The following is a 288358-nucleotide window of genomic DNA, read 5'->3' on the forward strand; positions in this document are numbered from 1 at the left end:
ACTGCTTCTATTTCATTAGGGGTTATAGGTCTATTTAAGTTGCTTATCTGTTCTTGATTTAATTTTGGTAAGTTAAATCTGTCCAGAAAATTGTCCATTTCCTTTAGAGTTTTGAATTTTGAGGGATATAGGTTTCCGAAGTATGACCTGATGATTCTCTGGATTTCCTCGGTGTCTGTTGTTATGTCCCCCTTTTCATTTCTGATTTTATTAATTTGCATGTTCACTCTCTGCTGTTTGGTAAGTTTGGATAAAGGTTTGTCTGTCTTGTTGATTTTCTCGAAGAACCAACTCTTTGTTATATTGATTCTTTGTATTGTTCTCCTATTTTCCATTTTATTGATTTCAGCCCTCAATTTGATTATTTCCGGGTGTCTGCTCCTCCAGGGTGTATTGGCTTCTTTGTGTTCTAAAGCTTTCAGTTGTGCTGTTAATTCTCTAGGGTGATTATTCTCCTGTTTCTTCATGTGGGCACTTAGTGCTATGAACTTTCATCTTAACCCTGCTTTAAAAGTGTCCCATATGTTTGGGTATGTTGTGTCTGCAATCTCATTGAATTCTAGGAAATCTTTAATTTCTTCTTTTATTTCTCCCTCAACCCAGGAATTGTGTAATTGGGTGTTACTTAATTTCCATGAGTTTGTAGGTTTTCTGTTATTATTGAATTGTTGAATTATAACTTTAAAGCATGGTGATCTGGTAAGACACAGGGGGTTATTTCAATCTTTTGTACCTTTTGAGGTTTGCTATGTTGCCAAGTATGTTGTCGATTTTAGAGAAGGTTCCATGTGGCGCTGAGAAGTTAAATTGTTTTGCATTTGGATGGAGTGTTCTATAGGTATCTGTTAAGTTCAATTGGGCCATAACTTCTACTAGTTCCTTTGTTTCTTTGTTAAGTTTCTGTCTGGTTTTCCTGTCCAGTGGTGAGAGTGGGGTGTTGAAATCTCCTACTATAAGTATGTGCGGTTTTATGTGTGATTTGAGTTTTAGTAATGTTTCTTTTACAAACGTGGATGCCTTTGTATTTGGGGCATAAATGTTCAGAATTGAAACTTCATCCTGATGGATTTCTACTGTGATGAGTAGGAAGTGACCTTCATCTCTTTTGATTGATTTTAGTTTAAAGTTCATTTTGTTGGATATTAGGATTGCTACCCCCGCTTGTTTCTTGGGTCCATTTGATTGGAAAATCTTTCCCCAATGTTTAATTATTAGGTACCATCTGTCTTTGAAGTTGAGGTGTGTTTCTTGTATGCAGCAGAAGGAAGGATTCTGTCTTCTTATCCATTCTGCTAATCTGTGTCTTTTTATTGGTGAGTTAAGACCATTAATGTTGATGAATATTAATGACCATTAATTGTTCATTCTTGTTGGTTTTTGATTTGGTGATGGTGGCAAAATTATCTGTGGGATTCTATCCCTTTTTCCTTTTGGCTGTTGGTAAATTGGGATTATCTATTGCCTATATTTTTCAGGTTGTAGTTCACTTCCTTGGGTTGTAGTTTTCTTTCCAGAACTTTCTGTAGGGCTGGATTGGTGGATATGTATTGTTTGAATCTGGTTTTGTCATAGAATATCTTATTTTCTCCATCTATATTTATTGAAAGCTTTGCTGGGTATAGTAGTCTGGCATCCATGGTCTCTTAGTGTAGGTAGAATATCTATCCAGGACCTTCTGGCTTTCAGAGTTTCCATGGAAAAGTCAGGTGTAATTCTGATAGGTTTGCCTTTTTAATTTACTTGACCTTTTTCCTTTGTTGCTCTTAATATTTTCTCTTTATTCTGTATGTTTAGTGTTTTGATTATTATGTGGCGAGGAGACCTTTTTTTGTTCAGTCTATTTGGTGTTCTGTAGGCTACTTGTATTTTTGTTGGCATGTCTTTCTGTAGGTTGGGAAAGTTTTCTTCTATAATTTTGTTGAATATGTTTTCTGGGCCTTTGAGTTGGGTTTCTTCACCTTCTTCTATACCTATTATTCTTAAGTTTGGTCTTTTCACAGTATCCCATATTTCCTGGATATTTTGTGTTAGGGATTTGTTGGACTTAAGATTTTCTTTGATTGATGAGTGTTACGATAAATCTTTCTGCCAAAAGCTGCCCGATCCCTACCGCCACATTGGCGGTCTCAGCCACCCGCCTAAGTTCTGCCAGAGTTAGGGCCCAAATTAATGCACAGAGACTTGTATTGTGTACAAATGCTGCTTGGCCAATGACTAGGATTCTCATCTGTTAGCTCATGTTAGCTCAGTCTTAATTATCATAAATCTATATGTTTTATAAGACTTATCAGACGTCCTCCATTGGTGTCCTCCCTTGTTGGTGGCTCACAAGGCACCACTGGAGAAAGAGCGAAGGGGAAAAAGGGACCATTTCCTGCTTGTCCTTCCTTAAATCTGAGTCTCCTTGCTATGTCACTTCCTGCCTGGATCACCACTTTTCTACTACATTTCCCAGAATCCTCTTTGACTCCTAGTCCCATCTTACTTGCTGCCTCATTGGCCAAACAGTACTTTATTCAACAATCAATAAGATGAACATACGCAGAAGTACATTTCCCATCAGATGAGTCTATTTCCACTAGTGTGTCTTCAACTCCTGAGACTCTCTCTTCCATCTTTTGTATTCTGTTGGTTAGGCTTATGTCTGTAGTTCCTGATCATTTCTATTTCCAGTATTCCCTTAGATTGTGCCTTCTTTATTGTCTCTATTTCAGTTTTTAGGTCTTGAACTGTTTCCTTGAGAGATTTGTTGATATCTTGTATTTTTTTGTTTTTTTTTTCCATTTCTTTAAGGGATTGTCTCATGTCCTCTTTGAGGTCCTCTATCATTTTCATGAAGATATTTTTAAGGTCATTCTCTTCTGCTTCATCTGCATTGTGATGTTCAGGTCTTACTGGTGTATGGTTCCTAGTCTCGGGTGGTTTCATATTGGGTTTTCTGTTGTTGAATGTGCTTTTACATTGTCCTCTTCTCATCCTTTCTTCTGGTGGGTATAGCAGGAGTCTCTTCCTCTCCTGGTGGGTATGGGACCAAGGTTCTCTTCTGGTAGATGCAAACAGATCCAATACTCTGATGTCTGTCCTCTTCTCATAGATGGAGGTGGCACTGCTACCTGGGCCAGTGTCCAGGTGTGTTGGTTTCCACTGCCAAGTTCGGATCCGGTGAGCAGACCCCTGGCATCAGATGTCTCTGAGCAGGACCACCAAACTGGAACCGGAAATAGCCCCTGGCCTACCTGGGGCGGTGGATGGAGGTGGAACTGTTCTAATTTTATTTTTTAAAAGCTTTTGAAAAAAAATTTTTTAAAGAAAAACTGGAACCTCATGATCCTCAGTTCCCAAATGCTGGAATTATAGATGTAGACCACTACATCCATCTAGTAAACTCAGTTTATTTCATATATATATATATATATATATATATATATATATATTAAGAAAAAAAAGAATCTTTTTTCATATACCCAGCAGAACATTGTAAGGACTTGCAATCTATTTGATTACAAAGAAGTCTTAAGAAATTTAGAAATGGCATGCCTTTATAGCAACAGTCAATAAAATGAGAAATGATTCTAGAGTGAGCAAAATAACCTAACTGTGAATTGAAGAATGCATCCCAGATAACCTTTAGTGTAATGAAAATAAAGCAAACCCTGAAGATTATCTACAAAGCAGTGAAGGAAAAAAAAAAAAACAGTTTCCATAAAAACCCTTGCAGAAGAACATGGGCAGGCTTAGATAAAACCTCTGTCATCATAGAAGAATGACTAGGGCCTGAGGAGATGGCTCTGTAAGAGTCCTTGCATCACCAGTATAAAGACCAGTTTAAATCTCCCCCAGTACCCATGTAAAAAACCAGGCAGTACCTGTGTGCCTGTAACCCCAACATTGTTGGGTAGACAGAGGTGGACCCCAGAATCTCATTGGTGAGCCAACCTAGCAGAAAAGTTTCAGGTTCACTGACAGAGCCTGTCTCAGACAATGGAGCAATGGAGAAAACCATCAACCATCTGGCTCTGGCTTCCTCCATGAGCATACACGGCATACCCATTCACATACTCGTTCTGGCACCATATACCCACACACACCACCACCACACATTTACAGTGCTGGGGTTGAACCAGTCTTTGTGTATGCTAGGCAAGTGCTTTGAGCCACTCCAGTCAATATATATATATATATATATATATATATATATATATATATATATATATATTTAAGAGTATCTCTAGGAATTCAGAGGAATGACACTATCCATCATAGTTTTTTTTTTCTTGACCACTAACTGAGCTATTTAACTTTAAATCCTACACAATTTGTGGATTGACTGTAAACTTAATGTTAAACAGAGCATGGCTTTTCCTGTCCACAGTCAGTACTTATGGCCATTTCAACTATCTCAGACTTGTTGGAACTACAGAGTTCTTGGTTCCTTCTGCTTTTATGGTAAGCCCTTCTTTTATTCATTATTATGGTCACATGTCTCTGGATCTCTCTTGCCTGAAGGGGCTTCAGAACATTTTAAAAATGAGTATGATATGTAATATAAAAGCTGAGGCTCTGAGAATGTTACATGCAAAAGCACAAAATACATGGTTTTATAGCTTACTTTTTTTTTTTTAAATTAAAAGTGATTAAGGGTCAGCAAGATTGCTCAGTGCTTAAAGGAACTACTAAGTCTGCTGACCTGAGGACACACTAGTGTGACCCAGGACACACTAGGTGGAGGAGAGAATCAATTCTAAAATCTCTCTGACCTCTGCATGTGCCCACCTGTTGTGGAATATTATTTTAAGATGTATTACATTTGTTTATGCTGTGGAACATCTGTTTAATGACGTAAAGATGTGTTGCATTCTTTTATGTTGCATTTGCTTAATTCTGTGACGCTGTGTTACTTTGCCTGTCTAAAACACCTGATGGTCTAATAAAGAACTGAATAGCCAAGGCAGGAAAAGGATTCGAAGGGCTGGCAGGCAGAGACAGTAAGTAGTAGAAATCTGGGAGAAAGGGATGGAGCAAGATAGGAGGACCTCGGGGCCAGCCGCCCAGCAACACAGCCAGCCATGGAGTAAGACTGAAAATAAGATATACAGAAGTAAGAAAAGGAAAAGTCCCAGAGGCAAAAGGTAGTCAGAGATAATTAAGTTAAGAAAAACTGGCTAGAAAGAAGCCAAGCTAAGGCTGGACATTTATAAGTAATAATAAGACTCTGTATTTATTTGCAAGCTGGGTGGTGGTCCCCCCAAAAGAGTAAACAGTAAAAAGAACAACTAAGGTCCCCCCAAAAGAGTAAACAGTAAAAAGAACGACACCCACCTCCTCCCACAAACAAATAAATACAATTTCTTAAAGTTATGTTGGGTGTGGTGGATCACGACTGAAATTCCAAAACTCAAGAGGCTGAGTCAGGGCAATTACCTTGAATTCCCGGCTACCCAGTGAGACCCCGTATCAGAAAAACAAAAACAAAACAAAACTCATTATGAAAGAAGGTCATTAAATTGAAAGGGGAGCTAATAGGACAAGAGAAAGAGGAAGAGAAGGAAGAAGAGGGATAGAAAAAATGAATAGGATGAGAATATGTTATATACAAGTAATGAAAATGTTGCAGGGAAATCCCTTGGTGCAATTAATATATGCTAATCACAAATGTAAATATCAACATATACCTAGACAAAAGTCTCAGGTCATTGCTGTAGAATCAAAATATAAAAATACCTCCCTAAAAATGTGGGCCAATATCATTTATGAAAATAAGGGGTTTGGCAAGATGGCTCAGTGGGCAAAGGTACTTGCTACCAAGCCCGATGACCTGAATCCCATCCCTGGAACCTATATGGTAGTAGGAGAGAAGCCACTCCTGAAAGTTGTCCTCTGATCTGACACATGAGCTGTGGCATGGACACACACACCCATGTACACAATGTAAATAATTCACAATATAAGCAATTCATAAAAAGAAAATAAGTACAGATGTTAAGATCTTAGCAAATACTGTCCAGTAATGTAAGTAGATAGTGCACTGCAGCTGTGCTAGAATTTATTCCAGGAATGTAAGTGTGGGCTAACACTAGGAAATACAGGAATGCAACTTATATCATTTTAAAAATATTTATTTGTATTATTATTTGTGTGGGTGTTTTGCCTGCAAGAGTCTCTGCATACTACATGCATGCCCTGTGTCCACAGGGGCCAGAAGAAGGCATCATATTCCCTGGGACTGGAGTTACAGATGATTGTGAACTACCATGTAGATACCAGAAAGCAAACCTGGGTCCTCTGGGTCCACTAGGCCATCTCTATCCAGCCTTATTTTGGGTTTAATCATTTTGAAGTGTGTGTGTGTGTGTGTGTGTGTGTGTGTGTGTGTGTGTGTGTGTGTGTGTGTGTGTGTTCAAGGTGAGTGCCAGTGCCCATGGGGTCTGGAAAAGGGTATAGTATCCTCTGAAGCAAGAGTTACAGGTTGTTCTGAGCCATCCAACATGGTTTCTGGGAACCGAACTCAGATCTTCTGCAGAAACAGTGTGTGCTCCTAACTCCTGAGCCACCCTCTAGCCCTTAAAAAATTAGCAAAGGAGGAAAACACACTATCAAGGCATTTCCCAAGTCTTAGCAGCAACAGCTAATAAGAATAGAAACTCCCTGAAATACAATAAGGTTCATTTGCCAAACCCCAACAAAGCCCTAAACAAAAAGTATATTAAGAGGCATATCATTAAAATTGTGGTGACTCAAGACAGAAGCAGTAGTGCCCACCATGAGTGTTGCTAGTTAGTGTCATCTGTGAGATTCTGACAAACCCGGGAAGGTGAAGAAATGGAATCAGCAAAACAGGTGGTTTTGGTAAGCAGATGGTTATCCACCATGACATCCTATGGGAAAAAGCAAATGCAATAGGCACATATGTCACATGATTGGATAAGGTGGATAGACACAGAACAAACAAACTCAAAAGGCATTCCATGCACGAACAATAAGCCCTATGAAAAAGAAAAAGTAACTTTGCTCATAATAATGATCAATACTTTAAAAACATTGAAAGATATAGAAAAGAACATACGACGTCTTGTTGAATATCAAGCGATGTCTGGACAGATATGTAACACAATGTTCCTGAACAAGAACTCAGGTAAGAAAACGATAGTTCTGTGTTACCTCTATGCTTATCTGATGCCCAGTTAGAAAATTGACAGGGGTTATAGACAAATTAGGTAGCTAACATCCCACATGAAGGGCTGTGAGTATACCAGTGTCTGTGTGCCAGTGAGAGCTTTGAATCCAACTTGCCCTGTGTCTAGTGCCTGTAATCTCAGCCCTGGGGAAGCTAAAGTCAGGAGGATTGCTGTGAATTTGAGATCTACCGACCTGCACAGTGAGCTCCAGATCAGCCTGGGCTACTTTGTAAGACTCTGTGTCACAAAAACAAACCCAACCAAAACAAAAAGATTCAAAAATCACTTGTGTGGGACTAGAACAGCAACACCAATGCTGCAAAGTAAATAATCCCAATGTATATTTTTGGTTTATGATAAAAGTGAGATCATAGCTCTGTATTGAAAAGCAGATTCACTTTAACACACGTTGGCTTCGTTTTTTTACCCAGATAGAAGAAAATAAAAGTTTGGCACTCTATCCTCGTACCAAATGCAAAAATAAATTTCAGATGGATTAACTTCTGTAGGAGATGAAATAAAAAATTTCAGAAGAAAAATCCTTATTTGGTATAATTTGTAATTCAGTGGAAATAGAAGTTTTAAACAAACCAGTCATCTATATAATACACATTTTCTGGAGTTCAAAAAACAAAAAAGTCAACTACTGTTTAGCAAATAATATAATTAAAACCAACAGTGCAGGGCCTGGAGAGATGGCTCGGCTGCTAAAGAGCACTTGCATTCTTGCAGAGGGTTAGAGTTTGGTTCCCAGAACCCACACTGTGCAGCTTACAAATGCCTATAATTCCAACTCCAGGGCTCTCATTGTGGAGGGGAGCAGAGACAGACAGAGAAAGAGAGAGAGACATAAAGTAAAATAGGAGTACATTTGGGAAAATATTTACAAGGAAGCTAAACTATAAACATTTCATAAAATGTGTAGTTCTTGCAAACTAACAAGAAGGCAGGTTTTGTGGAAGATTAGAATTGGACAAGTAACTCATACTAATAAATGCAGGACATTTCTCAAACTCAGAAGTAGGTAAGGACATACACCAGCAAGGTCCTTGTTCATGTTTACCAGATTGTAAAAATTCACGTGAACCATATTCTTAGTTTTGCTTGGGAAGGAGGTAGTAAGCAGAAATGAGTTCTTAGACACATGGCTGGTGTGACTGTCAAGTGTTGAGGTATTTGGGAATGTGGTATGGAAACAGCTACCAGTGTGTGTGTGTGTGTGTGTGTGTGTGTGTGTGTGTGTGTGTGTGTGTCTGTGTCTGTGTCTGTGTCTGTGTCTGTGTCTGTGTATGTGTTTCTCTGTGTGTGTAGAGGTCATTGGATCTCCAAGCTAGAGTTATAAACAGCTCTGAGTTTCTGGTCGTGGATGCTGGGAACCTAACTCTGGAAGAGCAGCCAATGCTCTTAAAGACTTCCCCTCCCTTCCCCCTCCCTCTCCCTTCCTCTCCCCTCTTTTTCCAGCGCCCTCTTTCCTAAATCCTCCATATCCCAGACTGGCCTTAAATTCACAGTAATCCTCCTGCCTCAGCCTCTCAAATGCTGGGATTACAGGTGTGTGCCCCCATACCCAGCAATGACCATGCTCCATATGTAGGTGTATAAGACTTCAGAAACATCTCAGAGCTTACACTTCTCCTGTTGATGTAAAGAGCAGGGCAGCAGTCAAGGAAAGAAAGAATACAAAGGAAACTGCACTTGCATCTCCAACATGTGAAATGTGTTTGTATTGAAAATATTCTATTTACATGCAAATAGAAATTAGAAAATGATCCATAAGTCTTGACTTGTAGAAATACTAATGACATATCATCAGTTTAAAGAGAAAAAGCAAGTGACAGACATTTGTGTACCCAGCATCAAGCTCCGGGAGGGGCCAAAGCCTTGGCTCATGTAAATGTCTGCTGGCCTTTGAAGTGTCAATAGCAGCAGGCTGTTACTTCTGCTTGGGTGAGGGATAGGTGGCAGCGGGGGAGGTGAGGTGGTTAATTTCTTTATACATGCCCTTGCCTTATTTCACAAATTTTTCCTGTACTGTTGTAAAACACTTGAAAAGGAGAAATTTCAAAGACCCACACAAACAAACATGAGCTAGATTAGTGTTGTCCCAAATCTGATGTGATGACTTCCCTGAACACCTGTTAGGACTCCAGGGTCTGGCATGGTAGAGCGTTTGCCTACCTGTATGACACCCTGGGTTCCATTCTTAGCACCGAATAAGCTGGGCATGGTGGCACATACCTGTGATCTCAGCACACGGGAAGAGGCAGAAGGATCAGGGGTTCAAGGTTATCCTTGGCTACATAACAAGTTTCAGGATCTCCTGGGCTCTATGAACAAAACAGACAGCAGAGGGAAGGAATGAGGTATCCTGGGGGCTGTAAATCTTAAGCAGACCATTGGGATTCGAGGAGAAGTATGTGCGGTGGGAAAAGGTTGTCTAGCAGATGGCGACTTTAGGCGTTGACTTCCCTTAGTCTTCCCCTGGCCTGCCTGTTTATGCCTGCTCCTGCTTTGTGGAAGAATGAGCTTGGTGCCGGACACCCTGCTTTGCTACCCTGCAGATGAGCAAGACCAACGAAGCTTTTATGCTATTTGCAACCAACCCGCCTCTAGTGCACACCAACTGTGGGAAGCGGTGTTGCCCTGCCTCTCCTTACAGGCCTCAGAGCCCAGCTACCGTACCCCCAGGACACTCTCCATCTCTTTTTCTCACAAGGAGAAGCACAGGCAAGCTTTTGTCGGAATGGTAATAGGCCAGTGTGTCTCCTGAGTGGGCTCGTAAATCAGTGCAGTCTCTGGAGAGCGGCACGTGTAATCACTGCTTGAGCCAGTGCGCCGCATGTGCAATGAACAGATGTGGCTGCATTATGCAGTCTCCTTCTTTGACTTCCCTGCTCGAATGTTCTTTTAAAACTGTGATGTTGATGAACGCACCTCCCCCAGGGAACATCATCCACCACCAACAGAATTGGCACCCAAATTTGGACACACCAAGGAGTTTCAAATGCTTAGGTTAACCACTTGCCATGTTGGATTCCTGTGGAGTTCTCGACCCAAAATGTTATGACGTATGTGTCATTTCAAAATTTTCTTGCTAAGGATGAAATAATTGCTAATTATATCACCCGTGAAATTTACATAAATGTCAGAAGACATGGTGCTTGTAGCAGAAATATGTTTGTTTAATTCTGCTCTTTATTTCCTTTTTTTTTTTACCCATCGTGTGAAATGTGGTATTTATACACAAAGTGCCCAGAGTGCCTATGCATGGTTTGTTGAAGGGCTGTCACTATGAACATCTGCATCACCACAACCCAGAGATGAAGCAGAATACTGCTGGCTCCTGAGGCATTGTGTTGTCCTTCTTCCTTCCTGGAGGGGCTATAGCCTCACAGTCATGGCAGTGGTTTGCTGCTTTTCCTTAGAGTGTATCTAGTCCTGACAGTGTGTGGTGGTTTGAATAAGAATGGTCCTCATAGACTCATATTTGAATGATGCTTAGGGAGTGGCATTAGGAGGAGTGGCCTTGTTAGAGGAAGTATGACACTGGAGGGTGGGCTTTGAGGTTTCAAGTGCTCAAGCCAGGCCCAGTGTCTTTCTCTTTCTTCCCGTTCCTTGTGGAGATATAAAACTCTCAGCTACCTCTCCGGCACCATGTCTGTCTGCATGTATCCATGCTTCCTCTCATGACTACCAAATCTAGGCCTTCATGCATGCTTGGTAAGCACGCTACACATTGAGTGACATCCCCAGCCTTGATATGAATTCTCCTGTACATGCTTCTTGGGCTTCATGTGCACAGACCCTCAGACTATATAGCACAGTGTTTTCTAAAAAGGGATGTTTTAACTTTGTTCCAGAAAACTAGTGACCAAATATGTGATTCAGTGTGAAGTAATTTTATTGTGAGCCTTAGCATTTCAGACACACTGCAAAAAATTGCTTATTTTAATATGTCGAGCCAAATTCACAAATTTTATCTAAAGGTAGGATGAAGGCTAGGAAGATGGATCACTGGGTAAACGCTTGCCTTGCAAGTATGAAAACCTGAGTTCAAGTCCCAAGCACCCATGTAAAACTGAGTGATCAGGAGAATGTACCCACATACACACATGTGAATGAATGAAGGGTTGAAATACTTTGCAGGGTCTGATGGCTTCATCTGGATACACTGAAACATTTGCTCTTCCTCTCTCCTCCCTGCCCTATCCCCTGTAGTTTTATGTGTCTTTCAAAGGGAAACAAAAGTAAATCATTAAGGTAACTGATGAGTCAGAAACAGGCATCATTTGGGGATTTTTTTTTTCTTGAGCTCTGGTCTGGAGAGCAGGTGAGCTATGAGCCATGTGGAATTAAGAATCTATACATCCCAGGCTCCTTGTCTAGGGCACATAGCACACTCCTCTCTGAATTATTTCAGACACTAGTCCAACAGATAATCATGCCTAGCGCCTACTTCCATCATGTGCTTTGTGATAGAATTTGCTGTTTAAAGCACAATACATTTATCAGACAGTTTGAAATTTGATGTCTGACAGACTCTGTTCTGGCTCCTATGGAAAATGGTCACAGCTTAAACATTCATCTCTCAATTCTTGAAACCAGCTCTGAGACCAAGCAGCCTGCATATCTGTGGTCTGGCAAGTGACAGTTTTGCACTCTCAAATAGTGGGGAGCTGAGAGCTCACATCTCTTTAAACCCCTTCTAGGGCACTAACCCTACCGAGGAGAGCTGAGTTCTCATCACTGATAACTTCCCAAATATCACAGCAAAAAAGAAAATGCAGGTTTGGTTGCTTTGTGGAGAAGGATGCTGAGACCACCTTTCAGAATCAGTTTTATTAGGGTAAAGAGTCTGGTGTCCAGGGAAGCCATAATTAGGCCCTGAGAGGAGAACATTAAGAGGGATGGTACATTGTACCAGAGGCAGCATAATGGTTCCTTGGGCAGAGGTGGGGGGCACTCTAGGCATTATGGGAAAGATCAGGAGAGACAGCTTAAAGTAAAAGTGATAGGTACCAAACCCCTTTTATTTCAAATTTTTAAAAAGATTTATTTTTAATTTATTTGTATGGATGTCTGTGCTTGTGTATATGTGCACAGAGTACAGGGCCCATAGAGGCTAGGAGAAGACATCAGAGTTACAAGTTGCAATTACAAGTGGGTGTGATCTGTCCATCATGTGTGCTGGGAACCAAACTCAGGTCCTCTGCAGTATGGGCCATTAACCAGAATCTGCTAGATTCCTTTAATAACATTTCCCCAGGGGCTGGAGAGCTGCGCATAACTCAAGAGGCATCAGAATTGTTCGCTCAGAGCAGCAGAGGCAAGAAAGAACCCTTGTTTACAAGTCCTTGCTACATACACAGGAGGTAGAGAGTAGAGGGAAAGAAAAAGGCAGCCAGGGTGGGCCAGGTGTGTGTGTGTGTGTGTGTGGGTGCCTGTGAACAACTACAAATTTCAGCTTCCATCACATCACTACCTTAAGTTTTAACACATGAGCTTTGGGGAACACACACATATTCAGTCCATGAGAAACTCCTGGAGATAGTTCCAGTTTTCCATTCACATTTGATGTATTAGTGAAAGAAAATAATTGCTTTCATCAGTGCATTATTTAAAACAGTTTTCACTGTTCTTGATAGTAGGGTAGTAGATTTGTTCTGTATTTGACCCAGTGAGATAGCTGTGTGATGTGTATGGTGTAACTTCTATGATGTAAACTTTTTTCTCTTAGGGAGCTGTACTGTCTTGGCAAGTGCACTGCTAACATAAGTAAGGGTTAGTTAGGATTTCGTTTCATCAAATGTCAATAATGTACTAAAGAAGTCTTTTTCCTGCATGGTTAAAAAATTGATCAGAAAAAAACTGTAAGGAAATATGGGGAAATTGACTTAACTGTAAAAGACATTGTCTATTAGAATAACAAGTCTAAAATGGCTCGAACATTTGAACTGATTTGCATAAATTAACAGCTAATCAGAGACAAATCTTGGAAATTGGGAAATTTTTAGTGTACTAATACTTGAAGATAGCTGTACAGTGTTTAAGATCAGTTTTTATGTTTCCTTTAGTACATTTTTCATTTCTCTCTCTCTTTCTCTTCTCTCTCTCTCTCTCTCTCTCTCTCTCTCTCTCTGTGTGTGTGTGTGTGTGTGTGTGTGTGAGAGAGAGAGAGAGAGAGAGAGAGAGAGAGAACATGAGGTCAGAGGACAACTTACTAGAGTCTAGAGTCTATTCCCTCTTTCTGCAGTGTGGTTCCCAGGGATAGAACCCAGGTCATCAGGTTTGGTGGCAAGCACTTTTACCGGCTGAGCCATCCCACTGGTCCCCTTATAATATACCTTTAAAGCTCAGTTTATAGCAGCCAAACACACCCTACTTTATATATAAGCTTTATTTAAATTTATGCATGATTCTTTGTGTAATTTTAGCTTCCAAATAAAGCAACCATTGTAGAGAAAGAATAAGGTTTATTTATTTTTTGCACGTGTCTCTTTGACTCATCTGCTCTTTCGCTTCAGTCTTATTGAGTTCACTTCGCATCTCACAAAGACTTTCTCCTGGGTGGGGTGAAGCTGGAGATCATCCACATTTTCAGGGCAAAATGTCATTCTGAATAGAAAAACAAAAACAAAAACCCACAGTGTGGTATTTCAGATGGGGTGTATTGAAGTGTTTAACTTTTTATCAAATATTAATCCAATTGTATAATGCATGTGGCATGGTTTTTTTTACATTATATTCTTAGGTTTGAATATATTTTTATAACTTAGAGAAAAATAAAACTTAAGTTGGTGAAAGCAATCCTCAGTGGGCTCTACACTCAGTGGCTGCTTCCTTTGTTTTTCCTAGAAACAGCTCCTAGAAAACTTGAGGGTAAGGGCTGTTAGTCTTCTTACATTTCTCCTACTCCAGAACAGACAAGATAACCACAGCTCCTCAGCTTCTTGATCAGGCTCAGTACCCCAGCATTTAACTAATTCAGCTCTGCAGCCCTTCTACCTATTAGTGCTGACACTAACCTCTTAGAGTGTGTCTTTAGGAAATCAAACATCTGGGGTGCTGTTTTATACTAACTTCAAATCTATCTACCCTATCATTCCCTCCTTTCTTCCTTCCTATCTATCTATCTATCTGTCTGTCTGTCTGTCTATCTCATCACAGAGAATTTTAGTTTATGGTTTATTTTTTCTTTTGATTGTACCTAAGGTAGAATCTTTACTAAATCAATAAGAAAATGATGCAATTTAAAAATCCTTTTCCCTTTTTATTTAAATTCTTTAATTACTACTCATATTTACATTTCCATCTCCCCCAACCCATCGTCCTCTCATCCTCCCATGTTCCCCCCCAACCCCCCAACCCATCCCCCAACTCCTCCCCAGGGATAGTGAGGCTCTCCACCAGGGACCTTCAAAATCTGTCATATCGTTTGGGGGGAGGGTCTAGGCCCTCCTTGCTATATCTGGGCTGCAATAGTATCCCTCCATAGGGAATGGGCTCCCAAGAATCTTTTTTAAAGACCAGGACCTCATATAGCTCAGTTTCAAACTCACTATGTGCCAAGGATGACCTTGAACTCTTGATCCTCCTATAGCCTCCTCCAGATCCCTGGGATCACAAGCATGTGCCACCACACTGGTTTTTTTTTTTTTTTTTTTTTTTTTGTGGCACTGGGGGTCAAACTCAGGGCTTCATGCATACAAGGCAAGCGCTTTGCCCACGGAGCCACATCCCCAGCCCCATTTATTCTTTTTGAGAATGCCACTTCTCTATATTTTATCAACTATCTCTATTACTCCTATTTTTCTTTTCTTTCTCTTCATCTCTCTATACAACCTCACTGTGATAGTTTTGTTTTGTCAACTTGACACAAACCTAGACATATCTGGGAGGAGCGATTCTTAAAGGAGAAAATGCCTCCATCAGTTTGATCTGTAGGCAAGTCTGTGGGACATTTTCATGATGGGTGATTGGTGTGTGAGGACACTGTTCATTTGGGGTGGAACTGCCCCTGAGCAGTTGGTTGTGAATTGTACAGGGAAGCAGGGTGAGTAAACCAGTAAGCAGTACTCCGCTATGGCTTCAGCTTCTGTTACAGTTCCTGCCTATAGATTTCTGCCTTGAGTTCCTCCTGCCTTGACTTCCCTAGTAGTGGACTGTTCCCTGAAGTGTAAGATGAAGTACAACCTTTCCTCCACCGGTTGCTTTTGGTCATGGTCTTTGTCTCAGTAGTAGAGATCTATCTGAGAGACCTCCCCTGCAGGCACGGGGTGAGCAACTTAACCTACTTTTTCTTTTATTCCTTGTATTTACAAGAGTGGTTGAGAGTATAGGATTTTGTGTTTGTATCTTGACTCTGGCCTTTGGTTTGCCAGAGATAGTGAACATTGGTCCCTTGTCTTTAGTCTTTTTGGACTGTACAACACTGGGATCTTAGTATTTAAAGTCCACAGCCCACAGCAGTAGCACCAGGGAGCTTTGCAGAAAAGAGGAATCTCCGGTCCCACCCAGGCCTGCTGAGGTAGGACTTGCATTCTGAAAAATCTGTAGGTTCTTTAAAATTGGAGAAGCCTTTGGCTGGAGTACACCATTAGCAAAATCAATTTATCTTGCTTTCCTAATGGTGCTCTGGAGTCTATGCTGAAAGCCACAGCTCAAGAGTTTGGGGGTACCCCTCCAGTGGCATGTGGTACTGCGCAGACATATAGGAATATTTGTAACTTGAAATATTGCAGAGCCTGTATCTCCTGGGTTCCTACCTCCGTTTTTCCTTTTACGTGTGTATTGTGTGCTAGTGGGGGTGTGTTCACGTGGGGGTGTGTACATGTGTGGAGGCCACTGGATAATCTCAGGCATCATTCTTCAGACACTATCTATCTCGTATTTTTCAGACAGTCTCTTGGTCTCGAACTTACCAAGTAGAGTGACTGTCTGACCGAGGAGCCCCAGGAAGACTGTCTCACCTTGCTAACACTGAGATTACAAGTTTATGCCACAGCACCCAACTTTTCTTATGTGGGTCCTTGTGCTTGTAAGACAAGCACGTCATTGCCTAGCCTCTCTCCTGAGCCTCCTCCATCCCTTTCAAGCGTGTATATCCCACAAACCAGAGGAAGGGACTGATACACCTGCATATTAATACCCAGTGCTGCAATTCTGCTAAATTGGGCCAGAGAAAGTCAGATTAGTGGCGCCAAGACTAATGGAGGAAGGCACCACTTAAAACAGCATACCAGCAAGTAAAGGGCAATGCATCTATCTGTCCCAAGCAAGACTCTCATTAGTTATGGAACTTGTGTGAACCCCAGGCTCCTGATTCACACTCCAAGCTACTTCTATCAGGTCATGTGACATTAATGTTAAGATCACTCTGTCCCATGGCCTCTGTACGCTGGGAGCCCGCTAAGCCTTTTCCCTCTTCTCTTTCCTTTTTTAGTACTATGAGGTGTGCATCAGTGTAGACAGCGGTGTGGTGTTTTATATCACCTTGTAGGGCAAGGCACACCGACTGCCACAGTGAACAGGAGCAATTATCTCTAGCTAAGAGAATGTTGAGAGGGACAGTGCTCAGAAGGACTGCTGACCTAAAGGGCCTTCAGAGTCTTCTTGCAAGAATAGCTGAGGGTATGAGGAGAGAAGCAGTTTAATTTCCCCAGACTGATCCTGGGGAGGTCATTTGATAGCTGTGGAGTAAGCTTTCAGCAATTGCCATGATTTTGTATTCCAGGGAGATAAAATCCAGAGAGCAGTTGCATAAGGGACTGAGGCATAAATCTGCCATGGGCAGGCTCCAGGCAGTGAAAACTGAGGCTGAGAAAGCATGGGGTTCTGAGGTGAGCAGCCTACTGTTTGCCCTCTCTGCTAAGCCCAAAAGGGAAATGGGCTTCTGATAAGGAAGGTGGGTGACAAGAGATGGATTTCTTTAACAAAGAGGGCAGAGCCAGGAAAGGGCCTTCAGAAGCATGGAAGTGTCCTGCCATGGAGAATACAAAGCTGCAGGAAAGCATGGTTGCCATGGCAAAGTGAGTAGAGCATCCCTCTGCCTTGCTAAGTCTGTAATCACCACTGGACCATACTTCCTTCTCCTATCCCCATCCCCACCCTTTCTTGTCCCCAGAAACTTTGGGGCCAGGGAGATGACACACCACAAAAAGTGGCATTTCTTAGGGGCGGGGTCACATTGTTCCTATCAAGCTTCCTTGGGGTTCTCCTAGGTCTTTTCTAAGACTGTGTTAGAAGCTCTGCACGTGAAGCTCTCCAGTGACTCTTTGGCAGACTTGGGGGAGGGGACAGAGAGATAGAGAGACAGAGAAACAGAAAAAGAGAACCAAACAATACACACAGAGAAAAACACACACACACTAAGACAGAGACAGTGAGAGAGAGGTAGGGGGATTTGGGGATTGCTGTCTCCCAGGCCTTTCTCTGAATCAATAACAAAGTAGAATGTAACAGCTCTCAGTAGTCCTTCCCCAGTGACCATCTGCACCCTGGGCTTCATGAAGCCTCAGACTCCAGAGGAGTGGCTGACAGACACAGATGGGAAGAAGCTGGCCAAGGCATCAGAAGACCTTTGTGTTCATCTTTGTCTTCCACTCTGGGCCGGGTAAACAAGGGAGGGCCCATGTCTTTCCTGGGCCCTATCACTAGGGCATCATGGTACCCACTTCCTGTGACTGATGGGAAGCTGCTTGGAACCTGTAAGTGCAGCATAAGGAGATGTTAGTGTTACCTTTGCTGTGTCTCTCCAGCTTTGACACAGATGGTCTTCAGAACGAGACCTGAGTAGTGAGGTGTCACGCCCCATGGCATGATGGTCTGCACTGTGTTCCAGACATTGGCCCACACCGCTCTGTTCTCCCACTTGAACTTGATCATGACCAACTCGCCAACATCTTTGTCCAGTGTGATAAGGAGGGAATAGGTTTTATTGCTGGTAATTCCTTCGCCCCTTGAAAATATGCAAAGGAAACCAGTTAACTGAGTTTAGCTGTAGCAGCCAAGTGACACTGAGGCACACTCAGGATACCGAAGTGACTGGGGTGTTTTTGTTGCATTTCCAAAACCAGTGTTCAACAGACAATATTGGCAATAGGTATGACAGATTAAAAAGGGTTTCCCTGACAATAAAATCAGGAAACTATGCTGTTTTCCATATTAATCACATCAAAAAGGGTCTGAGATATTTTGCTGTCATGAATAGAGTTAACATCTTTTGGCTTGGTGGACTTGGGTGATGGATCTGGACAGTCTCTGAGGCTGACAAACAGACACCCCATACGACAGTTTTTCCTCCTCTCTCAGTATAAAAAGAGCTCTCTCAGAATAATCAGAACCATCCATTACAGCAACACAGCTTAACTGGACAGAAAAGAACACATAAGAAAGGATTCATTGACTCACAGTAAGATTGAAGCACTACTGCAAGGCATGGTTACTGCTTTCACTTACTGGTCTCCAAGACCATACAGCCCCTAACGCTGACACAGAGAAACGTGTCAGGAAAAAGCTCTATGCCCTTTCTGTGATCTGGAACAACCCTTCAGGAGAAGATACTGACAATATAAGGGTAACACTGGGCCTAGGTGAAACAATCCGAATGGAGAGTGCCCTGGTATGGGCTCAGCTCAGCTCCTTCTGCCATGCATTGAAAAGATGGTGGGTATCCACCCAACCACTGGGCGTGTGAGCATCCACCCTAAGGGCAAACTCCTCAGCATCCTTTCCCAGCAGAGCACTGCAATGGTATTTGGTGAATGTCTGAATCAGTGTCATGATCAGGGACCCAATGCTGCGGACACTTTAGGAAGCTAAAAGCTGTCCTTGAAAGGAATGCTCAGCTCATGTCACTCCCTGAGGGACTCTATGGGGAGGGCTGAGATGCCAGAAAAGGTTGAGGTCATTTTCTGCCTGGGAAAGCTGGGGAGTCTCTGAGTGAGGCTTTGTGAGGCTGCTGGTATGAGCAGGTGTGTCATGGGGGATGGGGGTTGGGCTGGCTCTCCCTGATGACTGAGCTTGCACACATATGACAAAGGGAATGATTCCAGTTTTGTTTCCAGACGTTTTCCTGAACTCACTGGAAAGGTGTTTGGGAGTCTTTGTGAGCATACCCCACCATCTTCTCCCCTGTCTGGATCTTGTCTGCATTGCACACCTGAGTGGAGCCACCTCTGGTTCCCTCTGCTCACAGGGCACAGCCCCATCACTTTCACAGATGTGCTCAGAGATCCTTCCCTGATCTGGGTGGGTCTGAGATTCAATGTGAGAGACAGGATTGGCTAGGTGTCCCACCGACCCACATGTTTGGGGCAGCCACAGTGGGAAGTTCCCATTGAAAAGTGGAGTCTGTCTGGAGCCTGTGAGAGAAACAAGTATCATTACTGCAGATGGGGCCACACTGGTACTTACAGTGTGATAGGGATTTTCTTCGTGTCTCCTTTTGTTCCCAGCAGTGACATGGTAAAAGTGGGCTCTACTGGCTTCTCAGTTTGATTGATGAACTGGATCTTGAACTGGTAATGAAAAACTAGAGGTGGTGGAGTGATGAGAGGGGCAGAGATGGGGGCGAGAAAAAAATAAGTAGGACTTTTTTTTTTTTGCCAAGGATGACCTTGAATTTCTTTTTTATAAAATTGTTTTTATTTATTTATATTTTATGTATGAGTGCTCTACATGTGCACCTTTATGCCAGAAGAAAGGCTCCAGATCCAGATGGTTGTGAGCCACCATATGGTTGCTGGGAATTGAAGTCATGATCTCTGGAAGAACATCCAGTGCTCTTAACCACCAAGCCATCTTTCCTGCCTTGACCTTGGACTTACTCTTCTGCTTCACTTCCTTGAGTGCCAGGATCACAGACATGTTCCACCACGCCTGGTTTATTCACTGCTGTATATGCTAGGCAAACTCTCTACAAACCAAGTACATGTTTTAAATGAAGCAGGACCTTGTGTAGCCCAGGCTGGACAATCTTCCTGCCTCTGCCTCCACAGTACTGGGATTATAGGCATACCTTCCCTTGCCCAACTATCTATATAGCACAAATTTAAACTCTACCTGTTTAAAATTTAAAATGCAGAGGAAAAGTTTAAATGGATAGGTACGAAAATGTTACCAATGTTTGTTCGTTTTCCACCCTGAGCAGTGGGACTATGAATGCTATTAGTTTTCTTCCTACTCCTCTCTATGTATCCTCAGTATGACATGGGCTCATTCTATTTTTATAATAGTAATGATGGCGGCTGGAGATGTAGCTCTGTAGGAGACCTAGCATGTGAGAGGCCTTGGGTGCCATCCCTAGCACCAAAAAGCAAAGGAGATAGTGTTGTCTGTTGAAAGACAGTGGGACTGGGGACTGGGAAGATGGATCAGTCAGTGAAGAGCTTGCCTCACAAGTGTTAGCACCTGAGTTGAATCTCCACCTAAAAAGCCAAGTGTGGCATACTTGCTTGTAATCCCAGCTGTTGGGAGACTGGAGGCAGGTACAGAGGATCCCTGGAACTTGCTAGCCAGCTGGCCTGACAACTTGGTAAAATTCTAGGACAATAAGAGACCTTGTCTCAAAAAGGTAGACAGTCCCTGAGGACTGACACCCAAGGTTGTCTTCTGACCTTGGGACTCAGGGTCATTTCCCACTATTGTTCTCCTAACCCTAATGACCACATATCCATGTTCTAGGCAGTTCCTAGCATCAAGCTTCTGCAACTCACACAAACTCACTTTCCTGTGGGAAGAGGGTGACTGATTCTGGTTCTAGATCTCTCAACACTGTTGTAGCAGCCATATAGTGTGCTCTTCTGCAGGCTTCTGGGAAGAAGTCTTTTCTCTTGTCTACCTTAACACAGTATCTATGCTCAGATGCTCTGGCTGGACACCCTGACAACAATACAAAAAGCTGTGGATGAAAAATAAGACAAGAGCTACGGGGCCAAGACCAAGTCCTGAACCCTTGGGTGGAATGCAGCTGTGGAAGGAAGGACCCTGGCTTCTCATCCCAGAAGCTTCTGGGGAGGTCTTACACTATTTGGTGGTTGCCAGGGAAACCCTGTCATGAGTGGGAGGTGCTATAAGTTGAACCAAGGCAGAAAGGAAAGGCACTAGGGTAGGAGCCCTGGGTATTCGGACAAAAGCAAGGGGTGGTGGGGGGTGGGGCAGGCCTCTTGTGCTGCTCCAAGCAGGAGGTATGTGGGTGTATTCCTAAGCACTTATAGAATAGCCATAGCTATGGATTTTCAATCTAGCCTTCCATTATAGGACATACTTGGTGTTGGCCGCATGTTTAGTCCCATGGTATTGGAGATGAGTGACTAGAACGGTGGAGATTTCACCAGGTGCCTTGCAGATATTATCTCATTTAACGCCCACAACAATTGATACTATCATCATTTCCTTTTACAAAGGAATGTGCAGCACACAGAGGTGACTTTCTGAGGATCACACAGCTAGTGGCAAGTAGCATTGTAGAGATGTAAGCCCAGAAAGCCTAACTCCAGAAGCTGAACTTTAAAATATTTATTCCCTGGGACAAATAGCTCCCATATCAATAGCTCCTGCATAGCACAAGAAAAATGTTGAGATGTAAAAAGAGATTTAAATTGAAAGAGAAGAATTAAAATAATTATTTAACTAATAATAAATCAGGCACATGCATGGTGGTACATGCCTTTGGTCCCAGTACTTGGGAGGCAGATGCAGGAGGATCTCTGTGAGTATGAGGTCAGCCTGGTTTACATAGCAGGGTCCTGGACAGAGACCATTTCTTAAAAATTCAAATAATTAAGTAAATAAATAAATAAACAGAAACCAGGAATACCTTAAGTAGTTAATACTGGTAGAATGATGGCTTGTTTCTAAGACGGGATTTTGTTATGTTAGCCAGGCTAGTTTTGGATTCTTGGACTCAAGTAACCATTCTGCCTCAGCCTAGTAAGTAGCTAGGAAGATAGGTACCAGCTTCTGGGCCCAGCTAGTAGTTAGAGTCTTGGTAACTGCCCTGTCCTGAATCACAGAGGCTGAGCTTCTCATGCAACGGCCTTAAATTTCTTCACATGGTTTCTAGTGCCAGCTTTATCTTCCTTGTGATGGCATCTTCTGAAGGAAAAAACTGAGGCTTCTAAGAAGTGAAATGCATTACTCACCTTCTTGTGACTAATGACTAAAGTTGAACAGTTGACTCTGAGATCATGTGCCCAGGCGTGTGATTTACTCTTAGATGCCATTAAAGCTATGTTTTTTTTTTTTTTTAAGAGCCAGAGAGATGGCTGGAGAGATGGCTCGGTAGTTAAGAGCATATACCGCTCTTGCAGAGGCCCTGTTTGATTCTCAGTACTCACAGATCCTGCACCTGCTTCTGACTTCCATGGGCACCTGAACTCACATGCAATTACTTCCCCCCAGCCCCCCCACATAATTTAAAAATAAAATAAACAATTTAAAGATATTTTTCTAAGTAATTTCACTTGATGAAAGAAACACAAAAGGAAAGAATGAAAAGAAAAACAAAAATTAGAATGAAGATGCATGAAATTATCTATGGCATATAAGAACAAACTCTATAAACAGGATGAATGGAACTCCATGTATCCCCATGAGGTCACAGGAGTTTGGATATTGCCAGAACTTGTAACCACTTCCCTTCAGGATCTCCCAAGGTCTATTCTTTCCTCTTCTCACCCCCTTCTGATGTCATGTTCAGGTGTTGCTACAGTCCTCCCCAACTTCCTTTCTATCACCCACCTCTACAGGGAGTTCCACTTGCCTTCTTCCACAGTCCCAGGCCAGACTGTGGGATCCTGTTTCTTAGCTGAACTCCACACTGACAGATCCTGATGATCCTGATGAATTTCAGACGCTGGCACCAGAGGTTAGAGTTCTACATAGTGAGAAGTGAGATAGCCCTCCAAACCACATGTCTAGTTGCAAAAGACCCTTCTCATGTCACCTAATGTTGGTGTCCTACAAATGGTGTGTGTCCTTTGAAATCGGTGGCAAATGCTTGACCCCGAAGTAGCCCAGGGCAAAGCATTTGGCCCACCTGGTAACATCCATCATGGGCTGATCCTACAGCAGAGGCCTCCTTCCTATCTCCTGAAGGTCCAGCCGTGACTGGGGCAGAGGGAGCTTCTTTCCCTAAACTGTATATGTGCTTTTTCTCTCCTCTTTTCCTAAGTACTCTATGGAAGGAGACAGATTTCCATATCTGGGAGGCTGCAGTTTTGGGATTTTGGGATGTTAGACCTGATCATCAAGGCCCCTTGAGCTCACACAACCTATGAGGGAGAGCTGCCTTGATGCCGGGAGGCAGCTGCGTGTTCAGGAGGCAGGTGTGCAAAGGAAGAAAGCCAGGTGTGGTGGAATTACACAGCTGTAATTCCAGAGCTGGAAAGGCTGAGGCAGAAGGACCACCACAAGTTTGAGATCAACTTGGGCTACATAGTGAGGTCCTTTCTCAAAAATCTAAAACAGTTAAAATAAAACAATACAATGAAATGATAACAAAAGGCATGTATGAAATGTGACTGAGTGAGCTTTTCCCCTGGGGAGTTCACGGCAGACCATGCTGGGGGGGATCTCCTCCATGATGTTAGGGCCACCAATATTCAGAGAGCATTCCTATAGACCCTGTGTCTACACTGGGACTCTGCATTGTCACTGCATGTATGAGGCCACCCTTTTGGGGAAATCTTGAAGTAAAATGAATTCAATATGAAAAAAGCCTTTTAGGTGTGGATATGGCTCAGCAGGGAGAGGGCTCATCTAGCATGTGCAGGACTCTGGGTTCAGTTCCTAGTCAAAACCTGATTATTGGTTCTTATTTGAATGTAGTCAAACTTTTTTTCCTTAGATGTGCATAGAATTGCAAAGATAAAGGGGCAAAGCATGACTGCTTTGCTTGCTTATCCTATAATGTGTTTAATTGGGTTGCTAATAAATGATTTGGCCAAAAGAAAAATTACCCTGTGACTTCAAAGAGTCCAGATAAGCCTGTGTTCTGACACAGAAATGATTTATGTTTTGTAGATAAAAGGCCTGAAGGAGTCTGCTGACCTGGAATGAGATGAGGTGGCTCCCCCAGAGCAGAAACCTGGGTGAGTCCAAACTATGGAAAATCCTGGGTTCTCATTCACTGTGGACTCTACTAGTGCTATTTATTAAAACAAACAAAACCCCCAATTTTTCTCCTCATGGTGGCCATGGTGAACAGAAAGTATAGAATTTGCGAAAAGAAAATGTTTTGTTTCCTGTCCTTTTCTCTGCGAACTATTACTGGGTCCGGAGGTCTTATGACCCTCTCTGCAAACATCACAGAAGACTTTTGCTCCCCTGTGAATGGATTTTATCTCACTGTAATATAGCAATGAACTCTCAAGTGCTTTCCTGAAGTGCTAAGGGAAGGTGACAGTCACGAGACCGAGGGCCCAAGGATGGTATGGTCCTGGTGCTGAGGCAGGGGGACAGCCCAGAGGGCTGGGATTCATTGACCCAGAGCAGGGCAAGAGAAGGAAGAAGGGGCAAGGGACTTTGTAAGTGTGTGTATGTGGGGTATGTGTTTATTCTAACAGTCATATCTGGGTTCAACACTTAGGGCTCCACTGCCTGATGCGCAGATGCCATGAGATTGGATGCCTACCTCTTCTGTGGGGAGCTTTTTAGTGTGTTGTTGACTGCCTAAGAATGGAGCTAGGGAAATACATGAGAATGCTTGTGTGTCTGTGTGTATGTGAATGCATTTGTGTTTGGTGCATCGGAGTATATATGTATATGTATGCATGTCTTTGTGTGTCTGTGTGTATGTGTTCATGTATGTATACATGTATCTGAATGTATGTAAGCAAATGTATATATGCATGTGTATATGTGTGCATATGGATATGTATGCATGCATGTATGCACTTGTATATATATGTATATGGTGTATTTGTGTATGTGCTTATGCATGCATGTGTTTGAATGTCTCTCTTCATCTTGTGTACATATGTATATTTGTGTGTGCATGTATATTTGTGCACATGTATAATGTGTCAATTGTGTATATATAAGCATACGGATGGCCACATTTGTGTGTGTATATGTATATGTGCATATTTATTCATGTATATATGCACATATGCGTATGTGTGTATGTAAATCTGTGTATGTAGGTAATGTATGCAATTACATACATTGTATATGTAAAATATGTATGTAAATAAGTTTGTGCATGTGTATGTATGTTTACATATACATGGGTATGTATATATGTATAAGTATGTATAAACGTGTATGTGTTTGTGTGTATGCTTATGAATAAGTATGTACATACATGTGTGTGCATGCATGCATTCATGTGTGTGTGTGTGTGTGTACATGCAGAATATAATACTGGATGGCTTGTTTTCAACTCCTTGTGCTATATGGTGGTAATAATAGTCCTCACCGGGGAGTCAAAGCCCAGAGTTTGGGTTCTCTTTGCAACCACACCCTGTGTCCTCTTTGTAACTCAACTGCCCTCCCTGCCTTTGACATGGAGCACTCCTCAAGGCTCCTGGAAGTGATGGAGGTCCTTGCCTTCTAGAAGATGCCACTGCATGATGCCTTCTCCGCTCCCTCTCTGCAGGACTGGCCAGGCAGGTGAGGCCCAACAGAAAGACCCATTTTCAGTGGCTCATAGCCACACTTGTTGACACTCCTTACTTTGTGGCTAAAAGTCAATATTCCTTACGCTGATCTCAAGTTTCTCACTGTTTCTTCTGGAACTCTCCCTGGAATACAATAGAACCTCCCAAAGAATTAGCTGAGAAGAGCCAAAGATCTGTCTAGATCCCTCAAGTGGCAGTTTGTCTGCTCACATAGAGGAGGTCTGGGGAGAAAGAGGTTAGTGGAACAATTAAGGACTGTGAGGTCACTCTGGCTATGAGATTTGAATCCAGGCTAGTGGTGACTAGATACAGTACTTACCACTCACAAACAGTGTGACCTCTCTGATCTTAAAGTGTTTATAGGAAATTGAATTAAACACATCCTATAACCTACAGCATTCTCCAGCCTACCTCAGTCTCCTCTCCCCACTTTCTGTTACTATGACAATAAACTCAGCATGATGCCAGGCTGAGTACATGCTTAGTTACCCCATCTGACTGCTCAGAGGATGACACTAACCCAGTACTAGCTAAGCAGGACTTAATACAGATTCCTTTCTATCCTTTAAAAACAGTCTCCTGACTGGGAACACTTCCTTCTGGCTGAGTGAGGCCAGGGATGGCTGAGAAATTGCCTGGATATACTGGGTAGCCATTTCCAGATTATCTTCTGCCAAAGCTGCATCTACCCAAGTTCTGTCAGGGAGGGTTGTAGAGACACAGATCCTTTGATGGAGCCAGGGAAATGTGGGCCATGATAGTGAAGCTACAATCAGGAGGTGATATTTATCTTGACACACCAGGCCCTGACTAAAAATATACAGCACATGTCCAAGGAAAATATGAACAGTGGCTTCACTGTACACCAGGGTTGGGCAAATGTGTTCTTTTTAAGGTTCCACATGTAGCTGGGAGCCCACATCAGAGATGACCATAGCCATGGCCGTTTGAGAAGGGGTAGTTATGTGGCTTGCATTACAGGGGTTGTACCAGCACCATCAATAGAATGTTGCAAGACTGAAATGTTTCATTTATGTGCTGTCTGATTTAGCAGCCATGTATTTGAGCTCTTGAGTGGAGGCTGGTATGAGGGGAATGGAATTCTGTTGTGTTTTTTTTTTCCCTGAAGTATTTTAAATCAGGGTTTAGAAGGTGACTCAGGAGGTAAAGGCTTTTGCCAACAAGCCCAGCAACCTGAATTCAATCCCCAGACCCACATGGTGGAAAGAGAGAGCTGCCTTTTGTGAATTATTCTCTGATGTCCATAAGTGCACCATGGTACATTCCTCCTCCCTCCTCATATATTATATAATAAATACAAGTAATAAAAAATGTAAAAAGTGTTTAAAGAGCCACATAGGGTTAGTGGATGGCTACCTTTACTGGACAGTGATATATTGACGACAGAGTTGACCAGGTAAGTCTCACAGGGTGTCATCTACAGCTTTCCCAGGGCAGTCTGATGTGGCTGCTGACACTCTGACCCCATGGTGAGGGACATTAGCTTGGACCCATGAAACCTTGCTCATTGGAAGGAGTAAAGAGGAACTGGGAGACTAAGGACTCAGTCCCAAGCTTTATGCCTGGTTGGTTTCAGGTGGTCCTGGTGAGTTACCTCCACATGATAGGCAAGGATGCCCCAAGAACAAGATAATTTATTGAAATAAAGAGAAACAATTATTTCCAAGGGACTTGCTGCCTGCTGGGCTGCAAGGAGCCCCTGAGATGGCTTCTGTCAGTGGACAAGAGTGCTGGTGAGACAATGCAGAAAGATTGAATTCTCAGAGCATCAAGTGTTGATTGGGCCCTACAACTCTGCGTATGCATATAGCGCTTTTCTTGACACTGTAGCCCAGAAGGAGCTCCTGAACCTCTCAGGTAGGACACTCACCTCTGAAGGGGGCCTGGGCTCGAGTGATGAGGAAAAGCTTCTTGCTCTTGCCTGACCAATCCATGCGGGTGTCATAGCCCAGAGTGTTGCAACGGCCTTTCTTGCAGCTCAGACATAGGCCCTGGCTGAAACTGTCCATGTCGCTGCACTGGAAGCCTATGCTCTGCTGGTTACTGTGTTGCAAGGAATCAATAAAGAGGTGCACCGAGCGCTCATGGGCACATTTGATGGTCTGGGTTATGGCTGAGATTCGAAACAAAAAGATAATTAGCACTCTGAGCCCCAAGTGACCCCAACAAAAGACTCATGGTTTCAGTCCTAGGGGTGTGTGTGTGTGTGTGTGTGTGTGTGTGTGTGTGTGTGTGTGTGTGTAGCAGGATTGCTGAGTTCTCCCAGACAACAGGGTTCTTTACAGAAAGTTAAAGAAAATAGCGCTCCCTGGGTGCCACACTGAGATCACCCTGCTGTGGTAACATGGATTAGGAGGATTTTTTTTTTTTTTTTTTTATAGGCACCTGATGTTCCTAGAAAAAGCAAGATAGCACGGCTCACTTCTGAGATATCATCACATGGTTAGCAAAGGCCTAGTGCTAGGTCTGGACAGGAAGTTACTTGGATAGGGCTGTGAACTTCTTTTCTTACCACAGCCAGATCATCCAGGTCTAGGGCCTAATCCCCAAAGCAAAATTTTTATGTGTTTAATTTTCTGGGGTAGTGGTGGGTTGGGGGTACAGCAAGATGACTTATTGAGGAGAGGGGCTCACTGCCAAACTTGAAGACCCAAATGTGATCTCTGTGACTAACATAAAAATCCTGTAAGTTGCCTCGACACATACACATACCCCCAACACACACAAAATAAATGTAATAAAAATAAAAATTAAATTGTGTGTGTGGGTGTGGGTGTGTGTGCGCGCGCGCACGTGCCGCGTGCACACGCACGTGTTTGAGTGAGTGTGTTCATGTATTCGAGCATGCACGTGTCACCATGCAAGTCAGAAAACACCTTTTAGGAGTCAATGTTCTCCTTCCTCCTTTACACGGTTCTGGGAATCCAACTGCGATCATCAAGTTTGCATGGCAAAGGCCCAAACCCACTGAGCCATCTTCCATCAACCCTTTTCTTTTAAGATAAAGTCTCATGTTGCCCAGACTGGCCTTGAACTCCTGCATCTCGAGTGCTAAGATCACTCCATGCCTGGTTTTATGCAGAGCAGGTGTTGGAATCCAGGTTTTCCTGCACGCTGTGCAGGCACTCTGCCTTTGAAGCTACACACCCATCCTCCCATCAAGAAATTTGACCTTTTAAAAGGAAACCTTTCAGTTTCTAATCTAATCTGTAACAAATTATTCTACAGTGATGTTAGGGAACAACCAGAAGACAGAAATACCTAAGCCAGGTCAGGCACAGGTCATCATGCCTGGAGCCACTCCCTTAGTGTTTTAAAACTAAATGCAACATTGGTCATCTCGGTCACCATCAGCTCCTCTGTTGGTGTCAGTTAGGAGGGCGGCACTCCTGCTTACTGTCCACCCAACCACTCCCCAAATCTCCCCAGTTGTGCCTGGAGGCAGCTGTTATAACAAATCAGAAAATAGCCCCAAAGACATTCATGGGACCCTGGGGTGGGGAGGGTGGGAAGCTGTCATCAAGTTGCCTTCTGCACAGGTGTGGTTGGGGGAATGCTCCAGAATGGAAGCTCTTTAAACAGGGGGTAGAGGACTGGGAGTTAGTCAAGCAGGGTACATACAATCAGTTAAGTCAAGTCATTTTAAGTTTAGCATGGAAGAGAAAATGGCAGCGACTGGTCAAAATGTGTTTACCAGGCAAGTGGCAACCAAACGCTATCCTAGCTAGGGTCTGTGTTGAGTTTTGCAAGGTGGGTGCGATAGCTCTGAGAAATGAGTGGGTGAATCAGCTGGGACCTGCTGCTGACTGGAGGAGTGGTGACACTGGGGAGATGTAAAGACAGACAAGGGGAAATTCCCAGAAGGCTCTGGGGTGTAGCGGAAAGCTGGGAGTGCAGCCAACTGGAGTTGGTGAGGCAGTGAGGTATGTGAAGGTCTTTCTGATACTGAGAGGTAAGGGTGGTGATGGAATTCCCCAGGGAGTGCTCAGCCTGGATTTGGATGATAAGGGTGGGAAGCTAGTATGCAGAATTGGGGTCTCCAGCTGTCACAGAGTGACCTGGTGCGCTCTCATCTGGGTGCTGTAACAATGAGAAGTCTGGAATGCCAGCAGTTTCCACGTGCCTGGAAGGTGTGGTTGGTGATGGCTTGCATGTTCTTTAATCCTTTTTATCCCATGTATGTTGACATTGTGCATGTCAATGGATCTGTTGCTGAAAGCTGTGTGGGGGAACCAGGGCGTGGGGAAGAGTGAGAACAGCAGTCAGGAAGCCAGGGCCTAGGCTGGGGAGACAGGGCAGTCAGTAGAGCGATCGCAATGCAAGCACAAGAACCTGAGTTCAATCCCCAGAATTCAGGTACAAGAGCCAAGTATGGTGGTGTGCTTGCAATCTCCATGCTGGGGAGGCAGAGATTGGAAAAGTTCCAGAAAGGAGAGGAGAACAGGTAGGGCCAGGACTCAGTCCCCACAAGGGTGAATGCCCCTGAAACAGCTTCCTGTGTTGCTCTGGAAAGCCGTGGAAAGTGATGGCTCTGGACTGTGCCCCTCTACTTTGCCTCCAAGGCCTTCTGAACTGTCACAGGGAGCAGTTGCCTGTGGGCCACCAGACCCCCCAAGAGGCCTTTGAGATCCTACATGGGGATCTCTAGTCTTGCTGAGGTGGTCCTGGAGGCCTCAGGAGAGTATGAGAAACAGGCTAAGGCTCTATTTGACTTTCCGTTCTTACCATTTAGGCCATGCTCTGCAATGTGTTTGTAGAGGTCTAAGAAGTAGCAGCCAGGCTGGAAGGTGCCCCCATTGGGGTAGAAGTCATAGTGGGCAATGGGCTGTTTGATACCCACACTCAGGCCCATGTGCTCCCGGGTAAAGGTATGAATGGCATCCACAAAATTGGCATCATCTGGAGAAAGACGGTCACTGGGGGAAGTTCCCTCAAACATAGGGCCTGCAGGGTCCAGCCCTGGTAAGAAAATGAAAGTCAGGATAGATGAGTGTGAGGAGGGCAGCAGAAGGCTCTCCTCTCAACTCTGCTATCATTGCACTTTTCTGAGCTAGCAGGAAGAGGAAAACAAGGGCTTGGTGCTTCTCTAGAACCTTTCACTCTAACATTTTTGCTGTAAAGTCATAATAATTCACGGTGCTGAAAATCACCCAGGCCAGGCATTATTCTAAGGGGAAAGAGGTTTGCAGATCAGGAGGTAACAATCAGGTTATGAGTGAATGCTTGATTTATTTAAGCAAATCAATTTTAAGTGCCTCCCCTGGTAGCTTCTACAGCATCTGTTTGCATAAAAATGCAGCAGCCCACGGTGCTCATTATATGCAGTTCTGACTTCTTGGGCAAAGGAAGAATTTGTTTGCCTGTGTGTTGTCAGCAGTCTCCTCCAAAAGGCTGGCTTCCTACACTCAGGTCATCTTATTGGAGGTTCCAGAACAACCTTAGGAAGGGGTGAAAATGTCAACATGTAGGGGCTCAGTAAGCCCCAGGCTCCAAGTGATAGAAGTGCTTGCAGGAGCAATAATGGCTCCTGGCTGACTGCTTGGGGGGAGAGTATGTGTGCACCATGGACTTTCCTCCTCTTATTCATCTGAAGGACAAGGCAGGCCTTGGCCCTGAGTGCCATTCTTGCTGCAGCCAAGGGAGGAATTGACAGTGAGCTGTTAGGTCACCAGCTCTCCAGCCCCACCTGCGGCTTTGGTGTGATCCATATTTCTTCCTTTAGGCTGACAGCAAGATGACTACAGGGTAAAGAGCCCTCCTGCTGTCTCCTATGTGGGTGGCCTGGTTATAATGCCAGGATGTGACAATGCCAGCTGGAATGGGGAGGCTGAGGGCACAGGTCTGATAACATCTCACTTTGTGAAATTCTTTTTATTCTCCGTTGTGTGTGTGTGTGTGTGTGTGTGTGTGTGTGTGTGTGTGTGTGTGTGTGTGTGTGTGGTATGTGCATGTTTGTATGTGTGTGGGCACCTCTGCAGGTGGATGGGTGTACACGTGACACCTGAGATTGATGTCAGGAGTCATCCTTGATTGTTCTTTCACCATATTCAATGAGGCAGGGTCTCTCAATCAAACCCTGACCTCACAGAGCTACACAGCCTGCCATGGAGCTCCCTCCTTTGTCTTTGCCTTTGGAGGCAGGAATTACAGGGGTATGTCACACCCATTTGGCATTTATGCATATTCTGGGGATCCGAACAAATTCCGAGTTTGCTTGCAACATTCCTGCCCACACTTTGTGGAATTCTGACTCCTCTGGCAATGCTTCTAGCAAGGCAAGGTATTTATGTACATTGGAGTAGGAGTGTCAGGATAGAGATAGAGTTAGAGGCTGGCCTGGGCTACATGAGACAGGTCTCAAAAACAAAAACACAAACAACAAAACCAGTAGAAGCTTCCTGTTACAAAATGTAACTGGAATCCTCTTTTGTACCTATTTGGAACACCTATGAGAGCTGTTCACAGCAAGAAAGGTCATAGGAAACAGCTGTGCTTTATTCTGTGTTCTCACAGGACAGCAGCAATTCCTGATAGAAGACATGTTGGGGAGTGTTTGGTGTCATCTCCTGATGAGTACAGGGAAGCAGGTGTGTGCTCCATGCACCCAGCAGTCTCCATCTTATGTGGGGTTATCCATCAGGGTTACCTGTGATTCTTCCAATCTTGTGCTTTCCACTCATGGAGCTGCCTGCAAATCCTGAGACATGCGCTCCCAGGCTGTAGCCGATTAGGTGGACGTCACTCAGAGAAAATTTCACAGATTCCTGCAAGACAGGGCAAGAGGGTTGTAAGAAGGAGTGGTATGAGGCCAAGAGCCTTCCATAGGACCTGCTTCTGCGGGCATCCATCCATGCTTGGTGCTGCTTTATATTGGGAAACTGACTTGTCACCTCACTGTCCTCTTGGGTGATAGAGGATGGGTGGCCTTTCTTTGGGATATCTTGGGGACTGCTGCCTCCTGCCTGGCTTCAGCTGGACATTGGTGCCCTGGGATCCCCTTGTCTTTATCTTTTAAGGCTGTAATTACAGCGGGGATGCCACACTTGTGTGGGATTGATGACTTCTAAGTGTGTTTAGATTCCTTAGGATTAATATATCCAAACTCTTGGCTTCTCTGAGCCATACTGGGTGAAGTATAGTTGTAGGCCACATTGAGGCATCCAAACTGTGATCCACAGGTTTCAAGAGCATATATACATTTAATTTGTGTGATGTTGTGACAGGACATTATCATTTACAAAGTTCATAATGGATAACTGTACACTTGAACTTTAAATATTGCAAGAAAAATCTCATAGCTTTGTTTTCCCAATGTTTTAAAATTTTTATGACATTTTAGGTATGTGTGTGTGTGGTCTTAGGGATTGAACTCAGTTCCTCAGGCTTTGCAGCAAGGGCCTTAACCCTTGGAGCCAGCTCATTGGTCTCTAATAATGTCTTATGATTTTGTAATGGACTGAATTCATAGCTATCCATCTGTCCTACTCTGCTTTCTGTTGCTGTGATAAAACACTGACTAAAAGCAACTTGGGGAGGAAAGGGTTTAATTTAGCTTACAGATTACAGGCCATCATGAGGGGAACTCAGGGAAGGGACCTGGATGCAGGAACCAAATCAGAAACCATGGAGGAACTCTACTTTCTGACTTGCTCTCCATGCTCTGCTCAGTGTGCTTTCTTGTACAACTCTGGACCACTTGGCCAGGATTGGCACTGCCCACAGTGGGTTAGGCCTTCCCACTCCAATCATTAATAATGATAATGATGAATAAAATGCCCCATGGACTCATCTACTGGCCACTCTGGCACAGGCATTTTCTCAGTTGAGTTCACTCTTCCTAGTGTGCGTTAAGTTGACAATACACTAACCAACATACCATGGATGCATGGGATAGCCTAGGAAGGGAGGGATACTGCTACTCCAGGGTTACTGAGGGGTGTCCAAACAGGAGTGGTGGTTGGGGAGAAGATGGCTCAAGGGAGGTCTCAGACCTGCAGGCTGCACACTGAAGTCTCCTGGGGAAGCAGGGAGATCTCTTGGAGAGCCACTTACCTCCCTTACTGTCAGAGGAGCAGGTGAATCAACTTACCTCCAGCCATAGGAGAAGAGCAGCCACGTCCTGGCCTACAACACGGGTGTTGCGGACAGCAACAGAGTAGTGTTGGTATGCAAGGGAGATCCAATCCACCAACCCCACGTTCACGGGTCGGGACTTCAGTGCACCCACTAGCTTCCAGATCCAATTTTCTAGCAAGCCATCCACCTGAGAGTGGGTCACAGGCTGTCAGCCTAGTTGGGAGGGGAGAGGGAGCCCTGTGCTTGTTCCTGGGGTCACTGAGTACACAGCCCTGTTTCTCAGTCTCAAGGACATCGCTAGATCTTTCTCCCCAACAAAAAGGCCGTGGCCTGGGATTCCTCAGCCCAAAGCTTTGGGCTTGAAGAGCTCTTGCCTAGCTGTCAGCCCATCTCTGGCTCCACCCATGTGGTGTCAACCCCATCTCCAGCCCCAGATTTTGAAAGCACAGTGTGCCCAGACCTTGCCACATTCTCCCCACCTGAGAATCATTGTCTGAATTTTTCCCCACGGTAGCACTTTCTGAACCCTAAAACAATGGAAACCTGTGTGAAAATGAGGTCCAAGAGTAGACTTCAGAAGGTCAGCTCCACTGTCCCACAGGGTCTGTTCTGTCACGCCCTCTTTGCCCTTCAATGGGATGACCCTGAAACTGGAGCCCTGATCTGTGTGTCCCCTGCTTGGGGTAATGTGTGGGCACGCCCACTGTGTTCCCAGAGCTGTTTGTTTTGTGTCTTGGAGACTAAGCAGAGGGCAAGAAAGTGGTCACAGCTGGGCCTAGGGCATTCCAGGCAGTCTTGTGGAGGCAAGAAGGGGGCAGTGTGGTGTGTCTGAGGAGAAATTTGGAGCGTTTAAGGTCAAACCCCAGAAGGGGAAATGGTAGCGCTCCATCCCCATGCCCCATCCCCACCCCACCCCCATTAGCCCACCCTCTTTCCAGGGGAGCTGAGCTGTGTTTATTGAGGAAATGTTTATTGAGAGCCAAATAGCCCAGCTGAGCTACTTTACATGTATGTTATTTAACCCCTGTGCCTCCATTTCAGCAGCATGGGAATGTTGCCTTCCTTCCAGGAGGGCTGTTAAGACCAAAGGGGTGTGTGTGTGTGTGTGTGTGTGTGTGTGTGTGTGTGTGTGTGTGTGTGTGTGTGTTTAGTACAGAGTTTTTAGAACAATACAGGGAGCCCAGCCAGGGTGCAGAAACCCAAAGTCCTCAAAGCTCTTGTTGCTATCAGCATTAGTATTTCTAGTGTAAACATTAGGTGGTAATGGTGGTGGTGGTGATGTTAGAGTCTGCAGAGGTTGCATACTCTGGCCCAACAAGATTTTGAGACCAAAGAGCACATTTTGTTACAGCAACCTGCAACTTTGTGTTGCATTTTTAAAACCAAACTGTTTCACGTTTGATCATTATCAGTTAACAAACATTTTGGAGCACCTAGAGTGTGGTGGATAATGACCTGCAATGCTGGACGAGAACAGGGCAGAACCTTTCCAGGGAGGAACCTACAGCCTAGTGGGTCAGAGAAACTGAATGAGAAAGCCCAGGAGAAAGAGAAGCCAGAGGGTGCTGGGGCCTGGGAACTCAGGGACCAATTGTGGTAGGGATTACCTGCAGGAGGCCCTGATCCAGACTGTGCCTTCAGGGAAGGGGGAGCTCACTCAGAAAGGAATGAGAAAGGGGGCAGCTAGTAAGTGGACAGAGGATAGGAGGTGACAAAAGAAGGTGACAGGGTAGGTGGGTGAGCCAGTTTATTCTCCAGAGCAGGTGAGGTGGGGGTTTCAAGAATATTTTTCATATCTGGGGATACACTTAGCAGAATGATTACCTAATGTTTATGAAGCTTAGGCCCTATCCCTAGCATTGCATAAACCAGACAGAGTGACATACAGCTATTGTCCCAGCCCTTGGAGGTGGAGCCAGGAGGAACAGGAGCTCAAGATCATCCTTGACTACATAATGAGTTTGAGGCCAGCCCTTCAAAGAATAATTTTCAAATAGATGACAAAAAATGAATTCCAATTCATTTATTGTAGGAGGGTGGCTTCATTGGCAAAGCACCTGCCTTACCCAGAACCCAAGTTTAATCCTTAGAACCCACATAAAACTTTTTGATGTGGTGCTGGAGATGGGTCAAGGTTAAGGTTCTGCCTTTGCAGAACCTCAGAGGAGGACCTGAGTTCTGCTCCCAGCACCCGTGCCTGGCAGCACCCAATTACCTTCCAGGGGATCCAGCGCCTCTTCTGACCTTGGCGGGCACCTGCACACTCATGCACACACACAGAGACACACACATATGAATAACATTTTCACTACCCTGCTTACTCCTGGAACTGAGTAACTGGGAGGTGCTTTGCCAATGCCGTGTGTGAAGTTATCATCGGCATTATTGAAATCCAATGCACTAGGAAGAAAGACAGCGAACAGGAACACACAGAGAATACAGCGTGTCAGCACTTCCTACCGACCACCCGTGGATGATCATGACCAGTGGCTGAGAGGTGTTGAAGCCACACTCTTGTAGTGTTTCTGGGCGCTGGAGTCGGAGCTCACAGCCTAGGCGATCACTTTCGTTTTTGAAGAGCAGGAATCTGGTCTCTGCCTCCTGGACTGATTTTCTTGCTTCAGTAGCTCCATAGCTTCTCCCAAATGGCTCTGGAATACAAAGTCTGGATTACGTGTTAAGCCTAGCATGTGTTCCATCAACACTGGCCCTGGGACTACCCACACGTGATTCTGAGTTCCAGCTGTTGGTTACTGGGAACCAGTATGAACTCCATCTTTGAGGAGCTTAAGGATATTCATGGTGGGATGGCCAGATGGAAGTAGGGAACTTGAGAAGACCCCACACAAGCTGAGTGACTTGACCTTCCACCCGGTAAGTAGCCAACAAAGCACTATCTGCCTGATGCCCAGGCTTGAAGAATTTAGGTAAGGCCACAGGGACTGAGGCTGGCAGACAGTGAGCCTCACACCAGGTCGCACTGCTGGGAAGAGGTAGAGTTAGCATTTGAACCTAGGTCTGTCTCCAGGGCTAGAGAGCCAGAAGAGAGAGAGAGAGAGAGAGAGAGAGAGAGAGAGAGAGAGAGAGGATGTCACTAAATGCCAACATTCCAAGCTCATCCTCTCCTCACTGTAGGCATAATCCACAGCATAAACTTTGAAGAGACCTATCGTGGAGGAATAGGGGAGAATCTCAAAAAGGGTAATGGATTGTCCTTGAATGCTAAGCCTGGCCTGAAAAGGTTTCCGGGGCTGTGTGTGTTTGGAATGGGGAATGGGCCTTCCAGCTGAGGGAACAGCATGAGAAGCATGAGACCTCATGACCAAAGGACACAAGAGAGGCTGGGCAGGATAGAACATTGATGCTGAAGACCTTGGACTTTATGTAATGGGGGCTGAGAGACAGACAGCTCAGTTGGTAATGTGCTTGCTTTGGAAGCCTAAGGACCTGAGTTCAATCCTCAGCACCCACACATTGAACCAGGCCCTGTAATGTGAGCTCGGAATCCCAGTTTGTTCTGGCTTCATTTTTGCCGCTGTGATGAAATGTCTCGACTAAAGGAACTTAGGGCAGAAAGGGTTATTTGGTTTACAATTCCAGGTTACAGTTAGTGGTTTGGGGAAGTCAAGGCAGAAACTTGAAGCAACTGGTCACACAACCAAAAGAAGGGGGTGCATGCATCCATGCTTAGCACTCACTAGCATCCTCTAATCCAGTCCAGGGCTCCAAACTGTCCACTCTGAGGCTCGATCTTCTCACACCAATTAAGGTAATCAAGACAGTCCCTCACAGAAATGCCACAGGCCTCTCTGACCCATCTAGAGAATCCCTCACTGAAACCCTCTTCCCTGGTTATTGTAGGTTGTGTCAAGTTGACAATTAAAATTAACCATTACACAGATTGTCCTCTGACCTCCACACATATGCTGTGGGCTGTGCTCATGCTCACTAACACACAAATGTCCCTCCTACACACACACACACACACACACACACACACACACACACACACACACCATTACGTATACATGAAAAAGAAAAGAAAATGAGGATGAAAATAGTAGGCGTCTCCTGGGGCCATTAGAAGATTCAGGCGCTTTGTTAGGTACCAGGAACAATGCTTACCACAGACTCAGCACCTAGGAAAGGGTGGATTGTGGAACTGAGCTCAGACCCAGTCGGGGCATCTGGCACTTCTCATCTATGAATCTTGTCTTTCTGTGAAAATGTACCCTTACTGGCCTCCCAGGGCCAGTTCCTTCTTGTGTATATTGACTCTGGATTTACAACTGAGAACAGAACATGTTTTACTCCAGGTGCCCAGGGCCTGCCAGCTGGGCAGGATGGAAACAAGTTTTCAGATAGGAAGCCAATGGAGAACCAAGCAAATGGCCCTCCCCTTCTGCCTTTGGATTCCTCTCCCCTGTATGCAAGGAGGGAGATATGTTGATCATCCCTTCATCTTCTCCTCTCTACATGCTGCTCACCTCTGATGCTCCAGGCCTGGCTGGGTCTAAGCTGGAGGTAGGTGGGAAAGCAGGCTTTGCATGTGGCTGCCCTAGAGCTACAGTGAGGATGCCATGGGGAGGGCTGGGGAGGTGCCCAGAGAAGATGAAGCTGCAGTGGAGTCTAGGTTAGAGATTTTTCAGACTCATGTCCAAGGGAAATGATGGAAGAAAAGGGACTCCGATGCCTAAAATAGTGCTATTCTGTGGAGGATGTACAAGTTGGAGGGATGCTGTAGAGAGGAGCCTAGTGCTACTTTGAACATCTCTAGGAGTTAGACACAGGACCCATTGGAGGGCATGATACAGAGAGTTTAGTTGAAGAGACTGTCACAGAGACATAATAAGGGAAATAAACCAACTGAGATAGGTTAAGTAATTTTGTATTATATTTTATTTATTTGTGTGTGTGCATATGAATGTATGTGTGTACCTTGGTACATGTGTGGAGTTCAGAGGACAACTTTTGGGAGTTGGTTCTCTTCTTCCACCATGTGGGTCCCGAGAATTGACCGGGTTACCAGGCTTGTTTGTAAGGGCCTTCATACACTGAACCATCTCACAGGCCACAAGACAGACTGTTAATACTAACTCCCTAAAACATACACTGCTGGGAGAGGCCTCAAATCATGTTCCAAGGAACATTTGGAGCATTTCCTTTCAGTCTTTTTTCCCCCAAGAGACATTTGTCCAACAGATTAAAAAAAGATTTGTTTTATTTTTATTTATGTGTATGTGTGTGAGTCTGTCTATGGCTATGTGCACATGTGGGAGGCATCCATATAACCCAGGGGCATCAGATTCCCTGGAGCTAGAGTTATAAACAGTTGTGAACCACCCAGCATGGATTTGGGGGAACTGAATTCAAGTCCTTTTTGAGAGCCATTTCTCCAGTCTCTCTAGGTATCTATGTGGCCTTTCTCTGGGATCAGATACGAATGGTTTTATATGTGTCTTCACTTGCCATGGTTCTTCACAAACATGTTTTTGAAAGATGATATGGTTTATCTGTTTCATTTATATTTAGTTTGTTGCCAGGTTTTTTTTTCCTGTATTGATGGCAACTTTATGTTTAAATCTTTGCCAAAATCTATGTGATCTCTAGTAGATATTCCTAAGAGCAGACTTGTTGGTTCCCAGAGATTAGCCCATTTATATCTCTGTATAACTTTATACACACTCACATTGTTTTCCCAGGACTAGGGATCAAACCTGGGGCCTCACACATGTCCGCAAGCACTCTGCTGCTGAGCTACATTCACAGCCCATGTTTTCAGCACTTTTTTCTTGTGTGGGGCATTCGTGTGTGTGTGTGTGTGTGTGTGTGTGTGTGTGTGTGTGTGTGTGTGTGGTGTCAGAAAAGGGCAAAGGGCATTGGATTCCATGGAGCTTGATTTACAGGTAGTTGTGAATAACCTGTTGCAGGTGCTAGGAACCAAATGCAGGCCTTCTGCAAGAGCAACAAATGCTCTTAATTGCTGAACCTTTTCTTCAGCTTCTCACGTCTTCTTAAGAGACAAAGACTCTGGTGATACGAAGCCAGATGGTACTGTGATTTTGAGAGGCAATGTCTACTGAAATAAATGGTCAACTACTTCAGAAGAATCTGCTCCTCTATCCTGAAAAAGGATTTGTTGGGGGCTTAGGAGACCCAGGGTTGTCTTCTGTGTAGCAGCAAGTTCCCGAGGATGCCTTTAGTCTCCATCTCCTTTAGTCAAAAGGATTTTAGATATTATTCCTTGCAGTGATTTCTGTATTCTCAAGCCAGCTCCTGGTTTGAAGATCCTTAGAAATTCATACAAGAACAAATTACTTCCTCTTATCTTGGGCAAAGACATCATCAGGTGGGTGACTTTGGGCAACTGAGCTAGGCCATCTGGCCCAGGAGAAAGCCAGTTGAAGTCTCTGCTTGGCCTTACTTCCTTTGCCTGCAATGCCTATGCAGGATGCTTCTGCTCGGTTGAGCACATGCTAGGTGCTTTCCAGGTACTCGATGAAGTTAATGAAGCAAGTGCATGAGATGGAGGCCTCCGGTGCTAATGTGCCCCTGCAGAGCTGTTTGCAAAACATCTCTGCAAATTCATTACTTAATTGTGCTCAAGTGTTTGTGTGTGTGTGTGTGTGTGTGTGTGTGTGTGTGTGTGTGTGTGTGTGTGTGTCCTCGCGCATGCTCACCACACTCTTGCTCTGTAAACATGTATTGTTGAAAATATTCCCAGATCTGGTAGGAGTCCTCTGGAAGACCATAATTTCCCTGAAAAATCTCCAACCACATCCTCTGCCAGGGATGGAACATTCCCATGAAATAATGGTAGCTGCCACTCTGTGGCTGCTGGCATCAAGTCAATGATTTAGAGTTGAGCTATATTGACTTTGGAATTTCTTGTATGGGTCTAGGCATTATAGCTCAGTTGGTAGAGTGTCTGCCTTGCATGCATGAAGTCCTTGGTTCATTCCTAGCACTGCATAAACCCAATGTGGCAGCACAAACTGTAATTCCAGCCATTGGAGGCCAGAGGCAGGAGGATGAGAAGTTCAAGGTCATCCTCAGCTACACAGGGAGTTTGAGGGCTACATGGGACCCTGTCTCAAAAAAAGGGGGAGATGGCTGAAGAGATAGTTCAGGGGTTAAGATTGCAAATTGCTCTTACAGAAGATCTGAATTGGGTTCCTAGCATCCATTTCAGGTGACTCACAACTACCTATAACTCCAGCTTCAGGAGATCTGATGCCTCTGGCCTCCTTGGGCAACTATACTCAGGTGCAATATGCCCACACAGAGATACACCTGTACACATAATTAAAATAATAAAAATAAATATTTTTTAAAAGCACATAAGTTGGGAATCCTATTCTCAGACTTCCGGCTTCTTTTCCTATCTGGCCCTGTAGGGGTCCATTAGAGCTCCTCCTCTGCATGTGGCTTGTTGATGTACTGTGGGGCGCGGTGCTGGAGAATGTCAGGGACCTGTGCTCTGTAGCCAGATTGCCTGGCTTGAGTCCCAGCTCTGCTGCCAAGGCTTTGTGGCCTTAACCTCTCAGTCTCCTCTGTAACAACAGACTAACAGAAATACCCCCACTAGGATTGTTGTAAGTCAGAAGTGAGAACACACTGTTTTTTCCACGGATGTCCAACCTCTTGGCTTCTCTGGGACACACCGGATGAAAAAGAATCTTGGGCCACACCACAGTATTCAACCCTTGGGTTTAGAGAGAGAGTATATATCTTTATCTATTTATCTATTTTCATCCTGAAGTTCATGTGGGAGACCTTACAGTTGAGTTACAAAACCACAAGACACAGACCCCCTCCTCCAACACACACAATCTCATAATGGTTTAAGTAAGTTTACAGTCTTGTGTTGGGTGGCATCCGTAGATCTGCTGAGATGTACCTGCTTGAAACTACGCAGAGGGAAAGGGTTAAGTCTCCTCTTCAAACACCTGAAATCCTGGTCCTCCAGCTTTCACCTCTGCAATATCTAGGATTACAGGCTTGTGTGTGTGTGTGCCCGTGTGTGTGTGTGTATATGTGTACTGGTGTGTGAGTGCACATGTGTCTGCCTCTATGTGTGCCTGTGTGTGTGTTGTATGCCTCTGTGTGTGTGTATATATACATGTGTGTGCCTGTGTGTGTGTTGTATGCCTCTGTGTGTGTGTATATATACACGTGTGTGCCTGTGTGTGTGTGTATGTGTACTTGAGTGAGAGTGCCTGTGCATGTGTGTGAGCCTGGGTGTGTGTCTCCACCACCCTATTTTAGGCAGTGGGGGGCGGGGTGAATCACAAGTCACCGAAAGAGAGACTGGATTTAATCAGGGACATTTATATAGACTGACAAGGGACCCGCTTACTTTTGAGGAGGGGATAGCCTCTCTAACCACCCCACTTGCCAAGCAGCTAACAGGAGACATAAAAATGGCTTTGACTATTAAGAGTTAGCCACAAGTCAGCTTCCTGGAGTCCTAGTCCCAGGCAAGATCTCTGGGAACTTCTAGACAGAATCCGGTGGGAGTCTGTGTGTTGGGTGGGTGCTGGGTCACCCTACTCAGCCACTCTTTTCCACTCTCCGTATTCTACATTGCAACCTCAGTACTTTGGTTTCTATTTTTTTTTATATTTTTAAGCTTTATTTGTTGCATATGTGTGTATTAGTTGCATGTATAGTATGTGCGCCACATGAGTGCAGTGTCTGAGGATGTCAGACAAAGGTGTTGGTTAGCCTGAAACTGGGGTTATAGGCGATTGTAAAACACCATGCGGGTGCTGGGAATTGGACCCAGGTCCTCTGCAAGAGAAGCAAGTTCTCTTAACCACTGAGCCATATCTCCAGCCCTGCCATGGTACTTTGAAACTGGCCACAGGTGAGTATTCACACTTTAGAAATTGGCTGAGTCTAAAACTCAGATTTGAATGCAATTTCTTTTTACAATTTACTTAATGTGTAGGTGTAGATGGTCAGAGGACAACCTATGGGAATCGGTTCTCTCCTTCTGCTCTGTGGGTTTGATGGTTGGAGTTCGGGTCCAACAAGCATCTTTACCACTTAAACCATCTGGCAGGCCCTAGACCATTGTTTTTATGAGTTTAGGCTTGCTCAAAAGTTAGAGAAATATGGATTCAGATGGATTCTGCTTCCAACCCTGAAAACCCCTCAGAGGGAAGGAATAGTGGGCATGAGGAGATGAATTCTAAGTGTAGTATCTCAACAAATGGTTGTTTTATGTGAGGGTACAGGGTCAGATCCACCTGCTGTAGCTCGCACAGCTGGTTACCCACGAGGACACCAAGCTTCTGCCCCAAGTGCAGCCTCCTTCTCCGTGGTTATGGGGGTAGTTGACCTTTGGTCAAGGGTTTGTCACACATGGACATCTACTGAGTGGTGGATGGGCTGGATTTTCCTCTGTGCCTGAAGTGGCCCCGTGTGGTGGGCGGTTCCTGTTTATTTTTTCATTGGCTCACTTCCTCATTCATTCTTCCCTCCATGTACACTTTCGTGTGCTCCCCACTTTCCAACAGCAGAAATCTGCCTTCTGGCTAAAGAGTTTTGGAAGCAAGCTTAGTGCTTAGGTGTTTTGTTTTGGTTTGGTTTTGCTGTTCTTTTTCTCATTTAAAATTGTATCTGTTGCATAAAACAGAGTTAACCATAGAAAATAGAATTTTAAAAATACCTTACAAGCATATCCCCCTAATGGATAGACTTGTTTTTCTGTGTTCCTATTCTGCACACAGAAGTAAATCCACATTTTTACACAACTGTGCAGATGACCTTTTTCTTTTCCCATTTCACAGAACACAATAAACATTCCTCCATGTTTTTATGGTATTCATGTTCACTTTTAAAGGCTGAGTAATATTCCACTCAAGGAGTGTTTGCTAATGCATGCATCCTCTTCCCTGTCCCAGGATAAGCAATATGTTCCTGACTGTTCACTTTTATAAACTCAACTTCACAGAGAACATTTCTTAGAGAATTACTCCCACCAGAATGGTTGGCTGGTGTGAGAGTACTTGATTAACTGACATTGCCCTTTTTTTGAGATGATGGTAAAGCATCTTATAGCTAAAACCCTCCCTGGGTGTCAGCTGTACTCCAGATTAAGGAACCCATGCAGGCTAGTATTATGTCAATTTGACATGCAAACTAGAGTTATCAGAAAGGAGGGAAACTCAATTGAGAAAATGCTTCCCTAAGATCCAGCTGTAGGGAATTTCAATTAGTGGTTGATGGGAGAAGGCCCAGACCACTGTGGGTAGAGCCATCCCTGGCCTGGTGGTCCTGGGTTCTATAAGAAAGCAGGCTGAGCAAGCCAGGGGGAGCAAGCCGGTAAGCATTCTCCCTCCATGGCCTTTGCATCAGCTCCTGCCTCCAGGTTCCTACTCTGTTTGAGTTCCTGTCCTGATCTCCTTCAATGATGAAGAGTGCTGTGGAAGTGTAAGCCAAATCAACTCTTTCCTCCCCAGCTTGCTTTTTGGTCATGGTGTTTCATCACAGCAACAGAAAGCCTAATTAAGACAGAACCCATGCAGAAACCAAGAGATCTTATTAAAGGTGATGATGTGGGCTGAAGACATCCTCAGCTATTGAAGTACTTGCCATGCAGACATGAGGACCTGATGTTGCATCTCTAGCACATGAATAAAAAGCTAGGCATGGCAGCACAGGCCTATGATCCCACTGCTCGAGAGGCAGACATGGGAGGATACCTGTGGCTTGCTGGCCAGCTAGTCTAGCTGACTCTGTGGGTTCCAGGTTTAGTGAGAGACCTTGTGTTCTAGTTTGTTTTCTGTTGTAATAAACACCATGGTCAAGAGCGGCTTGGGGAGAAATGGGTTCATCTCATCTTACATTTCTAGGCCATAGTCCATCGTCAAGGGTAGCCAGGGCAGGAACTCAGGGAGGAATGCTTCTTGATGCTTCCCTCATTGGCTCTCTGACTTGCTCAGCTAGCTTTCTTGTACATCCCCGTCCTACCTGCCTAGGGATGCTGCAGCCCCATTGTAGGCTGGGTCCTCTCATGTCAATCATCAGTCAAGATGATTTTTTCACGGACAAGCCTCAGGTCAATTGAATGGAGGCAATTTTTTTTCTGTTGAGGTTCCCTCTTCCTAGGTGAGTTCAGTTGTGTCAATCGTGACTGACCATAAAAACTTACAAGCACACCCTGTCTCAGAAAATAAGGTGTAGAATAATATAGGAAGATATATGACCTCTGACCCCCACAGCATCGCACACCAGTGTACATGCACCCCCATATATGTATACATACAAGCATACACACACACACACACACACACACACACACACACACACACACACACGTACAGTAAATAAAAGTGGTATGGGATGAGTAAGATGGAGGATACAGGGCTCAATATAAAATAATAAAAATATTTTAAGTCAGTATTCATAAAAGTATGTTTGTGGGACTGTCATGTCCTCTTCACTTGATATCCAAGCCTCATGACATCCCTATGAAAAAGGAGCTATCCAAACTCAGAGAGGTTAAGAGTATGGGCAAAGATCACACAGGAAGTAGATGTGCTGGACCTCAAGCTTGGCCAGTCTGACTTAGATCTAGTTCTTTATGAAATTTTATTTTTATTATTCATTATCTGTGTGTGGGGAGCCTGTGTGTGCGTGCCATGGTGTGTATGTGGGGGTCAGAGGACAACTTTCAGGGGAAGTGGGTGGGGTCTGGTCTCTCCACTGTGAGTTCCTGGCATTGAAGTCGGGTTGTCAGGCTTACACAGTAAGTACTTTTGCCCACTGAGCTATGTTGTCAGCCCAGATCTCCTCCAACCTGTTGCTCTGCGGCACAACCAGCCATTTCAACCACACACTACGGACGTACAGGCTGTCATGGTCTCTGTCTTACACTGATCCTTAGGGAGGTTTAATAGCCGGATGTGGAGCTCAGAAGCAGGTTAAAAAACAAGAGATCAAGTTTCTGTGTGTGCTCCATTGGGACCTGAAGGTAGCTCCTTCAGAGTTCTGGAAGTAAAGTCACCCCTGGGGCAGACCCATATACCTGCTTGGCCAGGCCTGCAGGAAGCACTCTGAACATGAAGTCCATATCAGTGTTGGTAACTGTGCTCCAGTGGTAGGAAATATGACCCCTGCATGGCAGGTGTAGTGACCTCATAGAGGACCAGTCCCAGGAGAAGGCATTTTTTCCAACAATGCAAATGATGAGCCCTTTAATTACCTACCTTTAAAGTGTGTCTGTGTGTGTGTGGTGTGTGTGTGTGTCTGTGTGTGTGTATGTGTGTGTCTGTGTGTGTGTCTGTGTGTGTCTGTGTGTGTCTGTGTCTGTGATGAACAACTTTGTGGGATCACTTTTCCCCTTCCACCTCTAAGTGGATTCCAGGGATTGAACTGGGGCCATCAGGGTTGTTTGGCAGCCACTTTACTCACTGAGCCATCTCATGAACACCTCCCCCGCACCCAACCCCACTAAGGTAGTGCATAGCCTGGGCTGAGCTCAAACTCACTATATACCCAAGAAAGGTCTTGAACTTCTCATCCTTCTGCTTCCGGTTCCCCTGTTCAGGGACTGCAGTTGTGTCCCCACACTGAGTTTATGCAATGCTGGGGGTAAAACCCAAGGCCTTATGCAGACTTGGCAAGCACTCAACCAAGACATATCCTCAACCTGAGCGGGTTCCTTTTTGAGTCCTGTACATCTCCTTTTATAGACAGCCTGACTTGGGCATTCTAGAACTTTCTCTTCCTATAGACCCACAGGAGATCAATGTTCCTATGCCTTCCTTGCGTAGGAAGATTCCTCCTGCATGTGTCTCCAAGAGGCCTTTGACCTTGAGCAAGTTCTTTCACTTCTCACTTGGACAATACAGGCTTTGAATCACCCACTTTGTGAACTGCTGGATCACCCTGAGTCTCCTAGGTGACATAGTGAGGCATGCTAAGCTTCTTGACTCAGCCAGAGCAGGGTTCTAACCCCGAAAACCAGCTGGGTCCCGATTTCAATCCCTGATAACTAAAAAGCTTGGAGAAGCTCCCAGGGCCATTTTGGTTCTAGATATGTGAATGCTAAGGCCACTGCAGGTTTTCAGGATGTGAAAAATCCAGGGGGAAGGTTTCTTCGAGGTCAGAGTTAACAAAGCAAAAAGGGAAGTGGGAGCCGGGGCATTGGTACCCAGGGACTGCTTCTCTGGTCTGCAGGTGTGCCCTCTTAGAGCTGCAGCTGGCTGTGGTGTGCAGGTGCACCCTCACCCCCAGAGTTGCAGCTGCCTTCCGTTCCAAAGATGACTGCTTGTACCATCAGAACAGCATTAGGTATTAACTTGGCTAAATTCCCCCAAGATTACACTTTAAAGCAGAAGTCACCCAATTAAGGAAAGTGTGTGCTAAAGCATGAGGGATGTGCTCTTTGGAGTGGGGGCCTGGCTGGAACTGGGCCAGATCCATCCCTGACCTCCCTAGGGCTTTCCTGTAGAAAAGCCTGGACTGAGATTACCAACTATGGTATGCTTTTAGACACAGAGGGTCCAATTCCATTGCATTCTTGTTTTTTTTTTTTTTTCTTTTTAAAAACAGTCACATGTAACCCAGGCTGGGCTCAAACTCCCTATGTAGTTAAGGATGATCTGAAACTCCCCATCCTCCTGCCTCCACCTCCCTCGTGCTGGGATTACAGGAATGTAATGTAGCACTGGGGATTGAACCTATTGCTAAGAAAGCACTCCACCAACAGACCTACGCTTATATGTCCACCCCCCTCCCAACCCCATCCTCCATTCAGTCTCCTGAGTGCTGGGATCACAGGCATGAGCCACTGCACTCAGCTGGAGTTTGGCATTAAATATATCTGCTTGTCCATTTCTTTCAGAGCTCATGTCAGATCTCTTCTCCGTTGTAGCCCACTGTTCCTCCCAGATAGTTGTCTGCTTTTATTCACCTGGGTCTTCGGCATCCTTTTTAGCACCTTTCTGTCAGTTTTGTGAATTCTGTGTTCCTTAGGTAGCCTTGTGCCTCAGATGACTGGCTTGGCGGGGTTCTTCTGTGCCAGGAAAAGCAGGCCCCTGTTTGGAGGGGGGATTCCTGCTTTTTAGTTCCCATTTGGATGGTTCTTTGGGTGATGGGTGATGGAGTCTGCAGTCAGTTTGAAGTCTACTGAGCTGAGCCCCTTTACGATTGGCCTCAGGGTGCCCTGTCCAAAGGAGGAAATCCAGCAGCCAGACCAGACTTTCAGTCTCCTTCCTAACAGGGAAGTGATACACACCCAGCCAGCTTGCTGCCCTGCTACCCCCACTGAGAGAACACTGCCCTTCTAGTCTTTGTAGTCTTTATCCAATTTGCCTCCATGGGCTTAGCATTCGGACTCCTTGGCATCCTGCCCAGGGCAGCTGACTTGGGAGTTCTTGGGAAGCCTGGAATCCTGCATTATCATAGAATGGCAGGTCTTTTGCGCTTAAGAACAGGAACCTGGACTAATGAGATGGCTCAGTGGGTAAGGGCACTTATTGCCACACCTGCCAACCCGAGTTTAGTCTGAGAACTCACAGGGTAGAAGTTGAGAACTCTTGACTTTTGAAAGTTGTCCTCTGGCAGAAGTGGTGGTGGTGCATACCTTTAATCCTAACACTGAGGTGGCAGAGGCAGGGGGATTTCTGTGAGTTCAAGGGCAGCCTGGCCTCAGATTGAGATCCAGGACAGCCAGAGATACACATAGAAATCCTGTCTCACCCTCTCCAGAAGTGCGGGAGTGGGAAGTTGTTCTCTGATTTCCACATGCATGCTGTGGCAAGTTTACAGGTAGTACTCTATAGCATGATACAGCACTGCATTGTAGCACTGCAGGACACTGCATAGCACTGCATAGCACTGCAGGGCACTGTGTAGCACTCTAAGTGAAGGAGAGAGATGTGTAAAGCACCACCTGCAGTTGCTGGTGTAGCAGGTGCTTGGTCCATAGGACAGAGATATTTCACAGAAAAAGGAATGCAGATAGTCTTTAACACATGGGAAAATCCAAACCTCAATCCACAGAAGAAAAACACAAATTGAAGGTATGCTGATACAATCTCACAGTCAGAGGGGTAAGCATTTATACATGGCCACATACCTTCCAGACAGGCTGGCAGAGTGAAAAACTGTGCAACTCCCAAGGAGAGGGGTGTCAAGTCACAAAGCTACCAAAGCATTTGTTCTCCACTTCCTTTTCCAGAGCTTTGGGTCGAACCCAAGGTCTTATGCATGCCACACAAGTGCTCTACTATTGAGCTGTATCTCCAGCTCTTAAACACACTGATTTTGAAAAAAAAATCATTTGTTTATTTGGATGTTGAAGAATGTTCTAGCACTCCTGTACAGGGCAGAAGACAATTTCTTTCTTTTCATCGTGTGTGTCCTGGGGATTGAACTCAGGTCCTCAGGCTTGGCAGCAAGCACTTTTACCAGCTGAGTCATCTTAGAGATCCCTAAATGTATTTATTCAGTATTCACTTGCTGGGAACTTACCCTGTGGGTCTGTCTGTACATTTATGAAATAAAACGAATATGAAATCATTCTCTATTGTATCATCTATATTTATAAAATACTGAAAATGTTTATAGTGTCCATGTAGAGTCCAGGTCACTAATCAGAGACAAATCCCTTGGTAGCAGTCTGGAAAGATGTCTAGAATGTATGCTATGTGATAAACGTGAGTTCCCAATGCTGGCCAGCCTGTAATGTCTTTTATGGGAGGGGGAACAGTAAATACATTCAGATTTGCTTTTATCTGTGTGAAGAGACACTGAAAAGATACAGAAATCCGGAACTGAGTGAGGGACTTGTGGGGCTGGGAGAGGGAAGATAAGACTGCAAATCTGTTCTGTTTTGTATTCGTTAAACTCATAAACTGTGGGGATAGTTACCTCTTCTTTTATTTGTTTGTAACAGTCTGGTTGTATCTGTGGCTGGCATCAACCTGGTCATTCTCCTGCTTCATCTTCCCAAGTGCTGAGATTACAGGCATGAACTACCATACCTTCTGGAATAGTCATTTTAAAATTTAATGTTCAGTAACTTAAGTAAAAGCTGCTGATTTGTTGCTTCTTGCTTCAGTTTTCCATAATGGCTGAATACTGCTCAGTTGCTCATGAAGCGCCTTCCTTTGCCCCAAAAGACTCTGGGAACTGACCTCTCTCTGCCTGCCTGTGAGATCCAAGAGTCTTCTTAAATTCCCATCCATATAGATGCCTGGATATTGTGTCTGATATCCAGGCACCCAGAAACCATGATATAACATACATCATGGTTGATGAATGGTTGTCTAAGAGACCACCCTCTCTGAGACAGGCATGAGACAGCAGGGTGAGCCAAGAGGGTAAAAATGGCCCCCAAAGGAACTTCCCACGTGGGTAACATACTCCCTGGGCAGAACTGGTCCTGGAAAATGGACAAGTGCTTAGAGCTAAGGAGCAGAGTACACCATGTCAAGGGCTGGCCTGGGGCTCTGAGTTGCCTGCACTGTTGGTTTAACTTTGGAAGGGATGCAGGAAGACAGGCCTGCTGAAAACACCTTCTCTCTGCCCAGGACCTTGCCTACTTTGTTCTGAGACCGTTGAGATACAGACACTTGGCTAGCAGTCAGTCCATCTGGGCTGGTACTCATAGAGTCCTGGCAGCAAGCATTTCTTAGAGGTGTCAAATGTGATGAATGTTTCAAAGTAGCAACAGCATCTCTAGGAACTTGTGTAGTTCACACTGGCATCAGAGATAAGCCAGGATGTTTGGAAGAAATAGATCTCAGGTAGGACACAAGAGTCTTTAATACAGGCAGCTGCTAACCATATACCCCAGATATGATCAGCAATGATGGGGACTCTGGGAGGGAAAAGGAACCATGGGATCAGTGAAGGTGGAGACACCCCCCACCCCCTGCAGGAATGCCTGAGGTCTTCACAGAAAGAGGTGGGCTACAGAGAGATCAGGCAAGCAGTAAGGTGCAGGTGTATCAGAATAGAAGCAGGTGAGCAGGAGCCTGAGGCTGAAGTCAGAAGGCTTGGGCCCGTAGAGTGCTGTCCTCTAGGGCACATCGTGGGGCAGCCAGAGAAGCCAGTGCAAGGCTGGGGAGAGCCTGGGGCCTTGGCCCACACTAAGATACAAAGCTCCTATATATCTGGACTTGAAGACACACTAGGGAACATATTACCACAGCTTGGTCTCTTCCCTGAAGGTAATGTGTCTTCAGGGGAACCCAACCTGGAACTCAGCTCCAGCTCAGCCTCATTCTGCCTGGAGCATTCCTGATTCTTTGCCTCTGCAGGGAGATGGCTCAGCCCAGGCTATTTAGAGAAGACAAATAGGGTAGGCCATGTGGGCTCAGGTAGGTCACTGGGAGTGAGGAGTGTCAAGGACCCTGCATATGGACCATAGAAGTTCTAGGGGTGTGGCACTACAGGACCCAGTGAGGCCAGTGCAGCCAGTCTTAAAGGAATTACCAGTGTGGGTGTCAGAGATGAATGGAGTGAGAAGCATGCTAGGAGCCTACTGCAGAAAGTCTGGTAACTTCTAGTCATTGTCTCACACCCTTCTCACCCACCACAGGGAGAGAAAGAGAGTACGGGAGAAAGTTCCAGTCCTCTTCATCACTATAATGATCCCAGTGATTGTCTCCTATGCCTGGGTTTCCTAGATAACATGCTGCAGGGGGAAGGGCTGATTTTGCCATGCCAACCCCACCCCCACCCCCCAAGCAGAATTCGCTGACTTCTGCTTTCTGCTCTCAGAACCTTCTTCAGGCACCCAGGTTCCCCCACTCAGCCATCTCCCCACTCGTCCTTCCTCTTCCTTCCCCTCCCAGACCAGTCAACCACAACTCACTGTGGCAGGGACAGTGTGCTCTGTTCCCACACCCTCCGTCCCCCAACACCAGCTTGTCCCACTGTCTGAGCTTCCTGTCCAGAGGCCTTTTGCCTAGCGCAGAAGCTCTCTCTCACCTTCTTGTACCTCAGCCCTCAACCTTGAGGAGCCACAGGCAGCTCGTTTTGGCAACTGATGGTGGAGGAGTCCCTCTTCCCCTCGGATGCCTTATGCAGACCTCCAAAGAAGACTTGGCCCTTTGTAAGGTGTGGGCCTCACAACCAGGCTCTGAGCTGTATATGTGTTATGAATTCACCGGTCCTGGCACCCAGCATAAGGCCTGAAGATTGGTGGGCTAACTAGCTGCACTAAGTTAACATGATAATTCCATTTTTCTGCCCTTTTAGGGAAAGACTTGTCGCAATGAGACAATACCAGGAGGATGCAAAGTCCAGAGGCAGCGACCTACCTGCCTTCAAATACCCAACCCCTTTCCTGGAGTTAGGTGCATTACCACAGCCATCTTGTTCCCTGTGTACCTTCTAATAGGCTGGGGAGAAGGCACCGCAAGTAAGAAGAAAGTTCTGGACATTCTCTGAAATCATGGGTAGCCCTTGTTTTGTTTTGTTTACTTCTTAAAGCCCTCCAGACACCACCCCATTTTTCTTCCCCCTTCCTTCCTTCTTTGATTCTTCCTTTGTTTTAAGGTATTAAATTAATTAATCACAGAATTAATTAATTTTTGAGACAGAATCTCTCTCTGTGGAGTCTTGGCTGTCCTGGAGCTTGCTATGTAGACCAGGATGGTCTCAAACTCACAGAGACCAGCCCACCTCTGCTTCCCAAGTGCTGGGGCTAACAGTGTCCATTATCACACCTGGTTTTGTTTTAAGCTTTTCATTTATATTTTTAAAAATTGTCTTTATGAAGTCGTTTCTGATTCTGAACTATTTCTGGAGATAGCAATATGGGTTATATGGAGTGAGGAGCTTTGTGGCCATGTGACTTTGGATTGTGTTAAGTGACTTTAATGGGGGCTTCCTGATGGCCAGAGAGAAACTTTAGGAAGCTGCTTTAAGAGTAATCTTTCCTGGGGACCAATGACAGGCAGCGGCTCTCAGACACAATGTCTTTGGTGTCAACTGCCCCAGTCTCTGCATTCCTTTTGTTTGACTGGGTATTTCTGGACTCTTGGGGGAAGTTCTGTCTGTGAGCAGCTTCCTCTGTGCCCTTGTCTCACGGAGCCTCGTGAAATCTTTGGTGTTAATGTGTCCTTCCAGGATGACAAGAGCTACATAGTCTGCTGCCCTGAACCCCAGCACCCCACTTCCCACTGCTGCTTTGTCCTCTTCGCCTTGATGTGATAGCTCTTGACTTTTTGTGTTATTTCCTTTCCGCATGTCTTGCAAATATATGTTAGCTATAGCTGGTCTTTTGATTAAAATCTGTGGAATAGATGGGAACAGCATACTTGGAAGCAGTGCTTTGGGTGGCTGGGAAATAATTGGTTAAGTGGTCAAATGCAGTGGTTTACAATCATTGGACTTAGTGCCCACACCTGGGAGCCTATGGAGGTGGTTTAGGGCCCGCTGTGGGAATGAGGAAGGGGTGAGGGGGTGTGAGGGCAGGTTCCCAAACTGCCTACTTCCATTGCTTCAACCCAAGTATCATTGTCTTTGGATTCTAGCATTTTCTGATGGAGAGTCTGCTTGTAGAAAGCCCTCCGTGGCTGATACAGGTTCAAAATCACAAATAAATAAATAAATAAATAAATAAATAGGGTGGAGTAAGATAGCTCAGAGGGTAAAGGTACTTGCTATCAAGCCTGAATCTGAGTTTGATTCCCCAGGTCCTACATGGTGGAAGGAGAAAACCAACTCTTGCAAACTGTACTCTAACTCCACATATGTACTGTGTGGTACACACAGGCTCCATCTTGAGAAAAAAATAAATGAAACAAACAAAGCCCAAAGCCTGCCCCAAACTGAGATGTGGAAAGGTGAAACACAAGTGAAACATCAACCCTGTTCCTGGATACTGGATCTAGAATACACACTCTTGCATCTGCTTGTTTGTTTCAGAACCAGCCAGTTTCCAAAGAGAAGAATAGAAGAGAGCAAGGGACAAGTGGTGGCGAAGACAACATAACCAGTCCATCCAAAGGCAGTGTTGGGGAAAGGTACAGAGAAAACCTGCTCTTATTTGCTCTGTGTCATTGAAGTTCTCGAATGAGGCTTTTAGATGTAAAAGAAATGCATGCTGGGAGCAAGGGCTGCTGTGCCAAGAATAACTCTGGAGGAGACAGTACAATCCCCCATTCTCCAGTAAAATGAAGTATGTAATCAACTCCACTGTACTTTGTAAATATTCCATCTGCCGATAAAGAGCTCGGCAAACAGAGGCAGCGCCTAAGCGCAGCTCCCAAAGCAGGAGAAACTAGAGGAGAGAGAGATTAATGATTGACATGCCTGTCTCAGTGGCTGGGGTGATGGAGGAGCCTCTGTTGAGACCCTATGTACCTTACAAAGACTCAGAACTCAGTGTAGTGGCAGGTGAGCTCAAGGAGGCAACAGAGAAGGCTGCCAAGCTCTTCTCCATCGTTCCTGTGTCTCTCAGGACGGCTCCTTTAACAAGCAAGCTATTTGTACTACCTGTGCACTTCCTGTCTGGCCTGCCCTGGTCATTAGCCTCTCATAAAAATGCTCTGACTTTGCCAGAATCACCTGCAGGACTAGAACTCACACCCACTTGGTTCCAGAGTCAACTCTCATTTCCAAGGAGATAGAGCTTATTTGTAAGAAGTTTACAGGAAATCATGAGCACCTTAAATGTATAGCACTGTATGTTTTTACCTGTTTACAAGCAGGATAGTCACCCTCAGATCACAACAGAGGTGTCCATGACCAGAAGACCCCCTCAGTGGGCTCTAGCAATACCATCACCAGATATACCCACCACTGCCTTCTATCACTGGAATGCATTTCTCCCGTTCTTCAACTTTATGTCAATAGGTTCCCACAGTAGGTCCTCTTTTGTGCCTGGCTGCTTTACCCAACACGTGGGAGGTGTTGTGTGTATAGAACCTGAATCTTGCCATACTGGCACGCCCCATGCTGCCTTCCAGCAGCGACCCCTTCAAAGTGGCTCAGAATAGCTGTGGGCTGAGCTTTTGTAGGCAGAGTGGGAACAGCAGGCTGATTTCAGAGGTGGGCTGTGAAGAGAGGACTTTTTAGATCAGGTCCTGAGCAGGACAATTCTTTCTCCCTCACCCTGAGTTTCCCAGACCTGGACTCTTAGCAAGAATACGAGTTCCTCTTCTGATTTTGTTTCTCTGTGCACAGAACCAACTTCTTCACTGCTGCTTGCTCAGATGTGTGGATACATTCTCCGGAATCAACTTTTCCTGTGCCTGGCAGGGAGGTTCCTTGAATTACACACTTCCTGTCTGCCGTGTCCAGGTCATTCACCTCTCACCAAATGCTCTGACAAAGCTAGAATCACCTCTAGGGCTAGAGTTCAGACATGAAGACAGTTTCAACCAGACTGGATGCTGGGAAGGTGGTTGTTTTTTCCTTACTACCCTGGAGACTTTTGGTTTCATGGTATTATGTAAAGATTTAAATTTTTATTATCATTATTATTTTGGATTCAGGATTTTAAGTATCCCAGGCTGGTTTTGAACTTGTTATGCCGCTGAGGGTGACCATGAACTTCTGATCCTCCTGCCTTTTGAGAGCGCTGGATTACAGGTTACAACAGCATACCCTGTTTACGCAGTGCTTGGGCTAGACCCCAGGGCTTTGTGCATGCTAGACAAGAACTCTACCTATTGAGCTACATCTCCAGCCACATCTGGAAGTATTTTTAGTTGTTAAACGTTGGGAGCAAATGGAGGGCTGTTTGGGGGCATCTAGTGGGTACAGGTCTGGGGTCCCGCTAAGGACAGGCCTTGCCTTCCAGTAAGGAATTATGCATCCTTTCAGCTCAGTCACATTGCCGTTGAGAAACCCTGCACAATCAACATCAAGCAGTTGGAGTCTTGTTTCCTTATCTGATACCAAAAGAGAAGAAGTGGTCACCGTGAAGGAGCTCTCATCCTGGAGTTAGAAGACCCGGGTTCTGGATGCCCTGGCCTTATTCAAGTCACCCAACCTCTGCAGGCCCGTTTCCTCCTCTGTTGTTGGGAGCTGTGATGCTTGCCTCTTTGCCTGCGGGCTTCCTGTCTAGATCTCTTGGGGTACATCTTCGTTGTTATTTCATGTGATAGCAACAGTAAACAGTTCCCCCAGGGGTTTTTGTGTGCAATGGCAGTGGAAGGATACCTTCAGTAGCCTTACTCTTCCATCTGTGTGAGAAAGGAGCTTACGCACAAAGGGTGTTTCCTGAACTGTAGGCGGGACTTCAAATACCCACAATTCCCATGGGCGGCGGTTCTGGACACAAGAACTTTGGACCTTAAAATTAAAATCTTTCTTAATCCCAGCACTCGGGAGGCAGAGGCAGGCCTGTGCATCATGGAATGCATCTGTGTCCCCAGTACTGGGAGAGCAGAAACAGATTCCCGAAGCTTGCTGGCTAGCCAGTCTAGCAGCACCAATGAACTCCAGGTCCAATGAGAGACCTTGCTTCAAAAAACAAAGTGGAGCGGGAATGAGGAAGATGCCTGATATTGACCTCCAGCCTCCACACAATGTGAGGGCACACCTGTACACACATGTGTACACACACACATACAATACAGTTGTTGAAGGGACAATTAGCGATAGGTAATGTTGGACTCTGATAGTTGGCTGTCATATTGCATTCATTAGCAAATAACTTAAATACTGTTGTTTGGAATCTGGGGGCAAACTAGACTTAGATGGAAGGCTGTTCCAGACCCCTGTAACAACATTTTCATGGAAGTCTCAAAAGGACCAACTTGTTCTCAAGCGATTTAGTAGGTTTGGGGGATGGTATTAATCTTTTTCAGTTGGATGTCCCCGGATTCTATAATTTAAAACTGTCTCATAGATGGAGGGATGACATCCAAATTTATTTTCTAGCATAGTGTAATAGTACAATGTCTCAATCAAAATGCATCTGTGGGATTCTTTTCTGGGTTCCCTGTAATGTGACTTTTTACACTGGTTTACTTTAAGATTTATTGTGTGTGTGTGTGCCTGTATGTGTATGTGTGCATGAGTTTATGTCATGTGTGTGTGACTCGTGTGTGTATGTGTGTATAGGTAAGTGTGTGTGTGTGTGTGTGTGTGTGTGTGTGTGTGTGTGTGAGAGAGAGAGAGAGAGAGAGAGAGAGAGAGAGATTTTTGTCAGGCAATTTTTTCTTGATAATTTCATGCTTGGGAATCAATCAGGTTCATGGATTTCTGTAGCTTTTTATTATACTTAGACATTTTTTGGCCACCTTTTCTTCAAACATATTTTGGTGCCTGCCTTTTCTTTTCTAGTTAATACACATGATGTTTCTTAAAACTGCCCTTAGCACACCATGTTGCTATTGATTTATTTCTGGGCTTTTCTTCTCTGTGCTTCACTGGGTATTTTCTGCTCTGATGGCACTAGGTCCACTAATCTTTTCTTCTACAGCATCTGATCCGACACTAATCCGTCCAATATATTGTTCTCCTCAGTCTCTGACTTTGCAATCTCTAGAGCACTACTTAGGTTTTGAAATCGCTCCCACATTTCTGCTTAGTGTGTGTACCCCTTTTCTTATGTTCTTGTTGCTGAACATACGGAATATACTTATTGGAACTCTTAGCCCGGGACTGCAGCTCATTTGGTAGATAACTTGCCTAATATAAGTGAGGCCCTAAATTCTATCTGCAGCACTACATAAAGCTAGGCATAGTGGCACACGCCTGTAATCCCAGAACCTGGGAGGCAGAGGCAGGGGAATCAGAAGTTCAAGGCCATCCTTAGCTACATAGCAAGTTTGAGGCTAGCCAGTGCTTCCTGAGATCCTGTCTCATAACAACAACACACATAAAACCTCTTTGTGTTTTTCTTCACTAATTCTGTCATTACTTTCATTTCTAGCTTTGTTCAAGTTGATCAGTTTTTCTTTTAATTGTGGGGTTTTGCCTTCTTTTCATGTAATTTCTAATTAGATACCACACTCTGAATTTTATCTTCTTGGCGTTGGATGTTGTTGAATGTTCTAAACATTATTTAGCTGTGTGCTAGGTAAATTTATTTTACTTGGAAATGGTTTGAACCTTTTGAGGCTTTCAAACTTTCTTAGGTTGGACCAGAATGGCTTTAGCTTGGGGCTAATTGTCCCTAGTCCTGAGGTGACAACCCTGTGAATAGTCAAGTCTATCTGTTCTCTTTGCAATGCTTCCTCAATGATCTCTACTGGACTGAAGACTCCATGGCCACTAAGCATCTCTCTGGATCTCCTTCCTCCATCAGCTCTGGTTGCCTCCTGTCTGAACTCTAAACTCTGCCTCTCTTTCCAAAGGGAGAGGCTGGTGGTCTGGGAAGGCTCTCCAGGAAGCAAATTAAAAAATCCTAGGGCTTTTTATCTTTATTTCTTGTCTCTCAAGATGGCTGTCCTGTGCTGCTTGTTGCTCAGGGCTTGAAAACATTTCCCCAGAAACAATAACAGCGGGAAGAAACCCCGGGGATGTTTTTAAAGTTCAGACAAAAAGATGCACGGCAAACTCCGTTGCCATGGGGTCAGGTGCAGGTTGGTGGGTGCTGAGATTCATTTATTCTTAAAGCCTCAATTGGTGTCAGTAAGAATCACCTCCTCCTGCTATCTGCAGGTCACTGACTGACACCTGAAGTCATGAACTTCAGGTATCCTTGACCCTATCCTTCCTTACCCAACTTTGATTCAGTTTTCAAAGTCCACTAATTTTTGACTCCAAAATGTCTCCCAGTTTAGCTGTGCCTCCCAAATCTAATTCATACCTCAGACACTCCCATAAACTCACTATTTGACACTAGCTCTAAATTTCCCTTTTATAGACTATCTATATAGTATGTATAGATCACTTTTACTTCACACTAATGAAGTTTGATTCTGATGACCTCTACCCAGAGAGGTGTACATTAAAAGTGTGAGTGTGTCCTGAAATGATAGTATGTGTACAATGTAGTGCTTATTGGGTAAATGAGAGAGTTTAAAGACAAGGGGCCAGAGAGATGGCTCTGTGGTTAAGAGCACTTGGTTCTCTTTCAGGGGACCTGGGCTTGATTTCCAGCACCCACATGGTGGCTCACAGCTAGCCATAACTCCAGTTCCGGAGAATCAACTACCCTCTTCTGCTTTCCGCAGACACATAAAATGAATACATCTAATAAAAAATTTAGATAGAAAAACAGGAAGTAATAAGAACCCCATTTCTCAATAGTTATGCCCTACAAAACAAAGTGCATCTCAGCTCAAAGTGTTACTTTCAGTTTTAATTTGCATTTTGTTACAGAGACATGAATACACAGCCTCTGTTCCCCCACTAATTTCTTTAAAACTTTTTAAAAATTAATTTATGTTTTATATTCCAATACCAGTTCCCCCACCTTCTTTTCCTCCTACTTCCTCGTCTCCCCCCTCCTCGCATCTGCTCCATAGAGAGGGTAAGGTCTCCCCTAGGAAGTCAGCTAAGTCTGTCCCATCATCTAGTTGTGGTAGGACCAAGGCACCTCTCCACCCCCACACCTCTGTGTCTAGGCTGGGTGCCCCACTAATTTCTTATGTTTACTGAGTCAGTTAGTTGCTCTTCCAGATCTGTTTTACTCTCTTGTACAGGCAGAAACACTTTTTGAAACAGAGAAAATTCTACTTACAGAGCTGGGGACAAAGTTCGGGTGGTAGAGAGCTTGCCTCCCATGCATGACACCCTGGCTTCCTTTCCCAGCACCACATAAAACTGGGCATGGTGGTGAAAGCACTCAGGAGGTGGAGGCAGGGGAATCAGAAGTTCAAGGTCATTCTTGATTACATAATGAGTTTAAGGCCAGTCTGGGCTACAGAAGACCTGGTCTCAGAAAAACCTAAACTAAAAACAACCAACCAACAAATGGACAAGTGACCCAAATAACCAACCAATTAAACAAAACATGAAAACACTACTTAGAGCACCAATGCTATTTCTACTTCTACAAGTAATGTTCTTAGTGTTGGGGAAGGTCCTCATATTTGTTTTATTTTATTTATTTTTTTGTTTGTTTGTTTTTTTCTTTTGAGACAGGGTCTCACTATGTAGCTCAGACTGACCTTGAACTCACAGCAATCCCACCTGCCTCGGCCTCTGAGGTACTGAGACTAAAAGGTGTGCTTCATCACACTCCACCTCTTATTTGTTTTATTGAAAGCTGTAAATAATACAAGGAAATGGAGACCATCAAGGTTCAACGGCTACATAGCAGAGGCTCAGGAGGTCAAGCGCTTGCTCCAACAGCAAACAGGTGCCAAGCTCCTCCTGTTCCCCTGGCAGTCAGGGCTGCAGGGAAACCAGTATTGCTAAGCCCCTCTGTTATTATTCTCTCCTCCTGCCTCTTTCCCATAACAACATCTGATTGCTTCAGTCATCCTCTCCCAGCCTGTCACCAGCTTGTCACAGGCTTGATTAAAACACTACTAATTTAGCTTGATGACTTTCTGGCTGGTTGAGGTTGGCAAAGCCAGAGGAGATGTTTGTTTACCCAAGAGAAAATGACTCGGAGGTTTGGAAACGGAAAGCCCCACCTGCCACACCCGACAGCCATGCAGTTTTGCATATGGTAGGGAGGATTCTGGTACATGCAGCCACTTGTGAGTGGAGCCAAGATTCAGGCTCCTGTTGCCTTAGGGGTCTTTCTGATTTCTGGACTGCACAAGAATGAATTAAGGGGGTTTCCCTCAAGGGGCTGTGCCACTGGAGAGCCTCATCCTTTTTTTGTTTTCAGACTAGGCCCATGCTAATTGCAGTTACTTTGTCAGTCCTTGTTTCTCTTTTCCATTTTCCTGCTTCCTTTTCCTTTTTCTTTCTTCACCTTTGATTTTTTAGCACTTCCCTCCATTGTTCTGAGGGTTGTTTGTTTTTTCAGGGGATTGGCTTGTCTAATAGAAGTCAGGGCCAGAAGGATCAGTGACTCCTGGGGAGCACGGAGGAGGAGTCTGCTTTGAAGGTGGTTGAGACTATTTGGATTAATAGCATTTGTTCTAGTATTGTTCCTCGTTTCTGATCATCAAAGAGATCAGAAAGGTCGAGCCAGTGCAGTCTCTCCCAGCTCGTCCTTGGGAGCAAGCATCTGGAACAGGGTTGATCTAAAATTGTTTCCTCAGTGAAGTGGGCGGGCTGTAGATTCAGATCAAGGCAGTGTCAGCTTTCAAAGCAGCTCCTTGGCAGAAGGGCTGTGTGATTTCAGAGGAACTGGGATCTATTCAGTGCCCATTAAACCAGCCCCTTGATTCCAGAGTGTGATGTGTGGAGTCTGGGCCTATGCCCAGTAAACAATTGTGCTCCTTGGTAGCAGGGTGCCTCAGAAAGCAAACCAGACTTTGGGATGAGACAGGCATCCATTCAGAGGAGAGTTTTTCTCTTCCCATGCTCTGCTGTGTCTCCTTTCTCGGTACTTTTATTATCTATCTATCTATCTATCTATCTATCTATCTATCTATCTATCTATCTGTGTTCTGCTTAGCTGGGGGGGGGGGGGCGTAGCTGAAAGGTGGAGCTCTGTGCCCTGGGCAGTCTGGAGAATATTTGTGGAGTGACCCTCATTGTGGCAGGTTGTCTTGTCAAGACTGTCTAGCTGCTTTACACTGACTGTGAGGACAGGGACTAGGATCTTGTCTCCCTTCCCCTTGCCAGTGGCCTCCAGTGTATAACCGGAGGCACAGGGCAGAGTGCTAACCCTGCAACTGGGTCTCTAGCACCATGAAGAGGCCACTTTAACACAGGGGCCACAAGTCTGAGATTCCATCTGTCACCTTAAATTATGGGGATCTAGAGATGTCATTTCCTGGGCTTTGACCCTGGTGAGTTTTCTAAACAGATCGGCAGACGCACTCTGCCCCAGTCAGTCCTCCCTAGAAGCTTGCTTTTCACATACACCCCTGCTTCTTCCTTGAGCGGACTTTTCTCTTAAAAAGCAAATGAAACAAATAAAAACCTGAGAACACCCCCCCCCATTAAGACTTGAATTTAAAAAGGATGAAAGATTTATTGTCAAAAAAAAAACTTTTTAAAGGGGGGGCTTCCTCACAATATAAGGAAAAACAACTAAAATCATGTACAGTCTCACAGACAGAGAAAATCATTATTAATGATTTCTTTGTAGTTTAAAAAGGTTCTGGGTGTGATGGACACATCTTTAATCCCAACACTTGGAGAGACTCTGGGTTCCCAGCAGCTACCTCAGGTGGCTCACACCTGCCTATGATTCCAATTCCAGAAGATTTGACACCCTTTGGCCTACTCAGTCACCTATACACAACACAGACAGATGCATGCATACATACATACATATATGCAAGTATCTGCAGGTGTTTCTATGACCTTAAGTATACATACATAAAGACACGTGTATTTAGATTAGAATTCTGATTTTGACACATACTGGCTTGGACACTTCCTCTTGACATTCATCATTTTTTGATGGCCACAGGGAATTTCCATGTAACTATTGCAGTAACCTAAACTACAGGAACTGTGACCAAATGTAAACATCGCTCTGATGCAATCTTATCTCTCGAACCTCTCTTCTTGTTTTGTTTTACTATGCACCCATACTGGGCTTAAACTCATGATCCTCCTGCCTCAGCCACCTGAATACAGTGTACACTGGATCATAAACCTTTCTCTACACTCTAGAAAAATATGTTTCTGAAGGCCTTCCTAGAAGTGGGATTTCTAGATAACATGGGTTTTTAAATCACTCTCAGTACATGATGTCATTTGATTCCACTAAAACAATGATGCCCTTGTCCTTCTGGATATATGGATTCTGCCAGCTAGAACTCTATCTCCCTTACCTACCCTGCCTGGGACCCAATCCCTGGGGCCATAGTGCTTATCATTCATAACTGGGGGCATCTGCCCTGATGTCTGAAGTGCTCCCATGATAGACCCACTGGGATGAATCATTGTTCCCATCTCTTTGAATCAGAGTGTAGGCTTAGCAAAGAAGCAAGCTATTCTCCTTTCCCAGTAGAGGTGAAGGGACCAGCTCCCCTTTCCGCAGCCATACCAGCCGAACACGTGCTTGCCATAACCTTGCCTTGGTCACTTAAAGGTCAGATGCCTGCCTCATGACAAGGAACCACAGAGGAAGGGAATGGAGGAGGAGAACTGAGAATAGAGAAGAAATAGAGAAGACTGAGGATACCTCATGATTGTGCAAGACTACTTAACTTGCATCATTTCCTATAAAGCAGGGGGGAATTTGTGGGCTCTGGGTTCTAGTGTTAACTTTCTTAGTCACTGACTCAGTGACCTTGGGGAGCCTCCAAGGCTATCTGTGCCTTAGTTGAATTCAGTGATAATGCCTCCCAGGTGTAGCTGTTGAGAAGAAGAAATGAGGTGTGGCCTGCCAGTGCCAGTACACTGAAGTACAGCTCATGTGTTGCTTAGCGACAAGGATGTGAACAGAGATACTGCATCATTAGGTGATTCTTCAGTGTAGACAGAACTCCCAAATACATAGATACAGCCTACTGGTATACAGCCTAGGCTACATGGTGTGTGTGTGTGTGTGTGTGTGTGTGTGTGTGTGTGTGTGTGTGTGTGGTGTTTGTTCCCAAAGCCAAGATGCACAAAACAAGGTAAGATTAAATCCTACACAAGAGACGATGATGCAATCAAGAGGCGTGGTAAACAGGAAATGTGAGAGGCTGCTGTCTGCACAATGTGGCATTGTTTCACAGTACTTTTTTTTCATAAAGAGAAGTATACTAGGAACAATAAAAATACAGCTCAGCAAAACAAACAAAACAGTCATACGGCCATTTATCATCGTTTTTGAGTGTGTGTGAGTCTATGTTCTATGACTGCCAGTGCAGCAGGTCTGTTTACTCCAGCAGCACCGCAGACGGTGAGTAATGCGTAAGATGACGTCATTAGGCTCCAGTGCAATCTCCATTTCCGCTGTAATGTGAGGTCTGCTGTTGGCTGAAATGTCCTTATGCCATGCATGTCAGAAGGAAGTGAGGTCATCCTCTCCCACACCTCCTACAGTGACGTGGGTCCTTTATTTGGCAATATGTCTTTCTTGCTGAGTTTCAGAACAACACCTCTGGGCCTTTTGGCCTCTGTGTTTGCATTCACTGATTGCAGGTCATCAGAAACAGGATACAGGGTAAAATGGCTGGATGCAATGTTGTATGCGCTAGCACTCAGGAAGTTGAGGCAGGAGAATCTCCTAAGTCAAAGAGATTGAGGCTTATCTGGGCAACATAGTGAGACCCTTGCTTAAAAATGAAAAGCAAATCAACAATGATAGAAATCAAACCTGGAGAGGTTAAGGTCCTCACCCAGTAAGCATGAGGAGCAAGATTTGGATCCCCAGAACTAAAATAAATGCCCAGTGAGCATGGTGGCCCACCTATAATTCCTGCCTGGGAAGTAGAGGCAGGCGATTCCCCAGAGCAAAATGGCTGGTGACACAAGGCATACAGGCATGCTCTGGGTTTGGTTAAGAGACCCTGTTTCAATGAACAAGGCAGAAGAGCAATTGAGGATTATCCTCAACATCAAACTTGGGCAGCCACATATAGGTGCAAACACATGCATGCATACCCACTTGCACACATGTACCCACCATATGACATACATTCACACCACAGGAAATGAGAAAAGAAAAAACAACAATAGGCACTGGAGTAAAGGGCAGATAATCAATACACAATCATCTCTGTAGACTTTGAAGTGTCTGGGAAGGCAGATGTGGTTTTAAACAGTCACCTGGTAGACTTGTGGCATCAGCCAGGTAGCCTTGGTACCTCAGCCAAATCATTTACCTAGATGATTGACTCAGCCCCAACTTCCTCCCTTGTGAAGGAAGAGTGTGAGCAGAGTCTCTACATTCTAGAGGGTGTGGCCAGGTGTCCTGCAAAAGCAGACTTTAGAAATCCAAGAAACAGTATCAGTTACTTTTCAGTTGCTGTGATAAAACACCATGATCCAGGCAATTTACAGAAGGAGGCAATTAGTTGGCTTAAGTTTACAGAGGGGTGAGAACCAGTCACTGCAGGGAGGCATGGCAACGGGAGCAGGATGCTGGGAGATCACTTCTTTAGCTGCAAGCATCAAGCACAGAGCACAAGCTAGGGCACAGGGCAAGGCCTTAAATTCTCAAATCCCACCTCCAGTGACAAACTTCCTCCAGCAAGGCCACACCCCCTAAACCTTCTGAACACTTTCTCCAGCTGGGGACTAGGTGTATAAATAATAGAGTCTATGGGGGACACTTCTCATTCAGACCTCCACACAAATCAACAGGAAAAACTACTTATCATGTGCCAACTGTGTGCTTAGAATCCTAAAAAGCATGCTCAGTTCATTCACTGAATAAATTCTAATATATCTGCATGTGTACCCATGTATTTGTTTTTCTTTTTAAAAACTTACTGTGTTCTAAGCTAATTGTTAGGAATAGGATGGGAGCTTAGGCAAGGCTAGTGTTTATGGCAATATAGCAATGTTCTCTGTTAAGTAAAATCACAGGAAATCTGTTTTTGAAGTGTGTGGTGTAAGGAGGGTTCTTGTTTCTACCATGTTGTACACTGTGGGCTAAGAAGCTGATGTTAGATTTCCTCTGGGTGGGACAGTGAGGGTTATGGTCTAGGGAAAGCTGTGGGTGGTGTTTATTTGTCTCCCTGAGATGAGAATGTGGCCAGAGGAGATGTGAGCTTTCTAAGGAAAGGGGTTTGCTGGGCTATTGAAAAGTCTATAGGACTGTAGAGAAGACTAGAGATGGATCATAGCTGGACAGTGAAGACTCTGGGATTACTCAAAGGGAGAGTCTTGTTCTGTTCTTCAAATGTCCATCTCAGGCTGGGTTTGTGTGCGCAGCCAGAGGAACATCTTTGTGGCTCTTGGCTGTTGCTGATTTGGCTGGGGGAAATTTGGAGAGCCAGCAAAAGCTCTGGCTGGGAAGCTACAGAAGGTTGTGAGCCAAGGGGAGTGGCCCCTGTCCTCCATACAGCAGGATGGTGTTGTTGATGGAGGCAAGGCAAGACTGGAAGGCAGAGAGATAATCAAGTACCCATTCGATGATAGCTGCTGAGTGCCAGGCATGCTTCAGGGTAATTTCACTCAATTCCCCAGCAACCTCACAGGAAACACACTGATGCTTCATGAAAATAGCTGAATGGAGAACTGGTTGAGTTCGGCATTCCATAGCTAGCCAGGTGGATAATGGGAATTCAGACTAAGGCCTGTCAGGTTCTAATAGATCCTGCAGGTGGAATCCTCCATAGTGTGATGCTCTTAGGTCTGGGCAGGCAGGTGCTCTTCCCCTGAGTGTGGCTGAGACAGTCTGGGGTTGATAGCGCAGTTGGTGAACCAGCCAGGAATCTTCTAGCTCCTTATTTTCCTCCTCTTTTTCCAAACTGGCCATTGCACTCCTTATTACCAACAGCTGAGATGGGGTTCTCTCAGGTCTTTGGGCAAATACGCTACTAAGAATGTGTAGCTGGTAGATAACATGTTGTAGCGAGGACTGGTGTATTTAGGGTCTCCTTCGGCTACAGGGGGCCACCTCAATAATCTAGTTGGGGTCAAAGGTCTGGCCACCTCAGCTCAGTGAGCAACAATTCTTCAGGCCCTATCAGGTCTGCATCTTGTAGTGCAGTCTTTGGAGGCTGCTGGTTGGCTCATCCCTCTGTCCTTGACTTCTAATGGTTCATCTCTACTGAATAAACGTTCTCCCCTACTTTCTGTCTTCTTATCTTGGAGAACATGAACTGCAACACACATTAAAGAAAACATATGGGTTGGAGTGATAGCTCAGTTGGTAAAGTGTTTGCCTTGAAAGCATGAGGATTCAGAATCAGATCTCCATCACTCACTGTGGTTTAAAAGAAAATGGCCCCCAAAGGGAGTGACACTATTAGGAGGTGTGACCTTGTTGGGAAAAGTGTATCATAGTGGGGGTGGGTTTTGAGGTCTCTTTTGCTCACGCTTTCTTCAGCATGACATTCAGTTGACTTCTTGTTGCCTGTAAGATGTAGGACTCCCAGTTATTCCTCCAGCACCACATCTGCCTGCATGCCCCCATGCTCCCCCCATGATGATAATGGACTGAAACTCCGAAACTGTAAGCAAGCTGCCCCAATTAAATGTTTTCTTTATAAGAGTTGCCATGGTCAAGGTGTCTCTTCACAGCAACAAAAACCCTAAGACATTCACAAAACTGGGTTTGGTGGTTTGTGCCTGCTATCCTAGCTCTGTGGAGATAGAGACAAGTGGATCCCCAAAGATCATTGGCCAGCCAGCCTATCTGAATTGAAGAGCTTCAGGATCCAGGAGAGATTTTGTCACAAAAAAATAAGTTGAGAGGTATTGAGTGAATACCTGACTCCAACCTCTGGCCTCGACATACATGTGCACACATCCACACACACACACACACACACACACACACACACCAAAAAACAAAAAAGCAGAGTAGCTACTAATAACTACATTAATTTTGAAGTAGTGTGAATACAAATGATATTTTGAAGCATCTATAACAACTTTATTGGCACTTACTGCCCTGTGTTGTCCATGTTCATGATGTAAAGAAATGCTAATTGAAAGTTAAAGGTTAAAGGAAAAATTTAAAGGTTAGGGGAGAGCTGTTTTTTTCCCATTTACTTCCATGAACTTCTCTGAGTTCTACACATAGACATTCAAATAGGTTTATGACTGAATCTAATGTCAAGAATTCCTAATTTAAAGGAAGTTTGGAAGATAAAAGAAAGGTAACTATAGAGATTGGTCCAAAGACCAGGAGAGATTTTGGTGCCTAGGCAGCATCTGCAGATGTGATGGGGTGGCCAGCTCTAGTAAATTAAAGGAGGGGCCCAAGTTAGACCTGAATTTCTGATAAGTAGAGGCTTTTAAGAAAGAGAAACAAAAGAAGAGTAGAAGCATGTCCCATGAAATATTAGGGAATACTTGTGCAAAAACTCATTTGCTATTTTACTCTAACTGGGCAGCAAGGGATTGAGGATAGGACAGACAAACAGACACATGGATCCAGAAAAGCTAGGGTCAGGTGGGTTGTGTGCACTCTGATGGAGTTGTGACAACCAGGAACACTGGCATACAGGCCAGTGGTGAGGAGTTGGCTGGTGCTGATGAGGGGTCTAGGCAGCAACTTCAGGCTGTAAGCATTTGGCAAGAGGAAACTGCAGCTGCTAATGTTTGTACATATTGGTCAATCATTGGTAAACACTCACATTTGAACCAGTATCAAGGAGGCTTTGCCATCGTCCCATGGGTCTGAGGCCTTGATCCCTGACATCACCAGCTCAGGTCAAACAACATACATTCAGGATCTTACTCACACCCTACAATTATTCAGCAAAATTATTCATAGGTTTGAAGGACTTAACCACACTTTGACTCAGTGTGTGTTGTAAAGGACATGAGAATGGGGACACATGACAACTTCACAGAACAACAACAACAACATCCACCAAACAAACCCCTTGAGCTAAAGAGAGGGAAGCATGGGATTTGCTGCTTTCCTCTCCATAGATTTTTAAGTGGGTGGTACCCTAGTTTCATTTCTGTTGCTCTGATAAAAAACAAAAAATCAAAAAACAAAACAAAACAAAACAAAAAAACAACAGCAACAGCAACAAAAAGCCCTGAAAAGGGCAACTAAGGGAAGAAAGGGTTTATTTTAGCCCACAGACCCAGATTCCAGTCCATTTCAGGAGAGTCAGGGCAGGAACTTAAATCCGTCAGTCACATGGCAGTCAAGAGCAGACAGAATGAACACATGCATACTCATACTTAGACTACCTTCTCTACTCTTACACAGTCCAATGCCCCAAACTAGGGAATGGTGTCACCCATGCTGGGCAGGGATTACCCACATAAATTAAGTAATCATAACAATTGTCCCAATGACCAACTTCATCTACACAATCCCTCACTGATAGTCTCTTCACAGGTTGAAACTAGGTTACTTCGAGTTGACAACCATCACAGCTGGTCATCCCAATTGAGCTTGCATTCACCAGAGTAATTAGAATGTTTTTGAGTTCACGTATTTGTCCAGAATGAGGCATATGAAATATATTATTACATGTAAATTTTTCTTGTAACATTTCCCATGTGCTGAATTGAATTAGCTCTGGCCAGAATTAGCATGCACCTCATGGTATGTCATCTGCACTTCTCAGCCAGCTAGGGCTTTATTACCAGTGAGAAAATCCTTCCAGAAGAATCTTAACTATCTCAGGTCCCTTGCAGTAGTGGTTTTTGTTGCCAGCTTGGAATGTTCCACTCACTCATTGCAAATCTGGCTTCTCCTTGACTTTACCTTCTTAGGGAGACTTATCCTGACACCTCTGTATTCATTAGTTCCCTCCCCCTTCCTCTCCTTCTTTATCCCCCCCACCCAATGTGCGTGTGCATGTGTGTACATAAGAGAGAGAGAGAGAGAAAGAGAGAGAGAGAGAGAGAGAGAGAGAGAGAGAGAGAGTTAACATTGGATGGCTTCCTGTCTGCTATTATTCTCAAATCTATCTATCTATCTATCTATCTATCTATCTATCTATCTATCTATCTATGGTAGGGTCTCTTCCTGAACCTTACACATTAGGTAGTCTGTGAGTTCTGGAAATCTACTTGTTCTGCACAGCCCTAGCATCGGGGTCTCAGAGAGGTGTCACCACACCCAGGTTGTTTTTTTAAACTTTAGCATGGGTGCTAGGGGTTCAAAGGGAAGTCCTCATGCTTGCACTGCAGGCATTTTATTGACTTAGCCTCCCCTCCTATCCAGATCAGGTTCTTTGTTTTTATTCATTTTCATGGTATCTTGTTTGATGCATTTTTCCCCTTTCTGTTTTTGTTTTGCTTTATGATACTTCCAGGACCTACAATGATTTCATGCTCTGCCTCCTTGCTTATTACAGTATTTCTCAGAATCTAATATACCCTGGGTAGTACACTGCACCACTGCTATCTAGTCTACTGAAAAAGAAAAAGAAAGCCACAAATTAAAGAGTGACATGATGCCTTAATGATAGCTTGGCACCATGCGTGGGTGGATTGCAGTGACCCATTGCTGACTGGAGAATTTGTTCATTTCCTGTAAGTGTTTCTCCACCATTGGGAGCTTTGCTCAGAGCATGATGGACAATTCTTTTTACACACGCACCAATAAGCTCAGCCTATATGGTGATTATCTTTCCATAACACACTTGTTTATTACTTATAGGAAAATACTAGATGATGGGTCATTCCTCCAAGATTAGATTTATGGCTTCCCTTCATCTCTGGCTTTTTGTGTGCAAATCATAGGTGGTCTTTGTAGAAACATTTAATCTGGCAATTAATCTTAACTTGTTGGGTCAGCAAGATGGCTCAGCCAGTAAAGGGCACTTACTGTCAATCAAGCCAGACAACCTGAGTTCAGTCCCTACAACCTACATGCTGGAAGGACAGAACTGACTTGTGCCATACTATTGAAAAATGAATAACTCGATTGAAATGACAGCCAATGAGCACGTTTGATTGATTTTGCTGCCAAGACCTAGCCAAGAGCATTGGTAAGATGCATTCAATTTTAAAGATATTAAATATGAATGAAGATATGCTGAGGAACTGATAAGGCAGGGTTTCTGTGTTTTGCATCAGGGAGTTGAGTCCTTGTCACTTGTGACTGCCAGTGTGTATTCAGTACCTCACACATGCAAAGGGAACTCAACACACACATGTTAACTAAATGAAGGAGTTGGTATGATCTTGCCTGTGAGCATTCCATTAGCAACGGAGTTGAGCGGAGTCTGTGGAAATAAAATAATACATGGAGCAGTCAGCACTCTTACCCACAAAGCCATTTCTCCAGCTTCACGTCTGATATTTCTAAAAAATTCCTTTATATTCTATTAGTTTAAGTGGCAATACCAATTACAAGAATGAGAAATTTGGCTGATACATTTGGTGACAGAGTCCCACTGACAGAGGTCTCACTGTATCATGAAATCTTTTTGGATAACACATTCATGTTTCCAGACAGAGATTCAGTATCAGCTACTGACAGTGGCAGAGGTGATTCTTGGTTACTCAACAGTATAGATTTGGAAAGACAAGAAACAGAATCATATCCATGTTAGTTATGTGGTAATGTAGTAGTCATGCAAGGAAGGTCCTGCCTTGTTGGAAAAATGTGGTCTTGTGTGTGTGTGTGTGTGCGCGCGCGCGCGCGTGCACGCATGTGTGTAGGTCAAAGGACAACTTGTTGGAGTCAGTCTTTCCACATGTGGGTTCTGGTGACTAAACCCAGGGCATCAGGCTTGGTAGCAACTGTCTTAGCCCACTGGGTCATCTTGCTGGCCTTTATGTGGCCACTAGACTTTGGAAAAGCATGAAAGAAGGATTGTGCAGGCATTGTAGAAATCTGAATATCCCATGAGAATAGGCAAAAACAACTCACTAAACTGCTTGGGCTACCATTGTACAAATTTGTCTCCTCTTCATAGCAAGCCTGGATTAGAGAGCATTGCTATGTTTGAAAATGAGAAACTGAGACTTGTAACTCAGATTCCAACCAGAGTCATGGCTTTTTTAAACAACTCTATGTGGAATCAGAGGCCCTGGGAGCTGGGGAATGAGTCATAGAACTGAGAATGGAGGATGGAACTCATTGGCCAGCAGGTGGGTTAGAAGGATTCACTCTCTGAACATTTGCAGCAGACTGATGTGTTTTCTAGGCAGCACTGAGAACTTGAAGGCTTGAGTGAAATAAAAGACTGTCTGCTACCATTCCTGTGTGTCCTCTTTATTCATTGCCATGGACTTGTTTTAATTCCTATATCCTTTAGCAGCTTCTGAAAGAGCTATTGTGTCCGATCTGCTTTGATACTGGACAAACACATCAGGACAGTGAGGTGGAAGGAGGCTCCATCACAAGTGACACTTGACACAAGTGTGAGATGAAAAGGAAGTGGAAGCATAGGAGAAAGCAAGAAAAAGTAGCAAGAGTGAAGGGTATAAACACCCATTGTGACTGGGTATGGTGATCAACATCATGAAGATTAGTTATCATAATACCCATCATTTTATGAGCTAAGTAACAATAGTAGTAATAATAACTACTAATAAAACCCACTTCCCTTTTCCAAGGTCAAGTTGAGTGGCTGGTTACACTTTTAAAATAGTAATAATAATTGTTATTATTTTTGTCAACTTGATATAAGGTGAGGTCATCTAGGAAAAGGGAAACTTAACTGTAAAAATGCTTCTATCAGGTTGTCCTGTAGGCAAGTCTGTGGGAGTATTTTCTTGTTTAATGTGGAAGGGCTCAGCCCATTGTGGGTGATGCCATCCCAGAGCAGGTGGTCCTGGACTGTATAGAAAAGCTGAGCAAGCCGTGGAGAGCAGACCAGTATGGAGAGCAGACCAGTAAGAAATGCTCCCCTTCTCAAGTTGCTTTTGGTCATGGTGTTTGTCACAGCAACAAAAAGCAAACTCAGACAAGACCCAAGGATGAGCGGGGAGTCAAGGAGCTGAGACTAAGGAGAACCTGGTTGGAACAACTTCAGTCTTCAGGCCTTTCCTTTAGCCCTAAGCACCGGGTCTGTGGATGGATATATCTTTACTTTAGAGCAGGTTTGATGTGTTGAACATTCCCATGCTAACTATTCATTTAGCTCAGTGCTGATCAGCAGGGTGATGATCTGCCTATAGGGAAGGCATGGAGGCTAGGAAGGTTTCCTTTGTCTTCGCCAAGCAGAGGTATAAGGATCTCATACTTTCTGAGCAACCTCTGAGCCCCAGCAAATGTCACTGGAACCTGGGATCAGGCATGACTAACTACTGCTCTGGGGGCCATCACTTTCCTTCTACTACAGTGTGGCAGTGCCCGCTGGAGTTTGGGTTACAAATCCACTGGTCAATGATCTTTTCTGAATCCCAGAATGATGCAAGCTGAAATGTGTCCCCAGGACCACTTTCCCTTTGAGGAAGGACCACTTTAGGGAGTCCTTGGTTATTCAAAGTAAGGGGACCATGAACAGAGGTGAGGAAGCCTTGAGTCATTGAAGTAATTCAAACACAGACAGGCTTCATGGTCCTTACAGAGCCTTACAGAGGCTGACCGAATTCCTAGGACCCCAAAGATACTTTTCCTAGTTAACATTGAGCTAAATTGAAGGGGGTCTGGCTTATACTGCTTTTTTTTTGTGAGAACAAAAGAAATCCTCTCTTTTTACCCACCCAACCCTGTTTTGCTCTCAAGAGGATACAAGCAGCAGGAACTGCAAATAATTTAGCCATTGTGAAAGTGGATTTCACTTCCTGACAACAGCAGAACTAGGTGTGCTTGCAGAAGGTCCAGGAACCTGGAGCGCCTTCCCTTGGCAGTAGAAGGAGGGGGGAGGAGACAGGGAAGGGAGTGGAGGGTAGAGTTGGGGGGGGCGGTCAGTGTTGGAGGAAACTAGGGATGCTTCCAGGAACAGAGCTGGCTTTGAGCAGAGCACAGTTTGAGCCTGTGTCCCCAGGGTGAACACTAGGGCTTTATTGTGTGGTATTGTCAGCAGAAGGAAAATACAGCTGCCTGGTCGAATTCCTCAGAGTGGGGAGTCTGGTTTGGGAATAGGGAGCTGACTTAACAGGGAATGAAGAGGGAAGGGAGTGGGTCATTTTTGCTGGGCCTTCTTGGCAATCCCTGATCTGCTTAGGGGCCCCTCCCTGAGCTGTGGTGTTCCTGGAGTACTAGCCCAGGGTCTTCTGGGGGAGGGTGCCCATTCCAGTGCAGCTGTGCCCAAGCAGGCTGGGTGTGGCTGTGATTTCTCTTCTCCAGAAGGGCTGTGGCTTTTTAGTAATGGGCAAAGGTCAAAGCAGAGACTCATAACGTGTCAGAGTGCTGAGAACAAGGCACTGCCAATGCTGTCCTAAATGGGACATCTATGCCGCCATTCCCAGGCCCAGGGAACATCAAAGGAGAAGGACAATACATAGCCACTTCCTGTTTGTATGTGGCAGGACCATGCCTGTCTGTCAGCCAGCGCTCTTATAACTTCAGGGACATGTCTCTACCTTGTAGATCTGTGGCTGTGATATCAAGTTTCAGGAGTCCAGAAAAACTGGGACCCTCAATGACCATTTTTTTTTTTTTTTTTTTTTTTTTTTGGCTGCAGTGGTTCCTCCGCCCCAGTCCTACTTTCTGCACAACTCAGAAATATAACCACACATGTTAGTTCTCTTCTTTCTCTATGGCTGTCTTGCTCTCCCCAGTGCTATATAAGAAAGGAGAGAGATCATTTCTTTGTCACCAGAAGCGCGACAGCCTTGTAAAACAGGGCATGGCCTGCCTAGCTCTCCTCGGCTTCAGATAATGGGGCCGTTTGGATTCATAGCTCTGGGTAGTACTTAGCAGTCTGTGACTTCCCTGTGTGTGGCCTTCTGGTGAAAAGAACATTAGTGTTTGATGGTGGCATGTTATTTCAGTCTCGTTTCTGACAATAATGGTACAAATTTTCCTTCTTCTGACACATTTGAGATTGCTGGGAGGAGAAACAGAAGAAAAGAAATCTAAATTTATTCCTAACAATTGAAAGAGAAAATGAGTTGTTAAAAGCGGCAAGAGGACCAATCAAGCCAGGCTGCAAGCTGCAGGCTGAGCGCTGTTTTGATTCAACCTGGCTTCTGGACCATGTCCTACCTCCTGGAAGACCCCTCTAGGGGTGATGACCTCCAGTAACAGGGTTGAGAAACATGAGGATTTTTCTACAGCTCTCTTTTCTTCTTTTAAACTTTGTGATATTAGTGTTACCAATTTGATAGGATCTAGAATCACCTAAAAGCTGGGTCTGGTTGGGGGGAGTGATCTTGATGATATTAGTTGATGGGAGAAGACACATCTTAATTGTGGACGTGATCATCCAAAGGCAGCGACCCTGGACTTTATGTGGAGAGAGCAAGCTGAGCATTGGATGCATGCCTTCTTCCCCTGATTCCTGACTGCATGTGATGTGACAAGTTTCTTCAAGCTCCTGCCACCATGATTTCCCTGCCATGATGGACAGTAACCTGAAACTGTGAGCCAAATCAACCCCTTCTCCATTAAGTTGCTTTTGTCAGGGGATTTCCCCCCCCATAGTAACAGAAAAAGATACGAACACAGAAAGGGTCTCATGTATCCAGGCTGATGGGTTACATAGGCAAAGATAACCTTGAACTTCTAATCCCCCTGATTCTACTTTATGAGTGCTAGGAATATATAGGTGTGCATCACCATGCCTGTTGTATGACTTATTAGTGAATCAATCCTGGGACTCCAGACATGCCAAGCAAGCATTCCAGCAGTGGAGCTGCAGCCCCAGCCCTCAGAGCAGCTTTTTATTTAACAACTGCCTGTTTGGGACTCATAAGCCATCTCTTTTCTTTGAGGCCCAAAGGTTATCATGCAGTATAAAAAAGAAGAAAAAAACAGTTTAGAATGGGCAGTCTCTCATTATTCCTGCCTTGGGGGTGTCTTATGATGGCATATTTATTTCCCTTTGCCCTGAGAGGTTACCACCTCAAATAGGCTAGAATGAACCCACCATCAAACAGGCTTTTATGGCTGTAGGAATGGAGCTTTGATGGAGCCCCTAAGGGAGCTGTTTCACCCCAACCAGGACGCCTGCACTCTGCCCTCTGACCCTTTGCAATAAGATTTTAAAGTGGCGTATAGAGTTCTGCAGCAAACAGAGCTTTCTGGGAATTTCTTTTGTTCTCTACTTGAAAATTATGTTCTGTCATATCTGAAAATAGATCACAGGGTTGGCGGTGTAGCTCGTTGGTTTTCTCTCTCTCTCTCTCTCCGTGTGTGTGTGTGTGTGTGTGTGTGTGTGTGTGTGTGTGTAGACACACATGTGTATATGTGTATGTAGAGGCTAGGGGACAACCTGGGTGTTTTTCTCGGATGCTGCCATTACCATTTGTTTTTAAAGGCAGGGTCACTTATTGATCTGAAACTTACAAAGTAGGGTTTGCCTGGGCTGGATGGCCAGTGAGCCCCAAGGATCCATTTGTCTCTACCTCCTCAGTGCAGGACTTAAAAGAGTGCATGCATGCCATGTTTGACTTTTTCACGTGGATTCTGGGAATCAAGTTCAGGTCCTTGTGTTTGCAAGGCAGGCACTTTCATGATGGTGCCATCTCCTCAGCCCATCATGTTTTTTTTTTTTTTATGAATTCCCAAAATAGGACTGCTCCCTCATATTCTCTGTCTGTCTGTCTCCTCTCTCTCTCTCTCTCTCTCTCTCTCTCTCTCTCTCTCTCTCTCTCTCTCTCTCTGTGTGTGTGTGTGTGTGTGTGTGTGTGAAAGTTTATTCACAATTTTGGTGAGTCCTTGTGCCTGGAGGACCTGCATACTTGCTTGCTGATTTTGGTTTCTGCTACCATCCTCTGCTTAGCTGTCCCACACTCAGATGGTTGGTGTGTGCTTTGTTTCTGGCAGGCAAAATGTCTCAGCACCTTCTGGGCTCATTAAATGCTGTGGAGTGACTGGGAGCTTCAGGGTTTCTTGGGGATGATGGGAACCAGATATTATTCTCAAAGCTCGGTGGGCTACTTGGGTCGTGGAGGAGCCCCACACATTCATTATTGAATTTGTAAGAGATAGATGAATATGTCTGGCCATTCTGTACCTTCAATTAGAAAACATATTTCTGATTTGGGAGCACTTTACCCTAGTTCTTATACATTAGTGACAGTTAACCAATCTGAAATCCGTGACATCAAAGGAAATGTGATGACAAAAGTAAATGAGAATGTTTTAAGAAAGAAAATAGAAAAAAAGAGCAAGGGAGGAATGAAACGAGGTTCCAAGCAAAATTTGCAAACACAAGGTTGGGAGCTGTGATAAGACACAAATGTCTCTTCTTTTAAAGGAATATCTACCTAGCACCTTTGTGTGTTAGGTACTATGCAGGCTATGTATCTAAAGAGTATCAACAAAAGACAGAAAACAAGAGGATGATGTGGTGTGTCCACCTCTATTTGATGTGTTTGGGGAGCTGTATAGTCCAGTCCTCATTGATCTTGTCTTCAGTTACTTCAGTTATTCAGTCCTGTGGTCTAGCCTGGAGCATCCTCGGCTACTGCCTTGCTCTCAGCCTGTGCATCTCCAAGTTCCCCTCACATTCTAGGTTACTCAGGAATGGCGCCAGTTGGGATTTCACTCCTGTCCCCTAACACCAACAGATATCTGATTCTCTCTTTTTACTATCCTCAATTTTCCCTACCTGCATGAGGCTACAGTGTGGAAAGCTGGCAGCTCTAAGATGGCCCTGAGCTCAGAATTACAGTGTTAGCCGGATACATTGATTTAGGTTAACAAAGAAATTTTGGGCTTCTTTATTCTAAAAAAATCTTGGTAGGATAATTTTCTCATAAGGAAATTGGCTTCTGCAGAGAGTTTTAAAAACAGCATTGTAAAAACTAGCAAATATGTTCACGCCAATTTTACCCACCCTTCCTTCTTGCCACTAGACCTGACCAGATGTCACAGGCCAGTTCATACGGCCCTGGTGGGAATTCTTCATACTGACAGGAAAGAGCCAGGTTCTATGGGCCCTGAATCTTCCCTACAATTTGAAGGTCCTGTTTAAGAAAAGGCACCCAGTGTCACTGATTCTTCAATTAGACAGGGGACTTTGGAAAGGGGCTTATGGGGTGAAGAGCCCTCAAACCTAAGCTGCACTGGTTCCATGGCAGGTTAGCCTATGGTGCCAAGCCCAGGTGAGAACTAAGGTGGGCTGAGCTGAGCAAAGATGGATGGGAAGACAGAGATGAGCAACTGTTACCCAGGGGTGTGAAGGAGGCAGAGTAGGGAGGGAATGGAGCATGGAGAATCAGAGTGGGGAGGGAACTGAACATGGAGGGATGGATGTGCCAAGAACCCCTGATGGGAGCAGTTGGGGCATACTGACTTAGAGCCTGGGAAAGGTGTCTCCTGGGAGGCATGCTTAGGACTTTGGAAGAAGTATGCTGATTGATGGGGAAGGGCTCATTGTGACAAGGGCTCTGGAGATGATGACCTGACCTTCTCTAGGTAGTAGAAAATACACAGAAAATCACCTTTACTTTTTGACTGGCCATTGGGTCTTATTTGACATAAAGGGCAGGGAAGACCCTGGCTCAGAGACCTTCTGCTCCTTGCCAAGAAATACAGCCTGAGTTTTCCCCTTCCCCATGAGAACTGGTGGCTACTGATAGATTGGCTCCTCTCTGGGGGGGGGGACCAGAGAGAGTATTGTCCACCAGTTTGTCCTGATATGGGAGTCATTTGTCATTTAGTAGGGGGCTGGAGCCTGAGTCCATTGCATATTTGGTTTATAGCCTGCTTGTGGGGCGGTGGGGGTGGGGGCATGGGGGAGGGGGAGATGGCCTTTTATGGCTTCACCTTGGAATGACCTACCTCTATGGCAGCTGTAACTACAGCAATTTCCCCAGTGGACACTTCTAAGGAACAAGTTCTTTTCAGAAAAGAAAGTTCTCATGGTGGCTTACTTTAAGATGGGGAGAATACTGCAGCAGGGCTGGGATGCCCTGTTTAATTACCTGGGTTGATATTGGCTTCAGTTATGCTAAAATGTGATTGAGGTGTTCCCAGTGTCATCTCTGCGAAGGTGTATAGATATTGAGTCCAAAAGTCAATATTCCTATTTCTACAAACAAATCTTATTTATTTGTATTTTGTGTATTTATTTTTGAGGCAGGGTTCCACATAGTTCAGGCTGTTGAGCTCCTATGTAGACAAGGATGAGCTTGAACTCTCCATCCTCCTTCTCCACATCACAGATGCTGGGGTTAAGGTGTGCATCACCACACCTGGCTTACAGGCCCTGTTTTTAAGGCTGGGTTTTCATTGCCTAATGTCTTTCAATCACTCCTCCTCTCCATCTCTCTCTCTCTCTCTCTCTCTCTCTCTCTCTCTCTCTCTCTCTCTCTCTCTCTCTCTCTCTCTCTATGTTCCCGCATCTCTGATTCTTTCTCCTTTTCTCATTCATGGAACTTTGGCTTCATACCAGGTCCTTTGGTGTGCACTGGAACTACAGATGAGTCAGACAAGTTACCCAGATGTAGGTGACACCTGGACACACAGCAACAAAGAATTTTTTAGGGAACAGGCAAGTCCTGGGGAGCCAGCTTCCCCACCTGACAACTATTAATGTTTTGAGGCAGACAACTGCATGTGATTGAGGGGCTGCTCCTGTGCATTGTGGGAGGCTTAGCATGATCCCAGCCTCTAGCTGCTGGAATCCAGAAGCTCCTTCTTCTCTAGATATGATAACCTTAAATGCTGTGATTGCCGAATGTCTTGGAAACAAAAACACTCTAGTTAGGAATGACTGTGATCTCCCACCTGGATAGAGATCCCAGCAAGATTCCAAGCTCTGACTCCAGTTGTGCTTTCCTTCAGTGGGCTGTGAGTTCAGAAGCAGCTAGCTGGATTTGTATGAAAAAATGAGAGTGGAGGAAGCACTGTGCAAGTGTGCACGCATGTGTGTGTACATGCATGCATGTTTGTACACATGCTTGTGGAGGCCAGAGGTTGTTGACCTTGGGTGTCTTTTTAAAGTCACTGTTACCTTCCTATTATTTTAAGTTTAGAAAACATCTATCTATCTATCTATCTATCTATCTATCTATCTATCTATGTATATATCTATCTATCTATTGTATGCATGATCCCACACCTTATTTTTTGAGACAATGTCTTTTACTGAACCTGGAAGTCACTATTTGGCTAGACAGAGCTCCAGGGATTTCCTTGTTTCTGCCTTTCCCCACTCCCAGTGCTAAAGTTATAGACACATGTCACCAAGTGATCTGAACTCAGGAGCTTATGTTTGTGTGGAAACTACTTTACTGACTGAAATGGACTGAGTCATTTTGAATGAATTTTGGGCATGTCTGCTACAGCACGTTAGATGATGCACTCTGAGAAGGCGAGGACAGTTTATGCTTTACCATATGCTTAAAGTGTCTAGGACAGAAGCCTGTCATCAGTCAACAGGTACTAGCAGATGCTGGCTGTGTGATCAGTTGGTTTACAAGGCTCATGGGAGAAGACATCCTAGTCTCATGAAAGCCTGTCCTCATGTTTGAATCCTGGTTCTGCCTCACACAGCCTGGGAGGCTTGGCTGGGTTACCTACCCTCTCTGCCCCTCAGTTTCCCCATCTGTATCATGGAAATAATAATGAATGTGACCTCATAGATGTTGCCAAGGTTTAGTGGGGCAGAGTAATACCTGGCAGAATGACTACAAAGGATTAGCTATGGGTTATATTATGCAGGTGAGACTAACTCACCAGCCCTGGAGGTCTCACAGGATACAGCTGGGTGTGTGGCACCCACCGTGAATGGCTCTAACAGTTATCACGAGGAAAGAAAACCCACAGAAAAATAAATGGAAATGGGGGTGTCTCAGAAGGTTACACAGACTTTGTTTCTGTGGCAGGGAACTGCAGGGCAGGTAAGGGAACATTCCCCGGAGAAGGTCCTAGAGTTCTCAGAGACTAACAAGGGAACCATGGAGGTGTTGACAAGCAGAACTAAACTGTTCAGAGCAGTGGAGTGACCTGCCTGGGCCATTCTGAAGATGATGCTGAGAGCTAAGCTTCACAGCTCAGGGTCTTGACTCAAAGTCTAGTGCTCTGGTCTGAACAGCAACATGGGGACCCCAGGGAGAACACTTACCCTGGTGAGACGTACCCTAAGTGCCCGGTTTTAAGACTGTTTTCAGGGTCTTTAGGGCAGAAGAAGGTTACAATAAGGGAGGGTCTTGGTTGGGGTCAGTGACACCAGGGTAGAGAGATTTGGCAACCATGGCATCCCAGACTGGATTGGTACATACTTTTGCATTGTCTATTAAGATGGAAAAACTAGGTAAATCTGAAGGGAAGGCATTCAAATGACTAGCCCAGGTCATTTCCAAGCAGGAACTAGCAGGAAGAGTAGAGGCCTTGTTTTGCATTCAGGTGAAACACTGATTATAAAACAGTTCTATAGGGTTGGTAGAGAAAAGCAGTCCTGTCCAAGCTATCTTTTGCAGTCCTTAATTACCTGATAGTGGGTATTGGCAACTGGAAACACACACACACACACACACACACACACACACACACACACACACACACACAGGAGGATCAGCCAGAGCTCAGTAGGGGAGGAGTCTGCAAAACCATGGGCCATTGTTGCTAGTGCTACCAATCAGACCACTGATGCCATCCATCTGTGGGACACTTCACCTTGCTCAGTCACCTCCCTAGACATTGTGGAACCCTGATGGTTCTATTAGGCTCCTGTTCCATAGGTGCAAACAGCCCCACTGTGAGTTAGGTGATCTTCCATTGGGCATGTGGCTGTGGTCTGGATACTTCAACCACAGACCTCACTGAGCCCTATAGCCTCCTAAAGTAGCCACTCTCTACGATGGCTATCCTACCTCCCAGGTTCATGACCTTGTGTGGTTCATTACCACATTATACAGGGTTGGTTCGTGTGGTTATAGAAATCCCGAGTGAGCTCTTAGGTGGATTTTCTAGTGTTGAGGTGACTGCAGACCCAGCAGCCTTACAAGCTCTTAAAAATCTTGAGCCAGATTCACTTGACTAACCTCTTCCCAGGCTGCTGCCCTTGGGGAACTTAAAGGCAAGGTATACTTGTCATTTTAAGCTCCTAAATCTGGAGCCTGTTTGCTATGAAACAATGGCTGACTGTACCAGGAAGTTTGAGGTATGACAACTTCCAGTAGCCAGCCCCTCAGTCCTCCAAATATTTCTACCCTGGGCTTTCCTAGGGAGCAGAGTTCCACCTTGGGGGACTCCATTCCCTGGGGTTAACCATTACCATCTCCACAAGGCTCCTATAAGGAATCAGCAGAGATAAAGCCATGGCTCAGAACTCCTGGGAGTTACTCCGTGTGCTCACATATATGTGCATCTACACATAGAAGTGTGTGAGCCGAGAACCTCACAGTCTCATGTATGCATGCTGGTCCTGACTCAAATACACATCACGTGTATACGGAACCGTTCTAGCTTGTCTGCTTCCCCAGGTCCCCGCTCCACCTCATCCCCATGATGCCTCAATTTTCTGGCATCATTTTAGTGAGTTAAAGTTGAGGAGCAGCAACACTGAAGCCCCCACAATGAGAGGTGCTGATCCAAGCAAGCAGACAGGAAGCAAGCTGGAGGACCCGGGGGTGAGAGAACCCTGCCTTTCTGATCACATGACTCTTATCTTGCTCATATGAAGCTTATTTTGTTAGAGTCTCTGATAGGGTTATGGACACTTTTGGTGCAAAGAAGAAATGGGGCAGAATGGGGGTAGGGCTGGGAAGCATTCTTAAGACACCACAGGGGTTGGGGTGGAGAACAGACTTACTGAGTTTATGAAGTCAGTTTTCTTTTTAAATTGCATTTTATGCAAGGCATGGTGGCATACACCTTAATCCCAGCCCTTGGGAGGCAGAGGCAGGTGGACCTTTGTGAATCTAAGGCCAACCTGGTCTACACAGGGAATTCTAGGTCAGCCAAGGCTACATAGTGAAACTTTGTCTCAAAAAAAAAAAAAAAAAGATTAAAAAGTGACATTTTATTTGTTGTGTGGGGGAGTTTCACATGCCTTGGTGCATATGTGGAAGCAAGAGGACAATTTATGGGAGGAATTTCTTTCCTTCCACTGTGTATGTCCCAGGGATCAAACTTCGGGCCCCCAGTCTGTCTTGACAGCAAGTGTATGGCACACTGAGCCATTTCACTTGCCAGGATTTGTGTTTATATTTAATTATAGAGTGTGTTATGTGTGTGTATGTCATGGTGCATGTTGGAGGTCACAGGGCAATTTTTGAGAGATGGTCCTTTCCTTCTACCATGTGGGTCCTGGAGATCAAACCCAGTTCCTCAGGCTTCATGACTAGAGTCTTTTGACTTACTAGTGAGCCGTCTCATTGGCTAGTTTTCTTTTCAACAACACCAGAGTTCAGGGTCAATGAGAGAAGAGGTGAGCATTCCAAAAAGAGGGGCATGAGAAGAAAACCGTGATGTGCTTTTGTGAGTTGTGGATTTTTTGTTTGTCTGTTTGGTTTTGTTTTTTTTTTTTTTTTTTTTTTTTTTTTGCCTTGTTTTGATATTGTTGTTCCCTTTCTGCTTTTGATGGCTGCATGGAGGAGAAGAGGGTGCTCATCAGTGTTGCTCGGGCAGCAGATTGGACTTCAGTCCTCTTCATGGAGATAGGGAAATTTGCCTCTTTAAAAGAGTTGATAAACTAAAACCAAAGTACACACAGAGAGGAAATTCAGGCTCAGAGTGAGGGCAGGGTAGACTGTGTCAGGCAAGGCCGGTAACCCAACAGGGGACTTAGGTTTGGTTTTTCAATTCTGCCACCAGCATGGTGAACTTGTGGGTTTGGTGGCCACAATAACAGAACTAAGAGGATGCAGCCAAGGGCTCGCTGCCCTGAGGAACTTGGGCTCTCATGAAAGGTGTGGCTTTGGGCAAGTCATGCAACCTCTTTGGTTTGTCCTCATCTATAAATATAACTAAATGATATAATTGCCACTTCATGTTTATCTGGGGCTAAGAGCAGGCCTTTGATGAGCATTGACTAGTCATATGGTAAGAATAAAGGGCAGACATTATGTTTAAAGTATACATATACTGTGTACTGTGGAGATGACTCAGTGGTCAAGAGGGCTTAATGTTGTTGCAGAGGATCCAAGTTCAGTTCCCAGCACCCACATTCAGTGGCCCAAACCTATAGTAACTTCAGCTCCAAGGGACCTGGTGCCATCTTCTAGCCTTCTCAGACACCTGTATGCATGTGCACATATTCACACACATAAAATATTTTAATTCATGCTTATATTGTAGCTGTGTATATATAATGCAATAACTAATCATACTAAAATTTATGTAGTGACATCATAATGATGTGTGTGTCCATTGCCATTAGTGTAGAACTTGGTTTAGGCTTTAAGCACTTGTCTGCCCTCTCCTATCTGCTCTTCCCAAATGGGACTCAAGAACTTTGCATAACTGAGGGCCAAGTGGGCTCCAAGCCACATGGGTGAGGCGCCTCTGGATGGAAGTGTAGGGGCACTTCTCCCTGCTGCCTGAATCTGGCCCTTGGGTACTTGGCAGAGGCAATTCATTTCTGTGGCCAGAGAAAGTTGAACAATGGGTACCTTGTTGCTTTCTGGGACTGTGTCAAGGTATCCAACTAGGTCAGAAAGGCAGGACAAGAACAATGCCTCTGTCTCAGGTCACACGTGAAAGCTTTGGCAGGGTGGCCTCCCAGCCTTCGGGCCTGTTAGTGCCCTGGAAAGACCAACTGGAATCTTATGGCAGGTGGTATTTCAGGCACCACTAAGCTGTCACAGGATCAATAGTCCCATGGAGTGACAGCCTTCTTAGGATAGCAGCCTGAAGTCAGGCCCAGGGTGGAGGAGGGATAGTGTTATGTACTGCTGTTCAGGCAATGACAAGTGCCCCTTCCCCACACTGGTCCAGGTGTCTGAGTCTCCTCCAGGAACCTGTATCACACACAGAGCAAAACAGGCAGAGGGGACATATCTGCGGTGTCATTGCTGCCTGACAACTGGTTACAAAGCAGTGTGGCATCCCACAATTGGTGTCAGGGCTTAGCAGAAATGTCACTTATGAGCACATTAAGGATTTGCTGTAAATATGGGAGTGTGGAGGCATGGCCATGGAAGAGACAGTTTTAGCTTTGACACTTGTTCTAGGTGGTCAGCTAGACCTTTGCTATATGTCCAACCTGTGGCCTCCAGGACCAGCCTAGTTGTGAATATAGCCCAACACAAATCTGTAAACTTATCTGGAAATTAATTTATGAAAAAAATTGGTAATTCAATTATGGGGTCTTTGAGTGTAGACTTTGTAGTTAATGTCATGCAGTGATATCAAAAGGTTGGACATGTCTGCAATTTTAAGATCATTTTGTCACAACCATGAAAGTGTTATAACATTCCCACTTTACAGGCCAGGAAACTGAAGCACAGAGTTGAACAGTGAAGAACAGGACCAGGGTTAGAACCTTCCAATCTGTCTGGAAACTCCAGCTTTGGCCAAGCTGTGGCATTGTCTGGAAGCCCAAGCATTGGTCAGGCGGTGGCAGTGTCTTGGGGACTAAGACACTATTGTGTTCCTTTTGTATTTGGCAGACACAGTCACCCCATGAAATGCCAACTTCTGAGCATCTAGCTTTGGGGCAAGTCTGTGTAGCAGGATGTCTGTCTTCCTGCAGCCCTGGCTTTCAGGGACTAGGGATCAGGATAGAGTTCCCTTCCTGGATTTTCAAGGGCTCTTTTGTTCCTTCATTCCCACAGTGTACGAGGTAAATCTGAGAGCAACTTTGAGGCAACAACCTGGAAATTCAATTCCCTGTGAACTCTGCTCCTGCTAGGCTCTGTAATGGGATCACTCTTGCTTGGCAGGTGTGCCACAGTCAGGCTTCCACCTGCTGTAATTACAGGCCCTCCACACTTTCCCAGCTCCCGGCTCTGTGAGCCCTGAAATTTTTGCAAGTGTGTCTCCTGTCCTTAATAACGGGTTAGCAGCCATTCATCAGCGCCATGAGCAATCGGGTACCGCCTCTCCTCACCACCTTTCCTTTCTTGTTTGAGAGACAGATCAAGGGCTCTACCTACTTAAAGACTTGTATTCAGAGAGCAGGAGATGGCGATGGGATGAAACAAGTCTCCATATTCCATTTTTTGGGATTTAATTTATATTCTCCTGGTGCGATGAGGATTAGAGGTTGTGAAATTATCAGGGTAAAACAATTTCTAAAAATACAAGCGATGTGAGTATAAGGGGCAGGGTTTGGAGAGAGGGCACCTTGCATTTTTTTTTTTTCTGGGTTGAGATGACAACAGGGGAGTTTAGTGGCTGGGGCTGGTTCTCATAGGAGCCAGGGTCATGTTTGTGGTGCCTGTCTACCCTCTCAAGAAAGAGGCAGTGGAGAGCCCTGTACACAATACTTACAGGTGAGTTGGGTAGAGCCCACTGCATTGAAGAAGAAACAGGATTGATGCTCTTTCTTCCCTTCTTCTTTTTTTATTTTAATTAGAAAGAAAATCATTTTACATGTCAATCCCAGGTCCCTTTTCCTCCCCTCCTCCCCCACCCCCCCTACCAACACCCTACCTATCCCATACCCTTTTCTGCTCCCCAGGGAGGGTGAGGCCTTCCATAGGGGGGGTCTTCAAAGTCTGTCTTATTCTTTGGGATAGGGCCTAGGACAACCCCCTTGTGTCTAGGCTCAGGAAGTATCCCTCCATGTGGGATGGGCTCCCAAAGTCCATTCCTATGCTAGGGATAAGTATTGATCCACTTCAAGGGGCCCCATAGATTTCTAGTGGTGATGGAGTGATGAAGCATTTGGGGAACAGGGCTAGAAGCTGGGAACTAGGCTGAGGGTCTCTGGCGTATGCACAGCTCTCCTGTAGACACTTCTCCCTGGCCTGTTCCCATGAGCTGTCACTGTCCCCACCCAACTTGCATTACTTAAATCCTGACCCCATCAGTTTGTGACCATTTGGCAAGTTCCCCTAATCCCGTGAGTCTCAGTTTTCTGGTTTGAATACATTAGATTATAAACCCCATATCATAGACTACTTTGGGATGAAAACTGAATTTGATATCATAAAGAGTCTGAGACAGGTCAAGGGCCCAGTGAACACAATTTTTCTTCATCGGATTAATAGGTCATGGCTGGTGAGACTCCTTAGGAGGTATTTGTTGACCATGACAAGACTGCAAGGCCTCCGTCCCCAAGAATCATAAACAGTTGAATTTTGGGCCATGGGGATGATATTTTTGGAGAAGTGAAAATTTGCTATTCAAATTCTATTATGGAGGTGACTGTCTCTTCAGGGTATTTGAGGGGGAAGTTCTGTATGGTCATGTAATTGAAGGCCAAAAAAAGAGCCATAGCTATTATCTTCACAGCTTTCCATACCCCTCAACAATTGTGTCAACTAGCCATCAAGGCCATAGAACCGGAAGTGAAAAATTAAGATAGTGGCACATGCCTTTAACCCCAGCACTTGGGAGGCAGAGGCAGGATCTCTGTGAGTTCAAGGCCAGCATGGTCTACAGAGTGAGTTCCAGGACAGCTAGAACAACAACAACAACACAACTACAAACAACCCCCAAAGTTGAATTTCCTTCTCAAATGACTGAAGCAGGACTCCTAAATCTTTCCCCTTTCCCACTGAGATATAAGAGGTAATGCATCCCTCAGTTATTAGAAGACACTGTGGTACATGCTCCTGGACACAGTCTCTGGGTGCTGCCAAAAGGGATGTTGAGAAGGGGTAATTTACTCTTCTTTGGAATCATTTTACAAGAATCATTCCAGCATGCCTTCACTCCTAAACTTCTTCCTCTCCCAAGTCCAGGCCCTCTGTGCTTGAGGTTCCAAGCTGTTGCTTTGCCTCTCTGACCGTTCAGGTAGAGATGGGCAAGGCCCCTGCTTGGGACTAAGTGCTTTGTGACAAACTGATGCTGAAAGTGAGGGCATTCCTACAATTTCGCTGAGCCAGGGTGGACATGGAACTATCCCAAACACCCAGCATGGCACCTAGACCCTGTAGGGAGCTTACTAGATAGCTGGTGGCAGAATGGCAATGTCCTGGTTCCAATTAACTGTCAACCTGACAGCCTAGAATCATCCAGAGAAAACAAGAGTCTCAACTGAGTGTTTTTTATCTGGGTGGTTTGTAGCTATGTTTAATGAGGGATTATTTTGATTGTCTGAATTGATGTTGGAGGGCCCAGCCCTCTGTGAGTGACACCATTCCTTGGCAGGTGGTCCTAGACTGTATAATAAAGCTAGCTCTAAGCATTACCCAGTGAGCCTGTAAGCAACAAGAATGAGCCTATAAGCAGCATTCCTCCCTGGTTCCTGCCTCCCAGGTTCTACCTTGAGTTCATGCAATGACTTCCATCAATAACAGGTTATGGTCTGGAAATATAAGGCAAGTAAACCTTTTCCTCCCCAAGTTGCTTTTGGTTAAAGTGTTTTATTACAGCAACACAGAGGAGAGCAAGACATATAACAATAAGAAACTGAAGTATACACCTTTGTGTAATTTGGCACTAACCCCAGTGCCAAATTCTGACCTCTAAGAACTACTGGATTCCTGAGTAGGAAGGAGCCTTGGGGATTGATTGGCCTAACTTCCTTACTTTATATCTTCAAGGAAACAGAAGCCAGAATTGAGGAAAGACCAGCTCTAGGCCACATGGCTGCTGGTAGCAGGAATTTATGGTAGACACAGGACTGCAATTAACTCCATTTGTACCTCAGCTGAATGCCCTTAAAATAGTTGTGATCAGATTTATGTGTTAGAGGTACTAAAGGAGGGGTGAGGCAAAATATCCAGAAAAACCTGCTAATTGCCTATTTATTTCAGTCCCAGCTCTTGAGAAAGCTGCTTCTGACGGATGCCATGAGCTCTACAAATGTTATAATTAGACAGCTTGTTTGGGCCAGAACCTTCCAGAGCAAGACCATCAGATAGGAAATAATAAGAGTGATAAGCAAGAACCAAAGATACAGTCAGTTTTCAACAACAAGCCTTCTGGAAGCTACTTATTAAGGGGCCATCTTTTGCTCCAGAAAGCTGGTGGGATGCCCAGATGAGCTACACAGCTTCCTGTGCCAAAGTGGCACAATTGCCAACACTAAAAATACTAGCTTTGCCTTATTGAGCACTTACTGTGTACCAGCATGCCGTCCAGGCATGCCATCTCTTCATTTAGCCCTCACAATATGTCTTCAAGGACAGAGATTATCCTAGCTCACATTTGAGGGCCAAAGGCTTGCAAGGTTAGGTTGTTAGTTTTCAGAAGCATCGCTGGGACTTGAACCCAGGACCCCGTGTGCCACTCACGAAAATCTGCTGTCAGAGTTACACAAGCAAGCACACATCAAGCATAACTTTTTGGTGGCTGGTGTCTGTCTCAGTTAGCACCAGCTAAAGGATTCTCTTTATATTCAGGGATTGCACGGTGTGGAAAGTGTCTTCCCGCACCAGACACGCTCAGCTTATCCTCCGTCATTTGACAGGTCATCTGTCTCTCTTCTGGACTTGCTTGCCAATCACCTGTATTTGAATTCTTTTGAGTGAAATGCATCCATGGAAGGATCCTATTCCATCATCCTCCCAACTTCTGTGGGCAGATAAAACTAACAAGAGTGCAAACAGCTGCTTCCATGGACCAGGGTTCTGCTGCTCTCAGATCATGAGCTCTGCACATGGCCTTCTTGGCATGGTGCCCTCTGTCTGTCTGGCTTCTTCTTCCTGACCCAGGGGCTGTTTTCTAGAACTCACTTGGAATCTATGCTAATATTACACATCCCACTTTAACATCCATGGCTTGTCTGGGCCAGACAAAGGACCAGGCATAGGACCTCAACTGAAGAAAAAATGTCTATATTAATAGAGAGATGTTCAAGGCAGCTTGTATCCTTGCTGGGCTTGCAGCAGGGAGAAGCAATTCATGGACCTAACTAGGGTGAACAACCAACCTGCTGTGTGTGTGGCTGCCCTGATTTAGCAAAGTCCCACAAACCAGAGGATATTTCAGCTGCAGGCAAAGTAGGAGAGTTACCTACACCAAGTCTGAGGAGAGGTGGAAGGGATACTCTGGTCAAGTTGATCTTGAGAGTGGGGTCTTTCCAGAAAAATCCAAGGGAGATGGAGGAAGAGCTGGGCAGAGTCTTGGGCACAAGCATCAGGGAGGGACATGGTGAGAGAAGAGGGTTTGTGTGAGAGCACAGTAGGAGAGGAAGTGAAATGGAGTCAGTAAAGAAACTGAGTCACATAGTTTGTGATATGAATCGTTAAACTTGTGGGAAGAAACTGAAGCCCTGCCTACCAGATGTTGGGAGATGTTTCATTAGATATACCCCAGAGATGAAAAGAAGGACTATTTGGTACCTGCATACCAGCTGTCCACATCAGGACCCTGATTTATGTCTGGACACACAAGCATGCTTCTTGGAAGATCTTTTCCTCAATGGGTTGTCTGGGGTTTCTCACTCACTTCTGAATGATTGGGCTATCTCAGGGACTTCCCTGATCTGTGATCTATAAAGCGGGGGGTGGGGGGTAGCCATGTATTTTTCATAGCTATTTTGTGAGGTCCCAGTAAGAGAATTGACAATAGAAGCTCTGGGCTCACTACCAGCTCATGGCATTACCAGTCTGCAGAAAAAGACTACAGGCCAGAGTTATTGCTTGGGGGAGGCCTTCACGTGAAGAAGGAGAAAGGCTGTTGGAGATATCATGGTGGATGAGGGCCTTGGACTCTTTAGGAATGTATCAGGTGGGACAGAGATGACTGCTATGTGGACCTATGGGATAGGACCCTTTCTTCTCGTTCCATCCCACCTCCTGCGCCCTAACCCCCTGCGTACCTAGATTCTTTGGAGTCGCCCCTGATGTCTCCCTCTCCTCCATCAGCATGACCAATCGGTCACCATTACATGCTGGTGCTATGTGCTAATGAAAGACCCCCAAAGAGGTACTTTCGTAGAAGGAGACCCGCACCCAGGAATCAGTGAGACCACGAGCTTGGATGCAAAACCGCAAGAGGCTTTATTGGAGATACGGGTACCTGGGCGACTTAGCTTCTGTGTGGCTAAGCGCCCCGAGCCAAGGGAAAGGGGTCCTTATATAGGGAAAAAGGCGCAAGCTAGGAGCAGGGATTCTATTGGATAATTCTAATGAGGCATTGTACAGAGCTATTCCCATTGGTCAATGTAAATGAGGCGCTATACAGGGTTATTCAAATGAGGCGAAGTACAGAGTTATTCAAATGAGGTGAAACACAGAGTCTTTCAAATGAGGCGAAATACAGAATCATTTCTATTGGATGGTTCAAATGAGACACAGAGCCATTCCAGATCAGCATATTCTCAAGGTCTGGTGTCTGGTACAACAGACTCAATTCCCCCTCCCTCCGCGTCCAGATGGCTGACCTTGGGGGCGGAGACCTTGGGACGGAGTGTTTCTCATCGGGCGGGGGCTCAGGGGCAGGGCTCCAGGCCGGCTCACTTGGTGTTTGTTCTCGTGCCGGCCCACCTGGTGCTCGCCCTCGTGCCAGCCCACCTGGTGCTCGTTCTCGGGCTGGGCGTGCAGCGGGTGGCGGGGGAAGTGGAAGCCGCCGGGGGTGGGGATCGGGGAAGCCGCCAACAGGAGGAAGAGGAGACAAACTTGAGAAAGAAAGGGCTAAGGGGCAGGGGTCTTTCACTAACTTCTTCTTGAGTTCACAATTACCCTCCATGGCCCCATCCATGGAGCCACATGTCTCTTCAGGATTCTGTTCCCCACTGATCTCCTGTATACCACTAGCCCAAGAGACTGAAGGCAATTAAAAGCTAATGTTACCTCTTCCTGTCCAACCAGTGGAGCAGATTCCTTTTATTGTTGGGAAATCCAACCACAAAATAGCCCTTGGCATGTAGGTGCTATAAGATAAGACCCTGCTCTTAGTGGGGCTGCTTTCCTCATTCTTCACCCTTCTGCAAAGAAGACTTGCTCAGTTCCTAGAACACACCTCACTCCCCTACCCAGAACCACAGCTTACAACCTACTTCCTCCCTGGTTAACCAAGTTAACTCCTGTTTGTCATCCGCATTTTCCAGTGAACACCACTTCTTCGGCGTCTTCCACAGTCTCAGTCTACCTATCCTTTGGCAGGAGACAGACCTGAGTGAGAAGTCTTTCAATTTGGGGTAGTGTTGCACAATGGCAAAAGCATGAGCCTGGAGCTGGAGTGCTTGGGTTCAGTGCCTGGAGCACCCCACTGACTAGCTGCTGAACCTTCAGCAAGTCACTTCCCAGCTCTGTGCCTCAATTTCTCCACTAATCCCAGTGGAAAAAAGTAGTGTCCATCCAGGAGAACTGGTGTGAGGATTTAGTAGATTAATAGTGGCAAAACCCTCACCGACACCATTTGTGACCTCTAGTAGTACTATACAAGCATTTGTTACTCTTTGGGTGTGGAATCTAAGTTGTTGCATTTAGTCAGCCTTTTTGTATGTGATCCTATATGATGCCGAAGTCAGGGGTATCTATCGGGTATCTTCCTCAATCTCTCTACCTTAGTTTTTGAGACAGGGTCTCTCACTGATCCGGAACACACTGATTCAGCTAGACTAGCTGGGCAGCCAAACTTCGGGATTCACCAGTCTGCTGACCTAGCTCCGGGACTGCTTCTATGCCTGTCTTTTTACATTCATGCTGTGGATTGAGCTCCAGTCTTCATGCTCATGTGGCAAGCAGTCTACTGACTGGGCCAGCTCCCCAGTCCTAGTCAGGCACTCCAGGGGACAGGGACTGTTGCTTCGGTGTCTCTCTGTGCAGTGACCCCAAGAAAGATTGGAGAGTGTGGTGGATCTTCGACAGAGAATGATGGAATAGAGAAATAGAATGAGTGGAAAGAGGCAGCCTTGGTGGAACTGGGTGCCAGAGGCTGCCTGCATGCCAGCTCTGCCTGTGGCAGGAAGGGCAATAGTTGAAAAGGCAGCCAAGAGGCAGAGAGTTCCCGGCCCTGGCCTGTGTTCTTGGACCACTTTCTTGAGAAATGGGACACCACTGGATATTCACCTAAAATTCCCACTGGGATTTTTGGATAAAGCTCCATCCTCAACAACTCATGTTCAATATAAATTTAAAAAACACTGACCCTCAAGGATTGACCTAGAATGGCTGGGGATGTCACTTCAGAATTCCCCTTTAAGTATGGCTGGAATTAAGATGTTTGATTAGCAGATATGTCTCCCAGAAAACAAATCAAATTAGAAAATACTCAGTTTTCTTTCCTCAATAGCACTTCCTCAGAGCTCTTAAATCACCAACACTACGTAAGAAAAAAGTGGACTCATTAGAAAAAAAAATTGATTCAGGACAACTTGTTAGGAGATATTTTTACTTAATGAGCTTGGCCTTATCAGAGCCTGTGCTCTTTAACGCCCTAGATACACTTGAAACAGATGGAGAACCAGCTCTTTTCATTTCTATTTGTGGTTAAATTTGGGGAATGGAGCTTGAACCCTGAATAAGGTGGTGACAGAGACATGGGGGAAGGGAAGCATGGTACCCCTTCTTTCCTAACAACAGGATTCTCCTGACCTCATCCATGTCACTCGAGTAAATACATATGTATGCATGTGTATATTTGTTTAGGTGTATGTATGTGTACATATGTTTATATGTATGTATGTGTCTATATATGTGCATGCATGTCTTATGTGTATATATGTATATGCATGCATTTGTATATTTACATGCACATATACATGTGCATATGCATATGTATGTATACATGCATGTATGCATGTTTTTTGCAATGATAAAAATCAATCTTTATTACTGGAAAATGAAACAGAAAGTGGGGTAATTCCATCTTTTTTGCAGTTTTTTTTATTTGAATTAGAAACAGGATTGTTTTCCAGACAATCCCAGTTCCCTTCTCCCTCCCGTCCTCCCCCCCCCCAACTAAAACCCTACCTATCACATACCCTTTCTGTTCCCCCTGGATGGTGAGGCCTTCCATAGGGTTTCATCAGAGTCTATCGTATCCTTTGGGATAGGGCCTAGCTAGGCCCACCCCTGTGTGTCTTGCCTCAGGGAGTATTCCTCTATGTGGAATGGGCTCCCAAAGTCCACACCTATGCTAGGGATAAGCACTGAACTACTACAGGGGAGTCCTGTAGGTTTCTGAGGTTTCTTCAATGAAATCCATGTTCCTGGGGTCTGGATCAGTCCCATGCTGGTATCCAGCTATCAGTCTGAGGGGCAAGAGTTCCCCAATTTTCAGGTCAGCTGTTTCTGTGGGTTTCACCAGCCTGGTCTGGACCCCTTTACTCTTCACTCGTCCTTCTCTGCATCTGGGTTCCAGTTCAGTTCAGTTATTAGTTGTGGGTGTCTGCTTCTACTTTCACCAGCTGCTGGATGAGGACTATCGGGTGGCATATAAGTCAGTCATCAATCTCATTTTCAGGGGAGGGCATTTAAGGTGGCCTCTCCTCTGTTGCTTAGATTGTTAGTTGGTGTCATCTTTGTAGGCCTCCAGACATTTCCCTAGAGCCTGGTTTCTCTGTAAACATAAAATGTCTCCCTCTATTATGGTGTATGTATGCATGTTTATATATGTATATGTGTATGTATTATTCCAGAGAGACCTGTCAGGTGCAAAGTGTCTGAGTCCAGGGTCACAGGAGTCACTTTGTAAGTTGTCAGCATGTGACAGTTGCTGACTTTAGAAACACCAGATCCAAGCCTGCTGGAATTAAGAGGACCTGTAGATCTCTGCCCACTTGCCACTTTACTGCTCTGCAATGGAGACTTTTGTTATTAACAGCTATTTCTTGAACTCTATGATTTAGTAACTTGGCATTTAGCAACAGGCAGAGGGCTATGTTGCAATCCTTCCTAGCCAATGGATTTGCACTGCCTTTCAGCGATGACAGACCTGAGTTAACAATAAAGCATTTTCTTCCTTTTTAAAATTTTTCAGTTTGCTTGGTTTGAGACAATTATGGTTTTCTATATTCATGTAAATCCATGCCAGGGAGATCCTGTTTGGGATTGTAAATAACACTTACTTAGCTACCCTCTCCCTGAGTGAAGCATTCTTTAGCATGTAGCCCCAAAGGTGAGGATACAAGGCTGGCCAGGGCCTGATGATCAGAAATCACCTATTCAGCTGTGCAAAGTGTGGCTGATAGTCCCTAGGGAGGCACAGTGAACACAGAGAAGCCCGATGATGCCTTATTGCCAGCTTTCCTGTGGTTAACTCTGGACCCTTCCAAAGGCTCAGGCACAGGTGGAGAAGAACCTTGAGTCTGTGCTCAGGAAGTTGTTCACTGCCTGTGAACAAAAATGCTGCCTCACAAGTATGGCATGCACTGAGGGACTTACAGGGTCAGCTAGGAGTCTTGTGGTGTCCTGTTGCTTTCAGGACTCTGCTCAGGGTGGCTGTGTCCCAGGTAGAGGGAGCTGGTCCCCAGAGCTCCAGAACAGCAGGGGTTAAGTAAGCCATGGACCTTTTGTGATCTGTTTTTAGCTTTATTACAACCTTAGACCTGGGAATTAATTGTTCATTTTGTCAATGAAGCAGCAAAACCCACAAGGGGTAGGTGGCTTATTGCAGAATTGGGTCTGTCTGGCTCCAAGGAAGCTCTTTGCTCTGCTCTATGCATGCAGGCAGCACTCTGTAGATGCTGGCCATAGCTAGAGAACAGTACAAGTCAGAGATGCCTCTCCATGCACCTCATGACAATTGTTTTTTAAAAGGACATTTAAGTGCATGGGTGAGCCATGTCTAAAAGAAGCGGAAGGATCTTGTAATGATAACTCTTACCGCCAGTTGCCAGGATTGATTGCCTCCAAACTGGGGACCTGATGGCTGGAGACAGGACCAAGAAGGAGGCTTTTTACTGTTTTGTGTCATTTATAATTGTGTGCATGTGAATAGCTCACTTTACTAAAAGATATGAAATTAAAATTTAGTGTCAGAAAAGAAGAGATAGCTAATGCATTTCCTAGTTGGTGAATTCTTCCATACACATGGGGACACAACACAGTGACAATCTCCCACTGTATCTCACCCTAGCCTCCTGCCTGTTCCTTAACTCAGCCACTGTTCTTGTCCTAGAAACACTTCATGCACACGCAGGCACACACACACACACACACACACACACACACACACACACACACACACACACACTGTCCCTACACTGTTTAGAAGAGGTCAGGCATTCTTGTTGATACCTTGTATTTTCATTTACAAATGACTTCATATGCACATAAATGTATATATTCATTCTTTCTAAAAGGCTGCATTGTATTTCCTACATGGATTGATCATATCTTAGTTACTTTGTTCCTTGTGAATAGACATTTAAATTGTCTTTAGTCTTTTTAAGTTATATTTATTCATTTGACTTTATGTGTGAGTGTTTTGCTTGTGTGTGCAATGTTTGGTGCCCAAGGAGGTCAGAATAAGGTATCATATTCCTTGGAACTATAGTAACAGTTCCACGTAGGTGCTGGGAATTGAATCTAGTTCCTTTGCAAGAATAACACTGCTTAACCACTGAACCATCTCTCTAGCCCTAAAAAATTCTTTAAAAATTTACCACAATTTATTATTATTATTACTGCTATTATTATTATTATTATTATTATTATTGTGTGTGTGTTTCTCTGTGTGATATAGGTCAGAGGACAACTTCCAGAAGTTGATTCTCTTCTTCTACCACGTGGATCCTAGGTATCAAACTCAGGTTATCAGGTTTGGTGAGAGGTGTCTTTACCTGCTAAGCTAGCTCCTCAATCCCTTGTGTCATTTTCTTAACCAGAAACTGTGGGGGTTACCAGGAATCAAAGACCCTGAATTGTCCTCAAGAACCCTGAGATCTGACTGACCCTCTAAGAAATGCCTTAAGAAGCAATGTTAAAGTCCCAGACTTCCAAGATCTCAGTGAGCCATACAGACAGGAAATGGCAAGAGGTCCTGGAATCAGGTCCCTTCATAAGGGCTGATGATAGTTTTAACAAATGGGTAAGATTTTGCTGGGCCAAGAGGAAGAAGGTAGACATGAAGACAAAGGCAGCTCATTAATATTTAAGAAACAATTAATTGGTGGTGACCACACACCAGCTCCTGGGTAAGCCACTCATTCGTTTGCTCAAGCCCCTTGGCTTTGTCTTAGGTGCTTTTGAAACTTAGATTCCAAGCACTTTCCTGCCAGTCTACCTCATTTACAGAGAAGCTCACAGGTTAAACATCTAGAGAGTGAGTGACCAGGCTGGTGGTGGAGGGAGGGGTCAGTGTTAGTTTTCTAGCTGTAACTGTACCTGTCTGTCTTCAGTGATCAACGGAGTATGCTTAGGAGAAAGAATGCAGGTCAGCCTACGACAGATAATGTGGGCACCAGCCTTGAGGTCTACTGTAATTGCCCAAGACATGTGCCCTTGTAAGAATTCTGTAAGAAAAGATGACATTTCTGTGGCCTGAAATTTCATGCATCATGCAAGCAGTATTTATTATTTTTTTTCTCACGGAAAATTACAATCTGCATTGACATTGTTAAGGAAATCACATGGGCCCAGAAGAAAATGAAGAATTCAATTGATTATTTTTATTACTGCAGAAATCCTTTGTTGGCAGGCTGGGCAGAGACCCAATTTCATTTGCTTGTAATATTGCAAAAGCTGTTAATTGCCTGTCTTTGGTAAAGGATGGAGACAAAGGAAGAATCAGAAGCATTTATTAGAAATTCTGTTTGGACAGTTTAGCTTTACATTCTAGTGACTGTCATCTCAGTGCAGAACATCTGAACTCTGCCCATTAATAAATGACAGTCACACTGTCACCTTTCCTATATTTACACAGTCATTTCTGATGATGTCTCTAATACTACTACTCCTGATTATTTTCAGGCTGATTTTTTTTCCCTACAGAGGTTGGGTTATCAGTAGATTGCCAGTCAACTCAATTTAGTAGTTATGGAAGCTGGAATAACTGCATTGCATCTTAATGTGTGTTTCTCGTGCATAAATCACATTGTTTGCCAAGCAATAATGAGCAGAGAAGCTGCTAAGAGAGAGAGAGAGAAAAAAAAAGCCCTTGGGAGAGAGATGGTCTTTTGGGTTGTAAAATAGGAATTTATGGAACTTCTGAGTGTCCTGGGGATCTTGAATTCAAGTATGGGGGTCCCAGAGTCTCACAGAACATGGGTGAATGGTTGATGTTTCATGGATCCTTGCTCACATGGTCTCTTACCTTTATAAAGGTCACTGTAACTTTATGGGTCTGGTGGATATTTCCCAATTAATCAATCAATTAGTTACTATTAATTCCTGAGGGTTCTGTGCTGTTGGAGACATTAAGATTCATGCATGGGGAGAGCTTACCCTGGTGGTGAGGACAAGGGAGAGTGGGAGGCTGACCAGCCCTACAACTACCCAGGCCCAGAACCAGGGTTATGGGTTGGCTCACCCCAGTATCCACCCCATTTGTGATGTGCTGGAGCACATGAAGGGACTGGTCCTGCAGACCCAAAGCTGCAGGATCTCCACATCACAGGGCAACAGCAGGATAACCAAGAGGGGTGCCAGGGAGGGCCCAGCCTTGGTAGTGTAGCAGAAACCAGAGGCCTTGAACGAGACCAGTGACTTCACAATGAACACTTGTAAGTAAAGACATACGGATAAAAGGGTTTACTGTGTGACTCACTGTGTCACACTACAGCTTCCATGAGGAGATTTTTTTCCTTTTTCCTCTTAAATTTTATTGGTGGGGGAGATGCAAGGGCAGAGGGCAGATACGAAGGGACAAGAAATGAATGGGATTGAGATGTAGGATGTGAAAGACACAAAGAATAAATAAAAAGAAAGCTAAAAAGAATCATGCATTGTTTGGGGGCACAGCTGAGAAAGGGATATACAAGTGCATAGTAATGGTAGCAGTGTGTGATGGGAAACGTGAAAGCAAGCTCATTGGGAAAGGCTGTGTGCTGCGGACTTAGAATCAACTCGGAGCTCTCAACTCTTGGCTCTCCCTGTGAACTAAAACTCCAGTAGTATTCTATAATAGTGTTTCTTACAGGAGAAAGGGGGTAAATCTCTGTATGGCTAGTGTTAACTGTCAACTTGAATTGTCTACTGTCACCCAGGAGATGGGCTCCTGGCTCTCCCATGTGGGATTATCTTGATTACACTATTGAGGTGAGAAGCCCCGCCCCCTGTGTGGAGTACCATTCATTCCCTGGCTAGGATCCTAGACCATAAAATGGATAAAGGGAACTGAGGAGCATCATGCCACGTGACCAGCTGCTGCCTGCTTTTTCCTCTGGATCTTATTCCTAGCATGATGTACTGTACCCCTGAAAGCCATAAACCCAAACAAAACTGTCCTCTTTTAAGTTGCTTCTTGCTACGTATTTGATCGAAGATGTGGGAAAAATAATAAAGGAATCAATTATTTCACTCCCTCAATAAAATTCCATCAGTGCTTGGCCAGACAATTTCCCAAATGAAAGCAATCAGAACACAGATGTCCTCTAGTCCTCCCTCACTTGTCTGTAAGACTTTATGGAGATGGGTGTTCAATAGAGAACTGTCTTGGCGAATGGGATGGGGAGCATGGCCACTATAAGCGTAAAAGGGGAAGCGCCATGGTGATTCTCTCTAACTCTTTTGTTTTCCTGTGTTGAGTTTTGTTCCCATTAAGATGACATGGAGTATTTCCCATCCACACTATTACTGCAAACGTGATTGGCTCATTGCTCTGCATCCTACCACAGAGACACTGTGTATCCATGTTCATTGCTGCTCTATTCACAATAGCTAGGGAACAGGAACAGTCTAGATGTCCATCAACATAATGAAAGGAGGTCTGTATATACAATGGCATTATATTTCCGCTATAAATAAAATGAAACTGTAACATTTACCAGAAAATGGGTAGACGTGGAAGATTATATTGAGCTAAGCCAGATAGACAAATACTGAGTGTTCTCTTTCATATGCACATCCTAGCTTGGGGGCCCACTGGGACCAGCTCTAGCCAGGCTTTTGAGGAACCTGGAGTGCACCCCACCCCCAACTGTGTCCATCACTCCTCCCTCACTCCTTTTCCTTCTTTCTTTGCCTAGAATGTGGCTCATAGAGTCTTAGAAGCAATATTTCCCCATCAAAAATATACCTCATGAGAGAGAAGCAAGGTGGACTTTGTTTAAAAAGATAGGAGATGCCAGGAACACTTTCTGTTGTGGAAGAAAGTTTATAGACAACGGGCTGGCTTCATCATTCAGTGCCTGAGAAGGGAGAAGTGTCATTAAAAGGAAAACATGGTGGCTTGAAATAGCTTGGGAGAGAATCCCACTGGGCTCAGCCCAAACTGGCTGAACAGGAACTCAGTCGGATGCCATTGTGTAACAAGTTTGACTGGTTTGGAGGCCAGGTCACTCCAACTGGCATACAGACTGGGTTAAAATGAACTCAATTGTTGCCACAGGGCCTGGTCCACCCTGGACATAGTGAAACTTCCCAGAAATAGACTATCAAGTATCAGATCAAATAATCTCTCCTCTGAGTTCACTGCTAACAGTTAGTACATTCTCCAGCTCCCGAAACAGCTGTCTTCTTGATCCTGACCAGAGCTCTGCAAGGAATGAGGTCTCAGCCTTCTCATTGGTGAGAAAAGTGAGACTCAGACAAACTAAATGGCTTCTCCAGAGTCCCAAGAGTGAGACCCTGAAATAATGGGACTTCTGAGGGCCCAAGAGCAAGTCCCTTGGCCTCTTGTGGTTCCATGGCATTATCATTTGGAATACAGTCAGCAGAATGAGGCTCACATCACTGACCCCACCCACCCCGGAGCTCTGTGTGAGTCACTATCACTGTGGGGCAGCTTCAGTTTACTCAGCTGTGCAAAGAAGGGAGTTGGCTCCACCTGCCTCTTTCTCAGATGGAAGGAAAGCTTAACTAGATATCAATGACATTGGGAGGAACCAGGTCACATGGTGTCCTGTAAAGTATACCCCTTTGAGGATGGTTTGTAAAGTAGGATATTCAGCTACACTGGACAGAAAGGAGGTCCTCTAGCACCATGTTGTTTCCCTGGACATTCTGTCTGGCTCTGTCTGAAAAGCCATGGTCTGCCTTCTTTTCAGCTGTGCTTTGGGATGGCCAGAGACTCTGAGAAGCAAGGTGCCGGCTCAGTGGAGACCAGTGTCCACTACTTTTGAGCCGAAGGCCTTAACCAGGTCTCTGAGCCAACTGCAACCCAACATCTTATCTGTGGAGTGGGCTCATGGTTGTGGTGAGGAAGTGATGACATACAGGATGTAGTAGGCATATTGCTGAGCATAAGGGCTGCCCCATGAATATCTGTCACTTTTTTGGAATTGCTATGTAGCCCAGACTGGCTTTGTAGGTGTGTACTAGTACAACTGACTTACTGACTGACCTATTACAATAGTGCATGTGTGTGTGTGTGTGTGTGTGTGTGTGTGTGTGTGTGTGTGTGTGTGTGTGTGATCCTGGGGGTTTTAGTATTTGTCTTTCCATGTATGTATGTATGTATGTATGTATGTATGTATATGTGTATCTGTGGCCTGGGTCTACCTGATAGTTCAAATGTGTGAATATCAGAGAACAACTTGCAGGGGTTGGTTTTCTCTTTCCACCATGTGGGTTCTGGGGATTGAACTCAGGTCAGAACTCTTGGTGGCAGTTGCCTTTACTCACTGCCCCCTTATTTGCCTTTAGATTGGACCTTCTGGAAAGAATTCACTTGTCATGAGTCCTCCCTCTGCCCAGAGTCTCATCATGCATGGTGACTGTCTTTCACCACAGAGAAGAGGGCTCAGGTGGGCACACCCACACAGGCTCTGCTTCTAATCAACACCTACCTCTTCTTTGGTACATTCATTTTTTTTCTCCTAACCATCACTCTTACTCAGCTTCCTTATAAATCTTACTGGGCATTGGCATACTCTTTCTTTTCTGCGATGGCTCTGTGTGCGGCAGAGGGCTGTGTGCCTTTTGTTTTTATCTGTCGCCTGTCAGTTTATTTCATGGACTCAATGTCAGAACTTCAGAGGGCAGAAAGAGTTAATGTCCCCTACAGAGTCCAAGGAGCTAGCTTTGAGTTCAAGGTCAGGGCTCCTTTGTTTTATCTACAACAAGGTGATGAATTGCTTGTGCTGAGGATGGAGCAGGGCAACTGAGAATCACACAGGCCCTTCACTGTGCTTGGAAGGGAGAATGCCTTCCTCAGTGTCTGGAAACGTCTAAAAAGGAACTGCCCCTCTCCTTCTACCCAAGGTTCCTATGTTTCCTGCTTCAGTGCCTGGCAATTTCAGCAGAGGCAGGTCGTTTGCTTCACATTTACTGCAGAACTCATGGACCAGTGGCTCGGCAGTCCACTCCCAACATCAAGGGCAGACCTTTCCAGATTGTCTTATGGGTCTGCAACACATGAGGGCTGGCTTGTCACTAATTTCTTTTACCGAGTTTACTTCAAACAAGACAAGACAAAGCATAGAAAACCCGGGCTGGGGAGACTGCTCAGCAGTAGGGCACATTTGCCCTGCAGTCGTGAGGATCCCAGCACCCACATAACAAGCTAGGTGTCCTTGCTAACATCATTGACTCCCAACTCCAACTAGGGAAGAGACAAGAGGGTCACTGGGCTTACTGGATTCCAGATGGGCAGAGAAAATTCAAGTCTCTGGTTTCAGGAGAAAGTCTGCCTCAAAGGAATATGTGGAAACATATTTGGCCTCGGTATACACATACCTGCATACACAGATGGGCACACATAGACACACACACACACACACACACACACACACACACACACACACACACACAAATAAGTAAATAAATTTAATCTTTTAAAAAGGAGGAGGGGGAGGTAAAACCCCTGTAAACTGCCTGGAAAGTTGAAGTGAATGGCCTTGGCCTTCATGGTTGAGGATAGTCAGGCCTTTTGATTTGTTGGAGCAGTTAGGTCTGCCAGACTCAGTATAAGGTTAGGAGTCAAGGAATCTGGGGTTGAGTCATGTCTTTGTCCCCTAGCAGCTGTGTGGCCTTGGACAAGCCACTTGGCCATCCAGGTTCCCTTGGAAGGCTTGCAGGAGATGATGGTGTGTAGTCAGTACACAGGAAATGTTGACCAAATCTGTCGCTGGACCAGCTGATGTGAGAAAAATATTAACTGGAACAGTTTCTTCCCCTCCCACCTCCCTGCTGCGTCTTCTGACGCTGTCCTCAGACACTTCCCCTGGAGCGCTGTCTGTGGGTTGTCATTTTGTCTGCTTGCCTGGCTAATCGCACAGGAAGTGGGTGGGTAATGGGTCTCTCTGTTGTTCCACTGGCCTCCTCCTGAATCTCACTGTTTTGCCTTCCTCACCACGGGGGCTTCTCACACCCTCTAATGACTGTTTTCCTTTCAGAAGCGGCATATTTTTAGATAAAGCATTTCCTGAGGTTCCATTCTGGTTCCCCGGCAGATCTCTAGTTTCTCCTCAGTTTCCTCCTGCCTCTCTCTGGCCATAGACACCACCCCAGCAGCATGAGCACAGGAAACAGGAAGTGCAGGCCTTCCACCTTCCTGGAGCTGAGCTGAGCTGAGCTGAGCTGAGTTGAGCTGAGCTGAGCAGTGTTCCCAGCCCGGCCTGGTCTGGTCTGGGTAGTCCCTGAAGAAGATCCTTCTGTTTGCTCTCTGCTCTTTTTCAGTTGTCTAGCTCCCTCTATCAGACAGGAAGGTGGTTTCAAAGTTGCCTGAAACATGTACCCTGTAGCCAAACCCACAATGAAAGTACACCCTGATACTAAAACATGCCTGGGTCTGAGTCATGGCGTCTCTGATATGAAACTTAATTAACCATCATTTTGATGGGAAATACAAGCACCTGGGAGACTCACGTAGCAACCTGTCTATGAGGGAGTTTCCCACAGGGCTAACTGAGGTGGGAAGACCCACAATAAATGTGGGCAGCCCCTCCCCTGGGCTGGTGTTCTGGACTGAAAGAGAAGGCAGGGAGTCGAGTACCAGCATCCATCTCTCTGCTGCCTGACTTTGGAGTTAGTGTGACCATCTGCTTTATACTCCTGCCTCCACTACCTCTCAGTTATGAACCTGCACCCTTGACTGTGAGCCCAAAGCAGCCCCTCCCCCTTAAGTTGCTTTTGTTAGATATTTCGTCACAGCAAGAAGAGTTTCTGATACACCCACTGACTAGCGAGTAACTTAAAGACTTTGAGCCTCAGTTTCTCTCATTGTAAACCTCACAGAACTGTTATAACAAGGCCACAACACACATAATAAGAAAAAGGGAAAATACATAAAATAGACAGATAGATAGGTAGACAGACACATAAATAGTAGAGCCCTGTGCCTGGCACTTAGTTGCTCTAATTTTCAGAATTTAAATAACTGTGAGGGTCTATTTATATTTTAGATGGATGCCTTTTATACTTCTCATCTCTAAGCTAGATGTATTCAGTAAAGCATAAAGGCTGAAGTATATGAGGCCTTATCTTTAGGGTTCAAAGAACTCAAAGACACTGCACTCTGCAAACCTCAAGCCTGGCCACATTTTTCCTAGAGGGCAAGGCCACCTCCTCAATGGAGTCTTTCAAAGGTCTCTACACTGGGCTTTAAGTCTGGGGGCCTGGCCTCCAGGGAGAGACCTAGAAGTCCCCCATCCCCTGCCACTGCCATGCCCTCCATTATCTAGTCTATCTATCTCTTTGATGACTTGTGACTGAGACAGTCCTAATTTCTCAGCCTCTCTCCCTGGACCAGCTGGGGTGTCATGGAAATCAACATGACCTTAGTGTAAAGGGTTTGGAAGGCTGGACACATTGGTGCATGCTTGTAATCCCAGCAGGTGGAGGACAAAGGTGGGAGAAGCATAAGTTCAGCCTGAACTAGCTAACCAATGAGCCCCCGTCACAGGAAAAACCCTACACTCAAAGACAAATTCTCCCCTGCCCAGAGAGGAAAGCTGACAGCATTCATTCTTTGTCAGTCAGCACTCTGAGTAATTGTTACTTTGGTGGACCATAGGGGTAAGCATGAATGCCACTACTCTAACATATTCATAAGACACACGCCCCCCAATCCCTAAGAGAAGAAAAAACAAGAATGACTGTGAGTCAGTGTTGATGTTTACCCTACCTCCTCATTGCCAGCTGAGATGAAGCATGATAACCTTGGGAGGGGAGGCTGAGCAGCATTGGGTAAATATGTCTGCATGAACATTCACAGCTGTGGAAATAAATGGGCACGAGGTAGAGGCTGGACTGGAGAGCTCAAGGTTCAGAGGAAGAGAAGCCAGCTTATTGGAACTAACTGGCTTGAAAAGCACAGAAACCTCAGGGAGGTGAGAAGATACCAGCCCAAAGGGCTCCCTGGAGCAGGTGGTGGCCAGGTTGATCCATCTGGGCCATCTTTAGAATTGAACATTGACTGGTCTGGCCTGGCTCTTTGTGTTATTTCAACCATCTGCCCCTGAGGATCCAGGGTGGTGGGAATCACAGTCACAGTTAAATGGAATCAGGATGATTTATTGACCAGGAATCCTATGTGCCTGCCCCAAGGCTTGGGAAGTCAATTAATGCTGGAGGTCACCTTAAGCTTTCTGGACTCAGCTTCTCAGGAATGGGTGGCCCTGTTTAGAGGCCACAGTGTGGCTTCTACCTTCAGAGTGTACGTAAGTCTCACAAAGGGCTTGCTGTAAACTACTGCTGGTTCCACCCTCTGAATCTCTGATCCTTAGGTCTGAGTGGGACCCCAAACTGACAAATCTAAGAAGTTCCAGGTGTTGCTGCTGGTGGTGTTGGGACCAAAACTTTGGAGGCTTCTGTGGTGGAGAACATGTCTTGACTCTGAGAGTATAGGAGGTGGTAGGGACCTGGTTTGGCTCCAGGCTTTGTGGGGCTCCTCATGTATGGGCAATGCAGAAAGCAGCAGTCTGATTGCTTCATCCATAATTTGGGGTGATGTTGCCTGCTTCAGCTTTCCCCAAGGACTGAGCCGGGTAATCACTGATGGCACCCACTGTTCAACATTTTAAGGAAGTGGATCTTAGCTGTGTTGTTTCATATTCTTAGAAACTGTGCTCATGTGCCCATAAGATAGATGGCTTATCAGGTAAAGGGGCTTGCTCCCAAGCCTGATAATCCCAATTCCAGCCCTGGAGCCCATGTGGTGGAAGGAGAAAACTGACTCCTAAAAGTTGTTCCCTGACTACCCATGTGCCTGTTACACACACACACACACACACACACACACACACCTCCACAAATAATAAATAACTAAATAAAATGAAGAAAAAAAACTAGAAGGAAAGAAAGAAACCTGAGTTTAGAAACTTCTGATTTCATTAAGAAAAGTTTCTATGTCAAAGGCTGGTTGGTGCCTAGGGCACAGAAACTTTAATAAGATAGAAAGATGAGCAGTTTAGTATAGCTCAGAGGTTTAGCTGATGTCCCTATAGGTCTGGGGTTGTCAGTCTGGGCTGTCTTTTGGTTCAAACACCGAGTGGTGTGTGTAAGCACCCAGACAGATAAGCACCCCATGACTATAGTATGGTCTCCTCTCAAAGGGAAACCTGTGAACACTGAGACTAGCCAAACATGAAGCTGTGGTTTAGCTAAAGGGTGGGCAGGACTCAACACAAAGGCATGCTTGGAGGGCAAATCCTTATGTGACGGTGAGCAAACCCCATTTTACTCAGGTCTGTGAGGAGCAGTAGGTTCAGAAGAAAACACAACATACCTATGACTCAGTTGCTCTGTCTGAGAATGGGCCACTCTGATATGACGTGGGCAATAATTAGGAGGAGAAAGGAGCAAACAGCATGTAGGCAGACCAAGGGGACCTGCAGAGGCCTGCCTAAAGGCCGGGGAAGCTGCCTCTCAGAAAGCCTGGAGCCTATTACAAGCTCTGCCACTGACTCACCAATGAAGGAAATGGGGCCATCTTGGGGCAAGGGCCGCTTTGAAGAAACACAGTTTGTGCGAGGGCTATAGGGGAGGCTCCTGTATTAGTTACCTTTCTCCTTGCTATGACAAAATACCCAGCAAAAGCAGCTTAAGGAAGAAGAGTTGACTATGAGACATCCTTTGAGGGTATAGGGCATCACAACAGAGGAAGTTAAGGCAGGCGGGGCTTAGAGAGCTGTTCACATTGTATCTACAACCAGGAAGCAGAGAGTGATAAAGGCTGGTGCTCAATTCACCTTTTTCTTTTTGTTCAGTCAAGGACTCTAGCCCAGGGAATGGGACTTCCCACATTTAGGGTAGGTCTTGACACCCCAATTAACCCAGACTAGAAACTCCCTTTGCAGCTATGCCAGGAGATGTATTTTCATTGTGGTTCTATCCCACCAAGTTGAGAAGATGAGCATAACATTATCATTTGGGAGCCAATATGATCAAATCAGAAATTGTGAATTCAAGAGCACCTCAGGTGGGCTTGCAGTCTTAAGAGGCCTTTGAGTAAAGGCTTTACTACTCAAGCCAGGAAGATCCTGAGGAACATGTCCCTTTTGGTCACTGCAAGGTTCAGTGGAACTGATGACCATGGAAGTCTATATTAGCTCTCTCTCTTTCTCTACACACACACACACACACACACACACACACACACACACACACACACACACACCCCTCAGAGTCCTTCAGCTTATGCTTTTTGTTTTGTTTTGTTCTTTTGAGACAGGATTTTTCTGTGTAACAGCCCTGGCTATCCTGGAACTCACTTTGTAGACCCGGCCGGCCTCAAACTCACAGAGATCCACATTCCTCTGCCTCCCAAGTGCTGGGATCAAAGGTGTGTGCCACCAATGCCTGGCTTTATTTTGGCTCTTGATTCTGATTTCCTTGATAGGTCTGCTTTATTGAGATACCAGATTATTTTCCCAGTGTAGCTAAACATTTGAATAAGAATGCAATAGATGAAAAAATATGAGAAAGAATTTCATGATGTGTCATGTCAAAGTTCATTAGGAAGGAAAGGTTGTTAACTGCTGTTATACATTGACAGGAATGTTGTAGAACAAATTGCATTGTAGAAGCTGAAGTTGTGAGGGGCAGACAAGACAATGAGCATTTTTGAAAAGTGCTTTAAAATTTGGAATTTTTCTTAGAATAAATATGCACACATCAGTTGGGTAATTACCTAGTAGTTGTAGTAACCACCATGGTTGAGTTTTGTGCAATAGAAGGAAGCAATCATATGTGTTTCAGAAATTATAATGAGGGCTGGAGAGATGGCCCAGCAGTTAAGAACACTTACTGCTCTTCCAGAGCACTGGAGCTTGGTTCTAAGCACCCACGTTGGGGAGCTCACAACCACCTATAATTGCAGTTCCAGGGGATCTGACTCTGTCTTCTTGTCTTGTTGGTTACTTGCACTCCTGTGTGCATACACATAGATACACATACATACACATTAATCAAACCATGAATCTAAAAAAAAAGTAGTAGTAGTAGTAGAAGGAGAAGAAGAAGAAGAAGAAGAAGAAGAAGAAGAAGAAGAAGAAGAAGAAGAAGAAGAAATACAATGCTTGGTGGAAGGCAATGATAGTACCTTATAGGACCATTGGAATAAAAATAGAAAATGATCTTCAAAAAATGGACCTAAACAACAGATAACATGCTTACTTTGACCTAACAAGTATAGACCAGAAGAGAATGTTGGTCTTTGTTTCTTACCCATAATGCTAGGTTAGTCACAGAGAGCTAACCAAATACTTAAGACAACTCTACAGCTGTATAACACAGGGAGCCAAAGAGATCATGGAGCCTGCTGATAACTTTGGTTTTATAGATGAGGAAAACGGAAGTCCGAAGGCCTATCTGTTCTTGGAGACTGTATTGTGCACAGGTAGAATATGTTAATCTACCTCCTGCTGTGATTATAGTGTGTGCCATCATGTCCTGTTTCTTTGATGCTTGGGGCTTCACAAATACTAGGCACAACTTTCTCAACCAAGCTGCATCACAGTTATTTCCTCCCAGCTCCCCTCCTTGGTCCTTGCACACAGGTCACTCAATTGCCTCCGACTTCCTGTGTCATCTTTGAATCTTCCCATTCTGGTTCTGATATATCACCATGTTTTTGCTGTGAAACTGAAATGTGGACTTTGACACTTTCTTTTTGTCTCTTCTGTCCAGACTGGATCTATGTGTCAGCACCTGTCTATAATTGTTATGTAATTGATGGCTTTGGTTTACTATTTATCTCCTTTCTCATTGTTCATGTGGAATTTCTTTGAATTCTCCATAGGTGTGACTTTAAAAAAAAAAAAAAAAAACTTCAGTTTTCATGGTGTCTCAGAAGGCAAGTAGGTATAAAAATCCACTGACCTTCATAAAAGATACCAAGTGGTGTAAATACCCATCAGTCAATAGACACATCCTGTTCCAAAGGTCACCTAGCTGGGGTCAGTGAGACAGCAAGCAAAGGAGCAGTAGTGACATGAGTGTATGGGAGGTGTGTGTGACTCTGCTTTTTTCTTCCTCTGGTCCCTGGAGGGATGAGCTATGAGACCCTGAGCTTCCAGAGTAGTGACTGGGCTACAGCGTTGGCTTTTCCTCATTCCAGTGCTAGTCACAGCAGCAGGTGGACTTGAAAGGTGAAGTACATGTTTTGACACAAGGTGAAGTCATGGAAATTTCTAGAAAAGGAAGAAGACTGGGAAGCACTGACTCCAGAAAGTGAAAGGTGAGTTTACACTCAAGTTTGTGAGCCCCACAAAGTGGCTTAGGCTGTGATAGAGAGCAACTGGAAAACCCCAGTGGTCCTGACGCTTATGTCCCCATGTCTTCAAGTCTTGTTTTAAATAAAACATTTTATTTGTATTGGTGAAATGCTTCTTATGACATTTTGTTTTAATACAAAGACCTGCCAGGCTCAGGCTTTGTGTGGGAAGCGGCTGTCTGACTGTATTAACCACAGGGATGAGGCCTCAGGTTTTTGGGAGCTTGGTCCAGGCATACTACCTGCCCATAGGTATCTACAGCTTGCCTTTGTTACAGGTAAAGCTGGAAAGACGCAGGCAGACTGTGGGCACAGCAGCCAGGGGAGCTGATGCCAATGCCCAAACAAAGGCTGCAGTACTTAAGGAGAGAAGCAGGGAGGGGATGAAAACTGTAGAGGTGGCAAGTGCCTGTCCCTTTCATCATGACCGTCTTAACAAAGGATGGTGCTTTTGGCATTTTTTTTTTTTTAATGAAAGCATTAGATTTTCAAACAGGGTTATTTGCCTTTCATCTCTGTTTTCTCAACTGTTCTATTTTCTGATCCATTACTTTCATCTTTGGAACCTGTCATTGTGACGCTCATATCAATGCACCAGTCACTTAAAAGGCCTTTTGCTTTTTTGAGTTAGAACTGTTTGATATTGGGCAATTTAGATGACTTTATTTGTATTGACCTTATATCTGTGAGCCACGCAAGAAGTTCTGTAAAAATCAAATGTTCTAAGATAATGAGTAATTTTGTTCTGTTTTCTCCCTCAGAGAAGTACAGCAGTTGAGAAATCCCAAGGAAGTGGGAAATGTTGGGAAGCTGGTCAGTACCCAGAGTCTGGGCCCCTGAGGGAGAGGGTAGGGGACAGTTCGGGAGGTGATAGATAAGATAGGGCAGGATGGAGGGACCTGGGAACTGTCTCTCGCTGTTCCTGGTAGGGAGCGCCGCTGTGCCAGGCTTGCCCCTCACTGTTTCTGGTAGAGGCCACAACTGTGCTCTTTGGTGCAGAAGCTTAGATTTGGGAGAACAAGGTAGGTCCTATGAAGATGGGCAGAGACAGAAAGCTGTTGGAGGGGCCGTATGGAGGAAGATGCAGTGCCAACCCCCAGGTTTGGTTTGATTTGAAGCACAGAACACATTTTTGGGAACCTCCTGTGCAAGACTTCAGCTGTCCGGTTACCCAATCTATGGGTCCCTTCTAGGAGTAACCACCTAGGCTGTAAGACCCAGGAGGCCCTGGGGCTTTGGACTAGTCAGGGCACTCCAAGTTTGCATGGAGAATTGCTTACGAGAGAAGGAGCTGACAAGGAATTAGAGTGAGTGTTAAAACCACGCAGATAGACAAATACAGTGACATGTGCTTTACCGGGACATTCCTTGAACCCCGTCCACAGGCTGATGCTGCAGTTAGGTCTTGAGTCTGAAGTTCAGTGTAGCAGGATTGCCCCAGACTTTGCAAAGGAGACTGAATACAAACTCAGAGCTGAGACTCGAAGGCCGTGGCCTTTGCCTCTCATGGCACAGGGCTTGGGAGTCAGAAATCCCGAGTTTAAATCCTGCTCGTCAGTTACTAGCTATGTGGTTCTGGGTCATGATGTAACTTCTTTGGAGAAATTATTTCTAATTATGTGTATGCCTGTATGTCTGTGCATATAAGTGCCTGTGGAGGCCAGGGCCTGGAGTTACAGACGGTTGTGAACTACCAGACTTGGGTGTCAGGACCCAAACTCTGGTCCTCTGCAAAGGCAGTATATGTGATCTTCAGTGCTAAGCCACCTCTCCAGCCCAGCTTGGAAACTTCTTTCATCTTAGCTTCCCCATCTGATGAAAAGGGGTCATGGACTATTGGAAAGATAGAAGGCAGCTCATGTATGGCGTTGGGCATAATGCCTGCCACCTTCAGTGCCTGCCATTGTCAGTGCCCGGTGCAAGTTGGCTGTGAGTGGTCTGTTGGATTGTTCAGGGTTGGGGGAGGGAGAGGATCACAACCCTCCATTCGAGAACTGGCACCTGATCTCAGGAAGTGGAGAAGGTCACCTGATAGAAACCTAGAAGAGGTTCATGGGGAGAGTCAGCTGTTTGAAGCAAGTGTGTCAGGAGTCAGGGAGGAAGGCCAGGGCAGGCAGAAGAAAGTGTTGGTTTTGTTTGTTTAAACTCATCTTCAGGCAAAATAGAGTCATGAGGAAAGTTGTGGAAACCTTGAACTGCTCTCTTGGGAATATTAGGTTGGACCACTGTGGACACTTAGGTCATATGGCCTCTGAGAATCCTGAAAGAAAAGGTGAAGGCTAGGGGACCAAGATCAGACCCTGATGTGTGTGTGTGGGGGGGGGCTCTAATTTCAGTTCTTCAGAGCTTTTCTAGAGTACAGTGACAGCTCAGAGAGTTTCCCGTGACACTCCCCATCCCGTGTTACATGTTACATGGATGTTCATCTTTGTACTTTGCTTCCACTCACATGGGTGGCCATAGATCTGCCCAGTAAAGAGGCAGACATGATCAGAGAGGCTGAGTCTCTCCCATGAGACCATAGAACTTATTGAAACTGGGACCCACAAGACCCGACTTGTCTTCTGTGTGCCTAGCAAACACCCATCAGGACCCTGGAGTAAGTCACACATAATCCCTCCTCCACCTTGGTGAACATGATGGACAAAAGCAAAGCTGTCAATCGTCTCTCCCCCAGTGTGCACAGCCCTGTCCTTCCACCAGGTGCTGGTGGTTGCAGATGAGCAAACTGCTTTAGCACTTTTCCTGCTTCTGAAAACCTTGCATTCAAGGACTGGCTTGGGTGCAGCACAGCCTGTCCTGCCAGGCTCCAGTTCTTTGGTGCTCAAAAATAATTTCTCTAAAGAAATAACCAGAGCAGGGGAAATCACATTATTTATTTAGCTTTGGTCTGGGGTCCAATCAGAGAGGGTGTGTGTGTGTGTGCATGTGGTGTGTGTGTGTGTGTGTGTGTGTGTGTGTGTGTGTGTGTGTAAACCAATAGGATAGATGATGGACACAGCAGGAAGTGGAGTGTTGGTACCAGCCCTTCAAGTGGTACCAAAAGCCTTTATGATAAAGATCAAGGTGATGATGCTTATTATGGTGGGGTGAGGTTGGAGCCATAGAGACTTTTCTCCTGAACCCAGATGTTCATTCATTCAGTCCAGCCGATGAGTTGTGTTAATTAATGCATTGACATTGTTGTAGCATCTACTATGTACCATGCATTGTACGTAGACTGGGCTAAGGCCCAGCTTTTTTCTGACTTAATGGTATTCACAGTCCTATTGAGAAGGTACAAATATAAATATGAACAAATTCTATTTATAATTTTATATATGTGTGTGTGTGTGTGTGTGTGTGTGTGTGTATAAAATCAAGTACAGTGTGACATGTAAGCAATATGAAAAGAGAGGAAGCAAAGACAGAGGTGGACCCAGCTTCAGGAGGGAGGGATGCAGACATTTGGAGGAAGTGTTGCCTGTCAGATGGGCAGGAAAGGGGTGGGGTGAGCCAAGCTCATTCAGGACTTCTACAGAGTCTGCTCCATGGGAAAGAGCAGGAGGCAGGTGAGGATGGTTGGGCAGCAGAGGGTGTGAAAGGTTTATGGGGGGCAATGTTTGGAGGGGACCAAGAGCAGGGAGTGTGTAGGGAAAGAGGCCTATGTGAGGACAAACACAGTCTCTCAGCACTCTCCTGGGACACGTGGTGGCAGAGTGGGAAATGCTTGATCTGTGCAGTCTTTGTGAGTCTGAGCCCAGCCCTGCCCTTGCTGGCTGGGTGTCCTTGAACAAGCCCATCCCAGTGGGGATTTCTCAGCTATTGGGAGAGAAGTAGAAGAAGGAATTCTTGCTGTGTGGGAGCAAGGTGAGAGATGTTATTATAACTGAAAGCATGGGTAGAAAGTCCAGCCTACAAGATAGAGGCTCCTGGAATAAGAAGCCACTTGATTCTTGGACAGGTAGGTGGCCCCGTCACAAGAGTCAGCCAGGATTGTTTGCTCAGCCTGCCTCTCTCATTCAGGAACTTCTGGTTCTGACTCACACATGTACCTTCCCAAGGACTTCAGCTAGCTTCCCTAGCCCCCTCCTCCATCGTGAGCTGCTACCCACTTCTAGAAAGCATATCATTAAGTCCCATGACTTTCCTTACAGTCAGAAATCTAGGAAAAGTCAAAACATTACTTCCAAATTACCTTAGGGACAAGAGGCAGGCTCTGTGGACAGAGGCCTGCAGAACTAAGAGGTTGTGGATTCTTAGAAACTGAGGTTCATTGGGAGCCTGTCTTCCATTGGTAAGCTTGGAAGTAGGCAGGTGGGACCCACATGGCCTTGTCTGAGAGCCTCCAAGGTGAACCAGGAAATGTTCATTCCTTTTTGGAGACTGAGAAGGCCTGGCTGTCCATCTGACCTTTGGAAAGCCCAGTGGCCCAAGCAAAGAGTCTGGGGTGCTCTTTGTCAAGAGGCAGCCAACTGCTTACAGAGGACTGACTGTATGCACAGACTCCAGTCACCTCACAGGACAAAGGAGCTTGAATCTATCCAGTCCCCACATCCTTGGGGCGGGCTGGGATCCCTTCCTGCTTCAGCTGTGGAAGCAACTAGAACACAGCACAGAGTTCATGTTTTAAGTGAGGGTGTGCCAATTTGAGAAATGCTTTGTTGCCTTTTCATACTTGAAAAATCTGTGAATGTATCGAACAAAACACAAGACCATGCAACACCTGTTTTCTGTGGGCTCTCATCTTGTTTACTTGATCTGGTCTAGGAGTGGGAGGAACTTCCTCCAGAAATTGTCGGTTTCCTGAAACCTGGAACAAGCCTGGGCTTTTGGTGTATTTTTAGCTTCTAATTTGATTTTTAGTTATGGTTAACTCTCTAAAAGGGACCCTTGAATAAGGTGGCATGAAGGGGTAGGGGAGGAGTGAAGGTGAGGAGAGGATTGTGCCATCTGGATAACAAAAGACTAAAATACAACTGATGAGCAGTGTCAACAAAGTCCTTTTGATGACATATGTATGCATGCACACACACACACACACACACACACACACACACACACACACACACACACACACACACACGTGTGCCAGCACAAACTGAGTCCCTTTCTGCCCTCCAGTGAAGGTGAATAAGAGCAAGGAGCTGGGACAGCAGTGCTGCAGGGACCAGGGTAGGTAGCCCTGAATGTGTAAATCCCCTGGGCAAAGGCTCAGCTGAGTCACCGAGAAGCCAGGACTCTTGAGCTTTAAGCTTTTCTCACCAGGAATGGGGTCAGCCGTAGGCTGTTACTTTACTCTAATGGAAAGCTGGCCTAAAGCTGAATGTACCCAAGATGGGTCAGAGGGGGAAAGGTTTGGAGGCAGAAAGCCACCTGGGAAACATCTTTCGGATAGTGTTTTTCTGGATGCTCTAAAGCGTGGGAGAGCCAGGGACGAAGAGCAACACCTCTGCTGTGGATTGCAACATTGTAGATGCACACATTTGAACATCTGCCTGGCTGGCTTGTCCTTTAACTGTGAAGGTAGCCGGCATAGCGGGGAGGCTCAGCTGTTGCTCTGTGACCCACACTGACCTTGTTCAGTCTATTACCAAACTTGAAAGGTCAGTTTGTGAACTTCACACTTGGTGAGCACTTTCTGATGACAAGGCTTGAATTTTTATTCCTCCTCCAAGAGGCGTAACTCAGAATATATGCACATGATTTTTCTAAAATAAGTTCCCTGAATCTGTAGGAGTTAAAAAAAAAAGAAAACAGCAGAAACAAGTACTCATTTATTGTATTTGTAAATCTCTCTAGTTACTGTGGACAGTGAAGACTGCTACCCTCTAATTTTTTTTGTTTGTTTGTTTCGCTCATGAAAACGTATTTCTTTTCTTTTTTTTTTTCTTTTTGGTTTTTCGAGGCAGGGTTTCTCTGTGTAGCTTTGGAGCCTATCCTGGCACTCGCTCTGGAAACCAGGCTGGCCTCGAACTCACAGAGATCTGCCTGCCTCTGCCTCCCGAGTGCTGGGATTAAAAGTGTACACCACCAATGCCCGGTGAAAATGTATTTCTTAAATCTCTTGCTTCCTGTGTCCCTGGTCAGAGAAAGCATAAACCAGTCTATCCTTGATACTCCAGGAACATATAATTTAAGACTGGCAACATGGCCTTTGCACAGAAGGAGGTATAGAAATTTCTAGAAGAGCTAGCATTGGTGGCAGGGTGGCTCAGGACACAGGAAAAGCAATGGTGTGAATCACAAGGCAGAGAGGTGCTTGTGCGAGATGGAACATCTCATCTTCCATTCAGCTTACTCAAGTGTCTGTGGAGGATATGACTAAGACCCTGCTTCTGACCCTTTGCTTACTAGATGGGATCAGCTGACTGGTTTGTGGGAAGAGAAGCAAGGGTAATGAAGGTGTCTGGTGTTAAGTGACATGTTCTACGTCTGCAAAGACTTCATGGAGACGACAGTATTTGAAGACCTTCACCCACTAATAGTTAGGAAGTAGTTCAGAAGATCTTACACATGTTGATATTTTGGGTATGGGGCACAGAGAAAAATAAGTCCCACCATGGAGACAGCACAGGGCATATCGCAGCCTGGGTACCTTGGAGGTGTTGGTATTGGTGCTTTTCAGAGATGGATTTGAGGAAGAATTAGAATCAATTGTGTTTCTGTGTAGCCTATTACACTAGAGCCCAGTTCAGGGGGTCTTCTCTGTTGAGGATGAGTTTGTACCCAACTCTGCATGCATCCTTGGGCATGTTTTCTTCTAGAATATTTAAATTTCCCCCCTCTTACTGTGAAAGCACATTTTGTAACTTGCTTTTCTCTTGGATTAACATCACAGCATGCTTCTACACCACCCACCATGCCCGGTCTCACTCCATTCCTCCCCCTCCCCGTGCTAGCTGTCTTCTCTTGGGATCTCTGACCATGTCTGAGTTTCAGCCTGTACTCCCTTGCCTGAAGAGCATCTGGTCTTGCATTTGTTTTGTGAGTAAAGTTTTATTAGGACATAGCCATGCTCATACTTGTTTGTATATCTATTGCCTAGAGCTGGCTGTGTGCTACAATGGTAGAGTGGGAATATCAACACAGACCTACAAAAGGAAAAGTATTTACTCTCTGGATCTTTGATGAGCCTTGCTCTGATAGTCAACCAATAATAAATGAAACACAGGCTTGTGGTATTTCAATTTCCATGTAATAGATACCGCTGTTGTCCTGGGTGCAGTGGTACATGCACATAATCTCAGTGCTTGGAAATGCTAGGAAGGACTTTAAGTTCATGGCCAGTCTGGGAAACAGTGAGATCTCTTAAAGATCAAACAACAGCAACCAAATCCCATTGCAGTTGCTGTTAAATTAACAGAATTAACAGTGTAATGATATTGAGTACAATATTTTTTATTTGAGGGGACAGGGTCTTACTATGTAATCCAGACGGGCTGTGAACGTTCAGTCCTTCTGCCCTCAGCTTCTCTAAGCAATGGGATTACAAGCGTGGGCCACCACACCATTATAGAATGTTTCTCCTGTACACTACATTAAGTGAAAACTTAATGCAGTACAATGATAGGAAACCAAGTATTTGGAGTATTTATTACAGCTTCTTTTAACACAACTCAGTACATTTGAAGCTTTACAGTGTGCTGTGCTTAAATCAGCCCATGAAGTTCTTATAATTTCAGCCCCAGGCTGTGTGAGGGGGGTGGGCTTCCAGCATGGATGGAGAAGGGAAGATAACAACCCTAGCCCTATGTGGTGGGCCAGATTGCTGCATGCAGCCTAGGGACCTTCTGCTCAGAATGAGGGCAGGAGCCCTTGGACTCTGCTTTAGTCTCAAACTGGAAGAAGGAAGGCCCTGAGCAGCAGGGGCCCTGTCCCCAGGAAAGAGCTGGAGATCCACACACTGCAGAGAAAGATAACTGTGACCCTCCACCCACCACACATGGAACTGAGTCATTCTTGAGGAACTGCCAGAGGCACAGATGGAGCCCTGACCTCAGCTGACCTGGGCGGGGCACACCATAGAATGGCTCTGGCTTGCCAGCTGTTCACCCAGAAAGCCTGGCTTTCTGCTCTAGAAGTACCAACATACAGCCCCACTCTGAACCTCCTGGGAATGGGCCTGGCCAGTTGAAGCCACCTAGGGTTCCCTGGGGCCATCTGACTTTGGGGAAGACAGTGGTCAGGGTCCATATGGTGTCTCTGAAGATGACTGACTTGAGCCAGGTGGCACTTTCACTAAGGAAATATCATGCCCTGAGCCCTCCCCTTCTAGCTTCCCAGTGGGCTTGGAAGCAGGCATTTCTGTGTCTGGTGCCTACAGGCTCACACCCAGCTGGGAGACAAATGTGACTGAAGCATCTGCCTTCAGAAACAGGGGGAAGACAGGTGCTCAGGCCCACGAGGCTGGGTTCCCTTCCTGATGCCACCTCTGGTCTGTGTGACTTTGGCTTTGTCCTTAACCTCTCTAAACCTGTCTCCTTATGGGTTAAGTATTTCCTATGATAGATCATTGTGAGGGTGATGGAACTGATGACTATGGCAGCATGTTACATATACCAAGTGTGTGTATGTTCCAATGGTGTGACTAGTTAGTGTGAGATATGCAGATACTAAGTATGAGAGGACCAGCAACAGGCAGCACCATGGCCTTTGCCAACAACACCAGGTATTAAGGAACGCATGTTCTCTGCAAAGAGCTGCCAGCAATTACAGCCAGGCCCTCCCAACTCTAGGGCTCCTAAATAAGCACGTCATTTCCCGTGTTCATGTCAATACCTTGTCCCAGTCCATGGAGATTGAAAAGTAGGAGTTACTGGGGTAACAATTTACATCTCTCCTTCCTGTAGTGGGTTTGCTATTGAGGTCAAGTTCAGGGAGCAATCAAGGTAACTTCCTGCGGAAGGCAGAAAGTGGCCTATGGGATGGCCTTAAGCTGGATGTTTGCTAGGGTGTTTAAATTTTCCTAAAAATAGATTTTATTGTTATCTTGATTGTGTGTGTGATGAGTGTCTGTGTGTGTCTATACACATGGGTGCAGGTGCCTGTGGAAGTCCGAGGTGTTACAGGCAGTTGTGAGCCACCCAATGTGGGTGATGGGAGCCAAACTTGGGTCCTCTATAAGAAGTAACTTAAACCCTTAACTTGACCCCACTTGGTAGTGGAGTTTCAGTAGTTTATGTGAACATTAGGTGTGTGGCTACTTTAGCCATTTGAAGATGGAAGCTAAGCCAAGGGAAAAAAGGATTGTGGGGTGTGTGTGTGTGTGTGTGTGTGTGTGTGTGTGTGTGTGTGTGTGATGTGTATATGTGGGTAGTATGTGTGTGTGTGTGTGTGTGTATGTATGTGTCTGTTGTTGTGGTGTGTGTGTGTGTGTGTGTGTGTGTGTGTGTGTGTGTGTGTATGTGATGTATGTGAGTATATAAGTGCCTGTGTGTGTTGTGGTATGTGTATGTGTGTGTGTATGTGTGTGTGCTGTGTATATGTGGGTGGTGTGGTGTGTGTTTGTGTATGTATGTGTTTGTGGTGTGTGTCTGTTGTGGTGTGTGTGTGTCTGAGTATGTGATGTATGTGAGTATGTGTGTGCCTGTGTGTGTTGTGGTGTGTGAATGTGTGTATGTCTGTGTGTGTGTGTGTGTGTGTGTCTGTTTCAGTCCATTGTCCTGCAGCTGTAACAAAACACCAGAGAGTCATAATTCACAGATAATGTAGTATCCCGATCTAGTCATTATGAGGAAGCCCTCATGACCTCTTCAAGGTCCCACCTTCCTACTGTCTCTGTGGCAATTATATTTCAGTGTGAGTGTTGGAGGCAGCATGCAAACCATAGCAGGGTCTCCTGCTGTAGCCTCCTTTGACTCCAAGAGGATGGGAAGAAGACAAAATCCAGGTAGTTTCAGGCTGTGTAAATGGGGACAGTGTGGTCCAGAGGAGGGGACAAGGTAGCATCCTTCTTGGTGTCAGATGAGACGTCAGGAAACCACACACACCATAGTCACAGCACTGTCATGTGACCTAAGGCTGCCTGCAGAAGATGGGACCAGAATTAACTAGAGCAAGGTCCACAATCAAGGAATGAGGATGCCAGCATCTTGTCTGTGTCCATCTGTTATCTGATGGGTTAGACACAGGGAAGGGAAGGTGAGAGTTCTAGAACCAGAGCCTCCACTGACTCTGCCCTCTCACTGTAATCCACTATGAGTAAGAGTGAACACGCAGTGCTCGCCCCTCTTCAGATCCTGTTCCTGTTATGAAGGGGGCTGAAGAACTTTCACCAGACGGGTGATGAAGAACACCAAGATTCTCTTGCCTTACTCTGCCTCTTAAGTGCTGGGGTCACAGGCGCAGCACCATGCCTGGTTTATGTGGAACTGGGGATCAAACCCAGGTGTATTCTACAGTCTGAGTGACACCCCCAGCCCTTAGAGGTTGATAGTCTTTTCCTTGGGTGCCAGATTGCTAGTAGCCTCATTTCCCATGCTTTAGTTCCAAGATCATCACATAGGATCATCCAGGACCAGCATCAGTATCAGTAGCATTATAATGTTTATTAATAGCATCTAGGACCTTGTTGGACTCTCCCCCAAGGCCCACTGACTCAGTAGCTCTGTACAGGGCATAGCAACCCAGACACACACACACACACACACACTCTCTCTCTCTCTCCCTCCCTCCCTCCCTCTCTCTCTCTCTCTCTCTCTCTCTCTCTCTCTCTCTCTCTCTGTGTGTGTGTGTGTGTGTATGTGTGTGTGATCGACACATGCTCGTTTGGGACCCAATGACTAAACTAATTCAGTACCTGCCTGTTTCCACACCCTGAATAGCCTGAGGGGTGAGAAGCATTTATGAAGGAGCCACCTATTGATCTTCCAGGAGGCTCCTTGGGAGTCTCATCCCTAGCCAAGACCACAGACTTGTGACTTAGGTCCAGGAGCCAGTGACAATGTTGCTTGCTCAGGTGTGTATTGTGGTTTGAGTGTGAAACACCCCAGAGGCTCAAGTGTCTGAACACTTGGACCCCAGTTGGTGATGCTGTTTGGAAGGCTGCAGGGTCTTCCTAGAGGAAGCGGATCACTAAGGTAGCCTTAAAGGCTTTATATAGCCCAGCCCCACTTCCTGTCCCCTGTCTGTTTCCTGGCCGTGGATACAATATGAGCATGCCCCTATCTCATGCCCCTATCATCATGAATTCTCCATTGTGATGGACGGTGTAGCTTCTTAAACTATGAGCCAAAGCAAGCCCCCCTTTAATTTGCTTCTTCCAAGATTTTGGTAAATATTGAAAATCAGGCAGTGTAGGAGGGTCTCTACACATTGTCACACTGGTCACCAAGGAGAAGCTGGCTTCTCTTGCACTGTTCCAGAGCCTCAGGAAACACTGGAATGTCTGAGTGAGAGGGAGTGCAGGCTGGGGCTCATATCAACAGCAAAAGCAGAATGAAAGGAGCATTCAGACCCCTCCTCGCTAGAAAGCCACATTTATCTTTCAAAGTAAATAGCGATCAGTCCCAAGGAACAAGGGGACTTTCAAATAATGGCTAGCATGTGTTGATATTGACAGTGGTCCATAAATCTCAATTTCTCTGGGAGAGAAAGTTGGGTGGCATTTTAATTTCAAGCTGTGGAAGGAGAAAGGAGAGAGATTTACCTCTGCTGTGGGTCTGGTGGAGCAAACTTAGAAATAAAGCCCAGTGAGCATGGAGTTAAGCGCTAATTGATGGTCTCCAGCATGCTTCATAACACCCCATTATCCATATGGGGAGCATGACAGCTCAAACAGCTGAGCCTGGGACACTCAAAGACCAGCTTTGAGCGGCCATCTAGGAAAGACTAAGGGCCCTAGGGAGCCTCCCCAGCATGGCTAATTGTCTCTTCTCCCCAGGTCTCTGCCCTTGCTAGCCTGCTCACTGCCCTTGTGTGTGCTCACTGAGTACTTTCAAATAACCTTGCTCTCTAGGGAGAGTTCTGCTTCTCCCTTCTGCAGTCCTCCAGGGTGGACAAGAGGCCTCTTCACTTAATAGTTTATGATTGCACTGCAGATAACTGACTCTCATTCCCCCGTCCGCCACTGGAAATAGACATTTGGTTTCTACTTATTTACTGGCGCCAGACACTGCAGAGTGCCTTTACATACATCATCTCATTAACTCTAATTTACTGTGTGACTTTGAACTGGTTGCTTGGCCTCCTTCAGCCTGACTCTCCTCTCTGGAGCCCGAGTACCTGTGGCCCAGGCTATGTCTCCTCTCCAGCAGGGAGGCAGGTTTTAAATTTGTCAACCCCCCCAGTACTGAGGAAAAGCTCTGGTTCAGTCTGCACTCAATAAATGTGTGAGTAGTTAGAAAGGAAAGAGAGAAGTCAGAGAGTGAGCCCAGATGCCTGTCGTGGACTAATAAAATGGGGCAGAAGTCCCAAGAGTGTCTGTGAGTGTGTGTGTATATAAGTGTATATTGTATAATAGCGTGCATGTATAACGTGTGTGTTATATGTGTGAAATTGGTTTTTTTTTTCCCCCTGGCTTAGTGGTGCTAGAAGAGGGCTTTGGGGATTTTGTGTAAGCTGTGCAGAGTCCCTGACTCCCTAAATCCAGCAAGGACAGTGTGTCACCTAGGGTCAAATGGCCTTCTGGTGACAAGTTTTGAGCTATAGCTCATGGCAGACACTGGCTAGCACCAGTAGTGATAACATCTTTAGTGCATTAGGAACTTGTTACAAAGGGCTGATGAGGTAAAAAAATAATCACTGGGAACAGGAAACAGCCCCCAGGGAAGGCAGTCCCATGCAACTGTCTAATCCCTAGCTCCCCTCTGGTGGGTTTCAGAGCCTTCTGCTTGCTTGCAGCCCCCACCCCCAGCCCCTGCTGAATAGGTTTCAAAGCCTGGCCCATTCTCTCCTGGTCTTTCTCAGTGTCCTGGAGGACTTGGTAAGAAGCTTATGAAGTGTTGGGAACAGTACAGACCTTGGAGTCAGGTAGACCTCAAGTCAGATTTCACTGGGACAGTCCATCAGTTGATGCCTGACCATTAGACTGTGTCAGGCCCAGTTTCCTCATATTTAAAAAAAGAATAAAAAAATATCCTTTAGAGAGGACATGAAGTGGGAAGGGGAAGGTTTGGGGCTCTCTGGGGATAGTGGGAGGGAGATGTTAGGGTGGATATGATATAGATACATTGTCCACATACATGAAATTGTCAAAGAATAAATAAAAGGTATTTTAAACTATCCTTTGTAATTGCTGGGGTTTGGTGCTGGTGGTCTATCTAGCTCTAAGTTTGGTTAGATACCATGTCTCAAGGGAGTGGGTCAGAGTTATAGAGCAGGACACTGAATATCCTCCTCTAGACTCCAAACATGCACATACGTGAGCATCCACATGGATACACACACACACACACACACACACACACACACACACACACACACACACACACTTTATAGATTCCAGGATTTTGGAAGAATAAAGCTGATTTAGGCAAAGTTCTAGCCATACTAAAAAGCCTTTGCAGGTGGCCCTGAGTCAGGGGACTGAGTTTTATAGTTCTTTGCATTTTCCCCTTCCCTTGGCTCCTCCCATGCTCAAATGCTACCTGATGTCTACTAGTGGGTATAATTTCTAAGTCACAATGGGAGCCAGTCACTGTCCCTTTGTTACCAAACTTGAGGTCAAACTCTGTACTCCAAGAAGTCAAATTGTACAAATTGTACATCTCTGTTTGGAGACAAGTTCGCCAACATGACAATTCTGGGGGGTGGGGGTGGCATTCCTATTACTTGAGGTCCATTGCTTCTATGGTCTAATGGGTGGAGAGGCACAAATGCCTCTTTAGAATATCTTCATTTCTGCCAGGTGAATTACACCTTGGAATGTTGTTTTTCAAAGTGTCATTTGGGGACCCAAAACGTTAGCATCGCTCAGATGCTTGTCAGACGCATAGGCTCTTGGAGCTCATCTCAGATCTGATTGGAAGGCTTCCTGGCTACAGCAAGCTCCCTAGGCGATTCACATGCATGGTGAAGTTTGAGAAGTGCCGCTTTGAGAGCAACATCCGGAGCTTGGGAGAGCTTCAAACTCCCATAAAGGTAGTGAACATTGTGGTAATGAACAGGCAGACAAACAACACACACCAGGATAGCATCCTTCTTTCAGCTTTTGCTCCTCAGGCAGTGGTGTCCTGGCTCCATAGAAACCCAAAGGACTTAGAATCATGTCTGTAATATCTATAACAGGAACACAGGCAGGTGCTCATACACTCCTTGTGTGTTTATAGAGGCTTATGGCTTGGATCGATCCCTTCCTTTCCGTCCCTGGCCCTAGATCAAGTATAACGTCCAGACTGAGACCAGGATCCAGGTGACTTGAGAGAACTCTGGTTCTATGTGGGAGAGTAAGACCAGACCTATGTTGCATCTTCTGTGCCTCTAGGGTGTTTCCATGTCTAGCATGGGTTTGGGATTTACCAATGAAATAACATGAAATTCACTTGCTTTTAAAAGTGTATGTCTCCTCTCACCCTTTGATAAGGCAAATATTCCATAGTTATTTGCCTCTAGTTTACTGTAGACTGGGCCTGCACAAGTCTTGAGGATTAAGACAGTTTCTACCCTGCAGGTGCTCCCAATCCAGGGTAAGATACACAAGGTAGATAATGAAAGATCAAGAAGCCAGGTGCCATGGAAGACTGTGGGCATATTTGTGTATCACTGTGGGCACCAAGCACTCAAGTTGGTGCCAATCATACCAGAGAGACTCAAGAGGTGACAGAGGAATCCTGACTGGATCCTGTTAGGAAAATGCCACAGATAAGATTCTTGAATGGAGAAATTTGAGTATGGACTAGATAATATAAAATCATCAGGTAAAGTATTTGCTCCACCCCAAGTTTAAGGACCAGAGTTTAGAACCCCAGGACCCATGTAAAACATGACAACTCATTAGTAATCCCAATAAAGGCTAGGCCAAGACAAGACATCCTCAGAAAAAACTGGCCGAATGGACTGGTTTAGTAGAGCTTTAGGAGAAGAACCTACCTCAATATATAAGGTGGAGAATAATTTAGAAGACACTTGATGTCAATCTTCAGTCTCTACATGCATTTGCACACATGTGCATAGCACACACATACACACAAACAAATATACTCGTGTTACTCGTGTACATCACACAGCATGCTTACTAAAAATATTTCAAATATTGTGATGTCCACAATTTTGAGCTTTGACGTGGTGTGTGTGTGTGTGTCCCTATGTTGGTCTCCTGCTCCTTTCAGTTGGTTTTACAACACACACACACACACACACACACACACACACACACACTCACACATACACACACACACACAGAAAGAGAGAGAGAGAGGGAGAGAGAGCGAAAGAGAGAGAGAAACATGCATATCAATAGAGAGAAAGCAAATACAAGGAAATGTTAACAATTACTGAACCGTCTGGAGGGACTATGCTAATGCATCATCCTTTAAACTTCTTGATCTATTTCAACACTTTTGCAATAAAAGGTGGGGAGCACCTTGGGGGCGGCACATGAATCAGGCGAGTTACACAGTGCAGACTACTAGGTAAACATACTTGCAAATATTTGTTTCATGACCATCAAGAGAGAACTGCAAAGTGTTTCATCTTATTTTATCCTCAGAATAGCCTAAGGGGGTCTCACTGGTCACCTCATCATAAATGAACATGAGGTCTAAGGACTTAGGAGTGACTGGCCCATAGCCACCTGTGTAAGCTGACACAGCTGGGACTCAGGCTCAGGTTTGTAGACCCCACACCTGTTCTTTTGAGCTTTCCAGGATCTTCCTCAGAAATCTACATTTTTCTTTTTATTATGCCTCTTTGTGTGTGTGTGTGTGTGTGTATGTGTGTGTGTGTGTGTGTGTGTGTGTGTGTGTGTGTATGTGTGCATGTCTATGAGTGATCATGTGTGTGTGTGTGTGTGCGTGTGTATGCATTTGTATGTGGAGGCAGGAGGACAACCTTGACTGTCATCATCAGAAACACCGTCCACTTCCTTTGAGACAGGTTCTTTCACAGGCACAGAACTTGATCTCTAGGTCAGGCTTGCTGGCTATGGCATCTCCCAGATGCGCTTGTGTCTTCCTCACCAGCTCTGAGATTACAGGTGTGCACCACACCCCTGCCTTTTTCACTTGTGTTCTGTAGATGCAATCCATAGCTCCAGATTCATGGGGCAAGCACTTTACTGACAGAGCTGTCTCCCTGGATTCCATGTTTTGTATCTGTTGAGTTGGTTAACCCTAGCAGACCAGGAACCCACAGCCTAGGAACAAGATCCCAGAGGGTGGGAGGGTGCCCTGCTCTGTTCTTGGGCGCTGATTATCACTGTACCTTCCTTCTGGGCTTGGCAGGAGTGTGAGGAGGAGAGGCAAGGCATTCCAGGAGAGGGTGGCAACTGATCTTGGGCCCTTTCTCCTTGGCTGAGAGCAGGCTGGGTGAGCATAGGCACCGGTCTGTCTGCAGATAGGCTATGAGGGACAAGCAGCTCTCAAGGCAGGGCGAATGTTTTTGGGTCCATGCCATGCACATCGTCAGGGTCTGTGCCAGAGGGGAGTTATCACTTACCCTCAGTATGAGCCAGATAAGCACTCCTTCTTGGGATCCTGCCAGTTACTGCTGGAGCTCCCAGAAGGTCTTAATCACTTTGCTGAAAGGGGCTGCTGCTGCCCACCCCCTCGACTCCCTATGAGCTGCCAGCTGGCTCCTGTGTGTCTTAGCTGGTCTGTCAATTCCCACACTGCCAGGAATGGACCCTGTTTGGACTGGTATGGGCCTACTACTCTCTTCCCGATGTCATATATGTGTCTAAGTCTCCTTTCTCCCCAGGAATTGTTATAGCTCCAAGAAAAGAAAAACATATTTATGATGTCCACAGCATCCCCAGTTTGTAGCCCATGACCCCAACCAGAGGGCCTGTGTTGCTTCCAATGACTCAGTGTACCTCAGAATGTGAAAATTGTAGATAGATGGATGGCATCTTTGAAGTGCTGCTTCAGGTTCAATGAGGTCATTGATGTAGGCCCTAATCCAGTGTGACCCGTGCCCTTAGAGGAAGAGACTAGGGGCTGGAGAAATGGCTCAGGTAGTAAAGGGCTTGTCACGTAAACACGAGTACTGGGGTTGATCCCCAGCACTTACATTAAAAAGGAAACCAGGCATGAAAATCAGTAGAAACTGGCCAATCTCTGGGTTACTCTGACCAGCCAACCTAGGCTGTGTGGTGGGTTCCAAGCCAGTGAGAGACCTTTTCTTAATAACAACAAAAAAGGTAGGTGGCATCTGTGGAATAACACCTGAGCTTTCCTTAGGCCTGTACATGCATATACATACATGAGCGCCTGCATGTACACATGTGCACGTGCACTCTCACTCATAGGAGGTGGGGGAGGAGATGGGACATAGAACCATGGGGCGGGGCAGGTAGATGAAGCCATCAAAAGCTGAGGAGACAACTCCAGAGAAGCTGACCCTATGGACATCGTGATCATGGGTGTCTCACTTCCAGAATCACGAGATAATCAATTTCCATGTATAAGCCACTTAGATTGTGGCTCTTTGTTATGCCAGTTCTGGTAGAAAATTACTCCAAGTGTTCAATAAACTCTGGAGTCTAGCATAAGACCTGGCACACATACCATGGTGGCTCCATCTCTGAGTAAGCTGATTGTATCCACAGTCATCCTGAATGTGGACTTTCCTGTCACACTGCACACTGGCCATTTGGTTATCCAGGTGCAGTAGGGAGGTGGATCCCCACCTTCCCTTCCTGAGAGGGTTCTTGGCGTGTTTTTTTTTTTTTGGGGGGGGGCTTGGGCAGCTCCCTTCCCAATTATATGGTTAATATAACCTATCAACTCTTTGCCTGTCTATGATGAGGGGTTATCATGATAAGGTTAATTGAGGTGTTAAGACACACCACTGGCATTCCTTGGGCTGGGATCCTAGATTGTAGAAAAAGGAAAATGTGACCGAGTTCAATCATTCAGCGCTCTCTACTTCTTGACTGTAGACACAGTGGCCAGCTGCCTGGACAAACTCCTGCTGCCATGATTTACCCATCCCAGTGGGCTGTAACCTCATGCTGTGATCCAAGATAAACCCTTTCCCTTTAAGGTGCACTTGTTGGGTATTTTATCACACACCATTTAAAGTAACAAAGACACTGATTACTCATCAGTCTGGTTGTGCCCCTCTGTGTGACATGATGGTGGCGGCAGAGATTGCTTAATTATGGGATAATTGTGAAAGTTGTACCACTGGCAAGAACAGATGTCCCTGTGCTACGTGAATAATACTAAGCCACAGAGACCATGAGGACCCAGCTCAGTTTATAGAACTGAACCTAGAGAACTCTTGGGTGGTGCCCTGGAGAGATCTTTGGTTACCTTAACACCACCCTACAATGTCCAGCCTTGACCCAGGGTGGCTCCTTCTCTAGGATTAGTGTTCACACTTTGTTCTGACTTGACTCCCAGGAGCTACAGACTAGGTTGGAGTTTGGGGGGAGGGAGGACTGGGACCTTGTGTATGGATGGCTTTGCTCCTGGGCTACTGAGGTCGTTTCTACTTGTCAGCCCTAAGTGGCTTGGCTGAACATTAGAGGGTCCTTGGCACTGACACACACAATAGGATGGATGAGCAAAGGCTAAGGTGCTCTAGTGGGGACCCCAGAAGACACTTTCTGTCCCATTTCCCTTTGGGAAAGTCCACACTGAAACAGAATCAGGGAGGCATTTCTAGGCTTGCTGGAAGCCTAAGAGCTGGAGGCCACTCATTAGGTGAGTTATTCATAGCAGATGACTTCATGACTCTGAGCTATCATGTTCCCATCTGTAGAACAGGTCCAATAATACCTGTTTCACAGTGTGGTTCCTTATATTAGGTGAGATGAATAGGCATAGTCTTCGGGACATTGAAAAGTTCTTAAAAATAATAGCTGCCCAGGCTGGAGAGATGACTCAGCAGTAAAGGGGACTTGCTGCCCTTCCAGAGGCCCTGAGTTCAATTCCTAGTACCCATGTTGCAGCTAACAACCATCTCTAACTCCAGGTCTAGGGTATTGGATGCCCTCTTTTGGCTTCTGTGGGCACTGTACACATGTGGGGCACCAACAGGCAAAACACGCATACACATAAACTAAAACTAAATGAATCTAAAAAAGAATAGTTCTGTCATTTTACACATTTTGGCTCCACTTCATTAAAGCAATATGAAAGCCCTTCTCAAAAAGCACCAAATCTCAAAAAAAAAAAAAAAAAAAAGCACCAAATCTGAGTTTTCCTCATTTGCCCTGGATCAAAAATGGATGCGTGTCTAGTCCAGAGAGTATTGACAAAGCCATGGTGTAATGGTTGTCAAGTGCTTGTATGGTTCCACAGAATCATGCCTTTGTCCTCTGAGTCTGGGAATCTGAAGCCCTCAGGCAGTTGAGTCACGTAGGGTTAAGTCAGGGCACAAGGTCACGTCAGACACAGAACTCCCCTTCCATGTTCTCCTTTCCCTGTCACAAACCAGGGAGGTGAGCACTGTGGGTCTCCCGGCACCATGACAACCACTCAACTACACAGAGGGCACCTAGGATGTCAGTGCAGAGGGCACCAGCTCATTTCACAAGAACTTTAGAGGTAAAGGGAGTATCTCCGGCTGTTCGGTGAGTGAAGAGGTTTCAGAGACGTCATCTGGAGTCTTTTGTGTGAGAGGGGACATGAAAACAAACAAAAATCCACCTCACCTGCAGCCAGACCCCAAGACTCCAGCTGAGAAAGGCAACACCCACAGAGTATAACCAGGTATGTAAGAATCCTCCATCTCTGTCTGTGTTAGGACAGAGGTGAAGGGCAGTGGAGGCCACAGTTGTCATGAAACCATCCCCTTTACTGAATATAGGAATGTGTGATGGGTGCCGAGGTATCAACCTCAGCTCAAGACGTGGGGGATGTAGACGGTTGGCCAGTAAGCCTGACGCCTTCAGGCTACAAACCTCAGCTCAGCCCCCCTCTCATCTTCCCACCTTACCTATGAGATCATGCTTGACTTAGTGTGGTAATTAGTCAGGGATGATTGCCTGGTCTTACATTTGCCTTCTCTTTTGATGGACTCTAGTCCAGAATTTTCCTGCTTACCAGGACTTCCACAGACTCATTAACATGAGCCCAGTTCTCCTAAGCAGCCTCAACCCTTCCCACGAGGGAGGGTTTCTCCAGGGTTCCCCCTTTCTTGCTGAAGTAAGCCAAAGAAACCTCCCTTGCACGTTATCAGTTGTATTCCAAAGACCTTAGTTATGGTTTACCATAACTGAACCAGGATCACATAGGAATCTTCCATCTTCCACTTCCATAAAGTTAATTAACGTTATGATGGTTAAGATTGTCAATTTGACCTAGAATCACCTAGACAAAGCTCTAGGCATGGCTGTGAGGGAGTTTTAGACTAGGTTAATTGAGGCAGAAATACCTACCCTAATGTGGGCAGCACCATCCCATAGCTTTGGGTCCCAGACTGAATGAAAAAAGAAATCAAGCAGTCACCAGCATTCATCTCTCTCCTTCCTGACTGTGGATCCATTGTCACCTTGTGCTCCTGCTGCCATGTTGTCTGTGACACGAGGACTGTAAAACTATGAGCCAAAATAAACCCCTTTCCTTAAGTTCATTTTGTAAGGTACTTTTGTCTCAGCAATGAGAGAAGTAACTGAGACAGTAGGTAAGAATCAACATCTGAACATGTTTGTGCCTTTCTGATATTGTTTACAGGGTTACGTCGAGAACTCAGTGGGCCAACGCAGCTGGGAGTGAACATTCCAATGTAAAATTACTATTGGTCAGTAAGCTAGTACAGTGTGAAATCCACACATGACTGTCTTTTCCCAGTATGGGGATTTTAAGATGGAAGATTCCTATGTGATCCTGGTTCAGTTTCATGGGACTCCCTCCTGTGACTTAGTGTTTGGAATAGCAATGAACAAGAATACTTCAAAGAGATCCGCCCAAAGCTGGGGCTTGCTTTAAGGCAGAGCTGAATGTTTGTGTGAGGGCCCAGTGAGATGGCAAAACTGGTGAGCACAGGACCCCGCCCTTGTCCTTTCCTGCTGCTATCATTGCTCTCCAGAAGGGAGTGGTCAGGGTTTCAGCCAGGCTGGGAGATAAGGTTCTCCAGGCAGCCTGAGAAGGCAGCTAGCAAGCTGCACCCCACCCCCTTCTCAAATGCCAGCCTGCATCTGGGCAGCACGGCCTCCAGGATCAGGATCAAGCTCCTCAGGGTGGACTTGGAGGTCTTTGCTTCTGCTCACTTCTTTTACCGTGTCTCACTCGGGGCCATACTTAAGTCTCACGGATTCTCAATTTTATTTTCCTTTTTTTTTCTTCCAACCCTTGAAGTCAAGACTGGTTCATACTTTTTCCTTATAATATTATTCTACTTCTTTTCCTTTTTTGACTTGAATCGGGCTTGAGAGATGGCTCAATGGTTAAGAGCACTGGCTACTCTGGTGTAAGACCTGGGATCAGTTCCCAGAACACACCTGACAGCTCACATCTGTCTGCATTTCTAGTTCCAGAGGATCTGATGCCATCTTCTGGCCTTCTTGGGTACTGCATGCAACATGGTGCACAGACATACATGCAGGATACACATAAACACCCCGCCCCAATAAATCAAGTACTTCTTCTCTGAATTGCCTTGTTGGCTGACCATTCTTGGCTCAGAGCTCTCAGCACAACACACATTTGTACACTTACTATATTGAATTGAAGTGGTCGCATCCATACTCCTCTAAGGGGCTGGACTCTGGGATACTGAGGCTTTGTGGTAAGGAAATGGTGATTTTCTACTGACCTTGGGGCTTGGAATGTAGTGGGTGGTCAATAAACACTGCCATTTGATGCTGTTGATTTTATGTTTCCATATAAACTGGTAGATTTTTTTCTACTATGTTGGTTCCTCTTAGAACTAGGGAGTTGGAAGATCTGACATCAGAAAGTTTTGCTTAATTGTGGGCAGGGTGGTCCTTCCCATTTGAGAGCTCACAGGCCCTGCCCAGTTCTGCTAATGCCCACCTCATGTGAAAAGAATGTCCTAGAGCGTATTTTCAGGGTGGCAAGGAGTGGCTCAGGGCTGCTGTGATGACAGTTTTTCTGTCATCACCAGTGAGTCTCAGTCAGCCTGGAAGTTTCTCTTCAAGAAATACTTTCTTTTCAGCTTGCAGATGTTTTATTTTAGAAGAATACATTTTTTTATGAATATGTTGGATTTAATATAGATTTGGAAAATTGGGCCCACCAGCACTCTTTCATGGAGTTGGTGATTTCTGGGTGAAGGAGAGACCAAATATGTGTTACTTGACTTGGAATGCCTGAGGAGGCCAGACGAGGGTGTTAGTCTCCTAGAACTGGAGTCACGGGCAGTTGTGAGTCACAGGCAGTGTGGGTGCTGGGAACTGAACTTGAGTCTTTGAGAGAGTAGCAAGTGCTCTGAGCCTCTGCTCCATCTCTCCAGCCCCTAGGAATCTTACTTAACAAATCCTCCAGGTGTTTTCAGAGTTCCACTGTTCTGGTCAAACCCTTCGTTCCATCATAGTGAAGCTGATACACTTTCAAATCATTAAGATCCTTAAAGTAACCATTACTACATATTACATCAAATCTGAAAGAGATAAAAGTTTAGACATAAACCCAACGAGAGTAGAGCATTTTTTTCTGTGCATTTTTTCTTCCAATGTTTTCTTGCCTTTCCCTACCTTTCAACCTTTCAAATATAGTTTCACACAATTGTAATTACAGGACAAATTCAAATTCAGTTAAGCACACTGCCTTTTTCTCACCTGATGTTGTAACATAAATAGGACTTGTGCTGTCACGAACATGTCTTTCTAAACCCACACCACCCTCCTGGGTAACAGATCCCAAAAGTGAGCTGGTGTGTGTGAATGTGAAGACCGGAGTATAGAGGTGAAAATGTGTTCAGGGAGGCCACCCTGCCCCAACTTGGAGTCTCTTGGCTCCCCACCCTCCAGTCCCAGCCCCACTGGGAAAAATAAAAACTGAGTGTTTCTGGAAGTACAATTATAAACAGAGAATAAATAGTAGATTAAGCTAATAGCTTCGCCTTTCCAGAAGCCAAGGAAACGTCACTGCGCTCCCTAGTGTCAGTGACTGAGAACTGCACCTTCTCTGGAGCAGCCCCACAGGCACCCTAGTCCTGTGCCTGAGTGTGAACCCCAGCACCGCAGCACTGCCAAAGTTATCGTGGCTCCTCTGCCCCATGCAAGATTGGATCTCTCACTGTGCCCAAAGTCCGTCTATGGTGCCTGTAGTCTCTTGACAGGGGTCTGGATGTCCTGCCCACCCCTAGCTAACCCCATTTCCTGGCAGGCTGCACCCCAGTTCTTCACGGAGACGGCTCCACTCTAAAACGGTACCCTCCTTGAAATCAGTGGCCAGCCACCTTTCTGTCAGTGAGAACTGCTGGCCCCTTTGCCCTGTGTAGACTACATCGGTATGGCGTCAGAAGTATAATCTTGGAGGATGTATTTGGGACTGCTCTGCCCTGTCTGTGGACCAGTCCTAAATCAGGGCAGCCTGTCTTCCTGCTGAGTCGCCTGTGAGTACCCGACATGGCAGCTGGTGTGTTAAATAGGGCAGAGGGAGGGGAAGACAATAGTGGGAATCTAGATACCCAATTTTGGCTTTTGGCTGGGTGCTCTCTGGGCAATTTGTGTTTTTAGGTCAGTTTGCAGGCCTAAGGCCTTCAGTGGCACAGCAGTTGCTCCTTGTACAGAGCTATGTCCCTATGGAAGGCAGGCAGGGTGAAAGTCACATGTCTGTCCTCTGATCCCTGGCTTGCCCTATCTAGGTGACATCCATCAGGAAGGTTCTGGACCCACTGGACTGCAGGGCCAAGGCATTTGCTGGTGGGTAGGAGAGTCTCTTGAAGAGGAAGGGGCATTCCTGTAGAATGCTGGGGGCTGGTCCCCAGCTGCTGTGGAACGGTGGGTGTGTTCATCTGGAGGTATGCGTTGCATTTCTGCTTATCTCCCCTAAGAGTAGTTACAAGTGGGGAGCTAGCAGTTCTCCTTGGGGAGGTAATCTGAGGCTTCCTGGGCCTGCAAAGATTAGTGGAGGTAACAGGTCTGAATTGTCAGTGCAAGATCGCTCTTTTCTAGTGGCCCTCTTGTCAGGAGGACAAACCCAAGGCTAATCTACCTCCTTCCCAGTTGGGGATCAAACCCAATCATATACTAGACAGCCACTGAGATACCTCCCAGTCTAAGCCAATTGTAGGTAACCAGCCAGCCAGCCAGCCTGCCTGCTTTCCCCTCTTCCTCCCTCCTCCCCTCCCTTCTTTCCTCCCTCTCATCTCTCCTCCCTCCCTTCCTTTATTCTTATGCATCCACGTCTCACTCATGCCCCCAAAGAGCACACCATGGCTTTAAAACTCTGTATACTTTCAGAGAAGCTTCCAAGCTCTAGTGAGATACATAAGTAGACTTTTCATAGAATGATTCAATATGTTAGATATTCCATCCTGTTTTTCTGCCTTGCTATTTCATGTGAAAATGCCTTGTACTTACTTTTAAAAGAAGCAAGATAAATTGTTTTTGAACTTTCTTTTTTGAGGTCCCTTTCACAATTTACCAAGAGGTGACCTTTACCAATAGGCAAAAACCATCTATCCCCTGCTCAAAACACACGTTACGCACAGTCTTGTGTCATCTCAGGAGGGTTTTGAATTCTGAAACTCACCACCTGGACTGAATGAAGATCCCTAGTGTTGAACTATGAACATCTCAGGGTCAAAAATAAGCCATTTATTCCAGAATCCCATCATTGCCAGCCCCCAAACTTTCTGAGACTTTAGGTAGTGGGCATTTTAATTTAATGGTGGACTTAGCAATTGCTGGTACCCTCCCACTGGTGGTTGACTCCAGTGTGTTGCAGTTTAACCAGCCCTGAGCATGTGCTCACATATGATCTCTCTCTCCTCCGTCCTCCAACTCCTCCTCCCCATCTCCATTTCTTCCTTCATTTCCTTTGCCTCCTCCTCCTCTTCTTCCTACGGCTCATCCCCTCCTCCATCTCCTTTGTTCCCCCCTCTCTCGCTCTGTCTCTCCCTCCTTGTCCCTAGATAATTTACTCTCAGACGATAGTCAGGCTTGAAAGACACAGGCAACCATCAGCTCCAAACCTGTGCCTCTGCACGAGGAATGCCTTGCTTCGCCCCCAACCCCCGCCCCTGCCAATGGCAGCCTGCAAGACTCCACTTACACCCCCCACCTCCAGGTGCCTTCTTCTCGGTTAGAAATGAGCTCCTCCACACTCACTTCTCTCCAGTGGGACTCATCGTACGCCACGCTGTGATGGAGAAAACTTATACACCCATGTCTGATCACCTTCGTTACACTCAGTGGGCTGTCTCATGCTTTGGATCTGACACGTCGATGGATCATTTTAATTCCCTTATGTCCATAATATAAAGATATTTTCAGTAATATTTATGCAAAAGTAGTGACAATTTTCTCAACTCATTCTTTAGTTTAAAGCAATGGATAGGTTTTTTTTTAAAAAAAGATTAAACTTTAAACTTTAAGATATTCAAATATGATAAAAGTACTCTGGTGTAAGCTCAATTTTCTTTTCTTTTTATAACTTTTTTTTAAATTTTATTTTATTAGTTCAAATTAGGAACAAGCTTGCTTCACATGTCAATCTCTTCTCCCTTTCCCTCTCACTCCCCCCCAACATCCCACCTGCCCCTAGCCATCCCCCCTCCACTCCCCAGGCAGGGTAAGGCCCTCAAAAGGAGCTCCCCAATGTCTACCACATCATCCTGGGCCAGGCCTAGGCCCTTCCCCATGTGTCCAGGTGAGCTCAAATTTTTACTTGCCAAGCAAATTCCTAAACTTTATAGTTCACTATCTGTCTTATTCATAAATGTTAAACACAAACAAAAAAAGTCTTAGTGGGTAGGTATCATATAAGGAAACAGAATTGAAGTCATATGACTCCTGAAGTTTCATCTTTACAATCTCTACCCTGCCACTTTAATTTTTAGCTTCCTGTTTAAATGTGGATGGTCATTAAGAACCAGGAAGGTTGGAGACGTGAAATGTGCCTGAGAGGGACAGGATTCCGAGCCACCGCATGCTCACATGGAGCACAGTCACTTGTTTCTGAGCTCCAAGACTGCATAAGTAGAATGTGCATTCGTGTGGGAGGGCATAGCATGTGTAGAGGTTGGGAACAACCTCAGGTGTTGGTCCTTGGCTTTCTCCCTTGCTTGAGACAGGATCTCATTGCTCGCCATTTCAGATGCCATGTTAATCAGCTTCTGGAGCTCCTTCTGTCACTACCTCTCATCCCACTGCAGGAGCTCTGAGATTACAAATGTGTGCCACCATGTTTGGCTTTATATGAAGTTTTGATCTTAGTCCTCATGGCTTGTGTGACAAGCACTTTACCAACTGAACCTGAAGTTTGATGTTGACTTGGCATTGTGGGTCCCGTGATGCATTGTTGTGGGACCCTCCTGTGTACAACAGGATGACTGTGGCACATCTGGCATATCTGGCCTCTGCCTGCTGGAAGCTGGAGAAGTGCTCTCTCCATGGTGTACAGTGGAAAATGCTTCCAGACACTGCTGGATGTTCCCAGGAGGGCAAAGTCGCCCCCACTGAGAGCCATTTGCTGGAGAGCTCCACCATGGGATGCTGGTGGTCCTGTAGTTTCCACAGAAGGACACTATACCAGCACACACTGACAGATGAGTTTACATCCTGAAGAGAAAATTTTGCTTTCCTAGGACCAGAGGCTGCCTGACCCTTACCCTCTGCACTGAGGTCACCCACGGCTAATTAGCACTAATTCCCTCCGCTTTTGGATAAACCAGGACCTGGAAAAACAGCAGGATGAGGAGACTGTTGAGAAAAATCCAGATAGTGCCAAGACATGGGGGTTGGGTGGGGTAGGGTGGATGTCAAACTTCCTTGTCATGGATTACTTCCATATCCCAAATCTCAATGGCAATAGCAGTTAGTACATGACAGTAGGATGGGTGAATGAAGTCAGGTGTAGTTACATAATGACACCAGCAAAGAGAATGGATGAATCACCTGGAAGAATATGGATGGCCCTCAACTCTAAATAAAAGAAGGCTAGTCTGAGAGCTCAAGGGACTTCTCATGAAGGAAAAAGTCCCCAATGACACGTTTAGTCTTAAGGGGTTCTCAAGGTAGGCTTTGGGGGTGTGAGTTCAGTTTGTGGACATTCTTTGAGGACTTTCTTCCCTCCCCACCCTCCCCCTTTTGTGAGATAGGGTCTCACTGTATAGCTCAAGTTGGTCTCAAACTCAGAGCAGTCTTCCTGTTTTAAATTCCCCAGTGCTACAGCTACAGGTGTGTTGTCCTGTTACATTATTTTGTATATAGTATATATACATAATATATATATATATATATATAATGCATAAGTATATATACATGGCATATACATATTGTATATACATAATATATATCCATATAGTATATATATTGCATTAATATATAATATACATTTCAGTAAAAACAAAATACAATATTCTTGGGCAAGAGGCAGAGAAAACCTGACCCTCTGTGAATCCAGAGACTAAAGATCAACATCTTGATCAGGAGGCGCCTTCCTGGCCACGTGTAATTTTTGTACTTCAAATTCTTTCCCTTCCTCAGCATTCCGTCTCCACATCTAGACTTAGCTTCAGGGTTTGGATTAAAGAGCAACTTCTCCATAAAATTCTGTCAACTTCCATCCACTGTGGATTAGACCCAAGCTAATCTTCTCTGCTTGCTGCCGTCTGACCACACCCCGGCTCTACTCATTTCATCTGACTACACCCTGACTCTGCTTGTTACCGTCTGATCACATCCTGGCCTCCATTACATCTGCAACCACAGGGTAGTTGTAAAATGATCTTCATAATCATCACACATCTTTATGAGCAGATTATGTCCATCCCTTGCACATTTCATAATACCCAGTAATTCTCAAAAAAAAAAAAGTTGTTAACTGGGTAGATAGATGGTTAATACTCCTTTCTTTCTCTCATTGATCTTTCTCCAGATTCATTTTATATAGTTTTCCATCCTACATAAAAAATTCTGCCTGAAAAGTGGAAAAGCATTGTTTCTGTTTTGGTCCCTAGTCTTATCCCATTCTCCCTCCCTCCCTCCCTCCCTCTCTCTCTCTCTCTCTCTCTCTCTCTCTCTCTCTCTCTCTCTCAAGACAGACCAAGATATTGATAAGACTGTGAGTACATTTTATAATTCTACTGCTTCTGCAAGAATCAGCTGACTCTCTATGGTGGACAATGTTATCTGCTCTGTGGGTCCATATTTATTCTCCATTTTAATGGATGTGTAAAGAGCAAAAAAGTGACATTCACTGCTGTTGCTACCAACTGATTTAACTTATTCATTCTTTAATATTTCAATTCAAGTATAGAAGTCAATAAAAATACAAAGCATAAAATCATCAGATTTTTTACTTCAATGGATCTAAATTATGATGTGAGGGCTATTTTTAGACAGGACATTAAGAATAAGATGATCTAAGCAAAATACTAACATTATACATGGCACATAAAATGATCAGTAAGCAGAAGTAATTAATACAAAATTAATAATAACTGACGTGGGCTATGAAGTAATAACTTCATAAGAACAACTTTTTTTTTTAAAGAGAAAAGACTTTCTGAAATTTTCAGGTACACAACCCATCAATAAGTCATTGATTCTCAATTTTTTTGAGCTCTCTTCAAAAATAGGATTTTTTTAAAAAAAGATTGTGTGTGTGTGTGTGTGCGCGCGCGCGCGCGCGCGCGCGCGTGCACAGGCACATGCGTGCTTGCTTGCATGTGCTGGCTAGTTTTGTCAACTTGATACAGGCTAGAGGAACTAAAGCCAAGAAAATGCCACCACCAGATTGGCCTGTGGGCAAGCCTTTGACACATTTTCTTGATTGATGATGGATGTGGGGGAGCCCAGTTCATTGTGGGTGGTGCCACTCCTGGGCTAGTGGTCCATGGTGCTGTTAGAAAACAGGCTCAATAAGCCAGGAGGAGCAACCCATTAAGTCCTGTTACTCCCAAGCCTCTGCTTCAGTTCCTGCCTCCAGATCCTGCCCTGGTTTCCCTTCATGATTGGAGCATGTAAGCTGAACTAAACCCTTCCCTCCACAGGTTACTTTTTGTCATGGTGTTTATCACAACAATAGAAACCTAGGATGGTGCACCACATAAGTGCCAGAGTCTGTTGAGGCCAGAAGAGTGTCAGGTCCCTGGAGTTACAGGGAATTGTGAGTGAGCTACCTGGTATGGGTGCTGGGAGCTGGACGTGGGTCCTCTGGAAGAGTAGCAAGAACTCTTAACCACTTTCCCATCTTTCCAGCCCCAAGCATAGCCTTTGAGGAAAGGAAAGTCTAAGTCTCTGGCAGATGTAGAGGCTCAAGTCTGTTACCCCAGTGCTCACGAGGACCTCAAGGTTGAGGCCAGCTTGGTTACTGTGGTAATTTGAAAGAAAATGGCCCCCAAAGGGAGTGTCACTTTTAGGAGGTGTGGCCTTGGAGGAAGTGTGGTCATGTTGGAGGAAGTGTATCACTATGGGGGCAGGCTTTGAGGTCTATTTCTCAGGCTTCACTCAGTGTGACAATCAGTTGACTTCCTGTTGCCTGTAGGATGTAACACTCTCAGCTCCATCACCACATCTGCCTGCACACTGCCATGCTTCCCATCACGATCATAATAGACTGAACCTCTGAACTGTAATCAAGCCCCCCTCAACTAAATGTTTTCATTATAAAAGTTTTCATAGCATGGTGTCTCTTCACAGCAATAGTAAACCCTAAGACAGCTACATAGACCCTGTCTCCAAATTAACTTATCTATCCATCAACCCATCCATCCATCCATCCATCCATCCATCCATCCATCCATCCATCCATCAATCCAATTTTAAAAATAATTTGGGCCTCTACCACCAGATCTTGTTGACAACGGGCACAGAAGTAAGGTTCCAAACCCCTGTCTAATTGTTCAGTTATTTCAATCCCATCATTTGCTGATCTAACTCACCACCATTCAGTAGGAACCCAATTCCATCTTCCTGATGGAACTTGTGAGTGTATCCTTGGCCATTAGTTTAGTTTATGAAGCCACAGACTAAACAATTGTTGGTGGCTCTTTAGCCCAGGAAAAAAACTTTGTTAGAAAACTAACGACTAGGAAACATACAATGACATCTCTACTTTAGACTGGACTAGAAATAGGACTCTGATTCCCCTCTCTTTGGAGCGAGCAAGCTGATTCACAACCCCAGGAAGACAGAGCATTTGATTGCACACCACACTCCCGATGGCAAATTAGAATCCAAATGAACCCTTAGGAAGATCCCGAGTTTTCAGATCATTGTCTGTTGAGCAAATCTTCTTTCGCATGGTGTCCATATCACCCCATACCAGAGGCCGCACTGCTAGTTGCGGGGGCTTTTTACTGTATCTGTTCTCAGAGCAGCCTTTTGGAAATCCAGTTCCTTTCATAAAGTGCTGCAACAGCACTGGGTGCCTTAGGCGCCACTAACAGAACCACTTTCTGTGTTCTGAAGCAAATTCCATCCCCCATCATCAATCTCTGCAACACGTTCAATAAAGAAAAATCCACAGCCGTTTTTAGAGAAAAGATAAATTCCTACCTGTCCCCAAGCCTTGTCCGCAGGCACTTGACTGGATAAAGATGCATAAAACCAGGAAGATGGGGGCATGGAGGGGACTTCCCATTTCTCTTGTCTCACCCTGGGGTCCGAGGTCTTCTTGTTAATGTCTAGAACTAAAGAGACCAGAATGCTTCTTGGTACTCAGTTGGGGAAGGCCCCCATTAATTATTAACCTTAAAACATATTACCTAGTGTTTGGACACTTTCTTTGCCTCCCCCAATCCAAATCTAACAATTTCTAGTACCAAAAAGAATGACCCACAGAAACACTTTATTTTGATAGATTTTGTAAATAAAACACCTCACCAGGTCTTTTTTCCTTTTGAACCAAGCTCATAGTTCAGAATCAATCAATTAGTGTGTTGTGTTTGGATATTTTCTCAAAGGTAGGGTAGGTGACCTCTGCATCATTGCCTGTGTTTCCCTCTAAAGTCCCTTGAAGGAGAGGAAGTGTCATGGACCTGGTGTTTCAAATAGTAGGCTGACCCCAAAGAGAGAGAAGAGCCGAATTTCCAGGAACTCTGCTTCTTGTTGAATTCAGCCATGTTCCAGATGGCTGCAACGTAAGTGTGGAGGAGCTACAATTCTACAGCTGAAAGAGGGGCTGGAAACCGGTGAGCTCAGGTTAAGAAGGAACTGGGTGAGAAGCAAAGATCAGAGTCTTGCTGAGAGCCCTGTTGAGAGATACCCCAGGATAAACTCACTCACTGGGTTAATTAATGTTCAGTCGAGAGCTGAGGGCTAGGAAGCAAGGTCATTGGGCAAAAGCATTCGGGGAAGATGCCGCGGTGTGCAACTCTTGCAAGATTTCTTGGCTCTCGGGTGCTGTTTAAATTTTATTTATTTTGTATGTCCACACTGAACAAATAAATGCTGTATATTGAACACCACTGTGTAACCCGCACGGTTCTTTTGAGATAGCTAAGTGAATAAAACAGACAAGCACTACAGTCCCTGTGGAATTTATGTACCATGGGGTGAGAAGAATTATGCGATAGAAAGTAGACATAATAAAGCAGAGGTACATGTATGAGAACTGTGTGACTGGGAACGTGGCTCAGTTGGCAGAGTGCTTGGTTGGATCTCTAATGCAGTGCGTACCGTGGCACATGCCTGTAACACCAGCACTTGGAGGTAGAGGCAGAAGTATCAGGAATTCAAGGTCATCTCTGGCTACCCAGTGAGTTCAAAGTCAGCCTGTGCTACACGACATCTTGTCTCAAAAACTGAAGTAAAAGTAAAGAAATAACAGGGATAATGGGAAAATAGCGATTTTTAAATAGAGTGCTCAGAGTGACTCTTGTGCAGAAATTCAACTTGAAGCAAAGGATTTGAGGGATGTGAAGGAGTGATTCTGTGGGGAAGAGTTTTTGGACCAGTTAGGGCAATGGTCCTGAGGTTGGAATATGTTTGGTGTGTTCTGAGAATACAAAGATGGCTAGTGAGCAGGGAGATGCATCCATAGGTCTGCGGCTTTTACGTAAAAGACTCAGAGACACATAGCAGCAAAAGAGTAAGTAACATGATTTGTGTTGTTCTGCAGATGAGCAAGGATAAAGAGACCAGCCGATTGAAGAGGGCGTTGTGACTGAGCCTGGAGCTTTGATGGTGGCTGGTGCAATGTAACGGTAGGACAGGATAGAGGCTGGATTGTTTTTGGGAGTAGAACTAGTAGATTCCATGGATTTCTGGGAAGGAGGAGGTGGGAAAATAGTGAAGAGTGACTCTGAGGCTTTTGGTTTAAGCAAATGGATTAATGCAGTTACTGCCATGAACTGAGACAGGGAGCTGTGAGGGGAAGGGGTCTTGTGGGGGGTGATGAACAATTAGATTTGGCTTTGTGCAATCAGAGTTGGCACTTAAGTCGCCCCACCCCAGTGGATTGTGGAAATGGTTAGCGGGCAGTTAAAGTGTCCATTGCTGTCTGCCAGTGACTGACTTAAAAGCTCTCTGAAGGGCTGGGGAGACAGCTCAGTGACGGAACTGCTTGCTATGCAGACACGAGAATCTGAATTTGATCTCCTGACTCCACATTAGTTAAAAAAAAAAAAAAATCCAGACATGAGCATGTTCTTGTAACCTCAGGGCTGGGGAGGCAGAGCTAGGTCAATCCCCTTGGCCTGCAGGCCTCACATAAGTAGAAAGCTGTAGGTCCCAATGAGAGACTGTCTCAAAGAGCAAGGTGGAGAATGATTGAGGAAGACACCCCATGCCACCTTTGCTTCACCCCATGCCACCTTTGCTTCCCACATGCATGTGCGCATATAGCTGGGAATGGTCTGGATTCCAAGCCCAAACCTGGGTACTCTGTGGCTCTGCTTCCTTCCTGACACATGGATACCATCCAGTAAGACCCATGATTCCTGAATCCTGAGCCAGGGCTGGAGTTCTGGGTTCCTGAATTTTGGGTTGTCTCCTTCCTGTTTTGCATGGTTGAGCAGTATCTGAAATTTCCACTACTTGATCAGCCGCTTGGGTCCCTCTCCTACTGCCTTGCTCTCCTCTCCTCTTTCCTGGATATTGCAACAACCACTCCCAACCCCACCTCACTCTGCAGGAGAACCAACCAAAAACAGGAAGTCTGCCCACCTCAGTCTCTATTCTCCATCAGTACATTTTTAAGAGAAATAAAATAAAAGAAAAGAAAAGAAAGAAACTTTCTACAGGGGAAGAAACCTCCAAAGCTGTTCTAGCTCTTTTAGTTCCATCACCTGTTCCACCCCAGATTTCTCTTCTCTCCATCCCATGCTCTGTGATAAGGAGTAGTGTCCTCTCCCAGCAGGCAAGAAGATCATAGTCTAAGGAGCATGTGGCTTCTGGAGCCTTCTGGGCTCTGCTATCTGCTGTCTGTGCAGAAGGTTAAATAACATCAGTGGCATCTATTATCATCTCTAAAGTGGGAATAGCACGGCGGCCTGAGATAATATTTAAGATTTCCACTTACTTTGTCCCTTCTCTCTTTCTCCCACCTAAGAAGGATAAAGTAATGTAAGTCTACATTGTGTTTTTCTTCCAGGGCAGGGGACCTCTAACCAACCATACCAACAATGGGCTAAATTTATTTTTTAATTGTTTGAATTTCATACATAAAATGATATGCATATAATGTGTTTATACATGTATATAATATATACAATGCATTTTAATCAAATACACCCCTTTCCTTCTCCTCCAATTTAATTAATTGAGACGAGGAGCTGTGAGGGGAGGGAGTCTTGTGGGGGGTGATGAACAACCACCATTAATTCCCAACTTCACGTTCTCTTAAAAAAAAAACCCACAGAGTCTATTTAGTGCTGCTGATTTATGCACAGATGTCAGACATTCTACAGGAGCACAGAGATCCTTTTGGGACTGCATCCCTAAAGAAAACTGACTCCCAGCAGCCATCAATCACCAAAAGCTCTACAAACATTGGCTATTGCCCCTGCTCTTGGTTATCCTCCAGAACCTGATGGTATGATCCTATTATTGATGGCACCACATACTTGAGTCATAGGACATGGAGAAATCAAGTTGGGCTAAAATGTTTTAAAGGGATACTAAGGGAGAAGGAATCTTCCACCCTCCCATCACTGGAAAGATAGTCTCCCAAACTTGGGGTGGGGAGGTGTTGGGGAGGGGAGACTTGTCCCTGGAGTTGAGAGCAGAGGGGATGATCCCTTGCTTTGTAGAAACCTTTGGAGGAAGACCCCAGATGGAAAGCATTCTGCCTGTGCTAGAAGATACTAGAAGGGCATTCCTGGCCTGATGTTGGTGCTAGGCTGAGTCTTCCAAGTCAATAGGTCAAGTTGACAATAGAACAGACTGGCAGACACTCAGTATCCATCTATGTGAGCAAATTATGGAGGGCCAGATGCTCTCCCCTCAACTCATAACTGAGTGCTATGTCTGCTCCAGAACTATGGTATAGCTGGGGGTTGGGTAGAGAGAAGAAACCCAAGAATGCCTAAAAACATGCATTTGGAGTCACAGATTCAGGTGAGCTGTAAAAAACAAAGGTACTTACATGTCAGAATTTGTGGACTGAGAGTCACACCTCTATAGACACAAGTCCACCATGAGTGTTGGAGATCTATATGCGGGGTATGTGCCTTGTTCATAAAAGAGGTCTGGTAAACTGCAGTGACTTATTTGGGAGGCAGTGTGATCCATAGTCAAGAGTCAAGGATGAGAATCAGGTCTGGGTTCAGATCCCTGGTCTTGTACTTACTAGCTGAGTGCCCTTGGGTAGTGTTCTCAACTGTAGTTAGCTGTGACTATACCATGGAACTAATGTCTCTCCAATCTGATTAAGTGAAAGAATGTATGTAAAGTCCTCAACAATCTTGATGATAGTGATGATGGTATTGTGATGTGTGCATGTGTTGGTGTGTGTGTGTGCATATGTGTGGGTTTGGTTGAGGGTAGAAGCTGATATGGGATGTTTTCCTCACCAGCTCTCTACCTTGGGTATTTATTGATTTATAGACAGGGTCTCTCCCATTTAACCTGGAGCTCACAGACTCAGCAAGATTGGATGGCCATCAAGCTCCACAAAATTACATCCCCACCTCCCTAGTGCAGAGATTATAGGCATTTGCACATTTTTTTTTTTTTAAAACATGGGTGCTGGAGATCTGAACTCAGCTCCTTGTGCTTGAACAGCTGCATCTTAATGATTGGGCCATCTCCCTAGCCCCTATTATGTTTGAAATTGTTTTAAATTCACCCAGAGGATCAAGAGTAAAAATATCATAGCTCTACAAAATGAACATGACAGGGACAGCAAAGCAGTAGTTCTACCATCCGACTGCTCCCACAGCCACAGTCAATTGAAGGGACTCAGAGAAAGGACAAGTCATGGGCTCATCCTGAGAACAATGGAAAGAGCATCTCCAGCGCTGGAGCACGAGCCACTGCCTCAGAGGGAGCTGCTTAGACGCATAGTGAAGCCAGCAGACCTGCAGAGTTCTCTTTGTACCACATCAGGAGATTTATTTTGTGTGTGCTTCTAGTGTTCTATGATGCATAAGCAAATAAGTGTCCACATGCTGGGGGGTGTTCAAAATCATTTATGAACACAGTTGAAGATACATCTGTGTTAGAAAGACAGAGCTGCTCCTGGACCTTCAGGGTCCAACTATTCTATCTTCGATACCTTCAATGTATCCAAACACTCAATACATCCATTCAGTCTTTTCCACGCCCAGGAAAAGACAGACAGACAGACATAGACAGACAGACTCTCTCCCTCCCTCCTTCCTTCTTTCCCCTCTTCTCTTCTCTACTTGTCTCTGGGTCACATGAATCCCAGGCTATAGTCAAGGATGACTTGAACTTCTGATCTTGCCTTCATCTCCCAAGAGCCAGGGGAACAAGTGTGTGGCATAAGGCCAAGTTTATGTCATACTGGAGCTGGAACTTGGGGTGTCACAAATTCTCCACCAGGAAAAAAAAAAGCCGGGCGTTGGTGGCACACACCTTTAATCCCAGCACTTGGGAGGTAGTGGCAGGTGGATATCTGGGAGTTCAAGGCCAGCCTGGTCTCCAGAGCGAGTGCCGGGATAGGCTCCAAAGCTACACAGAGAAACCCTGTCTCGAAAAACCAAGGGAAAAAAAATTCTCCACCAGGTCTCTATCAACTGAGCTACCTTTCCAGCCCACATCTAGCCAGCTTCTCCCAAGAACCTCACTGTGAAGACCAAAACCCCTAAGAAGTTGCTGTCATTATCCACTTCTAACATGTCTCCTCAAAGGCCATTCTAATATGGGTAACACTGCACCTTGGTTTGTAAAATAATGTTTTTATCATTGGCTTTTTAAAACGTTCCCAGTTCTGGCTGTCTTTTAATTTGATGAGCTTCTTAAAGAAGTGGTAATTTCAAGAGTCTGGTGTTTGGTGACCTGAAATTAATCTTTTCCTTTAGAGTCATGTTAGTAGGAAAACTAATCAGGAAGCAGGAAATAAATACTCTGTGGTCTGAAGAAGAGCAAATTCCAGAGCAGGGAAGGCAGGGACCATAGGGGAGTCCAACTACGAGGGAAATAGTGTACTGTGTTCATGTGTGTGCAGATACATACGTGTGCATGTACATATGTGTGCGTGTGTGTGAGAGAGAGAAGAGAAAGTGAGACACACACACAGAGACAGAGAGAGAGAGAGAGAGAGAGAGAGAGAGAGAGAGAGAGAGAGAGAGAGAGAGAGAGAGTTCAACCTTAGGCATGATTCCTCAGCACTACCCACTTGGATTTTTGAGACAGAGTCTCTCACCGAATCTGGAATTCTCTGATTAGGACGGATGACTGGGCAGAGAGCCTCACGAATTCTCCTGGCTCTACCTCTCTAGCACTGTGGTGACAAGCATCGGCCACCACACTTGGCTTTTTATGTGAGTTGTGGGGGCTGAACTCAGGTCCTTGTGTTTGTGAGTCAATCACTTTATTGAGTGAGCCATCCCCCCATCCTGACCCTACCCTCTCTTATTCTTGTCTGGTTCCAGGCTGCCTGGAATGATCTTGGGAGAAAATGACTAGGTTTATATTAGGTCACAGATTGATCTGGGTGAACATTCTCTTACTATGTGACCAACAACAAACAAAGTGCAGCCAAGGACGCAGGAAAACCTCATTAATGTGCCTTGGCAGAGAACATGTCCTCACTTGGAAAAGAACTGGGCTGGAATTTGACCCTTGTCTTATCAATGTTTGGGGGGGGGGCGAAGGATGAGTAAATAAATGCAGGGGAAAGCAGGAATGCATAGCCTATTTTAGACTACTTGAAAGAATGAGGTGTTGTGAGTATGAAGACTATTTTTTTATATTTGTAAATTTGTAAATGTGTGCATACATGTGAGTACTCACGACACACGTGTGGAGGTTAGAGGACAACTTGTGGGAGTCAATTCTCTTCTTCCACCTTTGGGTTCTGTTGACTAAAGTCAGGTCACCAGGGTTGGTGGCCAGTACCTTTACCCTCTGAGCCATCTCACCATTTTGAGCAGTAGCAGTAACTATTTATTCATCCAAGAAGATCACACTGGTGACTGGGTGTGCTTTCATATCAGCTTTTCTCTAACTGGCTGTGTGAGCTGACGTGATTTCCTAACCTCTCTGCCTTAGCACTAGAGGAGGGCAGGGCTGAGATCACTCCTTAAGCTCATTTACCGACCTCCCATCTGGGTAGGCCCACTGACTCATCAGAATTCTAGCTGTGGCTGTGAAACAAACCAGAAAAAAACAGAAACAAAAACAAAAAACCAAAAAGCTATACACTAGTAATGCATTTTATGACTTAGGCACCCCCAGGAGAAGGAAAGCCTTTCTCCCTCTCTTTGTGTTACACTCAGAAGCAAAGGGGACCAGATAGATTTTCTCTGCTTTGGGCAGTGATGGTTGCTTCTCCCTAAGGTTTGCTGAAGTCTCTTCCTTTGCGGGAAAGAGAGAAAGCACGGTGTAGAATTTGTGGAGTGCCTTCTCTGTCTGCATTTTTAAAAAATATCTGAATGGGTGCTGCTTGTGCATGGGGTACTAGGTCCTTTAGAGACAAATGGAGGTACCAGCTGCCGTTGCTGATGGTCGTAGACCAAGAGTAGAGCTTGAGCAGGAAGGCCAGCATGGAGCTGCCTGCTCTCTTTCTAGGCTCCAGTGCGCCTGACCATGGGGCATCCCCAGGGGAATTGTCCTCACCCTGGTATCAAACCAAAATGACCCATGCCTCTCTGTGATAGCTGGTCTTCATGCCGTCTGACTTAGATTCTCACAAAGACCTTTTAGGATAAGCACCTGCAATTCATGGCTTCGAGAATCTGGGAATTAGTTCCCATTTATTCCCTTTATTCTCAGCAATTGATGGCAAGTTAGTAGTTGATCTCCAGAGATGCTTAATACCAGGGGCTAACAATGTAGGGGCCAACTTCCCAAGTGCCTGCACAATGCCAGACTCTCTGTGAGTGCATCTGAGCCTCAGCAAGAGCCCCTGGCTTCAGACACGATTACCCTTCTACACATGGGCAAAAATGAAAGACAAACAGATTACAGAATTACCTAAATCCTCCTTTTAGTCAGAGGTAGAAAGGGATTTGAATGATGTAGGTTTGATTTCAAAGTTCATGCAATGAAAACGCTTTTTATTAAGTAGAGTGGGAATTGTTTGTGAGATTTTCACATCTAAGGTCTTAAAAATGGAATTGTCAAGAGACAATACAATATATGTATTCCATATATATATATTCATATCTATCTATCTATCTATCTATCTATCTATCTATCTATCTATCTCTCTGATGCACTCTCATTCAAACAAGGTTCTTCAGCCTTCTTTCAACTATTTAAGAGAGATAAGTCCTGTAATAGCACAGGAGATTAATAGATGGCAGAAAAATATGCAGACATTGTAGGTAGTGGGATGGAATTATGCAAGTTATAAAATTCATAATTCATAAAAAAAACAGCCAAGAGGGGGGACTCAGAGCAAAGGCCCATGTTTGTGTTTGATGGGAAGTAGGCAGAATGAGGCTGTGCTGCAAAACACCTGCTCCCATGACATCATTTGACATCTGATTTCCTGTGGAACCCTTGGGAAAAATCATGCCTGGGCCTTCTAAAAGCAAGGGTTGGAGACGGCTCAGCAGCAAAAGGCACATGCTGTCAAGCCTTATGACCTGAGTTCCATCCACAGGACCCACATGGTAGGAGAGAACCAACTCCTTCCTACAAGTTGTTCTTCAATCTATACACACATGCCACGGCTCACTCCTTGGCTTGTGCTTAGCTAGCTTTCTTATAAGACTCAGGATCACTTGCCTAGGGATGGTGTTGCCCCCAGTTGGCTGAGCCCTCCTGTATCAGTTAAAAAAATCAAGACATGTAGACCCCCCACAGGCCCATCTGATGTAGGCACTCTCAGATCGCTCTAGGCTGTGTCATGTTGACTACTGAAGCTAACTAGGACTGTCCCAACACGTAGAATTCACATTTTCATTTTGGAGTAATTCTCATTAAGTATCATCAACCAGCCCACTCTACATATAAATTTAAATGAGTCATTTGCTCAGGTTCTATAGTTAATAGTTTGAGAAAACAAATTGGTGGAGTGGGAAAGGTCCTCAAGTCTCCCAGTGCTGCTAGAACAGGACACCAAGGTTTGTAGGTGACTCACCAGAGTGAGGTAATTCAGGACTTCCCTCTGACTCTATTCCTGGCCTCTTGAACACCGGGTATTGTGTCCCAGGGACAGAGTGTGGCATGTATGTGCTCTGTTGCTATCATGTTTCCAACACTAGAGAATACTGTTTGCTGGACCCTACCCAGAGGAGTTGGAGCTGGAGTCCCTTCCCAAGAGGAGGAGGCATGAAGCTGCTGTGGTGGTTCATCTTGGCTGTCAGTTTGACTTGGTTGAGAAACATCTACTTCTGGGTGTCTATGAGGTCAGTTTCTAAGGCTGTTGACTAAGGGGGTAGACCCACCCCAATGTGAGCAGTGCCATCCTGTAGGCCGGAGACAGAGGGAGTGGATGAAGAGGAAGAGGAACACTGGCTAACACAGGCTTCCCCCACCCTGCTTCCTGAACAGCATTTGCTGAGCAGCTTTGCCCCTCCACACCCTGTGAGAATGATACTCTGCCTCAGCCCAGCTCCAATAATAACAGAACAGGCTGACCATATGCTGAAACTCCTACAATTATGAGCCAAGTCAAACATTTCCTCATTTTAAATTGTCTCTCTTAGGTACCAGTCATAGTGTCAAAAGTCTAACATATCTGCTTCTGGGAAGTTTGTGTTTTCCCTTTGGATTAGTTGGAATGGGGATTTCTTCAATCTCAGAGGGGAACTCTTAATTGGACCCATCAGATCCAATGTCAGTGTGAATGTCCTGAGGAACTGGGAGATGATGTCTGCAACAGTGTGAAGCCTGAGGGAGGGGCAGGGCGTGGAGGAAAGGGCACTCAGTAAGGGTTTGCTCTGTCTGAGCAGGGCTAGGGAAGGGACTCTAGCTCTAGGCCATGTTCAGAGATCTGAACAGAAATATTGCTGTCACTAAACTATTCCAGGTCACAGGCCATCTTTGAGGGGAAGCCAAGGCAAGAACTCAAGCAGCTAATCACAGCACATCTACAGTCAAGAGCAGAGAGTATAAACACATCCCTGCAGTCTGTTTGCTAGCTTTCTTCACTCTCATACAGTTCAGGGACCCTGCCTAGGGAATGGTGCTGCCCACCATGGGCTGAGTCTTCCCACACCAATCAACTCTTAAGACATGCCCCCAGATATGCCCACAGGCTAACCTGATCCAGGAAATTCCTCAATTTAGACCCCCTTCTCAGGTGATTTTATGTGGTGGTGGTACATTGACATTTAATACTAACCAGCACACAAGGCATGAGAGAGAGAGAGAGAGAGAGAGAGAGAGAGAGAGAGAATGTTACCAACTGTATCTGAAGTGACAAGTGACTCACCTCAACAACTGACACCCCCTTTTGTGGCTTCTCTTTTACTTGCTGTCCCTTTTCCTTGACCTAATGTCCTCTCCAGATCCCTTACTTTCCTCCCAGGGAAATCTGTTCTGGCTTTCTTTCTCCCTGCAGACTGGTGAGGACAGAGGTCTGGGTCGCAGGATTACTCCAGAGGACACTTTAGCATTTAGAAGGTCAAGGAGATGCCAAGGGGACTTTCTGATTTTGCCAAATTATATCTTGATGGCGAATTCTTACTGGTGACATTTTTGGTGAAAGGGTGCAAACAAAAGGGCTTACAAATGAACATATGGGTCAACTTCTGGGAAACTCCTCCCTTAGGAGATGTTAGCATTCGGTATTTCCTGCCGTTCTTTTAGAATATGTAAATCATCATCTTCAGATGTCCTCATTTACATGCCTGTGATTTTATTGCAAATTCATATTTCTTTTTTTTACCCATTTGTCTTTTGTGATCTCAATATTTATTTTACAAATTTAAATTAGCTATTTATGATAGATCTTGATAATGTTTGATAAAAGTATTTTCTCTCTTAAAAAAAAGTCTTTAGTAATGCTAAATTTGGCAGTGCCACCATTTCAATTACTTCAAAGCAGCCCGAAGGCTGATAAACACATTTTTTCAATTTTGTGTAAGTTCTCTGATAATTGGTTTTTTTAAAAAAATATAAATCTTTTATCAATCAAGTCTTAAGTTGGTGAGTGCTTTGTCTTCCATAACGTTTTCTATTATAAAATCAGTAAGTGTTTATTACTGAAAACAAGAAAAATGAAGAACAGAAGGAAAACATAAGCAGATATAGTTTTGCATCTAAGAAACACTTGGGAGATTTCTTTTCTTCCTTCCTTCCTTCCTTCCTTCCTTCCTTCCTTCCTTCCTTCCTTTCTTTCTTTCTTTCTTTCTTTCTTTCTTTCTTTCTTTCTTTCTTTTTTGAGACAGGTTTTCTCTGTGGCTTTGGAGCCTGGCCTGGAACTCGCTCTGGAGACCAGGCTGGCCTCGAACTCACAGAGATCTGCCTGCCTCTGCCTCCCGAGTGCTGGGATTAAAGGTGTGTGCCATCAACACCCAGCCACTTGGGAGATTTCTATGCAGATACATCAAAATAAATTTTTATATAGTTAATATATATGACATGTATCTATCATATATATATACATATATATTACATATTATATATATATATATATATATATATATATATATATATATATATCCCAAATGCAACTGCATTAATGACTGGGGGAGGGAGAGTTAATTTCTCTAAAAGTGTGGTCACTGGTAGGTCAGTCATGCTCTAGTGAATGGCCCCGTAGCTATGAGTATATGGGCAGCACAAATTAGACTCAGTGAATTATTTTAAAAATATGGGTTATTAAATTCTTTTAAGAGGACATGAAAGTGGAATGGATGCTGGGTAAGTGAGGGATTAATCTAGGAGGAGTTCAGGGGAGGACTGGGGGTGAATATGATCACAAATACATAGTATGCATGTATGACATTCTCAAAGAATTAATGCAAATATTATGTTGACGATTTCATCCAGCTTTATAACTTGAGCACCTTCTTTCTATATCCTCTACCTCCTGTACGCCACCCCTGTTATTAGTCCCTTTGTCTCCCCAGAAACTTTTATTCTATTTTCATGTAGCAGCCTTCATTTTCAATAATCAAAAGAATACCATCTTTTAAACTTATCTAAAGTATTAGAAATATTAAGAAGTACCAACAATTCATAAAAATAGAGTTAGCTAACTGTGAAACAGTGTATAAACTCATTAGCAGCCTGCATATTGAAGATTTATTAACAAGTTTCATTGCTTTACAGTTTTTTAAAGGATTTTATGTGTATGGGTGTTTTACCTATGTGTATGTTGGTGTACCATGTGCATGCCTGGTGCCTGTGGAGGCCAGAAGAGGGTGTCAGGTCCTCTGGGACTTGAGTTACAGACAGTTGTGAGCCACCAATGTGAGTGCTGGGAACTGAATCCAGCTCTTATAGAAAAGCAGACAGTGCTCTTAACCCCTGAGCCATCTCTCCAGCTCTAGCATAAATATTTTCAATAATATTATTTGGATACCTATAGCCTATTGCATTCTGTAGATGTACCACAATTGGCTCGATTTACTTACTGTTTCCATTAGATTTAATGGATCAAGTTGCCACTGTTGTGAACAAAGTTGCTAAACTCACGAATGATGGTCTATATTTTTTATTACTTCTTTCATGTATATCCTTAAGGAATCTACTGATGAAGCAAAGTTTGCACACTCATGTATCTATATTTACTACATTTTTCATATAGAATCAAAGCCCACTTGTACCTTAGACCTCCTTTTCTCTCCCCTTCTCCCAGAAAACCATTCCACCATATAGTTTCATATAAACAACAGACTGGGAGTATAAGAATGTAACATTGGAATCCAGGTATTGCTCTGGTTCCAGTAGCGGCAACAGCCCACCTCCTCTGTCAGATACTGACAGGCTTCTTCTGAGAGACCACGAATCTCTAGCTAACAGACTTCAAGTGCCAGGATTTTTCACCTGGGAAGTGTGTTTACATTAAAGGAGATACTGGTGGTCACATGTCCTGCTTCTAATCCCTTCCCTGACTTCTGCATGGAATCAGAGAGCCCGGCTGCAGGCTTGTGCTGCAAAATCATCCGCATCCTCAGAAAGGTGTAAGGGATGCCCCCTGGAGCGATGGGGGCCCTAATTTCCTCTCTTCTGGTCCCCTGCCATGCTGCTGTCTGTCCATGATGTTAATAACTTTCCTAACAAACTCTTTACTTCCCAGAAAACTGACAATCTGTCTCAGGGTCCCTCTTGAATCCAATTCTGAGACCTTTTACATGTAACTATCAGATTAATTAAATTCACTTCAAGTTCCGATAAATAGTGAGTAGCCAGGTCTTCCCTCTCTGCCCTACACTTCACTCTTGCTAACATCAGTGAAATTAATAAGACAAATTAATGCATATATACTTTCCCTGTGTTTTCCCCCCAAGTGGGCCAAAATTTGAGTTTATTACAGACCTCAGATTTTATTGAAAATTGAACTTACTACAGCCCTTATATATTTTTTAAAATGGGGGGGGCACAAAGTTTTAAAGAATTTAATGGTTTCGAACACATCCTTAAGGATAGTGAATATTCATGAAAACGATCTGCTTCTCAGCTCATCGACTCCCAACATCCCCGCATCTGCTCCCTAGTTTTGTAAGTAGAATATTTCTCTATCCTGCATGTCTTCCCAAACCTTTGTTTTTCCTTCCTCAGAGCCATCTCCATTCTGAGTTTGACGTCTACCATTCTCATCCTTGTATGTCTATGCTAGAGACTTATAACATAGTCATAATGGCATTTACCATTACATACAACACAGCCATAATAGTAATTACCATTATTTTGGATGCCTTCAAACTTTCATACTCCTTTAGAGTGGAATGTCCCTCACAAGCTCATTTGTTTAAATCTCTTGACCCCAACTGCTGGTGTTGTTTAGGGTTTTGTGCAGCTTTCAAGAGGTGAGGCAGAGCAGGAGGATGTGAGTCACTGGAGAACGGTCCTTGAGGGTCTAGCTCTGTCTACTTTCTGCCCAAGTCTCTTCTTCTGCTCTGCTTCTGGTCAATACTGTGAATCGGCCCCAAGCTGTTACAGATACAGGGCGGCCTGCTTCAGTCCTGTGCTTTCCCCTACACAAAACTCCCAGTGGAGATGAAGTTGTCCTGCCTTCAGTTGTGCCTGTCATAGATTCTGTCACAGTAACTAGAAAAATAACTAATACAATATATGTGTATGCAACATGCTTTCTCCACTTAGTGCTTTATATTTTGAGATCTTCCTCTGCTGGTAGCTGTCATAAGTGGCGCCACCATCTGAGTGTATCACAGCTTGTTCCCTGGGTTGATGGATTCTTGTGCTGTTAATTCCTTTGGTTGTGCTGTTGAGAACAGTGTTGCAGTGGGCATTCATTATCCACAAGAGAGAGCTTCTTGTATTCACTCCCTGGAATAAAATTCCTGAGCAGTAAGATATGCATCCCTTAATGTTACTAGATGTCGACAATTTATTCTCTAAAGTGGTTATCACAAAGAACACATCATTAATAAAATGTGAGTGTTCTTCCAATTTTTCCACATTATCACCCCACTCATGGTGTCAAATTGTACCATTTCCCTTGGTTCGATGGATGTAAAATAGTAGCTCGTTTTAGTTTTCAGCATTCTTATTAGTGGTGGGGTTGGATGTCTTTCTGTGGGTCAGTGGCCATTCAAATTCTCTTTGCTGTAAACAACTAGCCTATCTTGTTCACCTTTCTGCTGGCCACTTGGTATTTTCTTTCCTGATTTTAGTGCTTTGTCACTATCTGCAGGCTAGGTATCTCCTCTCATTTCACAGTTTATCACGTCTTGTCTTATAGATAGAGTTGTTGGATAGAGTTTTGATTTTTTTTCCCCATGTAGTCAGATTTATAGTCTTTTCCTTTTGGGGGGGGATATACTTAGTGTCTCTATTTCTTCAATTTTTTTCTTTTTTAGTCTCACAGAAGGAGCAATTCTTGAATCAAAGCTATTCTTCGAGGGGCCATGTTCTTGTCACTACTAGGATTTACCTTTTCGGTCATCACATAGATGCATTCTACGAATGCAGGTAAAAGTGTTTTTTCTGCGTATGTGTGAGCAACCTGTTCCTGCCTCCTATGACCTTAGCAGAGGCTGGTAATTGCTCTATTGTCTTCATTTTTATATCCATATGTTAACACAGTCACCTATTCAACAACTCTTTGGGAAAATCTCCCATGCCTGAGCCTGGTTCTTTTCTTATTTTTGGAATTGTCATTGTGCCTGTTTGTTATTGTATGTCTGTGCATGTGCATGTGTGAGTGTGTCTATGTGGTATTTTTTCGATAAGGACAATGCTTTTTTTTTCCAGAATGGACTGGACATCAGGCCCTATTTTCTATGAATTTGGACCAGATTCCTTGGAAAGAATCTGTTCACAAATACGTAGAGCTATTATTGAGTACATTTTTAGAGATTTATTTTGAATTTATGTGGGCTTGGGTGCAGATATGTGTGGGGGTACATGCCTGTGAGTGCAGGTACCTATGGAAGCCAGAAGGGAACACCAGATCCCCTGGAGCTGGAGTTATACATGACTGTGAGCCACCCGACATGGGTTACAGGAGCAACAAGAGCTCTTAACCCCTGAGCTATCTCCAGTCTAAGAGGATCTCACAACATTCCTTTTAGCAAATGGGATATGCAGTACTGGCTACTCTCGCATCTTTGTGATAACCATATCAATCAGAAAGAACTGAAAGAAGAAAGATTCAGTTTGGCTTATGGTTTCAAAGCCTGTGGCAGGCTTCCCCTTGGGTTTGAGCAGAGGATTGTGGGAGGGAGCTTGTAGTGGAGGTGGGCTGTTCAGATCTAGACACACAGAAGTTGGAGTCTGACAGGAAGTGGTCAGGGATAACAAACCTGCAATTGCCCTACTTCTCCAGTTAGTCTGCAGCTTCCAGAAGTTTCTAGAATCTCCCAAAATAGTGTTACCAGCTAGGGACAAAACAAGAGCCTGTGTGGGCTTAAAACTGTACATATTTCTTTAGTGGACTTCTTGGTCTTCTTTTTCTTCTGTCTTATTTTCATGTTTTGTGCATCTTTTCAACTTTTTATTTTGTGTTGTGCATCTGACTTAAAGTATTTTAAACAGTTGTGGAGAGGGAGGAGGATGAGCAAAGGAGCCAAGATAGAGCTGGAGAAATCCGCAGAAACAGTTGACCTGGCCTACTGATAGCATGGAGACCCTAGTCATAAAGCTGGGGAAACAGCATTGGACCAAACCAAGCCCTCTGAATGTGGGTGCCAGCTAGGAGGCCAAGACAGTCTATGGGACCTCTAACAGTGGAGCCAGTCTTTATCCCTAGAGCACAAACGGACTTTGGGAGCCCATTCCCTATGGAGGGATACTATTGCAGCCCAGATACAGCAAGGAGGGCCTAGGCCCTCCCCCAAATGATATGAAGGACTTTGAAGGTCCCCTGTGGAGGGCCTCACTATCCCTGAGGAGGAGTTGGGGAGTGGGTTGGGGGGTGTTGGTGGAGAACATGGGAGGATGGGAGGGCAAGGGGATGGGGGGATGGATATGATATGAGCAGTAAGTAAAGAATTTTTAAAAAATATTTAAAATTGATTATCATAAATTGTGGAGTGCAATAATACTTTAAAAACCTTCACATGAATATTTTCAATTTTGTTGATTTATACCCTTTCATTTCTTATATTTTAAACATTTTCTCTATTATATTTTTTAATGTTTTTTAACTTTCTTGATATTTATTTTATTTTCATGTATATCTCTGTGTGGCTATGTGCTCATGAGTGTAGGTATTTGAGGAAACCAGGAGTGTCAGATCCCCTGGAGCTGGAGTCATAGGCAATTGTGAGTCACCCAACATGGTTGCTGGGAATCTCACCTGGGTCCTCTGCAAAAGCAATACTTGCTCTGAGCCACCCAGCTATCTGTGCGGCCCCCTATCTGATTATCTGTTCAGAGAGCCAACATTTAAACAAGTATTACTTACAATGATTTTCTTTTTCCTAGATTATTTCCATCCGTATTCTTTATTGTTTCCTATTTTTATGTTGACTCTCTTCATGAGATTTTAAGCCAAAATTTTAGTTCATTTTTTTTTATATGTCTAAGTGAAAACTTGTGCATCTACAGCCTTACCCCCGGCCCTACTCTGTCCTCACCTCTGTCTCTTAACATGCAGAGGTGTTCATTTTAACCTTGAATTCCTACTAAGCCCCATTGCTTAGAGTTTTTGTTATAACTGTTGTCATTTGATACCCATTTGTTACTTTTAGGCATGAATTTTACCTTTTGATTAGTTTAGACATATAGAAATGTTATAAGGCTAACATGAAGAAGTGTACACACTCTGCCTTGGTCACCACTTACCTTGGTTCTCCCCAACTGCCTTACTGTTCAAACTGCTTCTACACATATACAAATTTCCGAATCATTTGAGAAATTTAGTGGTTGGGGGACTGGAGAGATGGCTCAGTGGTGAAGAATATATACTGCTTTTGCAGGGGACCTCCATTCAGTTCCCAACACCCATGCCTGGCAGCTCACAGCCGTCTGTAACTTCAGTTTCAGGGGACCTGATGCCCTCTTCTGGCCTTGTCTTCATAAGCATTTCTGGTGCTCTGATAAAATACCATGACCAAAAAGCAGCTTAGGGAAAAAAAGGATTTGTTTCAGCTTATAGTTCCACATCACAATCTATCCTTGAAGAGAGTCAGGGCAGGAATTCAAGACAGGAACTGAAGCAAGAGACCAGGGAGAAATGCAAACTACTGGTCTGTTCCCCACAGTTTGCTTTCTTATACCTGCTGAGGGGTGACACCACCTACAGGGATGGGACCTCCTACATCAATCATTAATCAACAAAAGCCCAACAGACTTGGCTGTAGGCAAATCTTACGGAGGCATTTTCTCAGTTGTTCCCTCTTACCAAACGACTCTAGCTTTGCGTCAAGCTGACATACTACTAACCAAAATACAACCACCTGCACTCATGCACGCACATTCACACAATTAAAAACAAAAATAAAATCTTAAAAAAATTTCTTTTTATAGGATATCAGGTTTATCAATGGTTTTCTTTTATGGTAGGCGTTTCCTCAATAAACTTCTGTGTGTTCACCGTTTCTGCATCTTTCTTTGGTTACGGATATCTGTTTAGAAAGCAACACACATATTGTTGGGTCTTAATGTGTTACCAATTTGGGAGTTTGTTGAGGGCTGGAGGTGTGGCTAGATGGCACAGCGCTTGCCTACCACAAGGAGTCCTGTGTTTGACCTCAACACAGCAAAATAAAATAAAATAAATAGGCTAGAATAAAACAAACCAGTTTCCTTTGGGAGATGGGTGGTGTAGTGATGGGAGATAACCTCAGCTAGTGGCTTTCTCAGTCTCTTAATTGTGTTACGAGCAAGTTTCCAGTTCCCTCATCCACAAAACCGCACCAATATGCAAGCAGACCTTGTAGAAATTTTGCAAAGACTAAAAGAAAGCAAGAATACTCTGGGATGGAAGTAGAGAGAAACACAAGAAGCCAGGTGTCTGTAAAATGCCACTGTCACTACCCAGTATCACAGGCTTCAATGCAACATCACTCAACAAGTATCTCGGTGGTGACATATAAAGCAAGCAGGCCATACAAAGATCTAGGTTCAACATGAGGGTAATAGGCTCTACACTTGGATGCCATCTCCAACTTCTCTGTGAGATCATGGGAATAACTTACAATAAAGGCTGCTGGGAAGCCGGAATCCAAAGCCGCTTGTATATTCTCAGGGTGCAGGTCAATCTGTCATCCCACTCAGGTTCCACCGCAGAGTTTCACAGCGTGAATTGAATCCAGTTGTGCTGGAAATCCCTGCTTTGAGCTTGTGAGCTAAATACATAGGTTGTACAAAAGGGTCATTTGCTTTTGCATTGGACATTGAAGCTGCAGGCTGCACAGTACCTCAGTTCTTGTCCTCAGCAAGGGAAAAGGAAACCAAGATAAACAAGCCAAGCCTTGATTGGTACTCTACTTCCTGAGTGGTGGAACTTACTCAGCCAATATGATGCTACAGGTCTGTCAACTTCTTCACAACGTTTCTTGTGGACAATATTCCTGGGACTGTTGTTTCCATTCAAACTGCAGTTCAAACCTTATGTATAGTTACTTCTAATTCTCAGGGTCAAATAAGGCAGAGAGGAAAGCTAAAAAAATGTCTGAGGTTTAAATTAGAGCCCGTTTTTAACTTTTCAAGATGTTCTTGGTATTTTAGAATCTGGATAACCTTCAATCAGAGAATGCCACATCACCAGGCCAAGGAGTAAAATTATAATCGGACCCACTTCAGAACCACACATCATATTTTCAGTTGTATAAACTTAAAGTTTCTTGGTAGCTTTATTCCATCACCCAGAAGATCTGGTCTGCTTCCTACCAGATGCAATCAGGCATTTTTCTTAAAATTCTCGAGGATAAAGCATTATCTGCTCTCTTGTTAAACACAGCATTTCTAAGTCTCTCCCTGGAGTTCTGAGGCAGGGGACCTGGAATGGACCTTGAACCTATGTGCTCGACATGAGCTTTGGAAACACAGTGACAGAGAAAACAGTCTATGCTTCCAGGACCAGGCAGCCTCCCCGACTCCCTGGCTTACAATCCTGGGTCTTTCATTTCCTAGCCCTGTGGTCCTGCACAAATGACTTGACTTTTCTCAGCCTCATCTGCAAGGACCAGAGACAAAAATATTTTCCTGTGAGTGCTAAGATCAAAATGAGTCTAAAGTCCTCTGTAAGCTTATTTTTCCTCAGTGCTGCTAAACCATTTCCTCCTGTTTGGGCTGATAAGTTTCAGAAGTACTCACCACAAGGGCAGAACATGTCTTATGCACCTCTGACAAACATATGTGGGATGGTCTGGAAAATTTGGTCATTTGGAGGACACAGGGGTTCCCAGAGCCTGTGGAGTACCTCCCTGCTACAGTGGTATGTTCATGGGGCACTGCCAGGCTTTTGAAAGGGTGTTCACATTGTTTAGGTGAGCAATGCCATCTAGTTTCCCTTCACTTCCTGGTTTCCTACTGTGCCGTTATCACTTCATTGTATGAGGAATTCCCGTTTTCTTTCTGTGTGTGTGTGTGTGTGTGTGTGTGTGTGTGTGTGTGTGTGTGTGTGTGCATGTGTGCTCACTCATGTATATGTGTGTGTGTCTATGTGTGCATGCTGGTGCATGTGTACTGTGTTCTCTTGCATGCAGAGGTCAGGGAACCACCTCAACTCTTTTCATAAACTCTGTCCACTACTTTTTTGGGGGGAGTTTCGAGACGGGGTTTCTCTGTAGCTTTAGAGCCTGTCCTGGAACTCACTTTGTAGACCAGGTTGGCCTTGAACTCAAAGAGATCTGCCTGTCTCTGCCTCCCAAGTGCTGTGATTAAAGTTGTGCACTACCCCTGCCTGGCAATTCACTACTTTTTTTGAGTCAAGGTCTTTTACTTGGCCTGAATGCCTGATTAGGCTAGGAAGGCTGGCTAATGAGCCTTGGGGATCCTTCTGTTTCTGCTCCCCGGTGCTGAGATTGCAAGTGTGTGCCAGCAGGCCCAGATCTTTTATGTGGGTGCTGTAGATGAATTCAATTCTTGTGCTTGCATAGTAAATGCTTTACCAACTGACCTATTTCCCAGCCTCAGAAATACCAGTTTTCTTGAAACCACTCCTCTGTTTATACTCTTCTTCAACAGAAATATGCAATATAATTTATTGTATTTGATTTTACACAGAATATGTTCTAAGTACTTTGTGTTATGCAAATTTCCCTTCCTGGACTCACAAATTCTTCCCTCTTATTTTCCTCCCAACCTAATAGAATTTGATGGATTTTGATACATACCTTTACATTTTGTTTACATATAATCTTTCAAGAGGACATAAAGCATGCTTTAAAGACCCAAACTATGCAAGGCATGTTAAACTTTAGGAAGCGAAGATAAAGGTGAGAGGAACATAGTCTCTTCATAAATGAAATTGTATATCAAAAACATTTTATATAGTCCTTTACAGTTCCCAGCGGTGAGACAGCTATTTGGCTCAAAACATTCTAGTATCATTGCAAAGCTGCTGCATACAAAAGATGAACTTGATGAGAGTCAAGCCACTAGCTAGAATGATTATATACCAAACCTTAAAAGGTTCTCATCAACATCAGAATCACTAAGATTGACAGGAGAGTCAGGAAGCCCACAAAAAAACTATGCTCTGATCTGACTCCATGGATGAAAGGACAAGAGGGCCACATGACATAGAGGGAATGATAGCTGGGCACAAGAGTTGGGCCAAGGATGAGCTGATGTTCTGGTCCAAAGCAGTAGCCATGGCAACAGTAGTGATGGCAGCTTCACTTTTTCCAACAATGATGCCCATAAGAGGCATTGGCCGAGCGGAGCCAGTTGCACTTCTGAGCTAGACTCTTGCCAAGGGAAGCTTATGTAACTTTTAAGCACCGGGGAAAAAAATTTGCAAACCTCTTTCATGTTATCCTCAAAGATCCAAATCCATATTGAGAAGATAAATGCCCAATTGTGCAGGCTGGCCAAGTCCAGGTGTGAGTCCCTAGCAACCTGTAGCCTGCTCAGACTGTCCTTTCCTTCCTTTTTCTTCTGAATAAAAGTATTGCTCAGGACAGGAGCAGCCCAGAGGAGGTATGTGCTTTTGAAGCCACCAGTCATTTCAAACAGGCATGTCACTTCTCAAAGAGATGAAGCCTGTGTGTGTGTGCATAACAACACCTGCTGGGTCCTCCTGCCATCAGCCACAAGCAAGGTGGCTTTTGATCCAGACACTGATTGATGGTTCTTCTGAATGAAGGAGAGGACAAGAACAAATGAGTGGGGCCACTGGGAAGGCAAGTGACTGGGAGAGGATGGAACAGTAAGCATTTAACACAAAGGCAAACACAAACAGTCACGCCACTAAAGAATTCTGAATGACAACGAGCTGACTGTGCTTGATAATTCATATTTGAAGATTTCCATGCTGTTTGTGCAAGTGTGTGTAAGCTCCTTGGAGACTTCAGACCTGGTTTGCTAGGCTTTTCTGCAAAAGGAAGGGGAAAATTTCAAATAAATGTCCCAAAGGAGGGAAGGCTGAGTGAAATACAGCAGGAGAACTGCTGTGAGGGGAGTATGAGACCCAAGGGAAAGAGGTGTCTATGACAAGGAGAGAGGGTGGGCTTTCTCCCCATTGGGCTGATCATATTGTTTCAAGGTAGAAATCCCGGTAAGAGCTCATTGGGGGCACTGTGGGTCACACTAGTGTCAGTTAAGTGAACTCCAAGGGCTGTACCCTCACTTCGCATGAACTCTTGTCCTTTTCTTTGTGTAGCATTCTGGTTTTATTTCTTGTGATTTGAAAAGATTTATAAATTGGACATAGAGACATGTCTATAATCCCAGCAATTGTGAAGCAGAGGCAGGAAAGAATACACACACACACACACACACACACACACACACACACACACCCTGTAGTGAGATAGCTGATCATATGGAGTCTATATTTTCAGTTCTTTAACTAGCCTCTCTACTGTTTCCTGTAGTGGCTATATTGATTTACATCATTACCAACAACATACACGAGTTTCCCTTTGTTCGTACCCTTATCGATATAAACATCAAATTCAGGAAGGATTCATTTTCGGCTCTGATCTTAAGCAGAAATCAGACAATTACTTCAGCAGAGTCCTTAGAGTAGTCTTCCAGTTAACATTCTGAACTTTCCCTGTGCACTCTTACTCCCCACCATAAAGGTCAATATTAGATTCTTATCTTCCCAGTTACTCTTGCTGCTCAGTCATGTGATTAGGACCTGACTTCAGCCAAAGTCCAATGAGGACATGAAATGAGACCTGAAGAGGTACCTTATAGGTTTGAGGTGACATGCCTAAAGATGGCAGAATAGAAATAAAGATCCTGTCCTGGGTGTCGGGGAGATGGCTTGTCATGTGAGCAAGAGGACCTGAGTTCAAACCCCAGAACACCCCCCCTTTTTTTTTTAAAGCTGATGTGTTGGTATACTCTTGTAATCCTAGTACCGGGGAGGCTGAGTTTGTGATCCTGGGGGCTTGATGGTCAGCCAGCCTAATCAGTGAGTTCCAGGGCAATGCTCTGTCCCCCCCAAAACAACATGACATAGAGACCACACACACACACACACACACACACACACACACACACACACACACACACCACTTCCCAGAGATCTTGGCTCTTTTATGTCCATTTGAGATTTGAGTTAGGACAACAATTTGGGATTGCTTCACATCTCTTATTACACATGGCAATTAAATGCTTTTATTGCTTAAGTATCTACTATTTGAGCTTTCTGTTGCCTAAGTCTGTATATAACCCAGGCATACTGGTTTATGCCAATAATCCTAGCACTTGGAAAGCCCAGGCAAGAGGATCATGATTTTGATGACAACCTGGACTATTCTACAGTTAGACAAACAGAGCTATGAATCCTTATGAATTTGACCTTCCTGGCAAAAGTGTAAAAGGCCAAGTGTGGAGGTGTCTGAGACAGAGTGAGTGTAGGGATTGGGACACTGGGATCAGGTTTTTGTCACAGGCAGAAAAGAATACATAGATATTCAGGGCTAGAAGATAACTTGCTCTCTAGTGAAACCTGGAACTATAAATGTAAGCTAACCTGACGAATGACACTTTGATTTCAAGCTGTCCTCCGACTCTACATTTTCTGTCACTTGAGATCCAGCCCTGCTGCAGAAAGATTTACATGGTATGGGGCCAGTGCTACACCAAGCTCTAGTCCAATGACTCTGGGACTCCGAGCCAGCCTTGGCTAGTGTCCATTTACTTATCTGCCCAGAGGGCTCAACAACACCTTATGCCACTTGGTTTTACAGCAACCAGATTTTGTGTAGTGTTAGAGTCTAGCTTGGTACCTGGAGGTATACTAAAAAGACATTTACTGGATGATTTGCTGTGTCTGATGTCCACTCTAGGGTGGTTTGTACTATGTCATGAGCCTGAGGGTTGAGTTTCTGTTTCATGACTCCACAGAGCACCTATTTCAGGTAAGGCGAGCAGAATTTATTCAATGCTGTCTTCTTGGCAGTAATGTGTTTGGTACTGAAATGTAGACGGAAAATTCAGCTTTTGTTTCCCATATGCTTTCCATTGAACAGGCTGTGACAGGGTGTCTGTTTTGATCAGCGATGCTGACGGTGATTTCTCTCTAATATTGACTTTCTCTGATGTAGACTGTGAAGACATCTGTTGGTGTTAACCTACCTCTGTTGTGTGAGATGCATTGAGTCTGCTCATCACATTTGTGTCCAAGGCAGGCTGCCCCCTGTGAACTCCCCAGCTGCCCAGTTTGTCATCTGCCAAGTGACAGGTGGTGCTTTGGAGACATTGTAGAGTGAAATGTGACTGTCACACCTGGGCCTTTTAAAGCTTCTCTGTGCTACATAAACCAGGAAGTGATTTACTGCTTGATCCTTGCCCCTGTGAGGCCACCTACTTTTCCATTTCCTCATAGAATTAGGGACTTTTTTTCTTTGTTTCGACCAATATCTGACAAAAACAACTCAAGGAAGGGTTCATTTTGTCTCACGGCTGGAGGGCACAGTGCTCATGACAAGAGGTTCGTGGAGTCAGTAGTGTGAGCCGCTTGTATTGTGCCTGCTGTCAGGAAGCAGACAGGGGTGGACGGTGATCGTCAGCACACCCTCTTCTTTATTCTGCCCAGGACCCCACGGGCCATAAAATGGAGGCACTCACATTCAGGGTGGGTCTTCCTTATTTACTTAAACCTGCCTGAAATCATCTTAATAGCCACACCCCGAGGTATGTTTCCATGGTGATTCTAAGTCTGCTCAAGTTGATAATGAAGGTTAGTCATCACACTCATTCTTGGCTCTACTTCAGGGCCATCTGGGTTTTTGACCTTTCCTAATTGGCATCCTTGGGCTGTTCCTTGCTGCTTCTGGCCTGACCTAAGACATGTGAAGAAGCCTTGTTTTAGGTTTTTCCCTGAAGATAACCATTTTACAGTGTGGTCCATCACCAGGGAGCTAGAAATCATCAGACTTCAGACCACAAGACTCAAGACCCTTTGGTCTCACCCAGCCATCTATCTATCCCCTTGACTTCCCAAAGGACAGCCACTTGTGTCATTGTCAGGGTGAGGTTGGAGCTGGCTCGCATTCAACCCACCTCAGTAAACAGTTCTGTTTTTTGTGCATTGGTATATAAGATTATCACTCTCTAATGTTATTTCATGTCTATTTTGTATTGCGTGTGATGTGATGTGTGTGCATTCGGAGGTCACTCAATACCCAAAATGTCTGCAATTGCTCTCCACCTATGTTTTGAGACAGGTTCTCTCACTGAGCCTGGACCTTACTGTTTTGGCTAGACTGCTTGTCCAGCAAGCCCCAGGGATCCTCCTGTCTCTGCCTTCTCAGTACTGAGATGATAGGTATGTGTTGCCATGCTTCCCCTTTTTGTTGCTTGTTTTTGTTTTCTATGGGGTGCCAGGGATCTGGACTCAGGTCTTGATGTTTTTGTGGCAGCTTTTAGCATTAAAATGGAAAACATCAACAAAGAAAAGGAGGCTCTGAAAGTTAAGTGGGGTTCCAAAGATGGAACAAACTCCTCAAAGCTCAAATCAGCTCAATATTTAGGATAGCAGAACATGCTTTCTGCCCCTCCCCCAACATGCCCCTCCAACACTCTATTGGGTTATTTCCATGGCTACCATGCACAGAGCTACCCTACACACACCCAGATGGTGGCCTTGAGGGGTGGCGATGGCTCATTGCCCGTGCCATGTGCTGTTATGAGCATCACATGTTAAGCAGGGGCTTCAGAGGCATGGTAATGGATTGGGCAGTTACTTTCTTTCTGAACAGCCACTCAGCCTTGGCATCTGGCGATTCTCATAGCCAGGTGGTGAACTTGCATAACCTCATTTCGATGTAGGTAGAAGAGACCCCAGTTGGTTCTGACTTGCCATCTGTGGCCTCCTTTTCTCATAGAGAGGTGTTCTGAAACTCAGAGTTGGGTTATTTCTTAATCAAGTCATTCTTTGACATCACTGCTTCCTGTCTGTGGACCTCTGACTACAGGCCATGTCTCCAGTGTGCAAAACACGCAGGGTCCTGAGAACAGATTAGAAAAGGACTCCTTCAGGGCTGCCATGTGTGTGACTGTCTTGGTGAGGAAGCTCAGGTACCATGTATCTTTGTTATAGTCTGGTTTACTCTCAAGGCTTCAGTATGTTAGAAGCTACAGCTCGGAGAGAAGGGAACAGAGTGGAGCCACAGGCACTGGGACAAATGAGACACACCTGAAGATCATGGCACCATTCAAAGCAGAGCCAGCTACTGAGGATGAAACTGTCAGCAAACTGGGGGCAGTTGATAAGGGACAAAGAGTGTTCCAGTCTTCACTCTTATTAGACCATGCTTCTAGAATCATCTGTACCATCAGCAGTGCTCAGCCAGAGAGACCCTCAGAGAAGCAGAGAACACCAGACACTCTTATTAGGGGAGCCAAACAGTTGGTTCTTTGGGAGAAATCAGATATTCCTGGGTAGTGTGAATTAAAATAAAAATATTAGCTAGGATTTTTATAGATGGCTGGGAAGATGGCTCAGTCTATAAAGTGACCGATGCATAAGTGTGAGAACCTGAGTTCAGATCCCCACACCTACATAAAGAGACAGACATGGTGGTAAACACCCATGAACCCAGCACTGGGGAGGCGGCAACAGGAGAATCCTGGAGGCTCACTCTACAGCACAGTCTCGATGACTTAACAAGATCCAGGTTCAGTGAGAGACCCTGCCTCAAAAAACTAAGGGAGAGCAATTGGAGAAGACACCTGATATCAACCTCTGACATCCACATGCATGTGTATGTGTTCATGTGTGTGCATGTATGCAGATACCACACACCCCTATAATTTTTAAACGCATGTTTAAAATGTTTTATCTTTATTTTTACGTGTGTGTGTGTGTGTGTGTGTGTGTGTGTGTGTGAGAGAGAGAGAGAGAGAGAGAGAAAGAGAGAGAGAGAGAGAGAGAGACATGTGCAAGTGCCCATGGAAGACAGAAGAGGATGTAAGATTCTCCTGGAGCTAGAATCACAGGTGGTTGTGAGCTGCTCAATATGAATGCTGGGAACTAAACTCCAGCCTTCTGGAAGAGCAGCAAGTGTTTTTAACCACTGAGCAATCTAATCTTTCCAGCCCCTACAAGATTTTTAAAGATATTTCAATCATTGACATAAAGCAAGGTAGAGTCATTGAAAAAAATAGAACAATATATAAGCAAAGATAAAAAATTTGCTGGCCATCTTTCTGGCTTTCAATATATATATTCTTGTATTTATAACCATTTTATCTATTATCTGCTTTCCTACATATCCATACCCAGTTGGACCTATGCTTAAGAAGTCAGATCCCAGCTGGGTGGTGGTAGCACAAGCCTTTAATCTCAACACTTGGGAGGCAGAGGCAGGAGGATCTCAGTTAGTTCAAGGCCAGTCTGGCCTACAAAGCAAGTCCCAGGACAGCCAGGACTGTTACACAGAGAAACCCTGTCTTGAAAAATAAAATGAAACAAAAATAAGTCAGATGCCACTGCCTTCCAACTTGTATTTATTCTCACTAAGAAGCTTTGCTATTCATCACTAAATGGTATCATTTTAGTGGCTGCACTGTATTCCAAGATACAGGCAGACATTCAAAGGCTTATGATGGTGCAATGTATTTTGCTGGAGTATTTATCACAAAAGGTGGGTCATCATAGACCAATCTACCTCTGCTCTTACTACCACCAGATTGTCACACTGCTGTAGCAACAGGATTGACAGTTGCAAAACTGGGCCTTTATGAGCCACATTGGTGACTTCTCATCTGATGAGCGGATTCAGAATGTGCCATACCACATCATCCATGTCTCTTCTGTCATTTGCCCACCCCCATCCCCCAGCTATGAGCAACAGTAAGAGAAGAGCAAGACATGGAGCGGGGCCAGCGAGATGGTTTAGTGGGTGCAACCAAGCCTGAAGACCTGAGTTTGATCCCCAGGACCTACATGGTTGAATGGAGAGAATCAATTCCTCTTGGTTGCTCTCTGACCTCCACACTCATACTGTGGCTCACGTGCACGTGCATACACACCCTAAACAAATAGTTTTAATTACAGAAAGAAGGAAAAATGGGTTGCTGACTCTGCTGACCAGACCTTACTACAATTACCGTCACGCTTCAGTAGTCTGCCCACACTTGTCCTAGTCACTTCCCTGCAACTCATCACTCAAGTCTCTCTTCTATATTGAGTTGCTTCTGAGAACTTTATCACCTTTATTCTTAAAATGGAACCTAAGGGGCTGGAGAGCTGGTTCAGTGGTTGATCACTGGCTGTTCTGGCAGAGGACCCATTTGGTTCCTGGCATCCTCAAAACAGCTCACAAGCAGCTGGGGTAACTCCAGGTCAGGGGATCTGATGCCCTCTTCTGGCCTCCTCAGGCACTCATGCACAAGGCACACATAAACTCATGCAGGTAAACCCCCATGCACATAAAACAAAAATAAACAAAATCATTTTGAAATTGTCGCGTAAGCCTCTATGCCTAATGACTTTGGATATTTTTCTTTGCTTTCCTATGGAACTGAAATTGCTAACAACATTGGTAGCATTTCCTCCTGTTTAGTTGCACAGCACCTCCCATTCCTTCTCCTTTTCTCTGGGCTTCAAATAGGAGTGAAGTTATCCTGTGTCAAAGGCCAAGCATTGGCTTTTTACCATAAGGAATCACTTCCCAGAATCAGTGCATACAGCTCACAGGGAGACAGTGCAGATACTGACTCAGGACAGGTGGCGTGAGGCCTGAGAGTCTGTGTCTAATCAGCTCCCAGCTAATGTTGTGGTACTAGGCAGAGATCCATATTGAGAAGCAGGGCTTCAGAGTGTGATTTAGTGTCACCTGGAGGCCTCCTAAAGTCCAGTTCTTCACAAGAGTGGCTTAGTAAGTCTGGGCAAGTCCTATGAGTTTGCATTTACCAAGTGCCACCTGAGATGCTCAGGCTACTGTCCTGGGGGACACACTCTGAGAGTTATTGCTTAGAGGATATTCAGTGAAACCAGACAAAGTAACTTTGTCCTCAGAGTCCCACTTTGTCCCTGTGTAACCTCAGCAGGTTGCTCACCCTCTGTATAGCAGTTTGTTTAGCTATATGTTAAAGATAATAATAGCACTTAAGAGGCTAGAGAGATGGTGCTGCGGTTAAGTGCGTGCTGCTCTTCCAGGGTGCCTGAGGTTGTCTCCCAGCCCTCAGTTGGTCAGCTCACAACTTCTTCTAGTTCCAGCTTCAGGGGATCTGACACCCTCATCTGGCCTTCATATCATTACACTACACACATACGACTAAAAATAAAATACAATCTTTATAAAAAAAACATTATCATTTAAGTTAAATGCCTTTTGTGAGCTGCATGCACTGAAAACGAGACCACCATAGCTGTTGTTCCTTTCATCCATGAAATGCACCCATTTGCTGGTCTTTTGAAGACCTTCAGTGTTCAGAGGAGAGGCTTACCCCTCTCTCCAGACATCACGGGAGAGCTCTCCTGCTCATGCAGTCCCCTTTAAGGCAGAAAGTCATCAGCTCTACTTTTTTCCCCCAACGCTGTTATTTCTCATTAAGCAAGGGGATGCTGGGCACAGCCTGCCTCTGACCTGGATGCTCACCAAGTCCTTATAAATAAAGAATGCAGACAGGCCTAATGAGGGCAACATCATCTTAGGCTGCAGCAGTGAGGCTTGGCTTTCTCCCCCACTTCCCAGGAGGGTGGGAAGCTCAAAGCCTGTTCTGGCTCCTGCGGATTAGAGTGTTCCCAGCATCCCAGGCACTGCTGTCTTAGAGTGCTTTAATCATATGCAAGGCCATGACTAAGGTGGGGTGTGGGGTTGTGGGAGGTGGGGGACTGGAGGGTGGGGCAGTGGGGAGTGTTGGTGTGGAAAGGCAGTCATTGGGGGTGGATGAGCAGGATCCTGCAGCCAAGATTTGTGCTGGCATGTGGAGACTGGGGAGGCAGCTGAGTGGGCAGGCTAGGTCACATCAGGTGTGTTGTGGGACTGAGAAAACAGCCCAGTCAGTAATGTGCTTGCTTTGCAAAAACATGAACCAGAGTGTGATCTCTGCAAGCCACATGTTAAGAAAAGCTGGGTGTGATGGCATGTGCTTATGTGCTTGTAATCCCAGCTCTGGTGGGGTGGGTAGAGACAGGTGGGAGTCTGGGACTCACTGGACAGCTGGATTAGCCTCATCAGCAGGTTCTACGCCTGTGAGAGACCCTGTTTCAATAAAACCAAGGTGGGCAGAATCTGAGGAAATACAGTGAAGACTGTCCTCTCTCTCTCTCTCTCTCTCTCTCTCTCTCTCTCTCTCTCTCTCTCTCTCTCTCTCTCTCTCTCTCACACACACACACACACACACACACACACAGATGCTTGCTCCTGTTATGACATGGTGGGAAGTTCCAGCTGAGGGAAGAACACTCTCAGTAAAGATGCTTTTGATTGTAAAAGACAAATCAATATGCCTTCATTTGAGTTGAAGGGTTTAAGCTGTGTCACGGGATCCAAGGCAGGGAAGCAGCAATCCTGCAGGGCAGAGGCAGACTCAGGGAGCAAGACGGCATCCAGGCTCAACTCTTCTTACTGACTCCACACTTGAGCTTTCTCTGCTCTAATTGTTCACATGGATGAGGGGGAAATGCTTATTCCATAGCACATGCTCAACATTGCTTATTCCACAGCACACACCCAACATGCTTGGGATTTTGCTACCTGGGGAGAAATAATCTTAGTCTTAAATAAGTTCTTGGGAAGAGACTCTGATTGGCCATCTTGGGTTATGCTCCAATCAAATCTTGCCATGGTGGAGAGCTGAGACACACTGTTCAACATGACTCCTGGGACTCTTAGATGTGGATCAGATAGGAAAGTGAAGGGGTTTCATTCTGAAACAGACACTCCAACATTGTATATGCAGGCAGGGACGGAACAGACTCTCTCCTGAAGGGCTTTTGCCCTTTGTGTATAACTCCTGGTTTGGTTTGGTTTGAAACAGGGTTCCCTGTGTAACCATGGCTGTCCTAGAACTCACTCTGTAGACTAGGCTAGTTTCCGGTTTAGAGATCCACCTACCTCTGCCTCCAAAGTGCTAGGATTAAAGGCATGTACACACTGCTGGGATCCATCTGTTCTTTCTTGACCAACAGTAGAAACAGAACCAAGTTTGAAGTCTTGGTAATGGTTATAGGGTTTGACTCCTAGGACATAAGCTTGTGACAATTTTGGAAACAATATTGAGTTCTGGAAGGTGACACCATCTATAAATAGCAACAAGATCAACCTGGCTAACAGCCATCAGGAAGCTAAGAAAATAAAAGACAAGTTAGCAAACATCTCTCCCATGTGCCATGAAGAAATGCTTCCTTAAAAGTGTAATTTGAAAACATTAGACAGATAGCTAGTTAGTGGAAGTCAAAATATGTGGAAACTCCACCCACCCATGATGTAACTTCTTTCTTTGCCCCCCCCCTTTTCTTCTTCTAGCTTTTTCCAATGCAGAGGCTTACAGAGTTTTTAAGGATAAACAACACTTTGTGTTCCATATTATATAATGAGTAATTTCCATGGTGCCTTTTCATCATCTTAAGTATCTTTATCAGCACTGCGTTCTTTGGATTAAATATGCTGTACCCTCCTTAGCACTTAATTAAGATCTGATTTAAAGACTCGAGACTATGGCGTGAATCATAGAAAATGACTGAGTCCAAGCAAAATTAACTTAAAGTTCTATTATTTTTGTTTATGTGTGGATGTGGATGAGAGTGCCGAGCCTGTGGAGGCCAGAGATGGTGTCCTACCCGCTAAAGCTGGAGTTATAGTTGGTTGTGGTTGTGAGTTTTGATCCATGTGGTGCTGGGAAGTGAACTTGGAGTCCTCTGGGAGAGCAGGGAGGGCTGTAAACCACGCAGAATCCTCTCTCCAGACCCCCAGAGGAACTTGGAATAGGAAATGTCCTCTCTGAGTCACAGAGCTGGGAATCTAGCATGCCATTAGTTTCATTTGTTGGGATACAGGTTCATCATTCCCCACCCGATGTCAGAAACCCGAGTTTCACATAACTTCAGAGCTCTCAGCACATCACATGACAGCACGAGAGAACAGCCATTTCTTATTTTTTTCCCCCTTCCAGCTCACTGTCATGAAAATAAAGGTGGTGAAGCTGAAAGGAATTATGGCAATTTAAAGTCAGACGACTGCTTTCGTGACTGGTGGGTAAGTCAGCCCGCAGAGGCATTTACATTTCCGGGCTTGGCTGGCTTTCTCCGTGCCCTTTGCAAGCTGCACAGGGATCTGAGCTTTAAGTCTGGTTATAAGCTAATACAAGCTGTTAGCCACCTTTTTTAGATGAAAAGCACCCCAGGCTCAAGCCTGTACATTTTGTGCTTCACTACGGATTTCTCTGGGGTAATTCAGCCAGCCTGTGATTTTTTTTTTGAGGGAGAAGTGATTGGGCAGATTCATTTCAAAGCACATTTACATTTGAAAACAGGTTTTATCAGCTAAAAGAGCTATTCTTGAAAGGCATGCATGCAGAACAAACTTAGAACAAGCAGGCCACTTAGACATGATAGGCATGAATGGCCCCAGACCTTAAGGCACTGGGGGCATGTCACCATAGGTACAGATTGACTCTTGACTACATGGTATTTCACCCCGGACAACATGAGGAAAGCCAGTCCTGTCACCCTGTGTCTCCATAGAATGTTCTGAAACACTCCAGGCTGGTGTCAGCAGGATTATAACTACACACTCTTGACCAGTGTGTGATAGATGGGTGGGACCTGGGTTCAGGTTGTGGGCCGGTCTCTTGGTTCAACCAGTTACCACTATTTGAACTTGGCTGGGTCACATCCTCCTTGCCTGGGAAGTGGGAGAAAATTCTCAAGCTTACAGAATTGTTTGTACACTTATTGCATTCAGTTATGTAATGTGGCAACTCAGACTCCAGTCTGCATACAGATCACTGAGGATTAAATCTCCATATAGGCTCTTATGCAGTAGGTCTAGGGTGTTGCTTACATTCTGAATTTGTATTTGTGTGTGTGTGTGTGTGCACGTGCAAGTGAATGTGTGTGCATGCAAGTGAATGTATGTGCAAGTATGCATGGCTGCCAAAGAATAACCTTGCTTGCCTGTTGTTCCTCATATTTTAAAGAATTATTATTTCCATGTGTGTTTGCACATGTGTGTGTGTGCATACAGAGGCCAGAAGACGGTGTCAGATCCTTTAGAATTACAGGAGGTTGCAAGCTTCCTGATTTGGGTGTTGACAACCAAACCCAATTTGTCTGAAAGAGCAGCAAGCTCTCCCAGATGCTGTGCCACCTCTCTACCCCAACCTTGGTTTGTTTTTGTTTGTTCTGACACAGGGCTTCTCAATGCCCACAAGTTAGTCTAGGTTGGCTGACCGGTGGTCCCCACGGACCCTCCTGGTGCTTCCTCCCCAGTGCTGGGATTTCAAGCATGCACCACTGCCTCTGGCTTCTTTGCATGGGTTCTGAGATCAAACTCAAGTCCTCATGCTTATAAAGCAAGCACCCGACCAACTGGCCATGCCCTCTGACCTATAGACTAGATTCTAACAAGATCAGGGGAGGAGCTGCTGGGGTCCTGGCTGCATTGGCAGTAGTGGGTATGCACCCAATTGATAGTGCTAGCTACTAAGTCATCCCTCAGGCGGATCTCTCCTCTGTTCCCTTCCACCTACACTGCTGTTGCTTCTGCCTTCACAAACATCTACTTTGTCCCCTTTTGATCTTAGGAGGTTGTCCAGACCCTTCTATTGCAGCTCCACCATCCATGTAAATGGCATGTACTTATGGTGCATCTGTGTGTGAGGGAGACAACAGAGAAGTTAACATGGCTGCATTCAGATTTGGCAAGAGCAACAACATCCTGACCATGACATATATTATTTCTTCTACTTGCCAGTTCAAAGCAACTAGGTCCTTTTAGTTTTAAAATAGCCATTGCAGCCATCAAGCAATTTAAAGTTCAGGCTTCCCATGGGACCTTTCAGAGGTTCTACCCTCCCTCCCCCATCCCAGTGTCTTCAGGCTAGAGGAGCTTACACATCCCCACAGCTCCAGGGAGAGGCCCCTGGCCAATGCTCTGCTTCTCTGCCACCTTCTGCTGATCTCTGGAGGGCTCCTTCTAGCTCCCACCTCTGCCCTTTTCCATCTTCTGTGGACACACACTCAGACCTGTTACAAGGGGCTTGAGCATCATTCCTGCTTGACTTGGTGCCATCTTATATCTCCTTGGCCTTATAGAAACTCTGACAGCCAGCTATGTCCCTCATCTGGTCATCTGACATCCCACAGTGAGCACCAAAGAGAGGGGCCCTGTTCATCGGCAGGGACACAGGGGGAACTTCAAACACTTCATCTCTACAAGGAACAAAGACATTTGGGGTACCTGCTTCTGCCCTGTCTCTTCCTGAAACACCCCACTGCCAGGGCCTCCTTGTCTTGGCATGGGGCCTAAGCAGCAAGTGTGGTGTCTGTCTGTCCCAGGCTCTTCCAGAGCTGAGGCTCAGAGGCAGAGAAGAGCCTCATGGAGCCACTTCTTTCCTGGACCCCCTGGATCTCCCACTCCTAGGGAGGCTCTACTCTCCTCTGTCTGCTGGAAGTTGTTCCACTAGTCAGCTTTCTTCTTCCTCACCCCATGTCCTGAGATCTCTTTGTCCTTAGAGACATCCACCTGCCCCTCTCAGAGCAATAAACACCATCATGATGGGAAGACAGAAACTGTGAAGGAAAACTAGATTTAAAGTTAGTAAACAAAACTGATAATATATCACCTACTACATACACAAAGAAGACAAAGTGAGTCCCCGCTATTCCTTTCCCTGGTCCTTAGCAGACATTATCAATCTATTGCATTGCATAGCTTTGGAAACCTTCTTCACACAGTGTTCCATTCAGCAAGTAACAATCAATAAGAGCTGGCTTTAGAGATGAGTCAAGGCCAGAGATGATTAAAAAGGACAGGATCCGTGCTTCATGTACAAATAGACCAGTGGTTCTCAACCTTCCCAATGCTGTGACTCTTTTGTACAGTTCCTCATGTTGTGGTGACCCCCAACCATAAGATTATTTTCATTGCTATTTCATAGCTGTGTTATGAATTGTAATGTAAATAACTGTGCTTTCTGATAGTCTTAGGCAACCCTTGTGAAAGAGTCATTCAATGCCAAGGCATTGTGACCCACAAATTGAGAACCACTGAAATGGACCAACTATGCCTGACCACCATGTGTTGAAAGATCACTTTAAAGTTTTAATTCATCATTATATCCTCACACAGCGGTCACTGGGACTCTGCCTGCTCAGCCCTGAGAATGGGGAGCTCACAGTAGATTATTTTAAGTCACAGGGTCACCAGCTATACTGAAATCTGCCCCTGAGATCTACTCCTCTAGAAAGCATTTTTTCTTTTTAACCAATCTTCCCCTCTACCGTGTGTGTGTGTGTGTGTGTGTGTGTGTGTGTGTGTGTGTGTGTGTGTGTGTGTGTGTGTGCTAGTGCAACTATGTGCCTGCCACAGCATCAGAATGGCAGTCAGAGAACAGTCCAGAGTGTCATTCCTCACCTTCTGTCTTGTTTGAGACATGGTCTTTTGCTGTTTGCGCTGTCATTACTAAACTAGCAGGCCCTTAAGCTTCTGGGAATTCTCTTATTTTTGCTTCCCTTCTCACCACTGGGAGTACAGACATGTGCTGTCGTGCCCAGCTTTGTGTGGGTTCTGGGTCTCTGAACTCTTCATGCTCTCTCAGCCAGCCCACCAGGCCCTGTCCCTAGGCCTCCATTCTGTAGTTCTTCAGATGTTTGATGGTAGTCATGAGAACACCCTTTCCTTTTCTGGCTTCAATCTGCCCAGTCCTTTTCAATAAAAGCCTCTAGCCTATTGATGAGACAAAGCAATAACTCTGATAATTGTCCCCCCAAAAGGCCCATGCAGGAAAGCTCATGGCAGTATTAGGAAGACACATTTGTTCTGGCTCATGGCTGCAGAGATTATGGCCCATGGTCAACTGGATCTGTAGTGTCTGGACCTGTGGAGAAGCAGAACCCCATTATAGAGGGTTGATGGGGGACAGAGCTGTCAGGTTCACAGTAGCTAGGAGAGGGGGAGGGAGAGAGGGAAGGAGGCAAGGAGGGAGATGGGGGTGGGGGGGATGGAGAGAATATTCAGGACACTACAGTGACCAATTTCCTCCAAGTAGGACCTTCCTGTGAATTTTCCATCACTTCCCAATAATGCCACAGAATTACCAGTCTGTTCTTGGGTTAACCCATTGATTGGAGCAGAGCCCTCATGATCTAGTTGTGTCTTAATGATTTGATTCACCAGCTAAGAACTAAGCCTTCCATACGTGATCCTTTTGGAGGTGTCCTTCATATCCAAGCTGCAATCATAGTTCTACATGGTAGGGGTGTCCTGTGAGTTGGAGGGTGTTGATCAGCATCCTGGCTTCCACCCACTTGATGCCACCAGCACCTACTACATGCCAGTTGTGATAATCTGACCATTCCAGGTGCTGTCAAATTTCTTCTGGTGGCCAAAGTTGCCCTGGTGGAGAAACATTGCTCTGGAAATGTGGAAGGTCCCAGCTCCTGAGGCCTGTTTATTCCCAGGGATCCTTGTCCCTGGAAGTCATGACCCAGTTGTAAACAACTGGTTCTAGGTTCTAAACTGAGGGACATACACGTTCAGAAGTCCAATTTTCCAGCCCCATTTTGCCTTTTGCGTGGCTGGGAATTGAGCCATAGAGAAATTGAAGCCAACTTTATTAGAAAATGTAGGAGACCTCCCATTGGAGGAGGTGTATGATAAGGGAAGAAAAAGTGCAGCCACTCTGTCCTTCATCCAAGATAAGTGCAATTCATGAGAAATTATTACTTTTCAAGTATGGGAAGGTTCACTAAAGGGGGAAACCAGCCTCTCAGCTCTACGGACTCTGGCTAGCAACAAATCCTCTGTCTAATTCCAATTCCAAATCCCACTTGAGTCCTTGAGAGTATTGACGAATTAAATAGCTCTCCAAACAAATCCATAATCTGTTGTTGCCCTGAACATATTTAGTAGCAGATCTTATGAGTGTGAAAGTAAGAGACACAGTTCTTCTGTCTTCTCCCAAACAGTTTTATTACTTGGATGACTCAAGCGTCGGGAGTCACAGGTGACTGATCACAGGCCATTGATCACAGGCAGCATTTGCCCCTGGAGGCGGTGCTTCTGAAGATCTTTCTCTTAGTCCTTCAACATCAGTGTCCAATAAAAGCTGGCAGTTCTTCATGGAAGGATTTGTTCGATTCTTTAAGAAGTTCACATTCCTGAAAACATTCTAAAGTCTACAGGGAGTGGAGAGGCGACTTTGTATGCTGGCTTCGGCAAGCCTTATGTGGCTGGATGAATAATGCAATAAAAACTAGTCCTAGACATGAGGTGACAGTCAATAGTATTTCAGTGAGTACTGAATCTGAGAGTCAATATTAGCTTAGTTGTAACAAGAGGCAAGACACAGTCAGCTCAGGGAGAACTGGGTTGGGGGTGCACCATCATTACCATCTAGAGCAGGCTGCTGTAGCTGGCCTGTGAGCTGGGGGCCAAACTCAAAATTATCTCCATCCCTTCCTTTCCTAGTCCATTGTCGTTTGTGTAGCAAAGCTGGCATAAATGAAAAGAACATACTTCGGTTTTAGTAAGTTGAAGCGGGGTTGGATCAGAAGTGAGCACAGTGCGTTAGAATCCAGCTCTTTATTTTATAGGTGAAGACTCGAACATCAAGTGGAAATAATAATAATAATAATAATAGCCCATGTGAGAAGTTAATTTTCTGTCAGATGCTTGGGGAATGTGCTTTCAGACATCGTCTGCTTTTCCCCCTGTGAGCTAGACACTCTTATTATTCCATCACCAGAGAGAAAGAAACAATGGATCCCAAAATCCGTTGCTTGTGGTAAGTCATGCTGAAAGGTGGGAGTTGCTAGGATTTATTGTCTGTGCTGCTGGATGGTCTCCTCTGCAGTCTCCCCCTTTCCTGCCCTCTTCCTCCTTACACAAGGGTACCGGGCAACCTTGGCTGAACCAGGCCTGGAAAAGCAGTTCACTGAATTCCAAAGACAGTGACCCAGGAGGTGGGCTAGTACAGGAGAGCTACAGTCTCTCCCAAAGCGATATGCAAAGGAGACTTGGGGTAACCATGGGCCACTAAGAGTCATGTCTGAGCAGGGTAAAGAAAGGGCATGTCTGAGCTAGGCTGGCCATCAATGGTACATCTATGAAGTTAACTCTTTTGAAGATTCATTTTATTTTTAATTATATGTGTAAGTGTTTACATATATACCTATATAAGCACAGATATATTCTAATCTATATATATTATTTTACTTATGTATATTAACTGAATATTATATGTAAATGGTAACACACAGATATATATGCTAATCTATATCATACACATATTTATGCATATTTTCATCATCTTATTAACTATACATGATGATGGGTCTTACTATGATATTTTTACATATGCATATAATATACTGTCATCATGTACATCCCCTGTTGCTCTCTTATCTCCCCCCTTGACTGTTGTCTCTTCTACTTTGATAGCTTCTCCTCCCCAGGATTCTACAAATGAGTGGTAATATTTGATATTTTGTTTCTCAAGTCCCAGCTTATGTCCCTTGACATGATGATTTACAGTTCATTTATCTGCATCTATTTATCTGTAGACAACATGATTTTGTTCTTCTTTCTGGCTGAGTGATATTCATACCGGTTTCTTTATCCATTTTTCCCACCAACGCACCTGGGTTGATGATATAATGTAGTTATCAAGAGTGATGCCATTATAAACAGAGGCATACAGATATCTCTATTATGAGTCTTGATTGGCTTGGTTTTAAAACAATTCCTTGAAGTTAATCCAGAATCTGACCCGAGTGTGTAAGTCTATAAGAGAATAGCTGCTGGGACTGACATTGTAGAATACTGGAGCAGTCAGTTCCCGAGTGCCATGGACCTGTCTCTCTGGGGTGGCAGAGATGAGTTGAGGCAGAGGGTTCAGCAACATCTTCAACTTTCCCAGTGCTCAGGCAGCCATCATCATCACAGCAAATTTGTTTTCTTTACTAAAGCACATTTCAGGATTCGGCTTTGGCACCACACAAACAAAACTCTAGAATGAAAGCCTTATTTGAATTCTAAAGAGTAGTTGTACTCAGAGCAACAATGTTCAGATGTTTGAAGATTTGTGTGTGTGGTACACAACACCAGAAGCCATGGTAATAACAGGGAAATGTAGAGCCAAATGTATAATGTTTAATATTTTGTGTTCTCTTGTCTTAGATTTACAAGCAAAACCAAAACCCTTAAAATCGAACAAACTCATCATGCATGATGGTTCTAGGCAAAGAATTTGTGGCAAACAGGGTAATTCCCCTGGAGTTTTAGAGGGAGAAGAGGAGGCAGGCTGGGATTGAGGGATGTCTAGATTTATGATATAGTAGGTTTTCTCTTCTTTTACAGTGCCTTCCTGGACAAGACACTGAATTCATTTATACCTGACAAATATTCATGAGCCATAAGTGGTTAGAGTCTCAGAAGTGTGGGCTTTGCTTTTGCCAAATCTCTGTCTTCCCCCTAAGTTTGGGTGGCAGGTTGTTTTTCCTCTAAGTCCAGGAATCAATTTGAGGAACCATCATCTCAGGAAGCTCTTTATTAATTATAATCTTACATCTTTACTGGCTGCAGGGCAGATCCTGGTGAGATCCTGACCAGCCTTGAGAAAGGATCCTGGAAGATCCTAGCAGCAAATGTTTCCATCCTATCATGGTCTTCTAGCTTCATCAAGCACGTCGTCAACTCTGTGAAGCTGTGGCTTCCTTTCTTTATCCAAGCTTCATCCATGTCACCATGGTCATGATGGCACCATTAGCTCATCTCCCGTCTTTAGAGTCAGACCCAATCTATTGTCTTCATGGCTACATGGATTCTGCCAAAGCCCTGCTCTATCACTATAGTCTTGCTACAAAAATAAAGTGCTCACTGGCTTCCAGAAGCCTCAGGACACTATTGTAGTTGGGGTTTCCCCCTTTTGGGGTCCCACCACCCAGCTCCCTAATAAATACACAGAGACTTATTCTGAGTTATGAATGCCTGGCCTTAGCTTGGCTCATTTCTAGCCAGATTTTCTTAAATTATCCTATCTACTTTTTAGCTCTGGGCTTCTAGTTTTCTCTGTTATATATTCCTTTCTTTCCTTCTTACTGGCTGGCTGGGTGGCGGGCCCCTGGCATCCTCTCTCCTTCTTTTTTCACTCCTCCCCCTTCTCTCCTTCTACTTGTTCTCTCTTCCTGGCAGCCCCACCTATCTCTCTCTCCTGCCTTGCTATTGGCCATTCAGCTCTTTATTAAACCAATCAGGTGTTTTGGAGAGGCAAAGTAACACAGCTTCACAGAGTTAAACAAATGTAATGTAAAAGAATGCAACATATCTTTGCAATATTAAACAAATATTCCACAGTATAAACAAATGTAACACATCTTAAACTATATTCCACAACATACTATTGACACAAAAACACAGCACTCACTACAAAGGAGATAACAGATGGTTTATGTTGGAGCCACTATGAGTGAGCAGGGGCCAGAAACACAGATTTAGGCTACCCCAAACTCCATGCTCCAAGTGGTGACTGTTTTGTGAGGGTTTATAATAGCAGAACAAAGAAAGTCCTAAATTAAGGCATAATTTAAATAGATTGATGGAAACATTGGGTAGATGGGTTAAAACAAAGTGGGAGATGTCTGCTATAGGTCTTAGATGCTATCTCATGATATTTTTAGTGTTTTGGCTAGTGCAAACTAAAAATAACACATTTTGAAGGGTTTTATTTGGGCACTGGAGAAATGGCTCAGTGGTTAAGAACACTTGCTATTCTTAGAGAGGACCTGGCTTCAGTTCCCAGGACCCACACAGATCTCACAGCTCATAACAGACTGAACTCAAGTTTCAGGGGATCTGACACCCTTTCCTGGCCTCATGGACACCTGTATCCACATGGGGCACATATATACACTCATGTCTACATACGCATGTAAAATAAAATAATTTGAAAACAACTGCTTTTTTTTTTCTGTTAGTCACAAGGTAGTTAGCTCAGACATATAGTAGGCAAGGAATGGCTACCAACAGAGCTAAAGATAGCCCAAGATAAATTGTAAGTAAGCTCAGAATCTGCAACATCCCAACCTCTCCGGGGTCATTGACATCCTAATCAGTCAATCAGCCTTATGGGAAGTTGAGGGGAAGGATGGGCTTTTTTTTCCGGGAACTTTCATTCACACACTTTGGCTAGCCAGTTCATCTCCCTGGAGTGCCCACGTCACCTTCTTTCCTGCAAAAGGACTTACTTTGTATCATCCCACGGAAACATCCTCACAAACCTTGGTGTGGAGTTAGTTCTTCTCGGAGATTCTGCTGCACAATGATCAAGGGCACCCTACGCTTGGGGGTATCTCTCTATGCTGAGTTGTCAAAGCACCTTCCAGGCTCTGTCTCATTCGTCCTTACAGGGGACCTGCAAAGATCACACTTCTTTTGTCTCCATGGTAGCTGCGAAAATTCTGCAACACGTGGGAGGTCATGAGTCTGGAGGGTGATGGAGGCAGGATTGGAATCTGTGTGGTCCAGGCTCTGAGGCCTTATCATGCTGTTCTGAGTCTCTGTAGGTCCATGAGCCTACTTAGCACATCTCACTGTTATTTGTATCTCTCCCTTTCAGTAGATGAAAGGGATTTGGAGGCAGAAATATGATTACTTGATGAAGGAAGAAAGCAAGATGGGATTTCATGACGATAGTTGTAAGGACATGGAAATATCCGGTAAAATGGTCATAGTTTCTGTATTAGTCAGGGTTCTCCAGAGCAGTAGTTCTTGACCTGTGGATGGAGACCACTGGAAAACACATTATTTCCAATGGTCCTGGGAACTGAGACATGTCTCAGTAGCAAAATTACAGTTATGAAGTAGCAAGGAAAATAATTCTATGGTTGGGGATTACCACAACCTGAGGAACCGTATTAAAGGTTGAGAGCCACTGCTCTAAAGGAACAAAACTTATAGAATGAATGTATATTTGGGATTTATAGAATGGTTTACAGGCTGTGGTCCAGCTGGTACAACAATGGCTGTCTACCAATGAAAGGTCTAAGAATTTAATAGTTATTCAGTCCAAGAGGCTGGATATCTCAGCAGGTCTTCAGTATACATCAGAACCCAGGAGGAGTAGGCTCTAGTGCTAGTTAAGAGCAAGTAAGTAAAAAGCAAACCCTTCCTTCATCCATGTCCTTTCTGTAGGCTACCAGCAGAAGGTGTGGCCCCAGATTAAAGGTGAATCTTCCCACCTCAAAGATCTGTGTTAAAGGTGCATCTTCCCATTTCAAAAGATTTAACTAAGAAGAAAATCCCTGACAGCTAGGCAGTGATGGCACATGCCATTAGTCCCAGCACTCAGCAGGCAGAGACAGGAAGATCTCTCTGATTTCTGGTCTACAGAGTGAGTTCTAGGACAGGCTCCAAAGTTTACAGAGAAACCCTGTCTCATAAAAAGAAATCCCTCACAGGTGTGCCCAACCACTTGGGTTTTTGTTAATTCCAGGTATAGTCAAGTTGACAACCAAGAATGGCCAACATATTGTCTAATGGAGAGAGCAGGCTGAAGTTACTAGAGTTTTAAAGGAGGGCGTTATTCCATGAAGATATTGGGCTGTTTTGTCAATGAAAGTGAAAAACTGATGTTCCAGGAAAAGTTTAGGCAGGCTTGGATCAATAAAAAAATTACTAAAAAATTAAAGAACTGATCATATTCACCAGTAAAGAATTGCAGGCTTTAACAAGGTATAGTGGCACATGTCTCTAATCCCAGCACTCAGGAGGGAGGCAGAGGCAGGCAGATTTCTGTGATCTCAAGGGCTGTGGTCTATGTAGAGACCTTCAGGACAGCTAAGGCTACACAGTGAGACTCTGTTACAATAACAGCAGCAGCAGAAGCAACAATACAAAACAAAGAAGAAAATTGTCATTAAAATGAATTTATTAAATTCACATAAACTTGGTCTGTGGAGAAATAGCCATGAAGACATGTATGGAGTATTGTAATGGAACATTATAGACAAATGACTGGCTCTAGCACAATGAGCAATGAACCTTAAGAGTTTACTGAGTCCTTTTACAGGCTGGCAAAACTGGTGGATTCTTTCCCTACAAAAATACACACACATGTTCTGGAAAATGACTACTAGTTCCAGGTAATTTCTGTTCTCCAAGCTCAGATGGCACGGAGGCTCTGGCTTCTGTCGAGTCAGATAACCCTGGGATGTGTATGTCAAACCTCCAGAGGCTTCTTTCCCTAACACTATTCAGGAAGATTCGCTGTTGTGACAGGAAATAGATTAAAGCTGCATTGAAATTCCATCTCATCCCAGTCAGAATGGCTGCCATGGAGAAAGCAAATGACATCAAATGTTGGCAAGAATATGGGGGAAAGGGGAGCCCTCATTCACTCCTGATGGTAATGTCAGCTGATGCAGCCACCTTGGAAGTCAGTATGAAAAAACAAAAGAGAAATACCATATGACTCAGCTGTACCTCTTGAGGGTACGTGACTAAAGGAGACGGCATATAACAGAGGCACACTTACAAATGTATTTATAGCTGCAGTATTCACAAAAGTCAGGAGATGGAACTGGTATAGATGCCCATCAACTGGTGAGTGAGTAAAGAAAGCGCAGTATACACAACTTGGAGTTTCATTCAGCCAGAAGGAAAACTGAACTCATGACATCTGCTGAGGTCATTATGTTAAGTGAAATAAGCTAGATTCAGGAAGTGGGAAGCACGTTTGCTCTAACATGTTTAACTTAGATTTAAAACTCTCTCTCTCTCTCTCTCTCTCTCTCTCTCTCTCTCTCTCTGTTTGTCTCTCTCTCTCTCTGTCTCTCTCTCTGTATGTATGTGTGTGTGCATGAGAGAGAACGTGTGTGTAGGTCATGAAACTAGAATGGAATCAGAAGAGGCTAGGAAGAGATCTTGCAGGAGCTGGGAGACAGGAATGATGATGAAATATACATACTAGTCAAACAGAAGGGGACTAAGGGAAGAAAAAGAACCAGCTGGGGGCATGGTGGAGGGCAGAAGGGAAGAGGAACAGATGAGAACAAATTATAATGACACATGAAGAGAGAGAGAGAGACAGAGACAGAGACAGAGAGACAGAGAGAGACAGAGAGACAGAGAGACAGCACTAGAGAATTCTTTATATCCAAATAAAGTCACATTTTAGATACTGGAGAAAAAGACTTGAAAAATGTGAATTTTAGGGAGGATACAACTCAGATCACAAGACTGCCTCTGTTCCATCTGCTGACTTAATTCTCTCTCACCCCATCACCAACATAGTCACAGGCTCTGGAAATTAGGATAAAGACACCTTTGGGGAGTGGAGGAATTATTCTGCTGATCCAACAGTGAACCATGTTGACCTGGAAAGGTCTCTAGGACTGAGACACAGTGAGAGATGCCTGAGGATTTATGTGATGAGCAGCCAGAAGGGAAGTGACCCTGAGGCTGGGACAGTGAGAAGGGTACAGGATGAGGCCATCAGGGTTGCTTCAAAGTCCCCACCATTTCCTTAGAGCATGACCTGGCTCTCCCTGGATGATGAGTTACTATGTGGGCTGGGCTGAGGTAGGAGAGGATCAGTTAGGTGAGAACCTAAGAGAGAGGATGCAGGCTTGGCCAAGGAGGCAGCAGGAAAGGCCACTGTGACAGGACTGGATTCTTTCTTGGATTGATGTGTGAATAGCAGGAGTCAAGAGTGGCTTCAAAATTTGTGCTGCTGTTGTTCTGTATAATAAAAAAACAAGGTTGACAGTTACTGACACAAGAAGGTAGGTGCGATAAACAGCTCCCTATCTCCCTGTCTCTCTGTCTCTCTCTCTCTCTGATGTGTCTCACTGAACACTGAATTCAAGTGTCCGAGGCTAGCTTTCTTTATGCATTTAAACTCAACACTCAAGTCTTCTATTCATACATCTCACAGTTGTTAGAAAAGTAATACTTCCACTTGTTTGATGATCTTCAATTAACTCATGGGCACAGATTAAAATTAACACCATTTACAAACTTGGTCACTGCCTCCCCTTAAAGACAGTCACCTATAGTTATAAATTAATATGCCTATCCCTTTAATACTTCACATGCCTAACAGGGCAAACCTACACTATTACTAAGCATTTAAATTACTCTTATACCTAACACATGAATAATTATAGTAAATTAATTTTCCTTCATCATGCTACAACTATTTGCAAATTTGAAATAATCAAATTAAAACAATCAAACAGGAAAGTGCCAGTTTCTCCATCTTGGTGTACTGTATTTTCCCTGCCTTTGGATTGTTGAATGGGGAGCTGATAATGCTCCATGCTTAGCTCACAATACAAAGACAACCTCAGAAATAATGCTTTGACCAGCAAAACAGGCTATGCAAGTTGAGGTGTTTCTTTCATTCCAGGTGAAAGGTCACCTTTGGTAAGGTCCTACTTGAGCCACTTGAAAGGCTAGGGCTTCTCTTCTACTCCCACAAATGAAAGCTTACTCAGAAAGAACAGATAATTGAAGTGGAGTTCAAATGGCTCACACAGATCTGTGTCTTCTCCTTCAAAGATAGACCATTGACAAGACAGCTAAGGCATGCCAAGTGTCAGACTCAGGAATCTACTGGATGGGCTAGGGTCAGAGGACTTTCTAGGCATGAAGTCAGATACAGACCAAGACTTTGGTGTTTTTTGGACAACTGAATAAACAAATAGGCCCCCACCCATCCATCCTGCCAGTACTTTCCTATGATTCATGTGATGATAGCATTAGGTAAGAAAAAAAAAATGACAGCTGTAGGAACTGTATCCTCATCTAGAGAGATGTGAAGATGGTATATTATTGTCGCTCTTCTTGTTTCTATGGCAAAATACCTGGGCAATAAGCAACTTGAGGGAGGAAGGGCTTCCTTTTGGCTCACAGTTTGAGGCATCACAGTTTGAGGGATCACAGTCCATTGTTGTGTTGATATCTTGCTTGTACAAATAAAGCCTGTCTGAAGGACAGAGAATGGAGCTTGCCACCAGCTAACCATAGAGGTCTGGAGGTCAATACAAGAATGATATGGCTAGGCAGAGAAATGTTTTAGGGGCAGAAATAGGTACTCGTTCTCTTGTCTACTGAGATGCTAAGAAGGTAAGGTGTGGCTGCGGCTTACTCCCTCTTCTCTCTGATCTCTCAGCATTTTCCTCTATATGTGACTCTGGGTTTTTATTAATTTGACTAATTAAGAACTCAATTTATACATTGTGGTGGGAAAGGCAGGGCAATGTGAGCGGGAAGCTGCTTGTTGGTCATATTCTAACTGGAGTCAGTAAGCAAAGCTTGAACAGGAAGTAGGGTTGGTTGTAAAACCTCAAAGCCTCCCTCCCTTAGTGTCATACTTCCTTCAGTGAGGCTCCATCTCCTAAAGGTTCCACAAATTTCCCAAACAGTGCCATCATCTAGGAACTAAGTGTTTAAACACACAAGTCTATGGCGGATACCTCCCATTCAAATCACAAATGTTCTCACTGTTTTAATTATGGAGAGGAAGAATAGGATTGTCCTCTTAGGGACCTTGAGTAGAGAGATTCCTTCAAACAGCCCAGCCTTTGAGAAAGGAACATCCCTTCCATCTTCTTCCCTCTACTACAGCAAAGGGCAGGGCTGGCTGGTCTCTAAAGGACCTCTAGGAAATGATTTCTGTGGGACCAGCACAACCTCCATCCCATCTCCTGGAAGTGATTGGCACCTTCCTAATATTTATGATATGGGTGCAAGTTCATAAAGGACCCAAGGCTGATGAGGGCTGACAGCAGGCCTACACTCAAGGTTCAGGCCTGAGCTGTTTCATTTCTTAGAGTTTGCTGACTCAGCTCTGGTCGGTGGGGCTTAAGGGTTTTGCTCAGTGCTAGAGCACTTGCCTAGTATGTGTAAAGTTACTCTGTCCCAGCACTGCAAGAAACATATATGGCTATTGAAGTTGATGTCACTGTACAGTCATCACTCTGCCATACAGAGAGGCAGTATGAAGAAGTTCCTAGTGATAGTATACACTGGGGCTAAGAGTTCAGGGTGAAGCATGGGGCTTAGAGTGAGCTTGTCTATTGAGTGGTCACAGAAGTCGGGTGACAAGGACATGGAGAGCCAGTATCTGGGCTGGTGGAGGAGAAAAGGCATGTTTCTTTAGATATTCATGGTCATCTGTGGAGATAGAAAAGGGACATGGTGACCGTGGTCAGTGCCGCTGCAATAAAGTGAAGCTCAGTGTGTATGGGGTCTCTGAGAGATTGACCTTTTTTAGGCCTGAAGGGGGTGACAGAGGTTAGCAAAGGTGAAAGGCAGTGAGTGGCAAGGTCAGAACAGACAGACTTCTAGGAATGGTGCTATGAGTGTTCCAGTGGGGTGGAAGACACCTGGAGCAAGCGGCTGTGGGACCTGGGTAGGCTCGTGAGGGTGTTTTTCTTGGGACTTACTAAACTCTGTGTGCAGCTCTGTCTTCTTCAAGGGTTGTGAAAGACAATGTCCAGGTTAGAGAGGTGGCTTGGTCAGGCACAGGCACAGGACCTGAGTCTCATGCTTAGCACCCAGGGGAATAAATCCTTTCAGTGCTGAGAAGCCAAAGTGAGGCTGAGCCCAGAAACTGGCTTCCAGGCTAAGGAAAAAATCTGTTTCAAAAAAACCCGACGGGTGAATGGCGCCCAAGATACTAGTCTCCACATACATGTGCACACACGCACACCCTTGAGCACCCCATGAACACACTTACACGCACCCATGCATGCATGAGATTATAACTTAGAGTGATTTGGGTTCACAACAAAATTGAGAGGAGGATACAGTTTTCCCATCCAACCCTAGCTCCCAACATGCACAAAGCCTTTTCCTCTATCCAGTTCACACAAAGGCTACGTTTGTTAGAACTGATGCTTCGACACTGACACGCCCTTATCACTCAAAGTCCACAGAACACACCAGGGCTTGCTCTCAGTGTTGCACATTCTATGGGTTTTGGTGATAACATATGGCTCTGTTACAGGACCATACAGAGTCATTCACTGCCCCATGACTCTTCTCTTCTACATATCCTTCCCCCAACACCTCTTCTTGGTAACCACTGATTCTCGTTAGTAATTGACTTTTCCTCCGTTTGGGAGTTTATGGATGTTTCTCAATGAAACTTGTTTCTGGTGGCTGGTCTTTCTTCCTTTTTTCCTATCAAGTGATGTACATTTGAAGGGGACCAACCAGAACCAATGATGCCATCCCTCTGGGGCTCTTGGACATCTGAGGGATGGACAGGGAAATATGAGCCCATCTGTCTCAGATTTAACCACTGGAGGCGAATCCTGCAGGGAACATTATGTAATTTCTGATACTGAAAATGAATGGTGCTGTGTAGGAATGGTTAACACATGCTGCAAGATGTTTACGATTCCCTGTGGCCAAATAAGTAAACGTTCTTCCAGCTTAAGCTGCAAGAGATAGTCAATTTCACAAAGAGATGTTTTCTCCATTTACAGGAGCTGCCTGTGTAAAAGAGGAAACAGGACTTGGGGAGTGAAAACCTTTGTCCCATGCCCAGGGCCAGGCTACAGGTCCCAGATGTATACTGGGCACATGGCCAGGCTGTGGACCTGAGAGAGGAGCTAGGGCTGTGATTTCATGGCTGTGGGAGCAGCACACACTGCTTGCTTCAAGGGAGGGGAAAGCTCACATTGAGATCCTTTACTTTTTTGAGTTCAGAGAGAAAGGGGGAAGGGTGCTAGAGAGAGGCATTTTTTGAAACAATGCTGTTTGTTGTTATTTTTTAAATTTTATGTGTATGTATGTGGGAGATGGTGGGTAGGCACATACATGTTTGAGGGCCTACTGAAGCCAGAAAAGGGCATCAGATTCCCTGGAGATGGAGTTACATATGATCTGCCCAGTGTGGATCTGGAAGAGCAGTCCAAATGCTCAATGGCTGGTGCCCAGGATAGACTATCTCTAAAGGTGCTGAAAAGGTGGATCCCTCGGACCATAAGAGATTCAAATTCCTCAATTCATAAATCAAATGCGTCTGAGGAAGTGGACAGAGAGCAGCACTGTTGGGGTACAATCTTGACACTTTGACTAAATCCCTGACAAAAAGCAACCGAGGGGAGAAAGTTTATTTGGCTACCATTGGAGGGGACACAGTCCACCATGGCAGGGAAGGCATGGCAGCAGTAGCTGACAGCTGGTCACATTGCTTTTACAGTCAGGAGGCTGAGAGGAAACAGGAAGCACAGTGGGCCTAAAAGAACCTCAGGGACCATTGCCAGTGAGTGGCTCACTTCCTCCAGTGGTGCTCCACCTCCTGAAGGCTCCACAACCTTCTATCCCATAAACTGGGGACCAAGTGTTTACACACACGAGCCTATGGGGACATTTCACCTCAAACCATGGAACTCAGAATATGAGATTATTAGGAAGAGGTGTCTTCACAGAGGTATTCAACTCAAAATGAGGTTCATAGGGTGAGCCCCAACTGTGTACAACTGCTGTCCTTATAAAAGGAGGGAATTTAGATAGAGATAGACCAACACAAGGGATGCACTGTGTGGAGGTAAAGGCAGAGTTAGAGGTGATGCAGTCACAAGACAAACTATGCCAAATATTGCCATCCAGCCATGGCTGCTAGCAAAGAGGTCCCAGGACTGATTCCTCCCCGTAGCCCTCACTAAACCGAACCTTGCTGACTCTTGATCTTAGATTTGCAGACTGCACAGATGGGAGACAGGCCTGTTGTTTAAGCTGTTCAGTATATGGTAACAACCTTAGTACACTGTTGCACTTTTAAAACATGTGCGCACACACACACACACACACACACACACACACACACACACACACACACGCACACGCGCAGATGTTCATGGAGGCCAGAAGAGGCTGTCAAGTCTCCTGGAGCTGGGGTTAAAAGTGATTGTGAGCCACCTAATATGGTTGCTTGGAAGTGAATTTTAGTCCTTTGCAAAAGCAGCAAATGCTCTTGCCTGGTGTGCCCTCTCCAGCCCGACAATTGTAATTTTATTAGGGGTCTATTTAAGCAAGGCAAGGATTTTGTTTCCTTCCTGTGTGTTTCCAGTACCTATAACAATGCCCGGTACAGAATAGTCACGTGCCCCAGTTTCTAAATAAAGGGACCCTTGGAGGGGACCTCTGTCATTTGACCAAGGATACACAGTGGGATAGCAGAAGCCACCTTTTATTAATCACCCCTATGTAATTGTGATGGTGTTTGCATTTCTGCCTATGATGCACCCTAAGAGATAGATCTCACTGTTCTTATTGTGGATATAGAGGCCTACAGAGACTGAAGAATTATTCCAGGTTGCACGGACATCAACAATCTGGGGACAGTAGCTGAGGTTAGGTCAACTCCAGAATCTTCAGACTCATTAGTATCTAGGGCAGTAAAGGTAACCAGACAGGCGGCTGGTAACAGACCACATAGGGACAGACTCCTGCCAGCAGTGTAGACCTTGGGCTTGAGCCCAAGAGGGCCACTGCTGGAACCCATTCATCAGGCTGTTGTATAGGCATTTCCTCTGAATGGGAACCGCTCTGTTAAATGAAGGTTCATGGGTGAGGGTTACTTACAGGAGCAAGGACAGCTCAAAGGCAGCTGCATCATGAGAAAGCCCACCTCAGCATAGTGACACCTCACCAAAGCTGTACTCCTGGGACTCTGCATAATTTACAGGCCGCCCAACACTCTGGACATCTCCTTTCTGCAAGCCCGGCTGCTTAGACTCTCCCTCTGCAGTTGATGGCTGCTTCTATTACTTTGGGGAGGGGCATTTGTGAATCTTGTAACTTTCAGCTTTCCCAGACATGAAAAGTTTTGTCTACTTCACTAAATCCCATGGGCCTCACAAGCCTCCTGTTCCTTCACATGGAAGGGCCTGGTTCACTGTGGGTGGAGCTGAACCTGGACAGGTGGTCCTGGGATGTGTTAGAAAGCAAACTGAGCAAGTCAGGAGGAGCAAGTCAGTGAGCACTGTTCCTCCGTGGCCTTGCTTAAAAAGTTCCTGCCTCTGGGTTCCTGTCTTGGCTTCCCTCAATGGACTGTGTGACTTGGGATATGTAAGTCAAATAAATCTTCTTTTCAAGATGCCTTTGGTTGTGATCTTGTTTTACAATAACAGAAAGTAAATGAATACAATCATTAATCAACAAAGTCCACAGACTTGTCTACAGCCCTAGCTGTTGGAGACATTTTCTTAATTGAGGCTCCTTCTTTCTAGATGATCTTAGCTTGTGTCAAGTTGACAAAAGTTGAGTTAACACAGGATACAGTGATCTCCATTGGTTAGCTCAGAACTGTTAAACCAGTAGGTGAAGAGGAGAAGGGACTTTTAGGGCCACCAAGATTCTGATCAGTCTATTACTGCAGTGGTTTTGCTACCAAAACTTTTAGGGTGACAGCCTGGGCCCTGGCAGCCATAACTACTAGGCCTCCCCATTCTCCTCCGCTGCTACTGCAGGCTGACTTATTAGGTGTAAGAGGGAAACACGGAAAAAGTTGAAGTACGCATTGGGACAAGGAACAAACAGGTCCCATGATCTCCCCCAAGTCCTTCTTCAGGTCCTAAAATGAACTTTGGGATTAGAGGGCAGGAAGTATGCTATGTATAACTAAGCAGTCATGGTCAAAGTGAGGCCAGAACTACCACCATCTTCTCAGCTGTCTTCTGGAAGATCGGCTGACAAGCTGTCAATCTCTGGGAGGAAAGATCCCACTTATCTCCTCTGGCTGGCACCAGGCTCCCAGTGTTTTCATTTTCCTAGAATGGAAGTCCCAGGGAAATTCCAGTTTCTTGGAGTTCATTGCCTCAATAGTTGGATAGCCAAAAGTTGGGGCACAAGTGTCTCCATGGAATGTCTTTGCTTCTGCTGGGATGAATACAGCTCTGCTTTTGTTTTGTTTTAATGGCCTCAGAACCACACACATCATCTGTACTTTAGAACAGCACCAGGGGCTCTGCCCTGGAGGGTGAGTTTAAAACACAGACTCCAGACTTTTCTGCTCCAGGTCCTGAGGTGGTGGTGGGGTGAGGGAGGAGTGGTTCTGAGGCAGCCCCATCAGAAAAATCACACAGTGAGAAACAGACACTGACGCAACCTCTTCTGGGAAATGCTGAAGTCACGTGAGCCTCTTGGGCATCATTGGGTTGAAAATTCCAGAATTCTTTCTAAGAGAATAGAAGCTCTGAGACCTTGGGTTTGCAATGTCAAAGGAGCTTGTGCAATGATGCACTTCAGGAAGTTGTCTGTTTCATGGGCCCAGGTGTGCCCAGATGTTTACCAGCTGCCCACTATTTGTGAGGGCCCATGTTCCCGATCAGGAAAAGGGCAGTGAGCCAGAGAAGAGCACAAGGAGCAAGCTGTCACGAGGTCTAGATCCTTGCCTCCCTCTGTGGTCCTCCATCATCAAAAGCATGCCTAACAGAGGGGAACATGCACAGTTTGCAAAGTCTGCCTCCCTGGGTAGGTGCTTTCTTTTATGTCATGAAATAACACGAGAAAAGGAAACCTATGGCATCGTATTGGCCTCCTATGGTGCAAAGCCCCAGAGATGTGAAGGCTCACACCCAGAGGCTATGAGATGAAAGAAAGATCGCGCTGGCGCCCCCTGGAAGGACGGTGGGTGCTGAGGCTGACTATGGATCTCTTTTCTTTCAGGGCTGGCCAAAGGCTAAATGGTTCTATCAAGAGTAGCTCTATGGTGCTTCTGGAAGCCTGGAGGCTTTGGTTTCCAGTGACAAAGAAATGCTTAGGCTGCATAGAATTTCCCTGGCAGAACTCTCACCAGCTACCCTGGGGCTGGCATTTGTGGGAGCAGAACCTGAGCTCTCTGTAGTTAACAAGCTTGACTCTGCTCTGCTCTCTGAGCTTCCTGAAGGGACAGAAACAGCTTTGGGATTGAGACTTTGTGCAGTGTGCGTGTGTGTGTGTGTGTGTGTGTGTGTGTGTGTGTGTGTGTGTGTGTGTGTGTGTAAGATTTCACTGTTATGCTGGGGTAATCCTGGCTCCTGGACCTTAAGATCCCTAAACCTAAATAGTGACCTATTTTATAGGTCTCTTTGTTTATACCCCTTGTTTATATAGTTTCATTCAGAATTTGGGTGTAGCTATATTATCAACATAATCTCCCATGGCTTTGCTGTAGCCTCACCTCACTTGGGGTCTGGTTCCAGATGTGACATATCACTGTCCTTTCTCAGGGGCCCAGAGGGATACCTTTGTCACCTTTGACTGTTTTGGATGGAACAGACCTCAAAAGCTTTTATGCTTGTAATTGTTGCCTGGGTTAGTCACTTTTGTGCCCTCGTGATGGTATTGCAGGTACAGATGGAAGAATTCATTTGACTCACAGTTTTAGAGGGCTCAGTCCACTGTAGCAGCAAGGATGAAAGAATAGGAATCTTATACCATAGCCGCCAGGAGTGGAAAGAGCACTTGTGCTAGCTAGGGCACTCTCCTTCCCCACTTTATCCCAACAGGACCCCAGTCTATGGGGATGGTGCTACTCATATCCAGGTAGATTTTTTTCCCCCTTAACCGTCAGTGGAAATGGAAATGCCTATAAACACTTGAGTGCATGTGCGCGCGTGCGCGCGCACACACACACACACACACACACACACACACACACACACACACACACACACACACAAAATCTCCTATGTACTTGTCAGCCTGATTAAATTGACAGTCCAGATTAACCATCTCGGTGCCTTTAATGTATACTATCCTGGTAAGTTGTCATAGGTCACTGAAAAGCTGGCTCTGGAAGCCCCCCTCCCCATTTAGACTCAAGGTTCCTTGCCTGAGGATGGACATACCACCCAGCGCCATGTCAGGAAGGGCAGAGAACAGCAAAACAGCTGGAGTAAAAACACTGTGCCGAGGGAAAGCATTCCCAGCAAAGGTTACCATTGTTTATCTCCAGACACAAAAGTGCCTGCTGTGGGAAAGAGAAGCCAGAAAACTCAGCCATAGGGAGCTTATCCACTGAGAGAAAGCTCAAAGGGACCCTAGCTGACTATTCTAACTCCCCAAGGGGGGTTTGCGAGATTTTCGGGAACCTGATTTGATGCCATCACTACTTTATGGTGTTCTTTTACTTGAAGCTTCTTCACCTGAGGTGACGCTCTGTTCTTCCCAAGACCCTCCGTACTGGAAAACTCCAGTTGACTACAGATGGTTTCTTTAGGGGTGTTCTGAGCATGTGATTTGGCGACACGTATTTTTCTCTCTCTGTCTCCTTCTCTTTCATGTGTGTGCATGCACCATTTATTTCCTTACTTCCCTTGCTATGTGCTTTCTAAACTTACTCATTCCAAACAGAAAGTGGGGCTGTCACAGATCATTCTTTGGACCCTATAGTACAGTGCCAAAGGTGATTGACAGTCTGTATTGAGGACAGAGACCAAATGGTACAACACCAACTTCCTAGACATTTCTGTGCCCACCAAAAGTCCTCTATAAAGCATTGGTACAGAAGCCAATATTGGTAAATGCCAATATGGATACTAGTGTCAATGCCTACTACACCTGACTATGTGTGTCAGGCCACAGTCCAAATGGAGGTGCTAAAGATAGTGTGCAAAGCTGCTTCTACCTATGTGCATAGTGTATTTGAAACATGAGTGAATGCATGTTTGGACTTGGATTCTGGGTCTTCCCCCAGGATAACTTGTTGGATATATGTAATCTTTTTTTAAAAAAAACTCTCTGTTGCCAGGCATTTCAAGAGCCCTAACTTTTCCACTTATTCTTCAGGGTGATGGCAGATCAGATGAGCCAGTGTTTGCAGGGGCCTCTAATGTTGGGGTGTCTAAAAAGGGTGCTGTCATTTGATGATCCCTTGTAAACAGTAGTAGGGAGAAGGAATTTTTCAGAAGACAAGCAAAGCTCTGGAGCTCGAAGAGAAAATGGCTACCCAGCCTCCAAAGTGACTCTCACATTCTGGCACCTATGGGATACAGGGGGATCCCCTTTGTGCCCACAGCGTATGAGGTAACCTCAGAACCCCGATCTGCCACTTCTGTCTACCTGGTGTGTTGGGTAAGACCTGAGCTAGAAGCTAGAAGAGTGGCCTTCTTCCATTCTTGTTTCTTTGGCAGCATTCAACCTTGGTGTTTAGATTTGGTATAACCTTTTGTTATACCAGGCCCTGCAGCCCCAGGCCTATGGCCATGGTTTTCCGTAGGCAGTAACAGCCTCCCAATCCAGGCTCTTCACACTTGTCAAAAGGAAGAAAAGCATATGACACACTGCAAAATACACCTCCGTGGCCACTGGGAGAATTGTGGAGAAAATGTACAAGGAAAATCCTGTGCCCTTGGTTGCATTTGTTTGGTCATGGAGTGGATGCTGGCAGACTCAGAAGGCTCTGGAGTGGCATTCTCCTGATCCCAAGAGGATGGAGGTCCATAGCCCTTACAGCAGCTTCAGGAGCTGGTCACAGTGTGCTAGTCACAGCTGTGCCTTGCTGGCCTTGAGACCTATCAGGCTGCCTGCCTCTCTCTGTTCTCCGGAGACATTGTGCTGAGTTTTGAAGACTGTGCTGTTTCTTCAACAGGGGCAAGCCTGTTTTGCTGCTGGCCACAGTGGTCTGGTGTGTGGATAAGAACCCATAAGGCAGAGTCCGTGTGTCTGCTCCTCCCAATCCTCACCCCCAAACTGGAAGCTGAAGAGGCCTCTAATACCCACAATCCAAAAATTTTAGTCCTGATGTGTCCTCTTCATCTGATATCCCTTTTTCTGTAAGGTGGAGTTACTGACACCACTGTCTCCCTCACTATCTGGTGTCTAGAGTCAAGGGGAAAATGGACAAGTGTATTCGTGCAGGAAGACACCTCAGGAAACAATTGCTCCTATTCTTAGTCCAGTTCCTGTTTTCACCTAAGCAAGGCTTCCTAGACAAAGCCATCACACTGGCTTTTCTGGAGAAAACACACACACACACACACACACACACACACACACACACACACACACACACACAGAGAGAGAGAGAGAGAGAGAGAGAGAGAGAGAGAGAGAGAGAGAGAGAGAGAGAGAGTTGTTTTAATTATTTTGTGGGTATGAGTATTTGTTTGCATGTGTGTACCAGTGCAGCACCCACACAGTCCAGAAGCCTCTGGAAATGGAGTTAACAGATGGTTGTGAGCTTCCCTGTGGGTTCTGGGAACTGAACTTGGGTCCTCTGGAAGAGTAGACAGTGCTCTTAAATGCTGAGTCATCTCTCCAGTCTCCTCCCTAATTTCTATAGTGAAAGCAAGCAGAGGCTCTCCTCCTTTTAAACTGTCTCTCTCAGTCTTCTGCTACAGTAATGGGACATGGAGTAAAATGGGAGGTCACAGTCTTGTCCCCTGAGGCCGTGGGAAGAGAGATGGCATTGCTAGAAAGTAGGGGTGCATATTCTAGCTGTTTCTCTCGCTATCATACTGAGGCTTTCTGAACAAAGATGTAGCCCCGGGAGTCAGCCTTCCTGTGTGCCTTATGAAATCACACAGTGTGAGGTTTCTTTCTTTTGTGGGTAAAAGGGAGGATGTGTTTTTTTCTACTCAACAACAAAAAAGGATAAATACCAGTTATGTAAATTTCTCCCTAGACTCACAGAGTGGAGTTCCTTTCTGGAAATCTCTGCTGGGACATACTTTGTCCGGAAGCCTGGCTGAACTTCCCCATCCTATGAAAACCCACCCAGTTCTCCTGTTCAGTTTCTCTTACATCATCACTGAGTCCCCACTCCCATGGTCTTGTGCTGTTAGCAGGAGACAGCCTGCTTTGCCCTTTTATCACAAAACCTAGAGAGAGGCATCAGGGGTTTCTGTCTGTGGAGAAATTTCCCCAGCAGACATTTCAGAAAAGATGGCCGGCCACACATGTCCTCTTCTCCCCTGCTATCAGCTTTCTATAACCGGACAACCATATGCTCCCAGAGACCTGGAGATGGAGGAGAGAGCAGGGGAGGGAGGGAGACAGACAGACAGAAAGAAAGACAGAGATAGAGAGGGACACACACAGAGACAGACAGACACACAGAGACAGAGAAACAGAGAGAGACAGACAGACAGAAAGAGGAGACAGAGAGGGCAGAGGAAGAGGGAGAGAGAGGGAGGGAGAAGGAAGGAGAGAGGGAGGTTGGTCGGTCATTGGACCATTAGAGGAACACAGCCGAATCTGACTAGTGCCCTTTGGGGAGAACAGTGAGCGGGATGATAGATGTTCTTTTAATAAGCTGGTATTAAGGTTCCAGGAAAATGTCCATAGCCTTATTTCTTATATTTTTAAGTTTATATATTTTTGGCTCACTGTGCATGCTAATCTCCTGACTTTATACGAACAAAAAGCTTTCACTTGGCTTCTGCTCACGCTGGGAGCTTTGCTGGCTGTAGATCTGGAATATCTTCAATTATGAAAAACATTTATTGAGGTTACACTCAAATGATTCTTGGAAAGCTCCGAGGTTAAGATCCAGGAGGCGGGAACAAAGCTGTGGCTCACAGGGGGAACAGGGAATCCAATGCTCTAGGAGGAGGGGGTGGGGGCTGGAATTCTGGGCTTATGGGGGCATCACAGCATCCGATTCAGCTCCGCTATCTGATTATTCATGCATGGGTTCATCCAGTAAACTGTTTGAATGCCTCTTATGGGTCCCACAAAGCAGAAAAGCTCTACTTTTCCAGAGACAGAGGATTAAGGAAAATGGTGTGTGCAGCTATGCGCGCGCACAAGCACACACACACACACACACACATCCGTGATACAGAAGACTCATAGAGAATGTCACTATGATGACTTATCTTTAGTTCCAGCTTGACTGGATTTGGAACCACCTAGGAGACACACCTCTCAGTGTGTCAGTGAGTGTGACACAGTGTCCTTGAATGTGAGAGGCTCTGCTCAATGGGCTGGGGCTCCAGGCTGAATAAAAGGGGAAAAGTTCTAATCCAGCTGAGCAGCACCGTTCATCTCTCTGCTTTCTGATTGGAGAGGCACTGTGACCAGCTGCCTCGTGCATCTGTCACACAGCCAGAGTCACTCCTGCTGCCATGTCTTCTCTGCCACGGTGGGTGACACCTTCCAACAGAATGACTGTCTCCTTCTTGAGTTTCTTTGTCATGGCAACAGAGAGTGGAACTATAATGGGAGTCCAGGAGGACAGAAACCATACAACATCTCAATTTCAGTATGTACACAAACCACCTCGACTGGGGCAGATGGTTTTGTTATTATTTATCACATATTTGTTATTCATTTGTGTGTGTGTGTGTATGTGTGTGTGTGTGTAGGTGAATGCATAGAAGTCTGAGGTCAACTTTCAGGAGTCAGTTTCACTTCTTCTACCATGTAGATGCAGGAATTGAACTCAGGTCATCCGGCTTGGCAGCAAGTGCCTTTACCTGCTGAGCCATCTTACCAGCCCAGGCAGAAGTTCAAACCAACTCATGGGTGACAACCTACTGATGTTCTAAAGCTCTAAGAAGCAAGGGAACAGAGACCCTGTGTTTTCAAACTCTTATCAAACAGACTCTGGACACTTAGGGCCATGTATGAGTGTGAACTTGGGTCACCTTGGTTGACGTGAGAGACAGGGGTTTGTTCAGTATGCCTTTTCTCTCTCCAAGCTCACACAGCTCCATGGCACCACCAGGCCTTCTCCTACCTTCTACCAGAGCTGTGCAGTCTAACACTGGTAATAGGTAGCTAGCTTGGCCCTTAAAATGTGCCCGGATGACTGAGGAATAGGATTCTTTAATTAAATAATTAATTAATTAAAGGTGATGCTGAAGCAATATCAGTACAATTTTAGGGTAGAGCTGGAGAGATGACTTGGTGGGTAAAGTACTTGCCATGCAGACAATAGGATATGAGTTTAGTTCAGAACCCATATACAAGCCAGGCAGAGGGGTACATGTGTCTAGCCCCAGAATTCAAGGAGAAGGAATGGAGAGTCCTTAGGGCTTGCAACCAAGATACTCCAGCCTAATTGTCAAGCTCCACATTCAGTGAAAGAGCCTGTCTCAAAAAAGAAGTTGGAGAAGGAGAAGTGATTGGGGAAGACTTCTGACTTCTGACACAGAGCTCCAGCTTACACACACACACACACACACACACACACACAATGCAGCTAACCCCAGAGTTGGAGAATTTACCTGAGTAAGTAAACATTGCTTTAAAAATGGTATACAATTTTGCTTCAAAGGCAAACCAAATTAACTTCCCTTTTTCCTCCTTGCCTCCTTTAAAGTTTTATTTTATGTGTATAGGTGTTTGTCTACAGGTATGCATGTGCACCACATGCATGCAGTACCTACATAGGCCAGAAGAGGGCACCACATCCACTGAGACTGGAGTTACAGATGATTTGTGAGCTACCATGTGAGTGCTGGGAATCGAACCCAGGTCCTCTGGAAGAGCAGCCGGTATTCTTACTGTTGAGCCATCTCTCCAGTCCTCCTTCATATATACAAAATATATGCTGGACTTCAAAGATATGTTATTTAAAGCATAAAAGGATTTGTTTCCTAAGCCCAGTACAAATGGCTATAATATTTTGGTTATATTGGGTTAAAGCAAGCATATTTTCAAAAGTAGTTTCTCTCACTTGTTTCTACCTGTTGGTATAGCTATGAGACAGTTTAATTTATGTGTTTGCCATTTTTCTATTCTTGGTTTGTGCTCCTAAGGTAGTTGGGTACAAAACCTCTCCAGGAAAGCAGGAATTTCTCCTTGAATTTTTTTCCTTCCACTGCTAAACTCTTGGTGTGAGAATCATGCTCAGTGCAGAGAAGGTACCCCATAAACCTTGTTCTGAGTGTAGATTTTGAGGTGGCTGTTTAATTTGACTGTCATGGGTTGGTTCTTCTCTGTCATAATCTTTTCACAAGCCCCTTTGTACAAATATATTATCTCTTCCTTTAGAATAAAATTTAACATCATTATGTAAAAGGGTGAGGGCCATTTAATTGCTGTTAAGCACTGCCAAGTTAGTCTCAGAAAAGACTGAACGAATTTGCAGTGATGTCAGCATTGTCAACTGGTTCAGAATGTGGTTCTCCCGGTGCCAACTTTGAAAGGCATGTGGAGAGAATAGCTATGGCTTGGGCGAGTTATTTAGCTTAGAGACTCAAACACTTTGAACTGTAGGACAGAGATACCCACGTGAGGCTGCAAATGAACCAAGTAAATGCCAAAATGTTTGTACAATAAATATGCCCTATACTCTTGGTTCTAGTTAGGAAGATTGGAATGGCAGAGGTAGAGAGATGGCTTAGTAGTAAAATGCTTGCTGAGCAAGTGTAAATACCTGAGTTCCATCCCCAAAATACACAGAAAAAACTAGGCACCGTGATGTGCACTTGTAATCCTAGAACAGGACAGGAGGAGACAGGAGGGCTCTTCGACCCATCAGTCTAGGTGGACCAGCAAGTTGCTGGTTTAGTGAGAGACAATGGCTCAAAAAAGTAAGGTGGAGAGAGCAACAGAGGGGGATGCCAGCTGTTAAACTCCGTGCTCCACACAAATGCTCAGACATGTGCATACACAAACATGTAAACTCCAGAAATAAAATCATACTTCTTCCATATAGTAGTTGGATGAACTAATGGACAGATGATAGTGAGAGATGGCAACTTTGGGGATGGGTGCATAAGAAATCTGAGTCATAAGATGGGTACCTGCTAGAGACGCTGAAACTGCTAACATCAGATGTGGCTGGGAGAGGGAAATAGCTTCTTTTTGTGCACTTGATCTTCAAGTTACAAAGATTTACCTTTAAATAGTCGCAAGAGCTGGTATCTCATGTGTATCTAAGAACTTAATCTTAGAATATTTTATTATAAAACGAGTTATGTTTCCTAGCAAATGAGAAATGATCTCTGATTAAAAGTTTGCGTGGGTGATGATTTGACAAGTTTAGGAGTGGGGTGGGGGCAGGGTGGCTCTAACCTGCCTAAGACAACAGGAGGGAAACTCCTTGTGTGAATCTTATTTGGGGGGCCTACCACAGTGTGCTATGTTCTACAGACCCTATGTGACCAGAAACTGAAGCCTCCGAAGCAGTTGGCCAAAAACAAACCTCTCCACTCTAAAAGAAGAGGGGATAGAGGCTGATTGCAGAACTTTGTGGATGAACCCAACTTCTGCCTAAGTCAGACCTTTTGGCAGAATTGCTAGCAAGAAGTAGTAGGTATGGGTTTGAGATGTACACTTTTGCCAGAGTCAGAATCTCTACTGAAGGTGGGCGAGCATCTATCTATCTATCTATCTATCTATCTATCTATCTATCTATCTATCTATCTATCATCTATCTACTCTTATTTGTCTATTATTTATCTAACTATTGATCTATCAATCATCTGTCTATTGATCTATATCTACTATCTTATTTATCATCTATCTAGATAGCTGACTACTGTCTATTAATCTATCAATCAATGTATGTATCTATTTATTGATCAATCTACTTACTATCCCATCTATCTATCTATCTATCTATCTATCTATCTATCTATCTATCTATATGCTAACAATCATCTTCATCCACAGCAATATGATTGGAAAAGAATTCTAGCAGAGCCTTGTCTATCCCTGCAGTGCAGATCCATCTTTGGGTATGGGGGGGGGAGAATAATTATGTCTGCTTTAGGTTATCTCTGTGTCATGAGCAGGACACAGCTGCAGTCTTGAGAAGGCCAAACACGTACCTAGACCACAGCTGAAGGGCTGGTTGATGTCTGACAGGTTCTCATTTGCTGGATTTGTGCAGCTATGCAGCACAGAAAGGCTGCTTCTCTCAGTATCCCAGCTTGGGACTGCAGCATTCTGGGAAGCTACAGAGAGACTTCTGGGCTGGGTGTGGAAGGTCCAGCCTTGACATTGGGTTGTCCCCCTTCATTTACTGATCCCATGACTTTAAATCTGTCCTGAGCTAACAGACTTCTTACTAGGAGAGGAGGGAGGGAGGGATGCAGAGAGAGTGAGATCAAGAGAAAGAGAGAGAGAGAGAGAGAGAGAGAGAGAGAGGTTCTTGTCTAAACCAAGATAGTGGGCAGATCATTTTCAGCTTTTGCATTCCTGCAGAGCCAGGCACCACTCCTAGGATGAGGATTCTTTACCTAACCCCATGTATCTCTGTTTTCTACCAACAGACAGGAAGAGGTTCCCTGTCAAACATGCAACCCATCTGCACGTGTGTGTGTGTGTGTGTGTGTGTGTGTGTGTGTGTGTGTGTGTGTGTGTGTGTTGGGGGTGGGGGGCTGTGATGGTTAATCTCGCTTGTCAATTATGGGAACAATTGCCATAACTGTAAGAGATTATCCTGAACAAATTGATATAGGAAAAGCCACTACCACCACCACCACTGTGGGTAGTCCTACCCCATGCTCTAGGGTCCTGGACTGAATGAAAAGGAGATTGAGCTGAGCATCAGTCTCCATCCTCTTTGCTTCCCTACTGCAGACACAATAGGGACGGGACCAGCAGCCTCACATTCCTGCAGCCGTGCCTTCCCCACCATGATGGACTGTATCCTCAGACTGTGAGCCACAATAAACCCTTCTTCACTTACATGGCTATTGTCAGATATTTTGTCAGAGCAATGGGAAAATTAACTACTAAAAAGAGGCAAGTTGGAATCTCAGCTGAGCCATCTCTATGGAAGGTTGCCCCTTCTTGCTCCTGTTACAGAAGAGAGAGGCTTCCCCTTCAGCTTAAGTCTCTTGATACTGTGCTGAGCAGACAACACTGGGCTGGGAGATGGAGACCCCAGGTCCTAGCCCTAGCTTCTCCAGCTCCCTGTGTGACCTTAGTCATTGGCCTTGCTGAGTCTCTGATACTTTTCTATAAACTAAGAAGATTGGAATCAATTATTTCTAAGCATTTTGACTCTCAGTAGGAAGGTTTTGTGGATTTGGGATCAGCGAGAATCGAAGAGGGCCCTGTTCTCTCTTCTTCCCAGATGGCATTCTAAATAGTACTTAGCATTTGGCCCTGAGTTTGAGAAACATCTTAGAATCTGTATTTCATACTTGACAGACCTGTGGGCTTTCTGTTCTGTCTGTCACAGGACTCTGGGTTGTCACTCTCATCTTCAGGAATGTGGCTGCCTCATGGAAGATGTAGTGACAGGAGCAGGGACTACTGTCGGCTGGATTCTCAACATCCAGTCCCCTACACTTCTGGATGGTGAGTCAGGCTTGGTGGCTCCAGTGCCTGGCAGTGGGCCCCGCCCAGCTTCTTGAGCTTGTCAACACCCAGGATGGGATAAATCATGAGAGGCCCATTTTTAGCTAAGAGTGAAAAATGAAGTCACCGGTATAGCAACAGAAGATGCCAACTGGGGACACAGATGGGAGGCAACGATGTGTGGAAGGGTGGGGTAGTCTTCCTGGTGAGCCAATCCCAAGGAGGTTCTGGGCTGCTGGTTTTGAAGTCGGCTGGCAGTGTGTGGGGAGAAGGACTCTGGAAAGAGGTCTTATGGGAGGAACCAGGCATGACATGCCTGCCCTTTTCCAAATCGCAGACCCCATCAGAGCCTATAAGTATCTGCCTGCTCCAGGAAAATGGGAAGGGAGATGCTGGATTCTGAAACACCAGGACTTTGCCATCTTCTGCTCTGTTTTATTTTAGGAGCAGAGCGAACAGGGTGGGGATGATTTACCCCGCCCGTCTGTTCAGCCTCCTCTCTCTTCTCCCACTCTGGGCTGGACCAACATGTCTCAGAGGCCTTTACATTCCCACCATCCTGTAGTTCCTTGCTAGTTTCAAAAATAACACATTCTGGGGGAACAGAGCATGTGAGAAAATTGCTGATATTTTAAAGATGAAGTAGCACCATTTCAGTAAAAAGAAACGGGGGGGGGAGGGGAATCTCACCTCAATTTCATGACTTTTATTTGGATGTTGATCCTGCCACAGTCACTTAACCTCACAGCTGTTTCCTCATTTGTTAAGTGGGTGAGGTAAGTAATGGTGCCTAACTCAGGAGATCTGGGAGGAGCAAGTGAATCGTGAGGTCACCGCTGGTCTGTAAAGCCAGGCAGCAGTGCAGCTAGGAGGAGACAAAGGTGATGGGACCCAGCTGTCTTAAAGATCAAGCAGGAGATGGGTGGTTACCCACTCATTCTACCCTCCTAGGCTTTCCTGTGGGACTGGAAACGTTCTTCTCGATGCCTCGGCGTGAGTTCTGGGGCAGATCTCAAAGGAAGGAACCCCTCTTGGGGTTAGACTGGCTTTAACTAGTCCCCGCCCCCCCCCCCCGACACACACACACATTTGGTGTGTGTTCGTGTATGGGCAGGTGCACATGTATGTACATGCATGGTAGGGGAGGCAGGCAAGAACCCTTAGATGTTGTTCCTTAGGACATTGTCCACCTATATTTTTGAAACAGGGTCTCTTGCTGACCTGAAGTAGACCAAGTAGGACAGGCTGGCTGGCCGGCAAGTCCCCAGGGGCCTGCCTGCTTCTACCTCTCCAGCACTGGGATTACACTGTGTGCTCCACTGTGCCCTGCTTTTTAAAAATTGTCAGATCCTTATACTTGTGGTCAGATCATTGTGCTTGAAAGTCAGGCACTTTACCAACTGAGCCATTTCCCCAGCTCCTGGCTATCTTACATTCTCCTGACCTTGCACGTGTGTTACGTCAGGAAGGAGGACAACTTCAGGAAGTGCACCAGGACCCAGAAAGGAAGCATTGCTTGCTTTTTCATTCATTCATTCATTCATTCATTTTCATTCATTCATTCATCCATCCATTCATTCATTCATCCAGCAGAGACCTTGGGTCTGTGTTTGGCTGTTCACTCAGGGCACCACTGACCCTGGGCTTTGTCCTCTGTACTATACAGTGGGGTGGGGACACAGCTTCCAGCCAGTCCCGTCTTCTCTCTCTCTCTCTCTCTCTCTCTCTCTCTCTCTCTCTCTCTCTCTCTCATGCTTCCTCCCTGCTCACTGTTTACCACAAAATTGATTATAACTTGAAGATGAACTGTATTCCTATGGAATTCCCATTGGTTGTAAGTTCAAAAATGGACGAGATTGTTACGGTAAAGACTACACACCGAAGAGAGTCTCTGTGGTAAGAGATGCTGAGGAACACACGTATGAGGATGTAGGGACCAGGAAGCAAGGCAAGGAATAGGGTGTTCTCTGGTAGGTAGGGATGATGGGTGGATGGTGGGGGTCCAGTTGAGGCTGCTGGGGGATGTGAATAGCCTGGTGGGCAGCACACAGAAGCTGGTAGGATTGTGTTTCTCTAACGAAGGGATGCTCCAAGCAGACAGTCAGTGCCAGGCTGCAAGTAAGGGTTGTAGCAGTCTTGCTGGTGAAGCTGTAACAATGGCTACACCCCTTTGGGCGTGGCTTCAGGTGGACAGAAGCAGAAAGAGGGAAGCTTGAGGTGTGGCTTCCTTATCTCTTGGCTGGTATGGTCTGTAATAATATCTACCCAGTTGACCAGAATAGAAAGAGAAGAAAGAAGGGACATTTGCTATGTGTAGTGGAGTACAGTGGGCAAACAGAGGGTGTCGCAGCTGTTGTTGGAGCCAGGTAGTTCTCAGAAATTTGTGTTTGATCAAACTGAGGCAGCTTGGCGCCCTAAAGGCTGGAACAAGAGAGGGGCTCCATTTTCCAATCAATGGAAAGGAAGGGGGCAGCTGCAGGTGTGGCTCAGGCAGGCCTAACACAAGGGGAATGCCTGGCAGAGGTTGAGGACTGGGTTGGCTCTGATATTCCCAGAAAAAGCTAAACACAAGAGTTGTTGAGAAACGATCTATTGACTGGGTTGTCTGTCTCGCTTGGTGGGAACACAGTGATCACCTCTTTAGGATTGCTACAGGCCAACTGTGGGGAGAGCCTCCCATCTGGAGACAAACATACCAACTTGAGTCCCTTCAAATGTATTTCATAGCTGACAGATATCTGTGGCTTTGAGTCACCTGGTCCTGACCACACTACTATGCATGAGGAAAAGGATGTCACATTTTTCTCTATACTGCAATTGTTGGCCAAGATCCAGGGAAAGTATTTACAGCTAGGCTGTTGCTATGGTGCCCCCCAATGTGGAGAGTGAGTACTATAGTTTGGATTTTTAAAAAAAGATTTATTATTTTTATGTGCATGTGTGTATGTCACTATGTATATATATGCACATGAATATATATATCCACAGAAGCCTGAATCTGGACTCATAGGTGTTTGTGTGCTTTTCCACATTGGTGCTGGGAACCAAACTTTAGTGCCGAACCATCTCTTCAGTCTCTAGTTGTGCTTTAAAGGCTTTGTCACCTGTGGTGGTGTTGGGAGGTAATGGGAGCTTTGGGAAGTGGGGCCTAGTGGAAGGAAGTTAGGTCATTGGAGGCATGCCCTTGAAGGGCATTATCAGGACCTCAGCTCCCCACCTTTCCTGGCTACCATGATATGAGAAGGAGCCTTCAGAACACATTCCTGCCATACTTCTCTGCCTCTACTGCAGGCTCAAAGGACCAGAACAAGGCAGCCAGGACTGAGATGTCTGGAGATGTGAGCTGACATAGCCTTTCCTCTTTTCAAACTGACTTTCCTGGGTATTGTGTTACAGTGATGGGAACTGACAAATGATAGATTGGAGACCAAAATTCTGTATGTGTCCCATCTCAATTTATACAATCTTGGGGTGAGTTGTTGAATCTCTTCAACTTTTATTCTTTCTCTGGTGACTTGGTATATCCTTTTGATTATTATTATTGTATGTGATATATGTGTTTGTGCACAAGTGATTGTGGGTACACTTCTGTGTGTGCGTGCGTGCATGTGTGCGTGCGTGTGCATGCATGCGTGTGCATGCGTGTGTGTGTGTGTGTGTGTGTGTGTGTGTGTGTGTGTGTGTGTGTGTGTGTGTGTGTGTGTAGGCCAGACAGCACTGTTGGGTGTCTTGCTCTGTTATACCCCACCTTAGTTTTTGAGACAGCATCTCTCACTAAGCCCAAACCTTTTATTTTTTGACTAGACTAGCTGACTAGCCAGCTTCCAGGACCTGATTGTCTCTGCCTCCCAACACTGGGGTCATAGGTGCATGGGTACTGGGATCCTAACTTGGGTCTTCATGCTTGTATAACAAGAATTCTGCTTACTGAGCTATCTCCCCAATCTCCCTTTGATTATTAAGCTGTAACCACTGCCCTTTATGCTGGAAAGACAGAATTCCTTCTGTTTGGTTTCCCTCAAGGACATCTGGAATTAATTTGTGACTATTATGGATGTATGTTCAAAGCCACCTCCTCTACTAGACAGAAGACCCCATGAGGGCAGGCATTCTGCTGGGAGTTACTTCTGCATTGGTACTACAGAGCCACAGTACTTTCAAGGTTCACAAAAATGTTTTCTTTTTTAATTTACTTAATTGTATTTTATGTGCATTGGTGTGAGGGTGTCAGATCCCATGGAACTGGAGTTACAGATAGTTGTGAGCTGTCATGTGGGTGCTGGGAATTGAACCCAGGTCTTCTGGAAGAGTAGCCAGTACTCTTAACCTCTGAGGGCTTAACCTCTCCAGGCCTCACAAAAATGCTTAAACTTCAATTTCTCTTTAAATCAGTAGAAAAATGAATAAATAACAGTAAGTCCATCCTGGATTGCATTTGTCTCTATACCAATGTATATATATATATATATATATATATATATATATATATATATATATGTTTTAATATAGAAAGAGTGGGTAGTGCCCACAGAAGTTGTAAAGTAGCCTTGAGTCTGTGTCCCCATTTGGTCATTTATAACTTCTCATACAAGTTGAACATCCAACCAACACATGTCAAGTAGGTGTGAGGATGAAGACTCCAGGAGGCATTCCTAACACATGCTCAGAATCTCCTTGAAGCTGGAGAGTAAATTCATCTGTTTGGGAAATTTTTGAAAGAGATCCACAGAAAACCAAGACCCACCTTTACCCATGACCTCAACCTGAGTGGTTTATTCCCCACCCCTGCCCTAAGACCTTTTGAACCAGTAACTGAAACCTTGGAAGCCTTCACCTAGACTCATGCTAGAAATGCTGGCACAGTCCCTGGCAGTCTCCATTCCAGAGCACTTTAATACATTCAGAAATGGTTAACTGCTCCTAGCTTAAGTTACACAAAGCTGAAGAATCCCTCACCTGCCTACCATCCTAGCACCAACTGCTAATGCCAACCTTCCTAAGTTAGGAACTTTGTTAAACTTCTGCAAGAGGTGCCTGAGGACTTTGAGGTTAAACTATGTCATGTCCCAAGTCCATATGCTGGTAGACCCCATGAGTTGTCTAAGGGGAAGGTGCCATTGTGAAAGGTAGGAAAAAGAAAGAAAGAAAGAAAAAAACAATTCATAGGAAGCGATTGACAGTTCTCAACCAATTCCAGTTTCTTGGGGGAGGGGGAGAGGGTGGGGACTGCAGGCCCAACCATCTTGAAGTTTAAACAAAAGTTGCTGTGCTTTGGTACAGGAAGCAGGGCAGGAGACTGTGGTCTTCCATCATTAACCAGAAGAAACTGCATCAAACAGTATGACCAATGAACATGCAAAAACAGCTAAAAACCTTCAGCCTCTACATATCTTGTGTGTGAGAGTTAATACAGCTTGGGCACACTTTCTCTGAGGTGGTTGGTATTTTGGAATATTTTACATACATAATGAGACATCTTGGGGATGAGATTCAAAGCTTAGTATGACATTCATTTATGTTTGATAGGCATCTTACGAACTCAGCCTGCAGGTGGTTTTCTCCTGTATTTGTAGTGAAGTGATGTTTTCACTGTCACACGTCATTGAGGTTAAAGGTCAGAGTGGAATTTTTCTTACTATGTTATAATAGTACTTACAAAGTTGCAGCTGTCAGAGCATTTAGATTGTGAATGTCCAATCTATATAGAAAGTGAAAACCATATGCTGAATCATGAATGTCTTATCAATAGAAACCAGGTGTCAGATATCAGGGTAAAACCCTGAAAGACCAGAGAAGCAGCAGAGCAACACAGTCACTTCCTACCTCATCCGTTCCTCCAGTTCAGAAGGGCCGAGATCCTGTCTCCACCCCTCCTTACCACTTCCTGTTCTTCTCTCTCCAGGCCTCCAAATGGTTAGCTAGTGGCTATCTCTGTCCTCTGACTTCAAGCAAGCTTTATTTGTCAGAACACAATCAAAATATCACACAATGATATGCTTCTCTGCTTACTCGGTCTCTTGTATTTTTCTATAGTCAATTATAAAAGCAGCTACACAGACGTTATCTTACTCAAGGTGCCGTACCTGTGTTTTGTTTCTCCAGCTTCTTCTGCAGAAGGACGTCTATCATGCATCTGTGATGCTACTACTGACCAGGAACTCTGTCAGGAGATGGGTGGTTTAAAAGCTCGAGCAAGACATGATGTCACCTCCCAGGAGGCCACAAAGGAGATGGACGTGCAAACATAATTATGATGTGTTCTGGGAGAAGCTGTAACAGATTCCACGGAAGGTGCATGGGTGCTCACAGGAAAGACTAATTTGTTAGGCTGGCAGGTTAGGAAAAGCTTCCTGGGGAAGTGGTACATGAGATCGCATTAGAGATGGGTGAGTTCAAGTGATTCCCATAGTTTATTTAGAGTCACACAGGGAGGGGGGAGGGATGGATGGAAGGAGGGAGGGAGGGAGAGAGATGTGAATACATTCTGAGCAGCTCTGGATAGAACATGTGTATTCTGAACTCAGACCAAGGTTTGGAGTGTCTCCCTGTGCATATAAACCCCCTGAGCCACTTTGAGTCTGGCCTGTTAACACTTTTTGCTGGATCTTGAAAAGTATCAGATTAAGGTATGACTCAGAGTTCTGGCATTGAGGAATCTACCTTGAGTAAGAAAAAAACAAAACACAAAAACAAACAAACAAAAAACCAACCAACCGACCAAACAAACAAAACCCAATGTCTCCCTTCACTTTGAATCATTTTTTTCCCTAGCAACCTCTGCTTCCAAGAAATTTCCCTTGGGAATTCCCAGATATACTAATGTCCTCTTCCATTTGGGTTTGGGATCATGTTTGACTTGGCATTCTAGTGAGGAAAATGGAAATGTCCCATGCAAGATTTGGTTGAGTACCATGTGTTCACATCCATTTCCTTGCTAGTTTGGAGTGATATTCTAAAAAGCAGGAATGCAGGGGCTGGAGTCATTACTCACTCAGCAAGGAAGAGTATACATTGCTGTTGCGGACCACCAGAGTTCTATTCCCAGTACCCATGTTCCTAGCACCCAGCTCTCAACTATCTGTAACACCAGCTCCAGGGGACCCAATGCCCTCTTCTGGGCTCCGTGGGCACTGCGCTCAAGTGCACATATGTGCATTCGTACATGCATGTGCTCATGTACACACATTTGTATAAACTTAATTTTAAAAAGAAGTGTCTGACATTCCTAAATGGAAGCTTGAAGTCCTCTGGAATTACTTTGTGGTCTTCCCTAGAGAACACCCACTTTCCAAAGCCCACAAACCAAAAAAGGGTGTGGCAGGGAAGGGGAGAGCTTCAAAACATGCCTAAAATTAGCTTTGAGAGGAGGAAATGAATTCATTAGTGCTGTCTCCTCGCCTCATCCAGCCATCATTCTCTCAGCTACAATTTAGCTGGTGGGTTTTTCTGTATTTCTTTGTATTGAGCATTTGCATGTCTCAAGAGTAAAAGGAGAGGAAGCAGAGTGTGAATGTGCAAAATGCACGTATGCAGCTTAAGGTATGTGTGCATGTATGTGCAGGCAAATCTGGCTCCCATGAGGTGAGCAGTCTGTTCCCCAAAATACCTTCTATCATGGTGCTCTGCTTCACACAGGTCCAGAAACAACAAAGCCAGCTGATCATGGACCATAATCTCCAAAACCTTGAGCCAGAAATGAAATTGTTCTCCCAACACTGCCGTAAGCTTAGGACCAAGTTTTCATGGATGTTTAGGGGGCAGTTATCCAAACCAGAGCAACCATCAGAGTTACTTCCCTGGCTTTAAATCTCATTAAGAGGAAAAAGATCCTGAGGCAAGTAGCCTAGCTAATGAGTGGGGCTGGAGGCTGGTCCCTGAAAAGGAGTGGGAGAAGAAAATCTATCTAATGGGGCAAATGATGGCTGCTATCAAACATCCGAAGGGCTACAGATTGGAAGAATAGAGATGATGCAGAGGAAAATAGCTTGATGAGCAAGCATGAGGACCTGAGTTCAGGTGCCTAGAGGCCACCCAGAGCTGGATGCTATAAGAACAAGCACACAATCCCGTTGGTGAGAAGGGAGACAGAGACAAAAGAATGCCCTTTAGAAGCTTGAGGGCCAGCTAACCTGGCACACACAGCAGAAAACAGCAACAAATGAGGCTGTTCCCTAACTTCTGTTCTCATGCTGTGGTCTGTGCACGGTTGGGGGCATTTCTGCAAGCAGGTCCACACACATTCAGTCACATGAACATACTGTGCACACACACAAACAGAGGGTGGCATTAAAAAGGAAAATCCCTCCCTAAAGGAGCAGGCCTCAGGGGGCAGGTTTCAGTACAGCATGATAACTGCTTTCCCATGACTTAAAACAGTCTACAAATGCAATTCACTGTCAGGGCTGTGACCACTGATTGAGGATATAGTGATGATTTAAAACTTTAAAGTGATTTCCTATTACATGGTGCCCAGACTTGAGCCATAAATTACTTATTTGTACATGAAGCACAGATCCTGTCCTTTTTAATCATCTCCGGCCTTGACTCTTCTCTAAAGCCAGCTCTTATTGATTGTTACTGACTGAATGGAACACTGTGTGAAGAAGGTTTCCAAAGCTATGTAATGCAATAGATTGATAATGTCTGCTAAGGACCAGGGAAAGGAATAGCGGGGACTCACTTTGTCTTCTTTGTGTATGTAGTAGGTGATAATATTATCAGTATTGTTTACTAACTTTAAATCTAAAGTTTAAATTAAATTTAAATCTTTAAATTTCTGTCTTCCCATCATGATGTTGTTTATTGCTCTGAGAGGGGCAGGTGGATGTCTCTAAGGACAAAGAGATCTCAGGACATGGGGTGAGGAAGAAGAAAGCTGACTAGTGGAACAACTTCCAGCAGACAGAGGAGAGCAGAGCCTCCCTAGGAGTGGGAGATCCAGGGGGTCCAGGAAAGAAGTGGCTCCATGAGGCTCTTCTCTGCCTCTGAGCCTCAGCTCTGGAAGAGCCTGGGACAGACAGACACCACACTTTCTGCTTAGGCCCCATGCCAAGACAAGAAGGCCCTGGCAGTGGGGTGTCCGGGAAGAGACAGGGCAGAAGCAGGTACACCAAATGTCTTAATTCCTTGTAGAGATGAAGTCTTTGAAGTTCCCCCTGTGTCCCTGCCGATGAACGGGGGCCCCTCTCTTTGGTGCTCACTGTAGGATGTCAGATGACCAGATGAGGGACATAGCTGGCTGTCAGTGTTTCTATAAGGCCAAGGAGATGTAAGATGGCACCAAGTCAAGCAGGGATGATGCTCAAGCCCCTTGTAACAGGTCTGAGTGTGTGTCCACAGAAGATGGAAAAGGGCAGAGGTGGGAGCTAGAAGGAGCCCTCCAGAGATCAGCAGAAGGTGGCAGAGAAGCAGAGCACTGGCCAGGGGCCTCTCCCTGGAGCTGTGGGGATGTGTAAGCTCCTCTAGCCTGAAGACACTGGGATGGGGGAGGGAGGGTAGAACCTCTGAAAGGTCCCATGGGAAGCCTGAACTTTAAATTGCCTGATGGCTGCAACTATGGTCAGGCTACCCCTTCAAAATCTGAATGCAGCCATGTTAACATCTCTGTTGTCTCTCTCACACACAGACACATCATAAGTACCTGCTAATCACCTGGATGGTGTATCTGAAATGGAAGATGGAAGGAGACAAAGTAGACGTTTGTGACGGCAGAAGCAACAGTGGTGTAGGAGGAAGGGAACAGAGGGGAGATCCGCCTGAGGGACGACTTAGTAGCTAGCACTATCGATTGGGTGCATACCCACTACTGCCAGTGCAGCCAGGACCCCAGCAACCCCTCCCCCGATCTTGTTAGAAATCTAGTCTATAGGGCAGGGGAGATGGCTCAGTCAAGTGTTTGCTGTATAAACCTCTCTCTCTCTCTCTCTCTCTCTCTCTCTCTCTCTCTCTCTTTCTTCTCTCTCTCCTCTCCTCTCTCTCTCTGTGTGTGTGTGTGTGTGTGTGTGTGTGTGTGTGTGTGTGTGTTTGTACAAGCTACAGTGGCCAGATGAGGGTATCAGATCTCCTGGAGTTACAGGGAGGTTACAAGCCACCTGATTTGCATGTTGGGAACAGAATCCATGTCCTCTTAGAAAGCAGCAAGTGCTCTTAACTGCAGTGCCATCTTTTTAGCCCCAACCTAGGTTTGTTTTTGAGACAGTATCTCTTAGTCATTTGAAACTTGCCAATTACTCTAGGTTCACTTACCAGAAAGCCCCATGTATTACGTAATGTTCCTTGGGACCCCATTACCCCTTATTTTTATCTTTAAAACATTTTGAGACATGGTTTTTCACTGGACTGGAACTTACTGATTCTATTAGGCTGGCGTGTCATAGAGTCTCAAGGATCCACCTGTTACCATCTCCCTAAGCGCTAGACTCTTAAGTGCTTGCTACCAACCTCTATCCCCTTGAAATGTGGGTTCCGAGGCTCAAACTCCGGTCCTCAGGCTTTTACAAGGCAAGCATTTTACCACCTGACTTATCCTTCTGGTCATGATTTTAACTTTTAAAAATGTGAGCAAATCATAGATGTAGTGTTGAGTGTGGGTCAGACAGAAGAACGGGTGTGTGGGAGCCATGGCAGGTTCTATGTCTGAATATAAGCAGTGTTCAGGAATCCTCCCAGATTTGAAGCAAGGGCTGCCCTTAGAAAACAAGGTATTTGGGAAATTGCTCTGAGTAGCTCTGTGAGACTTCTGGCCTTTGAGGCTAGGGACATCTATAGCTTCAAGGTAGTGCCCTGCATGACAGGACATGAAAAAATCTGTTGTATTATCCCAAGGTCAGTAAAAAGACGGGTTACAAGCTAGAAAGTATCAGTGACTAAAACCCCTCACTCAGTAGGATGTCAGGACAACCTGGGTTCTTGTCCCACTTTTGCATTCCAGAGCTGACAGTCTGTCAGTCTATCAGGAGTAGACTCATTTATAACACCAGAGAAAGGATCCTAGCAACTCTGGGTTTCCCTCCAGGATGCTCCAGAATCTGGATTAAAGGTCCCTGGAGGGGCCTCTCAGTTATCTCCTGAGACTCCCACAGGAACTTGTGATGACTGTGGCTTTCTAGGGACTCAGCCCCAGAGACAGTAGCCTATGCCATGGCCAGGAGAAAAGTCTCCCTATTCCTACAAGTCCTGTTATCAATGAGCAACTTGGGTCTCTAGTTTATGACCTTTATCCATCTTAACCCTGATGTCTGCCAAGGCTAGGGGAGCATCTCTGGATTAATGCCACCCTGGTCTTCCTGCAGGCTCTTCTGACTGTCCCTTTTGTCTCTTTCCTTCTGCACACTGGCTTAGTACATACTAAGGGCCTCCTTGCCCAGCATCTTACAGTCAAGATGAGAATGAAGATGTCTTTCTTATATCCAGTTGTGGTCCACCTAAATGATATGTGGAAGTCTAAGTCTGGTTCCTCGGAATGTGCTCGTGAGTGGAGATAGGGTCATTATAGCCCTACCTCCACTCGTGTAGTTAGCATGAGGTCATGAAGTTGGGTCCTGATCCACCTTGACTGAGGATCTCATCAAATGTGTACCTCAAAGGCAGACACTAGGAGGGAAAGCATAGAAGCAAGGAGATGATCATACCCAAGTCAAGGGGAACAATCTAGACCAGACTCTTCCTCACAGTCCTCAGGAGGAAAGAACCATCGCCTGACACCTTGTCCCTCTAAGCTCCAGAATGTGGAGATGATGCATTGCTGTTGTTTAAGGCCCTGGATTCAGTGCTCTGTCCTGGTGGCCCCTGGAAAGTAATAGGATGTATAGAAGAAACTGGAACACAAGGCAAGGCCTGGATCATTGGGAATTTGTTGGCAAAGAAACACCTGACCTTCAAGTACACAGTTCAGTGAGAGGGCAGGCAACCCACCATACCTTTCTGTGGCTCCTATACAGCATGACACCAAAAAAGGGGGAAAACAAGATCAGTTCGATTTCTGTGGTGGGAGTGTGCTGCTTAGCTTTTTGTCAGCTTGACACATGCTTGGGTCATTTGGGAAGAAGGTGCCCCAAATGAGGAATTGCCTCCGTCAGACTGGCCTGTAAGTCTGTGGGCATTTACTTGACTGATGATTGATGTGGGAGGGTCCAGCCCACTGGCGGTGCTGCTCCTAGGCAGGTGGTTCTAGAATGTAAAAAAACCCAAGCTGAACAAGCCACAGAAAGCAAGCCAGCAAGCAGCATTCGTCTGTGGTTCTCTGCTTCAGTTCCTGCCCTGCTTTTTCTCAGGATGGACTATAACTGTAATCAGAAATAAGCTCTTTCCTCCTCAAGTTGCTTTTTATCAGTGCTTTATCACAGCAACAGAAAGCAAAATAAGGCAAGGGAACAAATGGGGCTCTATGCGGCTTCACAGCCTGTAGCAGCAACATAGGGCAAGAAGCCCCGGCCCTCACCAGAGCATAGGAAATGAGCAAGGTCTCCTAAGCCCTGTGTGTGGGGAACGAGTGGCTGAGGAATTGTGGTTTCTCTCAAGCATCTTGGGCTCCCATGTCTGCAAGGATGACAGGTGTTCTGTTGTGCATCAAGTTTTGCTGGTGTGGTGTGGGTATGTACAGGATCTCCAGGGCACCAAAGCAGGGCCACTCGCCAAAGCGGCAGTTACTAGAAGACTGTGCTGCATCACGGCCTCTGAGTTGGATAGCTCAACGAAAGGAGTATCAGTATCATGGTTGGACCATTACCCCTCCCCCAAAGTTCACATGATAGACACTGGATCCCCAAAGTCACACTAACTGTGTTTGGAGGTAGGGCATTTGAGAGGTGGTTCAGATTAGATGAAGGTCTTTAAGATGACTCAGCAGGTAAAGTTGCTGACCTCTAAGCCTGACAACCTGAGTTTGATCCCCAGGACCCACATAGTGGATGGAGAGGATCAATTCTTCCAAGTTGTCCCCTGACCTCCACAACCATTTCATGACAGGAGCACATACACAAAACTGACTGACTGACTAAATAAATACAATCTGCAATCTAAAAAAAAAAGTTGTTAGAATAGGTACTGAGGATGGAGCCCCTAGGATGGTATCACTGAGGTTGTAAGAAGAGAGACCTACACTGGCAAGTTTGCTCATTCACACCCCAAGGTGCCCTCCACTATGCTCCGATGCAACAGAAAGACCCTCACTAGAAGCTAACATATTAGACTCCCCAGCCTGCAGCATCATGAGCTAAATAACCCTCTGTTCTCTGTGTTAACCCGTCTTAGGTACTTTTCTAGAGAAGTTGGTGCGACAGCTGGGCAAAGAACTTGAAGGATTCCACTTCAAATGGATGTATACAGACCAAACATGGCCCATAAAAGAATGAGGTTTTTGTATTCAGGAAATCATTTTCTCCTTTAATTCTTGGAGCCCAGCAAGTACTGAAAGGAGCAGGCAAAAGCCCCTTAGCCTGAGCACTGCCATTTTGACTCTGGACTCTATTTTACTTGCAGGGTGAAATAAAGTTCAGGTTCCCAAGCTCTAGGGCAGCTGAGAATGTTCCAATGGCTGATCAACCTCCTCCCTAAACCATAGAGATAGTCATTATGCAGATTTAGTTTTTTGGGAACATTATGGCTGTTCCTAACAACAAAGGAACAAATGAATCTGGTTGGTTGGATTGAAAGGCTTGCATTGTTGACAATGTTGGAAGACTCAAGGAAGCCCATAATTTCTAAATCCTGATTGGTGAAGATTTAACTTGGCAACAAATGTTTGTGGGTTTTGTGCTTATAAACCCCACTTCTGGCCTGCTTGAGGCTGGCAGGAGAAACAAGGCTCCCGAGTCCTTGTCCTGCAGCCCTGATCAATTGGTGACCCAATTATGTGGTGAATTATTAAAATCTTTGAAACTGTAAGTGTTATCCCTCTCCTTCCTCGTGGCACATAATGGGCAGGATGTAACAGTACAAAGTTCAGAATTTAGATGGCTAAAATAAACAAGAAGCTCACAGCATAGTGCCTAGCCAAAGAAGCCAGGCACAAGAGTGCACTCTTCATGAGTTCTGTGGTCTGAGACTCAGAAACAAGCCAACCCATATATACAGTGAAAACAGATGTGGGCTCCTCCAGGGAAAGTGGTGACTAGGAAGTACCCTGGGGCAAGTTCCTGGGGAGATGATGTTCTGTTTTGGGAGAGTGATATGACTTGTCAGTACTGGACAATATAAGCTTGCTATGTGAATGTTACCCTAAAAGCATATAAAGAACACAGTAACCCAATCTCAAACCCCAGCACACAAAAAAAGTCTGCAGGCATTTTTCACTTTTGTGTTGTCTTATTTGCTCTGGGAAGGGTTTATTTTTCTGTGAATATACTATAAATATCATTTGGGTCCTTTTTCCTTTTCAAATTGACGTGGCTGGAGTGCCTCTTTCCATCATTAATGTCTTGGTCAGCATCCTCTCTCTCTCTCTCTCTCTCTCTCTCTCTCTCTCTCTCTCTCTCTCTCTCACACACACACACACACACACACACACAGTGAGAGAGAGCATGTTCTTTCAAGGAGATGTGGAAACCGGAGCAAGCCTCAGGAGTCATCCTTAGAAACACCACCCACCTTCTTTGAGATAGAGCCCCGAGTTGTCCTGGAGATCAGCAATTAGGCTAGACTGTCAGCCACTGAGCCCCAGGGATCCCCCTGCCTCCACCTCCCCAATCTTGGTAGTGAGTATATGCTACCAAGCACTTTAAATGGATTCTGGAGACGGAACTCAGGTCTCCATACTTGCAAGGCAAGCACTTTACAGACTGAGACAACTCCCTCCCTGCCTGATCACCCTCATTTTTAAGCAACTTCCTTGCCTGTGCTTTTAATCCACACACAGCTTGAAGGATTGGGCATTCAGGTTGCCTTGGCAAAAATAAATGACTCTGATTAGCATCTGTGCCCATACATCTATGTCTGCATTTCTGATTATTTCTCCGGAAGATTGAGGAAGAGGGATTGCTGCGTAGCATATGCATACGTAAGGTTTTGTGGTGCCGTTGCTGGCTGCCTTGCCTTCTGGAGCACAGGTGCTATGCTTCGCTCCCACATCCTCAGGAGTTTTAGGAGAGCCGCAGTTTGTCATTGTGGCTTGTGTTTCTGGGGTTACTGGTTGAGCTCCACACTTCCCCATACATTTTAAAGCCATCTATTTCCTTGTCTACCCACATGGCTTGCTCACTTTATGACAGTATTGCATTCTTAATGTGTTTCTTACTGAAAGGAAAACTTCTAAAGACCGAGGTTATTAATTCCTTGAACATATTGGTGATAAATACTTACTTTTAGTGTACTTTCGATTCTGAGTTGGTTTTAACTTGCATCAGCCATTCATCTATCCTCCTGAGTCATTTGCTTTTATGATTTGCTTTTCACCCACGTCCCTTGTCTAGTATCTCAGGGTGAGGTATTGCAGATGGAGTGAGCCCTGCCAGCTCTGGCCTGGAATCCAGAGAGGTAAGAGGGGCTGGATGTGGGTTTGTCTTGGGGAATGTGGAGATGTGGAGGAGGTGTGGAGTGAGCAGGGTTCTTCCTCGAAGGAGAGAGTGGCACAGGTTTCTAAGCTGAACTATTGTCCCGAAGCCACAGATACACCGAACAGTTCAGCGTCTGAACTGTAGCTAATCTCAGCTTGAGTGTGCTGTGAATGGAAGCCACACCCCGAGCAAAGCAAATACTGTGCACGCTGATAGCATAGTAAAATGATAATATTTTGGCTACGTTGACTTTAATGTAATATTAAAATTTTTTCTCTCATTTTTACTATTTTATTAATTCTTTGAAAATTTCAGACATGCATTGAACATACTTTGATCATATCCACCCTACTACCTCCTCTGAAACCCATTAACCTACCTCCTTCCCTACTTCTCTACTTTTCTTTTAAGAATGATTATTATTAATAACCCCTGAAAGTCAAACTAGTGCTGACCATGTGCACATGGGTTTGGGGCCATCCAATGGGATGCGAGCAACCTATCTGCAGCCATCTCCCCAGAGAAAAGTAATTCTCTCTCAGCATCAACTGCCAATAGTCCTGGATCTGCTAAGGGTAGGGGTCTCAGGAGTTCTTATCCACAAATTTAGATTTCAAAGTGGTTACTTCAAATTGTGAATTTTCACGATGGCTCCCACTCAGTTTTTGTTGGGAGGTTCAGACACTAGCCAACTGTGGGATGTCTACACTTGTGGGTGCTGGCATAGCAGCTGCTTTGCTCTGCGTGTTAATTTATATCTGCACAAAAACTCCTTTGAGTCACATCATAACGATCTCATACTGTGGCACTAGGGCAGAGACCTTCATGTGAACAGCACCGTATCACTAATAACTCACTGGGATGTGTGGTCTTGGTTTCCTGCTGTTTCTGGCCCCAAACAGGGAAATCATTCCATCTCCTTGAGCCTCAGCTTCCTTGGGTTCCCTATGAAGATGACTCTGAGGTGGAGGTCAGAATGCATGGGCCTGTTAAGTTACTGAACTCACTCTCGGGATCAACACTGGTAAAGGGAAAGAGAAAGCAAGACAAGGTGGAGGAAGAAGCTAGGCTTTAAAGCAGGTAACCAGGGGTGATGAGCTCATCAAGGCTCTGGAGCTAGGATGGCCCTTGCACAGTAGCTCAAGTCAGAGCGAGAAGGCCACAGCTTTGTCATCCATACCCGTCCGTGTCACTGGGTGCAGCTTTCCTGGTGAGGGCTGTGACCTGGAGGGAGGGGTCTCGCCGCATTTAAGAAAGGGAGAACCACTCTGAAGGCTGAGGGTGGTCAACCTTCCCAGCAGCTGGGGCGAACCATCAGTCCTGAAGAAGGCTCTATGCTATGGGACACAGCATCCATGACAATGGAAAATGACAACAGCCACTGAAGGATCAAATGAGGGTATTTTATAACATTTATAATAGAGAATATACAGTATACAAGCCCCATTATAAATATGAGAATATATATGTTCTTATCAAGATAAGGTAAAGACAAGCAGGGAGAAAATAACTTGTCAAGACGATGTGCTGTGGAGGTTGCTCAGGTGGTAGGATGCCTAGGATGCATAAAGCCCTGGGATGGATCCCCAGTGTTACATAAACCAGGCAGGAGGTATAATCCCAGCACTTAAGAGATGGAGGCAGCAGGATCAGAAATTCAAGGTCATCCTCAGCTTCGCAGTGAGTTCAAGGCTGGTGTAGGCTACATGAAACGCTGTTTCAAAAATAAAGTTATTATGTTATGTGAACTGTTATACCCACCATGCTTGATGGTGAGGTGCCATTGTTCTAAATCAATATCATTTTATGGAGAGAATGAAACTGAAAGCAAAGAAAGCTGACATTAGGTCGTGTCCTAGTTTTATTTCTGTGGCTGTGAAAAAAGTACCCTGGCAAAAAGCAATTTAGGGGAGGAGGGCTTATTTTAGCTTACATTCCAGTTTCAGTCTATGACAGCAAAGGTGTCAAGGCAGGAACTTCAATAGCTAGTCCCATCACAACCACAGTAAGAGCAGAGAGGAGTGGATGGCTTCTCATTCACTTGGATTTGAGTTGTCTGCTCATTTTTGCTTTGTTTTGAGCTCTCCACTCTTAACAGTGTTCAGGACCCTTGCATAGGGAATGGTGTCACCCACAGTAGACTGGGTCTTCCCACATTATTTAATTAAGGCAACCTTACAGACACATTCAGATGTAGACAGTACCACATTGAGACTTTCCTTGTAGATGATTCTATGATTGGCATTTGGCTTTTTCCTTCATAGCTCCTGTTCATCCTTTTCTTTAAAAATGTTAATGGATTAATTGTTTTAAGAAGCAAATACACTGAGCACTTGATATGTTTTCTAGAGGTGAAATAAGAGAAGCAGAAAGAATGCAGGTTTGGAGTTGGGCTTGTGTGCACTTGAATGCAGTTTCTGCTCTCTGTTGGAAGAGTTCCCTCACCTCTCCAAGTGTCTGTGTCTTCACCTGTAGAAACATAATGGTCTATGAGGACTGTAGGAGAATGGCATAGACAACACAGGTCAAAGTTTTCACATGGTATCCAGAACAGCTAACCCTGCCGGGCACTCTATCTGTGTTGAGCCCTTGCCAGACACCAGGTAACTGAAAGCATGTTAGCTCATTTGAAATGGAGCCAGGCCTTCTCCCCTCTTTCATATCCTCTCCCACAGTTCCCAGGGACCTTTCTCAAGAACATCTGGGAAGCTGTCTGTTTAAAAGCCACTGTTGTGAGGGAAACAGTATAAAAAAATCTCACCCCTCAGGAAGAACACCCACGAAGTCTCCCATAGCCATGGGAGCTCAAAGATGTGGGAGCTCAAGCTGGGCTGGGGCCTGGGGGAAGCCACCTCTCAGAGGCTCCTAGCAGGGATGAGTCAGGGTCTATGAATGGTCAGATAGCCTTAGGAAACGGTATATTCTTCTGGCACCTTTCAAATGGCATGTGGACTCACTTCTGCCCCTATCACCCTGTGAGGTCTGGAAGACATTGTGAAGAGACAGTAGACTCGTGGAGCCCTGTAAAGCCTGCAGATCTATGGGCTGAGGCCTGTGGGAGGAATCTGTTTACACTGAAGAAGGATCCACCAAATGGAAGGACTGAGCTGACTGATGGTGCCAGCTTGGAACCAGGGCCATCCAGTGAGGGAGAGTTGCTGCCATCACAGTCCAGACCAGTTAGGTGCTCTCCTCCCCAGGAACATCTGTGTTGGAACTTTTTACAAGCAGACCCAACAAAACCAGATTCCTAAAAAGCTATCTCTTTCTATCCAGATGGCTTCTGTAGCCTTGGCAGAAGGACTTGGGAGTGTGTGTGTGTGTGTGTGTGTGTGTGTGTGTGTGTGTGTGTGTGTGTGTGTATGCCTGTGCATATGGAGGAGGGTGGCATTCTCAATCTGGACTTCTTTTTATTTGTTTATTTATTTTTAGGCCTTTAAAAGTCCCTTTGTGACTCTTTCTCAGTTCAAGTATACTCTTTGATTTTCTTAAGCATACATTCTAGGAAGGACAGTGCATCAAAGGTCTCATGTTGGAGAGCATTTGGAATCTCTTTGGTGACAACATCTTATGGTGACCCTTGTTTCCATACATCCTTGAATATGGACTGATATATCTGGAAGCTAGGGAGAACCCTATGGCAGGCAGAAGAGATGATTCAGTGGGTAAAATACATGTTGTGCACACATTAGGATCTGAGTTCAGACCCCTAGTGTAGACCAAGCTAGGCACAGAATGTGTAGGCCTATAGTCCTAGTGCTGGGAAGGCAGACAGGGTGATTCCTGGGGATTATTGGCCAGCCAATCTAGCCAATCAGTGAGCTCCAGGTTCCAGTGAAAGACCCTGTCTCAAAAAATGAGAACTTCTAACACCAACCTGTGGCTTCCACATACAGGTGTACACACACACACACACACACAGAGAGAGAGGAGAGAGAGAGAGAGAGAGAGAGAGAGAGAGAGAGAGAGAGAGAGGGAAGGGAGAGAGAGAGGGAGGGAGAGAGATTCTTCTTGCCCATTTAATCCAGTTCCATGCTCTGCTAATTACAGAGTTCTAACACTAAATAATCTGGGTTTATTCAAAAATCACCTAAAATACTAGCATCTCAAATGCTTGCGCTAACACCGATAATCATTTTACACAGGAAGGACCAAGGCTTATGTTGTAATCCAGGCACACCTTGCCCTGCCCCTTGGGGACCTGGCAAAGAGTGCCCACCCCTGCACACATGGCAGGTAGTACCCTGGATCTGTATGCAGGTACAAAGGTCCCTTTAAGAGACAAGTGTCTCCCACTCCTGCTCTCTCTGCCATTTCTCTGAGGAGGCAGACAGATCTTCGTCTGTCTCCCCCCTCCTTTCTCTCTCTCTCCCTCCCCTCTTCCCCCTCTCTTGCTCTCTCCCCATTCCCTTCCCTTCCCCAATAAAACTTCCTTCCCATGTAAGTTCTGCCTGATAGAATGTTTGTCCCCTGCCATGGGATCCACTGTGGTCCCACCTCAGGCCATATTATTACAGCTTAGCTTCAACAACTCTGCTGGGGACATTCAGATATGAATGTGGCAAATCTCTTTCTTGCCTAGCACATGTTTTTCTGCAATGCTAAAACCCAATCAAGTGTTCCAAAAGGAACAAAGGGGAAAAAGCAAACACCCTCAAAGAGGCATCCTGGGTCACTCAGGAGACTAGTACATTAGAATGCCTTCATGCATAGTTCTGTCAAAATAAGATGTGGGGGCCCAAACAGTTTAGAATCTCCACATGAAAGGTGTCTGGTATGTGTGATGTGTGTGTGTGTGTGTGTGTGTGTGTGTGTGTGTGTGTGTGTGTGTTTCATGTATGCCCATAAGTCAAAAGACTATGTGTGGGAGTTGGTTCTCCCCTTCCACCATGTAGGTATCAGGGATTGAACCAAGATCCTCGGGCTTGACAGCGGGTGTTTTCACCCTCTGAGTCCCCTCACCAACCCCTCAGGGACTTTTTAAATAGATTCCCTGGATGCTTCTGATGGGCTTGCTCAGGTTCAGAACCACAAAGGTAAAGAAATAGGTTGCCTCTGGACATGCCACAATAACTATCTTCTTCAGGCAGCCGGACTGTCACTGGCTACTTTTTTCCCAACAGGAATGGCATAAAAACAGGACTTTGGGTGTGTGCTCTGGGCCCAAAGGCCTCATGATTCTAGCTCTTTCTTTGGGCAAGCCTCTTACTGTTTTCTTCTTTAGTTTCCTCTTCCGTAAAATGAAAGCTAGTAACACCTCTCCCTAAGGGAGTAGTTGTGAAATTGAGGAGACATATATAATATGTTAGTGTTTGGCTCATGGTGGTAAGTTGTTGTAGTCTGACATTTGCATAATAATAGCTCTAAAGCAGGTTGAAATCTTCATTCTGGGGCCCCCGGACAGGCACGATGTATGCTGTTTGCTTGTCTCCGGCAGAAGCCCATTGGTTTTCCTCTTTGGAAATTCTTTTCTCAGCAGAGGAAGGCACATTCATGCAAATAGGTTCGGGTCTGCAGGTGCAGAGCGATCCGGAAATTAGCTTTAGCTAAAAATAAACCAGCTTGATCGGTTCTGTTTCCAGCAATACAGTGAATTAGTGGAACATTTCTCTTCTAAACAATGGAATGCTGGGTCCAGTATAGTGTAAGATCTCATGAATCTGTGGGCTGACTCAGACAGAGGGAATCCTTTGAGTCATGAGCAAGATGAGACTAAGAGTCCTGGGAGGGAAGACAACACTGAGATTTGCTTCGATCCTGGAAACTTTTCTGCCCTGGAGATCATGTGGGATGCAAAACAGCAACCTAAGTCCAGAGTTTAACCAAGGTCGAGTACCTCAGAGGAGATTCTCAAAGAAAGCAGATCCCAAATGATGCTTTTGGTGAACACCAAAATAATTGGAAGAAATGTCTGCTGGTCTCTACCCAGACAATTGCTTTGGTCCAGCACAAACTGACTCTCATTTGCCTTTACTAATCAAATTCACAACATGTACTTGGTTCTAAAGATCTAATTCCAAGGGGCTGGGAGGATGGCTCAGTGGTTAAGAGCACTTGTTGCTCTTGCAGAGGACCCAAGTTCAGGCAGCTCACAGCTACCTTTAACTCCAGCTCCAAGGGATTCAGTGCCCTCTTCCGGACTCTATAGGTGCCCACATGCATGTGTTAATACAGACACATAGACACACATACATGTAAATCAAAATAAAATAAATGAGACACTGGAAACAAACCAAAACCAAAACACAGGTAGAAGGTGATTGAGAAAGACACCAAAAGTTGAGCTCCACGCTCTCTCTCCCCCTCGCCCTCAATATGCCCATAGCCCATAGAGAGAATAAAACTGAGGCTGCCTAGTAGGCAAAGTCTCTGGGGAAACTGCACTCAAGGTGTTCCACAACAAAGAACCTGAGGCTCCCCTGGTAAGTGTTTTCTTCCACTGGACCAACTTCTTAGGGCAGATTTTGTAATTGCTTCCTCTCAGTCCCAGCCCATGGTCTAACCTCTGATTTACACGATGCCCTGAACTCTGGCAAAGAAAAGAAAAGAGAGGGGCTTTTCTCTGTCTTTTCTGCGTGTGTTAATGAGATTGTACATTGGGTCAATGGCCTCCTTCAAGGTCACTTGCCTGGTGAAGGCCCTGGCTGCCTTCCATTTCACTTGTCATTATGCAGCATTTTCTTTTATCTTTTCAGGGAGGGCCTCAGAGAAGAGCATAGTAAAAGGCCACGGTAATTAGCCTCACATTGTAACACCCTTGACTTTAGGCTAGTTCTCACAGCAGCGTAGGGGGTGATTTTATAGTGCTCTTTTCTCAGACAGGTCTCAAACTCTAGCAGGAAACCAGCAGGGGATTTCCCCCAAGACACCCAAGGGTGTTGGTGCGGGCAAATAGGTCACTGTTAGTACCAGAAGACACCCAAGGGTATTGGGGAGGGAGCTAACAGGTTACTGTTACCCCGCCCCCTCCCGTGGCTTTTAAATAGTAACTGTAGGTAAATAGAAAACAGCAGGTCTCATCTTTGTGGTGGTGGTGTTGATATGTTGTTTTAGAGGATTGCGTAGTGTATTGGTTCCTTTTCTGTTAGAAAACAGTGCAGGGGAGAAGGAATTTATTTTGGCTTACCTTCCCAGAGGGACAGAGTCTAGCATGGTACAGAAGCCGAGGCAACAGGCTGGGAAAGTTTGTCAGCAGGAACAGGAAGGTGGCTGATCACATTTCATCCACACACAGGAAGGAGGGAGAGAGGGAGAGAGAGAGAGAGAGAGAGAGAGAGAGAGAGAGAGAGAGAGAGAGAGAGAGAGAGACAGAGACAGAGACAGAGAGACAGAGAGACAGGGTGGGGGTGGGGCCAGGCTATACAGTCTCAGTCTCATAACCCTTCTTCAGTGATGTGCTTAGTCTGGCAAGGCTCCACCTCCTAAAAGTTCCTCGACATTTCCAAATAGCGCCACCATCTGGGGACCAATTGTTCAAACACAAGAGCTTATGAGAGAACTTTCATATTCAAACCACAGCGGGGAGAATGAACAAAACACCAGGATTTTGAAATCCCTTACTACATCTTAACAAGTTCACTAGCCTCTGGCCTCTGGAGTAGACTTGCAGGTGGGCAGGTGTGAACTGTGGGTGGGTAAGTGAGATCTGTAGGTGGATGGGTATGCACACCTGGGGCTTCTGCTGTTGTTCAGATGTGACGAGGTGAAGTGGACACATCACTTCTATGGTCATGTGTCCAAAATCTCTTTACTCCAGTCCAAGGACAAGTAAGTCACCCAGTGAACTTCCTACAAGAACAGTAAGTCTGCATATGGTGACTGGAGTAGATCTTGAAGTTATGAAAACCAAAGAGTGGTTGATAAAACCTCACAGATAAAGAGACTGTGGGGAGAGGAACATTAGATGCAGTAGGGTACCTCAGAATAGAAAGAGGCTGTGTCTTAGGGTTTTATTGCCATGAAGAGATACCATGACCCCGGCAACTCTTATAAAGGAAAACATTTGGTGGTGGTGGTGGGGGGAGGCACTGGCTTACAGCTCAGAGGTTTAGTCTATTATTGTCATGGAGGGAAGCATGGTGTCAGGCAGGCAGACATGGTGCTGCAGAAGGAGCTGAGAGTTCTACACCTTGATCGGAGGGAGCAGGAAGAGACTGTGTGCTATGCTAGGCCTGGTTTCAGCTTCTGAGACCCCAAAGCCCACCCTTAGTGGCACACTTCCTCCAACAAAGCCACACCTACTCCAACAAGGCCACACCACCTAATAGTGCCACTGTTTGTGACCCTATGGGGACCATTTTCTTTTAAACCACCACAGGCTATTAGTGGGAAAACCAGTAAATCTCCAATAAGCACTGCTAGTAATATAGCAGTTTTGTTTCTCAGGCTTGCCAAATTGACAGTCAGAGAGATGGGGAGCTAGTGCACACCTTTAATCCCAGCACTCAGGAGGCAGAGGCAGGCAGATCTCTGCAAATTCAAGGCCAGCCTGGTCTGTATATTGAATTCCGGGCCAAACTATCTATCTATCTATCTATCTATCTATCTATCTATCTATCTATCTATCTATCTATCTATCTATCTATCTATCATCATCATCATCTATCCTATTATCACTTAAACTTTGCCATAAATTATAATTTCAATATAATTCTATGAAAAAGATCCTGGATCTAGTACAAGTGGGGGATTAATAACGCTCACTGTGGTGTTATAAGGATTAACTTAGTGTACACGAACCATTTAGAACTCTACTACAAAGTGGGTGCTTGATACATCTTAGCTCTAGCCATAATTTGTTGTTTCATACGTGATTTGTTTCTGGTGACCTCTTGTTCGTTCAGTGTGAGACAACTCAGCATAGATCAGTATCCAAAGTGGGGTGCAGGTTGGATTCTACAAGATTAGCCATTGGAGGATAAGGGAAACATTAGACTTTTTAAAAAGATATTTTTTTTTGTTTGTGTGTATGGGTGTGTACATACATACACTCCATTTTGCTGGTGTCCACAGAGATGAGAAGAGGGTGTGCTGTCCCCTGAAGCTGCAGTTACAGACAGTTGTGAGTTGTCCAACATGAGTGCTGGGAACTGAACTGAGGTCCTCTGGTAGAGCAGCAAGTGCTCTTACCCACTGAACATTCTCCCCAGCCCCGGGATTTCTGTTTTTATGCTGTTTATTTTTCACCCAAGTTCTCTATGTTGTCGTGTGTGCTACAATGCACAGCATAAGTAGGTCAGAATATGTTCTCAATGCATACACAAGGGAAGGCGTGCCCTGTTGTTTTTATCAGTAGGGTCAATGGCATGAAAGGCCTGAAATGTGTGTTGTTACTGGGGCAGCATGTACTCAAGTATCTGTGTGACCTTCGAGAGCTCAAAGACACAGCCACTTAAGCAAACTAATTTTGCATTAAGCCCTAATGTCTGTGACATTTAAGTCTGCAGGAAAATAATACTCTGATCTAGAAAACTAAAAGGGTTGAGGCCGACTCTCTCTGTATTTACTGCTAGCGTTCCTTCAGCACAGACTCTTTCAATTTGTTCCATTACCAGACAGAAGCTCTCCACTTACTTTTGATAATTTAAATTTCCCCTCTTGACTCCCAGCAGACCTTATTTATTACTTCACGAAGTCTTCTTGTTATTTCAGGCGAAGTAAGTTTATGAGTCTAAAGCTTTTTGTATCTAGTTGATGATATTTGTAACAAAATAGAACAGTAGTCTTTGAGGCCTGGACCTACATAACATTAGTTTTAAGTTTTATTATGAATGTATTTATTCACAATCATTCATTCCAATGCTGATTTAGTTTGAAACACGTAAAAGGTCAAGCTTCCAGACCTACTGCCCTTAGACATTTTCTTAGTTTTTCAACTCCTTAAATTCGTTTCCTCATCATGAAGTGGAGCTAATGTTGGACTCACAGAGTTTAGGAGTGAAAATAACACTCCAAGTGAAGCACTTGGCCCAGTGTCTTACACTTGATTGATGCTTAATAAATAGTATTTGGGCTGATAGAGAGCTCAGCTGGTGAAGCACTTGCCGTGCAAGCCTGAGGACCTGAGTTCCATCCCTGGAATCCACAGGAAGGTGTCAGGAGAGAATGGACTTCACAAAGTGAAGAGCACTGTGGGATGCACATGCTGCCTCCTACTAAATAAATAAGTAATATTGTCATCTGGTGTGGTGGGCACATGCATGTAATCCTAGCACCCGGAATGCTGGGTAGGAGGATCAAGAAGTCAAGACTAGCCTGGGATAGTGAGACTATGCCTCAAAAACAAAACAAACAAAAAACACCCCCCAAACAGACAACAAAAACAGCAGTAAATTCCAAACAAGGGGCTGGAGATATGGCTTTGCCTTTAAGAGAAATTGCTACTCTTGCAAAGGACCCAGAGTCAATTCTCAGCACCGACATGGTGGCTTACAAACACCCATAACACCAATTTCAGGGGATCCATCACCCTCCTCTAGCCTCCAAAGATACCAGAATTGAACATGGTACACAGACACATACACACAAAATAAAAAAAAAAACTTTAAAAACCAAATGAATAGTTCTGCTGTTATTATTTTATTGGCAATGTGCCAGCTACTAAGGAAGATAAAAATGATTCTTATGTGTAAGGATCACACACACACACACACACACACACACACACACACACACACACACACACACTTAAAATATTATTGACAGAATTAGTCTACATAAGAATAAAGAAATGAGCACAGGGCATAAAGTGTTGTTCTCCTGCAGGCTACTCCCATGCCCTTGGCCTCTTCTAAGGATGTCTTTTCCTTATCAGAGCTTCTCTACAGCATAATGATTCCACATGCTGTAATGATACATCATTATTCAGAATGCTGTAATGTGCTGAGTCTTCCTTAATTTCATCAGCTCTAGGACAGCCTACTGCTTCCTTGAGGTGGCAGATGAAGATTTCTATCACCTGGGTCAACATTCCCCACCTTTTGTCTTCCTGGTGTCTTGTACTTAGGGTTTTAAAATTCCTCTATTTTTAACTTCAATAATCTGATACACCGCTATTTCTCGTTCAATCAGCTACATATGTAGGTTGCTTTTTGAAATGCGTGTTCTCATCCTTTTATCCTTTTCTGTTCACTTCTTACCTTCTTTGAAGACAGCCCACTCCTCTACTACACAGTTTGATGCATTTGAGAGATTGCCGAATTTGTCAGACTTAAGGTTTCAGTATCTCAGCAATTTCATCTGTGTGGAAACTACAAGAAAACACACTAAATCAATCTAGACCAGCATTTGGGTGCTAAAGCTTTGATTTCTGTTGTCAACATTAGTAGGATTTGCACCCAAATAAGCATTTGTAACCAAAGGCTTCTTGCTTCTTCCTGGGTGACTTAAAAAGTGTCTGATGCCTTCTGCTGGCCTCCATAGGCACCAGGCACTCACACAGTACACAGTCTTACATGCAGGCAAAACACCCGTATACATAAAACAAATACATAAATCTCTCTTTTTTTTTTTAAAGCCACAAGCTTTTTTTTTAAAGCCACAAGCTTTTTTTTTTAAAGCTCGCATCATCATGACCAATGAGTCCTTTTATCCTATAGAGAGGAACTATATGCTGGACCCTAGCCAGTCTCTGGGCTTCCTGGCATCTTCTACTCTTCTCTCTCCCACACTCCATCCTCCCTCCTTTCTTTACTTTCTAGAGAGAAAGAAGAATCTACCAATAGCCTTGTCTGGAGTTTACGAACACTTTCTCAACACTCTGGTCTAGGGTCATCCCTAGCCCACCCCACCCCATCTTCATATTCCTTTGCCCTCCTCCAAAAGGCTATCCTCTATACAAATGTCCACAGCTTCTTAGACCCCGTGTCTTTCATTTTCTGGACTGTTTCTCATCCATGTTGATGGAGTACATCCACAAGTAACATGTTTTCAAGGTGTCTTTGTTTAGATCAATCACTTTTGCTCAGAAGTGCGGCTAGATATACATCTGTCTTCAAAAGCCACTGCTTAACTGATTTCCGTTGACATCCACGTGGCTTTGAACAGCTCGACATCAGCTTCTGTTTCAGGGATAGCTGCTCTGGTCCTCATTCAACATCAGGAAGTGCTTCCTAGTTCCATACTTGATATTTCCATTCTGGGGAGGTTTTCCCCTATTTTTTAAAGATGCCCCCCTTCCCATTTTCCTCACTTTCCTGTGACAGATGTTAATTGGATAACGGCCCTCCTAAATTGATAGATGCTCTATTTTTGTTACCCTGTTTCTGCCATGCTTCTGATCTATTTGTGGTTTTTGACATCCTCTTCTGGAAAACTCATTATATTTTTTTTTTCCTTTTCGAGACAGGGTTTCTCTGTGGCTTTGGAGGCTGTCCTGGAACTAGCTCTTGTAGACCAGGTTGGTCTCAAACTCATAGAGATCCGCCTGCCTCTGCCTCCCAAGTGCTGGGATTAAAGGCGTGTGCCACCAACGCCCGGCTAGGAAAACTCATTATTAAGATTTTAATTTATCCTCTTAAAATTCCAAACTTAAATATTTTTGTTTTTAAAGGACAGTAAAACCCTTAGGTGTGTGGGGGGGGGCGGGTTGGGGGGTTCCTATTGACCTATTGGACATTTTGTCGGCTAGTGATTTTTAGATATTTTGGGTGTTCTGGATTATCTTTAAATCAGTCTTCCCTCCCCTTCTTTTTCCTTCTCCTTTCCCTTCTTTTTGCTGCTGATTTTCTTATGTATATTCCTGTCAATCCTTTCTACTTTCTTACAGGCTTCCCCCAAACAATCCTGCTCTGCTTGAATTCACGAGTTCTGTTTTTCCCTCTGAGTAAGAAACAACATTGACTGTCACTCTCTCATGACTCTCCCACCCCATGAGGTGAACAGGATGAGGGGGAAGACCTGGACATTTAAAATGACCTTCAAGTCCACTCTCAATGTTGTGATCCCAGCACATAGAGACGACAGTACCCAGGTTTCATAGAAGAAACCCAAGCCTGAATTACCAAGAACATCTTAAAATAAGATCTTACTATGTTCTCTTGCTTTCAGGGCCTTTATTGGATCTAAGAAAACATCATTGATGAAGTCGCCTGGTGATGGAACAAGTAGGAATAAATTCTATTTACATGGAGCGTCTGAAACAAATGGAAATGGCTCTCCATTTGTGGCAGATACATGTGGTTTCTGCAGTGTTACAATATTTATACTCATTATTGAATAGGCACACCTCCATAATAGGAAGACAGAAACTTAAACTCTATCCCAAACCCTAACAGAACTAGAATTGGTGAGAAGGAATATTGTTGTGAATCTTGTAGTTCCAATAAAAAAGCATTAGTGAGTTTGTTTTTATACCTATGCACCATGATATAGTTGGTTTAAAATTGGTGGAAGCATTGGGAACCGATAAGATGGCTCAGCAGATAAAGGTTCTTGCCTCCAAGCAAGAGGACCTGAGTTTAATCCCTGGAACCCACAAGGTAGAAGCAAAGAACAAACTCTTGAGAGTTGTCCTCTGACCACCACATGGGCAGTATGTCATGCATGCATGGGTACACACACACACACACACACACACACACACACACACACACACACACACACACACACGATGATGATGATGCTAATTTTAAAAATTTATAAATGGAGGCAAAGCAGTAGTACCCTACTGGGTCATTGCCAAGTTCAAAAGGAAATAACATTACACAGACATGTTTCATATTAACACAACCTAAAGATGAGCTGGAGCAGATCAAACTTTGTAATTGGTTTACCTGTGTCAACATTTCATATGATTTCTTCAGCAAAGAAAAGGAAAACAACCATTTAGCCCAAGAACACTTTCAAGTATTTTTGCCTTTGTTTATCCTTTGCCTGACTCATGAGCTCATGAGCTCAGATGTCCTCGAAGATTGTGACATAGCTATGTGTGATAAACAAACAGTCCATGTATTCAGAATCAACCAGAAAGGGAGGCCTAGGGGTTTGAATATGCCCTCAGAAGTCATGGAGGTCAGGGACTCACAAGAACTCTTGGTCCCATGCCTGCCTAGGATTTTGGTTGCTTTCTCTCCGGGTTGGCATTGACAATAAAGACTCTCAGACAGAAAGTCCCCTGCTGAAGATTCACCTTGATTTCCATTTATTGTACAAGTCTCAAGTGACCACATCATCTACTTCCTATATCTGAGGAATGACACTGTTGGGCTCATCATGTCCGCATCACACCAGCATTCAAGGATATAACATGTTTAGTTGTGGCCCTGGGGTCTAGGTACCTGATGGGGAGTGATGTGAATGGGGCAATAGGGTCCTGAAAAGCCCTGAAGGACATTCAGAGAACAATCAGCGTTTCATTTTCCCCAAGCCCATCCTACATCTGGACTCTGGGCTGAACTGCACCTCCCTCTGGCAATCCCCTTCCTTAGTGAATGATTAAATGAAGCTATTGATATTTCCCGCAGTGAACTAGCAGCTGTCATCCCAATCATTAACCTGGCTCCTAGCTCCTCTTTGCCACCTCATCTTCTTCTCTTTGAAGCCAGTTGTGAAAGAGATAAGTTCCATGTAGGTCAATTCTCCTCTGTCTTCCCTAGAATGTCAGCATTGGCAAGGATCTATCTTCAGTGCCTTGTGAGGGCTGGGCCTGGATCTCCCCCATGCAGCATATCCTCATCAGCCCTCAAGATGTGGCAGAAAACCGCAGGCCTACACCTATCTTTCCTGTGCAAGCCTTTCACACCTCCCCACTGACTCCAAAGCAAGGTCAGCATTGCCTGTGGTTGACATTCTATGACGCCCTATCTACCGATTTGTAGACACAGCTTCCAAGCGAAAAGCCCTGTCGTTGTCACTCTTTTGCCCTAGGACTTTGCTCCTACCTGGGATGGCCCAGCATGCCCATCTCTGCACATTGAAACCCTGCTGATTTGCAAGGCTAAATTAAAAGCTCCACTCAGAGTCCTCTGATTGTTCAGCTCCCCTAAAACTGGGTGCTGCTGGGCAGGAGTCTCATCTCAGAATGCTTTCCAAGTCGGGTATGGTGCACCCCTTAACCCCCAGTACTCAGGTGGCAGAGGCAGGCAGATCTCTGTGAGTTTGAGGCCAGCCTGGGTCTACGTAGAGAGTTCAAAGACAGCCAGGGCCATACAGAGAGATTCTCAAAAACATACAACTGAAAAAGGTACTTTCCATAGCTAACTTCACAGCCTGGGAGGCTGTCTCAGGTGACAGCACGGAAGCTTAGAGAACTTAACTTGCCCTTTGTGGTTATGGGACTCACTGTCTCTCCCAGGGTAAAACAGCTCAGTGTCCTGGGAATGGAGATCCTCCAGCTCACACATTTCCCAGCTGATCCTAGTTCATGGAAAACTGGAGTTTCAATGTATGGAAACAGCAGGCCCCAAAACTAGGGCTCCTGACCTGATGTGTAATCAGATTTGTTCTCTCCCATGCCTCGTGTGTGTGTTTGTGTGTGTGTGTGTGTGTGTGTGTGTGTGTGTGTGTGTGTGTGTGTTCGAGCGCCTCTGAGGGCTTCCTGTCCCCTTCAGTATTCCCTCTCCACTGCTTCCTTGAATGACCAGTTACCACAGGGACCCAAGGTGTGAACTCCCTGGTCCCTAGCCCTCTTCTTACCTCACTACTTTCAGAAGAGCCACTTGGATCCCCTTCTCACTTCCAGGAACCACTTCTGTCTGGTCCTCATGCCCCTCACTAGGATGGTATGCTCATCTTCTCTTCTGGGAGATTCAGTGATACCCAGCCCTGCCTCAGCCTCAGTGCCTTGGCTAAGTGTAGTCAGCTCCTCACCTCTGCTTGTCTGGTGTTTCCAGCAGACACGGTCACCACTGTGTCTGGCCTCTGAATTAGGGGCTGTCAGACCATTGATCCATCCCTCCATTAACACATATTTATCAAGGTCTTATTACCTGTGGGGCCCAGTGGGGCTGAAATGAATGAAGACTAATTGGCATTGCCTTTCTGGGCCCTGCCAGTCTGGGATAATGTACTGTAAATGGCTTTCTGGTGTCATCCTGTCTGCTCGCTTAGGGAGGACTGTTAATTCCTTGCTGGCAGGAACTTTATTTTCTTGGTCTTTGTGGCCTCCACATGGCTTACTATGGTGTGGGCATACGTAGAGATGGTAGCAGTGGATAACATATAGAGACTTGGGAAATATTAACAGCTTAAGGAGCGTGTGCAATCACGCTTCTTTAATTGGATACTGGTCTCATGGGGGAGGAAGGATGAGGCTGAAGGATGCAAGCTCTGAGAAGCTTAGCCAATCTGTATTCGATAAATAGCATTCAAACCTCATCAGGTGAGGATAAGAAAAACCTCCTCTCAAGATCTCTGCCCACAGCAAGGGATTTATTGACATTAAAAACAGTACTTTGCATAAATCCTGAGTGTGTTTTAGAAGAGTAATATGGAAGGGCTTCTAGAGAAAAGAATAAAAATAAAAAGAGGCCGCCTTCTCCAAACCTTCATGGTGGTTAATTTATGTATGAACTTGACATTGACTGTCCAAAGCATGTCCAGATACACGGTTAGCCATGGTTTCTGGTGTGTCTGGATGGATGTATATGCTAAGACTGACAGTTGAACTAATGGGTTTAATGGAGACCATTCACCTCATGTGGGTAGGCAGGGCCTCAGTTTTGTTCCTGTTGCTGTGATAAAATGCCCTGAGCTGAGAGATGGATGCATGCTCACTTAGTGCTTGCTTGTAATTGGTTCAGTGTCTCCACCCTTACACTGCTCAGGATGCCCTGCCTCGGTAATGCCTTCATGGTTAAGGTGGATCTTTTTACCTCAATTAACCCAATCCAGAAACTCCCTCACAAACATACCCAGAGGTTGTTTCTGTGGTGATTCTAAACCCCATCAAGTTGGCAATCCAGACTGACACCTCCCTTTCTTTCCCATTAGTCCCCTGTGTTCCCCTAGATAGTTTCAATTCTATGACAGACATACAGAATAGAAAACCCAGCGTGCACAAATGAGAGAAAAGATTTTATATCTGTCTTTCTGAGTCTTAATTCATTTAATATGATACTCTCCAATTACACCCCTTTTCCTGCAGACAACATGACTTTATTCTTCTTTGTGGCTGAAGAAAACAACATTGTGCACAAGCACCACATTTTCTCTACCATTCTTCTATTGTTGGACACCTATGTTGGTCTGGTATTGTGTGTATCACTGATGTCCCAAGCTGTTGTTTTGTTTTTCATGTGATTTTGATTTTAGCATTCCATTATAAACCTCAGCACTGAACACAATGAAGGAAGCTTTAAAGTGTTGAGGAGGAGCTTGGGTTCATATTTTTACCATTTATTTTATTAATTTAAATTTCGTTATCTTAAAATTATGTGTATGTGTGGGATGCTATTTGCGTGTGAGTGTAGATGTCTACAGAGTCAGAGATGTTGGATCCTCCTAGAGCTCAAACTCCAGGCAGCTGTGAGTCTCCTGGGATGGGTTCTGGGAACCGAACTTGAGTGCTCTGGAAGAGCAATGAGTGCTCTCAACCACTGAGCCATCTCTCCAGCCCCTTAGTACATTTAAAAAATGATGTCTATGTGTGTGTGTGGGGGGGTGGGGGGTGGGTATGTGCATGCTAGTGCAGTGCCCATGGAGGCCAGAGGAGGGCATCAAGTCTCCTGAAGCTTCCTGTCCCCTTCAATATTCCCTCTCCACTGCTTCCTTTGAATGACCAGTTACCACAGGGACCCAAGGTGTGAACTTCTGAGTTACCTGACTGAGCTTGGTGTTAAGAACTGAACTTGTTGCCGGGCAGTGGTGGCGCATGCCTTTAATCCCAGCACTCGGGAGGCAGAGGCAGGTGGATCTCTGTGAGTTCGAGGCCAGCCTGGTCTCCAGAGTGAGTGCCAGGATGGGCTCCAAAGCTACACAGAGAAACCCTGTCTCAAAAAACCAATAAGGAAAGAAAGAAAGAAAGAAAGAAAGAAAGAAAGAAAGAAAGAAAAAAGAAAGAAAAGAACTGAACTTGTGTCTTCTACAAGAGCACTAAGCACTCTTAAATGCTAAGCCATCCCGCCAGCTCTTCAGATTCTGCTTTGAAAAGGATGGACTGAACACGTGACACCCAAGGCATAAAGGAATCCACCTGGCATTTCACAGTGTGGTGAAAAGAAGAGAGAGACAGACATGTGCCAGCTATTGTGGATGCTCACTGGCCTTAAGAGGCTTTCAGGGGATTGGAGCTGCCGAGGCTCAGAGTCAGGGAATGGCACCCTGGGTTGACGGCATTTGGCTGTGTGTATATCTCCTATAGCAAAGGAGACATCCGGGAGCCAACACAAGCAGTAGTTCTATTTTCAGTTAAAGCATAAGAAAAAAAAAAAAAACAAAATAGCGAGTTGCAACCCCTGACCTCTGGTGTCACAAGGTCCCAGTGTGAGAATGAGATCCTTCCTTTTGCTCCTTCTCCCCACTGCTACATCTCACCATGATGAGCAAGCATAGATGTTTTGTCTTTGGTGATCCCATTTATTTTCTAGGAAATGGCAGTTGTATTTGTGTTTGTGTTATTTGTTTTTATTGCTATAGTCATTTTGCTGTATCCTTAGGGGGAATGTCTCTGGAATATCCCACCTCCTGTCCTAGTTAACTTCAGTTGTCAATTTGATACAGTCTAGAGTCATCTGAGAGGAAAGCCTCTATTGGGAAATTGCCTGGATCAGACTAGCCTGTGGGCATGTCTGTGGGTGATTGTCTTGACTGTCAATAGACACAGAAGAGCTCAGCCCATGGTGAGTGGCACCATCCCTAGGCAGAGATCCTGGGCAGTATGTGAAAGCCAGCTAAATAAACATGAGCCAGGGAGTGATCCAGCAAGCAGCCTTCCTCCATGAACTCTGCTTTGACTTATCTCAGTGATGGGCTGTGACCTAGAAGTGTGAGATAAGGTAAACCCTTTCCTCTCCTGAGTTGCTTTTACTTTGAGTAATTTTACCACAGTGAGAGTATGGGAGCCAAGACACCCTATAATGTTTGCATATAAATTACTCACGTACTTCCAAATACCTTGGGCCATCTCTAGATGACTCTTGATCACCCTTATATCCCTCTCAGTTACCAATACAATGTAAACACCTGTAAATAGTTGTTACCCTCCATTGTTAGGTGGTAATGATAAGAAAAACACCTAAACCTATTCAATTTTAGATTATTTCTATCTGAGGCTTAGCTGAACTGCCCAACATGAAAGTCAGGCTTTCACATGTGCTTTGTACTTTCTGTTAGCAAAAGTCCATTGTATGGTAGTTCTAGAAACACTTATTGCATGCATTGTGAAGTCACTTTGCACTGCTGGCTGCTGGCAGTGGTATATTTCAAAACATTATATGGAAGCCTACTACTAGACACACACACACACACACACACACACACACACACACACAGAGAGAGAGAGAGAGAGAGAGAGAGAGAGAGAGAGAGAGAGAGAGAGAGAGATTAAACACATTTACTCTATAATAGGGCAATAATGCCCCTTCTAGACACCACAGGCTAATAACCAAAAAACTCAGTGCCAGGGAGGAGTCACCTCCTTTGGAGTTGTTCACAAGGGAAGTCACATAGTTGCCTAAACATTAAAGGCAATTGTCAGTGTTCTTGATTACCTTCCAGAACTCGAAAGTAAGACTGTTGCTAATGGCACCACACACTTGAGCCATCGAACATGAAGAAATCAAGCCTGTCCTGACCTGGTAGCTTCATCCCCTACTGGCCACCTTCCATAACGCTGTAAAATGCTATGCACATTACTGGAGAGGGATTCACCAGTCATTGGGCCAACTGTGAACCCAGTGGGCTATATCCGTGACTTACTTTTTTTACCTTGGTTTTTCCTGTCTTCCTCCTCCTTCCTTCTTCTGCATTGACTTATTAGAGATTTCCCTTGCTGATTTGTGATCTCAGCAAGGTGTTTGTAGTTCTGTCTGTTGTAATTTATGCAGCTTTATTTTTAGCAGCAGGGCCCTTTGGAATATTCATCCTCTCCACTCCCAGAAGCAAAGTCTAACCACTTCTCATCTTGCATAAACTTCTGGAGATCTCTCGTCTGTGGGCAGTCCCTTCTGGTTCTCTCCGTTGCTGATTTTGTCCTTTTTCATTCCTGTAGTTGCATCTTAACACCCTCTCTAGAGGGAGGGGAAATAAATGCCTGTGTGTTCAGACATTATTCTGAGCAACAAACCAGAACAGCTTTTTCCATCTTAACTTTTTCTATGCTCTGCTTTGTTCTTCAAGGGATTTAATTGCATGCAAAAAGACAGATTAAAAATAAATAAAAGTGGCAAGCTAAGCTCTGAGGTAAAATATTTCCAGTTAATTAACTTAAAGGTGATGAGACTCATACAGACTTAATACTTTCAGAAAGTAACTTCTAATGGTTTACAATGTGGCCCCCTCCCCAACAAACCAAATCTAGTATTACATACAGGAGGTCAATGTTTGCGTATTTATTTTGAAAAATATGTTCTTTTAATAGATGATGACATAAGGTAGCACTATACCTTGGCTTTATGTTCTTATACTATTAGTTACCTTTTAAACTGGGATGTGGGAGACACACGTGCACACGTGTGCACATGTTCGTGTGCTTGTGCTTGTGCATTTGTGTGCGTGTGCACACACACACAGCAGTTTTAATGCTCAGATGATCTACCTGCACAGACAGAGACAAATGGAAACTAGAAAAGAAATCCATACCCACAATTTCTCAAGCACTTTCCCCTTCAAGTTGATAGTCTCCTTCTTTCTACATTCTTGGAATTTATTGTTTTTCTTTGTCCTATTAGCCCATTGGCTTTTCCCTTCCTTTATCAATGTAGTCATGTAGAGTCATGAAAGCACTGCTTCATCTACATCCACAAAGTTTTAATATATAGTATGTTATTATGATTCTTTTCTTTGTATTGTCTTTATTTTCTTAGGTGACTATACAAAGTAGTGGATTTCATTATGACATCCTTATATGCTGTTATACCTTGTTCCCTTCCTCCTCCACTGTCTTCCCCATATTGGTGCTTATTTCTAAAAATGTCTAGTTTGTGTTTGGCCTAAAATTATGTGTAAATATGAGTATTTTCCAGACATAACTAGTGAAATTTCCTAATATGCCAGAAGAATGCCTAAGAAAGCAGGGCACATGGTAGCACAGAACTTTAACCCCAGCCACTCTAGAAGCTGAGACAAAAGAATCACAAATTCAAGGACAGCCTGGGCTACCTATTGAGACCCCATCTTAAAAGGAAGGAACACCAGTGTTTGTATAAGACTAGCTGTGGGAATACTCACAGGATAAACACATTCATATAAGAACTGTCCAAACCAGGAAATAAAACAAAAATATGGCAGTTTGGGTCTTTTAATTGAATTGTTTAGTCTACTTATAAGTAAAAGCAATTCTAAATGTGTATGTATGTTTATATACCTACATGTCTACCTATATTTTGCATACATGTATGTGTACATATTTATGTATACATATTTAGTGTATATATATGTATGTAGATATTATGTAATACATAACATACACATTCATGTGTTTATTATGTGTGCACACGTGTAATATGTTTATGTACATAATCATAAATGCATAAGTATATATTCTTATCTATGTATACATATGTATATGTGGCTATGTATACATGCACAATATGCACACATATATGTATAAACACATGCATGTATATAAAAATATGTATGTACAAAACCCACTGGCAATGTATTTGCCTGATTGCCAGGGGTGACTTTCCTTGAACTCACTTACTGGGTGCTGGAGGACATACACAAATGTCTCTTACATACCAGTACTAGGGGGCCTGACTCTTCATGACAGACTACCCACTGGCTTCTGGAGGGGCCAGTGTAACAAATGAAGGGACCTAGAAGAGAAGACTCTCTCCCCTCTTGTTGGCTTTTCTAGTGCTCTCCACTGCTAATTTTGGGTTATTATTGAGACTAGACTGTCTCAGGTTTGGAAGAGTGATTTATACAGTACTTGTGTTATGTGACCGTCATGTGCATTTTAAAAAAACACTCTAGAGATGCATTCATATCCATAGGGATGGATTTTAATTCCCACCCAAGGGTTCTGCATACTTTGATGAATATGGAACCAATTTCCATTTCATTAGTTATGTGAGATGGCACTTATCTTGTTCATGTTAATTGGATCCACTTTTTTTTCTTATTTATTTCAGCTTCGCATAAGTACAACATGTAGTTTGTGTTATCAATTGGATTTCTGTTAAGCTTATCCTTGTAAGTTGATTATTATTTTAAAGATTTATTTATAGTTTTAATGTGTCCATATGTATGCCTGCATATGCGTATCCTAAGTGTGTAGTGCCGTCAGACGCCTGAAGAGGGCATAGGAACCCCAGAGCTGGGATTGCAGGTGGTTGTGGGTTGCTTCTCGTGGGTACCAGGCACTGAACCTGAGTCCTCTGCAAGAACAGTGCACGTTTTAACTGCTGTTCCTGGTTGTATTGTTTTGCTGTGAAAACTTATGCTGCAGAAATTTAAGGAGGTTCTTCTTCGAGCCCCGACATGTTTTGCACAGACCTAGACAATCTTCTCTATCAATTGCATTGCAACTTCCCTCACATCTCTTACTCATTGGGAGTTTTTTGATGATGGGATCTTGTGACCTGCTCCAAGGCCTAGACAGAAAGGAGCTGTATTAAGCATTTCTTGAACATCTAGCCTAGGATCATACAGTTAAGAATACTCTACATAACTTACCTGAGGAAATATTCTTCTCAGATTCCAGGCCTTGGAATATTCTGTATACTATGCATGGATTTGGAGATTCTTCTCAAGGCCATTCAGCACTTTGAGAGATGACAAAAAAATACAATTTGGAAAGATCATTTGGTTGGTTTCATATAGATCATGTAATCATATAAATGGCTCTCATATCCTATTGGTATGAGAATGGATGGAACAAGCTTCCCTCATCTCTTGGATTTTAGTCTTTGAGACAGAACTTAGTCTGAGAGGAAAGCCTCTCACCCCTAGCATCTCAGAATGTGTATGTACTTTAAGACATGATCTTAAGCAGATGATGAAATCCATGTAAGACCCTTGAGATACAACATGGTCCAATCTGACAGAAGTCCCCATAAGAAAATTGGACTATGGAAGGGCTGGGGGATGGCTTAACAGGTGAGCAAGTGCCTGTTTCTTAAGCACAAGGAGCTGAGTTCAGATTCCCAGCACCTCGGTAAAACACCGGGCTTGGTGGCGGATGTCTGTAACTCCAGGACTGGGGAGACAGGCGATCTTGGGGTTTACTGGGTATCTAGTATACTCTGTAGGTAAATTTAGGGTTCAGTGAGTCTCCAAAACAAAAAAAGGTGAAGAGTCTTAGAGGAAGATACCCAGTGTCAGCCTCTGTCCTCCACAGGCACATGCTCAGAGTATGTGCTAGAACAATGGATAGACAGCTTCTGTAAGTCATAGACAGAGCCTCTGACGTGCCGCCCTTGAACTTGGGCCTTAGATGCCAGAATTATTAGAAACGCTTGCCTTGCAAGACAAGTCTGTGGTATTTTTTTATGGAAATACAGGGAAACTAAAAGAATGTAGCCAGCCTTGCCTACTTTTTCATAGGTTGACATTGAGAATAGATCATTACAAACACCAAAATCTAATAGCGGTAACTCCTGGGTGCTGTGGAAATGCAGTGCACCCAGAGGGCTTCTCACAGGTGGTTGTAAAGAGAGTCTTGAAAAATACAGAGGAATTCTGCAGACTGAAAGGGCACCTAGAGAGGAAGTACATTCTGGGCCCAAGAAAAGCTCTTTGCAAAGGCTTAAAAGATTAAGGGGGGTAAGGGGACCACGTATTTGGGGACCACGGAGGACTGTAAGGATGTGATGGGTGAAGTTGGGAGGAGAGAGCCACAGGAGACTGGAAATGTAGACTGCTGCCTGGTGGTGGAGGACCTGGGATTCTTTGCTCATAACCGTGACACTTAACTGTAGACAGCAAAGATTATATGCTGTGGAATAAGCCTTTTATACACTGTAAAGATTTGTCACTCGAATTTGGTTTAATAAGAAGCTGTTGGCCAGTAGCCAGGCAGGAAAGATAGGTGGGATGACCAAACTAAGAATGAGGGAAAGGAGAAGGGCAGAGTCAAAAGTCACCAGCCAGATGCAGAGAGAGCAAGATAGGCATGCCGTACTGAGAAAAGGTACCGCCGCAAGGCAGAGTGTAAATAAGGAATATGGGTTAATTTAAATGTAAGAGTTAGCTAGTAACAAGCCTGAGCTTTCAGCCAAGCATATATAATTTATATTAGATCTCTAGGTCAGTTATTTGGGAAGTGGCTGCCAGTTATTTGGGAGCAGGAAGTCAGAACATGAAACTACTTATAATTATATGGGTAGTAGAAGGTCACTGTCACTTTCATGAAGAGACCTAGCTCTGCACTACCATATACTTGGCCTTTTAGCTGCGTTCCCTGAAACCTCCCCTCTCTGAGTTCCTGTTGCTTCTCTAAGCTTTCTCTGCATTCTAAGTGCGAGGAAGAAAAGTGGGACATAAGGCCAGACAGGTGGTGAGGGGGATGTAGTAAAGGACAGACGACCATGGTGAATGTCACAATGGTTCTGATTGACGTCAGAGCTAGAGAAGGGCTTTAGATGAGAATTCCGTCTTCACTTTGAAAATTATCTCTATAGTTGGCAGATGGAAAACTGGCTGGGGACAGTTAAGAGTGGAAGCAATAGTGCTTCAGATGGCAGAATTGCAGCATCCTCTAGGAAGGGATCAGTATACTTCTGGTACCCGAGGAGAGCTGTGTGTCTTTTCCTGGCAGAACAAGCTGATGGGAGAGTGGTGAAGAAAATGAAAGTCAGACAAGAGGGTTCTGAAGCAGAAATCATGGAGAATGTTCCTTGCTAGCCGGCTTATAGGCTAAGCTCATCCTCAGCAACTTTCTTATATAGCCCAACACTACGTACTTAAGGATAGTGCTGCCCACAGTAGGATGGACTCTCCAAATCAATTACAAATCAAGACAAACATCCACAGACATATCCAAAGTCTGGTCTGACCTGGGCAATCCCTCAATTAAGACTCCATTCTTGAGTGAAGTCTAGGGTGTGTGAAGTTACAGGTAAAGCTAACTGGGACAGTTATCTTTAGTCTCTTTATTGCTATATGTTGCCCACCTCTGTGTCTGACCTGTCATCCTTGTGATTATCAAGTAAAATTCCTCTTGGAATGTACAAACAAGATTGTAACACTACAGACCCAAAAGCCAAGAATGCCATAATATCTGAAGCCTATAGCAGAGATTTCTCCACCTCACTCTAACCTGATTTCTCCACCTTATTTTGTGACATTTTTGTTCTGTTATTATAAATTATGTTATTTGTTCCACTATTATATCATAAGCTGGGTGAAGGTGGCGCATGCCTTTAATCCTAGAACTTGGGAGGAGTGTGCAGAGATGTTCAGATCTCTATGAGTTTCAGGACAGCCTGGTCTACAGAGTGAGTTCCAGGACAGCCAGGGCTGCACAGAGAAACTCTGTCTCAGAAAACCAAAAAAAGAAGAAGAAAAAGTAAACAGGAAAGAGAGAGAGAGAGAGAGAGAGAGAGAGAGAGAGAGAGAGAGAGAGAGAGAGAGAGAGAGAGAGAGAGAGAGAGAAAGAGAGAGAGAGAGAGAGAGAGAGAGAGAGAGAGAGAGAGAGAGCTCATTAAATTGTCACCACATTGGAACAATGCAGGGGTAACCTGAATCTGCCCTGGCCCATAGTCACCTCTTATTTGCTTTGCTACCAGGTATTGAATCATCTCCTGCTTGAAGGAAATGAGAATCCTTTATCTGTGGGTATGGGTAGGTAAGACTGTGACTTCATTTTGAGATATTTCTGTAGCTCAAGGATGGGCTGGGAAGCAAAGCTCAGTCAACTGATATCCCACACAGACCCTGACTGACCAGAGGAGACATTCCATCAGTTGAGAAAGTCTTCATCATGGCCACCAAAGTTTGATAATACAGCTATTGGAAGTGGTATCAAAAGTGATGGGTTATCTTTCTGCTGCTACACACAATAGTCAAGAAATTGACTTACAAGGAGGAAAGATATACGTGGGCTCATGGTCTCAGAGGTCCTGGTCCATGAAAGCTTGGCCATGCTGCTTTGGATTTGGGTTAGCATGGCACATTATGGCAGGAGTCTACACAGAAGGAGGCAGCTTGCTTCTTGGTGGCTGGGAAGTACAGAGAGAGGAGGAGGGGGCCAGGGTCTTACCATCCCCTTCAATAGCACAACTTCAAAACCTAACATCCTTTCATGAATCCGACATTCTAAAGTCTCCCCAACTTCCGATAGCATCAAGACTGGTAACTGATCCTTGGCATGGGAGCCTCTAGGGAAAATTCAAATGGTAACAAGCAAAGCCCTATCTCTGGGATCCTCCCTCATGTCCTTCATGTCTGTTTTCATTGCTATTATTATTATTATTACATTTATTTAGTGTGTGTGTTGATTGTGGTGGTCTGTGTTAAATGCACATGGCTTGGGGCACTTGTGGAGGTCAGAGGACAAATTGTGAGGGTCACTTTTCTCCATCTATCATGTGGGTCCTGGGGATCAGAACCACGACTCCCAGATTGGCAGTCAGCACCTCTGAGCATCTTCCCAGGCTGGGCCTGGTTTGGGTGTTGTTAGCTTTCACAGTCACTATTGCCCGAAGCCAAGAGCCCTGCAAATGCAATGCTGGTTTTTTTCCACCCTAGATTTTGCAGAGTAGTATTTTTAAGAGAAAGACAATTCTAATTAGAGCCATTCTCACCTAAGATTAGATCAGGGGTGAGAGGAGGTCACAGAAGCTATTCATTCTGAGGTTGTATTTAGATAGGAGAACAGGGGGTGAAAGCAAAGAGAGGCAGGAATGAAGAGGAGAGGAAACGCGTTAAGATGTCTTAGATCAACTGAACTATCTCAGGATAAAGTTGACATTTTAGTGACTTTCTTTTAAAATTATTTTAATAGTTCCTTTAAAGAGGTTTGCTGATTAGATTTTAATTTTGTTCTTCAGAATACTTGGCTGTCCTGATTGCACAGAAATCATATGCTGTGGAGTGGGGGCAGGGTACACTTTGAACAGTTCTTTGCACCCCATAAGCCTCTAGGGTGAAGATTCCTTGATTTTACTATCAACTCGAAACTTCAGTGTCCCATGAAAATTGCCTCTGAGCCCCCGGAAGACCACATAGCACACCTTGCTGATAGCTGCTTGTGGGACTTGCCTGTTCTAAAATGAGAAACGATTGCTTTTTCTCATCTCAACATTTAATTATCTATGCTTGCCACAAAAAGTTCGAGTACTATGAAAATGTACAACAAGTAGAAGTCTTCCCTCATTGTTCCCCAGGACTTACAAAGTAAAAGTCTTCCCTCATCATCCCCCTGGCAAATAATTTTGAATGTATATCATGTTCTTATCCTGTACATATAATTTTTGTAAAATAAAAATGGAGTAATATTGAAATGGAGGGCAAATTGATTTGTTTATTTTTATGTGCATGTGTACATGTGTATGGGCATGTGTGTGCCAAGGCACGTGTATCAAGGTCAGATGAAAACTCATGGGAATCAGTTTTCTTCTTCCACCGTGTTGGTCTCTGAGACTGAACTTAGGTTATCAGGTTTGGAAGCAGGTACCTTTACCTCCTGAGCCACCTCGTCATCAAAAACTGTTCCTATCCCTGGAACGTATATTTCCTGTTGAAACACCAAGGGAACTGAAATTTTGAAGGGAAGGTGAGAACAAAAAAGAAGCTGAGACCCTCGCAGCCCTGGGAAGACAGTGGGACTTGTGGGGCTCAGCCTAAGGATGACTGCCAAGCCTCAGAGTCCCTTTGCTCCAAGTGCTTCTACATAGGGAGGCAAATCCTCCTTTACTCTGACTTCCCGGCTGCTAAACATCAGATTCTTGAAGATTAACTTGAGAAGGTGTGTACACTGTTTTTCAAACTCTAGGGCTGTGACCCACATACATGTGTGAATAGTATAGAATAGAGAGTGCCGTATGAGGTAAGTGTAGGTATCGTTTGAAATTTTATTTTGGATGTGTGAGCATTGGTATATTGGTTGCTTTCATGTTGCTGTGACAAAAATACCTGAGAGAACAACTTGGAAGGAGGAAGGGCTTAGGGACTTTGGTCCTCTGTTGCTGGACCCATGCACTGAAGACAGAATGTACCAGGAACAGGAGTATATGGCAGAGACTGTTCTCCACTTCTTAGTAGACAAGAAACAGACAGAAAGACATTCCTTCAATGTCCCACCCCTGGCAACATACTTCTTCCTTCCAGCAAGCCTCACCTCCTAATGTTTCTAGAACTTTCCAAAAATAGCATCACCAGCTAGAGACTAAGTGTTCAAAACATGAGCCTGTGGGAAGGAGACTTTTTATATTTATGATGGATTATGTCAATTGTCAACTTGAACAGATCTAGGCCAGCCCTGGAAATAAATCTCTAGGCATGCCTGTGAGAGTTTAGCTAGGTTAGGTTAGTTGAGGTTTCCACTGTTTCATGGGCTGGGATCGAAGACTGAGGGAAAGAGAAAAAGATGAGCTAAGCACAGCGTTCATTTCTCTCAGCTTCCAGACTGTGGATGTGGTGTGACCAGCTGCCTTGTGCTCCTGCCTTCCATCCACTCCATGATGGACTGTGCTCATGGATGAGTCTTTGTGTCTACATCAGTTTGTATTTCTTGTGTGTGTACCAAGGAGTAGAATCCTGAGCTGTACGACAGATGTATGCTTACCTTTTAATGAAAGTACCAAGCTTTTTTCCAATGTAGTTATTTCATATTTTGTTAATAATATCTTAATATTCCATTTCTTCAATGCCATCACAGACATTGGGTATGTGGTTTATTAGTCATTAGCCATTTTGGTAGCTGTATGGTAACCCCTCACTGCAGCATCACTTTGCATTTCCTTAATATCTGTTGTTTCATGTATTTATTGACTGTGATGGTTAGCTTCAATTGTCTAACTTGGCACAACCTAGAATCACCCAGAGAGTCTCAGTGAGGGACTGCCTACATTGGGTTGGCTTGTGGACAGATCTGTGTTGGATTGTCCTAATAAACAATTGACATGGGAAGGTGTGGCCACTGTGGATGGCACCATTCCTTACCCTGGGAGTCAATAATTGTATATGAGTAGAGACACCAAGCTGAGCACAAGCAAACAAGTATACACGCATGAGTTCATCCTTCCTCTTTCCTTGGCTGTGGGTGTGACAAACTAGCTGCTTTAAGTTCTTACTGTCTTGACTTACTTGCAGTAAGGAACTATAACCTAGAATTGCGAGTTAAAATAAATTCTCTTTCACTCAAGCTGCTTTTTCTTAGGGCATTTTAATCATAGCAACAGAAATGGAACTAGGACGCTAGCCATTATGTCATTGATAAATAGTTATTCAAGTCTTATCTCATTGATTTGTAAGGATTCTTTTTATGTTTTGGATATAAGCCATCATCAGATAAATGTTAAAACATTTTGTCAGCCTTTGGCTTGTATTTGTGTTTCTTAATAGTATCTGTTGTGGAGTAAAAGTTGTTTAATTTTGATAAAGTCAATTTTTCCCTTTTGTGACTCATGCTTTGATGTTATATTTAAGAAATCTTTGTCTAATCCAAGGTCACAAAAAATTCTCTTTGAAGGTTTTACATTTAGCTCTTATACTTTGTTCTATGATCTATTTTAAGTTAATTTTGGGTAGATATTTTTTGTAAAATAAGATTTGTTCCTTATTTGTAATTAAGTGTTCATGTGTGTGGCTCTGTGTGTGTGTGTGTGTGTGTGTGTGTGTGTGTGTGTGTGTGTGTGTGTACACTTGAGTACATGAGTGCAGGTTCCTTGGAAGTCAGAAGAGAGTGTTGGAACCTCTGGAGCTGGAGTTACAGATGGCTGTGTGCTGCCCAGTGTGAGTGCTGGGAATTGAATTCTGGTCCTCTGCAAGAGCAGCAAGTTTCTTAACTGTGGGCAGCTTCTCCAGCCCCTGGGTGGCTACAGCTTTTGAACCTTTCTCCTTGACCAATAAGGGGAGTGGAGCAAAGGCACACGACTTGAGTCCTCAAACTAGTGGAAAGACTAAAATAGATGATGCTGGAGTCTGCTGGGGAAGGCTGACGGAGCCTACTCTAGTCCACTTCTTCCATCTCCAAGCCTACGCAAGAATTGCCTCTCTCCTCACTTGTTATAAAACCAAACAAGCAAACAAAAACAAAAACCTCTCAAGGCTGAGTCAGGTATTTCCTATCAGATGGGTCTGTCCCTTGACCCCAAGGTTTTCCCTCACTAGCCCGTCTTCCCTTTCTGGGATCTAAACCAGCTCATCACAACCACATTTCTTCTAGCTAACTAGCTTTGGCCCTTTTCCCTCCCAGGGGCTGCCTCTGCCCTTCTCCATCCTCACACTGCTTTTTGACACTAACATTCTGGACATGGCATGTGTCAATTGATATTTGTACATTGCAGCTTTGAAATTAAGGGCAGACCAGGAACATGGAGTTGGATGGATTTCCCAGAGGATGCTGGAGGGAAAACAGTTGCTGACTTCTGCTCCAATCTGTCACACTGAACAGCTGGAATTGTTAGACAGTTGGTTCCCTGGGATCACTTGGAAGACAGGAGAGGCCAGGATAGAGACCTATGATGAAAGATGGGCAGGGACCTGGGAAGCATCCTTGTCATTCACTTACACATGTCCAGGGCTAGTGGATTACTCTCTAATCTTAATCTTTGGATCCAGCTGTCTTATCTGTTTTTTACTTGATCCTAAAGAGATTATATTAGCACATTAGCCATTATCTGCTTTTTAGTGAAGCAAAGCTTTGAATTTGATTCAAATCTGATGTTTTGGGAACAGAGAGTTATCAATCTATACGTTCATTCATTTTCATGGGGAATGGACAAGAGATGGGTGGCAGAGGCATGGTACATAGTATTCTGTGGCAGATGGACCATTAGAGTAGGTGTGTTTCAACATAACAGTGTGGACACTCCTAACATGGACTAAATTGGGTAAGAGCATATTTTGCAAAACTCCAGTACGCATACTAGTGCTCAGGCATAATGTCAGCCATGTAACTGGAAGTGTCTTATGTTGGATAAGAAACTAATGTGGGAAGAGATCTGTACTAATTTCTTGTGGCTGTATAACAACCTCCCATAACCCAGGCAGCTCATAACAACAGATTTATCTTCTCATTGTTCTGGAGGCTAGGGGGTTGGGATACATTACACTGGGCTGGAATCAGGGTGTTAGCAGAACTGTGTCCCCTCTTGGGGAGGTCTCCAGGGGAAAATCTGTGCTTGCATCACTCAGCTTTGGTTAACTGACCACATGCTTTGACTGGTGGCTGTATTACTCTATCTTCCAGGCCGCCATCCTCAAATCTCATGGTCTTATTGTCTTCATCCACTTTGTGTATGAGATCTTACTACATGCAGGTGGTTACACTTAGAATCCACTCAGATAACCAATGTTCACCTCTCTTTCTGAGGTTCCTTACCAGGGGGCTGAGAGATAGCTCAGTGGCTAAGAGCACTTGCTGCTCTTGCAAAGGGCCTGAGTTCAGTTCCCAGCACATAACATTTCTCACCAACTTCTTAACAAACTATGTTTATTCAGCTTTCAAAACCTCAAGAATTGATCAGCTGTCACCTGAAGGAATTATTGTTGTTCTCTTTGTTTCTGTCTTAAAGCATTGTTTCCCAACATACCTTGTCTATACAGTAGCTGTATATCACTTTATCTTATCCTTCTCTCTCTTTCAGAAATAAAAACAGCTTTGGGATTGGAGGAATGGCTCGATGGTTAAGAACATATGCTGCTCTTGTGGGAGGCCTGAGTTAGGTTCTCAGCACCCATCTTGGGCAGCTCACAACCACCTATAACTCCAGCTCCAGGGACAGGCAGGCATGCGCACACATGCACACATATTTAAAATGTCTTTACTTTGCATTATTGCATTTACTCACCAACTGGCACATGAATCTCTCACTTGCTCTTTGTTTCCTGTAACTTAGCATAAGTTCTGCAGGAGCATATTTGTTTTTTTCCTGGAAGAGTAGCCATAGCTGACACTCTAAATCACCGTGGAGTGACTGACTCAAGGAGGAAAGCAATGCAAACAGATGAACTGTGTACAGACCTACATTGAAGGTTCATCATAGGCTGAGGCATTTCGTTTTTTTCTTCAGTGTTTCTCTATTCCAAGAAAACACAAACACATTGAGACCCCCACATTTGCATGGCAGAATAGATGCTCTTTCCTTCAAGCTACATAAATCCTGGTGGCTAGTTAGTGGGCATGGCTTGGAGTCACTCCTCTGTGGACCTGCCTGTCTCAGGCAATATGGCTATGTCTTGGAGTTGAGGTCCAGTCAGATCCTTCTCAGATACAGTATCTTGTGTAAACTACTTAGGTTCTCAGCTGGTTGTGAACTGCCTAACATGGGTGTTGGGAACTGAATTGGGGTCCTCTGCAAGAGCAGCAATTGTTCTTAACCACTGAGCCATCCCTGGAGTGCTTTGAAAATTCTTCCTGCAGTACATATGACTCTTTCTCCAAAGCAATATCTTATTTCTCTGAGGCTCCTGTGGTAGATTTGATGGTTGACATTTTTGCAGTGCTGTCTTTTCCTTCAAGTTGCTTTCACGTGGATGTGTATGCAAACGGAGTTTCACTCCTGCATCTGCCCTGGTGACACTTAAAATGTCACTGGAGTGTTCCCACAGAGGAGACAACAAATGGAAGTTTGTGGTAATTCTTTGGTTTCTATACTCAACAAAACACAAACAAACAAAAAATCCAACATGTTTCCAACAGGCAGTGTATCAAGTATTTTTGTGATCATTATTCTATATATTTCTCACTGTACCCTTTTGAGGAAGGTCCTGTAGTAATCTCTATTTTATAAGCTTGGAGACCACAGCAGAGAGCAGTCAGGAAGCAGAGCACAGATTCTGACCTAGGTTTTAAAATATCTTATTTTTTTAAGCCCGAAGATCCAAATTGGAAGTTGAAATGGATCAAACCTTCTAATAATTAAAATTCCTTCTCTCTTCTGTCTGTGTAGAATGCCAATAGGTTCAGGAGTTTCTACAGCTACCTCTTAAAGCTATGAGACAATGAGAGCTGAATAAATGCAGAGAAGTCCTTCATATTCACCTCACACCCTAAGGCTTTCTCCTAAGAGAAACTACCAAAGAATCAAGTCATTAAAAATGTGTCAGAAGCTGCTGCATGGAGCTCACTGATGCTCATTTGATTAAGGAAATATTATCTCTCCCCACAGCTATGCTTTTTGTCAGAGATGGGTAAAGATAACTGAACTGGCAGGCCATAGGCCCAGAAAATTCATCTTTGAGATAAATAGGACAAGGGGATTCACCAAGTCTCTTCTGGACTTTCAGGGCTGGCAGAGCAATTGTTTTTGCTTGGTGCCCCAAGCAGATTCAGGCTCCTTTTTGGAAAATTAACCTGAGGCTTAGTGGGCTGTCCAGTGAGCCATTTCTTGGACACTGTACATTATCGCTTCCATGTCTTTTGAAGGTTTATTTTACAGTTGGTCTCAAAGTTGTAGTCAAAGACAGTGAGTGGGGAGCTGTGCTCCTCTAATGGTTTGTCTTGACAGTAAACCTGATGGGATTCAGAATCACCATGGAAACATATCTATGAGTATCTAGGAAACTCTAAGGAGTTTCTAGATTGGGTTAATAGAGATATGGTAAGACCTACCCTAAACTGCAAGCTGCACCATTCTACAGACTGAAGTCCCATACTGAATAAAGAGGAGTGAACTGAGCACTGACATTCTTGTCTCTCATCCTGACCATGGATGCCGTGTGACCAGCCACCTCAAGCTCCTGCTGCCTTGACCTTCCTGCCATGATGGACTATATTCATACAGCATGAACCAAAATAAATCCATCTTACCTCCCTCCCTCCTTCCATCCATCCATCCCTCTCTCCCTTCTTCCTTAGGTATTTTTATCATAGCAACACAAAAAGTAACCAATAAAGCCTTCACTCTCAAGATTACTTCTATGTCACTAGATAATGTAGAAGAGCTCTCAGGCCTCTCTCATCGGTCACTACCGAAATCTTGTCATTTTTCACTGTCACAATGCCCCTGTCTTCTTCAGGCTTATTTAAGGCTATGATATAATCCTTCCAGCATGCCCTGTGCTGCCACATACTTCTCTTGTCAAATTCAGGCTAAAGGACTGCTCCAGGGCTGGCCTTGACTTACCTCGGATAATGGAAGGTTGCAAAGCCTGGGATTGGACCATGTGTGCAGGGAGAGTGCTGATGGAGGGAGCTGGACACAGTTCAGGGGCCCCAAAGCACCCTGCTCCATGCTGTTTCCAATGTGGTCACCTCCCCTCTTCATTGTGAGAATTAATCCCACCATAACACAGTACCCATCCCAAGGTATTGGCTTCTTAGATCAATCTCCATAAGACAGATCCCAATGTGCCCTGTAATTAAGTAACTGGCTGAAAATGAAACTGAATAGGCAGACTGCAACCCAACCACTGCTGACCTGCATGCCTGGCCAAGAGCTCTGGGGAGGGTGTTGAGCTAGGAGTGAACCCCTGCCCTGCATATCCCCCACTGCTTCCAACCACTGCATCTTGGTTCTCAAAGATCTTAGTGCAGCCTACCTGGGTAGCCTGCAGGTTTTTCTTTGGAGTCTTCTTCCATCACTTAGTGCTCTTGTTCAATGTTGCCAGGTGAGATGAAGTATTGAGATCTGGCAATACTCTGCTTAGTGTTTGAGACCATCCCTCCACCTTCTGGATCAGCTGGGGAGCAGCCCTGCCCACTTATCTTCTAGTCTTTGTTCAGTCCTGGGTTCAACCAAGGCTGAAATGGGCTAAGGAAGGCTTTGAAGGAAAACTGCATCAAGACAGTTTTCAGTGTGGCAGGACAGAAAGCCTGAAATGGGCTTTGCCTTCTGACCTTGGCACTGAACTTACCAAGACTCCAGGTTCTCTATCTCTCATATAAAAAGATCAATCAAGATAACCCTCAGAGCTACACATCAGCTCCAATAACCAGTGTCTCTGTGTTTTACAACCCTCCTTACTCCCTTTTGAAATGTGAGCTGTTACTATATTGTTCTCTCTCTCTCTCTCTCTCTCTCTCTCTCTCTCTCTCTCTCTCTCTCTCTGTGTGTGTGTGTGTGTGTGTGTGTGTGTGTGTGTAGAAGTTAGAGGGTAACTCTCAAGATTTGGTTCTCCCCTGCCATCTTGTGTGACCTGGGGATAGAACTCAAATCCACAGGCCATTGTGCAAGTGCCTCAACCCACTGAGCCATTGCTCTAGCCCTAGAAGGTGTTTGTTTGCTAGGGTTTTTATTGGTATTGCTGTTATTGTTTTGAGGTGGGGTGTCACTAAGTAGCACTGACTGGTTTAGAACTCATTATGTAGAAAGGCAGCCTCCCATTCACAGTGATTGATCTTCCTGTCTCTGCCTCCTGAGTACTGGTGCCTCACCCTGCCACCCTTCCAGGATCTAGTTTAATGAGAGAAGGAGAAGAGGAGAGGAGAGGAGGAAATGGAGGAGCAGAAATATTGAGTTGGGGGAAAAATACAGGAGAGCAGGATGAGAGATACCATATTAGAGGGAGCCATGGTAGGTCCAAGTAGAGATCTGGCACTAGGGAGATTTCCAGAGACCTACAAGGATGACACGAACTGACAACCCAGCCAATGGTGGAGAGGATAACCTAAACGCCCTTCCTCTAAAATGAGATTGATGACTACTTTTTATGCCATCCTAGAGCCCTCATTCAGTGGCTGATGGAAGCAGAGGCAGACATCCACAGATATACACTGAACTGAACTCTGGAACTTAGTTGCAGAGAGGGAGGAATGAAGATCAAAGGGGTTGGGACCAGGCTGGTGAAACCCACAGAAACAGTTGGCCTGAACAAGGGGGAGCACATCGACCCCAGATGCTGTCTGGGAGGCCAGTACAGGACTGATCAGGACCCCTGAACATGGATGTCAATGAGGAGGCCTCTGCACTCTAGGGGGCCTCTGGTAGTGGATTAGTATTTTTCCTGGTGTAAGAAGGGACTTTGAGAGCCCATCCCACGTGAAGGGATGCACTCTGGCCCTGGACACATGAGGAAGGGCCTAGGCCCAGACTAGGATGATGTGGTGGACTTTTCGGAGCCCCTGTTGAGGGCCCTACCATGCCTGGGGACTGGATGGTGCATGGTGGTGGGGGAGGAGGAGTGGGAGGGAGGGAGGGAGGGAGAGGGAGAAGGGATTGACATGTGAAACAAGCTTGTTCCTAATTTGAACTAATTAAAAAAATTAAAAAAAGAGAATGCAACCTCCTATGAAGGATGTCTCAGCTTACACAGTGCTTATCTGTGTGAACTCTTAAAAGTCCTCACAGGACTAGAGAGATGGATGGCTCGAGGGGTTAAGAGTATGTGCTGCTCTTCCAGAGCACCCACGCCAGATGCCTCAGAACCCCGTGTAATTCCAGCTCTGGGGAATCAGACACCTTCCTCTGTTGGGAGCAGGCACACACATGACATTCCATCAGACACATAAGTAAAAATAATAAATCTTAAGACAAACAAACATAAGGAACCCCTACTCCAAAGTCACTATATGATTCCAAGAGGAAACAGGGATGCCGCCCTTCCTTTTTCTACACAGGAGCTGCTTCTCAAGTGTACCGTCCAAGGCCACACAATGTTCCCAAACTACCAGCATTGTTTTGTTCTCTCTTTGAACTGAACATTCTTGCTGGGAAGGCTACCGACATTCATCCATCCCAGAATTGGCTTGACTTCTCATCCCTCTTTCTATTGGGTGGGCATGCGTCCCTTCTGCCTGGCAGACAGCCATCATCTCCCTTTATAAATGCTTTTATCTGCCACTGCTTTTATCTTATCAGACTGGCAGTATGCCCGTGTCTTTCTGCTCCTAAAGATAATTCCCGCTTTGCTATGTGTCATAAGTGTCATCTCAGGCACGGCTCAAAATAACAAACAGATCTGTCTCCAGTGTGGAAAGCAAACTGGCTGCACCCGGCTTATACAGTGAGAAGGGCGGGTGTGGTCTGTCTGCTAGTACTTGGGGTGTGTGTGTGTGTGTGTGTGTGTGTGTGTGTGTGTGTGTGTGTGTGTGTGTGTGCAGGGAACTGAGTAAGAATGAACTGGAAGTGGGAACTTGGGGATCCATGTGCTCACACTTAAGATTTGAGAAGTAGGACTGTACCAGGTCAGAGTGCCGTGACAGTTACCTCTTTGTAAACCAAGTAATCAGAAAACGAAGGGGCTCTTTTAAAAACTGTATTTCTGTCTTATTCTCATTTCATTATTTTTGTGTGCATGTATACAATGTGTGTGTGTGCATGCACCCAATCACATATGTGAATACAGGCATGAGGGTGAAGTAGTACATGAATGGAGATCAGAAAATAACCTTGGGTGTCAGTCCTTGCCTTCCAACGTGTTTGCAACAGAGTTTCTTATTTTTCCGCTGTGTACACCAGGATAGCTGGCTTGTGAGCTTCCAGGAATTCTGTTTCCACCTCCCATCTTCCATTAGGAGTGCTGGCATAACCGATGCTCATTCTGTGTGTCCAGCTTTTACATAAATCTGGGGATTTGGTCTCACACTTGTGTACCAAGCACTTTTAACCAGTGAGCCCTCTTCCAGCCTTGTGAGGGGACTCTCTGAAATGAAGAGAATATTGCACATTGCTTTCACCATTACAAGGCAAATGCCAGGCAATAAAGGACTGCTGTCAGATTTCAAGACAACTTCTAGAATCCTTCATACCAATGAGCCTGAGCGCTCACCCTGCCTCAGTTTTCCTCCAAGAACCCCAACACAAATGATGATCCAGGACTTTCTCATGCAATCCCGTATGGTGTGCTGTGCCTTCTCTCTCTAGGTCCCCAAGCAAGGGTTTTTCTGAGCCTCTCTTCTGTATCCTGTTGTGGCTGTACCTAAAAAACTATCTTTAAGAAGTAAGCAACAAATGCTAGTGTGGACATAAGGTTGAGGGGAGCCTTCTACAATGCTGGAAAGAATTTAAGTTAGTGTTGTCACAATGACAATCAATATGGAGTTTCCACAATAAAAGCAAAACAAAACACTAAGAATAGAATTACCAGATGGCCCAGTTCTCCTGCTCCTGGGTGTGTACCTGAAACAATCCAAGGCAGCACACCACAGAGATACAGAAGAAATGCTGCCTAGTGTCTTGCTCTAGGTAAAGTGTTCATTTACCTTTTTAATGTAGCTAAGGTCCACTTACTGAGGGATGGTACCACCTGCAGTGGCTGGGGCTTTTTACATCAATTAAAAATCAAGAAACTGCCCCATGGATGTGCCCACAGGCCATTCTGATGCAGGTGGCTCTTCAGTTGAGATTTCCTTTCCCTTGGTTGTCATTTTGACAACTAAGATTAGCCATCAGAGAGGTAGTGGGTGTAATATACGTGTGAGAGAGAATCATAATGAAATCTATTGTTTAATGCAACTGATATATGCTAATTAATTAAAAATAATTCAGACATGGCTCCATAAACTTGTGGTTTGCAAGAGAAATCAGAATTGCATATTAGGAGCCACACGAGGAGAATCCTGGGGTCTGGGACTGAGGATGCAAAGATTCTTCCATGCTCTGCAACTATAAAATAGTCCCCCAGGGACAGCAAAAGTTGCCAAGATGGAGCATAAGCAGGTGTGCAAGGTGTGAGCATGCTTTGCTATTATTAGCTCATTGTACAATGGATTGATGGCCACTGCCTCTCCTATTAATAGACTGGGTTATGATGCATAATGACTGTGCACACTTGCTTAGTGGCATCTGGTTCTGAGACCTGACTGTCCTCCAGGCTGTGAGTACTGCAATATGTGTGGGCTGGTGTCTCCTGTCATATGAATCTGGGACATGTTTCACCAAGGACAACGAGCAAGCCCTGTAATGACTTCACTGTAGACCAAGTTTCTCAACTTTGGCTTTGTTGATATTTTGGGGCTGGCTAGCTCATTGTTGTGGTGTGATGTTTAGTGGTTTCCTTGACATACTGGGTGCTCAAAGTATCCACATACCTACTCTTTGTGGTGACAACCAGACCATCTCCGTACACTGTCAATCAACCCCTAGGAGCAAAACTGACCCTGGTTGTGAACCACTTTCATATATGAGCACAGCGGTGTACCCTAGATTTCAGATGTTCTGGGAATTGGATGGCTTCTGAAGTTCTAGCACCTTCTCGTAAGGGTCTGTGCTGGAGATCCTCAAGTTAGTCCATCTTCCCCTTTGTTCTTTGAGACCCTTGCCCCAAGGATGATGAGTTAGACTCTTACCTCAGATTCCTCATCCCTTGAACTTTGACCCCTCTGTGTTTCAGGCTATGGTGCACCCCTTTCTTGAGACTTCCCTTGGCCAGCTCATGCCAAGTGCCATGTATTGTGCAGGCAAATGTCCTGCCTCACTTTTAGACTTAATTTTTAATTATGTGTATATGTGCTTATGCAATTTCGAGTCTGCCCTTTACCATTGAGCCATCTCTCCACACTTGGCTTCTCTTTCTGATTGTCTTCTAGAAATGGATTATGTCCTGGGTTCCCTCAGCTGCCATTTCTTGATGGTATCTTCCACAGCCTGGAAGTTGCCCTTTCTAGCTGAAAGATATGAGTCACCACCCAGCCTGAAGGCTGCATTGTTACATTCCTCCAGAATGGCCTTCAATCAATGGGTGCAACTAGGACCACAATCTTCCATATGCCAAACATTCTCGGCCCAATTAATATGGTCACTGTATGGGTCCAAACTTACCCTGGCAACTAAATCACAAAGACCCTTGTTAAACATTCAGAGTCTGAGTTTTTCCTAGGATGACATGGACACTCAGATTCCATTTTTTTCATAGACTTCCCTGGAGACCAGGCACTGTGCAGGCCAGGCGAACCTCTGGCCTGAGCTTGTCCCAAACAGTGAAACCTCCCATGCCTCACAGGCCCTCCCTCTCCACCCTCTGTTCCCTGATCTAGCTTTATTTTCCCTACCCTTACACTGATTTTGTTTTGACTTGCCAAATCTAAAGGGGGAATAGTTCCTCAGAAATTTGATTGACGACACAGAGGATCCCTGGATGGGAGGTCAAGGTTGCTGTGGAGAGGACTTGGGGCTCCAAATCAGAACTGTGACTCTTGTTCATCTATACCGAGTGGCTCTCTAGTCCCCTGTGACCTTAGATCTCCCACTGAGTAGCTGAGGTTAGACAGAATGTGAACTTTCAGATCTTACAAATGAAGCGTAATTCTATCTCTCCTTCAAATGGAAGCTTAGCTGGAACTCTCATATAAAAGCAGAGAAGTTTCTCTTTGCAGAAGAGACAGTCCTTGCCCTGACCCCACACCTCCAGCTTTCTCTGAGAGTCCACAATAGAGTGAGGGCCACAGGGTCTGGAGTCCTTGCTATGATGCTTGTGACTGGCAAGACCACAGCCCAACCTCTGGGATGATTAGTCCACAAGTTTATTTTTCCCTTCCAATTTTAAGTATATTAGATGGAAACGTACTCCCCACTCCAGGGAAAAACACCAGTGGGACCATAATGTACCCACTCATTGTCTGTTGGTGTGGTCACTTTAATTCAAAAAAACACAGTCTCGGTTCAAATTTTTCCACTTTAAGAAATTCACGGTAGATCTATACCTCTTTTCTCACCCCACATCCTTGACCTAGGGGTGGAGAAGGAAGAGAAGGAATGGTAAAGATGGAGCTGGCCAGAATTCTGAGCTGGTCTTGTGTTCTTCCGCTCAGTATATACTGAAATCTGTTTTGTGAGGCGTTTTCTTGGGCTCCTTCAAGATTTTTCCCTATTGGGAGCTTTCTCCCAGATCCCATGTCTTAGAAAAAATGTCTGCCTCCTGGTGGTTGTTTATGACCTCTCCCTGCACTCCCCAGAGGGCTAAGCTTGAGGCCAGCTTCCTGCTCCCAGGCTTGCTGTGTCCCCCAAGATGTTCCATTGCTCAGGGCCTATAGTAGTTCTTGTTGGCTTTGGGGGGTATCTATTGTCTACTGCTCTCAAATGCAAGCACCTTGCCTCTAATTTCTGAGGTGTGAGTCAGGCAGTAGTCTCCATGTTTCAGCTGGAAGGAAGTGTATAAAGCTGTCTGGGGTGGGAGAATGGTAGTTCTTCATGGAATCTGGGAGAGAGGAAAGGGTGATGGCATAAAACATGACTGTTTGGCTCACTGAAACATGCCCCTCAGAAAAGCAAGGAGCACAAGCCAATGCAACACTGCTCTTAGCATGCTCTTGAAGGAAGCAGCAACCAGCTGTTCACTAGCTTCAAGCTACTTTTGAAAATGTCCTTGTGTCATAAGAAGGCCAGACAAGGAGCAAGCAAGCTGTGAATCTTGCAAGCCAGCGACTGACTGTAGCTTCTGTTGTCAGTTTCAGATGCTGGAGAGGACAAACCACTGAAACTGCTCCTATTCGAACTGGCTATTATTTTCATTTTCTAAGTCATAGAACTTCAAGCTATGCCTCAAGTTAGGCAGGGGCCCTCCATAGGGACCGGAGCAGATGTTAGGGATGCCACAGCCAATTAATCCTTAAGCTTTCCCGTCACAGGGTGGGATGCAGTGGAGAGGAAAAGTGCTAGAAATTGCTTTTAAAAATGAGCAGGCCAGCGAAATGCATCCCACTGTGCCTCCTCAGGCTCTTTATGTGAGGGTGGCATGCTCCACCACCAAGCCACTGGTGTGGCTTTTAACCATGGCTCCAGGCATGGGGAGATTAATGGGTTTTGACTCAGGGGAGAAAGGGCTGTGGGAGATAGTGAGTGGCCTCTGTAGAGGGCTGTCTGGAGCAAGGATGGAAGGAAAAGAACACAAGGGGCTCCGAGGTCCACAGAGCATAGAATGCGTAAGCTGGTGTGGGCCATTGTAGGGAAAATGACTTGCCCTCTCAGGCATGTCCAGCCTTTTGACATTGCAACCCAGCATTGACATTTCAAAGTTCAACCTTAAGAATCATGCAATCCAGTTGCACACACACACACACACACACACACACACACACATACACACACACACAATGTTTTATATAAACTTATGATTTTTGTATTGGGCATATTCGTAGGTATCCTTGACTGCATGTGGCCTGCAAGCTGCAGGTTGAACCCTCCTGCTTCAGGTTACTTCAAATGAGAATTTTAGTTCTAGTAGCACTGAAGCCCCCAAGAACTCTCATACTCTCAAATATATCCTCTGTGCTTACAAAATACGAATTTTCTATACTCTATCCAGCTAAAGAATGTGAATCTGGAACCAGTGAGGTGAACCACCAGCTAAAGATGCTTGCTGTGAAGTCTTCAGCCCTGAGCTTGGTCTCTGGGACCCATAAGGTGGAAGGAGACAACCAATTTCCAAAAGTTTTTCCATGACTTCCTGTGAATGGTGTGCTACACCCTTGTATGCACACACATACAACAAACAAATAAATAATGTCAAAAGAGAAATCTATTGAGAACACAATATTCTAAAATGAAAATCAACAGTAGCAATAATAATTGACAACACTGGGGCTGGAAAGATTGTTCAGTGGTTAGAGCACAGGTTTGCTTCCCAGCACCCATGTGGCAGATCATAGCTATTCCTAACTCCAGTTCCAGAGGCTCTGATACACTCTTATTGTTTCTAAAGTCACTGTACACACTTGGCACACAGATATACATGTAGGCAAGACACCCATACACAAAATAAATAATAAATATAAAACAATAACTAGTAACCAGCATATGTAGGGAGACATTGTAGCCCCGCCTCCTAGTAGTCCGGACAGGTGTGCCGGAACACTCCCGTGAGGGCGTGGTGAGGGGAAGTCTAAGGTGACGTAGGAAGGCTTCTTAAGGGACCTCGGACACGTAGACCTTTCCTTCTTGCCTTTCTCCCTGCTCCCTCCTCTTCGCTCTGGCCTGGCTGCCTTGCTGCCCTGGCACACTTTGGCCTGCGCTTGGCTGGTGTATCCGAATAAAGAAACCTTGGCCCTATTGACTGCTGATTGATCACTCCATAAGCATATCCTAGAAACTTACTCTAAATGCCTTACACATTACCTCATAATCTTAATACTCACAACCCTATGAGCTTGGGTGTCATAATTAATCCATTCCTGTGATGCTAAAGTAGAGGCGTGAAGAGGTGAAGAGTGTCTCCAGTGGCAGTGACAGGGGAGGTGATAGCCTGTCCAAGGATTAAAAGCATTAACTTAATTCAGACCACGAACCCTGGACAAGTTGAGTAATGTAGTAGTAAGTTTAGTCATTCATCTTTTTGTTTGTTTGTTTGTTTTCTGAGACAGGGTTTCTCTGTGTATCTTTGGAGCCTATCCTGGCACTCGCTCTGGAGACCAGGTTGGCCTCAAACTCACAGTGATCCGCCTGCCTCTGCCTCCCGAGTGCTGGGATTAAAGGCGTGTGCCACCAACGCCCGGCTAGTCATTCATCTTAAAGATCTATTTATTTTTAGTTTATGTATATGATTGTTTGTGCACCACATGTGTGCCTGGGGGTCAGAAGAGGGCATCAGATCCCATGGAACTGGAGTGACAGATGTTTTTGAGACACCACGTGGGTGCTGTGAACTGAACCCTGGTCCTCTGCAAGGACAATGAGAACCCTTAATCACTGAGTCATCTTTCCAGTCCCTAGTTTTCATCTTAAAAGTGGAAACAGTAGTAGTTCTTATTTTTCAGCAGCATGGTGAGAATTGAGCCTTGTTATGATGTTTATACTGCTGATAAGCGAACTGAGCTCAGTAAATGCCCTACTGACATTACCGTTTCGTTTCCTAGAATCTGTTGCATCTCTTTGCCCCACCTACCTGCAATGCCTTCCCCACAGTCACCACAGCATCAACCTATGTGTTAGTTATTTTGCTCATTCCTGTTACCAAATGCCTGATAAGAAGCCATTCAAGGGAGGACAGGATCGTCCTGGCCTGTGGTTTGAGGGAATATAGTCTAACATGCTGGGGAAGACACGGGAGCCGCAGCAAGCTGGTCGCATTGCAAGTGACATCAGGAAGCATAGAGAGATGAATGCTGGGGCTCAGCTCCAGTTGACAATATTAACCATCCCAACCTATAAAGTGTGCCTGCGTGTGTGCGCGCGTGTGTGTGTGTGTATGTGTGTGTGTGTGTGTGTGTGTGTGTGCCTGTGTATACCTGTGAGAGTGTGTGTGTGTGTGTGTGTGTGTGTGTATACCTGTGAGAGAGAGAGAGAGAGTGTGTGTGTGTGTGTGTGTGTGTGCCTGTGTATACCTGTGAGAGAGAGAGAGAGTGTGTGTGTGTGTGTGTGTGTGTGTGTGTGTGTGTGTGTGTACAATGCCATGCCACCTGGTCACCTGAAGAAGAAGAAAGACAAACAGTCACACAGACTTAGTCTAGTGAGCCAGGGCTATAGCCCCATTGGTAAAGCACTGTGTATCACATGTGAAGCCCTGGATTTGATCCTCCAGCACTACAGGAGCTGAGTGTGGTTATAGTTCTAGCACTTGAGGAGGCAAGAGGATCAGAAATTCAGGATCATCCTTGGCTCCATAGAAAGTTCAAGGCCAAGCTGGCCTACATGAGACCCTGTCTCCAAACAACAGCAACAACAAAAATTAAGTCAGGCTAGCACTGGCTGCAACATCCCTGAGGTAGCAGCTGCCTGCCACTTTGTGTTTGTTGATTTATTTTGATCTGACATACCAGGGCAGATGGCGGGTAGAAGGGGGGTGATAATAGTCAATAACTGGTGACATGTGAAGACTGCACCTGTGGAATTAATTGGCCTGCCATAGCTGGTTGCCATGCTGTGGAGAGATGGATGTGTGGCATACACAGTGGAGGCTGTGGTCCTGCCTCTGCTCTGGGTTTCCTCAGTCTTCTAAAGGCATCCCTGTCCTTCTTCACCCAGTCATGGCCTCAGGCATCCCCGGTACAGCAGACAATAATAGGGCTGGCCTTTGGTCATCTCCCTCAGAAACCACCTGCATTTTGGCCCAGGGGCACAAAGATCAGAACTGGGTTCGTGAGCTACATTAGCTTTCTCCTCTCTCTGACCAAACACCCACAGAAGCAATGCAAGGGACAAGAGGTTTCATTAGCTCACATTCAGAGAGAACAGTCCGTCGTGGTGGGGAAGGCATGGCAGCATGGGTCTGTCTGTGATGCTAAAATTTGTACGAGGCTTGTTCTTCACATAGATTAGGAGTGAGAGAGGGAGAGCTTAGGACAGAAGCAGGCTTCCCTACAAAACCCTTCTTCAGGGAGAGAAGGGCTTCGTGCATAAGTCACGTAGCTTTGATCTGTCCTAGGAGCACAGGTTAGACCATGAACCAGAAGCAGGCTATCCCATAACCCTCATGAACCTGCCCTTAGGGAACTGCCTCTGCCAGACATGCCTCCTATTGCAAAGTGCCACAACTTTCCCTGTCTAGGCACCAAGCCATTCTTTCCTGGAATATGGGTTTTGTAGGGAAGCCCGATGGCTATGGATTCTTGGCCTCTAGGCCTGCTTTGACCAGCTATCTTAGTTATTACATTCAGAAGAGTACCCATGTGCACTGCCAGTGAGGTCACAGAGTGTCCCAAGCAGGAAAGTTCCAGGAGCCGCTTTCCTCTGAGTAGCAATGAGCACTATTGATGAGCCTCAGAGTTCATGGTTGCGGTTGATATTAGAAGCAAAGCAAGTCCCATGAGCCTCTGCTTTTCCTGTACTCATAATGACTAGGGTCAAGGCTCTTGCCCCAGAAAAATCACAGAATACAAGACAAGAAAGTGACAAGAGTTTAAGCCACATTAACTCTTCAGGAGCTTCAAATGCTAGAGAACCCATCATAAACTAGGTCTTAGGAGTTGAGGTGTCAGGAAGGAGTCTTGGACATTTTTCTCAAGACACTCCAAGTCTTGCCAGCTCCAAGCTGTTACTCCAGCTGCCACCACAGCAACTCATGCTATCCTTCACCCATGTTTCTTGAAAAAAAAAAAAACATTCCAGATGCTGGATCTGGAAGGAGGTCAGATGCCCTGGTTCTGTGATTTCCAAACCTTTTGCCAGCAAAAGCCTTATGATGATTTTACTCCTTGGTCCCTGTTTTAAATTATTTGTCTGCCAAATGACCAGTGTTTACTAAGTAATAACAAATTAATTTACTGAAGTGTTCTCCAACTACCAAACCAGCCTGAACTTCCAATTGGCAGAGGACCATGTGCTGTGTTAATTAATTCTAGTCCTAAGCTTGGAAACACATCACTTGCAGCAGGCTGGATCTGCAGTGATTGTGACTTCAGGGAGGGTTTCTGCAGGAATAAGGGCCAGGACAAACGTGTTCTAGGCTCTGTGGAGATCTAAGGTTCCTCAAAGAGGGACCAATCTAAATTGACTCACTATTAAAGCAAATTTGTGTGCTCACTTCAACAGCACATATACTAAAATTGGAACAATACAGAGAAAATTAGCACAGCCTCTGTACAAGGATGACATGCAAATTTGTGAAGTATTCCATATCTTTCGGCAGCCTACAGAATGGGAAAAGATCTTCACCAACCCCACATCTGACAGAGGGCTGATCTCCAAAATATATAAAGAACTCAAGAAACTAGACACCAAAATACCAAATAATCCAATTTTTAAAATGGGGTACAGCTCCAAATAGAAAATTCTCAACAGAAGTGTCTCAAATGGCTGAAAGACATTTAAGGAATTGCTCAACATTCTTAGTCATCAGGGAAAGGCAAACGAAAATGACTCTGAGATGCCATCTTACACCTGTCAGAATGGTTAAGATCAAAACCACTGATGACAGCTTATGCTGGAGAGGATGTGGAGTAAGGGGAACACTCCTCCACTGCTGGTGGGAGTGCAAACTTGTTTAGACACTTTGGAAATCAGTATGCTGGTTTCTCAGAAAATTGGGAATCAGCAATGCCACTCTTGGGCATATTCCCAATGGTGCTCAGTCATAACCAAGGACACTTGCTCAATTATGTTCATAGCAGCATTATTTGTAATTGCCAGAACCTGGTAACAACCTAGATGCTCCTCAACTGAAGAATGAATAAAGAAAATGTGGTACATTTACACAATGGAGTATTATTCAGCAGTAAAAAGCAATGACATCATGAAATTTGCAGGCAAATGGATGGAACTAGAGAAAAATCATCCTGAGTGAGGTAACCCAGACCCAGAAATACAAACATGGTATATACTTACTCATAAGTGGATTTTAGATGTAAAGTAAAGGATAACTAGCCTACAATTCACAAGTCCAGAGAAGCTACGTAACAAAGAGGACCCTAAGAGGGACGAATGGATCACCCTTAGAAGGGGAAATAGATGAGATCTCCTGGGTAAACTGGAGGTGGAGAGGTAGAGGGGAGGGGATGAGAACATGAGGTGTCAAGGATCAAGGTAGTCAAGTCGGGGGAGGGACAGAGTGGGAGAGCAATGAAAGAGATATCTTGATAGAAAGGGCCATTATGGGGTTAGGGAGAAACCTGGTGCCAGGGAAACTCTCAAGAATCCATAAGGATGACTCCAACTAAGAATCCTAGCAATAGGATTGCTGGGTGCGTGAATTGACCTTCTCCTCTAATCAGATTGGCGAGTGCCCTAATTGTCATCATTGAACCTTCATCCAGTAACTGATAGAAGCAGATGCAGAGATCCACAGCCAAGCACTGGGCCAAGCTCTGGGAGTCCAGTTGAAGAGAGGGAGGAGGAATTATACAACCAAGAGGGGGCATCCAGATAGTGATGGAGAAACCCACAGAGACAGCTGACCAGAGCGGGGGCATCTTGGCCCTGCCTCAACTTGACGTGCTATGCTTTATTGATTCCCATGGGAGGCCTTACCCCATCAAAATGGAGATTGAGGAGGAGAGGAAGAGGGGGTAGAAAGCAGGTGAGGGAAGGAATGGGAGAGAGGGAAAACTGTGGTTTGTATCTAAAATACATTTTTTAAATTAGTAAAAATAAAAAAAAAAGATTTAAAAAATTAAAAATAAAATGTATTCGTTGGGTTATGCTGTGACAAAAAGATGGAGAGCTGACAGTGACAGTGACTATAGTTTTCTTTTTTGTTGTTGTTGTTGTTTTGTTTTTCGAGACACGGTTTCTCTGTGTAGCTTTGGAACCTATCCTGGCACTCGCTCTGGGGACTAGGATGGCATCGAACTCACAGAGATCCACCTGCCTCTGCCTCCTGAGTGCTGAGATTAAGGGCGTGCGCCACCAATGCCCGGCCAGTGACTGCATTTCTACCAAGCATGAGACACTGGTTAAATTGTGTAAGCGACCTGGAATGCCAGAGGTCATCTGAATGTTACAAATGAGGAAGATTGCCAAGGAGTGGTGCCTGCCTTTAATTCCAGCACTTAGGAGGCAGAGGCAGGTGGATCTCTGTGAGCTGGACACTATCCTGGTCTGTGTATCAAGTTCCAGGCTAGCCAGAGCTACACGGTGATCATAGTGAGACTGGTTCCTATACTGCCTTTGGGGGTACTTAGTGTGGCTCTTTCTCTGTGTTCCTTGAGTCCTGCGTGGTGTGAGGTTCCTTTCTACCTTAGCCTGGCTGTGTTTCCTGGCTGTCTTCCTTTGTCCTCCTGAACATCCCCTTACCTACAAATCACTGTCAACAACACGGTTAATTCTTCCACTTCAGAGAACAGGGATGTTTGACACCATGTCTGATAGTTTACCATACTGAATCTCCTCTGGCTACCTGCTTTGTCTATTCTGAGTGCATACTCTTGTCATGTACATTGGTTACCAATGAGAATAGCCCACCTTCTGCAGCTGAGACAGGTGGGTAGTGATGGACATAGCTAACCTCCCAGACACCGCCATTCTTTAGTCACCAACATCTTTGTTCATCTGTTCCTGCCTGCATTCATGTTCTCATCTGACATGCACTGAGTGTTCCATTTCCCAACGCTATGGACACACAGGGCACAACCTCCCTATTGGTGGGAGTGTTCTCCCCACCTGCCGTGCTTCTCATCCAGGGAACAAGTATGCCCATGTGACCAGACTTGCCCCTGAGCTGGAATCTTCTAAGCTTTGAATAACCATGAGACATCTCTGCAGAGTGTACCAGTTACTGAGTGTTTCAGGAGCAAAATTTTGTATTAAAATAAGGACCAATCTACTATAAGGAAGAGTTGAGAATCAGCCCAATTTTTAAAGATAAAAATAAAATAGATAAAATAGACACTATGGGTGGAGGAAGAGTGGGGAGGGATGGGAATAGGAGGGATCAGGTGGGGGAGGCTGATTGAGGAAAGAGAGTACTGGGAGTGACAGCTGGAATTGGGGGCATCTTGGGGACAAGCTAGAAACCAAGTGCAATGGAAATTCCCAATAATCTATGAAGGTGACCCTAGCTAAGACTTCTAGCAATGGGGGGATATGGAGCCTGAATTGGCTATCTCCTTTAACCAGGCAAGACTTCCAGTGGAAGGACTGAGATACCAACCCAGCCACATATCCTTTCACCTACAATTTGTACTGCCTACAAGATGTGCTGGGGTATCAGTGGCACTGAAATTGTGGAAGTGGCCAACCAATGACTGGTTCAGCTTGAGACCAGCCTTGAAAGAGAGAACCCACCCCTGACACTGCCTAGAGGGCCAAGACCAAGATGATGGACAGCCCAGAGACCTAGGACAGAACCAAACATGACTGGTAGAATTTGAGAACTCAGCACCATTTAAGGCCTTGTGGAGAATGTCTTTGATTTCCACTTTTGTGCCCACCCACCCACACATCAGATATGGAGAGCATCTCAGTCATGAGGAGACAATCAGTATCTCTTTGACCAACATCTGAACCTCTGGTCCAGGAAGATGAGGTGACCTCATGACTCTGCTTCTTTTCCTCTGGTCCAGGAAGATGAGGTGACCTCATGATTCTGCTTCTTTTGTGATTGACTGCAACAGTCTTTTCCCCTTACCAGGAAAGTCTGCGTACCTTCATGTTTTCATTTCACTTTTGTATCACTGGACTCACCTTTTTTTAAAAAATCATATTTATTATTTGTCTATTGTGTGTGAGTTCATATGCCACAGCATGCATACGAAAGCCAGTTCTCTCTTTCCAACATGTGGGTGCTGGTTCCTTTACCCACTGAGCTGACTTTCAGGCCCAGGACCCATCTTTCCTAATGGAACCTTTGACTCTGTTTGTTTCCACCTACTTTGTATCTCTCCTAGCATGTAGGAGATTTAAATTAAACTCCATCCTTTGAGTTAAGACATCACCTCCAAAATTGCCTAGACTTCAATCTCTCATTCATAAAGCACATTTGATCAAGACTCACTAATTCAATGACTTCAGAGCTCTCATCTTCCCCTTTAGCTGAATCATTGATTGGGCTTCAGGTATTGGATTTCAAATGTCTTTGTTCAATGAACAGAGTCCAATACAAACCTTCAGTAAATTATTTTCTATAACCATTGAGAAAATGACATCACTTCCTGTATGATTATTTCTATTTGCCTCTGTCAACTCAGCCCTAAGATCAAAGCACAAACAACAGAAGGTCAGAAATGGAAGGAGGTTAAAGGCCCTCTAGTTCAATGTCTGGCTTTGCAAATAGGAAAACCATGAGTAGTGAGGCCATTTGGCCAAAGCCACAGAGCTACACTAGTGGTTGTGACAAATTCTATTTCTTTTAATTATTGGTTTAAAGCCATGTATCTGGACCCACTTGAATTACACGTCTAAGAAAAGTTCAATGGGGAAGAGAGAATCTGAGGCATTAGGGTCAATGGCAGAAAGTAAGTTGAGACATTGTGTGGAAATCCCTGTCAGATCATGACAAAGAGGGAGGAGAGGTAGACAGCAAGGATGTGGGATCAAAAGCTGAAACTCAGGGGGATTCATGGAACCTGGGGATCTGTAGAGCTCTGCCCTTAACGCCACAAATTCCTCTCACGGTCTTGCTCACGGTTTGTATTTTCACAAAGTTATATGTGTACCACCATGAGGAAATCAAACCATGCTAAGAAGCTCATAATGCCAGCAATAGTTCCTTGAACGGACCCCACACCAGCTGCTGATCCAGGCCAGAGGGCAGCAGACCAAACTTGCCTTTGCTCTTCCTCACACTGACCTTTACATGAGTAAGTAATATGCACATATCACAATTTTAAATACACAAGCCTTTAAATTAGAGATGGAGATTTACTATCTCTACCTCTTCCTCCTTAGACTGTCTTTGAAAATCTTACCACTCTTTTATTGTATTACATTTATATTCTGTGTGTTTCACACATGTGTGCCTGTCACACTGTCTATGTGGAGGTCAGGATAAGACGTAGGGATCAAGTCTCTCCTTCCACAAGATGGACCCTGGGATTAAAGTCAGTTGCCAGATGTGGTGGTAAATACCTTTACCTGCTGAGCCATCCTATCCTCTCCCATACTTTAAACTATACCTTTGATAAGTATTTATACCACAGTGACAAAGATAGCTGTTGTCTTCTTGGAATCTACTCTAAAGGGACTGCTTGTCCCTTATTGCTCAGACCTTTGCCATTCCTCGTTTATAACTGCCTGGTTGCAACCTCTTTCTAGATCTTTCTAGATGATTCATTATACTATTTACCTGCCGTATTATCCTTTCTGTTGGGCCCACTTCTCCCTGGATACTCCTTAAGAAAACTCCATCATCTCTTCCTTCATCATTGCGGGCTGGTAGCTCTTCAGTCCTGCCACACAGTTATTAACCTGGCTCTTTCTCTTAACAACTCTCTTTATTCATTCATTTCTTCCTTTTTAGTTTATGTCTTTGTCTCACTGATGCATACCCTGCAGTCCTTTCTGAGGAAAAAGGAGGCTAGCTTTCAGGACCAGAACATAACTACAAATATATTTATTCTACCTTTATCCTAGATTCACAATTTGATAAGATGTAAAAATCTAAATTGGAGATTTTTCTTTAAAAATTTCAAGGCGTCATTTGACTCTCTCCTGATCTTTAGCATTGCTCTTAGAAGACTAATATCATAGGTGTCCAACAGCATAGGGCTGGGTAAAGAAAACAACACACACACACACACACACACACACACACACACACACACACATACACACACAGATGCACACATCGAATATATCATAAACATGACAAATATCATGTTCACTTTCATTTGTGGGTCCTAGATTTTTATATTGATTCATAAAATCATGTATGAATATATGATATGAAAATATAAGTAACACTGTCTTGTCACCCTACTTGGATAAAGAGGACTAATGGGAGGGAGGAGGACTGAAAGAAGAGACAGTAGTCAAGTATGAAGGGAACTATACTCAATATAGAGCATATTCGTGTACAAAAATACTTAAAACATTTTTAAAAGACTAAAGCAAGGGATAACTAGATGGCTCAGAGTGTAAGGATGCCCCCTGCCAAGCTGCACACATACACACAATTTTCTTAGTCTTGCTTTTGATTCCCCCTCACCCTGAAAGCTCTTACAATTATTTTTTTATATCTTAAAGTCTGATTCATCAGACTTTCCATAGCCAAGTGTGCCAGTATTAAGGCCAGACAATTGCATCCTAACCCTGATTCTTTTCTTTACCAGCACTGACACTGGTTGAGACCCCAATCTTCTCTGTGCTCATATCTTTGTAAATTCATGAGGAACTTCATGACATTTCTGTGAGTGTTAAAATAAATACTCTAAATATAGAGTTTGGAAATGTGTCTGACTTATGGGGGCAACTCAGGACAAGTTCTTGCTGCGTTGACAGCCATCTCAGCTCTCAGCTCTGTGGATTTTAGAGGACGGCACTCCATTTCTGAATACATGTTTGCCCTGATTGCCCTGGTTCCCACTTCTGACCGAAGATTGCTGGGCACTTACCATCTTCTCAGAGCTGCCAGGGAAGCATTCCTCCTTGCTGGGTTCTGACCGACCCCTGAGCTCCAACCATCTCATAAGCCAGGTGCACTGTGCTCTGATCCTTCTGTTAGTCACAGGCAGCTTCTCTTTAGTCAGCCTCATGACCTCATGCCCTTCACCTCCAGGGATTTCCAGTCCCCACAGAGGCAAGAGACTCTGTGGGTCGACCCAGCACCCACACATGACTGCTGACTCCAAGGTAGAGCTGGAGACACTGTGAACAGTCACCCAAGAAGATAGAAATGTTCTGAACATTCCCACTTGCTTAAACAATATTGTGAGGTGATATGGTTTCCTGTGAGGCAGACAGAACAGCCAAGAAGCACAAGGAGTGTATAATCCTATAGCATGACTTGAACAAATGGAAACAAGGAGTCAGGAGATAAAGTCTCTCCATTCCTTCCTGCTCGCTACAGATCCATGTCCAGGCTGTGAGCATGCACTCATATGGCTCTCCCATCCTTCTCTGCTTCAGTCTCTCTCCTCCTTCCCATTTGCACAGATTGTGTTCTCAAGGTAAGGGCTAGCCAGTAAACATTTGCCTTTGAGCTCACTGGCTCACTTCTGTGCTCTCCTGTGCCCAAGGCTTCCCAGAATAAAACCTCCAACCCTCTTTCTCCACAGAGAACCGCTCTAGTCTCCACACTCAAGGGCACCAGCCAAGTGCTGGAGAATGGCTTTAAGGCTGTAGATTTCTACTCTTTGGTACAGACTTAATACCAAATTTTCCTGAGCCTTTGAGCCACTCTATCCAGATGGCCTTTGCTTTATGGTCTGCCAAGATAGGCCTGAGCCAGAGAGTTATCAGTAGCATGGAATGGCCTGGATGTCCTAAGATTCCTGTTCTTATAGAGACTCACAGCAATTCACTTAACAGATGTCTCCTCACAGTGTACAGTTATAAGTTAGAGCCTGCTCATTCCATGTCAGCTGTAGGTCTCAGCTGTCCTGAGTCCCCCGCCTCCACTGCATTAAATACAGGTACTGTCCTAATCCATGCCACCCTGTCGCCTTCATTTGCTGTCTGTACCCTCTCCTGGCTTCAGTGCTGTCCCTCTGCTGGTCCCCGTCTCCATGAAGCACACACGATAGCCCCACCAGGCCAGTGACGTACGCCTTCATAGCCGGCATCTGTGGTGCTCCTGGAGAGTCTGGAGGTGACTCAAATCTGATCTTGGCTTTTGAGGACATCACGAGTCCTCCTGTTCTCTCCATCATAAGCAGGTGGCAGGTGCTCACTGCAGGATTTGTGAGTACCGTTGTGTCTGACAACGGGGACTTGAGAAAGAATACTTGTCCTGAAGAAAAGCTTAATTATGATTGAGCTCGACAATGGGAAAGGATACAGGAAATGGATATAATGAATATAGACTTCTCAGGGAAGCAATTCCAAAAATTCTGTTAACATTCTCATCTTCCCCCAGGAGTTGCCCTTTTTAAAGTTATCTTATTTCTCTCTGGATTATAAGCCTGTATGGTTATTCTGCTCCTGATTTGAAGACACAAACTCTATGCCTTCCTGAGGAGACGTGAGAGGTGAGCTATTTCTTCAGCTAGGTTAACAGGACCTTCCAGAACCTTCAGCCGCTGCCTTGGCTCGTAGGTCAAACCTCTGTCAACTGGGTTGGGCTGGTTCTCTCTCATTTCCTTGTCACTAGGGAGCCTCATTTGGGAAGTGGAGTAGACCCAGTCAGCTTCTCACGGGGTTGACAGGATGAACCCGACTTCTGAGTGGTCCTGTGTGTTTCCTGATGTGATGAGCCGCCTGCTCCTCATTGTCACTGCACCAGTTCATGCCCACACCACCACCATGCTCTCTGACCCCACTGAGCAGCAAAGACTCACACTGGGGAATGTGTGAGGTGGGGGTGTGGTGCTTTCTGCATGTGAATTGTGAGGTTCCTCGGATGGAGTGGTCCCTGCAGTTTCCCTCTAATGGAAAGACATGAAGGCCTTGAAGAGAGGGTCTGAAATAGTCATAGTGGATCAGCATTGGGCATCCTGGAATAGAATCCTCCTCCCTTTAATCTTCCTACCACCACCCCTCATATTCCGTTCATTGCTCTGGATTTTATTTTACTTCAAGACATGGTCTTATGTTGCCCCAATAGGCCTCAAAGATGACCTTGAATTTCTGATCTTTACAGACCGTTTATTTGGAGATGGGGTGGACCCCAGAGCTTTGTGCAGCTAGGCAAACACTCTGCCAATGGAAGCACATCCTTGAACCTCAACATTCTTTCCTATACTGGTGGGAAGAAAGAGCTAGAGAGGGTCCTACCTAGCCTGAAACTGGGCTTTGGAACTTTTTGCCAGACATAACTGGGAGATTTTGAGGGTTTCACACTTAAGCTGCCTACAGAGCCAGTGATCATTTTGCCAATGGTATATGTGGGCAAAGGGAGCATTGGGAGATCAAAGGGAAAATGTCTCCAACACTGGTTATTTGAAAAAAAAAAAAAAACCCTTGCAAAAATCCCTTTTAAATGTTTATGTGTAAAGCTTGCTTGCATCGTGCTATTTCAATAAATCTCCCATGACACAAGAAATAAGAATTAAAACTTTGTGGTATTTGAATCCAGATTCATCATAGCCCACAGCACTCCATCTCCACCTGGTGGCATCATAGGCTCCTCCCGCCGTGTGTGCCCTTTGTGTGTGTTTGCACAGAGAGAGTTTGTGACTTTGAATCAGGAGCAGAATAACCATAGGGGCTCATAATACGCATGTGCATGAAAAATGATTGAATCTTAGAAAACTTGCCTCATAGGATTCTATTGCCCTTACTAGGAACATTTGATCAGTCTGGGGCCAAAACTGTATTTTACATTTGTTTCATGTTATATTTATATATTTCATGGGAAACTTCAAATTTAGGAAATGAGTCTCAAAAAGTCATTGGATATTTTAATCTCTTAAAAAGGATATGAATGTTATAAGCAGACACCAGGAAGAACACAGTTTGTAAAAATATCCAAGTATAGATTTTATTATATTACAATAATCAAATGAAACATGTAAATCTCTTAATTAGACATGGTCCATTTTGTCTTTTATAATATTGAGTTTCCCTTAGTAGGCATGATGATTAGTCACCTCATAGGATATTTTTTGAAGATTTATTTTTATTTGTGTATGTGTATATGTGCATATATATATATATATATGTATATATATCTTGCAGATTTACAAGGAGGCCAGAAGAGGCATCATATTGCCTACAGCTGGAGTTGCAGTTGGTTGAGAACCACCTGATGTGGGCGCTGGGAACTAAACTCAGGTCTTCTTGGAGAGCAGCAAGTGCTCCTAACCACTGGGCCAAAGCTCCAGCTCCTCCCATGTTTTGTAGCCTAGCCTGGTCTCACACTTAGGGATTCTCCCACCTCAGCTTCCTGAATATTGGGAATTGCATGAGTGCATCACCAAGCCCTGCTTTCTCAAATATTTTTTTTTATTTTCTTACTTCTTAAGCACATGAAGCACTTGACATTCTTGGGGTTGCTTTGACTGTCAGCATGCTTGGTAGGAGTAAAACTCCAGTCTATTTAAGCAAGTTGCTACTTTTTTTGGTGTGTGTGTGTGTGTGTGTGTGTCTTGATAATTTTACTTTCCCAAGTCCACTCTATTCTATTCTGGGGTAAACAGATGTGCTGGATATGCCTGTGAATATGCTGTGTATCTGAGGCATCATTAATTCCTGGTAACTGAAAGGGAAGACTCCAAATCTGCCCTTCAGTCCTCAGCTACCCAGTGCCTTCCTCTCATGACCACTCCAAGTCAAATTCTCTTAAACACACCTAGATATTTTATTTCTCTCTTAATCCTCTGGTTCTTAACTTTTCCAGGATATCTCCCTAGCCCCCCATCCCATTTCCCACACCCCAATTTCTTCCTTCCCTGTTCTTAGGCACAAGGCCTGAGCATGGGTCCTCTACCACTGGATGGGATGCAGATCCCTGAGTGTTCCTGTCAGAGAGATAGGCAGGGGCAAGGAGAAGAGATGTGTCTCTTCTGAGCAAAGTGCTTATGTCCCCAGGCCCTACATGCCCCCATGTAGGTCTGACTCCTGCCCCCATGGGGCCTACATGCACTGTTACCATCTCATCTGTCAGGTGGACTGACGCTCCCTCAAGAAGAGCCAGGCCCTTGGACAGCTGAACTAAAGGGTTGTGCAGAGCTGGAAGCTCATATGGTCTTTGGGGGGAGAGTCAGGGAGGGCAGAGAGACAGAGCTGAGGAGGGAGGGTGTCCCAGAAGCTGGGTGGTCCCAGCTGAGTTCTGAGAAGATAGAGTCAGGTGAGCAGAGAAGGGAGTCTGAAAAGTCATGGCCCTGTCTGAGGTGGTGAAGGGTGGGATGACATCCCAAGGGCACACCCATTCTTTCGACTGTACTGGGCCAGGCCTCTTGGCATGGAAGCTAACAACTGAGCTGGTTTGTCTGGAACAGAATAGAGCATGTATATTTTCTGGAATTCTCACTCTGATTCCACACTTCACCTCCCAAACTGATTTTATTTTGGTCTTCAGTAGTATCTCTTACGGAATGAGAAACATATGCATACTCTTAAACACACACACACACACACACACACACACACACACACACACACACACACACACACACACTTTGAAATCATTTAGAAGAAAGTTAAGGGCTTTCAAAGTCAATGCTCTAACTACCTCTGTTCACTTTCTTCTGTGTAAGGTTAGAATCTGCTTCCTTTGCTCCTGGTGCGCTGTTTCCCCATTGTTCTGTCCGGCAAAGCTACTTTTCAGGAGGCCCTACGTGGCTGGGAGGCAGCCACCAGGGAATGGAGGCTCCATCGCTGTGCTGGAGCTGGACTGGCTTTTCAGTTTTTGCCAGAAAAAGAAAAGAGTCACTTTCGTTTGCACATACTTCTGCTGCTGAGGCTTCAGGTTGCTGTTTGCCAAAAGCCCACACAGGGTTTGAACCTTCCAGAACAAAATGCCAGCTTGTCCTCCTGTGTGGAGTGCAACCCCTCAATGCACCTGCCTTCGAAACTTGTGGCACTGCAGGGATGTGTCAGGAGCCTCCATCCTCCATTCTCGGAGGCCTAACCTGGCCTCCACACAGCTGGCTTTGGAGAGCCGCCAGCTGCAAGCATCTTCCAGGGCATGCCCACATTCTCCTGGTGTACCTGCGCCAAACAGCAGGGGAGGCTTTGAAGTGCCTGGCTCCAACTCCCCAGAATCCTATAGGAATCTCACCCTGAAATACAGAAGATACCATCCGCATAAGTATTTCAGGCAAGAATTCTCTTTTCTGGGGCTAAGAAACCATCTCTGCTGATACTGCAGCCTCATGCAGCACCTTGCTTCCTGAAGCTTCCCCTGTGAGATCATTGCCAAGAAACATGTTGTCTTTGTAGATAAGGTTCTGGCATGAAGAGGAAAATTGAAATTACCTAATCCATCACACTTTCTGCCAGACTTGGGTGCTAGACAGCTTGAGGTTGGATTCTTTGCTCAAATGCATTCATCTTAAGTCCACTACCTGAGTTATGGTCTTCTCCACCTACTCCCTTCCTCTCTCTCTTTCCTTCCCCCTCCTCTTTTACCTCTTCTTATCTCTCTTCTTCCTCCTTTTCTCCCCCTCTCTCTTTCTCCCCTTCTCCATCCCTCCACCCTCCTCTCACCTCCCTCCCATCCTCCTCTTTTTCTCCTTTCTTTGTTCTTTGTCTGTTGGGCTGTTTGTCCATCCATCCATCCTTCCATCCATCCATCCACTTATTCACCTTTTGGGGGACGCACCCAGTTCTGGTGTATATTTGTGCTCAAGTTCTTGGTAGAAACAGTTACTAAGCTTAAAACTGGTTCCTTGAGTTGTGGAAGAAAAACAGTCGGTTGAAGGCCACAGCAGTGTCTTCCCATCGGTGGGTGCACAAATTGTTCAAACCAGGAGACCCACCATGCAGATCAGAGCCAATGTCTCCTCTCTTCAGCTAGGGAGTACAGAGCCATTCGGGGTCCTGGAGATCAGATATGACTGGCAGTACGGGGCCACCGTGTTCTAATCCCCTCTCCCTGGGATAAGACCTTGGTGTGTGCCCAGGCTGCAGCCACATGCTGGGACCTGCTCTCGGGCCTTGGTCCGAGCTCCGAGTTCAGTGCTGCTTGGTCTGCATATTCTCTTCCTGCCCCAATTCATTATCTCAAGTTTCTAGTACTAGCAACCAAGAACTCTGACTCATCTACCCCGCAAATTAATTAGCTCAGTGATTCACTCACTCAACCAACATTTCCTGAGCAAAACACTGCACGAGGTAGGCGTTATTTGTCTTTATTTTATGGATGCAGACAGGGAAGCTTGAGGAACATAAGTTAGGAAAGTAAACATTAGAATCTGGCATCTGGTATTTAAGATGGCATTCTCCACTTCTCTGGGAGCCTGGCACAGGCAGCAGGGTCAAAGATTCATCTCAAATTTTAAAGGATTTCAAGATTTGCTCACTGAGCAGACACCCGCATTCACATTTCAGCTGTCACCTCCCCAGCTTGAAGTAGTACTCTTGTCCTGGCACAACCTGGACGAGATTTTCAAAGACCCTGCAGTAACAGGGATGCCTGGAGCCTATGTGCAAGTGGGCTGCTTTTTAAGGATTTATTTGTATTTATGTGTGTGGGTGTTTTGCTTGCACCGCATTCGTGCCTGGTGTCCTCGAAGGCCAGAGTAGATCATTGGATCCTCTGGAACTGGAGTTCTAGATTGCTGTGTACCGCCATGTGGGTGCTGGGAACTGAACCTGGGTCCTCTGCAAGAGAAGTAAGTGCTCTTAACTGCTGAACCATCAGTCCAGCCCCTGTTTAATACGTTTAAATAGTAAAGGACAAATGAATTTCAAAGGCTAAATTTTTTCACTTTCATTTTGAGATTATAATTTGGTTATATTTCTCCTTCCCTTGTCTCCCTCTCTCATCCTTCTTTGCTCTCCTTTCATTCCCAGGTCTTGTTTTTTTTTTTTTTTCTTTTTAACTAGTGTCATCACATGCATATACGTATGTGAATATACGTATACATCGCTAAATATAACCCATTCAGTCTGTATAATGTTAGCTGTATGTATGTTTCCAGGGCTGGCCATTCGGCAAGCACAACCACGTGGTGTGCCTTCCCTGGGGAGTGCCCCCAAGTTCTCCCTTCCCCAGCTTTCCTCAGGTACTTAGAGCCTTTGTGTAGGATTGAGGCCTTTGTGAGCTCAAAGGCTAGAAGTTTAAGCAAGTGCAAATATATGGCAGAGCTGTAGAGGTGTGGCTGCAGGTAGAATTTTGATCCTAAGTTGTTGTGGCTGTTTGGGTGTGGTAACTGTGCTGTGGTGGATGTAGAAGAAATTTCATCTGAGGAGGTGTGTGGCATGGTATTTAGAGATGAAATGTCACGAATGTCTGTGGTTTAATGAAGTATAATTATGTATGCATGTGTTTCCTGCTGTATTTCATCAATTGATAGCTAAAAGAGTCAGAAGGGGAAGCACATGGGACAAAATGTTAGTTCCTGGTGAATGCAGGTGAGGGCTTTATCGTTAGCATCGTGGATCTCTCTTTTCTATAGACAGCATTTTCTTTTTTCAAATAAAAGTTTGGGGCATAATCACCTGGATACATAACTTAAGCTATGGAAGACTTTGGATTTTTATCTTTGAAATTTCCTCTCTGTGAATTGGAAGAGAGCAGACCCAACGAACTAAAACGCAGAGGTTCGGGCACTTTCTGAGGCTGCAGAGCCAAACAAACTGCAGTTCTGGCCTCCCTGGTTCTGGGCTTCACTGCTCTCGTGAACACCAACCTCTCTTTTTTGACATGTAAAATGATTTTTGATGTTTTCTAACATTGCACTGACTTTGCCCTGGTGGTGCCATCTCTCTCTCCTAGGGATCACCGACTCCCTCCACTGCTCATTAGAGCCCTGTGCCTGGGCGTCAGGCAGCTCCCCTGTACCCTGACTCCAGGCCTTTTCCTCTCTCCCTGCTTGGGTCACAGTGTCCTCCTTACAGACTTTGGGATCAGTCAGTTATGGTCCTTCTTATTCACCAACTGCTTCCAAAGGGCTCTTGGCATTACTGAAATAAAAGGTAACTAAATGAAGTCACTGTAATAGTACATTGGCTATCCTAATTAGGGTCATTAGGTTTTAAACAAAGTGCTACCCAATCTCCAAAGGGACAGCCTCTCCCACAGATGCCTTAAAAACATGAACCTATAAATTAATCACCATGCTGAGCTTGCACAAGAATGTTCGATCGACAAAGTGGGTAAACAGTACAAAATGGGTGTTTCCTAATCTGCAAACCCCCCCCCCCCGGGAGAGGAGATGTTCAAGGGAAACCAAGCAGGAGCCTAGAGGCTTTTGCCTCCTTGGCTGGAGAAATGGAGAAACTCTAGGCATTTTAAGGACTCTGGGTTGGTTCCCAGAAGATGGCTCCCATAATAAAGTGCTCACCATGCAAACACAAGGTTCTGAATTGGAAACCCCAGAACCCACATTTTTAAAAAGCCTGGACACATGCTTGTAATCCCAGTGTCATCAGGCAGAGACATCTGGATCCCTGGGCTCACTGGCCAGCCATCTTAGCCTTTTGGCAAGATGGTGGGAGGCACTTGAGGAATGATACCCAAGGTTGTTCTACGGCCTTCAATAGAACCCACACGTGCTCACACACACACACACACACACACACACACACACACACACACACGTGCATATACACATACATACACACACACACAATGCACACACAACCATACCTCCTACAGAAGCAGAAATTTCTGTCATACACCCATCTCTCTCTACCCACTCCTTCCTTTTTATTTTAAGCTAATGTTGCATTTTTTTCCTTTTACTTAATATGTGGATAGTTTCTTTCCTCCCATTGACTGGAATGAAATGTGTTTTTATTCACATATGTATTGGGATGTTTGGTGTATAAAGTTCTAGACCCTAGCCCTGATCTCCTGCTTGGCTGTTGCTTACAATGAGCCTCTTTGCAATGGATATTTTATGAGCATAGCTATTAAATAAAAATGAATGGTAGATATAAATTTGTGGAATCTTATTTTTCTCCTCTGCAAAGAAAAAATATGCCAGTGGTATGTATAATTCATAGTCTAGCCAGAAGATCACAGTAACTCAAAGAACACCAGGCATGGAGTGGGCAGAAAGTCTAAAGTCATGGAGGAAAGCCGGAGGACTTTCTATAGCTTGCAAATACTCCAGAGTCTCACTGTGTGTCCTTAGTCAGACCCTTACAAAGAACCAGCTGGGCTTGTATATTATTGGCACATTCCCTCCAAATAAGTGGTATAATTTCTGCTCTTGAATGTATTACATTGGATTTCTTTTTATTAATTTATTTAATTATTTATTTTGGGGTGTGTGTGCAGAGAGAGAGAGAGAGAGAGAGAGAGAGAGAGAGAGAGAGAGAGAGAGAGAGAGAGAGAGCACATGAATGCATTTTCCAGTATACATGATGTGGAGGCCAAAGGTCAACTGTGAGTCTCATTCCTCAGGAGCTATCCATTTTGTTTATGGGAACAGCATCTTTCATTGGTTTGGAATTCCCTCAGTAGGCTAGGCTGACCTAGGAATCTGCCAGTCTCTGCCTCCCCAGTACTGAGTTTAAAGGGCACAATACCATGGGCAGGGCAGGTGTGGGATGGGGTGGGGCGGAGTAGAGGTGGGTCTTAGGAATTGAACTCAGGTCTTCATGCTTTACACTTTACAGACTGCACCATCTCCCCAGCCCAGAACTGAGCCTCTTACACCCAGTCTGTGTGTGTCTGTGTGTGCACACGAAGCTGACACCAGCCTTCAAAGCCAGACTCATGAGCTGCCGGCAGAGCTAGTATTGGCTCAGGGAAGTACTTTTTTTCAAGTAAGAATTTGCACGTTAAAAACCTTGGAAGACTTGATAGCATGGGCTTGAGTGTCTCTCTAGAGCAGGCTGATGCTGTCCTTGGCTGTGAGCTCTGTGATTTTTCCCATTAACCCTCAACTTTCCTGATAGTGTAAGTCTAGCTTATTGAAAGGGCTGACTCTGGACACTTCTGAGTTTGAGAACCCAGCGTCAATTCTCTTAGATAAAATGGTTTCTCTTCATGTTAAGAATGACACCTCTGGCATCCAGGGCCACAGATGACATCCTACTTTATGTGATTTTGTTTACTCCTCTGACACCTCTTTGAGAGCAATGTGACCATTCTATGATTTTTGAGGTCCATTTCCTCAGTCTTGAGAGGTTGTCCAAGGTTACACAGTTATGAATCAATAGAGCCAGGATTCAAGGTCAAGCTCCACACTGCACAATAACTAAAGCAAAGGGGTTGGATGCCAGTGTGACAGCCATCTACAGTTCATTTTCTTGAAAAGCAGCCCAGTACCACAGGAATGTTAGAAGGACCAAGGGTCAAAGACCCCAGGACTGGGAATTGTGAGGGCTTACAATATATTTGTATTGTATATCTCCACTGTTAGCCTCAGTTTTGCTATCCATAAGCGAGGCAAGAGGGGTCTGTGGTTAAGGATGCCTGGAAGGTCTCTGTTTGGAGTCTAATCTGAAGATGAGCAGAGTCTTCCTTTCCTTTTGCTCCCTCTGCTGGCCATGGAGGAGATAACGCCTTTGGGGCTAACCTGCTCAGTATGTGTGTTACTTACATTTATGTGATCTCAGCTTGCCATTTGGTACTGGATGACCAATTTGGGGGTTCCTCCCTGGAGAAGACCATTTCTCCCACTTTTGGCATTACTTAGTTTCCTGTAGTTCTTCTTCTAGGATTGAGGTATCATGAGTTTCCCCCTTTCCATGTTAGCAGGTCTCCTGGTGTCACCATTGTTCCGGTATTGTTTGAGTTACCATGTTGAAGATTAGCTTTTACAGTTTCAGAGAACATAACGGAGGGAAATATGGTGGCAGTCAGGCAGGCATGTCACTGGAGCAGTAGCTGAGAGCTTACATCTGATCCACAAGTTGGAGGCAGTGTGTCTTCTTTTGTATACAGTCCTCCTTCCAAGAATTTGAAAATAAATATTGTAAATAAATATTGTGCTTGGGCTAAAATCCAAAAGTTTTTTGTTATCTTTCACATTGTATATGGTTTTGAACAAAATTCTTTAAGGTCCTGGCTATCTCTGTCCATAGATTCCGAAGATAGCTTCTAATGAGTGACAAGATGCCTTCTGGTATTGATATTCTTCTGGGGTCTGCCAGCTCTGATCTTAAGTCTTAAGAAGGCCTTATACTGTGTACACAAAGGTGCCAATAAAAGTTAGCTGCCTTGTAAGAAGCCTGGCCACACTGGGAAGAAAAGGCCCAGGTTATGAGATTCACAGAGAGAGGGTGTACAGCCATCAAGTATGTGAGTGAGGAAGCCATCTTGGATGCTCAGGTCCAGTGGTCGGTCCCCAGAGTGATCCTGCCCCACCTGTCATCTCCCAACAGCAAGACAGGAGAACCATCAAGTCATCTCAGGGGGTGACGAATGAGGGCAATGTATGGGGGGGTTATTTGGGGGAATTTGACATATAGCAATAAATAACCAAAACAACCCTCTCAAAAAATCCCTAGAACCAAAATGGGTATGGCTAATGCTGACGATGGAAGTGTGGTGTCTCTGTTTATCTCTAATCCTGGATTTAACTTATTCTTGGTGGTCAGATCAGCTGTGAAGCCAGCTGTTAGACCCTGATGTTTATCATGAGACTGCTGTTAGGTTATTTCTCCAGTCTCTTCCTAAATGGTGTCATGGAATTATGAAGGATTTTATAAAATTCCCTTATTGTATTTTGTGACGATTACCTCATATCTAACAGAATATTTTGCCATCTAATAATCATCCTTTATATCATCTGCAATTTGATATGCATATATTATATCATACATATTTTATCAAAGTCATTAATAAAATTGATGAGTGGGACCTGGCATATTTAGTCTTTTTTTCAAAGATTTTTGTTTTTAAATATGTGTTTACCTGTGTGTTACTCGGGGTGGGGTGGGTTTGTGCGCTTCTGCAGGTGTCAGTAAAGGTCAGAAGAAGGCATCCAATCTCCTGGATCTGGAGTTACAGGCAGCTTTAATCCATCTGACATAGATACTGGGGGACCAAAGACTGGTCCTCTGCAAGGGCAGTGCGTGCTCTTAATGCTGGGTCATCTCTCCAACTGCATACAGTTAATCTTCTAGCAGGGTGTTTTAAATATCTTTCTGAGTAAGTCTTGATACTTTAATGGAACAACATCTTGTGAATGGTTGTTCCAGCTAAAAAAGAAAATGCTTCCAAATATGCCATCCATATAGTAATTACTCTTTTATCCTCTGCAATTTTACAAACACGCCATGCATGCTTCATTCAAAACATTGATTAAGTTTTTGAATGGGACCTGGCCAATTTGGAGTCCTCTGGGAGGACACTCAAGCCAATGGAGTAGGATCTGTTCCATCCTCTGAGTGATACGTGAGAAATGTTCTAGCTACAAACCTGGCTCATCAGTTGCTTCCCGCATGGCTTTTATTTTTCCTTTGGTTCGTGATGGCTTTGTGGAGAATTTGCAGTTGAGAGATATTTTTTCTTTCCTTGTATTTTCAGGAAAGAACTCTCTAGGGAAGTGATTTAAATTTGTCTGACATGGCTGGCTGTTATCAACTTGTGTGGTTTCCTAATGAACACTAATTTGTTCCCCACATGATCACACATAAATTCATCTTAGGATCTTCAGAGCTCAGGGTTAGTAAGCCAACACACCTGGGTTGAGATCCTGGCCCTTTTCATGGTGAACTAAGGCCGGTCATTCAGTTTCTCTGAGCCTTGGTTTACCCATTTGCACAATGAGAATGATCACACTTCCTTCCCAGGATTGATGTTCAAAACAGGAAGATGTGTGGAAGTACCTAGGAACATGGGCGATGGGTAGAAAACACCCAGCACTCCTGGGGTTTGTCACTGTTACTGTAGCTACAGTGTCTTATGATGACAAATTGTCCTAAATAGCATTAACTGTCAACTGGATACTGCTTGGAATCACATCGTAAGAGACCCAATTGAGTAATTGCCTTTATTAAATTAGCCGATGGACTTGTCTATGGACATTTTCTTTATTGTCCTAATTGATATATAGAAAGGCCCTGCCCTCTACTGGGTAGAACCATTTTCTGGACAGGTGGCCCTGGGCTGTAGAAGGAAGCTAGGTAAGCAAGCCGATAAACAGGTTTCTCCATGATTCTTGTCTCCAGGTTCATGACTTGAGTTCCTGCCCTGAATTCCTTCAACGTTGGGTGTGACCTGGAAGTATAAGTTCCTGACCTTTCCTCTCCAAGTTGCTTTTGGTCAGAGTGTTTTTATCACCACAGCAGAATGAAAGGAGGGCAGTGGTTAATCTGTCATCTCTAAGATTGACTTCCTTATTTTCATGTCTCTGGAAATTTGAAAGGCACGTGGCTAGCCCATGACTAAAGGCACAGTGTTGGTGACCACATAAGAAGGAAGGCCATGCTGCTTTGTGTCTGCCACATGTTCACACTAACCATCTGCCCCAAATGGGGCCTCTCCCTATCTTTGTTCTTTTGACTCCAAATATTGATTATGGGACACAGGAGATGGCTCAGTGGTTCAGAGCACTGGCTGCTCTTCCAAAGGACCCTGCTTCAACTGCCAGCACCCACATGATAGATGCAACCATCTATAACTCCAGTTGCAGAGGACCCAACACCTTCTTCTGGTCCCTAACTGCACTGCATGAACCTTCTGGTCTCCAATGGCACTGCACAATGTAATATATACATGCAAACAAAACACCCATATGCATCAAATTAAAAAAACATTAAAATCTCCCTCTCCCTTCCTCTCTCTCTATATTAAACAGTGTTTAAATTTAATATATAATAGATATTATATTAAACAGTGTCTCCCCACCTCATGCCCATCTCTCACCTTTGTGACCACAGAGTGTTTCATATGATTTAAATCACCTGGGGCTCCATCTGGAACTGGCAAACCCACTGCAGCTACTCTTTGAGATTTCTGGGTCCCATGGCCATATTTTGTATAGCTCTGGAATGTGCCAGATCTACAGGTCACTCAGTTCTGCCAAGATTAGAAGATGAAGGAAACATGGGCTCATGGTTAGTAACGGGATTTGGAGAAGTGTGTGAGCACCCTAGAAGTGAGGAAAGGATGAGGAAGATGCATCTGTGGATAAATCATTTGGCATTCAAAGGTGAGGATAGGAGTTTGGATCCATGCAAATGATGCAATTGCCCCCCAGGTATCCAGTCTGTTTGTAATTTCAGAGCTTGGGAGGTAGAGACAGGGGTTCCCCAGAGCAAGCTCTGTAGGTAGACTAGCCAAATTGAGAAGGTGAGTTCTGGGTTCGAGTGAGAGACCCTTCTTCCATAGATAAGGTGGAGAGCAGCCCAGGAAGGCTCCACACTTTGGCTTCCATACCAATAAACACACACACACACACACACACACACACACACACACACACACACATATGTCCACACACATGCAAATACACATGCACACTTCACTTAAATACACATGTAAAAAAGAAAAGAAAGGAAGAAAGAGGAACAGGAATTAAGGAAGGGAAACAAATCCCAGTGACAAGGGAAAGTCTCTAAGTGACTTTGAGAGAATGGTCATTTCAGCTAAAAATAACCCAATGCAAATCTACCCACATGCTAATTATCCTTTTGTCCTCTGCAATTTTGTAAACAGGTCATACACACTTTTATTTAAAATGTTGGTTGGCTATGCTGTTGAATAGAACCTGGCAAATCCAGACTGGGAAACTTCTGTGTGAGCTGCACATATAAGAAACTCAAGGTTCTATGGTTGAGAGATAGATGGCTTATGGGTTAAGAGCATGTACTGGACCTGAGTTCAGTTCCTAGCAACCATGTCAGGAAGTTCATGACTGCCTCTAACTTCAGCTCCAGGGAATCCAATGCCCTTTTCTGGACTCTATGGGCACTACACACACACACACGCACACGCACACGCACACGCACACGCACACGCACGCACGCACACACACACACACACACACACACACACACACAGTCGGGGGAGGCAAACACATAATTTTACAAAAATCTTCTTTTTAAAGAAACACAAAGTCCCTTATATTTCCCTTCTAAAACATGTGGCACCAGCCTCAGGGGCTCAGTGGAATATCTAAGTAGTCACAGGTGGCCCCAACTACTGAAGTCGCTACGTTGTCCCAGAGAGAGCCAGTGGCGTGCTAAGATGTTCTCCAAGATCCCCAAAGCATGGCGCTCTCTCCCACTTCTTCCACTGGACCTCCATTCAACCTGGAGATACATTCTCTTGTTGGATCTGAGCCTATTGAGATGCAACCTTCTTTTAAGGCTGGTCAGAAACCTATCATATGAATATGCCTTTGATCCAGAACTTCTTTGACTATCCTGAGTAGGTCACCAGTGGCTCTGAGTATTCAAAATGTCAGTTAAGAGTAGAGCAAATTTCATGAGAATAGAGGGATAGGTTGCATGCTATGAGGCAACCATTCTCCATCTACACTAATTTCCTAAGATGGATTATAGATCTGGCCATCCGTAGCACCAAGGTATCCTTAAGTATCAGTCAAATCCATGTGAGAGGGCTGGAGAGATGGCTCAGTGGTTAAGAGCACTTGCTGCTCTTACAGAGGATGTGGGTTCAATTCCTAATACCCACATGGAGGCTCATAACCATCTCTAACTCCAATTCCAGGCAACCAGATGCCCTCTTCTGGCCTCCCTGGGCACTGCACACACACACACACACACACACACACACACACACACACACACACACTCATGCATAAACTAAAAATAAATAAATCTTAAAAGCATATGTAAGACTTTGCCATTTCTAAGCCCCGTTAAATTAAAGTTCTTTATATGTGAATTCTCAAAGACACAAAGAAATAAACCAACTCCATCTCACTTCCTGGAGATCATCTCTGAGTATATTTGGGAGATTTCTGAACTAGTGCTCTTCTCATGCCCACTTTAGAACTCAAGGGCAGAGGGTCATTTCTACTTCTCAGTCCTGGCATGGTAGCAACATGCATTCATGTTCAGCTTTCTTCCACTTTGTTACCCCTTCATCCTGAGCCTTTTCTTCCTATCTACTCTCCCACCACTGGCAGCCATCCCCAGATGCCGTATTTGTACTCATCACTAAGAATATGTTGTAATCATGTATTTTTACCTTATATAAACATTACTTGTTCTATATTTTATTCTCCCTGTTTCTGTCTTGCCCCCTCCC

At 44.8% G+C, this 288358-nt stretch overlaps 1 protein-coding gene and 1 non-coding gene across 2 annotated transcripts; one reads left to right on the plus strand and one right to left on the minus strand.

The window, feature by feature from the left end:
- Window positions 1–13678: 13678 nt before the first annotated feature.
- On the minus strand, window positions 13679–140011 carry Lipc (lipase C, hepatic type). The gene is made up of 9 exons (XM_027411221.2): window positions 139927–140011; window positions 36356–36546; window positions 33909–34082; window positions 32466–32583; window positions 30545–30778; window positions 27690–27932; window positions 19590–19707; window positions 17914–18132; window positions 13679–13790 (listed from the first exon to the last, which is right to left on the minus strand). Exons 1-9 carry the CDS (start codon window positions 140009–140011, stop codon window positions 13679–13681), a joined length of 1494 nt encoding a protein of 497 aa, XP_027267022.1.
- Window positions 140012–265556: 125545 nt separating this feature from the next.
- LOC113835238 lies at window positions 265557–265663 on the plus strand. Its single transcript, XR_003484614.1, has one exon. It is a non-coding gene; the product is annotated as a U6 spliceosomal RNA (small nuclear RNA).
- Window positions 265664–288358: the final 22695 nt, after the last annotated feature.

The sequence above is a fragment of the Cricetulus griseus genome, chromosome 4 (genome assembly GCF_003668045.3).
Source record: "Cricetulus griseus strain 17A/GY chromosome 4, alternate assembly CriGri-PICRH-1.0, whole genome shotgun sequence".
Taxonomy (NCBI): domain Eukaryota; kingdom Metazoa; phylum Chordata; class Mammalia; order Rodentia; family Cricetidae; genus Cricetulus; species Cricetulus griseus.

Coding starts and splice junctions, on each gene's coding strand:
- Lipc (XM_027411221.2), bottom strand. CDS start 140,011: ATGGGAAGTCCCCTCCATGCCCCCATCTTCCTGGTTTTATGCATCTTT. Junction 32,584..33,908: donor CTCTTCTCCTATGGCTGGAG/GTAAGTTGATTC, acceptor CCTGTCTTGCAG/GAATCTGTGAAATTTTCTCT. Junction 30,779..32,465: donor CAAGATTGGAAGAATCACAG/GTAACCCTGATG, acceptor TTTTCTTACCAG/GGCTGGACCCTGCAGGCCCT.